This window comes from Macaca mulatta, chromosome 1 (genome assembly GCF_049350105.2).
Source record: "Macaca mulatta isolate MMU2019108-1 chromosome 1, T2T-MMU8v2.0, whole genome shotgun sequence".
NCBI lineage: Eukaryota > Metazoa > Chordata > Mammalia > Primates > Cercopithecidae > Macaca > Macaca mulatta.
In genome coordinates this window covers 220,484,347-220,772,121 of record NC_133406.1, presented here as the reverse complement: position 1 = coordinate 220,772,121, position 287,775 = coordinate 220,484,347, and the positions used below count along the sequence as shown (strand labels likewise).

The 287,775-nt window shown below is 48.6% G+C and overlaps 2 protein-coding genes and 3 long non-coding RNA genes across 8 annotated transcripts; 3 read left to right on the top strand and 2 right to left on the bottom strand.

Annotated features, from left to right (window-relative positions):
- The first annotated feature begins 40,587 nt into the window (after window positions 1-40,587).
- Window positions 40,588-42,739, top strand: LOC144335707 (uncharacterized). The gene is made up of 2 exons (XR_013406823.1): window positions 40,588-41,279; window positions 42,386-42,739. It is a non-coding gene; the product is annotated as an uncharacterized LOC144335707 (long non-coding RNA).
- Window positions 42,740-88,608: 45,869 nt separating this feature from the next.
- On the top strand, window positions 88,609-157,186 carry VWA5B1 (von Willebrand factor A domain containing 5B1). Of its 3 annotated transcripts, none has more exons than XM_077971783.1 (22): window positions 88,609-88,919; window positions 108,640-108,804; window positions 110,894-111,046; window positions 112,380-112,650; window positions 115,299-115,444; window positions 116,359-116,490; window positions 117,142-117,266; window positions 121,089-121,265; window positions 125,596-125,706; window positions 127,884-128,086; window positions 128,578-128,692; window positions 130,409-130,594; window positions 133,957-134,140; window positions 135,304-135,494; window positions 139,884-140,061; window positions 140,532-140,846; window positions 142,979-143,116; window positions 145,878-145,991; window positions 147,798-147,872; window positions 148,501-148,570; window positions 149,711-149,828; window positions 151,419-157,186. In XM_077971783.1, the coding sequence occupies exons 2-22, from the start codon at window positions 108,666-108,668 to the stop codon at window positions 151,923-151,925; spliced, it is 3,648 nt and encodes a 1,215-aa protein (XP_077827909.1). In that variant the 5' UTR covers window positions 88,609-88,919; window positions 108,640-108,665; the 3' UTR covers window positions 151,926-157,186. The 3 variants fall into 3 exon arrangements, with proteins under 3 accessions (XP_077827909.1, XP_077827920.1, XP_077827916.1); XM_077971794.1 differs by having other exon boundaries at window positions 88,707-88,919; window positions 112,436-112,650; XM_077971790.1 differs by having other exon boundaries at window positions 88,746-88,919; window positions 145,881-145,991; window positions 151,419-152,042.
- A 12,872-nt stretch (window positions 157,187-170,058) lies between these two features.
- Window positions 170,059-237,132, bottom strand: LOC106996531 (uncharacterized). 2 transcript variants are annotated; one of them, XR_013406820.1, is made up of 8 exons: window positions 236,935-237,132; window positions 234,616-234,670; window positions 230,422-230,647; window positions 227,532-227,633; window positions 211,510-211,645; window positions 189,804-189,876; window positions 187,475-187,590; window positions 170,059-171,087 (listed from the first exon to the last, which is right to left on the bottom strand). It is a non-coding gene; the product is annotated as an uncharacterized LOC106996531 (long non-coding RNA). The 2 variants fall into 2 exon arrangements; XR_013406819.1 differs by lacking the exons at window positions 187,475-187,590; window positions 189,804-189,876; window positions 227,532-227,633; ... (1 more) ...; window positions 234,616-234,670; window positions 236,935-237,132 and adding exons at window positions 227,678-227,764; window positions 228,015-228,278.
- On the top strand, window positions 172,900-177,600 carry LOC144335706 (uncharacterized). The gene is made up of 2 exons (XR_013406812.1): window positions 172,900-173,279; window positions 176,240-177,600. It is a non-coding gene; the product is annotated as an uncharacterized LOC144335706 (long non-coding RNA).
- A 45,662-nt stretch (window positions 237,133-282,794) lies between the features above and the next one.
- CAMK2N1 (calcium/calmodulin dependent protein kinase II inhibitor 1) lies at window positions 282,795-284,696 on the bottom strand. Its single transcript, NM_001260527.1, has 2 exons — window positions 284,525-284,696; window positions 282,795-283,061 (listed from the first exon to the last, which is right to left on the bottom strand). Exons 1-2 carry the CDS (start codon window positions 284,688-284,690, stop codon window positions 282,991-282,993), a joined length of 237 nt encoding a protein of 78 aa, NP_001247456.1. The 5' UTR covers window positions 284,691-284,696; the 3' UTR covers window positions 282,795-282,990.
- Between the last annotated feature and the right edge of the window lie 3,079 nt (window positions 284,697-287,775).

The following is a 287,775-nucleotide window of genomic DNA, read 5'->3' as shown; positions in this document are numbered from 1 at the left end:
TCAAGATTCTGCTTTAAAAAACAAAAAGCAACTCAGCATCATAGGCACAAAACTTACTTAGGTCATTTGAGTCACCCAAGCCCTTCAGCCAGTTCACAGTGACGTGTCTCACATTGATGCCATCCCCAAAGAGCCTGGCATGATTTCCAAAGTTCCTTGCAGTGCTCTATGTAGAGCTGGCAAACACAGATTAATTCAGCCCATCTGCTTTGGTCCTCATCCACATATTTCAGAGCAGGTTTCTCATTACCTTAATCAAGATAATATATTCTTTGCAGCAAGGGACCATGAAGACAGGTAGGTTCCTGTTTTCTAAATAGTTCACATTTTCACAAGAACAGAAGCCCAGCCTACAAGTGAGACAGTGTCGCATAAGCAATCAGATACTCGAATGGCCCCTGCTGGAGTCCCTTTCAGGGACCACACTTCTGAAGGCAAACACCGTAGCCTGAGTTCTGAGTCTAGATCTGAGGCAGAGCTGTAACCCTGAGGACACTGGGTGAATACGTTTTGGGAAATATTTATTTTGGGAATAAATTTCGAAATTACGTGCATAGAGAATGCTTTGACACCTGTAAAAATAGGTGCAAATGTTCATTTTTATTATAGCAACTACCCACCTTCTATTGTCATTTCTCTCTTTGTTTGCTCCACAGACACTTGCTGAGCACCTGCTCAGTGCTGAGCACTGGGGATACGAAAAGAGAGATGTGCCCTCTGCCCTGCAGGAGCTCCCAGCCTTGAGCACGCCCCCGGTGCATTGGTTCGGGGCCTTTGGAATGCAACCTAAAGGTACATTACCTAAGAGAAAGAGGAATCCAGATTCCTAGATGTATCTTCTCTAAGCCAGTACTGCTGACTTAACCTCAACTACTGGAGGACAACCTGAGCCACAAAAAGTCATTTAAGTTTCAAGGGCAAAAAGAGCTCTTTCTGTAGCATGATGGGTGGTGAAGTGCATGCTGCCCAGGCCCAGATGACTGTGAGCTCTTGTCCTTGGGTATATCCAAGAAGAGAAATGGAGCCCTGTGACCAGGATGGCTTATACATTCCCTGTCTGGAAGGCAGAGACTGGGCGACCTCTCAGGACCCTTTCCGTTCTATAACTCCACAGCCCACTAGGGTTGGGGTCTTCATGGCCTGTAACTGGAGATTTTGCTAAAAGCCAGTACTATGCAAAGTTGTGAGTGCAAACAGGCTTCTTTATGCAAAATGCTCAGATCTGAAATTCGACAATTACTATGGAGCCCTCTGACCCAGCCAGTAGCCAGCCTGCAGGGGACTATGTTTCTGAAGCATCTACACCGTGAACAGGAGGCTCACAGCCTTGCTGAGCTCCAGAAGCTCCGGCATTTGGAGAACATCTTCCCTTATTTGATGCTTAACCTGTGCCTAAATTGACACACTTTATGTCAGGATAGGGTGGTTGGGCAAGTGGGTGTGTGTAGAGGTTGCTGTACAAGTCAAATGACATTTTCTCTGCCTGAAGGAGATCACAGAATTAGGAAATGTTGAGTTCAAAATTCCTACAGAACAATCTGCCTGCTGCACCAGCGTGTCATTTCCCCATTCTCCTTCCCCTTCTCCAACTACTGTTCAGTCTGTACCCCATTAACCTGCCTTGGCTTTTCTTCATTTTTTTATGATTACCTGAAATTACCTTATTTGTTGACTTTTTTATTTATCAGCTATTTCCCCAACCCCAATATAAGGTTCATGAGAGCAGGGGCCTTCCCTGTCTGTGCTCCGGGCACCCAGTGCCTGGCTGGTAAGCACATATTGAATAATAAATGAACGTCCCATGAACTCAAGAGCACATCCCTCATGCATTGGTTCGGGGTCTTTGGAAAATGGCAACCTAAAGGTACATTATCTAAGAGGAAGAGGAATCTCCAGATTCTTAGATGTATCTTCTCTAAGCCAGTGCTGCTGACTTAACCTCAACTACTGGAGGACAACCTGAGCCAAGAAAGTCATTTAAGTTGCAAGGGCAAAAAGAGCTCTTTCTGTAGCATGATAGATGGCGAAGTGCAAGCTCCGCGGGCCCAGATCACCAGGGCTCAGTTCCAGGTCTCCCAACTACCCATCAACCCACCTTAGGCAGTTAGTTAGCCTCTCTGTGCCTTAGTTCCCAGTATTGAAAACATGGGTTGTTAGTGTACTTACCTCCCAGGGTTGTGGGAATTAAACGCGTGGATACACATGAAGCTCTCAGCATCCAACATGGCACCTGGAGAGCATCACTGTCACCATCCTTGCCAACCACTTTGTAAGGTAGGGACTTCCCTCCATTTTAAAAACAGTGAGGTCAAGAACATGGGTGGACATGCTTGCAGTGTGCTCAAATGCAACCTTAAAGTAAGAAGAGTAACCCTGAGCAGGGCGTCAAATGACTGGTGGGCTACCAAGGGCTCCCTGTCCACTGCCAACATAGCCCTGCTATGGCCCTGCCTCATTGGTCGGCTTTCACCCTCTCCCCACATGCTTCTTCTTGGTCCCTCTCTCGCAGCCAGGCCATTTGGTCACTCTACAGCGCTACCTGGCATACCTCCTAGAGCGCTTACTACCTTTCACTGCCCCCCAAGCAAATGCACCACAATGCCCCCACCTCTGCTGGCCCAGACATAAGTTCAAATCTGTGGAACCCCTTGCCATGAAGTGTCTGGTCGCTATGTAGAGCTTTCCCCAGGCAGTAGAAAGAAGAGGGAGATAGTCTATGTTTTGCCCAAGGCCTCACTCTCTCTGTGCCAAAGCTGCACTGTCCAGACAGTGGAAGTGCCCAGAGAACTTCCTACATGGCCACCTGGGGTGCCGTTTCTTTGGTGGAACCTGGGGTGAATTTCTAGCTAAAACAAGGAAGGGATGAGGAGAATGGAACGAACTTGTTTTTGGTGTCTACTAAGAACTTCACAGACTCTCATTTGATCTTCAAATCAAATGAGATCAAACGTCTTACCTCCATTCTACAGAGGAGGAAATGGGACTCAGAGAGGAAGAGCAACTTGGCCAAGGTGGCACAGCCATTGAGCAGAGGGCTGGGATTCAGATGCAGGGTCTCTAATGGTGAAGCCCTACTCCGTGACTGCGGCAGGACAGAGGAGGCAAAGGGGTGAGGAGGGGCATTTAGAATCTGGGGGGCAAGAGGGAGGGGCACCAGGATCAGTCAGCCCGTCTGTGCAAGAAAAATCGGCAGGTGGTTCTGAAATACTTTGACCCCCCCAACCCAAGATGAGAGCCCCTGCTACAGAGTTCAGAGGACATTTCAAGTCCAGTCCCTAGTGCTTTGGCATTTTGTTATGACAAAAATAAGGAGGTGATTAAATGGCGTTTACCATCCTTTAATCATCAATGACACAAGTTTCATGCCTAGGACAATTTCTGGTGTAATGTTCACACTGTGCCTTTGAAGGAGGCTGAAAGAGACCACATATGGCAAGACCCAAAGAGTGTTATCCAAGGCCAGGCTACATTGTTCTGCAATACCCAAGCCCCATGCAGAAAGTGGCAGTGGGGTCGGCAAGGGTGGCCGCCTCTCGAGTAGCAGGAAACATATTGGGCGAGCAGAAGGTTCCTTCACAAAAGAGTGTGTGAAGGCAGAGATGGGAAGTAACCATAGCAGACACTCCCCAGGGTCCCTTTCAGAGCTGGGGTGCAACTGAGTCTGAGGAGGCAACAGAAGATGGAGAAGAGAAACTCCCCAACCCCCACCTCCTGCCCATCAGACTGGTTTTTATTTCTTAGGCTACAGACAAAAAAGAAATTCCTTTACCTAATTCAAGCACTGCCTCTTACCCATCAAGTCAGACTTTTAGAAAATTGCTGAAAACCCTGGCATTGCATACAAAGGGCACTTTATTCAACAAACACCTAATGTCTGTTATACATCAGGTTCTAGGCGAGGCCTCGGGGACTGAGACCTGCCCTGGAAGAGGTCATTGTCTACAAGGGAGGCACAAGAGTTTTACCTGGTGTGTGAGGGTGCCCTATCAGGTAGCCGCAGGAAGGTCCTTGCTGGAAGAAGTCAGCAAAGGCCACACAAACGGGCCACCCTGCCTCTGATTCCTGATCGGTGAAACACGAGCTTGCCAGGCAGAGAAGGTGGTAGGGAACGGCTTTCCGGGCAGGGGAAAGGGCATATCCTGAGCTTGGAATGAGAAAGGGCCTGTCTCCCAACACGTGGCAAGTTCAGAGTGGCTAGTACCAATGCTTCCAGAGAGTTAGTTAGGCAAGGGGATCGCAAAGGGCCCTGAAAACCACACCAGGATGTATGGATTTGACCTGTAGGCAAAGGAGAGCCAGTGGCAATTTTAACCCAGGGCTGTATCAGGGCTCAAATCAGAAGCTTATCTTAGAGGGCACTCTGTGGTGGCTGTATGCAGGGGAGCCGAGGGTGAGACCAACTGGAGGCAGGGAGGTCCATTTGGAGGCCTATGCTGAGGCTGGTGCAGGGTAAGCAGGGTCTTGCTGCAAGGCACCAGGCAATGAATAAGGCTCTTGATAAAGGACAGCCTGGAGCCTTTGTATTTGTGACCCCACTGCTGTCTTCACATAACCCAGACCGCCGACATACCCTGGAGGGCTGCTGTCAGTGCCTGACCAGCACCCATGGACATGCAGTCTGGGCTCCTTCCAACACTTCCTCCAACACTGTCATCGTCACTGTCACTTTCACAGCCTGGCCTGTGACAGGTACGCCCAAGAGCAGATGGAACCTTCTGCAGTGGCCAGGGCCACCAGTTCTCCTTGATTTCTGCCTCTATTTCCCCTTTCACACAAAGGGACACTGTCCTCCCCCAATAATGATATTTTTAAATAACATAAGGCAGCAAATACCCCCAAACACTTGCTGTGTGTCAGGCACTGAAGCATAAGCTTTTTGTGGATTCTCTTTTGTTGTGATTGTTTGTTTTGTTTTGTTTTGTTTGAGACAGGGTCTCACTATGTTGACCAGGCTGGCCTTGAACTCCTGGGCTCAAGGGGTCCTCCCACCTTAGCCTCCCAGGTAGCTGGGATTACAGGCATGCACTACGGTGCCTAGCTTTTTACATTTTTTTAATGAATTCTGGTTTTCTTTTGCTTTAAACATACATAGGCAGGCTTAAGTTTATCTCATCCTCACAGTGGAACCTAAGAATTGCTGTTTATAGTGTTTAACAAGTAAGAACAACACATGCTCTTCAGTAAAGGGTAGGTGAAGCTGCACACATATTACATTTTTTAAAGAACTTTTTTTTTTGAGATAAGGTCTTGCTCTGCTACCCAGTCTGGAGTGCAGTGGCAAGACCAGAGCTCACTGCAGCCTCAAACTCCTGGGCCCAAGTAATCCTCCTGCCTCTCAACCTCCAAAGTAGCTGGGACTATAGGTGTGCGCCACTGTACCTGGTGGATTCTCTCTCTCTCTCTTTTTTTTTTTTTCTCTTTTTTCTTTCTTTCTTTTTTTTTTTTTTTTTTTTTTGAGACGGAGTCTTGTTCTGCTGCCCAGGCTGGAGTGCAGTGGTGTGATTTCAGCTCACTGCAACCTCTGCCTCCTGGGTTCAAGCAATTCTCCTGCCTCAGCCTCCTGAGTAGCTGGGATTACAGGCATAGGACACCATGCCTGGCTAACTTTTTTTTTTTTTTTTTTTGTATTTTTAATAGAGACGGGGTTTCACCATGTTGTCCAGGCTGGTCTCAGAACTCCTGACCTCAGGCGATCTGCCCGCCTTAGCCTCCCAAAGGGCTGAGATTCCAGGCTTGAGCCACCACACCCAGTCTAGATTCTCTCTTTTAACCAGACAACAATCCTAATGGTGGCTCTAGAAGAGTAAGCAATACCTACAATGATAGAAGGGTCCTTGAAAGGAAGGGAGAGCCGCTGAAAATCATCCGAACCCTGAAATCACAAACCAGCTGCTTCTTGACAACGGAGTACACCATGTAGAGAAGCTTCTTCCTTCTCACCACCTTCCTCCCTCCACTTCCCACCAGAAATCTAGGGCTTTTCTTCTTTAAGTCCTCTGGTGAATGCTCTTTGTCTATTAGAAATGTCTGTTGAATATTTACCACATGAAAAAAAAAATCTTCATTAATTGATGAGGTGGGTTTTCATTGAGGATGTTCATTTCCCCCCAACCTGGGAAATGGCTCTGACGTTTAATGAGGTGGTCTGTGGCTTTCATGGCATGCTCATTAGTTACACAATTCCTGGCTTAAAAGACATTAAACTCCTACGGGTGCACAATGAATTCCTTTGCCCCTAACCTTTACCCCTCTATAATGAGGTTCTAGAGAGTGCCTTGAAAGCCATTTCATGTCAAGTATCAGGTTGGTGCAAAAGTAATCTCAGTTTTTACCATTTAAAAGTGATGGCAAAAGCCATGATTACTTTTGGGCCAACCTACTATTTACCGCATGGAACGCTATTTGGGGAGTTGAGGGCAGTGTGAGCTGCAGCTGGTCCAATTGGTTAGAAATGCGTCAAAGCAGGATTCTACTGTGATTCACTTAGGATGATAACTCAGCTGGCAGTGTGAAGCAAGACCAGAAGGGTTCTAGACAATTGCTTCTGCAAACTTTCTCATGTACCATTTTAAGAAATGCTATATTTCTTAAAATGACTAGCTGTCAGCAGGTGCTTTTCATGGATGGAGGTTTACACTGCTAAGTTAAGGATGACAGTTACTTGCTCTTTTATGAAAAGGCCAGCAAACTGGCCTGGGCAACATAGTGGAACTCTGTCTCTACAAAAAATAATAATAATAAAAATTAGCTGGGTGTGATAGCACACACCTGTAGTCCCAGCTACTCAAGAGGCTGGGGCGGGAGGATCGCTTGAGCTTGGGAGCTGAAGGCTGCGGTGAACCATGATTGCCTCACTGCATTCCAGCCTGGCTGACAGGGTGAGACCTTGAATCCAAAAGAAAAGAAAAGGCTAGCAGAAAGTTTAGCCATCGTTAGGGCCATATGTCAAAGAGATGTCCCATGCAGTGTCTGAGAAGGTGAGGATCTTGGGGTTCGGTCAGTACTTGCCCATAATCCAGAGGCCAAAGTATGCCAGCAGGGAATGCAGCCACAGGGGAAAGATGCACTGGAGTGAGGTCAGAGAGCAGAGAGCAGAGCCTCTGAAGCCCTTGGAAATAGTAACTCTCGCTTCCCTAGGGAGTCACAGATATTTAGAAGATGCAGTTTCTCCTCTGGTCTTCTTGCAGCAGAATCAGGAACCACCCAGGAAAATGCCTGTCAGGGTTCTGTGGCTTGGGCCTTCCAGGGAAGGTGGTATCCAGTAGGCCACACGCCGATACCAAGCAATGTGGTGGCCCAACTTCCCTTGAGTTATTACTAAATCCAAGTATTTCCTAGAATAAAGTTAACAGCTAGATGCCAGAAATATGTTTTCACTAGTACAACTGCCCTGTCTGAGCAGGGTTCTCTCAGAAGACCACCTAATCACACTATTGCATGGGGAAAAGACTCTTGGCTTCCATACTAGGAGATCTTACTCCAGCTTTGACTGCCATGTACAAGATTTAGCCTTTCTTGGCCAGGTGTGGCTCATGCCTGTTATCCCAGCACTTTGAGAGGCCGAGGTGGGAGGTTTGCTCTAGGCCAGGAGTTCAAGACCAGCCTGGGCAACATAGAAAGACCTCATCTCTACTTTTTTTAAAAAAAGCTCTAGCCTTTTTGAACCTTATCCAACATGCAAAGATGTTAACACCTGCCCTGCCTGCTTTCCAAAACTGTTCTGAGGAACAGAGAAAGAAGAAACATGGAAACACTTTGTAAACTCAAAGGTCCTGTGCCCACGCCAAGTTAGAAGGTTAAATGTCACAGTGGCTCATATGGACCTGAGCCTCTAGACCAGATCTGAACCCCAAAGTCTCCTGTTTCTGCTGAACAAATCCCTTCCAGAATAGTCCTTAAAGCCTGGACATTGACCTTAATTTCAGATTCCCTAGACACTCATGTAAAACATCAAATCTTTACAAGTACTCTAGGTGCTGACAGTTGTGTATTCTTAAAAAATAAACAAACGAGAAAGAATCAAATACTTCCATGCCAAAAAATATCCAGTGTCTACCAAAACGTGGACATACAACTCCTGCACACTATCTGGAACCCAGACCTGGCCCATAAAGCAAGAACTGGCCTCGTCTGTCACGATCCTCAGCCAGAAGGTCAAAGTTAGAAAGGCCTCTGAGCCACTTTCTTTCGGAGGAAGGTGGACGCCAAGACCAGCTGTCTTAGAAACCAAGGTGAGGTGCAGGGCGGCCAGGTGGCCATCCTCCCAAATATAGAAAACAAAACAACTCGTTCCCTAAATTCCACTTCCAGAAGGATTCGCATTTTGCACTTGTGAAACGATTTCCTGGCTGAGAGCTGACCTACATTGCCGTCCCTGCCCACACTGGTAATTGTTTACCACAGGGTGCCTGTTCTTTGGCCACTGTCCTTACTCTGGTGTTCAGCCTGTTAATTGGTTTCCAGTGGTTCTGTTGCACCAACTGTACCGAATCCCTCCCTGGGATCTGTCCACTGCTTCCTTGGGCATGCTTAAGGGGACAGATACCCCCAAAGGCATCACAGTGACCCCAAAGAGGCATTCCACCCTCAAAAGCCATCTTCGAAGAAGGGGGTCACTTAAAACTGTCCTTGAAACATGTTTGTGACCACATAAAAATGGAGAAGGGGGTACACAGGGAATAAGTGGGGGAGGCAGGCAGGTGAACCTGATGGAGATGTGCTCTCTCTTCTTTCTTTCTTAAGGCCAAAGAATGAGCAAAGTGGAAAAGAATCGTGGGGGCAGAGAGGGGAGTTGACTGGAACGTTCCACTGAAGGAGAGGCAGGGGAGCTCTAGTCTCTTGGCTGAGAAGCCTAAGAGTCTATATACTGCAAGCCAAAGAGTCTACAGTACGGGAGTCTATAGGGCCACGAATCAAAGAGCCCTCAGCGGGTCACAATTGAGAGCCCTTCCATGTGACCAGGTCCAATCTTTTCATTCTCCAGATGAAGAGATTGGATCAGAGAGGGAGTGACTTAGCCTCCACTCTGAGTGGAGGTGTCTAGACTAGCTCCTCAGACCTCCTGACTCCCAAGCCTTTCTGCTCATTGGACAAATGCCATTGATACCTTCCCCTCTAGAGCTCCATATAAGCACAGCTTTTTCATTTGTTTTTGTTTTTGTTTGTTTTTTGAGGCAGGGTCTCTGTCACTCAGCTGGAGTGCAGTGGTGTGATAATGGCTCATTGTAGCTTCAACCTCCTTGGTTCAAGGGATCCTCTCGCCTCAGCCTCCTGAGTAGCTGGGACTACAGGTGCACACCACTACGTCTGGCTAATTTTTTTTTTTTTTCAGTAGAAACAGGTCTCCCTATGTTGTCTAGGCTGGTCTTGAACTCCTAAGCTCAAGTGATCCCCCCACCTTGATCTCCCAAAGTGCTGGGATTACAGGTGTGAGCTACCACACCTGGCCTGTCCATTTTATTTGCAGCTGTCTCCTGAGTGCCTTGGAAAGTGCTGACCCATGAAAAGAATTCAATAAACATCTTTTGGGAAAAGGAATGTCCTACTTAGCTACCCTTTCCCCTTAAGGCATAGAGGATTTGAGGTATCTTCAGGCTGTGTGAGGGCTCTGACCTGTGTTACATGGGGGTTCCCTTAGGCTTAGTCATCTGTGGAGGGTTGCTGTTATGACAGTCTGGGGCTCATCACAGGCTGGATTCTGTCAATGTGGGAGTTGCAGGGATGGGAAGGCATACGAAATTGTGAATTGTTCAAAAGTCTTTTAGTGAAAGGAATTCAGTGAGGAAAAGAGAAGAGTCAATGCAGAACAACTAACAGGCTAACAGTCTCAAGATGAAGGCCGGGAGAGGAGGGAAAGGGGCTCTGGCATGTGTGGTTGGGGAGGGACAGGCTCAGTTCAGCGCTGAGTCACGCGCTGAGGGCCCTACCAGTGTTAAGGGCGAAAGGCTTGTCTGAGAGTTCTTCTGATAAATGATCACAGAGCTTTCGGGATACATTAGCTTTTAGGCTATGCTGGGGATATCACTGGGAGGCATTTGGAGCCAGGTCTCTGGTTAGAAGTGCACCCCAGTTATGATGGTGTTTCTGTGGGAAAATATGGTCTGCATCTTGAAGATATTCTTTACAACTCCTTTTCCAGGATGTTGGCCTGGAAAGCCGAACTGTCTATGAGTCTACATCTCAACAGGCTCCCGGGCACTGCAACGAAGCCCAGTTGTAACCAAGTGCGTTGGAGGAGAAGCATTTTGGAGGGCAGGATGGTGACCCTGGAGAGGACATAGAACCAGGTGGAGCAGGACCCGGAGAGGGGCCAGCTCTCTGCGTAGGGGCAGCTTGGGGCAAACCAGGCCATGTGATACTGCACTGTGACTCAGCCAGTGCCCTGGGCACCTGAGGATTTGTCAAGTCTTGGCCAGTTCAGGACATTCCAGTCCACAAAAGTCCCTGAGTCCGATTCCCTGGGCTAGAAGAGCAAAGGGCATTCAAAGTTTCCCTTACTCAAATCAGCTTTTTAAAAAATGAAATCAAAGAAGTGAGTTTAAAGGATAGCTGCGCACCCTTCGTACTCACGTGTGCAGCTTGAAACCCTAACAGCAATCTTCGGTTTAAGACAAGATGGGCTTGGTCCTTCCTGCTGGGATGATAGTCTAGGAGTCAAGGGAAGGCCCAGGCTCTGAAGGAAGACAATGCAGCCGAGAGATCCTTTTGCTGTTTTAGGATAGCCATGAGAAACTAGACTACGATTTATCCCAAAGCATAGCCATATGTTTCAAGTCAACATTTAGGATTTTCTTTTGAAGGAATGAAGTTAAGCATTGGTTTTAACCTTTCCCTCCACCCCTGAAACTGACACTGAATAATGCAGCAAGCATTTCCCCCTCCACAATCGTGGGCAACAGTCTACTCCGTGGATGTGCCTTTTAGCTGTAGATTGGCTGAAAAGTCCAAATACTGCCCAGTTCCTCATGGCAGTCCTGTTTCATCCAGGTCACGGCAATCTCCAGAGAGCAGAAAACAAGGGTGTTTGCCCCACCCCTTGTCTGGGATCTCAGGATCGGAAACCCAGAGTTTCAGGAGTTTCTAAGAAGCAGGAGAAGGAGCTACAACTGAGATCAGAGGCTCAAATTTTTCCTTAACAGGGAAAAGGGGATAGGAAAGGTTGGGGCTGACATTCCGTAAACTCTCGTTCCCTTTTCTACCTTCAGGGTGCGAGTGGCCCTCTGTGGCCTCTCCTGCTCCCTAACCCAGTGTAATTTACATGATCTTATCCTGTGTGAGTTTCAGGGGCGATTGGAGTGTAAGCGGCAGGGCAGACAACTGAATTGTCTCTAGCCCTGCACCCATCACCGCGAGTCCAGCCAAGGCATTCTATAGAACAGTAAATAACTGACAACTCTTTAGACATCAGCCCCCAGCATATGTTCACCTCCACCTCAGCAGAGCTCTGAAATGCCACTCAACCGATTTTAGCTTTTTCACCTTCTGGTTTCCTCACCGTGGCATGGTGCCAAGACTGCTGAACTGCATCTCAAATGATGAGGTTCTGTAGCGTCAAAGCTGCCACTGGCTGGCTATGTGACATTCAGGAAATCTATTTCCTTCTCTGGATTTGCTTTGGCCTCAAGCTCCTTTGGTATCAAACGAGGACGTTTGATTCTCAGTCCATTTCAAGGTTTTTCCACTAATTAAAAATAAATAAATAAATAAATAAACAAATAAATAAATAAATAAATGCAACTGGGTGTTTTTTTCTTTCTTCCACTAGATGGCGCTGTGTCTCCAATTGCAGCCGGCCGGGCCGGGAGCGCTCCCGAGGGCATTTGTTCAGGGGTTCCACTTGGCCGAGCATAGCGGAGGCGCTGGAGGCGGCTGCTCTCCCAGGACCCGGCCAAGAGGGTGCAATCCGGCTCTGCAGGTTGAATCAGGGCAAAACAGGAAATGGCCAGGAGCTTAAACTGCAAAAAGCAATTTGGCTTTAAAAGGGCAAAGCTTAGGATTGGACAGGTCAGGCAGGTTCCTGAAGGCAGATTCCTGGGCTCTGAACCCCATACGGGCACCCCGTTTCACCAAGACAGGCCACCAGAGGATTCTGGCGCAGGCTCTGTGCTGGGCCTTCATCTGCAGCTCACCTTTCTAGAACGTCAGCCTCTAAAAATTCTAGAATGTAGAACCAAACGCCTGAAGCATTAGAAGGGACTTTAGGGCCAGTGCCCTCCGCTGCAGATTCTGGCCAAGGCATCCCAGAGAGGTGGCGTCCAGGTCACTGCGACCATCACCTTTCCTCATCTCTGTTCAAGTGGAAGGTGTTTCTTTCCTTTTAGCTATCATCTTGATAATTTTTTCTTTTTTTTTTTTTAGAGAAGGTCAGATAGTTCAAGTCAACAAATGTTCAAGAATAACAGTGTTTTAAAATGTAATCAGTAATACATTTTTTGAATACTTAAAATAATAAAGTATCGAGTAAAAATACTTCCGTCTTCTGTAGCGGGGAGAAAACTGAATAAAAGGTATCTAAAGCTATATGAAATGTTTGGAATAGATGGGCAAATGCTAGAGTATAAGGAACAAATAGAAAGATGGTTTGGTTTGTGGCATTTCTGTGATTATGGATCATCTTTTTCTTCTTAAATTTAGAATGTTTGGCCGGGCGTGGTGGCTCATGCCTGTAATCCCAGCACTTTGGGAGGCCGAGGCAGGTGGATCACTTGAGGTAGGGAGTTCAAGACCAGTCTGACCAACATGGAGAAACCTCGTCTCTACTAAAAATACAAAAAAAAAATTAGTCGGGCGTGGTGGCGGGTGCTTGTAATCCCAGCTACTCAGGAGGCTGAGGCAGGAGAATTGCTGGAACCTGGGAGGTGGAGGTTGCTATGAGCCGAGATAGCGCCATTGCACTCCAGCCTGGGCAACAAGAGCGGAACTCCAACTCAAAAAAAAAAATTTAGAATGTTCTTAGCTTTGCTCTGATGTTTGAAAAATATCAATAGCAAATCTCTAATGACTAGGATCTACTGACTTCTAAAAGCCCCCTGTATTTCTCTAAAATTTTCCCCCTTTCAAGTTCTCTGCCCAAAGGTCAGCGTTTCCTTGCAATGTGACTATTTTGTAGTTATTTTAAAGATTCTCTCTCTGAACTTCACCATTGATGCTTTTCCCATTGATTTGTTAAAATGTCATATTTTGGTTACAACAGAATAATAATTTGTTCTTCCTTCATTAAAATGGGGGCAATACAATATCAAAACATTTATAAAAAATTCTTGTATAATCTCACCACTATAAAATAACTTCCTTCACTATGTATAGTTCTGTCTGGAGGCTGGCCACATATATAGGTATTTTTATATAGTTGTAATCATAGAGTATATGTTATTTTACAGAATACTTCTTTTTAAAGACTTGCCAAATTTTTATCCACTATGTTGCCAATGCTGAAGTGTCAATACCTAATTCAAAGATCCTTCAGAGGGATGTTCAGTTAAAAGCCAAAATGATACTGGGGAATTTCATTACCTAACGTGACCTACTTAGTTCTCAGACACAGTAATACCTGTGGGTTGTGATCAGAATAGAAGAGGCATCCACATATGTGATTCAGCTACCCTCGGCTCGATCCTCCAGTACCATTTTGGCTTTTAAGTGAATGTTCTTCTGAAGGATCTTTGGATTATGTATTGACACTTTGACACTGGAAACAGAGATTGGATAAAAATTTCCCCCTCTGCACTCCTCCGAGTGTCTCTGTTTAGCACTTTAGAAGTTCTCTGTCCCGTTGTTTCTCGTTGACCTGTCTGTGTGTGGTGGAGCTGGGGTAGTATCTCCTATCTTTCTCTCCTGGCCCACTGCTAAGCACAGCACTGTCCACTCCAGAGTTTACCCCATGAGAGACCCCTAGAAGTGCATCTTGTTTTGTCAGAAACGATGGGCTACAGCGTATGGCAGAAATCAGGCTCCTTGAAAGAAAGTAAGAAAGAAGGAATCATCCCCCAATTCTCAATATTAAGGAAGAAGGAGAAATATCTCTCAAGCACTAAGACTTCGCCTTCCAACTCCTACCTGGCAAGAAGCTATGGCACCAACCACCACAATCACACAGGTTTATGCACACCATTAACTGCCCCTGTCCTTCCACAAACTCAGGGATAACCTTCACTGGTCTATGAAAATCTAGAGAATCCAAAACAGCTCCTTTTTCCAGGGTAGTGCTACCTGTTCAACCACCCACACATCACGCAGCCTCTAGGTGCTGAGCCTTCCTGAGAAGCCGCAGGAGTGATGTCAATTAACTCACGCCAGGAAAGAGACAGGCAAGTCACTTCAAGATCAGATATATTTTTTGCTACGCAAAGAGGTTCAGAAATCACTTTACAACACACTATTTGTGTTTTAAGTACCTACAGAACAAGTCAAGATCAGTGCTAATGTTTAATGAAAACAAATACAAAATAAACGACTATTGTATCTTTGCTCAGAGAAACCTTGCAGATACCAGTAACGAGACATGGCGGGGCGATAATTAAAATGCGGACTTTGCTTTCATGCCATTACCGGGTCAGCATGGGCACGACTTGCTTAAAATCCTTCCCGATGATGGCATTTACTTGATACTTCTCTGCAAGATTATATGAAAACATTCCATGCAACCCTGGATTCCAGGACAAAAGAGGTACATTTTAATGAAGCTTTATCACATAGTCATCTATTTATACCCTGCCTTGAGTCAGAAGGGACTTAGGTAGCCAATAACGACAACAATAATAATAGAAACAGTTGCCATATGTGGGGAACTATTATATGTCAGACACTGCATATGAGGTGGTTTATTTACATTAGCCTGTAATTTTACAGAAATCCCCCCAGGAGAGATGGCATTAGAGAGGCAGCAGATGCAGAGGTTAAGAACTCAGGCCCTAAAGTCTATTTGACTTTGATCCTGACCCCACTACCTACTAGCTATGAGACATCAGCAAGTTACCTAACCTCTCTGGGTCTCAGTGCATTATCTGTACAATATAATACAGATATTAGTAACCACCTCATAAGATTGAGGATTAAACGAGATCAGCCATGTACAGTGTTGAGAACAGTGCCTGGCACATAGGGAGGGCTCAATTAACATTAGTACAGTGGCAGAGACTTCTGATGGTCACCTCTACCCCATGTGCTCTTCTAAACTTCCAATCTAGGAGTGAGGCAAAGCCATGTGATCAGTTTTAGTCAATGAAATGTGAGTGGAGGTGACATGTGTCATTTCTGGACACAACATCTAACAGCCAGTGCGTGGCCTTTTTAGTGCTCTCTTCCCTGCCTCAGTGACCCCAGAAGTTGCCTATTGGTGGCAACGCCAGATGGAAGATAACTGAATCCCAGGGTCACCAGATGGGGCATGGTCCCGGTGATGCACATCAGATTTTTCTTGAGCGAAAAATCAATTTTTGCTGTATTAAGCTCCTGATGTTTCCAGACTTATTTTTTCTGCAGCATAGTATACCCTAGCTCTGGCTAGCACAGATACTGGATAAAAATTGCCCTTTCTGCACTCCTCTGAGTGTCCTCTGGGTGTCTCTGTTTAGCCCTTTAGAAGTTCTCACTCCCGTAGTTTCTTGTTCACCTGTCTGTATGTAGTGGAGCTGAGGTAGCATCTCCTATCTTTCTCTCCTGGCCCACTGCTATAGTGTTCTAATTTTTTTTTTTTTTTTTTTTTTTTTTTTTTTTTTTTTTTTTTTGAGGCAAGGTCTGGCTCTGTCACGCAGGCTGTAGTGCAGTGGCATGATCACAGCTCACTGCAGCCTCAAACTCCTGGGCTCAAGTAATCCCCTCCCACCTCAGCCTCCTGAGTAGGTGGGACTGCAGGTGTGTGCCACCATGCCTGGCCAATATTTTTATTATTTTATTTTATTTGTGGAGATGCAGTCCTGCTATGTTGCCCAGGCTGGTCTCAAACTCCTGGGCTCAAGCAATCCTCTCTCCTCAGCCTCCCAAAGTTCTCAGATCACAGGCGTGAGCCACTGCACCCAGTCTATGTGATTCTTACTACCTTCTTTTTACACTTAAAGAAGCAAAGGTTTAACTAGCCAAAAGGAGCACCTCCATTCAAACTCAGCTATGGGCCAGGTGCAGTCCCAGCGCTTTTGGAGGCTAAGGTGGGAAGATCACTTGAGGCCAGGAGTTCAAGACAAGCCTCGACAACACAGTGAGACGCCATCTCTACAAAAAAGTAAAACAAATTAGCCGGGCATGGTGGTACATGCCTGCAGTCCCAGCTACTTGGGAGGGAGAGGTGGGAGGATAACTTGAGCCCAGGAGTTTGAGGTTGTAATGAGATGTGATCACACCACTGCACTCCAGCCTGGAGCAAGATGCCATTTCTAAAACAGAAAACAAAAAACAAATCCAGCTATTTCACTCTAAAAGTAGCATCATCACATTCATACTTGCCTTTTCTTGAATCCCTGCAAACTCTTGGGTGCTATGGGAAAAAATTAATCCTCAGTTAAGCACTGGTTAAAAAAATATATCAGTGATGGTAACTGTTGGAGAATATGAGTATTTGACTCCTCTGAATCTGGATTGTGACCATCTTGACAAACAACATCAGAGAAATGGGAGGGAGTGAAGCTTAGAATTCTTGTATCAACTTGAGGGGAGCATACCCCGAACCCTAAATTGAAAGTGATCATAGATGGGCTAGTATGCTAGAGACACCAGGTGACATGGAAACCCCAGGAAGCAGAAGCGGGAAGTGGGTGAGGGAAAGGTCTCACAGAAGAGGGCTAGGATAGTCTGGCTGTTATAATACAAGGGACCAAGGAAAGTGTCAGATGCACTGATCAGTCAGGGAATTCAGGAAGCATGAGAGTCACAGCCCACCTTCTCTGGCTGCCAATATTCTTCTGTCTACCCTGTCTCCAGTCTAATCTGTAAGAATTCAGGGTTCCCCCACTTTTCATAGAGGTCTTCAGCAGGAATCATGCGATCTATTAAACCAAAAAGCTCCTCTAGAACATCCTTCATCCTAAACAACAAGGCAAGGGAATTACCTTCTCAAATACTAGGCTAACTCACTGTTTTGCCTTAGTTTCCTCTTGGTGAGGTAGTGGACTACACACCATTTTTACAGTCCCTGCCAATCCTAATCAATTGTCTATGCTTCTATGAATAAGGGATGGCGGCACCATGTCTTCATGGAGGCTCTGCTTTCACAGCTTAAAGACTTCATGGGTGGAAAATGCAGTGCTTGTTCTATGCTTCGTTTGTTTTTGAGACCAAGTCTTGCTCTATCGCTCAGGCTGGAGTGCAGTGGCGTGATGTCTGCTCACTGTAACCTCTGCCTCCTGGGCTCAAGCGATCCTCCCACCTCAGCCTCCCAAGTAGCTGGGACTACAGTTACATGCCACCACATCTGGCTAATTTTTGTATTTTTTGTAGAGACAGGGTTTTGCCATATTGCCCAGGCTGGTCTTGAACTCTTGGGCCCCAGCAATCATCCTGCCTCGGCCTCCCAAAGTGCTGGGATTACAGGGGTGAGCCACCACACTCGGCCTTTCTTTCATCCATAAAATCATTACAATTCCTGCTGCCTACCACAGAGGGAGGGTATGAAAATGAGCTCAGGTGCTATCAAACACCTTAAAACTCACCTGAGAAATGTTACATAAGTGCTAAACCTTAATATCCAACAGCTGCCACTCACTGCCAATTTCTAATTCACAAGTTCCACCACCATTACCTCCCTGAAACCACAAGATTTTGTCTTTGCTTTTGTTGCATAACACTTTAACCTAAATTGAAGTAATTTATGTTTATAGTGAAAAATTAGAAAATATGGGAAAAATAAAAAATACAAGAAAAATCGCTTACAGTCCCATGCCCAAGTGACAACTTTGGTATAATTATCAGATTAGTACACTTCCTTACAGTCTTTTCATCTGTATGTCTTTATTGATTTAAGTCAAGATCAGGTTCAACATACAATTTTATGTCTTTAACATTGCATCGTAAACAGTTGCCATTAAAAACTGCTCATAGACCGGGTGCGGCAGTTCATGCCTATAACCCCAACACTGGGAGGCTGAGGCGGGTGGATCACCTGAGGTCAGGAGTTCAAGACCAGCCTGTCCAACATGGTGAAATCCCGTCTCTACTAAAAATACAAAAATTAGCTGGGTGTGGTGGCAGGCTCCTGTAACCCCAGCTACTCAGGAGGCTGAGGCAGGAGAATTGCTTGAACCCAGGAGGCTGAGGCAGAAGAATCGCTTGAACCCAGGAGGCAGAGGTTGCAGTGAGCCGAGATTGCGCCACTGCACTCCAGCCTGGGTGACAAGAGTGAGACTCTGTCTCAAAAAAGAAAGAAAGAAAAAAAAAAAAACCACTCATACATACAATTTGTAATGGCTATATAAAACTCTTATGGTGTGCTCTGATCTCCTTAACCAGTCCTGTTGCTGGACATTTTGGGTGTTTCCAAAGTTTTCCTAGTAGGAGTAATGCTGAGAAGAATTTCTTTAGCTTTTTTAGTGTTTCTAATTATTTCCTTAGGCTATACTTTGATGTGCAACTAGGTTGTACTAAAATAGTCTCCAGCAAATACTCAATTCTGCAAAAAAGGTAAAGAGAATCCAGTCATCGTAGTCAATATTACTAATCGCCCAATTCAAGTAGCAGAGCTTTTTCAGGGAGGGCCTATGAATAGCAAAGTGACAGCTTCTGGTAGAAAAAATACAAAGAAACAGTAACCCTTAAGGTTGCTCTTAAACTAGGGTTAAGATACTGTTCTATGCTGCCTCTTAACCAGAGAGCTATTTAATCAAGACCAGCATTCTTTGAAAAAGTATAATATTTCTATTCAAGGGGAATAATCTGGCCACCCACACCTTCCTTGTAATTTGACAGGCGCTCTAAAAGCACAGATTGCCTACAGACACTGGCTGACAGACAAAAAGAGCTTTGAAAGTCTAACCTTTCTGCGTCCTCCATCTGAAAGCAGAGCTCTGGGAAGCTCAGCTCTCTTCTAAACAGTTGCCAAGGATACCCTGAGTCGCCACAGAATTCAGACCCAATTAGTCCAAGTGCCCCCATTTAGTTGGTTAAGCATTGTGTTTGGTTAAAATGTGGCTTGGTTGGTTAAAAATGTTGGTTAAACATTTTGTCTTTTTATTTTGACAGATTAATTCATATTTTTCAAACATAAAACAGACAAAAGACATAAAACGATACACGTTTCATTCTGTGTATGCGTTCCGCTACAGGTAACTACTTATCACCCAAGAATCTATCTTTAAAAGAGACCATCCCATCAATAGGCATCACAGTACTGATACTGACAACAACAATCATTAGGGCAGCAAACCATTTGTTGCACTAGACACGCCATGAAAACTGCGGAGAGACCGATCAGTCCTACAATTTTGGATGCGCAGCCAGGATTACAGCAAGTGAAACTGTAATGATCTCACCTAAAAACTTGGGCTTATTAACACTAAATGTTTATCAGGCAGCCACATGGGCCAGGCACTCTGCCGGGGGCTTTATGTACATTTTCATCAAGCCTCACAACTGCCCTGCTAGGGAGGCATCATTAGTCTCATTTTACAGAGGAGGGAACTGAGGTTCACAGAGGTTAAGAGACAGATTGTGGCCGGTCACAGTGGCTCACACCTGTAATCCCAGCACTTTGGGAGGCTGAGGCGGGTGGATCACCTGAGGTCAGGAGTTCTAGACCAGCCTGGCCAACCTGGTAAAACCCCGTTTCTACTAAAAATACAAAAATTAGCCAGGCATGGTGGCAGGTGCCTGTAATCCCAGCTACTCGGGGGGCCAAGGCAGGGGAATCGCTTGAACCCGGGAGTCGGAGGTTGCAGTGAGCCCAGATCGCACCATCGCACTCCAGCTTGGGGGACAAGAGCTAGATTTCATCTCAAAAAAAAAAAAAAAAAAAAAGAGAGACAGATTGCACAATGGACAGAGCTGGGGTTTGAACACAGGACCAAGACCTGGGTTCTTCCACTGCTTTCTCTACTTCCTCAACAAAATTGGTAGGCTGATAAAAATTCTTGCCCAATAGCTGGAAGACAGCACGGATTGTGAAGAGATCTAAAGGGAAACAAATAAATGGTCTGGGAACAGGCTACATGGGCGGCAGAAGTGAATAGCCAGCCTCTCAGCCCTTCAGCTGATTCCTCCTAAATCAAGGGTCACAGCCCTGCTACCACTGATGGCAGAAGACAAGTGCTTATGGCATTTATACTCAAGGCTGGCTCTTTAGAGCCCCTCTTCAACTCTTAAAAATAAAAAAAAACAGAACCATTATTCTGTCTCCAAGGAAGAGAGGCCAATTTTACCTTTTCCCTAGAGGAATTTCCTAACCCTTCTCCACACAGTAAAAGCCCTAGAGCCTTTTAAACATTGGAATCATCCTTGGGCAAATCCTGCAAGAGGAGATCAAACAAACAAACAAACAAACAAAACATTTTCACTAGAAAATGTAAGAAGTGAGCCTTTTTTGAAGGTAAGAAGTAGAAGTGATGGGGAATCAGTGAAGGAACCAGGGCCATGACAGGTGGTGAAGACAAGTAGGAGAGACAATCACACTTCTACTTATGAAAAGTGACTCCAAAGAAAGCCACTTTATGCTGTGGGCCTGGTGGGTGATACTGAGATAGCACCATTTAAACCAGCGACAGCCACCTACGGCTTGCAGACTAGATTTTTTTTTTTTTGGTTTTTTTTTTCTCCAATATGTACAGATTTATTTAGTGCTGTTAACTCTTCTTTTGGGCTTCTAAGCACTGAAGAATGGATCCTAGGAAAACTGGACCGGAAATCAGGAGTCTGCCAGCTACAGCTGGGGCTTATCCTCACCTTTACATACAAAAGAAGGAAGGGCTGTGGACTAGCTGAAGTCCCTTCCAAGTTTAACTCAATGTAATTTTTACTTTATTTTGACAAATATATATTGAAGACACACACCGTGTCAGGCATGATCTTGGCTTGAAGATGTAAAGATTTAGTCCCTGCCCTTGAGAACTCAGTCTAGGAGGGGAGAAGTGTGTGTCAGGAAATACCCCAAGTCATCGATGTGATGAGTGCAACAAGGCTGTTTGAGGGGAGAAGTGGGGCTGGGGAGGCCCCTGAACTGGGGGCCTAGGAAGGCTCATGAAATAAATGATGAATAAATGATGTCTAAGCTGGGTTACTAAGGGTCAGGAGGCATTCACGGGGGAGCGGGGCTGTCTGTAAAGGGCTCCTTGCTGCTTTCTAACCTGGAGAAATCCAGAGATGAGTTTCTGTAAGCTCTCTAGGTGCGAAGGAGCCTGGCCTTTGGTTGGCTCATGGAGGAATGTGGTGCCCAGCCTAGGAACAGAATCCAAGGTTACTCTACTCTGAGTGGCCCTAAACTCACTAGGCCAAGGGCATCCTCTAGGGCAGGGCTGTGCCAACATCCTTCCTCACAGCCTTAGAGTTCAGAGGTATGAGGTGGGGTGGACACAGGAGGGGAGGGCTAAGTGAGCAGGCCTTCAGTCCCAGCCTTCCACCTTTCCAGGTGTCATGTACAGAAGAGGATGTCGTTGCTGGAACAGTTTTGGAAATCAGTGCTCTCGAGCCTGAAGTGATTATCAATTCACAATGATCTCCTCACAGAGACTTGAATATGAAAAGCGTCACGAAAAAGATTCTCTCCAGTTTTCTCCCCTTGTTTCTGATGGCAGCTTCTTAGTTTCCTTGGCTGATTCCCAATTCGCCCTCTTCTAAGAGACCATTAAATGCTGGGATTCCTCAGGGCTCTGGCCTGCATGTGAGCTTCTTCTCAGGCTACCCTCTCCCCCAGGGGTATCTTATGGAGTTCCAGATTTACAGTTCACCTGTTTGGCAAGGACGCCCACCTCTCCAGCTCCTCTAGGTCCCAGATCCACCCACACCAATGCCCTCCATGACATCACCCCTTGATGCCTCAAACTAAATACAGCCGAGACTTGAGCTCATAACTGCCCCATCTGCAGCCCCAGTTCTACTCTCTCTCCACCACTACGATGCTCCGCACATGATCCCACCATAACCCAGTTGCTCAACCCAAATCTTTAGGAATCACTCTTAACTACTCCCTCTTCCTCACTCCCAACATCCTATTAACCACCAGTTCTTGGTCATTCTATCCTCTAACACTCTCTCAGATCTGCCTGCCTCTCACCATCCCCACTGTCAGCACCCTGGTTCAGGCCACTTTCACTTGGACAACTATAAAAATCTCCATGATCCCTAACCTCCCATCTGGACTCCCCCTAATCTGTTCTCCACACAGCTGCTGGGATATTTCAAGAACACAAATCTGATCCTAAGAGTCCCCTCCTGAAAACCTTTTAATGGCTTCCCATTCCTTTACAGCCCAAAATCCTTCAAGTGGCTTAAAGGGCTACAAATGACTAGGCAGCTCTCCAGCCCCAACCCATGAAATCCTCCAGCATGTGGGACTTTGCCCAGTTCCTAGCACAATACCTGCACCCTGCTTCCCTGCCTCCCTTCCCTGTGCAGGCCCCTGTGCTACTCCTGCTGGCTGGGACTCTGCTCCGCACCCCCTGCCCTGTGCCCAGCCATCTCTTACTTGACCTTCACTTCTCAGCTTACACTACATTCCTCGGGGAAGTCTGCTGTGTCCATATAGGTCAGGCCTCCGGTGCTCGTGATTTATGCTCTGCGGCACTGTGCACGCTCTTATTTATCTGCAATCGTTTGTTTGTTGTCTGTCTTTCAAAGAGTCGTGTTCTTCACTGCTCTCTAACCTGTGCTCAGCATGGTGCCTAGCACACGATAGGTGCTCGATTTGTATTCTTTAAAGTATTTATTTAAGCCACTTCTATAGCTCTTCCTGGCACCGGGAAGCAAACGCTGCCCTCAGATCCCCACCTCTCTCCCTTCCCATTCTCCTCTTTCCCTCAGTCCGTGGTCTGGTTCCTGTTACCGGGGCCTCGTGTCCTACTTGCAGGCCTGATTCCAACATAACCTTCACACACTGTGTGATGATGAAACCTAGAAAGCAACTTCGTTTTCTACTGAGTAATGCCTACGATGTCAGAATACACCCACTATTGTTACTTCTATAGAAATTATAATCCAAACTCTAGGAATCTGTGTCTAGAGTCCAGCATCCAGATTGGCACCAAAAAGGGAAGAAACATTATTTAAAATATGTATCTGGTTTCCATTGTCACTGCTGCTTTTTCAGAGAGATAAACGTATATACTATGGGGATGTTTTGGTTAAATAGTTTGGCTTAGTTGGGATTTATGGCAATTATCTCAAAAGCTCAGTTGCTCAGGAGGCGGAGACAGGTGGGCAGAGCAATCCCTTAGAAGTGTAAGATGTACAAGCATCAAGCACAGGAAAAAGAAAAACCTTGCTTCCCAAAGTCCAAAAGCTTTCCTCTGGCTGCAGTGCAGCCTCTTGCTGGCGCAGGCAACATGACAGAGAGCCAAGCATGAATGACAGAGTCTGATTTGTTCAGCAAAGCCAGTTTCAAAGCAATTAAAAAGAGAATGTCATCTCCTGTAGAAGCTGCAAACAAAAGGCCAGGGATGCGTTTTCCTTTTTTAATTGATCTGGGCTGTCAACTACTTCATTAGCAACCTGATTAGGTTCTAATCAGCCCTCTAATTAAGTGCTTTCAAATCAGAACCTGAGAAGGGTGTGAACTTAGAAGGGGGGATGGGGCAGGTTGGACAGGACCACTTGCAAGAAATTCCGATGGGTTTCTTAACCTAAGGCAGGATTCAAACCTTATTCTTGCAAGTAGATTTCCATACAGTGGGGGGAGTCCTGTGAACATTTTGTTTCGGAAACAAATGGTTCAACTCCTTACTTTGAAAGTCTAGGCAGTAAAGAAGAACATGGAAAAATAATTGGAAAATATTTCACAAACAGGAACCAAGGGAGAAAGCAAAATTAATGCTTTTGGCTGACAGTCTGTCTTCTAGAATGATTTTCTTTGGCCTTAGGAAACCCTTGGACTCTAGGTAACCAAAAAATGTCGTGGAAAGACCTCTCAAATCTAAAATTCAGGGAAACCCAGCACCTTTCCTTGCAACGCCACAAAGAGGCAAGTGCAGATCCTAACCCGCACTCCGCTTCAAAGGTGCTTCACTTTTGAGATGTCGGTTCTGAGGTGGTGGTGGTTGTTTGACAGCCATATAGTATTAATACTTTCAGCCGCCAATACTAGGAGCTCTGATCTTGTTCTGATGACCCACACGAGTCTAATATACAAGTAAGCTTGGGAATTTCATTCTTCAAAACCACAGGTATCAAATTTCAAATGCTAAGTTTTTTTTTTCAATCAAGTGCAGAAGAAAGGAAACACCTTCATTTATTTTCTAAACTCTCTTCTTCAAAATAATTTCTCCTTCTTTTTCTGTCTTTGCAGTGATCAGAAAAGGGCATTTTATTAGTCCATTCTCTGACTGCCATAAATAAATACCTGAGACTGGGTAATGTATAAAGAAAAGAGGTTTAATTGGCTCACGATTCTTCAGGCTGTACAGGAAGCACGGCAGCATCTGCTTGGCTTCTGGGGAGGCCTCAGGAAACTTACAGTCATGGTGGAAGGTGAAAGGAAAGCAGGCATGTCACATGGTCAGAACAGAAGGAAGAGAGAGAAGGGAGCGATAATATATACTTTTAAACAATCAGATCTCATGAGAACTCACTATCACAACAGCACCAAGCGGAGATGGTGTTAAGCCATGAAAACTGGGCCCTTCCCCCAACAATGATCCAATGGCCTCCCACCAGGTCCCACCTCCAACATTGGAGATTACAGTTTGACAGGAGATTTGGGTGGGGACACAGATCCAAACCATATCAGGCATTTAAAAAAAATCGTTTGATGTGGCTCTTCATGTAAGCAAGAATTTTTCATGCAGATGTGATGAAAGGATACCACAAGCTGGCCAACCCAAGGCCTAATCTTAGCACCCAAATATTATAACCCGGACCCCATCTCTGGAGTTTTCTAAGTTCACAAGGTAGATTGAAAGTAAGTGCAATCCATTTGACCACAATGGGCTGAACCATAGATAATATGAAAATCAACAGAACTGAAGCTCTCGGAAAGTTTTCTGAATTGGGAAAGTGTGTGGCTGGTGTGTGTGTGGTAGCGGGGGATGGTGGTGAATTAAGGGATGCGGAGGTATGAATTTACCATAAAACTTCCATTGGTTTGTGTTATAAGCAAATCCAGGTTACTCTGGAACATCTTGTTTAGTTATGACCTTGTAGCATCGTCCCTCCATGTCTCAAGGGTGATGACGGAAACTGAAGCTGATTACAGATAAAGTTCTGGCCTCCTATGACCCTTAGCTCCTCCAGCGAGGTGGGATGTTAAGAACACAGGCTTTGGAATCAGACCATCCTGAGTGTGGCATAGGATGGGTTTTTATCTGTTCTGAGCTCCTATTTCCTTATCTGTAAAATGGGCATAATATTCTACCTTTACAGAGGTTTTATGAATATTAAAGGGAAGACATTTTAAGGTGCTGATCCCACAGTAATGACTATGACAGGTCAGGTTCCTTCTCCTCCTCTCCTCATCTTTTCCTGCCCTATCTTTTCCTCTCACAGACCCCTCTCCTCCTCTTCTCCTTCTCTTAGAACCACATTTTAAAACTTTAACCTGTAAAGCCAGAAACTATTTTTTCACTGATTTAATTTGTAGATCAATTGAATACAAAACACAGGGCATCAGTAGATGTTCTTGTATATCATTTTCACAGGTATTAGACTTTCCTAAAAGTCTTGTAATGGATCTATAAACAAATAGATTTAGGGTGTTATGAAAACAGTCTAAAAATGAAGCCCTGAGCATAATGGCTCCCTTTCCTCATCATACCAGGACTTGTCCAGAGTCTCTTTACCCTGTTTCTTGTTCACAGAACTTCAAAGAGCAGTTACCCACCTCTCTGCCTCCTCTTGCCTTCTCTGCATTATCAGCCTTGACAATAGCACCAACTATAAGACAAGCAGGTGCCCTTACTCAAGGACATAAGTTTCAAACAAAATGGTTAACACAGTTCAAAAGCTTTGACATGCTGACTTCGGGAGCAGCCCAAATGGGAAATGCTCTGGTTATTCATGCAAATGACAGGTCTGCCCACCCTCCTTAAAAACTGCTTCGCTTATGGCCTGGTGGGGTGGCTCACACCTGTAATCCCAGCACTTTGGGAGGCTGAAGTGGGCAGATCATTTGAGGTCAGGAGTTCGAGATCAGCCTGGCCAACAAGGTGAAACCCCGTCTCTACCAAAAAATACAAAAAGTAGCCAGGCATGATGGCAGGCACTTGTAATCCCAGCTACTCCAGAGGCCGAGGCACGAGAATCGCTTGAGCCCGGGAGGCGGAGATTGCAGTGAGCCGAGATCACACCACTGCACTCCAGCTTGGGTGACAGAGCGAGACCCTGTCTCAAAACAAAGCAAAACAAAACAAACAAACAAAAAAGCTACATCACTTAAAAAAATATACAAATAAACCCAGTCCACTGCAAGGGCTCTTGACTGGACTTGAGAGCTTGCAGGTCACTGACCTGCTGTGTGGAGACTAGAAAGACAGAACATGAAGGATAAAGGCAGAGGGAGCCGGAGAGCAACTGAAATTCAAGAAAAATATATTTAAAGGGCGGGGGGAGGAGGAGGAGCCAGAAAGCCAACAGAGGACGAATGTTGAGAAAAGTAGGTGAATGAGGAGGGTGTGATTTCAAGGAATCCAAGGAAACAGGGGATACAGAGAAGGGGTGTTCGGCAGGATCTGCTGCTACTGATACCTGACATTACCACCTGTTCCTGTGCGCCAGGTTCTAGTTAAGTGCATGACCTAAGTTATCTCTGTCGCCATAGCTGGTAAGAGAGATATTATTCTTATGCTCGTATTACAAATAACGAAGCTGAGGTTCTGAGAAGATGAGCTAATCTGCAAGATCACACCACTGTAAGTAGTGGAGTCCAAGATTCTAATCTGGGCAACATGATTCTAGAACAATTCTCTACCATCTCCTGTTAGCAGGATGCAGACTTCAGCACCCAAAACTGAGACATCGGGATATGGAGATGTCCACCAGGGCTGGACTCCCTGAGAAACAGATCCTGAGACGGCGATTTGTATACAGGAAAGTCCACTGGGCAAGTGTGCTCCAGATCACACGTGTGGGAGTGCGACGGCCACAGGAGTGGGCAGAAGGAGAAACAGAGCTGTGATGCAGTCACAACTAAAGCCTCAGCTGATCCCACCGAAAACCTGGAGCTGGGGTGGCCCTGCAGAGTTGTGCAGCTCCAAGGCAAGGGGATCTGCCAAGGGGAGAGAGCTGCCAGCTCCCAATTCTCCCAGCCAGGAGGGGTGCATTCTTCAGTCTAAGGGAGGTAGGGAGTGGAACCTGCAGAGCTCCCCACAGAATTGACTACCGTGTTCCACATCTATAAGGAAGGGGTCATTTACTGGCACAGCATTTGATAGGGGCTTAGTCAAGTGCCTGGGTTTGCCTCCCAGCTCATTTCCTGGATGGAGAATTTTAGTAATTTGCTTAATTTCTCTGCATCTCCATGCCTTCATCTAAAATAAAGATAATGCTCATTTGATGGAATTGTTGAAGAAAATCTTCTATACAAAGTCCATGCTACTAAGTAAAATCTTCCTCCCCAGTTTTGTAGAAACCAATACTCCACAGAGAAGGGACAGGGTGCAGGATGGCAAAGCTAAAAGGGAGCTGCTAGATATTCAGAAGGGACAGGTTCATAATGGGCCATTTAGGGAGACACCAGGTTTTGCCTGGACAACTTCAACCTTTTTGAAGTGTGTGTCATGAAAACCAACTACTTTTTCTCTGTTGGGTGCTTCCTGTACTGTCAGGCAGAACAGGGATGGAGGAATAGGGAGATGGGATGAAATGGGGTGGGGGGGGTATGACTGTGGCAATTCCTATAGTCGCTCTATCTTGACATTCCAAAACACGGAAAAGCTGATGTGACAAACCCAGTCAGAAAGAGACAGAAAATGCCAAACAGGAAGAGCGGTGGCCTTGGCAATGTCAGACGCCATGATGCTCCCTCTTGCCGGAATGGCACCAGGCAGAAAGCCAAAGGTTTCTTAACAAAACAGAACAGAACAGCTCAGCAGGCTATGGACCACGATTTGTTGGAGAATGTGAGCAACTACAAATGGCCAAGGCACTCCTAATATGTGTAACATATTATTATTCTCGCCACCTAGCCCAAATGTGTACTGATCTCAACCCATGTCCTCCAGTAGATGATACCAGTTTGGGGGACGGTGGGGCTGGGTGGAAAGGGAAGATTTAAGGTAGCATATGCCACAGTGAGGAGGGGGAGGGGAAAGAGCACACTGCCATTGAATGAGCAGCCTGCATGTTGCTGGGTACTCAGCATTAGCTAATTTCATCTTCCAAACAACTCTATAAGTGGGTATTGGCATTATCTCATTTCTTGGATTAGAAAACTGAGGTGCAGGCTGGGCTCAGTGGCTCATGCCTGTAATCCCAGCACTTTGGGAGGCTGAGGCAAGTGGATCACCTCAGGTCAGGAGTTTGAGATCAGCCTGATCAACAACGAGAAACCCAGTCTCTACTAAAAATGAAAAAAAAATTAGCCAGGCATGGTGGCACACACCTGTAGTCCCACCTACTCAGGAGGCTGTCGCAGGAGAATCACTTGAACCCGGGAGGCAGAGGTTGCAGTGAGCTGAGATCCCACCACTACACTCCAGCCTGGGCGACAAAGCGAGACTCTGTCTTAAAAAAGAAAAGAAAAGAAAAGAAAACTGAGGTGCAAAAAGGTAAGTATTTTCTAAGTTTACTGTGCTAAGTAATTTAATGGAATATTTGGGATGAGAACTTGTCTCATCCCAATTATTAAGAGAGCACATCATGGCATCTGACATCACCAAGGCCACCGCTCTTCCTGTGTGGCATTTTCTGTCTCTTTCTGACCGGGTTTGTCACATCAGCTTTTCCGTGTTTTGGAATGTCAAGATAGAGCGACTATAGGAATTGCCACAGTCATCCCCCCCACCCCATTTCATCCCATCTCCCTATTTCCCCATCCCTGCTCTGCCTGACAGTACGGGAGGCTTGCCCTCTTCCCACCACTCCAGGGCCTGTAAATGGCCTGTGTCTACAGCAGCCAGTACTCTCCTCCAGCCAATGACCTCTGCAGGCCTGGGACAGCCTCAGATTCTTAGACCCCCACTCCCCACAGCAGGCCCAACCAATGGCACTTCAGGCAGGAAGGTGGCTGCACGCACTGCCATGCCTAATGCCAATACTGCAGCAGGCTCTTAACTGACTACTGCAAAGATCCCCTTCTGCCCCACTCTAAGCACCTGGACCACAGATACCTCCCCAAGGGTGTCAGCGTTTCTCAGGCTGCCGAGGACCTCAGCAACTCAATTAGCTCAATGACCATGAACTTATAATGGAAAACTCAGGCAAACACACCAGCGCTCTTAGGCAGGCTCCATCATCAAGCCTACTGAAGTCTGACACATTTCTCCCGTGTTTCCTCGAGAAAGACCTCGATTCTGACTGTATCTTTGACAACTTATGTTTAACCTTGTGTACACCGTGTGACCACATTGAGCTTCAGTCCCACGTGGAAAATGGGTAGGACTATAACTTTCAAAAGACAAACTCACAGCCCAGTTCCATCACTTACTAGTTGTACAACAACTCCCTGCAGGCTGGTTGCATGGCAGAGTTTCCTTTAGCAGGAAATGGGGGCCCGTACAATTATTTAGGTGGTAGACAGACAGAGCATTAAGTAGCATGGAATAGCAAGTGAGAACGTTGTTCTTTTCCAAGTTCTCTATCAGTGGCTCAAGTTAAGGCAAGAAGAATGCCTGTTTGGTTCTAGTGCACTGTTTATTTGTTTACTTATTGATACGGAGTCCCACTCTGTCACCCAGGCTAGAGTGCAGTGGTGCGATCTTGGCTCGCTGCAACCTCTGCCTCCTGGATTCAAGCATTTCTCTGGCCTTGGCCTCCCGAATAGCTGGGATTACAGGTGCCTGCCACTATGCTCGGCTAATTTTGGTATTTTTGGTAGAGACAGGGTTTCACCATGTTGGCCAGGCTGGTCTCGAACTCTTGACCTCAAATGATCCACTCATCTTGGCCTCCCAAAGTGCTGGGATTACAGGCATGAGCCACGGTGCCTGGCCCGGTTCTAGCGCACTTTAAAAGCTAATGCTTGCTAATCTTCCTTAAAGAGATCAGGCCTCAGGTCCAGAGTATTATCTAGTTGGAACTTGACAACATTGCTTTAATTGTATTTCTTTTCCTGATCATCTCCTATTTGTGGTAGTTGATGCTGGCTTTCTATTTACAGTAGTAATAACAACTTGTCTTTTAAAAAAATACATTTGTTTAAATAGTGTGAGTCCATTTTAAAGAAAATTATTGAGTAAAATAATGGTTTAGGTGGCACACAGAAATGGCAAAGCTTGTGAAGATAGAACACAAATGGCCGAATTTTTGTGAACACTGTTAAAAAGACTAGAGACTGCATGCCAAATGCCTCATGTACACCGACCATATAGTGGGCACTCAATAGATATTAGCTCTTGTATTCTAATTTTTTAAATTATTAGCCTTGGAATTTAATGGCACAGCTCACTGCCGAAGTACCCAAGAGCTCCCATTTCCATTTCATGGTGCTCTGGCACTAACATGGCATCTTTTCTAATAAAAGAAGAGTGTGGCCAGGCATGGTGGCTCACACCTATAATCCCAGCACTTCGGGAGGCCAAGGCGGGCGGATCATTTGAGATCAGGAGTTCGAGACCAGCATGGCCAACATGGTGAAACCCTGCCTCTACTAAAAATACAAAAATTAGCCAGGCGTGATGGAGGGCTCCTATAATCCCAGCTACTCGGGAGACTGAGGCAGGAGAATTGCTTGAACCCGGGAGGCAGAGGTTGCAGTGAGCCGAGACCGCACCACTGCACTCCAGCCTGGGTGACAGAGCAAGACTCCGTCTCAAAAGAAAGAAAGAAAAAAAAAGAGTGAAAGAAAAGGAAATCAATTTCAAAAGACGAACTCACAGCCCAGTTCCATCACTTACTAGTTGTACAAACTTGGGTAAGTCAAGTAACCTGGCCAAGTTCAAACTCTCCATAATAGCTACCTTTATTAAACACTTATTACACACCAAGTCACCTTGTTAAGGAACTTACATCAACCATCGTGTTTAAATCTCATAACAACCCTATAGAGGGTGCATTATTATCTTCATTGTACAGATTAGGAACTAAAACTCAGTGAAGCCACTTGAGGGACTGCATGTCACACCGCTGGGGAATGGCAGCATCAGTATTCAAACCCAGTTCTTTCTGACTCCATACCTACCTCCCAGAGGTTGATATGAGGATTAAAAGTTAGTAGAGAGGATGCACCTTCTGCATAATAAGCATTGGATAAATGGTTCTGCCTTAATACACTTAGAATATTACTGGCAGAGGCAATGAACGAATGTTAGTTTCTCAAACTGAGTTCAAAAGATGCATGGAGGAAAGAAGGAGGAACCAGCTGCTGTTCAGGAAGAGTTAAGTCAGTGAACGTCCGGCTCTCAGCATCTGCAGCAGGACTAGAGCTTGCATTCCCCTGGCACTTTGCCTTGCAGCGAGACAGCTAATGAGGTTGAGCAGAGTGGGTGTACATAGCACATCTGCTGCTGCCAACCACGTTGCACTTTAAATGCTCAAGACTGACAAAGAGGGCATTGTGGGGAAGAATTACCCACTTCCAGCCCAGCACAGGGACCGACTTGCAAATTACAGGCTGCAGCACAGGCTGCACAGTGCTGAGAAACCAGAAGAGGTTGAGAGGCACTGATGAGGCTGGCAGAAAGCTGCAGTTAGAAAGCTGCAGTTAGAGCCTTGAGTCCCCAAAGAGCAACAACAAAACAAACACGGTGCGACTAGGGAGAGTTGGGAATGGCGCAAATCACTCTGCTGTCTACATGTGACAAGAGCACCCTCAGAAGTAGAGAACTGCCCTGATTTAAATGAAAAATAAGGTTCAGACTGCTGGTCCCACACTTCAGGTGCTTGTACTGTACAGTCAATTACATCATTATTATGAGATTACATGCTTAAGTTTTTTTTTTAAGTCATCATAGAAAGAGTGCTTTAAAATTTCCATATACTGGTAATAATTTTTCAGTTTTCTCAAAAATTAAGCTGTGAAAGGGAGAAAGAACATGGTTCACTGGAGAAAGTACCCAGATCATGTGGACGGGACATTGAAGGATTGCTGACAGAATGCGCAGTGTTCCTCTCTACTTTGCTAGGGAGAAAAGATCATCCTATCTACAGGGAAATGGGAGAAGAGAGAGAACTGGGTGACTGGAGGCTCTGTGTTGGAGAGACAAAAAAAAAAAAAAAAAAAAGACAGTTCCATAGAAGCATTCATGGAATGATTCCATTAATTTTGAAGGGCATGAGCTGATAGACATTGATTGTACTGGCTTGTGTGTGTATTACACAAATGAACCCAAAGGGGACAGATAATGCTTCAGGGTCACCACCTGTCATATGCCAGTACCTTGCATTTCAGAAAGGGTTAAGAATGGCTGACTTAGTCCTTAGAGTACCTGAGTGGGAGTCAATAGGCTTGAACACCATTCTTTCAGATCTGACTCATTGTGGGCAACATTAATTTCCTACTTACAGAAACCACTCTCCGACACACGATAGATCCTATTTATTCAATTTACCACCTACAATATCTGTCAGATGTTACTGAGGTCCAGAGGCTCTGCAAATACTAGGCTTCCCCCACTGACTTGGAAAAGCTATGCTTTTTCAATTATGCTCTTAAAATGGCAGCATTCAGTGTTTCTTTCAATCACATTAAATTAATAGTCGACAGGTCATGAATTGTTAAAAAGACTTAAAAGTGCTGAAGGGGGAAGAAAACTGTATCAAAGTAGGTCAGTCCGCCCAGTGACAATCTTACCACAAGACAGTCCCATATCAGCCAATCCCCTCTCTCAGCCAAGGCCACAACAATTCATTAGCCTGGTTCAAAAGCATGTATTCAATGCCTTCTTAGCTCTCTGGGGTTTTCAGAATCTCAATGACCCAGCCAGCCCTCAAGAGATTGATTACACCAGAAGACAGAAAATGATTTTGAAGCTGCATTTCCTTCACATATAAGACTACGCAGTGGGAGAAAGGTAAATAAACATTACACAAATTCCTTTCTTTACCTTCACTTTCCTGCAGCTCCTCCAGCTTAAATTGTAAGAGTAAGGACTATAGTTTTTCTTGTCTAGCCAACACTTACTTTAAAATTCAACACAGCTATATTGCACTTTGTACCAAGGTACCTCTTGATACTATTACAGAATGAGTTTTTTTTTCTTTTCTTTTCTTTTTTTTTTTTTTGACAAGTCCACATTTAAAGGATGCAAGATAAATTGAGGACAATATTTACACATCTGCCAAGGGCCATCTGTCTCTTTAACAAGATGGTTACAGTATTCTACTATTTTTCCCTTTCTTTTCATCCCTTCTTCTTGTTGTGATGTTATTTGTGCAATAAACAAAAACCAGGAGAAAAGCCTAAAAAGCAGCTGGTCTTTTCTTAATCCATTTTTTAAGTAATAAATTCAAAAAGAGCTAAATCACCATAAGCCAGACAGACAGAAAATCCTGCCAAGGTGGCGGCCTTCCTCTCCCCAGCACACTGCTACACTAGATACTAAGATGGAAGGATGAGGGTCTTCCTCCCACATGGAAAAATGGGACTGGACAATGAGATCGGTGGCCAGCCTCCTACACACCTCAAACACATCCCAGTTCTGTCTTCCCTTCTGATTACTCAGTAGACTGATGGGAACTTTGGTGAGCAGAGCACTGGAAGAGGGACTCTGGCCGTTGTAAAGAACTGAATGAGAGTACAACCCTCCCAGGCCACTGCAGAAGCATAAGAATGACAGACAATTCTCAGCAGTGGTCTCTCTCTGCTCCAGTATATTCTTTACATGACCACGCTGACCTTCCTTCTTGTAATGGACATTTGTTGGTTTGGGACCCGGCCTTTAAGTACTGTTTGCAGCCACAAGCCTGTCTTCACTTAGAAATTCACTCCTCCCCTGCTTTCATTCAATGTGGTTTGGTTGGGGCCGACCCCTCTATAAGTTGGGAAAGGGGGACTGTAAATTTAAACGAGGATTAAGGCACTTGGCACAATGCATTCTTCCAGTAACAAATACTGATCCTGAGGTGTGCATATATACCAAGCCAGGCGGTCCCAGCCTTCTAGATTTAATTCAAGGATAGTTATTGGAATCACTGCGAAAGCTAACGACCTCTTTTCCCCTAGACCTCGGTCTTGGAAGATGTGGGCCTGGAGCTCATGCACCATCCCATCACCATGAGAGGAAAGCCTGCCTGAGAAAGGAGGCTACACCTAGGACGCAAAGCAGAGAGACACAGGAAGAAGCCAGTTCTACCACTTGCGCTGCTGGATCAAGCCAGGCCTAAAGATGGCTCTATGCCTGGGCTTTCCAGTTAAGCCTATTTGGATGGCTTTCTCTCGTGGGTAACACCGAGTCCTAATAGAGATATTTCCAATGCCACTGATTTCCAGATATTACCGCTTATGCTCAAAAACTATCAATAGTTTCCTACTGCCTATAGGATAAAGTTGAAATTCCTTAGCCTGGCACCCAGACCATCCATAAGATGGCCTCAACTGACTTCTCCACCTTTATTTTGAATTGCTACCTTAAATGTAACCCTTTTTCTGTCAAGCTGTACGCTCTGTTTCCTGAATATTCACCTTTGAAAAAATGTTTAGTTTTTCTAAGAAATATTGTCTCACCCACCACAGGTCCCAGTGATCTCGTCTCTGAATTTCCATCACACCCACCATCTTGAGCTTTTCTCTGACACTCGTCATAAGCTACCTGACTGCTCTCATTCCTTAACCATTATTTAATGGGCATTAGAGGTACTGAGGAGACGTGATATCTGCCTCAAGAAACTTGCAGACTAATAGGCAAATCAATGGCCAAATATTTATGCAAAGAGTATTATATAATTAAGACAAGCAGTAAGAAAAATAAAAGGCCAAGTTTTCATCAGAAGCCATAGTAGGTATAAACTAAAAATAAGATCATAAGCCCCTCAGCCGACTGAATGGACCCCTCTCTTGGCCACTTGGACCCCAGAGAAACCTTAAAAACTGCATCCCCAGTCATGGCCCAGTGGAAGGTTAGACATGCCTCATTATACTTCCTTCCTTTTGCAGTTTAAACACAACAAGGCACCAGCCCTAATATGAAAATAGAGATCATATGACTGACAGAATGGAGCATTTGTAGCAATCAGATACTAAATTATAAACAGGACCTAAGGCCACACCAGGCAAGGGTTAAGTCACATATCCTACACTTAAAGGATAAACTCTGTTCTAGCTGCCACAAGATTTTTCTTTTCCTCCAGAAGCTAAACAAGTGCAGGCCTGGAGATAAGCAGTACTGAAACAATGGCAGCTCATCCACTGCCAGATGCTGACCTACTGACCCCCTGCTCCACAAGTTGTAACTACAGCTTTGATTGGACAGGAAACTGATTTCAGTAACTTTCTGCTTAAGAAAACCACTGACCATGCACTGGCTCTGGCCAGTTTACAGAGGCTATGCACTTGAGTGCCTTTGCATCCTGAAAAGACCTTTTGACATATAGGGCCTAACTGTAATATATTTAAATGTTAAGTCTTCACCCCAAAGTGAACATGGGTTGTATGTAACATGCATGTTTATTCAGTATGCAGGTGTTAGGACCACCTTCGTGAATATTCTTAGTTCCTCCTGTAACCTGTTGAATATGTATACTTGGCCAACCCACTAAGCTTATACTCCTGTCTTACCCCTTTCTCCCTCAAAGTGCCTGCCTTTTAGGCTCTGTCAGAGGCTATGCTTCCCAGCCTGTCAGGATGGCCACTGTACAGGCTGTAACCCTTTATAGGAAATAAAATCTCCTTTTGAAATTTATAAAGTGCGTAATTTTAAAGTTAGCATAAGGAAACTTAATCTAAATTATAGGGGGCAGGAAGGCCTCCCTGAAAGAGTAATCATCAATGCACAAAGAAACGGCCAGTGTGGACCGGGCGTGGTGGTTCATGCCTGTAATCCCAGCACTTTGGGAGGCCGAGGCGGGCGGATCACGAGGTCAGGAGATCGAGACCATCCTGGCCAACATGGTGAAAACCCGCCTCTACTAAAAATACAAAAACATTAGCTGGGCATGGTGGTGGGCACCTGCAGTCCCAGCTACTCGGGAGGCTGAGGTGGGAGAATGGCGTGAACCCAGGAGGCGGAACTTGCAGTGAGCAGAGATCATACCACTGCACTCCAGCCTGGGCGACACAGTGAGACTCCGTCTCAAACAAAAACAAAAATCCTGATTACTTTGCCAAGAGAGAACAGTGGAAGAAACTGCGGAGGGAAAGCTGGGAACGAAAGGTTAAGCAGCTGCAGGAGGAAACGCCACCTGGTGGTCCTTTAACTGAAGCTTTGCCCCCTGCCCAAAAGGAAGGTGATTTACCCCCACTGTGGTGGCATATTGTGACCAGACCCCGGGAGCGGCCCACATAGAGAGAGAGACCCCTCATCTTTCATACTTGCAAGTGAAATATGTTACACAACATGCACTAATAAAAAATCAATGAAATGAAAAAAAACAAAAAACAAAAACAAAAACACAAAAAGAAACAGCCAGTGTGGCTGGAAGGGGAGTGATGGCAGCTGGGGACAGAGAAGCCAGTAGAGGCAAAGTATATTGACTGTCAGAGGGCTTGGGAATAACTGAACTTTAATCCTATCAGCAAAGGCACTGGGGGATTTTCAGCAGGGAAGTGGCCTGATCTTTTTGTACCTAAAAAGATCACTCTTGTTGCCATGTGGAAAATGGATTACAGGAGAGTTGAGACAGACAGCTATTACTGTTGTAAATAAAAATTTTTTTAAAAAAATTCTAAGCCCCCAACCAATTGAATGGACCCCTCCTCCCAGCCGAGAGCATTCCTAAGCTAACCTGAAAAACTAGGTCAGGCCATTATGGGAAGTAGGGTGTCAGACACACCTCATTATACCATCCTCCCTTTGGAATTCGGAATAGGCTGACCAGCATTTAACATTAAAACAAACCTTAAGACTGACGAAAAAAGCCAGGCGCAGTGGCTCACACCTGTAATCCTAGTGCTTTGAGAGGCTGAGGATCACTTTGGATCACTTGATGTCAGGAGTTCGAGACCAGCCTGGCCAACATGGTGAAACCCCACCTCTACTAAAAATATAAAAAGTAGCCAGGCATGGTGGTGCACGCCTATAATCCCAGCTACTCAGGAGGCTGAAGCAGGAGAATCCCTTGAACCTGGGAGTCGGAGGTTGCAATGAACCAAGATCATGCCAGTGCTCTCCAGCCTGGGTGATGAAGCAAGACTCAGTCTCAAAAAAAAAAAAAAAAAAAAAAAAGACTGACAAAACAGATTCTTCATAGCAATAAGATACCAACATGACAGATAGAGGGCCCGAAAAGAACTCAAACTATTTTACCCCAAACTGTATTTCTTTGACTTTTTTTTTTTTTTTTTTTTTTTTTTGAGACGGAGTCTCGCTCTGTTGCCCAGGCTGGAGTGTACTGGCTCAATCTTGGCTCACTACGACCTCTGCCGCCTGGGTTCAAGTGATTCTCCTGCCTCAGCCTCCTGAGTAGCTGGGATTACAGGCACCCACCACAACCACGCCCAGCTAATTTTTGCATTTTTAGTACAGACTGGGTCTCGCCATGTTGGCCAGGCTGGTCTTGAACTCCTGACTTCAGGTGATCCACCCACCTCAGCCTCCCAAAGTGCTGGGATTACAGGCGTGAGCAAGTGTGCTTCATCTTCTTGGACATATTTTGAAACGGCACTTGCAAAGTTTGTCTCTACAACCCATAGATTTTCCCTTCCCTTTCCAGATCTTTTTCCTGATCCATGAGGAAATTAACTAAGAGTCTGGCACCTTTTTAAGTCTGATAAGAAGCATTTACAATCTATTCTCTCTGACGCCTGCTACCCAGAAACTTCACCTGCTTAATAAAAACCTTTGTCTGTCTTAACCCCAAACACTCCATTTATTGGTTCCAGGTCTTTAGATAAACTCTTTTCAGCCAACTTCCAATCAGGAAATCTTTGAATCCACCTATGACCTGGAAGCTCCCCACCCCACCGTGCTTCAAGGCGTCCTGCCTTTCCAGATTGAACCAGTGTACATCTTACATGTATCGACTAACATCTCATATCTCCCTAAAACGTATAAAACCAAGCTGCAGCCTGACCACCTGTTCTCAGGACCTCCTGAGGCTGTGTCCCAGGCATGTCCTTAACCTTGGCAAAGCAAAATTCTAAATTGATTGAGACCTGTCTCAGGTACTTTTTGGTTTATGCAGTGGTACAGGAGACAGATGATGGTAGCTTAAACTTTGGTGATATGAGTGGGGATGGAGAGAATTGGGTGATTTCAGTTATATTTTGAAGGCAGAAACTATATGACTTAGTGATTTCCTGGATATATAGGCAGGGGAGATACGAGAGACAGGAGATCACAGGATGATGCCTGGGTCCCTGGTTTCAACCACTCCATGAAGATAGGCAACACTGGAGGTACAGCAGGCTTGGAGAGATTTGTTTCAGATAAGTTCAATGTTAAATAGTTGTAGAATAGGTGCATTTATTAAAGACAGCTGTAGATATGGGTTTGAAGTTTAAAAGTCTAGACTCTAAGTATGAATTTGGAAGTCTCTGGCATGTAGAGGGTATTTGAAGCCACAGGGGTGGATGAGTTTACTCAAGAAGAGTGTAGAGCTAAAAGATGGCCTGAGAGAACTCCACACCTGAGAGAACTCCAATTTTCAGAAGGTTTACTTGCTGGGATAGAGGCAACATGGATAAGAGGAAGATATTCCTAGCTTCCCAGATGGACTGAAACTTCTTGAGAAGAGTAACCCTGTCTCATCTCATGTTTCTTTCAAAAGACAGTACCTGGAACTTAACAGGTGTTAAGAAACATCTGTGAACTACACTGAATAGTGGCAGAGCATCAGGCTGAGAATCAGAAGTGTATTCTAAAATTTTATGATTCTGGATTAAGAGAAAAAACTTTAGTCCACATTCCTAATTTAACTGGATGTGACAGGCTCTCATTAATTAAACTGGTATTTAATGGAATCTATAGGCACAAACACTGTATAAGGCTGGGAACAGAAAATAAAAAGGGGTGCAGGGAAGGAAAGAAAAGTACTTCCCATTTTATTTAGTTATTTCTCACCACGTATCTATGAGTAACAATCCTGCAGAAGACAGGTTTTACAGATATGTGATTGCTGAAGAAACTGAGGTTCACAAAGTTTCGGTTACACAGCCAATAAACAGAGGGACCAGAACTCAAACTCAAGTCGTCTTCCAAACCTGTGCTTTTCCGTCTACTGCACATTGTCCTCCAGCCTCTGCTCAACAACTCACAATCTTAGAATGAAAGTTAACTAACAATACAAACTGGTCTACAATTAAACGTCAAGAGCCATGTACCATGAATGCTACAGTTTCAAGGGGTGAACAAGATGATACAGATGGCTAGGAAGATCTAGTGGACTACCTGGACCTTGAAGTAAGGAAAAGAGAATATAAGAGTCGTGGGACAGGGCAGCAAATCTCGAAGTCACACCACCAACATGAAAAGCAAAGGTAAGCCTCAGAAATTCTCCTTATATGTATGTGCCTCACTCAGGTCCTTTGAGAATATATTCCCAGAGTTAGGTGGCATGTCAGTGATGATGGATATTGGAAAGGAGCAGTTATAAAACTTAAAATCTCTTTCACGACAACTAAGGGTCTGAAAAAGCATGTAACTTTAGCTCTAAATATAGTGTTCACTGGAAGACATGACGCCAATCCCAACTAAACTAAGGGCTGTAATAAAATAAGGGAGGTTGTCTGTGAAACCTTCATTTTGTCTTAATGTAACTCTACTTGCATCAGACCCCCTACTACCTTATTTCCTGTTAATACCATGAGACCCTTGAGAGGCAGGACCATTATCATAGTCATTTCCTCATCTCTCAAAGGTTTGGCACAGTGCTTTTGATCCGTGTTAGTTATTGCATAAATGTGTTTAAAAATATTAGAAAACAAATATTATACATTTGTTCACAAAAGGAACAGTGAGCTTGTGAATGAAAACAGGAGGCAATGAGGATGCCAAGGCTTTCCCCCACTACAACAGGGATTCTATCGACCAAAAGGGGAAGAAGGGAAACAGAAGTCAAATGTTCCATGTTCCATTTTCAATATCAACAATTTCCAACCTTCCAAATTAATTAGGAAACTGAAAAACATTCTGAAGCTGCCAGAGAACTACACTTAGAGCAGCTACAAATTACTAACTCATTTTAATTCCTCTGAAGGAGTATTAAAGATGTACTCTACAGCAAGGACAAAATCAGACACCTGTCTGTACTGGGCCAATCCTATTCTCAACTCTTCCACTGATTACTGGATCTATTTGCAACAGACCTGGCCAGGGAGAGTGGGGTGACCAGAGCCCCAGAAAACAGCAAAGTTCGACCCCTTTTTCTTTACAAAAACTAACATATAAGGCTCAGCCTTTCATAAAGAGGTCACATTTATATCATGCTTAAAAGCATGCCAATGGCTTTCACTTTCATTATCTCATTTGATTTCCCCGCAATAATCTTATGAATAAGAAGCACTTAAAACAGTGCCCATTAAGAGTGCAATCAAAGGCCGGGCAGGAACCGGTCATCCCATTTTACAGATGAGAAATACAGGTTCAGAGAAATAAAAGTAAACGATGGAAGCTCTCTCCAGGCTTCCAGAGGAGACAGGGCTCAGTTTGCTTGTCTGTGAAATGTGAGCGTGGGTTGAGATGATTATCTCTGAGGCCTGGTGCATTCCATGACGTCCAAGAAGCTCTACACGACCACCGCGGGCCCCAGGGCGGCAGCCGTTCCCGTATCCCAGGCCCTTTCGGGGTCCGACTTTCCCAGGCTGCTCTTGGTCCCTCCGCTCCCACCCTCCTCGCTACCCCTGCCCTCCGCCCTGCCCCGCGGGGGACGCTCTCGGCGACCGTCTCCCCTTGCCCACCTCGACGGCCATGTTCGGGAGTGGGGAAAGGCCAGCCCCACCCTCGGTCTACGGGGCTCGCGGGCTACTTTAGGTGGGCGCGGACTGGGCTCTAGCACTGACTACGTCACTGCGCCTGCGCAAGAGTCTCTGCCACTCTTGTCCGGGTGGGAGCCCAAGCCATGGACTTCCGTTCCGGAATCAAACTCTACGGCCGCCCTTCAGGGCGCTGCGTGTTTGTTTCTAGATCTCAGTTCCGAGGCTACCCAGGGCCGGCCTTTCTCGCTAACCCTCAGGAGGAAGAGCAAGCTCCATAAGAGAAATTTAGATTGCCATTCCCAACTGCTAGTCAGGAAGCGGACTTAGCAAAATGGCAACACCTGGAAAGGCAAATGGAGTCAAAGTACCTGGGTACAAACCCTGACTCCACCACACGCTGTGTAGGTGACCTTGTCCTTTATTATAGTTTCCTTAGCTATTAATGTGAAGTTTAAATGTATAAATAGTTGTAAATCAACTGTACCAGAACAGTGCCTGGCATACAGTAAGCATTATATAAATGTAAAGTATTATCCCAAATTTTTTACTTGGCAAGCATTTTATCAATACTACTCTTGAAATAGCCTTTTTGATATTGTCAACATACAATTACAAGATTTGCCCTCTCCTCTCCCCTTAATTGCCAAGAAGTGTTCTCTCCTTTGACTGATATTTTACCATTCCTCTCAATCTGCCCACCCCAAGGCATTTTTCCAAAGGGGGTGTCTGTCTTAGGTTGTACTTGTATATAAAAGAAACCCTATAATTTTGATGTGTTAAGAAACTGAGACGTAGTTGTCACTGTTGTCACTCAACATTTGACTACTGGGTGCTCTCTCAGTATTTCCCTACTTAGTACAAATATTTCAATTAACAAAAAAGCCTTTCTTTCATTCCTGAATCTGTGGTCTTACTTTCCATAAAGCCTGTAGTAGATTGCAAAAACAAAACACTTTTATTCCTGTATGCATTTCCCTTTGCAACATATGTTTGCTGTATTTCTCATCAAGAGATGAAGTCTATTGCTCTACCCCCTTGAGTATGGGCTGGCTTCGTAACACGCTTTGACAAATAGAATACATCAGAAGTCCCACTGTGGAATTTCTGAACCTAGACTTCAGAGGCTTTGTAACTTCCACCTTCTTTCTTTCTTGTTGATAGGGTTACCAACCATCCTGATCTGCCCAAGACTCAGGAGTTTCCCATTATATTTTGCTGCTACAACCAGGATAGTCCCACACAAAGCAGCATGGCTGGTTACCCTACTTGCTGCCCTGAGACTGCCACCATCCTCGAGGATGATAGATCCCAAGGAGAGAGTGACCCAGTCAACATCTAGCCCCATCAGCATATTACTTATCCAGCCCAATCCAGTCACCAGATAATAGGAAATGCATGAGTTAATTCAGGTGAGACCATCAGAACAATCTAGCTGAACTTATCTCAAATTGCTGTCCTCTGTTGCAGTTTTTCTGTACGTAAAAAAATAAAATTGCTGTCCTATATAACTGTAAACAAGCAAAATGATTGTTTTTATAAGCTGCCTAGTTTTGGAGTTGTTATGTAGCAGTAGATAACTGTTAAAATACTGCAACCCTTTAACTACAGGGAAAGATGCTTAAAACCGAAGGAATAGACTCCAATTTTAAGACAATAAAGCACAGCCCTCCCTCACCACTTGTTCATTTCTTAGACTCAGAGAATATTGATTGAGTGCTTACTGTATACTAGGAATCATATGAGCTTAGCACTGCTGAACAAGACAGGTAAGTACCCTGCCCTCAAAAATCTTGTCCAGTTTGGGATACAGATGTTAAATGAATAATTATAAGTTATGGGGTGCTTTAAAAATAAATGGGGCTAAATAGAAGTGGAGTGTAAAAAAAGCAAGTCTTTTTTTAAAAAAGAAGTGGCATTTAAACTCAGTTCTGAAGTAGGAGTTATCCAGGTGAAAATTGGGCTGAAGTGTGTTCCAGGCAGAGAAAGCAGCATATGGGAAAGCTGTGGACTAGGAAGGCTCTTGATGAGGAGGGACAAAGTAGCTGAAGTTCAGGAGCTGGGAAAAAAGGCAGAAAGTGAAACTAGAGATGCAGGCAGAAGCCCAATCCTGCAGAACCTTATAGGCACAATGAGGTTAAAATGCACCTATCTGGCATCCAGCTTTTCAAAATATGTCCCGCTCCATCTGCTTTTTCTTAAAGACATCTTATGAGGCAACTGTGCTATATGGAAAGATTGATAAACTAAAAGACAGAATGCTGTATTTGTTCATTTTGTGCTCTGTAACAGAATACCACAGACTGGGAAACTTATAATAAATAGAAAGGTGTTGGCTCATAGTTCTGGAGACTGGGAAGTCCAATATTAAAGTGCTGATGTCTGGCAAGGGCCTTCTTGCTGCATCAAAACGTGGTGAAAGAGCAAGGAGAGGGCGAGAGACAGCAAGAGGGTGCAAACCCACTCCCTCAATAACAAACCTACTCCCATGATAACAGCATTAGTCCATCCATGAGGGTGGATCCCTCATGACCTAAACCACCTCTTGGAAATTCTACCTCCCAATACTTTCAAAATGGCAATTAAATTTCAACATGAATTTTGAAGAAGACAAACATTTAAACCATAGAAAATCCCTAAATCCATTTCAGCAAATAATTAAATTTCACCAACCTAGGTTTTCTTATCTATAAAAGGAAATAATAATCCCTATACACTACAATATATATTTCAGGCATGGGATGAGTACAAAGTGAGTTAGTATGGGAAGGAGCACTATAAAATGACAAGCATTCTATAAATATAAGGACTATGATACTGAAGTGCTGATATGCCTACACCCCATGTTTTTGGTCACATACTGTGTTTGGATCCATCTATCCCAGTAAGAATCATAGATGATTTCATTATTCCTTTTGCTGTGCCCATGGATTCTCCCCATTCCAGATGAAAAAAATTTGCCCACTTTCTTACTGAACAACAGATAATTAACACTGTAACTTCTGTGTTGCACTTTTTAAAGCCTTGTTTAGCATTAAGTGTTTCATCATCTGATTCTGCATTCATTCAACAAATTTTTGTGCATCTACAGCTGCGTCAGGCACAAACCTAGATACTGAGGATGTGATCACGAACAAGACAAAGTCCTTGCTCTCTAATGGAAGAGACAGATACAAAAACACTTCTGTAAATGTAATGTCAGGCAGTGACAAATGTTATGAGGAAACAAAAAGCTCAACAGGAAAACAGGGAGTGATGGAGTGAAATATTGTTCATTTCAAACAATGGTGTTACAAATGAACTAATTACCAAGGAAGAAAAGTTGTAGTCAGTGTCCAACGTTTAAGAGAAGCCAAGAAACTGTTATTTCAGCCCCTCTCTCATTAGTTCAACTCTTTCATACACCAAAGATATTGGTCATTTATTGTGATGGGGGGTGTTACTCTGGTAGGGTGCAAGGAGACAAGATAAAAATTATCAACTTTTCTTCAAAGGGATCACTGTATAGTTGGGAACATCACGAAAATGCACAATGCTACAGAACATTAATTTTGTTTAGTGCCATGTGCAAGACAGATACCTGTATGCTTCCCTTGCCAGTCTCTCCCACCATGCCTGGTCACCCTTGGCTCTCTATATGCTGTCCCCTAGGAACTCCTGATTTTTTTCACTTTCTCTCTTAAAAGTTCATGTCCTTCCTGTTTCAGGACTTTTGCTCGTTTTGCTCCCTCAGCCTGAAATGTTCCTCATCTCTTCCTTTACCGACTTAATTTAGTTTTCACTGAGATGCCATTTCTTTAGGGAACCCTGCCATAGGCTGCTCAGACTAAGTCAGTGTAACAGTTAACTATAAACAATAATGCTGTGTAACAAATAGCACAAAAAAAATCTCAGCAACTGACAACTTAAGCATTAATGAACTCCCAAATGTGTGGATTAGCTAGAAGTCAGCTGGCCTGGATTGGGATTGGCTGGGCAGCTCTGCTAACCTTGGCTAGCCTCTCTCACTCATCTTCAGGGATGAGGGGGTCAGCCAATCGGGGCTCCTAGGCTCCGCTTAGCTGGGATGGGTCTGTTCCACAGGTACCTCATCATCCTCATGGGACTAGCAGGCCAACCAAGGCATGTTTTCAAGGTGATGGCAGAGGAGCAAGAGGGCAAATGGGAACACACTAAGACCTGTCAAGGCCCATGCTTAGAATTAGCTCACTGGCACCTCCACTTCATCTTACTGGCCAAAGCCAGTAACATGGCCAAGCCCAAAGTCAAGGGGTTATGGAAATATACTTTGATGTTATGGAAGAAACTTCAAAGTCACATGACAAGTTCGAGAATGCAAGGAGAGGTAAAGAATAGAAGCAAAAGATGCATTTTACCATAATCAAATTCCCCTTCCCACCATCTCCAAGCACCCTAAACTTCTTCACGGGGCTTGCCACACATAAAATCATGTAACAGGATATGAATTTATTTGTTTGATGTTTTATTTTCTCACTAGATAATAAACTCCACAAGGGTAGAGAATAAGTTAGGATTGTTTATTTCTAACATGGCATCTAACACAGCACTTGGCGCATAATAGGTGCTTAGTTTATATTCATTGATTGAATGAATGAATGGTAGAAACATTAATGGGAGGCATTCACAAGAAGGAGAAATAATTTCTGCATGAGTTGAGCAAGGCAGTCTTCTTGGAGGAAGGGGCTATGAGTTAAGGATTAAGTACATTTCTCTTCGGCTCACTTTACTCTCTCTGACTGGTTTCAAAGCAGAGACTGGAGTTTACATCTCTTTATTCCAAACAGCAGGAGGCTTGCTACTTCCCCCACCCTCCCTTTTGTGGGTGGTGGGAGGCCTTTGGGAGGGTCCAGATGGTGGCTGAGGATGCCCTGGACTGAAGCCACAAAATCTTCATGCCCTCTCCGGTTGCCACTTCACCTTCAGCATCCCAGTCCTGCAATCGTTTCTCCACATGGCAAGCAAATTGATTTTGTGAAAAACTTGGTATCAAAAGTGGCTTCCCGTTTTCCCTAGGATTATGTTTGAAGTCCAGGCAGGTGTCAGAAGTGTTCAAACCAGAGCAACTCCGTCTTAAATAGGAGCTGGGTAAAATGAGGCTAAGACCTACTGGGCTGCACGCCCAGATGGTTAAGGCATTCTAAGTCACACGATAAATTAGGAGGTCAGCACAAGATAGAGGTCATAAAGACCTTTCTGATAAAACAGGTTGCAGCAAAGAAGCTGGCCAAAACCCACCAAAACCAAGATGGCCACTTGAGTGACCTCTGATGTTCCTCACTGTTACACTCCCATCAGCACCATGACAATTTACAAATGCCATGGCAACATCAGGAAGTTACCCTATATGGTCTAAAAAGAGGAGGCAGAGAGGGGAACATCGTATACCGGAGCCTGTTGGTGGGTGGGGGAGGTGGGTAGGGGAGGGATAGCATTAGGAGAAATACCTAGTGTAGATGATGGGTTGATGGGTGCAGCAAACCAGCATGGCACAGGTATACCTATTTAACAAACCTGCATGTTCTACACATGTATCCCAGAACTTCAAGTATAGTAGAAAAAATAAAATAGAATAAAAATTAAAAAGGGGAGGCATGAATAATCCACCCCTTGTTTAGCACATCGTCAAGAAATAACCATAAAAGTAGGCAACCAGCTCTGTCTGTGGAGTAGCCATTCTGTATTCCTTTACTTTCTTAATAAAATTGCTTTCACTTTACTCTGTGGACTCGCCCTGAATTCTTTCTTGTGCAGGATCCAAGAACCCTCTCTTGGGGTCTGAATCAGGCTCCCTTTCCTGTAACACAGGTATGGCCTACAGCAGCCTCAGCAGCCTCAGGCATGGCACCTCCACCTCCCTCTTAGACCTCATCTCCTTTACTGTGCCCTGCCTTTCACCATCTAAGCGCCAGCAATCCTGTACTACCTACAATTTCTAGAAAACACCAAGCCATTTCCTGCCTGGGCCTTTGTTCACACAGCCTCCCCACCCTCACCACTAGCTTCCAAGGCCGTACTCATTCATTATATCCTCTGGAAAGTTTTGCCTGACATCTGTAGAAAATTAGTCTTCTCTCTCCTTCATTTCCACCTCTCAGACTTCTATTATAGTGCATGAAGTACTGTTTGAGAGTGTTCATTTCTATGATGAAGTGGTTAAGATGAGGAATTTCAAATGTCAGCTGTGCCACTTGCTTGTGTTAGATGACAGCCCTTTCTTCACAACATATCGGTTAAATAGACTAAAAGCACTTGGAACATTGCTGGCACAGGGCGAGTGGTCATTAAGTGTCAGCTATTGTTTTCTTTTTTCTTCTTCCTTCGTTGTCAACGTGTTTCCTTTCTTGCCTAGGCTGCTAGGAACCTCTGAGAAAATAATAGGGACAGTTAACACATCTATAATCTCCTCCCTGGTCAGGGGGTGCTTTCTGTCCAGAAAGGGCACATTAAATCAATAATTTTACAACTAAGCAGTGAACTATAATGATGATGGCCACTGTGAATAAGGAGTATAGGTGCTACGAAAACATATAGCTTGGGAAAATTAAAGTGTGTGAGGGGTGGTGTGGTAGGCAGAGTAACAGCCCCCAGAGACGTCCCTGTACAAATGCCAGAACCTGTGCATAAATCATCTTACATGGCAAAACGGACTTTGCAGATGTGATTAAGTTAAGGATCCTGGGATAGGGAGATGACTCTGGATTACCACGGTGGGTCCTTATGTAACCACAGGGGTCCTTGTACATGAAAGAGGGAGGCAGGGGCATCCGTGTCAGAGTGAGAGGACATGAGAAAGATTTGACTGGGCACTGTGGCTTTGAAGATGGAAGAAGGGACCATGAGCTCAGGAGTGCGGCAGCCTCTAGAAGCTGAAAAAGGTGGAGATGGCTTCTTCCCTAGAGCCTGCAGGGGAAGCGCAGCTTTGCTGATGGACGCCCTGATTGTAGCCTTGGTGAGACCCACTTTACACTTGTGAGCTCCAGAACTGATAATAGATAGAAGATAATAAATGTGCATTGTTTTCAGACACCGAGTTTGAAGTTATTTGTCACAGAAATTGTAGGAAACTAACACAGGTTGTCAGCTCAATGCATTTTTGGGAGAAAGGGAAGAAGGGAGAGAGGAAGGGAAGAGGGGAGGGAAGAGTTTAAGCCTAGAGAGATTGAACCAGTAGAAGGAGATGGTCTCTAGGGTCTGCTACAAGCTAATAGCTTCGGATGCTGTTTGTGGGAAGGAAAGCCTCATGTCAGTCAATATTTACTCAAGGGGAGTCTTGGCCTCTGTGCTGTTCCTCACGCTGCTTTATTATGAGACACCTTTAGCCTTCATTTTAAAACACTCAAAATCAAACACACTGCTGGCCCCAGGGCTCCTGCAAACATATGGAGTTGAGATCCCCATGGACACAGGAGAAACATTTTAAATGTAGATTAATACTTTAATATGAGCCCAGCTCCAGCACAGTAATCCTTTGTGCCACGTAGCAGATCCCACGGGAAGCTGTGATTGGTTTGGTGGGATCACCCAGTCATCTCTGTACACAGAGTCTGCACGACTGTGCCCTGCACTGCCTGACGGTTAAAACAGGATGGAGCTGAGCCAAACTTTGTTTCTCAGCCTCTGCCCTAGATTCTTCTGGGTGCCTCCCTGGCCAGGCCCATGGAAGAGGGGATAAAGGCAAAGTCCAAGTTCAGAGCTGACAGTCATGTGCCGCAGTGTCCTGGGATGTTCACATACCCTAGTGAGGCTTGTTTGATCTGGTTTTTAAAGTTTCTCCCCAGAAAAACCAATATGATCCTCGAATTTTCTCTCTTTCTGCAACAGCAGAAGTTGCTGTCTGGATGGAAAGGCCTCATTCCTTTTTTAAAAAAAGTTTTATTTTTATTTTAAGTTCCAGGGTACATGTGCAGGTTGTGCAGGTTTGTTACCTAGGAAAAAATGTGCCATGGTGGTTTGCTGCACCTAGCAACTCATCACCTAGGTATTAAGCCTGCATTAGCTATTTTTCATAATGCTCCCTCTCCTCCCACTCCAGCCTCCAAGAGGCCCCAGTGTGTGTTTTTCCCCTCCCTGTGTCCATGTGTTCGCATTGTTCAGCTCCCACTTAGAAGTGAGAACATGCGATGTTTGGTTTTCTGTTCCTGCATTAGTTTGCTGAGGATAACGGCTTCCAGCTCCATCCATGCCCCTGCAAAGGACATGACGTTGCTCCTTCTTATGGCTGCATAGTATTCCATGGAGCATATGTACCACATTTTCTTTATCCAGACTATCATCGATGGGCATTTGGGTTCTTTGTCTTTGCTGTTGTGAATGGTGCTGCAATAAACATACACGCGCGTGTTTATTTGTAATAGAACGATTTGCATTTTGAGGGGTATATACCCAGTAATGGGATTGCTGGGTCAAATGGTATTTCTGATTCTAGATCTTTGAGGAATTGCCACACTGTCTTCCACATGGTTGAACTAATTTACATTCCTACCAACAGTGTAAAAACGTTCCTATCTGTCAGAGTTCTAATATCCAGAATCTACAAGGAACTTAAACAAATTTACAAGAAAAAAACAACCCCATTAAAAAGCGGGCAACAGACATGAATGGACACTTCCCAAAAGAAGCCATTCATGCGGCCAAGAAACATATGAAAGAAGCTCAACATCACTGATCATTAGAGAAATACAAATCAAAACTACTATAAGATACCATTTCATGTCAGTCAAAATGGCGATTATGAAAAACTCATTCCTTATTTTTGACCACACTGCCTCTTCCAGGAATGCTCCACCCAAATCGGGCATTCAGATGGTGATTCCTGTCTCTCCTCTGAGTATCAGCTTTCAGATCTCCTTAGAGAGGCTACCTCCATCTCTCTAGCTAAAGTCAACTCAGTGCAGTCCCTCTATCGTACACCAGGTTTGTCCTTCCAGGACTTGTCATTGTTAGAATGCTGTGGTGTACACAGGTTTGTTTGTTTGTGGAGCTCCTGCTCCTGCTTCACCCGTTCCCACTAGAATGTAAGCCTCTTGAAAGCAGGGACCTCTTCGCTCTTGAATGTTGCTGTATCTTCAGGACCTCAACATGTTTTGTTCCTGCCCAATAATCACATTCCCATTTCTCAACCACCGTGTTAAGGGCTGAAGCGTGCCCATCCCCTCCCAAATTCATATCTTGAAGTCCCAACCTCCAGTACCTCATCATATAGCTGTATCTGGAGATAAGGTCTTTAAGGAGGTAATTCAATTAAAATGAGGTCATTAGGATGGGTCCTAATCCGATATGACAAGTATCCTTAAAAGAAGAGGGAATTTGGACATAGACAAGTACAGAGGGAAGACAGTTTGATGACAAAAAACATGGCCATCAATAAACCAAGAGAGAGATCTGAAATAGATCCTTCTCTCACAGTCCTTGGGAGGAACTCACTCTGCTAACAGCTTGACCTTGGACTTCTAGCCTCTACAAACCATGAGAAAATCCATTTCTGTGGTTTGAACCACCCAATCTGTGGGACTTTGTTACAGCAGCTCTAGCAAACTCATATACAATCACCACAAAGTGGACCAGGAACTTGCAAGAAAATACTCAGTGGAATGTCCATTACCTTATCCATGAACACGCTAGCAAGAAATAAGATGCCACTCTCAATCTGCATAATTTGAGGTGAGTTTAATAAAAGGACTACCTGGAAAGATGTGGGCAGGGTATGGGGCAACATAGGGAGGGTGCAGCACTGTGGGGCGAGCAACAGTGGGGAAGCAGTACCACCCTGGGCTGCCAGGGAGAGGGAAGAGGACAGTTAGCAGGAAGCCAAAGAGAGAGAACATTTTGTGGAGAGAGAGTTGCCTGGATAAAAGCTGTGATCTTTGGAGATTAGCCAGCTTGCAGTGATGCTGCAGGGAGGGGGGCAGGGAAATAAATACCCACATCTGACTCTCTTCCCTCCCACGCCAGGCAAGGCTCACAAATGGCAGAACTCACTGACGTGGTCCACATGGTCCAGTCTTCTTCGGCAGGAGCAGGGTGAAAAGGGGTGGAGAGTGGGTCTGGAGGGCTATGTGGAAGATTTCAGCATAACACCTTCTTTCCCCCAACTATTGTCAAAGCGCGTCTCTTCCACTTGCTAACTCCTAAAGAGAAATGAAGCAAATGTGCTTTCATCTTCACCTCCCGCAGGCTAGGAATGCCATTTCTAAACAATGCTGTCAGTATTGAATTCCACTGCAGATGGCCAAATGAGTCTATTTATTGAGTTTTACCAAAGTTTTATTGATACCATGTTGGAGAAGGATAGCACAATCTCAGTCCTGCCTCACCCGGGCTAGAGAGATTGCCTTCCCTAATTATTCTCAGGCAAGAATAATCTACAAGTTTGATGTAAATAAGATGCGTCAGAAGCTCCATTTATCAATGCCCAGGAAGACTCAGAAATAGAAAGAGTGGGTGGCTAACATTTGCTGAACACCTATTAAGTGTCAGACAGTTAACTAGCTTAATCCTGGCAAGAAATATGAAGTCAGCCCAGGCTTAATGGTGTGGGGTTGTAGCCCCAGCTACTTGTGAAGCTGAGGTGGAAGGATTCCTTGAGCCCAGAAGTTTGAGACCAGCCTGGGCAACATTGCCAGACCCCTGCCTCAAAAAAATAATTATGAAGTGATATTATTATGCCAGCTTCACAGATGAGGACTCAGGCACAGCCAGCAAGTTAGCAGAGCTGGGATTGGTGCTCCGGGGCACCCCACTCTGGTGTCTTCCTCCTTCCCCATCCCAGATGCCTTTCAAGGAAATGAAATGGCTGAAAAAAAAAAAAACGCTAACAAATAAGGTTAATAATAATAATAATAATGCCAGATACATATTGAGTATTTACCATCTGCCTAGGTACTCCGATTTACATAAGTTATCCCGTTAAAGCCTCAAAACCACCCTAAAGAGGTTTATGCTATTTTATCTCCATTTTAAAGATGAGGACCTTGAGTCTTAGAGGAATTCAAAGACTTGTCCCAGGTAAGGCCTAGGCTCTCAATTCAAACCCCAGATAACCTGGCTTTAGAGCCCAACTTCTTCATAATAATTGGAACTACAAAGAATAGAATTACAATATACAAGAATATAGGACATGGGTGAAGAAGGGAGAACCAATGTGAGCAGAAAACCCAACAAGCACAGGGTATGCTTGCTGCTTTGCACTGAGTCAGCAAAGGGAGGTGAGAATATGGCAAAAAGTGCTCAGGAAACCTTCCAGAAAGAACCTGCTCTCTTGGTGTTTGGGAAGAATACAGGAGACTAACGGGTTTCTCAACCCCAGCACTACTGATATTTTGGGCTAATTTTTTTTCTTTTATTTTTTTTTCTTCTTTTTTTTTTTTCTTTGATGGAGTCTTGCTCTGTTGCCCAGTCTGGTGTGCAATGGCACGATCTCAGCTCACTGCAACCTCCGCCTCCCAGGTTCAAGTAATTCTCCTGCCTCAGTCTCCCGAGTAGCCGGGATTACAGGCATGTGACACCACACCCAGCTCATTTTTGTATTTGGAGTAGAGATGGGGTTTCACCATGTTGGCCAGGCTGGTCTCGAACTCCTGACCTTAGGTGATCTGGCTGCCTCAGCTTCCCAAAATGCTGAAATTACAGGTCAGGTTAATTACAGGTCGGGATAATAAAATAATTATTGGGGGGATAATTTTTATTGGATAATTTTTATGGGGGGATAATTTTTATTGGGCAGGGGTGGGGTGGTCCTGCACACTGCAGGGTGTTGAGGAGCATCCCTGGCCTCTCCTTTCTTAGATATCAGTAGCATCTCACCTGCCCGTTTGTGACAATCAAAGATGTCTCTAGGCTCTTTTTTGGTTGAGAACCACCACTGTAGCTCACGATGAGGGCAAAGGGTAGGAGGGAAGCTCAAGGTAGAAGCTCTTCATCTTGCAGAGCCAGAAGTAAAACCTCCAGATGGAAGGGCTGACCTCCAGAAAGAAGGCATAACCCAGGACCAGGAAAGCCACCAAGAAGATTTCGTCGTTTGATGAAAGGACCATGGACTTCAGCACTGGACGGGCAAGACTCAAATCTAAATATGTCACTTACTGCTCTGCAGTGGGGTGGGGGGTGGCAAATTGCTTCACCTCGCAGAGTTCCGGTTTCCCAGGCTTACAAAAGGACATAAAAATATCTACCACACAGGGTTGTTGTGGGCATCAGCTGATGTATCAGTGTTCTCGCAGATGATTGGTTGTCATTTCTCCTCCTCCCTCGTTTCTAAGACCAGCAAAGCCAAGTTCTGCAGTGGGGCTGTGTGACTGCTCTCCATCTTCCTGCGTACATTTCACTCAGATGAAGTCCTTTCTCGCCCTCTAAACAGCTGGCCGAGGATGAGTCACCACCACAGGAGAGCCATATCCTAGAGAATGAAAGGGTAGGGGCATTGCAGGCAGAAAAAACCATCTTGTAGAAGGGCACGGAGATATAACAGAGTATGGAATATGTGGGAATGGTAAGTTGTCTGGAGCTCTAAAGCATGCAGAATGTCTTAATCCCAAAAACTGAGGCTGAAAGATACATGGTAATCAGAGTTTGAAAGTTCTCACTGTTGTCTGGAGAACTCCTACTCATTTTCCAAGATCCATCACAAAGAAGGAAAAATAGAGGTAGTTATAGGTGGATGCAAAGCATTCAGAGTAGGGTGATCCCAGGAGCTGGGGCCAACAGGGTGTTTGGGGGACCAGCTTTTGAAAGGTCAAGCCTTTGCCGGGTTTCCCTGGACATTCCTATCCCATTGTCATCCCTAGCAAACGTCATCTTCTTTGTGATAGCTATTCCAGCTCCCCCAGTTAATCTACTTAATCTGTGCTCTGTTGTACTATAAAAGGTTGTTCCCATGACTGACTCCTCTGCAAGGCAGTATGCCCCATGGTGGAAGCGGGGGGCATATATATTAGTCATCTGTGTATTCTACTCACCTAGAACAGAGCCTAGATGATAGGTATTGCCAGTGACCTACCCAATATCCATCCTTCCCGTCTTTCTTTCCAATAGAATCCCAGGTGGGCAACACGCTTATTTAAAGATATTTGTGTCCCAGACTCCCTTGAAGTTCAGATGCCATAGGACCCAGTTTGGGCCAGTGAGATGCAAGTTGGACTCTATAGGGTGCGCTTCTAGCAAAGCTGTTGTTTTCCTGATAAAAGGTCAACCCCAGAGGGCTCTTTACCTTTGGCCCTCATTTCCAACCCATCTTCCCACCTAGAACCTTAGACTCCACACATAGAGGTGGAATGGTCATCTTGAGACCACAGGGATGCAAGACACACTGGGGATAGCTGGGCAGGTGTCTGGAGGAATCCTGAGTCCTCAGGATCTCCTTGAGCAGCTGCAGCACTCTAGGTCTTCCTTCATCTGGATGGTTGTTAGATGCAAAAAACAATTCCCAGTTTGGTTAATGCACTGGATGGGCTTCTGCTTTGTGTAGCTAAATGCTGCAACTTGGTACATAGCAAATGCTTAGGGAATTTTGATGACCCAGTTGAATGGCGAGCTCTCCCTCTGTGCAGCTTAGGCCACTCAGCCTCCAGTGGCCCAATAAAGAGTCATAGGGGATCTGCAACTTTGATGGACTCCTTCTTGGGTTAAAAATTTTCAGGCATCCTCTCTTTTTTTTTCCCCCAAGACAGAGTTCCACTCTTGTTGCCCAGGCTGGAGTGCAATGATGCGGTCTTGGCTCACTGCAACCTCCACCTCCTGGGTTCAAGTGATTCTCCTGCCTCAGCCTCTCAAGTAGCTGGGACTACAGGCACGTGCCGCCACACCTGGCTAATATTTGTATTTTTGGTGGAGATGGGGTTTCATCATGTTGGCCAGGGTGGTCTTGAACTGCTGACCTCAGGTGATCTGCCCACCTCAGCCTCCCAAAGTGCTGGGATTACAAGCATGAGCCACCGCGTCCAGTATCTCTCTATCCTCAATATAGCAAGGACTCCAAGGCTTTCTCCTTCTGGAAACCCTTCTTTCTTAGAAGAGGCTAATTTTGGAGACCATTTCTAACTAGTTGATATACATTTTGGGGAAATCTGTGAAACTGTGGCGTGGGTAGAAGCATTGACTTTGGAATTGGTTGGACCATTTGCCTTTTCTTTCTTTCAACAAATACATATTGATGGGCTGGAGGTGTGTGGGCAAAAACAGTCCTCCTTAAGGAACTTACAGTCTAGTGGAAGAGCAGAGCTGCACTGATGAGTGGCTGATTATAAAGGGAGATAAGTAACACATACAGAATGCCAGAGTGTACAAAAGGACTCTTCTGGTGTTCAGGGAAGGCTTCCTGGAGGAGGTGGCACTTAGACTGACATCAGCAAGTGACCTGGATTCAAATCTCCATCTGTCACTTACTAGTTGATATACTCCAGGCAATCATTTAACCTCTCTAGGCTTCTATTTCCACAATCGAAACGTCGAATTTCCCATATTTCCCTCTTGTATTTGTGAAGCTTAAATGAGACAATGTTCATGGTGCCTGGCCCACAGGAAGCACTTCTTAGACTGTCGGTCACTCTTACGTTTTTTGTTTCAGACCAAGTTCCTAGCTTCTCCGGCCTGGGGTTGGTGTCCTCAACACCAGCGCTCAGGGTGGCTCAGACATTGTTGATCTCTGCCAGTTCAAACCTGTGTAGATGGGCTCAGAAGATCATATGCTGGGGAGGATGAGAACAAAGGCTTCGGGCAACAGTAAAAGCTCATCAAGTCCCCAGAGCCGACCCCAGGAAAGTCTCCATCTCCTCTGCCTTGCCCCTTCCTTGGGGTCCCTCAATTACCCCAAGACTTCACTGGAGTCAACCTAGTCAAAGGGATGGCTAGGGTAGGGAGACAGTGGGGATCACCCCTGGGATATCCCAGGGAGATCCAAAGATACTGGGCTCTGAGGGGACTGCATAGAGCAAAATGAGCTCCTTGAACTCAGGCTGTCTCTTCCCCAGTTCTCTCACCAGGGGGGCTGCAGGGCAGACCCACACTCGAGGGAAATCCACTTCCCTTCTTTGACCCCCAATTCCCTCATCTGTAAAATAGGTAATTGGACTAAATTAGTGGTTCTTAAACCTTGCTGCACATTAGAATCATCTGAGGGAAGTTAACCCCCCCAAATACCCAGCTGCTACCCCCAAACCAACTAAATGGCAACCTCTGGGGTGCAACCTGAGCATCAGTACTGTGACTCCCTAGATGGTTCCATGTGCAGCCAGTGTTGAGAACTGGTGGCTCTGAACGTCTTTCCAGCTGTGAGAATAGATCTGCTTCTTAGCTGTGTGAACTCAGAGAAATGACTTTGAAACTCCATCCCGCCACTCCCTCATCAGCAAAGGAAGAGTAAAAATGATACATCCCTCATCGAGATATCATGAGGATTAAAAGGATGGATTTCTATAGAGTGCTGATAAGAGAGACTGGGCACCATGGAAGGGCTCCAGCAGGGCAGTCGGAGGTTGCTGTTGCTGCCCTTGTTATAGCCCTTATTGTGATCATGGAGAAGAAGGAGGAAAGAGAAGAAATGGAGGTTGGGGGAGAAAGAAGAAGAAACTCTGTGTTAGGCCCTGAACTCTGTTCCTCTCCCCACCGTGGCCATGACCTTCGCCTCAGTTACAGCAGTAGAAGTAGGACAAATTCTACTCTCACATACTGAAGAACCCAGGGGCAGGTGTGCACTAGCTTTTGGGAGTGCCCCATTAGTAGGAGAGTGAGTAAACCCACTCTACTTAGTGGAGCCTTAGTGTTACACTGCCCAGCATCTTTGGGGAGCTACTGGAAGGAGTCTTAGACATTACCTAGTTCTAACTTCTTCTCATTTAAGCAATGAAGACTGAGTCACAGAGAGGTTAAGTAATTCACTCAAGGACACACAGACTTGCACCAAGCCAGGTCTGAAGTCTAGGTTTTTAAACAAAACAAAACAAAACAAAAAATAAACAAAAAAAAAAACCCTTCAGTCTCAAAGTCATTAAAAAAAAATAATAACACTCTGCAGCCTCCTCTCAAAGGACAAAATCTGTCAGCATTAATCAGTCTTTTTTACTTTGGCAGGGATGCCTTATCTCTTCCTTCTAAGCAGACACAGTGCCTGCAGCCGAAAGAGCAATTGTGATAATTAATAATAATATTTTGCACTTGGAATTTTCCCCTGGCAGCAGCTGCTCTAAAAGCATCTCTTCATTCAGCCACACATATCAGCCAAACGACCAGTCCACAGGAGCTCCTGGAGCTTCTGCTGCTGGCTCCACAGCCCTGCCTGGGGTCCTGGGAGGAACCCAGCCGCATGGGAAATGCTTCCAGCACTCAAAGAGCTTGTTTGGGGGGCCGTGCAAAAGTAAACCAGACTAGAGGATATCACTGAGAAAGGCACCTGGCCTCTGCAACATCACTTTCCTCGGCACAGTAATAAAAGCCAGATATTATAGGAGCTTCCGTTTGATTTATCATCCCATTTCCTTCCTCTGGAACCATGCCTGAAGTTCATTGGCCAAGGGTAACTAACATCCATTCGGGAATAATGCCCGAAGGCATCTACTCCAGAAGGAGGGTTAAATGAGTTAAAACATGTACAGCACGTAGAACAAGGCCACGCATGTGGTGAGCACCCCATAAATGCTAGCCTTTGTTGTTGTTAACCGCATGCCTTGGTGTCTGCATCAGCAAGGATCCCACTCAGAAACAGATGGAGTGCCCAAAAGGTTTACTGGTAAGACAGCATAATAAAGAGACTATTTTTGAGGTGTGGGCAGGGTTAATGGAAGACATAAGGGATAGTGAATAGCTTTCTGATAATAGCAGAAAACTGTCGCCATTAAAGGACAAGACCTTAAGGCACAAGGGGAAGGACTAGTTTCTGGTGAGAGCTGGAGCCACAGAAGAAGGAACTCCACAGGGGCTGTGGCCACTGCAAGACCCACCGTAGCCAGGCAGGTAGGAGTGGGAAGGATAAAGGCCCCAATCTCTCTTTCTTCCTTCCTTCCGATCTCCTCTTGGTACCTCCTACTGGAAGCCAAAGCCAAGCACAGATGATAGATAGGGTTTGCAGTGGCCGGCCTCTGGGGACCCAGAGCAAATTAGAGAACAGCAGATGATGAATCTAGCACGGGGCAGCAAAGGTAGGGAGGGGCAAACAGTGCTTAACCAAAGTTAAGCACAACCAATAATTCAACATGGTGGCGATGCTTTGGTGTGACGATGCTTTCATGCCATTGGCCCTGGAATGTTGTAGTTGCATTCTTACATGTCCTCCACACTCAGTTCTTTCTTCTTTTTTTTTTTTTTTTTTGAGATGGAGTCTGGCTCTGTCGCCCAGGCTGGAGTGCAGTGGCGCAATCTCCACTCACTGCAAGCTCCGCCTCCCAGGTTCACGCCATTCTCCTGCCTCAGCCTCCCGAGTAGCTGGGACTACAGGCACCCGCCACCGTGCCCGGCTAATTTTTGTATTTTTAGTAGAGATGGGGTTTCACCGTGTTAGTCAGGATGGTCTCGATCTCCTGACCTCGTGATCCGCCCGTCTCGGCCTCCCAAAGTGCTGTGATTACAGGCGTGAGCCACCGCGCCCGGCCAGTTCTTTCTTAAACATTTAAAATTTTTCTGGAGAATGTAGTATACCTGTTCCTTGTTCTAGAATTCTGGCTGTGGCCTTGGGCCAAACACTTTAAAGCTTTGTAAAAGTCGACCCTAGGAAATAGGCATGAAACTGTGGGAAAAGGTTCACCCACATCTAAGCAGCCAAGGAGAGCGCCCTGATAGCAAGGCAGGTTCACACCCTCACTACCTGGATGGAACTCCTCTCACAACTCTCATCTCTCCTCTCCAGGAAGGGAGCCTCTGTGTTGGGCGTACTTCCCACTTGCTCAGCAACATAGAGGTTTCTTTCCCTTGGGCTCTGGAGTTGGACAACCTATGTCTGGCTCTCAGCTGTCCGCACTCAGAGGCTCTGTGCATTTTGGTGAGTCACCCAGCCTCATCTGAAAATGGGGATAATAATTGTCCTAACCTCACAGGGGCGTTGTGAAAACTCCATGAGACCATGTGTGTAAAGCACTCAGCATAATGTCTGGCACATAAGCAGGTGCTCCATAAATGTTGGCTCTCATTACACCTCACTGACGGTTCCTTGAGGTCAGAGTTCATGACTTTTCAATTCTGGACCTCAGTATGAAGGACAGTGCTTGACACATACCTAGTAATAATTGTTGTACAACATAGGACAATCATTCCTATTTTCCCAGTGAGGAATCTGAGGCTCATGGAAGTTGTTTGCGTTGCTCAAGGTCACAGAGTTATTAGATCCAGAGCTACGATTTAAACCCATGTGGGTCTGATTCCAAAGCTGCATCGTCTATATGGCTGTTTCTCAAATTCTAGCAGACATCAGAGTCACCTGGGGGGCTTGGTAAAACATCATCCATGTTTCTTATTCAGCAGATCTGGAGTCCCAAGTGTCTGTATTTCTAACAGGTCTCCAGGTGACATGGATGGAGCTGGTCTGGGGACCACACTTTGAGAACTCCTGGTCTATACTCTCAGCCTCCCAGTCAGTGTCCATCTCCTCTGTGAACCCTCCTCAGACTTCTTCAGTCTCCTGCCAAACATCTGCACCATCCACTTCCAGCCCGAGCCCATAATCCTATCTCACCTTCCACGCAGGGTCCTAAAGCTTGTCTGAGCTTTCCCACAGGACTGGCAGCTCCTAGTGGTCAAGAGCCCTGCAGAGCATTGCCCTCCACCCCATTAGAGACCACCTGTCATCTTTCCTTCCCTTCTCCACCCTCCCCTGGGGCAATCTTGCTTTAGCCACTTCCATGCCTATCTGTATTCACACAAACACATACACACATGCAGCTTTTCCCTTTTTTTAAAACAAAAATAAGTTTATGCTATATAATTTCTCTATCCCTTTCTTCCTTATTTCCTTCCCTCCTTATTTCTTCCTTTCCTTCCTTCCTTCCTTCCTTCTTTCCTTCCTTCCTTCCTTCCTTCCTTCCTTCCTTCCTTCCTTCCTTCCTTCCTTCCTTTCTGTTTTACCCTTCTGGAAGAAAAGTTCTTCCCCATTCTTTTTTTTTTTTTTTTTTTTTTTTTTTTTTTTTTTTGAGCTGGAGTCTCACTCTGTTGCCCAGGCTGGAGTGTATGGAGTGTAGTGGTGCGATTTTGGCTCACTGCAGCCTCCGCCTCCTCGGTTCAAGCAATTCTCCTGCCTCAGCCTCCTGAGTAGCTGAGACTACAGGCCCACACCACCATGCCTGGCTAATTTTTGTATTTTTTGTATAGATGAGGTTTCACCATGTTGGCCAGGCTGGTCTCGAACTCCTGGCGTCAAGTGATCCACCCGCCTCAGGCTTCCAAAGTGCTAGGATTACAGGCGTGAACCACCATGCCCAGCCTCTTCCCCACTCTTGACGAGTCCTTCAGGAGCAGAGCTATCACGACTCTGCTGACTGTTTCACCCCCCCACATGCCCTCCCCTCTGAGTGACCTATCTCATTGGTGAGTCTGGGCTAAGGAATTGAGTCGCAGTAGCCCAGCCCCTTCCTCCCCACTGTCTCTTGGGTATGAGCTGCCCACGGGGAGCTAGGTTCTGCTTGGCTCTTCCAGTCCCTGCCACGGCCCAATGCTGCCTACACCCTGGTGGGCGAGTCTGCCTATTCTGAGTACAACATAAGGCAACCCACTTCCCCACAGAGCACCATCTCTCCCAGAGCAGCTTTATCTTTAGTGAAGGTGATGTTTGGGGCTCCATCTGCCTTTCTCTGGTGCTTATTTCTCAGTTGGTTCAGAATGTGGGTAGGGAAAGAGGGTTATTGTTTATCAGCACTTACGATCTATCACATACCTAAAGACCCGGCTCATTTTAAGCCACTGATTCTGTTGGGATGCTTTTGGTGGCACATAACAGACGGTCCAACTAAAAGTAGCTTGGACAATAAGGGGCCCGTTCTCTCACATGGTAAAAATTCTGTGGGCAGATCTCTCCACCCACCTCCTGATCTTGGACTCATTTCCTTCCTCAACTCCTGGCCCAGCTCTGGGTCAACTTTCCCATCACTGTGCCCACTGTAACGGGAGAAAGGGGACAGGAGAAGGCACACCACCGGGGCCCAACGTCTGCTGTGCTACTTCTATCTGTGGGTCCTTGGCCGAGTGATCAAATGCTCTGACCCTCAATTCCAACCTCTGTGACATGAAAATAACAAGATCTTCCTGCTAAGAGTGCGGTAGAGATGAAATTAAATCATCAAGAGTGTCTAGCATAGTCCTTGACACATAGCAGGACTCAGTATCCCGGTAGTTCATGCCCCATTTCCCCTCCTATGACCTTCTCAGTGAAGAAGAAAAACTTAAATTGTCCACTTTAGTGCTTAGAAATGTTTTGATTTATGCCTTAGCTGTGTGTGTGTGTTGCTCTTTGTAAGTGGGAAGCCACCCTCATGTACCTGTGCTTTCAACCAGGTCCCAGGCAGTAGGGAATGAGCTTCTCCCATTAGCCACTCCCTGACCTACTTCCCTTTGAGACAAGAGGTATTCTTGGGGCTAAAAGTGCAGCTCCTAAGACACAAAACAGCTTTTCTCCCTTGAGGTCATCTGCCAATACAAACACAACAGGCACCCAACAGACACCCCGTATGAATCCGCTAGGGCTGCTGTAACAAAATACCACAAACTGAGTGGTTTAAACAACAGGCATTTGTTGTCTCACAGTTCTGGAGGCGGAAGTCCAAGATCAGGGTGTTGGCAGGGCCATGCTCCCTCCGTAGGCACCGGGGAAGGATCTGTTCCACGCCGCTCCCCCTGGAACACGTGGTAGCTCCTTAGCACATGGCAGCATCACGCCAATGTGCACATGGCATTCTTCCTGAGCGTGCATCCTTGTGTCTCAATCTCTCCTTTTCATAAGGACACCCGCCATATTGGATTAGGGGCCCACCCTACTCCAGCATGACCTCATTTTAACTAAATACATCTGCAGTGATCCTATTTCCAAACAAGGTCATATTCTGCAGTGCCGAGGGTTAGGACTTGGACATAGGAATTTGGGGACACATTCCAACCCATTACATACCCCATGCTTAGTCATAGTATCTCTCAAACACACCCCCTCTTCCCTCTCTCTGTTCTTGCTCATGGGTTCCCTTGACCCGAGATGTCCTTTCCCTTCCATCTCTGTCAACATTCCACCCATCCTTCAAGGCCTACTCAAACACCGCCTCCTCCATGCAGTCTTCCTTCATCCATCTGCTCAGAAACAGTCTCTCCCTTCTTCGTCTTCTCTGACATTCTCTTTGTGCCCTCATTATAGTGCTGTTCTGAAGTCAGCCCCACACTTCGTTCAGTTGTGCGATGGTGTGTCCAGGGGCAGAGCCCAGATCAGCCGCCTTGCAGCTGTGTGGTCTGGGACCTCCTTACTCAAGTGTGGCTCATGGCCAGTAGCGTCCACACCGCCTGATTAGAAATGCAGAATCGCAGGCCCCACCACAGCCCCACTGAAGCTGAACAATCTAGAGTTTATCAAGGTCTTCAGGTATTTCATAGGCACACTCCAATGTGAGAGGCACTGGTCTAGCACAAGTTACTTATTTGAGCCTCAGTCTTCTGACCTGTAAAGTGGGGATAGTGATAGTACCTGCCTCATAGAACTGTTAGAGGAGTAATTGAGAAAATGTGTGTACAGTACTTAACACAGCACCTGCAGCAGTGTAAGTACTAAATAATGGCAGTTATTATTAGTATTAATATACATTCTTAAAGAGCAAAGATCAAGATTAAACAAAGGAATACAAATAAAGCTTTCAGAATAACCTTGTTAAGCCCTCAACAGGGGAGAGCTGTTGTTCATCTTAATGACTGACTCCTGCTTTTCCTACCCACCCCACCTCAGGCCGGTGCCTTGCTAAAGTGTTTATTGAGAGGAAGGCAGTGGCCGAGTTAACAGGCTCAGATGGAGAGGGAGCCCCAGGCCTCATCAGTGCTCATTGCATTCTCTGGCCAACGCCAAGGCCCTCCTCCCAGGCAGCTGCCCCTTGCCCCAGTTCCACTCCCAGCCAAGAGCCCTGGACACGCATACACAGGAGTTTCCTGTCTTCATTCACCTCCCACAGTGCCCACAGCAGAAAGAGAGAGAGAGAACATGCTGGAACTGTCACTGAGGGTGTAGAGAGGTTGTGGGATGTGATTTTGGAACATGAGACACTGAATTTCTGCCGGGAAGGGAAGGGACCGGCATGTCAGGGCCACCCACTCTGTGCTGGGATCCTCTTGGACCTTTGCAAGTTCCTTGTCTCATTTTCTCCTCACTACAAAGTCCCTAAGAAGCCATTATTTGTCTTCTCATTTTGTAGATGAGGAAACTGAGGCACATAGAGATTGAAGAGCTTATGTGAGCTCACCAGGCTGGTCAGTGACAGAGTTGGGATTCCAATCTATGTCTCTCTGATCCTAAGCCCGCTACCCTGAGACAGATAGGAAGAAAGGGGAAATGGGAAGAACTTCAAAACCCCTACTGCCCAGTTCTGTTCAGAGCAGAATAAAGACTAGCATGGAGAAGAGGGCTGCCACACAGGTGAGGACCACAGAGGAGCCTTCTGGAGCAATCTAGAAGGAGGGTGTGTTTGAGCTGGGAGGAATCTCTTTTTTTTATTTTTTTTTATTTTTTTTGAGATGGAGTCTTGCTTTGTCACATAGGCTGGAGTGCAGTGGTGTAATCTCGGCTCGTTGCAACTTCCATCTCCCAAGTTCAAGCAATTCTCCTGCCTCAGCCTCCCAATTAGCTGGGACTACAGGTATGCACCACTGTGCCCCACTCATTTTTGTATTTTTTAGTAGAGATGGGGTTTCACCATGTTGGCCAGACTGTGTCTCGAACTCCTGACCTCAGGTGATCCGCCCACCTCAGCCTCCCAAAGTGCTGGGGTTACAGTCATGAGCCACCGCATGTGTCTTCAAGCTGGGAGGAATCTTGGTGAGCATCCCATTCAGCCTTCCCGTGGCCACTGCTCCCACAGACAGACAAACGGAGGCCTGGGGGTTTCAGTGGGCCTTGTATTAGCAATGTAAGAAAATGCACATTTACTGAGTCCTGCACTAGGTGCTGTCTCATCCCCTCCTTTGGAGGCTGCATGAGCTCACCAGCCCATGACAATCCCTATCAGCTGCCATTCCAAATCTTTTTGGGAATTGGGTGGGGAACACATGTTTCAAAAACTCTTATCACTCCCATTTTACAGACGAAGAAACGAGACTCAGAGCGGTGAGGTGACTTTCCCAGGGCCTCAGAGCCCGTGAGCAGCAGGGCCAGGATCATAACCCAGCCCTGCCTGATCCTGAAGCCTGAGGTTCCTGCCACTGCCCCGCTTAAGAGAAGGAATCTCAGAGAAAGAACCCAGATGGAGGCTGCCCTCTTCTGCCCCCTGTAACCACTTGTCCTAGGGGGTGGGGAACCACAGTTCCTTTTCCCAAAGCACAGCAGGCACAACCCTACGATATTAGGAGGTGGACAGAAGTCCAGTCTAGAGGTCTCTGCTCGGCGGGAGCCTCTGACACCTACTCACCATTGCCAGAGGTGGAATATTCCAGACGTGTTCAACTCTGACCCCAGGGACCTCTGATTCAGCCAGGCCTTGCTTTCCACTGTTCCTGTCCGCTCTCTCCAGCCACGTTTGTCTCCCCGATTCTCACCTCTGTAAGCGCCCTATTTATAAATGCATTCCTTTGATTGCCACATCCTTTTTCCTCCTATACTTTTATTTACTTAATATTTTTTGTTAAAGTGACTAACTCTTATAATCTGACCTCTTCCTGAAAAATAGCCACAAAATTGCAGCCGTAGTATGCTCATCATTCATGCTGAAATCCATAGAAATAAACATGCAACTGTTAGAATAACATTTGTTTATTCTTGTACCAAGTAAAAGTATCTGAAGTTGCACCAGAAATAAGAGTACCAAATTCCAGAAAACTCTGGCCTATAGAAACTGAACTAATCTCCAAAACGACTTTTGCATGGCAGTGTTATCCTTACCCTCAATTTGACAAAAAGGAAATTGAACATCATGATGACTTGCCACCCAAGGTCACATAGCCAGTGAGTCGGGGAACCCAGGTTCCCTGATTACTGGTGCCCCACTCTCCCTACTGATCTGAAAAATACAGTTACCTCTGCTTCTTCCTCACCAGCTCTTCCCTGAGTCTCTGGCAGTGGCTTCTGGGCCACTCTGCCAAGGCTGCCATCCAAAGAGCTATCCAGTAGCCTTCCCTTTGCTTGAAGCTCCTGTTTTCTCGCAACCTTTGGCACTGTCATATTCAGTCTGTGAACCCTCCCCCTGCAGCCTTTGAGGCAACCGGGAAGGGACAATCAAGATTCTGCAAGGGAGGAAGCTATGCAATGCCTCCAAGTTGTCTAACAAAGGGGGACATTCTAACTCCCCCTCCCCAAAGGACAGCTTGAAGAGAGGTCTTCCCTGAGTCTAAGCTTCTTCATGCTACGAAGGCCAGCAAAGACATGCGAGATTTCTGTAGCCAAGATCAATGTTACAGATTGTTGATTGCACAGACAGAAATCCACAAATAAGAAATTCAATGGGAAGATGAGGGAAAGCTTTCAGATTAAAGGAAAACTGAAACAAACACACAAGCCAGATCTCAGAAAGAAGAAGAAACCAAAAATCCAGGTAGCAGGAGCGAAAGGCCATCTGCCAGGGCCCTGTGGGTGAATTTTGTTCACACAGTCACTATCTCTGTGTGACTCCCTTTATTTAAACCCCAGAGCAATCTCGGGTTCTCAGTCCACCTCTTTGGTGGGCATTGGAAAGGATACCTTGATTGACAGCCCCACCAATCCCGTTTCTGGCAGAGAAGGGAGTGCTCATACCAGGAGCATCAGAGCTGTCTTATAATGAGGAGGGATGGGTACTGACATCCAAGGTAACTGCCACATCACCTTTAGAAGATGCCAAGGGGTCCATTATTTTCACAGTCAAGGCAATTCTAGGTCCTTATCAGAGCTGTGAAATGACGTGGGTTTCAGTGCGGATATTCTCAGATAACCAGCTAGACTAAAGGAGGGTGAGAAGAAGTTCTCCTGAGGATGTCTTGGCCTACAAGTGGTTCTGCCTCCAGATAACTGTCAAGTCCCTTGGTGGTGACCAGAGGTCTAGGGAGAATTTGGCAGGTTCCTACTCACTCATTCTTGAAGGCTCTGTGATGCCTGCTTCCAAAGATGGGCACACAATCTTTCCCATCCCACATGCCCTTTTGCAAATGTGGCTTTGCTACTCCTCCTACCAAGAGATGAAATCTATTCTCCCCACCTTCTTGAACCTGGACCAGCTCTAAGAGTTACTTTGACAAATAAAATATAGTGGATGTGATGCTGTGTGACTTACCCATTTAAGTCTTAAGTGGTCTTTTAGCTTTTGGTTTTGCATTTGGTACCTTGCACTTAGGAAATCTACCTGTTATGGACTGAATTATTACTGCCTTCCCACCCCCTGCCACCCCCCAAAATTCATATGTTGAAGACCTAATTCCCAAAGTGACATTATTTGGAGATAGAATGCAGATGGAGGCTGCCCTCTTCTGCCCCCTGTAACCACAGCACAGCTTGTCCCAGGGGGTGGGGGACAAGAGTCAAGGTTAAATGAGGTCATAAGGGTAGGGCCCTAATCCAATAGGACTGGTGTCTTTACAAAGAGAGGAAGAGACACCAGGAGTATGTGTTCGCAGTAGAAGGGCCATGTGAGGACAGTGAGAAGGTGGCCATCTGAAAGCTAGAAAGAGAGGCTTCATCAGAAACAAATTCTGCCAGCACCTGGATCTTGGACTTCCAGTCCTGCGAGTGGTGAGAAAATAAATTTGTGTTTTAAGCCACCCAGATTGTGATATCCTGTTATGGTAGCCCAAGCAAGCTAACACACCTCCAATTTTTAATGGATGGAATCCCTCAAGGATTAATCCTGGCCCCTTTCCTCATCCCACACTTTAGTACTGGTATATCCACCCCAGAACTTAAATGCCACCTATATGTTGGCAACTGTAAAATATAGCTTAAACGTGGCCACTTCTCTCCAGCCCTGTTGCCATCACTTTAATTCAAGCCAACTTTATCTCTTGCCTAGTGTATCAGTCAGCTAATGCTATGATAATGCTGCATAACAAATACCTCCCCCCACAACACACAAACCCCATTGACCTGCCACAACAAACATGTATTATTCTTGCTGATAGATTTGTGGGTCATTTGGGAAAGTTCTCTGGGCTACAGGTCAGATTCTGATCTTCTCCGTAGGTGTCCTCATTCTCTGTGAACCAGCAGATACCCAAGGCATGTCTTTCTCATGGCAGGTGGCAGATGTGTAAAAGAGTGAGCCAAACTATGCAAATGCTTTTAAAGCCTCTTTTGCATTCCGTCTACTAACATTCTAACATTTAACTAATGTTAAAGCAAGTCACATGGCTAAGCCTAAAGACTAAGGGGCAGAAAAGTATATTCCTCCCATGGAAAGGAAGCCATGACAAGGGGCAGGAAAGGAGGAAGAAACAAAGACAAATAATACCACACTTGGGCTGCTATAATAACCTCCATTACGGGCATCCCTCCCCAAACCACCAGAAGAGCCCTCTTTTAAGAGAAAAATTTGTTTAAAACCTCTTGGTGGCTATCCATCGCTCATGGAAAAAATTCTAGATTCTTACTACTGCCTGCAAGGTTCTGCAAGGCCTGGCCCCTGCCTTCTGCTGACACCATTCACCCCCTACTCACTCTACCCCAGTCACACTGGTCCTCTTTTAATTCCTTGAACTCACCTATCTTAGGAAAGTTCCTCTCCCTAGAAGTCCATCTCCATCTTTCCTCTCTGATATGTTTTGGCTGTGTCCCCATCCTAATGTTATCTTGAATTGTAGCTCCCGTAATCCCCATGTGTTGTGGGAGGAGGACCCAGTGGGAAGTAATTGAATCATGGGGGTAGGTTTTTCCTGGGCTGTTCCCATGATAGTGAGTAAGTCTCACAAGATCTCATGGTTTCATAAAGAGCAGCTCCCCTGCACACTCTGTCTCTTGCATTAAGCCTGTTTTTCTTTATAAATTACCCAGTCTCAGGTATGTCCTTATAGCAGTGTGAGAATGAACTAATACACTCTGCCTTCCTGGAAAACTTCTAGTGCTTCAAGTTTCTACTGAGTTGTCATTTCTTCAGGGAGGACTTGCTTGCCCCTTTCCCAACCTGATACCTTGTATCTTCCTCTTATACATTCTCCTTACTTCCTGTTGGGGCTGAATTGTGTCCCCCCAAATTCATATGTTGAAATCCTAACCCTCAGTACCTCAGAGTGTGACTGTATTTGGAGAGAGGGTTCTTAAAGAGATGATTAAATTAAAACAAGATAATTAGGGTAGGCCCTAATCCAATATGGCTGGTGTCTCTAAAAGAAGAGGAGATTGGGACACAGACACACACAGAGGGAAGACCATGTGAAGACAAAAGGAGGAGGGAGCCATTTACAAGCCAAGGAGAAAGGTCTCAGAAGAAACCAATCCTGCTGACACCTTGATCTTGGACTTCCAGCCCCCAGGATTGTGAGAAAATAAATTTATTTTGTTTCAGCCACCCCATCTATGGTATTCCATTATGGCAGCCCAAGTAAACTTTTATACTGCTGATACACTTCTTCACTGCATGAATCACAAAGGTAATCACATGTTTATCATGTAATTTCTTTTACGTGCCTGTCTCTCCCACTAGGTGGTGCAACCATACAGACACCTCATCTGATTTACCTAGCATGGTGCTTGGCACATAGTAGGTGCTCAAAAAATTACTTGAATGAATGAATGAACAAATGAGGTTCATCTTAGTTGACAAAGCAACGGGAGAGGCTGGAGATGGACTTGGTACAGATCCACCCTGCAACTTCCTTTGAGGCATCTACCCTTTCCTCATTCCTCACAACCCCTGCAAAGCAAAGCCGTTCAACTGTGAGATTTGCAATTTGATTTACTCCCCAGTGACATCACAGCCATCACCATGGCAACTCCCCACGATGCCTGTCTGCCAGACAAAGTCTCTCCCGTCAGCAAAGGGCAGGTGGACACCCAGGATGGAAAGGAGCCATTTGAGAGGCACAAGCATCAGCCTTCTCTGCCCTGCAGCCAGGGGCTGATGGAGCTGGTGTTGGTATACCAGGGGTGAGTGCCCCTGTGGGGTGGCAGCCTCAACATCCTTCCTTGCCATGGAAGAACTCTTTATCTCTAAGACAGGCTGGCTGCAGCCAAAAGCAAAATTACGCCAGTGGGGGCCAAGTATAACACAGGCAACTCTGGCTGGCTTATCTGTGTAATCCTCCCTTTGGCCCTCAAAACACTTGAGCAGTAGACAAAGCTATTGTTTTCCTGTCTGACTATCTCTCTCTTTCCCTTCCTGATTTCTTACTTTCCCTCCTGCTGTCTTTCCATCCTCTATTTCTCTTACCCTGCCTCACCACCATCTTCTCTCTGTTTTTGTCAATAGTAATCACAAACCTGATGTGTGTCAGACCTCGTCTTGGACAGACGTGGAGTATTAACCAGTGTCTAGGATGGGTCCTTCTCTTATGGAAAAAAGAGTAAAGCCCCACCCTTGCCTTTTGGGAGGAGGTCTTAGGTTGCAGCTTGTGGGTGAGGGGCATTGAAGAGGAAAGAAATGTTGCTGGTATGATGAGTAAAACCTCAGAACACATTTCTTATAGCAACAGAATTATAAACAAGAGTTGGTCATAGTTAAAACACAACTAGTAACCCTGCAAGTATTTAGGGGTCAAATAAGATTTTATGGATCAGTCTGGAAATCCAAGCAGCATCTTACTTAGGTGAAAGGATTCTGATTCTAAACTTTTGACACTATCTTACATGCACTGAGAGCTGTATCTAGTGGTCTCCCATTTCCTCTCTCTGTACCTCTCAGGGCCACTCAGACTTCCTTCATCCCCAGAACCAAAGGGACCAGAAACTTAGAAGATGTCACAGTTTTATCTACTACTGACCGGGCAGGCAGGGCTGCCTGGTAGTGAAAAAATATGGTACGTAACAGAGTCAAGACAGGCTTGTGTCGGACGGACGCAGACTCCCACCCTGCGCTGCACTGCCTGGCCACCTGATCTCCCTCAACGAGCCTCAGTTTTTCACCTGTAAAGTGGGGATAATGCATCCACATCTCAGGATCACTGCAAAGAGTGAGGACATCACATATAAAAAACTGGCCCACAGAAGGCATGGAGTAAATGCCAGCTGTTACAGCAGCTTCTGAAGGAAGGCAGAGCCTGCCTAGCAGCCACCCCACTGGCAAACGTGTCAACAGGAAGAGTGAGAAGTGAGCAATGCCTCCTGAGCTGATGCCTACAGAGGAGCTGTGACAATCTGCCTCTAGAACAATCTCAGCAAGCTGCCTGGCACAGGGGAAATCCAACCATGACGACTTTGCCCAGACTCTGCAAGATGCTTTCTAATTGTTGGTGTTCACGAGGGACAAGCAACAGCTGAGCTCATTCCCTTCCTATCAATTTGCAACATCTGCCCCAGCCCTTACTGACAGTAGAGAACAATAAGAACTTTCCGAGCACACCTTTAGGCCACCAATCTTCAGTGACTTACTGGGCCCTTCCAGAAATCAGATTTTCTAACTGGTCCCTGCATTGGCCCCAGTTGCTTTGGAGTGTGAGTGCTGTCTCTTTGGGGAGACTGTGGGCTCCTTGAGGGCTCTGCCTTTTTGTTCTGTGTAGCCCCAGCACATAGTAGGGGAAGGCAAACAGTAGGTATTAATAAATAATGGATGGATGGATGGATGGATGGATGGATGGATGGATGGATAAATGGGTGGATGCATGGGTGGGTGGGTGGATGGAAGGATGGATGGATGGATGGATAGATCAATGGGTGGGTGGGTGTATGGATGTGTGGGTGGATGGATCAATAAATGGATAGATGAATGGGTGGGTGGATGGATGGATGGGTGGATGGATGGACGGATAAATAGATGAATGAGTGGGTGGGTGAGTGAATGGATTGGCAAATGGGTGTGTGGGTGGGTGGATGGATGGATGGATGGATGGATGGATGGATAAATCAGTGGGTGGGTGGGTGTATGGGTGTGTGTATGTATGTATGAATGGATGGATGGATGGATGGATGGATGGATGGATGGTAGATGAATGGGTGGGTGGGTGGGTGGGTGGGTGAAAGCCTTGGTGGATGGGTGTGTGGATGGATGGATGGATGGATGGATGCATGGATGGGTGAATGGATGGATGGATGGGTGGATTGGATGGATAGGTGGATGAATGGATGGGTGGACTGATGAATGGATGGATGGGTGGGCCGATGAATGGATGGATGGATGGGTGGATTGGATGGATAGGTGGATGGGTGCATGGGTGGGTGGATGGATGGATGGATGGATGGATGGATGGATGGATGGATAAATCAATGGGTGGGTGGGTGTATGGGTGTGTGTATGTATGTATGAATGGATGGATGGATGGATGGATGGATGGATGGATGGATGGATGGTAGATGAATGGGTGGGTGGGGGGGTGAAAGCCTTGGTGGATGGGTGTGTGGATGGATGGATGGATTGGATAGATAGGTGGATGAATGGATGGGTGGGCTGATGAATGGATGGATGGATGGATGGGTGGGCCGATGAATGGATGGATGGATGGGTGGATTGGATGGATAGGTGGATGGGTGCATGGGTGGGTGGGTGGATGGATAGATGGATAGACAGATGGATGGATGGGTAGATGAGTGAAGTACAATGACTGAAGTAAAAATTGCTTCCTTTCCATAGGGAAATCCAAAAGCATGGAAAGACAGTGGGCTGAGGGAGCAGGTGCTGAAACTCTGGGAAAAGCTGTGAGGACCCCAAAAGTGGTTGGGCCCCCATTGGCCTGGAGACCCAGGACAAGTCATTTCTTGTACCCATACAAGACATATTTCATAAAGGTGGGGATGGTGGGCTTGGGTCCCAGTGCAGCCTGTTGCATTGTAGATGAGGGCTTGAGCCTCCATTTCCTCTCCATGGCAGAGGCATAATTATGACAACTCCCTTGTGAGGTTCTTGTAAAGTTTTTATTGAGATAATGCTAGCTAAGCAGTTCACAGAGTCTGACATTTATGCATACTCATGATATAGTCAGAATATATTCATGTTATTTATAACATACAAACATTTATAACATATAAACTATATATCATTGTCCAAGGCAGAGGAATCTCTAGAGGGGGCAGCTACAGAGAGAGGGAGAAGTTTGCCTTTATTTAGTTACATTGTTTTCTGATATTTTCCCTCCCCAGGTACAACAAACCCTGTAGGAGGCCCAGTGATACCCCCTGCCTTAGCTCAGGAAGAGGCAGCTGCCATGGTTTAAAGAACATGGGTTTTTAGGGTAGATAGACCCCACATCTGCCACATACTTTGCTGCATGAGTTATTTCCCTTCTCTGAGCCTCAGTTTCCTCATTACAAAATTGTAAATAACAATATCTTCTTTACGTGATAATTGTTACTAGGATGAGATGAATTTATGTATTTTTAAGAACCTGGGCCAGGCGCAGTGGCTCACACCTGTAATCCCAGGACTTTGGGAGGCCAAGGCGGGCAGATCATGAGGTCAGGAGATCAAGACCATCCTGGCTAACATGGTGAAACACCATCTCTACTAAAAATACAAAAAAATTACCCGGGTGTGGTGGCGGGTGCCTGTAGTCCCAGCCACTCGGGAGGCTGAGGCAGGAGAATGGCATGAATCTGGGAGGCGGAGGTTGCAGTGAGCGGAGATTGCGCCACTGCACTCCAACCTGGACAACAGAGTGAGACTCAGTCTCAAAAAAAAAAAAAAAAAAAAACTTGGTCTGGGTAGATATTCCCATCAATTCTCTCCCTCCTCTAAAGAGGCAGGGTGGATATAAATCGGGATTTGGTCCAAGTACAGAAGAGAGATGGTCAACCAGGGGCAGAGCCATCAGGAAAAACTCTGCTCCCAGTCAGCTCTGAAAGGATGAGGCAGAGCATTCCGGGCAGAGAGCAGCACCTGGAAATAAACTCAATGTTCCAGAAGCTGCGGGGAGGAGGGGAAGAGGGGTAGAGGGAAGGAGAGGCAGGCGGGGAAGTTGCAACCTCAGTGACAGAGCTCTGCCTTTCAGGCGGAGGGAAGGAAGACACAGAACAGCTTGTAATCGTAGAAGACATGATCAGAGCTGGAGTTTTGAATGGGAAACTGCTGGCCACGTGCGAGGTGGCTAACAGATGGAAAATAACAGAGGCCATGCGTCCAGTGTGGAGGAGATGAGGGGTCCTGAGCCAAGGCAGTGGCAGTGAGGAAGGCAGACTGGGGAATGGACTTTTAAAAATGGATTTGAAAATATCCACTGAGCACTTTCCCCCCACCTCTGACCACTCCATATCCACTCCAATCCCTCCCTCCAAAGCTTCACTCTGCAGCCAAGTGATCATTTCAAAGCAGATCTCATCACATCTCCCCTGCTTACCAGCTCTCTGAAGGCTTCTGAATTCCTTTGAGATAAAAGTCCACATTCTTTAGCATGGTCTGAAGGCCCCATGGGGTCTGGTCATCAGCCTGTCTCATGCTGCTCCTTGTTCTTGCTGCTCCAGCCCATGTGCTCCCCTTTGCACATGCTGTTCCCTCTCCTGGGAGGCTCTTCCTTCTCCTCCTCCTCCTCTCGTTAACACTCACTCATTGAGATCTCAATTCAAGTAGATGTCCTGACCTCCCTGATTAGCTCTAATTCCCCTAGGGCAGGCAAGCACCCTGCAGCTCTCTTGATGGCGTTTGTCATCCCAGTTGTTGTTGTTGTAGTACTAACCGATGGCTCCCTCCTTCACTAAAATGTAAGCTCCATGAGGGTCAGCACTGTGTGTTTCTTATCTCATTGTATCCCCAGGGCTTGGCATATAGATGTGCTCAATAAACATGGGTTGAATGCTTGAGTGAAAGCATGAGCACACACTGCATGCCAGGCACTGTGCTAGGCATGGTGGGAGGCATTTACAGGCAGGGACTCGTTCAGGAGCAGAGGACCAGCCCCTAGGAGAGAGCTGTCCTTCTGACCCCCTGTTTCCATTTCCCACTGGCTCCTCTCCAGTGTTCACAGGGCCAGAGCATCTCATAGGGCCAGCATCCCCTTGGCAACGTTGCCACCAGTCAGGCATGATTTGATGCTTATCTGGACCATGCTGGCTGGGCCCAGCCTTGGAAGAGCTAAGGCGGATGCCATGGCAACGACCTAGCTCCTCAGAGGCCCTGGCTTGCTCCTAGGGATATCAAATCAGACTTCTCCATTCTCTGGGGACTGCACCCAGCATCCAAGTTCACAGCGAGAAACATCTGATGGAGAAAAATCACCTTCAAGCTTACTGGGAATACATCATTGCAATCAATTTCCTCTGAGAGCCCAGGGGAACCACAGATTAATTAGCCCAGCCCATAAGTCTGTCCACATGTCCATAGTGACTGTCACCATGGGGACCTGAGGCTCCTCGGTGGAGAGAGAGAAGTCACATCTTAGAGCGGGTAGTGGAAAGCTCCATGCAGCAAGAGGCAGTATCATGGTACTGAGGAGAGAGGCAGGCATCCCGGGCTCGAATCTTAGCTCTGCCTCCTACTTCCTTTCACCTCTCTGCATCCAGTGTCCTCATTTACAAAATGAGGATCATCATAAAGACTTATCTTCTGAGGCTCTTGTAAGGACCAGATCTGCTAATAAGTGTAAATTTCCTGGGGCCCCGAGAGTGTACAACAAATCACAGCTGCCTTCATTGGCATCACTATTGAGAATCCACAAACAGGGCCCTGTAGAGAGGTGTTGCTAGTTCTTCTGTGTAGATGCTTAAATTGGATTAGCCATCTTTGGAAAGTGACGTGCCAATGTCCTGCTTCTTTTGGTAGGGCTGAGACCAAGGGTTACCTATTTGGATGTTGAAAAGTATGGCTGTCCTGGCCTGAGAGAGGATGGTTTTTCTGAAATGAACGAAATTTCTTAAGTCTTGTGCAATGCAGATGGAGGAAGATTTCTATGTCAACTCTGCGTGGGGTGAGGGAAGAGGCAGTTTGGCCTGTGCCAGGCCCTGTGCTGAGCCGTTGACCTACCTGATCTCTTCCGTCTTCATGACAGCCCCACGAGGCAGGTATCACTATCCCTACTTTATAGAGGAGGATATCAAGTTCCAGTAACTTGCCCATTGTCCCTTAGGTAATGAGTTCATATATTCTCATAAATACAACTGAGAAGACACAAGGGTAGCTGCTAGCCCACATGCCATGAAAATCACCATGGGCCATCTTTGGGCTGGAAGCCACCAGTCCCAGTCTCTCCCTGGACTCTTCCCCACCCCAAATACAAATGCTTTTTGATAAGGAGGAGGATTGCATGATTGCATTTGCTTGGACGATGGTCCTGGCTGGACCCTGGGCTCTTCTGCCAGCGTGTACTGGTTTCCTCCAATTCCATAGCCGGGACTAAGGACCCAGAGCAGACAGGTGCTCCCCTGGCGTATGTCTGTGAGTTAAATAGGTGAACGGACATCCCTCAGCTCCTAAGCACTATCCCCTCCTTTTTCTCTTTGAAAAAGACTCGGCACAGGCCAGAAGCCACTTTCATTTATGCTTTTTGCCCAGTTACACAGGCCATGGAATGTCTGCAAAGGGAAGGAGCAAAGAAGCAGTTGTGAGAGATTATTTTTTTCACACGTTCTCTCCAGAAACCCTTGTGAGAGATGATTCTGTTCATGTGTTTTATTTGCTTATTTTCTTTTTCTTTTTTTCTTTTTTCTTTTTTTTTTTTTTTTTTTTTTTTTTTTGAGACGGAGTTTCACTCTGTCACCCAGGCCGGAGTGCAGTGGCGTGATCTCAGCTCGCTGCAACCTCCGCCTCCCAGGTTCAAGCAATTCTCTGCCTCATGCGTTTTCTCCAGAACTAAGTCATATTGTTGCAGTAAGGCCTTCTGTCTCTATCAGAGCCAACTCTAGAAGCGTGTGCTGATCCTGACTTCCCGTGTGAGGATGCAAGACTGGCAGGAACACAGACGCACTTACTAAATCGAAACTCGACTTTGATTTACTACTGAGAGCAAAGGGCCGTAATGAAGGTGTCTTAGTCCATATTGTGTTGCTATAAAGGAATACCTGAGACTGGGTAACTTATAAAGAAAAAAAGGTTTATTTGGCTCATGATTCCGATGGTTGGAAACTTCACGATTGGGCATCTGCCTCTGTTGGGGGTCCTCGGGCTGCTTCCACTCAGGGCAGAAGGTGAAGGAGAGCTGGCGTGTGCAGAGATCACGTCTCAAAAGAGGAAGCATGAGAGAGATGGGGGAGGCGTCAGGCTCTTTTCAACAACCAGCTCTCTTGGGAACTTATAGGGCAAGAACTCACTCACCCCCCGAGGGAAGGCGTTAATCTATTCCTGAGGGATCCACCCCCATGACCCAAACACCTCCCATTAGGCACCCCCTCCAACACTGGGGATCAAATTTCAGCATGAGATTTGAAGGGGACAAATACCCAAACCACAGCAGAAGCTGAGCAACCATTAGCAAGTGTCAGTAACATGAATGCACAAAACCCACAGGCCTGGGGCTGCCGCCAGCTGGGTAGGACCTCAGATGCCTATAAAATCCCTTCCTTTGAGTATTTCTGGAGGTCAGAGAGTGGGGAAGGGGTGGTCCTGCACATACCCTCAAACAAGTCCATGCTAGCTGGACAGCACCATGCCGTTGTGGTTGTCTGTGCAGGGCTGGGTCTAGTTCTTGTGGATGCTCCAACTGCTGTCTAGGATAGGATGCTATAGTTTAGCGTTCTCCAAGATGAAGCCTCAAGATGTCAAAGTGGCCTCTCTTCCCATTCCATCCTCCCCATGTGGGAGCCATACTGGGGCCCATGCAGGTTGGGAAGAATTTGTTCATGCAACGACTATTTATTGAGCATCCACTATGTACCAGGCACTGGGATAAAGTGGTCAGGGAGGACCTCTCTGAGGAGGTGACATTTAATCATTCATGCACAAAGTAATGGGCATAACACCCCTGTCAGAGAGCACAGAGTAGGGGGAGGACCTGAGGGTTGGGCTTGAGGCACTGAGAAGAGGTTGAGTGGCTGGAACACAGGTTAGGGACAGGGAAGTAGGAAGTAAAGTTTGTGGGGGAGTCTGGGCCCGGTCATTCAAGACCGTGGTGAGGAGTCAGTTTTATTTCGAGTGTGATGTCATCCCCAAAGTATTTTAAGCAGAGCAGGGATGTCATTTAATTAATAGCTACCAAGCAACGAGTGCACAGTGGGGTGAGGCATGAAGGGCTGCTGAGAGCAGGGAGGAACCACCATGGGGACCAGGAAAGGGGCTGGGGCTCGGTCCTGCAGGGAGGCAGGGTGGATGATGAGGGGTGTTCGGACCCGAGAGATATTCTGTAGGGAGAATCAACCATGCTTGCTTATGGACTATCCATGGATAACTTCTTTTTTTAAAATTATAAGAATAATACGTGCTCATCATATTAATGCCTTTCTCAGTAGAGCCCAGACCTGGCCCATGTGTCTATGTCAGGACAAGGCACTCCACAGATTTTTCTCTCTCTGGCCCTGGGCATTGGCACCCAAAGCTTCCTCTACACAGTCTTCCTTCCCCAGGCAGAGGCTGTGACTACCTCTGTGGCCTGTACTGGCTTCAGGAGCACCACGCCCCTGACAAATGAGCACATACAAATGGGTACATGCTATAGATAGCAGGAAACCAAGCGTTGCAGACATTTCTAGGCTATGCCTAGAAGAAATCAAGGCCCAGAGAGGTCAAGAGACTTACTCCACATTCCACAGCTACCATGTAGTGAGTTTTAAAACCACAAATGTAGATTTTTTTCACCGGATCATATATAGTAATTCCAAGAAGCATTACCTAAGAGATATTCTCGGAGAATCTGTTTCAATAGCTAGGAATTCACTTATGCAATAAACCCATCAAGTTTCTATTATCTATTATGGGCATGAGTTATCTAATAGCTGCTAGATATCTGGCACCCAGCCAACCCCTGGAGTTATAAAGATAAATCAGATAAGGCCTCCTACCCTTGCAAAGCTCCAAGTTTGGTGAATGAGTGGGTACAGGGTGGGTGGGGAGAGGAGGAGTAAAGATGCCTCCAAACCAAAGGGCTACAATACAACCAGACAAGTGCTGTGACAAAGTCATGCTTAATATGCTACAGCAAAGCAAATTAATTGTGCATAAGCCCATCAAACGTTTCTGATATAGAGCCTGTAATAGGTACTTCTAATGGCTTGAAAAGAGTTGTTCTCAAGCTCTTTATAAACATTTTCCTCACCAGTGTACTTAACCTATTAATATGGACCATCCACCACAGCAGGTTCTGTGAGGCTAAGGAAAATGTCAATCGTGTTGCATACAAATGGTGGTCCCTGATAGTCATGTGACTGTTTTATGTATTTGAGGCTGTGTTTGTTTCTGGGTGACCTCACCTAGTATAACTTCCTTGGAGGAAGGGATCATGTCTGTGGCTTCCTTTTATGTTATGCCTTCTGACTTCAATAATGACTCAAGTGCCTGCCACGTGCTAGACTGTAGGTGCCAGGCAGAGAGCAATGAACAAGACAGGTATGGTCCCTGCTATTATGGAACCTGCATTTGATGCTCACAGAGGATCCTGTTGCTGGGTATTAATTTCCATGTATAGCTTTATGACTCCTGAATTTCATCTCCAGCTCAGTGTCATCTGAACTCCAAACTAATACATTCAACTACAGTCTGTACCTGGACACATGATTTGCTATAAACTCATTGCATCCTAAACAAATTTCTAGATTCCCACCAATGCCACCATCCAACTGGTCCTCCTCCTGCCTTGCCTATTTCTACAAATGGCACCACCACCCATGTAATTACACAAACCCATAACTGGGGAGGCACCCTTGATTCTTTCCCTTCCCTTTCACCCACACCCAATCCATCCACTGCTCTCTGTCCCCTACGCCACCCTCGCCACCACCACCATCTTTTATCTATTACCACAGTAGCATCTCCATGAACCTTCTCCCAGCTTCCCCTACTCTAACACCTTCTCCACCCAGTGGCCAGGATGAGCTCATAAAATGCAACAAAAGCACATTTGCCCTCTTTATATATACCCCGAGTGACTGTCAATGGCTCTCGGGGTAATATTTCAACTCTTACAGTGACCCATCTGTCCCTCCGACCTCTTACTTGCCCCTCTCCTTGGTGGGGGTCACTCTCACTTTGCTCCCCTTTCTCTTCCTTGGGTTTATGGAGCCCCTTCCTACCCTTTGCAATTACTGCTCCCACTGTCTCTGAATGCTCCTCCCCTGCCCCACCCTTTGAACAGCTGGGAGCTGGGTTCCTCCTCATCTTGCATTTTTCAGCTTGGCTGGCCACTCTTCAGAGAGGCACCCCCTGACTTCCCAATACAACATAGTAATCCCAGTCCCCCACCCTAGTGACTCTGTAGCAAATGACTCAAGTTATTTCTTTTGCAGCACTTATCAAGACTTTAATGGCCTCATTGCTGTGGAGTGTAGGTTGCAGATGGTGAAGACAATGTCTATCAGGTTGACCAATCATGGCCAATGTCTACACAGAGGAGATGCTCAAATACTGGTTGAATTAAAAACAAAACAAACAACACTCAAACCTGTTTCTCAGGGCTGTTTTGAGGATGGCATGAATCAGCATGTGTAAAAACACAGCCCCAGGTACCTGGTAGGTCCTCAATGTACTGACGCAATGTCCCAGGGGGCCTGAAGATTTCAGGCACTAGAAATGCACTATCCTTTTCTCCTTGGGGAGGTGGGGGGAACATGAGAGACCAGAAGGCAGGAAACATATGGAAGTGCTCCTCACCACACTTGAAAGAATCTATTCACCTTTGTTTTCCTCCTTTTTTAAAATTTGTTTTTGCCATGTGTCTATTTTTAAAGAGCTGGAAGAGCATGGTACAAGATTGATAGCTTCAGAGATTCAGCCCTTTTTTGTCCCCCTAGCAGCCCTCCCTTGCCTTGATCAGCCACCTGTTCTGAGACGCCTGCATCTGTCCGGCCCCTGGCTCTCCCTGCCATCAGTGAGCTGCCTGGGGCCCCTGGCCAGGCCAGGCTGTGTTCTTGCCCCCAGGACAGCTTTGAAGCCAGGAGCTGTCGCTGCTTGTTTGTTTGTACCAAGGCACTATGAATGGCAACAGATCATGAATAAGAAACAGGCACCTGATGACAGAGCAGTCATCTCCAGCCAGCCCCGACCCCTGCCAGCAGCCATCTGTACACTCCAGGCAGCCTGCCTCCAGGAGAGACAGCAGGGTGCAGGGTGCAGGGTACAGGGTGCTGAAGTTGGAGGCAGAACCCACCTCAGCTCAGTAAGCAGGGATCAAGCCCCTCTGTGTGCCAGGAACTATGTCTGGGTTCCAGCCCTGGCTTTGCCACTAAGCCAGGACACAGGTAATTTCCTTAACTTTTCGGATCTTCAGTATTCTCACCTATTAAGTGGGTATAATAATAATTCCAAATGGGTACCTTTTATTCTTGATAAAGGTCTTTTCCATCAGTGATTTCATTTCATTTCACTTACTTTAAATATTTTCAAATATTCTCGCTTACTTACAAATATTTTCTGAGTGCCTACCTGGTGCAGGCACCAAGCGAGGCATAGCAGAGGAAGTAACCAAAAGAGCTAAAGTATTGGCCTTCACTGAGCTTGCATTGTAGTAGAGGAGAAAGACATTCCCCAAGTTGTTCTATAACAAAAATGCTAAATTGCAGTTGTGATAAGTGCTACACAATCTACAGAGGGACTGGTACTCAGGGCATGAGAACTGGAGGTTGGGAGATTTGACCTTGAAGATCTCCTGGGGAAGTGATGCTTGAGCTGACCCCTGAAGAACTATGGCTTTAATTGAAAGGAGGAGGGAAGAATGTTCTGGGTGAAAGGAACAGCTTAGACAAAACCCAGATAGCCCAGAGCCGATGAAGGCCTGAAAGGGATCCAGTGTTTCTGGAGGGTGCGGAGTGGATGGAAATGAAGTGGGAGCCATCTGCAGGGACCAGACCTGCAGTTCTTGTCGGCAGAGGTGAAGAGGAATTGTGTCTTCATCTAAGAGCAATGGGAAGACATTGACCACTTTAATCAGGGTGTCTTAAGATTGAATTTGACGCTTTGCAAGGTCCATTCTGGCTGATGCATCGAGAGCATTTGTGGGGTGTCTGAGGGGAAGCAGGACACGAGAGGCTGTTGCAGTTGTCCCAGAGGGAAATGAGGGCAGAGCTGGAGAAAGCATCCCAGTGGCCAGGGCTGTCCTTCACCAGGGGAGACAGGAACTCCCATCCCCATCCTAAAGATAAGAGAATCAAGACTCAGAAAGGACAAATGGTCCCCACAAATAGCCAGTGATGGAACAAGGACTCATGTCTGACCCCAGGGATCCAGGGGTGAGTGTCATTATTTAGGTGAGTGCCAGGTGGCTCTGAGTAAAGACTGGTCCCTGAAGCCAGGGAGGACCTCTTTCCTAAGGTTCTTGCCACCAAAGGTGATGAGGGCAGGCTCCAGCCTGACTCCTCCCTTCTCAACAAATGCTGAGCCTTCAGCCAAAGCCCAAAGGATCTGGCAGTGGCCAGAAGGAGACCAAGCTCGAGGACCAGCTACAGACAGGACCTGGAAGGTGCATTGTGTGAGCTTTGGTAGCACAGAAACCTGGGCACAAACCCTGCCTCTGCTACCTTCTGGCTCTGTGCCCTGTGAGCTTACCTGTGGCTGCCTGGCATCCAACCCAAGCTATATAGCATTACACCAAGGGCATAAGCCTTTGTAATGTAGGCTGGATACACTGAGGTTGTTAGGACCCCTTTGACGGATTCTCAGCTGTCCTGTATCTCCAAGGCTGTCCTCTGATGGGACAGACTCAACATCAGGGCTAGAAGGGGGTGTATCCTCCCTGTACTGGGACATTAAGGCATAGGCACTGGCATGGTCAGTGAGGAGGATTATTTTCTCAGCACTTTGTTTTAACATAACACCACGAGGTGATAATAAAATGAAAACTGACTTTTAGTTGAATCATTTTTAAATTCCCTACAGAAAATGCAAGTCTTATTGCCTGAATCCAGAGCAGATGACTCCCACTAACCAGCCCCCTGGCATGCCACGCTCTCACTCCCACCTTCTTCCCACCTGTGTCAGGTGCCAAGGCTTCCCCACCCCCTGGCACTGCCACCTTCTCTGGGGAGGAGAGGAGTAGCTTGCCGTGACTGTTTGGGGGTACTGAGGTAATAGGGTCATATGTTCTTTCATTTGCTGATTCAACAAATAATTATGAAGCCCCTCTATGTGTCAAGACCAGCAATAGATATCGTGAATACAAGTGTACATGAGACATGATGCTGCCTCTGAGGTCTCATTCACTTCTTCATCCAATAGTATATTAATTGAGCACTTTTTGTGTGTGGGGACCTGTGCTGAGCATGGGACTCTGTGGCCCCCTAAGTCAGGAAATCTAACAGGATGGCCCTGCTTCCTAGAGGAGATGCTTCAGCTCTCCTTTGCAGGACAGGTAAAAGAGAGCCAGATGGGGAAGGGGCAGGGTGTCTTCTAGATGGAGGGATTGACATGGGTAAAATCGCAGAGGTATGAGACTCCAAGTCCAGGGAACCACAAGTAGTTCTATCTGGCTGGAGTGAAGAGTCCATAGGAGCAGGGCCAGACATCACGACAGATCAAAAAGGGCCTTGAATGTTATGCTAAAAAGTAGAACTTTTTATGGAAGGCCATGGGAGAGTCGATGAAGGGCTTCGGGGGGGTTGAGAAAAGAGATTAACAGATATTACAAAGATCTGGCTACAGCGTGGGAAATGGACTGAAATCTATGAGACTAGAGACAGGGAGATCAGGTAAGAAGCTGTTAGGAGGCTTGAACTGATGCCAGGGGAATGGAGAGGAGGACCTACCCAAATGACATGAGGAAGGTGAAATCTACAAGAGGTAATTGATATGGTTTGGCTGTGTACCCACCAAAATTTCATTTCGAATTCCCACTTGTTGTGGGAGGGACCCGGTGGGAGGTAATTGAATCATGGGGCCAGGTCTTTCCCATGTTGTTCTCATGGATAGTAAGTCTCATGAGATCTGATGGTTCCTATAAGGGGGAGTTTTCCTGCACATGCTCTTTTATGCTTGCTGCCATCCATGTAAGACATGACTTGCTCCTCCTTGCCATCCTTCATGATCATGAGGCTTCTCCAGCCACATGGAAGTGTAAGTCCAATTAAACCTCTTTCTTTTGTAAATTTCCCAGTCTTGGGTATGTCTTTATCAACAGCATGAAAGCAGACTAATACCCCCTAGTTATAGCCAGAAAATGCTGCATACCAAGCCACTCCAAACTCAGTGACTTAAAGAAGAAATAATTGATGGTTACATATCTCTAGATTAGCTAAGAATTGGTTGATCTTGGCTGGGCTCTGCTGGATAGCTCTGCTGAGCTATGCAGGACTTGCTTATGAATCTACAGTTGGCTGATTTCAGTTGGGCTTGATTGGGGTGGTTTAGTCCTGCTCTGTGTATGTTTTATTCTCCTCCTGGAACCAGTGGGCCTATATTGGCACGTTTTTCTTATGGCAACAGGGGCAGAGTCCCAAGAGAACAAACCCAATCAGGCAAGCCCTTTATCAGCCTTTAATTATGTAATTCCCACCAATATTAAATTGGCTACGTTATGAGGCTGAACCCAAGGTGAAGGGATGAGAGCAACATTCCACCTTTTTAGAAGAAGAACTGCCAAATCACATAGCAAAGGACATGGACACAGGGAGGGATAAAGAACAAGGGCAATTCATGCAATTTCCTGGACCAGGTAAGAGATTAGAACAGGCAAGTTGAGAGAAAGGGAGTTCATGAGGGTTTGTTTGTTTGCCAAGAATGTGATATCAGCCCAACTGTCTCCAAAACTTGCGTTTGGTCCCTTTCATACCCCAGAGCCATACTTGGCTGGGTCTAGCCCCTTCAGGAATTAAGACTGAGGCAGGGGTCCTCTCAGATGCAATGCCTATGAAGGCTGGCTACCCTACTTAGGCTGTTCTAGGGAAAGGGCCACCCCTAGGCCCCTGTCCCCCATCTAGACTCTCCCTAGTTTCTCTGACAGCCCTGCTCTGCTCCCCCAGCCTGCATCACTGGAGGACCAGCTTTCCTTTCTTATCCAGACTGTGTTGATTACACATTCCAGAGATTTGTTTCCCTCCATGTGGGCAGAAACAGCCGCACAATTACTTTCAATCCTGTAAACAGAGGGCTGGGTGGGAAAAGAGGTGCGTGTCTGCAGGCAGGAGGAATCTACTGCTTCTGTCCTCTGAATTCCCTCTTCACCTCTGCACCCACCTCTCTTCTCTTGCTCCATTCCAGACCATCCACCTTGCATTCTCCAACTGCAGAACAAATAGGAAGGAGACTTAGCCTCTCCAGAGGGCAATCCTGAAGGAAGGAGGCAGAAATGGCCTGTACCCTGGCTAGCCTGACCAGGTGACCTGGGGGAGGTCATCTCCCCTTTATGGATCTCAGTTTCAGCCCTATAACATAGTAATATTCATCTAGGGAACATTGCATGTTTATTAACATTGCATGTTATTTTAACAGACGCTTGTATGGTGCTTACTAAGCCCTTTGCAAATATTAACTCACTTAATAATCATAACAACACTTCAAGGTACTATCATTTTACAGAGAGGAGACTGAAGCACAGAGAGGTTAAGTAATTTTCCCAAGTGCACACAACTGCGAAATGATCAAGCCAGGGTTTGAACCCAAGCTATTTGGTACCAGAGTCCACATTTAATTACCGTATTATGCTGCTACTTCCTTTCCTGGCGTCTCCGAATTTCTAGAAGTTCAGCAGCCTGGCCTCTTGGAATTATGCCTGTCCTGTGTCCTTTATTTCCTCTGAATGGGTATTGTGGATTAAATTGTGTCTCCCTAGAAGATATGTTCAAGTATTTTTTTGTTCTCTAAGTTCTGTGATACCTGTGCAGAACATGCAGGTTTGTTTCATAGTTATACACATGCCATGGTGGTTTGCCGTACCTATCAACCCCTCATCTAGGTTTTAAGCCCTGCATGCATTAACTCTTTGTCCTGATGCTCCCTCTCCCCTCGTCCCCACCCGCAGGCCCTGGTGTGTGTTGTTTCCCTCCCTGTGTCCATGCGTTCTCATTGTTCAACTCCCAATTATGAGTGAGAACATGCGGTGTTTGGTTTTCTGTTCCTGTGTTAGTTTGCTGAGGATGATGGCTTCCAGCTTCATCCATGTCCCTGCAAAGGACATGATCTCATTCCTTTTTATGGCTGCATAGTATTCCACGGTGTAAGATATGTTCAAGTCTTAACCCCCGGTACCTGTGAATGTGACCTTACTTGAAAGTAGAGTCTTTGCAGATGTGATCAAGCTGAGATGCAGTCATACTGGGTTAGGGTGGGCCCTAATCGAATGTCTTTATGTGAGAAAGGAAAGGGAGATTTGGAGACAGACATGGAGACACACACAGGGAAGACAGGCACGTGAAAATGTAGGCAGAAGTTGGAGGGACGCAGCTACAAGCCACAGGATGACAAGGATCTCCAGCAACTGCCAGAAACTATGAGGAAGCAAGGAACAGTTCTTCTGCGAAGACTTCAGAGGAGGTGCGGCCCCACTGGCACCTTGATTCCAAACTTCTAGCCCCCAGAAATATGAGAAAATAAATGCCTGTTGTTTTGATCCACCCAGTTTGTGGTCATTTGTTCTGGGAGCCCCAGGAAACTAATACAATGGGGTAAGAAAATCTTGAACCCTTCAAGAAGAGGCAGCTCGCAGCCTTCTCCACTCACACCATTCACATCTCAGGTCTTCTGTCTCCTGCCACCTCTCATGTCCTCTTCACGCCTTGTATCCACTCAACCAGGCTGACGTTGTTCTCCCAGAGAGTTTTGGTCCTAAAATGTAAACTCCAGGCTTGGGACGGATGAGTCAAAAGGATAACCAGTGGATATAGACTTCTGGTCCCATATTCATTGGGAGACAGGGATCTTGAACTCGTGGGGGACTGAGAATTTGACTTTGGGAGCCTGGGGGTATTTGGGGGTGGTGGGGGTTAGAATTCTAAGTGGCTATGTCCCCAAGCCCCCGTCCCCTGTCTCCAAGGAACCAGGACTCTCTGAGCCGAAAAGTGACTCATAGCCACTCTAAGAGGCATGAGGTCGTGTAGCATTGTTGCAAGGGCGCTAGACTTGGGAGTCATGGAGAACTGAGTTTGAATCCCAGCTCTGCCATTTCTTGGCTATAACTACAGGCCAGTCACTTCACCTCTCATGTTCAGTCCCCACCCCATACTGAGCAGGGCTGATGATACTTGCTGCACTGGGTGATTACGAGGGTTAAATAAAATAATGCACGCAGAAAGGCTTCAGGAATCTGTTGAGTGGGACAAAATCTGGTTGGGAAACTGTGTGCCAGGTTCCTGGAAATCTGTATCTTACTCATCATCACTTTCCCCAAGCACTGGCTCCAAGACCCGCCTCAAGGTGAACAAGTGTAAGTATCGAACTGAAGGTAAACTTTGTCTCATCCTTGGTTAGTCCTTATATGACAGAGGCACCTTTCCATTACCCAACCAGTCATTTTCTCCTCAGCCCGTGACAGCGATTTTGCTTCTCTCTAGAGGCTGATCCAACACCTCAGCAGGGGTTCGGAGGTAATCCAGGCAAAACAGCCAAGCCTGAGAAGTTCATTTGCCCTTGTCTAGTTCACCTTTCTCTCACCCCCTTCACTCCCTCTGCCCAGCAGTCCCCTCAAATTCCTCCTCCAGAATGTTCTCTAAGGTTCTTTTGCTGGGGCTTCCCTTTCAGCTGTCTAGCACCTTCATAGATGGGGAAGTCCTGGGACTTCAGGTAGCATGTTTCGTGAAGTTCTGGGGGGGACTCGAAACTCTTTTGGAACCCTAAGTTGTCACTCCATAATGGGGAATCAGTGGTTTGTGGACTTCTGGCTAAGATCACACTTCATCTGTTACCCCAGCAGGGAGTTCTTGCACCCCCCATGACATCTGTGCTCCCTTTTCCCATTGCGTCCACGCACTACCCCTATCCCATCCTCAGGCTCCACTCTCCTTAGGCAGAGAGTCCAGAAGAGGGGCTGACCATCGGTCCCAGATGAAGCCTCCTGTGTGGAGAAGGAGGTAGGGTGGAGAGGTGGCATCAGACAGACCTGGGTTCCAACTTTGGCTCTTCCACGTCCTGTGTGGTCTTAGGAAAGTCATGTCACCTCTCTGAGCTCATATTTGAAATGAACATAGCATATCGTCCACCTCCCAGGGTTTGGAACAGAACGAGTGAGATGCACTTCTTCCAGGCTGTGTGTGCAGTGCCCAGCACACAGTGACAGCTGTAAAAGGCCAATAAGATGCAGTGGAGTTTCCAGTGTTGGGATCACTGTGAATTTGAATCCCCGCTCTGTCATTTCCTGGCTGTGTACCTTCAGCAAGTCACTCTGCCCCTCCGAATCACAATTTCCCTATAAACCCTTCAGCAAGTCACTCTGCCCCTCCGAATCACAATTTCCCTATAAACCCTTCAGCAAGTCACTCTGCCCCTCCGAATCACAATTTCCCTATAAACCTGAAAGAAAGGCCCTCTTCTTGAGGATTTTTATAAGGCTTTAAATGAGACGTATGATCATTTGCTCCATCCTGTACTTCTGAAGCATCTCTCAACTTTGAACTCTGTAACTCTAGGCTCTGAATTTAGATTTTGCAGTCCTAACCCAACCGGCCACTTGGCTTCCTTGATTATGACAAGCCCCTGGCTCTCTGGGCTACCCAACTTTGTATCTCCAGAGTTCAGACCTCCAGTCTGATGCCTCCAGGAGCTGCACCTAGAATCCTAGCAATTTCCCGTGTGGCTTTGGCATGGCCAGGGGCAGCAAGGGATGGCTTGGGACTCTAAGGGTGAACAGGCATGGCCAAAGGCCCCGGCAGAGGACCTGCCCATGACCACGGTCACCAATGCTGTCTGTTCGCTGTCTTGTGGCCTTATGGGGGAAAATGGATTGGCAGCCTGTAACACTTGGCTAAAAACTAAACTTGCTGAGGGAGCAGGGAGACATAGAGGGGCCAGCTCCTGCACAGGCAGAAGGTATCCCTGGCCCATGCAGGCTCTGCACAGTGCTGAAATACCCTGGAGGCAGCCCCACTCCCCAGGAAGGAGCTGCCCGCAGGACTGTTATCACTGGCCAGGCCCTTTCCTTCAGCCCCAGCAGGAATTAGCTGAGGCTGCTAAGTGGCCTCCAGCTTTCTCCTGTGCTCTGGAGAAGGGGGAGGGAAGGGCGAGGGGTGGGGAAACAGCACCAGCGGTGTGTGCGTATGGGGTGATTGTCATGGTTACGCTCTGACAAAACAAATGGCTCGGCTTCCTGCAGGCCACCTAAACAGCTATCGCAATGTGGGCATTGATCAAGCCAGCTGCCAGGGCAGCGGGCGCAGGGCTTGGGCACTGGAGCCCAGCCCCGGGCCGCACCTCCAGCAGCGCTGGGTGCAGAAGGCAACCACTGTGGCCGTGGAGAGAGGGAGTGTGTACCTAGACACGTGTGCTTCTGGGGTAAGGTAAGAGCTGGCCCCACTTGTGTGAGGAGGAGAGGCTAGACAAGGGGGCTGCTCTGGGTGGGCAAGGGCATGCATGAGTGTGTGCGTGTGTGTCTGTGGTAAGTTTGTGTGTCTATGTGCATGTGTGTCAGGGTGGGTACACCATGCAGGCACCATGGGGAGGAGCCCAGGATGCCAGGATGCTTCAACATAAGAAGTGAGAGAGCGTGGCCACATGTTGCTACTCAGGTCCGGCTCTCTCTCTCTCTCTCTTGCTCTCTCTCTCTCTCTCTTTCTGTCTGTCTCCTCTCTTTCTCTCCCTCACCACCCCTTCTCCTGCTCCCTCTTCTCTTTCTTGTTTGCTTTCTGTGTCTATTTCTCTTTTTTCTGTGTGTGAGTCTCTGCATCTCCTCTCTGTGTCTCTGTCTGTCTCCTCTGTCTCTGCCTCCTTCCTCCCTCTCTCAACCTTCCATCCCTGCCACCTGTTTCCACCACCTCCTGGTCAGTCCCCCATCATCCCTCGTCTGTACTCCAGAGCTCTGGGGCAGTCAGGAGCCCTGCAGGGTGCCCACCCCGGCAGCCGGGCTCATGCCTGCTGCCCTTCGGATGCCCGGCAGCTTGTGACCGTCCCCAGAGCCACCGGCCAAACGCACACCCTTTTCGGAGCCCCGCGTCCCTGGGCTTCTGCAAGGTAAGAGGGGAAAGAGAAAAGGTCCCCGGGCAGAGGGAAGCGGCTAGGGGAGAGGAACTCAGCAGCGGGTGCAGTGTGGCGTCTGCTAACACATCAAGCCTCCGCTGGAAGTTCCACCATAACATCTTCGGCAGCCCCAACAGTTCCACCCAGTGCTCCTGCCCGCCAGCACCGCGGCAGCAGCAGGAGGCCTGCGGGGCGGGGGCCAGAACCGTTCCCTCCTCCCTTCTGAAGAGCAACAGGCATCACACACCATCCTGCCTCTCCCACTAACCCCATTCCTGCTTTTGCCTTTTCTTTCTTTTTCTCTCTTTCTTTTTTTTTTCTTTTTTATCTTTTTCTTTTTCTTTCCCTCTCTCTCTTTCTCTTTTATTTCCCTCTCTTTCTCTCTCTCTCTCTTTCTTTCCTCCCTCCCTCCTGTCCTTCCTTACCTCCTCCCTCCTTTTTTTTTTTTTTAAGACTTAGGAAGTAAGTCTTCTCTGCTGGGGCGCAGCCCCTTCCCTGGGCTCACCTGTCTAAACCCAGCCAGCTCATGGGGACTGGACAAGGCTCAAAGGGGTCTAGATGAGCTCTGGTCCTTCTGCTCCTGCGAAGAGGCCATAAAGCCACGAGACTCTGTGGTCAGCTGGGTTGGCCGGTGGGGCTGAGTACATGTGCATGTGTGTGCGTGTAATGCATGCAGGCATATGCTCTTGAAAGGTATATTAGGGGCCGGGCGCGGTGGCTCAAGCCTGTAATCCCAGCACTTTGGGAGGCCGAGACGGGCGGATCACGAGGTCAGGAGATCAAGACCATCCTGGCTAACACGGTGAAACCCCGTCTCTACTAAAAAAAAAAAAAAAAAAAAAAAAATACAAAAAACTAGCCGGGTGAGGTGGCGGGCGCCTGTAGTCCCAGCTAATGTAGTCCCAGCTACTCGGGAGGCTGAGGCAGGAGAATGGCGTAAACCCAGGAGGCAGAGCTTGCAGTGAGCTGAGATCCGGCCACTGCACTCCAGCCTGGGCAACAGAGCGAGATCCTGTCTCAAAAAAAAAAAAAAAGAAAAAGAAAGGTATATTAGGGCACGTGTGTGTAAGGGGATTCTCTGGAGGGTAGTGACGTGTATCAGGTGAACTACATGAGCTGGTAAGCGAGTCTGTGATGTGTGTATATAAATGTGTTTACATGTTTGTGGGTGCATGTGTGTTTGCTGCTGTGCAGGGATTTAAGAGTGCAGGGGCATGTGTGTGTGTGTGTGTGTGTGTGCATGCACATGTGTGCACATACAGAGGATTTTGACTTGAACTTGACCCAAAGGTTGCTGGGCAGGGTCCCCAAGGTCTGATGTGTGGCTACGGGGCCCTCATCACGTCACCCAGCCTTGGCTGCCATCTGTCTCCAGGGATAGTGCTTCGGTTGTCTCCAATCCAGCCCCATCCAGGTGATGGTGCAGGGCTGGTGGTCACCGTGCCTGGCTGGGTGGCCTGTAGACCCCACTGCCTTGCTGGTCTGAGATGAGCCAAGGCTCCTGACCTGGAAATGGCTCAGGCTCTGAGCAGCCTCCTTGGCCCTAGCTTCAGGATTAGGAAACTCTTATATGTGACCTCACAGAAAAGGAGCTAAAGACACCCCCAGATCTGGGCCAGACACAGCTCTCAGAAGGTGCTCTAGACATTGGCCATTAGGCTCTTAGTAAAGTTGTCCTGGCTGGGGGGAGGAGGTGGAAGACAGGGAGCCCCACCCAGGGTGATGACACCGGTGTTCTGTTGCAAGGGGCTAGGACACCCACTCAGACATCCCAGCGGCCCCCACTTACCCATCTCCGCGGCCCCCACTCACCTGACAGCCCCTGGGCCCGGAGGGAAGAAGCACCTTCGTGCTTGCTCTGTCTCACTCATTGCGACTTTGCTCCAGACTCTGCTCTGAGCCAGCACCTTCACTGACTGGCTGGCCTCTCGTTACCAGACGATGATGCAAATGCTGGTTATGGCTCTGTGAGAGGCCAGCTCCATGAGGGCAAGGGACAGCCCTGAGGAAGGGAAGGCAGTGAGAAGAGGCACCCAGAGGCTCAGGGGCAGCACTTCTCCAGGCCGCTGGCCTGGGTTCCTTTTCGGGTCCTCTCTGCTGAATACCTACCTGGGTTTCTCTCGATACCCCTGGTGGTTCCCTGTACAACACAACCTCGAGTGACCAACGACCAGGCAATGCAGACATAGGGTTCTCGTAGTCTCACAGGCGTCCTGGGAAGGGGCTTGAGCAAGGCCAAGAAGAGGGTCACCTAAACAGGAAACTGACAGACATCCCTGGGGGAACTGGCGAACAGCCCAGTGGGGTCACTGGACTGAGTATGACTCCAGGTCACCAGGGGTGCACAAGTCCTCCATCCCATGCAACCCTCTGGGTTCCTGGATTCCTTAGGGAGAGGGGATTGGGATCAGGAGTGTTCTGTGTGGGGCTAGGCAGGCTTCCTCAAGGAGGTGATGCTAGAGTGCGGATTTGGAGGAAGCCATGGATGGATGTGGCTATGTGGGTGGACATAGAGGAGCAGGGAAGTGTTTCTCACATGACCAGAGCGTGAGTACAGGCAGGGCTGGGAGGGGCAGGAGGTCTTGGTCGATCAGTGTCAGTTTGAATCAACAGACAAGAAAGGGTGGAAATAGGGAAAGGAATGAAAACCATTGGATCACTGGGTGCCCACTTCATGCCGGGCTCTGGGCGGCATGTTGGGTCTCTGTTCTCAAGAGGTTTGCAGTCTCAAGTGGGGAAACCAATGGTCATCAATTACCCAAGCTTATGCAAAATAGCACTCAGGAGAAGAGCTCCTGGATTTGAGACACAGAGGCAAGGGCTGAGTCAGAGGCATATCTTTGTTGAGTCAACTGCTTATGCATTGCAGCAGGGCAGGGCAAGCTTGAACCTGGAGGAATTTTTGTCTTCAGCATCTGGTCACTTGCCTCCCTGTAGTCCTGGCCCCAAGGATGAGCCTGCAAAAATAGCAGAGAAGGAACAGTTAGACATGGGGATGGGGGAAAGAGGGACAAAGAGTAGTACCTAGTTTCTTCCTTGTCTTGTGTCATTCCCTTACCTGGTGCCTTCCTCATGCAGTTTTATTTATTTTTTATGTATTTATTTATTTTTGAGACGGAGTTTCACTCTTGTTACCCAGGCTTGGAGTGCAATGGTGCAATCTCGGCTCACTGCAACCTCTGCCTCCCAGGTTCAAGCGATTAACCTGCCTCAGCCTCCCAAGCAGCTGGGATTACAGGCATGTGCCACCACGCCTGGCTAATTTTGTATTTTTAGTAAAGATGGGGTTTCTTCATGTTGGTCAGGTCGGTCTCCAACTCCTGGCCTCAGATGATCCACCCGCCTCAGCCTCCCAAAGTGCTGGGATTACAGGCGTGAGCCACCATGCCCAACCTCCCATGAGGTTTTACTAATCTCTACTTTACAGATGATAAAACTAAGTCTTGGAGAGCTCAAAGAGCTAGCAATAGCAAACGGCAGCGCCACCCTCTAGAAGAGAACTTAAGACCATTCCATGCATGGAGATTGTTACAGCAGGATTTAGCTGAGCAAAGCTGGATCCTAGGGTCCCAGAGGAAGGAGCAATCACTCCTAGACAAAGGGGTGGGGAAAGGTTACATGGAGGATGTGGGTTTGAAAGGACCCAGCAGGATGAGTAGATTTCAAAACACAGAGATGGGATCACAGGGCTCTGGGTTGAGGGAGGAACATAAACAAGGGTGCAAAGTTGAGGCTTACAGATGTCTGGGGAATAGCACATATTCTAGTTTGGAACACAGAGTCAGAGTGCAAGAGAAATATGGAATCAGGCTGCAAAGGGGAATTGTGAGGAGAAGCTGAATTTGACACGAACAAGTCAGGCTTAGTTAACACAATGAACAGTCACAGAGCAGGGAAGCACCGTGGTCAGATCAAGATCTCAGGAAGAGACATTAACAAAGGCAGACAAATTAACAAACCTGAGAAATTGAAATCTCACCTCTTGAATCCTCACTGGGGTCTGGAGGGATCCTAGTCCCCAATCTGAAAACCATTTGCTAGATCATACATTGTGTATCTTCCTAAGGCAAGGGTCCCAGGGTGTCTCAGCACAAAACTCTTCTCCCTATTCCCATGACCACACTGAGGATCAAACTGCTGGGCACAGGACTCTCTGCTAAGAGGTTCCTTCCATGGGTGCCACTGTGGAGACAGAGACAGGACCCAGGGCTAGGGCAGGAAGCTGGAGTGATGGTCCCAACCCAGCCTAGAATGTGGCCACTGGGGGAGTGGCTGGAGGGCAGGAGATGGGTCTACCTGGTTCGCCGTAGTATCCCCACTTCTTTATTCAGGCCCCATGAAGGGGTCTGCTTAATCATTATCTGCAACCCCATAGATGTGAGGTTGTAGGTTTGTTTGTTTGTTTGTTTGACGGAGTTTCTCTCTGGTTGCCCAAGTTGGAGTGCAATGGTGCGATCTAGGCTCACGGCAACCTCTGCCTCCTGGGTTCAAGTGATTCTCCTACCTCAGCTTCCTGAGTAGCTGGGATTATAGGTGCACGCCACCAAGCCTGGCTAATTTTTTGTATTTTTAGTAGAAACAGAGTTTCCCCATGTTAGCCAGGGTGGTCTCGAACTCCTGACCTCAGGTGATCCGCCCACCTCAGCCTCCCAAAGTGCTAGGATTACAGGCGTGAACCACCTTGCCCGGCCAAGGTTGTGGGTTTTTCAAAATGTCATCCTAATAGAGAACATGAATAGACTGTCCACTTACAAAAGTAGTCCCTGAATAAATGTCTGTTCTTGCTCAGAACCAGCATTGATCCCTGCCCCTCACACAATACCCGTGTCCATCAGTTTCTCCGTCATGTGGGGTAAGCCGCTGATCATACAAAGCCGAAGGATTGCATGGTGAAACTGACATCACATGAAAGTTGTGGGAGTTAGTAAGGCCAATCAAAGAAGACACTGGAGGACTCCTAGTCCTACACAAGGCCATAGATAAATGAGAATCTGGCAGTTAGGCCAGAGAATGACAGAAGAGAATATGGACAACAATGAGTTCATGATAAGAAACTTTGATCATTATGCTGTGACAGTGAAATATGACCTTTTTAAAAATGTCGTATCATACTAGCATATAATTTTGTTCAGGAAAATCATGCCCTGCTAAACCAATCAATATTTGATTTGTCCTTTGAGGACTGAAAGTTTTGGCACATGGTTGTAACTATAATCTTATTTTGGTCCAATATAAGATTCTATTTTCATATTTTTAGTCTCATTTTTCAAAATGAAATCCCAACTAAAATCTTTTCTTCATTCACCCTTTTGTATGACATGTTGGTCCCTGTTTTAAGTAGATTCACTTACAGTGGGCTTTTTCTGGTCAAATTATTGGGTTAACATGGGGATCTCTCATGATGAGTGTTTAATGCTTGTAGAGTTTATGAATGAATGACTATGGAGTCCTTTCCAGAACCATTCACTTTTGCCTTTCAGGCCTCTTGCCTCTGCATTGCCTGCCTCACCTCAGGTCATTCATTCGTTTATTCAGCATTTAATGAGCACCTGCTGATTGTCAGGTTCTCTTCTAAGGCACTGGGAATACAATTGTTGACAAAATATACAAAGACCTCTCCCTTCCTAGAGCTTATATGCTAGTGGACCCACTGGCCAATCTCACCTTCTTCCACCTCTTGCTCCCTTCAGATACCATAGATTCTATTCCTGGGACCATCACCTTTGCTCAAAGACCCAAACATTCATGGCTATACTAGCCAAGTTAGATTAGGCTACGCTGCAGTGAAAAAACAGCAACGTTTTAATTCCTGCTCCTGCTGCATGTCCAAAGTAGGCCATGCCTTTAACAGAGGCTCCTTGGGGACACATTCCTCCATGATCGCTGTGGCAGAGAACATGGCATGGGCAAGCACACACTGGCTTTGAAAGCTTCCACCCGGTAGTGACACACGTCACTTCCACATATTTCATTGGCTGAAGCCAGAGGCACATCTAGGCCTTCAAGGAAGCTGGGAGCTGCAGCTTACCATGCACCCAGTGGAAGAGAAGGCAGAAGTTCTGTACAACGGCATGAAGATCTCACGCAGCCTTATTCAAGAGCAGGGCATTATAGCCTTGATCAGAATACTTACAGGAAATAGGGGAGAAAGGACAGGTCATCTTGGGTTGAGTCCCTGCAAGGATCTTAGCCCCCTTCTCTGACCACTGGCACTCCGGGTTGACCAGCAGATCTGAATGCCTGGTGGCCAGCAGGATTGACCTCTGCCACTCTCAAGCCTCAGCACAGCAAAGCAGCAGGTCCCCTATTCACGGAGGAAGCTCTGCCCTGGGAGCTCCAATCCTCCTGTGTTATTTTCCCTCTGAGCCTCAGTCTCCTGATCCTTAAAATGGGATAATAACCCTTATTTTGCCCCTATTCATAAAGCCCTAATTAATTCATGATGTGAAAGTGCTTTAATCATAAATCGCTTTCTATGAGGCATGGAGGCTCATTATGATTACTTTCATGACTCCATGGTGGATTTTTTTGGGGGCCCAGGGGACAGAACAGGGTCCTGCTCTGTCACCCAGGCTGGAGCACAGTGGTATGATCATATCTCACTGCAGCTTGGAAGTCCTGGGCTCAGGCAATTCTTCCACCTCAGCCTCCCAAGAAGCTGGGATTACAGGTGTGCCACCACACCTAGCTAACTTTTGTGTATGTGTGTAGAGATGGTCCCCCTATGTTGCCCAGGCTGGTCTCGAACTCCTGGCCTCAAACAATCCTTCCACTTCAGCTTCCCAAAGTTGTAGGATTACAGGCATAAGCCACCCTGCCCGGTCTCAGTGGTGAATTTGAAAGGGTAAGCTGGTCAGGGGCTACATCCTCTTCACTGCTTACAATACCATCATTTTTAATCCTTTCCTTTGAATTCTTGAAGACTTTTCTAAGATACCCCATTTCTAAAAGATTCCTTACAAGCCTGTCAGGAAGTCTGGCCTTGATTAGCTTTACCCCCACATCCCACCTTCCCCTACACAGGGCAAAGCCGCCAGCTCACCTTCGCAGTCAGCCAGGCACTGTGTCTGGCGCTTTACGCACAGTCTTCTTTCTCATCGTCACGAGGCAGTGGGGCGAGCTTTACTTCTGTGCCCTTTTATAGATCAGAAAACTGAGGTCAGGGAGGTGAAGTAGCTTGCCTGTGTCACCTAGGGCTACGAGTCTAAGCCTGACTTTGAGTCTAATTCCTGGAGCCTGAGTTGCTCCTGATGCCCAGGCTGGCTGATGAGGGCGATTCTGCAGCTGGCCTCCTCTCTCTGCTTCCTTGTCCCCGGTTGGTTTAGTCTATGTTGCTGACAACCCCATGTTGTCCCTCGGACTCTCAAAGAGAGGGCTTTTCTCTTGCTTCTGTGGATGTGGGATACTGTTACCATGGATTTTGCTATGGCATAGTGGTAAATGCAGAGGCATTGGAATGGAAGCAGCCAGGGTTCAGTTCCCAGAGTCAACCCTTCTTAGCTTTATGACTATGGGCAGGTTTACTAACCTCTCTTATACTCACTCAGATCACCTGTAAAAAGAAAGAAAAATTGCACTTAGAGGGTTATGAGGGATCCGTGTGATCATCCACATAACTTTCTTAGCACAGTGCCTACAACCCAATGGAGGAGTTTGTGCAAAGTGTGGGGAATCTCTAAACCCTAAAACCCTGCCTTCTTAAACCTGGTTGCAGTGGGGAACTTGGTATTCTAAATGCAACCTCTCCAACTGTCTCCCCCTTCTCTCTTAACCTTCGGCTGGTTCTGCACCAGCTGAGGCCCAAGAAGAAGGTCAATACCAACCTTGCCCAAGGTTTTCCTGCAGTAAGATGTGCCATGACATCCATTTTGAGGCTGTTTGTGTGTCCCTCGTGTTCCAGTTTTGTTTTTTTGTTTTGTTTTTGTTTTTGAGTCAGGGTTTCACTCTGTTGCCCAGCCTGGAGTGCAGTAGTGCAATCTCAGCTCACTGCAAGCTCCACCTCTCAGGTTCAAGTGATTCTCATGCCTCATCTTCCCGAGTGGCTGGGACTACAGGTGCCCAACGCCCCACCTGGCTAATTTTTGTATTTTTAGTAAAGATGGGGTTTCACCATGCTGGCCAGGCTGGTCTCAAACTCCTGACCTTAAGCGAGCCACGAACCTCAGCCTCCCAAAGTGCTGGGATTACAGGCGTGAGCCACCGCGCTCCAGTGGCATCTTGTTGAAATGACTTCGAAGTGGGAGTCATCTCTAGTGTGCTGACTTGGTAGGAGAGAGAGCCAGGGTACTGATCTACTATCCCCACTCAAAACGTTGGGAGGATGCTGTCTCCTTTCCCCACTCCTACCGCCACCTCCCCACTCCTAGAAAGCACAGCGGAAGGGCAGGAGCCGGTGAGAGATGGAGCCCTGGGGGTTTACGGCAGTCGGTGTGGAGGGGTCAAAGGCCCTGTGTAAGAGCAGCTGGCTGGCAGGTGCACTAACTCAGCCTGGGCACCTGGACCTGGCTGGAAAGGAGCAGGCAGCAAGGAAGGCACCGTTAACAACCCAGAATCTGGGGCCAGATGCTTGGATTCAAATCCTGGCTCTACCACCCACTCACTGTGTAACCCTGAGGTTTTCTTCACCTCTCTAGGTCTTGATTTCCTCTGCTGCAAAGTGAGGATGAGCTGCCTCATAGGGTCTTTCTGGGGTTTCAGTGTGAAAATCCCCCTGGCACTCAGGAAACAGCGCCACCTCTGAGAAGAGACTAAGTAGTCAGTCACCTAGATCCCTTCAACTGGGCGGGGCACAGGAGGAACAGGTATACATCCTCAGTTCCGATGTGGGTTGTCTCTCAAAGCGACTGAGACCCTGGACTGTCAATCTGAAGAGATGGGTGGGATGAATTCTCCAGGTGCGCATCCTCTTGTTGTTAAATAAAGATGCCAGGACCCAGAGCCCAGAGGGACCCCGTGGGAAGGACCTTCTCCAGGTCATTCATGTATTCATTCAGCAAATAAGTATTGAGGGGTGATGAAGCTTTGTGGTTAGGAGTTTGATCTCTGAAGGTGGAGTCCAAATCCCAGCTCCACCACTTACGAGTGTATTACCTTGACCAAGAAATGTAACCACGCTGGGCCTCGGCTTCCTCTTCAGCAAAATGGGAATAATAGCCGCGCCTTCTTGATAGGATTGTCCCAAGGGTTACCAGAAAGAATTCATGAAAAGCACTTAGAACACCACCTGGCATCTACTCATTGCTCAATATGTGTTAGCTGGGATTTTTCGAAAACTGTTTTGGGCACTCTTCCATGTGCTAAGAACCATAACAAGGAAGAAGTATAGCTTTGACCCCTACCCCAGGGTCTTAAGATCCCACCAATCTCTATGCCCCACCAGCTGTGCTCCGTGCAGGCCCACGAGGTGTGGCCAGGCCACACGTGTGACGGCAGGGTCCTAGTCTAGGGTTCATATGCAGTTGGTGGCAGAACTGATCGTCAGGCCAGGGGGAGGCACTTTGACTCCTGGTCCAGCACCCTCTGCCACCCCACAAAGCATCTCTGTGCGCGGGGGGCAGTGTGTGCGGGGAAGCAGTCTCATAGATTGGCTCAAACTGCTCTGGGACCTCAGAGAGAAGGGAAGGTAATGAATATATTCTTTAGCCAACACCTGGGCAGGGGGCCCTGGGATGGCTGGGTGGCAGGTCTGAGAGCTGTAGGGGGCCAAAGCCACTAGGGGAAATGCCAAAAGCTCAGGTGCCCAGACACAGTCATAGTGGGTGGGAGAGTGAAACCAGGAGGATAACCCAAAAACGAAAAGGGAATTAAAGCAATAGCCAACATTTACTGCGGACCAGAAACTGGGACAAGCATTTTATAGGGCAGTGTGTCCCTTGCAAGCCTCTCAATAACCCTAAGAAAGAGACGACATTTTTACCTGCCCACTATACAGAGGGTGAAACTGAATTTGAAAGAAGCATCCAATGAGAGAGCACTGGAGAAGGAAGAGGAAAGACAGATTCCAGGGCAGGAATTCACTTCCTAGCCTGTCATTTTACCACTTCGAGGTTGTGCGGGAAGGCACAGTACAAGGATTTAGTCTTCAACTCCCTAGGAACCCCACTGCAACAGAGTAGCTCTAGAGGGGCAGTGGCTGGATTCAAAACCAGCTCTCCCTCTGTGCCACCAGCCTGCAAGCCCCTCCGCACACGGAGAGCGGTGTGCTGGAGACCGGAACAAGGCTCGAAGCCACACAGAAAATTTACTTAGTGCTTTTCAGTGGAGCCACAGGGATGCTGGCAGCTGGGCTGGGTGACCTCACCTTGCAAACATGCCCCTGGAAAGGTGGGTGTAAACTGAATTTGTGTAATAAAGCCCAATTTTCCCAGAGATGTGTGGGTGCATTTCTGAGTGACCCTCAGAGAGCAGAGGCTCCAATGCAGGAGTCTTACTGGGCCCCCAGGGGACAGGCATGGCACAATTTCCGTATATGTAAATGACTTCCTCCTTGATCCAATCCGACAAGCATCTTTTCAGATGCCTAGCCCAGATAGATGGCCCTCATTTATCTTTTCAAATGTGGATGCACTTATTTCTCCCTTCTTCAGCCGGCCCAAACACAGTCTCCTAGCTGGAAGCCCCAGACATCGTGGGTGGCTTGGCCCCAGCCTCCTGTCCAGACTGACTGCCCAGGACGTCTCAACTGGCTGGACTCCAGGTCTCTCAGGCAGTGTGAGGACACAAAGCACTGAGAAGCCTGAGCATTCTGTGCCGTTACTATTCCCCCAATCTCCAGCCCCCACCAAAGGAGACTACAGCTATCTCCAGGATAGAATCTCATGGGCTCTGGGCTGAAATAAATTTCTTCCGTTGTATAGCCAAGGCCTATATCCACCCCATGACACATTTCATTCTATTTATTTGGCCACTCACTCATTCATTCAACCAATAGAGTACATGCCATCCATTCATTGTTGAGCACCAACTACTGGCCAGACACTGGGGAGAGACAGAATATCCTGCCTCAAGTTCTGGGGGCTAACTGCTCCTGGTTGGGGTGGGTGGGGGACAGGACACAAGGCCTGAGGGCAGGGGCCCTGTACTTCTTGGTCATTGCAGTAGCCCAGCCTAGCACAGTGTCTCGCATAGAGTAGGTCCTCCATATAGGTCTGTTAAATGGACACATGGCACATGGATGATGAGATAGATAACGTGAGTGGTGCTGACTGTGCTGGTGGCAGGGGGCAATCTTAGGCAATGCAGGACCCCGAGAAGGCTCCATGGCAGTGATAACATTGAAGCTGGCCTTGAAGGATGGCTAAGGGTGGAGAGGTGGAGACAGCATTCCCGGCAAAGCCCTCAGTGCCAGAAGAGATAGCGGTAGCAGAAGTCAGCCTTGTTTGGAGGCATAGCAAGAGTTCTTGACTGGCTGGAGCACGGGGTAAACGGGGTGAGGGTGGGCCTCACAATCATGGATTTGTTACCCACGTTGGCTGGATATAGGCCTACATGGGGAGGTTTAGAGGAAGGAGACCAGAATACGAGAAGCCCAGAATTCTAGAAGGTTAGAACAATCAGACCAGATCCAGAGAACCTACAGACTTGGCCCTACTTTGATAAGAGTGTTGGTGCTGTCTGTGATTGGGTGGCTTTGGAGCACAGGCTTCTAAAGGGGCCATGAAAGCAGGACTTCCTAGAGGGGCTGGAGATGAGAAAAGGAGCAAAGGCCTCTAACCCCAGGTAAAAGGGCAGGTGGCAAGTCCAGAATTGCTTGTGGGCTCACAGTCTTCATCCAGCCTAGGCCTGGCTGAGCCCACACCGGTGGGGGACCCCAACTTTGTGGAGCAGGATCTGGGAAGGATCAGACCAGGGTGAGGGTGAGATGCTTCCAGAATGGCTTTGCAGGTGGGAGAAACATGTTGTTTCTGGGACAATAATGTGCTGTGGATGCAAAAGGAAAGGGTAGATTTCAGCAATAAGATCAGAGTCAGGGTAAGGGGTTACTAGGGCAGATGCTAGGCAGAGGCCCATGGGACCTTCCCAGCTTAGACCCGGAGGAAGCTAAGACACAAGGAGGTTAAGTCACTTGCTCAAGACCACGCAAAATGTGAGTGGCAGAGCCCAGCAGTGTGACTGGGCCAATTACTCTGGAAGTGGCCATCACAGGGACTCTAACCTCAGGCAGTTCCCCAGAGACTGGGACCTAGGCACCCCTAACCAATACCCCACATGCAAGTTTCTGCCTTCCCAATCTCTTTCTGAAAAGCAAATATCCCCCAGCAAGGGGGGCATGAGGGCCTTCTCCTTGATCCCAGGAGCCCTGACACAGCCCCCTCCCACCTCCACCTCCCTTGTGATGGCTGAAGCCAGCAGAGCCCCAGCACTCTCTTCCCCTCTGTGCTCAGCATGAACTGGGAAGCAGCCTGAGCAGGGGAAAGAGCAGGCTTTGGAGTCCAGGCTGGTTTCCATTCAGCTTGGCCACTCTCTGGCTGTGTGATGGCTTTTGGACCTCCCTCTGAACCTGGAAATTGGGAGTAGGTGTGAGTATTAGTGATGCCTGTGAAGTACTAGAACCTGGTAGGTGCCCCCTTTCAGAGTCCCTCATCCAAACCAAGCACAGTCCAGGGAGCTGGAACAAGGCAAAGGAGGAGGTGCAGCCACTGCTGTTTCAGAACTCACAGCCCCACGGAAAGATAAAGCCGTTGCAGATGAGTGGCTATAGTGCCACAGGATGTGGGGTGTTATAGACAAGGGCTCAAAGGCTATGGAAGCCCCAGGAAGAGCATGTCTGATGGACTGGAGTGTCAGAGAAAGGGAAGGCTTCCTGGAGGAGGTGGATCTAAGCCTTGAATGATGAACAAGACTTCGAAGGCAGAGGAGGCAAAGGGTGGCAAAGAACCTGACATGTTCAGGGCATGGTGAGAGAGTCAGTGTGTTTGGGAGAAGGCGAGCATGTAGAACGTGGCAGGCGGTGGCACTGGAGAGAGACGGTGACCCACTGGGGAGAGCCTTGAATGCCACACTGGACATTTGACTTACTCTTTTGGACAAAATCAATGGGAAGCCATTATGCTCAGGAAAAATAGAGGGGTGTGTGTGTGTGTGTGCGCGCGTGTATGTGTGTGTGTGGGGACAGAGGGGACCAGAAGGGAAACAGCCTGGAGGTTGAAGAACCAGGTAGGAGATGATAGAGACAGTCTAGGGGGGATCAATGAAGCAGCAGCAACAGGAAGAGAGAAAAGAGGATTGTAAGACTCACTCAGGAAGAGGTGACAAGACTTGGGAGAAACTCAATGCAGGAGATAAAGTAGTCTCATGTTTAAGCACATGGTCCTTCTGCTTGGGTTTACTCTTAACCTCATTGTTTACTGGCTGTGTGGCCATGGGCAAGTTGCCTCACCTCTTTGAGCCTTGGTATTTTCATTTATCAGATAGGGATACTAAGAGTACCTACCTCCAAGAGATGCTGAAAATCATATATGTAAAGCACTCAGAGTGGTATTTCATCCATTCAGCAAATACTTATTGAGCATCTACTAGGTGCCTGGCACTACTCTATGGGCAGCAGATACAGCAGTGAGAAAACTAAAACAAAATTCTGGCCCTCACAGGGATTACACCTTGGAGGGTTAGGATATACATTAAACAAGATAAATAAGCAAGATATACATTATGTCAGATGGTGATAAGTGCTAAGGAAAAAAAACAAAGAAAGGAACCTGGAAAGTATTGGGAGGTTGCAATTTTAGGAATGAGTGAGTGGTCTTGAAGATGGAGCCATCACAGATGGTGTGTGAAGTTCAAGGCACGGGAATGGAAATGCAGGCTGAGCTGGGAAGGAAACAAAGGTTGCTGACATGCGGGGTCAAGGGGTAAATGCCCAAGGTGTTGATGCACTGTTCCCAAGGATGCTCGAGTCACCTGAGATGATGGCAGGGCTTGGGAAACAGAGGAAGTCATGAGCCAAGCACCAAGTGTTGACTAAAGGAGTATGATTGAGACCTTAGAGAAGGCAAGCCACAAGGATGGGATAGCCAAAAGGCATCAGTCCCCCAAGGAGAAGGGTTTTGACTGGGGGAAAGAAGAGTGACAGTCTTGGCGCAGGCAGCAATAGGGACCCAGGACACAGAGAGTCTCAGGAGAGGCACAGGATCTGGGGTATTTTGCAGGCCATGCAGGGGCAGCTTCAGAGGACACAGGGGAAGGTTTGGAGAGGTGGGCGGTGGGCAGTGGGCAGTGGCGAGGAGCTGGCTCAGGGGCACAGAATTACAGAGCTTCCTCAGTGGGTTAATGGCCTGTTACAAGATGGGTGGCACCTATGGTGGGCAGGGAGGGTGGGTTTGGACCATGGTACATAAAGACTGGAGTGAGAGCCTAACAGATTAAACGTCCGTAGCTTCTCTGTAGAGCTGCCCCTGACCTGGTGGCCAGAGGATATCTCTCGCTGAGCTGAACCCATGCAAAACCCAGAAACGACCAGCCTGACATTGTGATAACATATGGATCCATGCATTCATTGAACAAATATTTTTCATCCCTTTCTATGAGGGCAAGCAGAGCTCAAGGTACTTAGGATGCATCAGTGAGAAAAACAGGCTCAAATCACCACCCTTGTGGAAGGAAGCAGATGAAAAGCAATAAATGCAATAAATGTTTTCTACGTAACATGTTGGAGAGACATGCTATGGAAAATATCCAAACAGAGCAGGATGAGGGATCTGAAGGAAAGGAGGGGAGGGGTGCAAGTTTAAAGCAGGTTTTCAGGGCCCTTCCTGAGAAGGTGCCATCTGAGCAGACGTGAAGGGGTGAGGAAGCGAGCCACGAGCACGTGCATGTCTAGAGGCTGGAATGAATCCATTAAGCGGGTGGTCAGAAGGGAAAACAGCAGGGGCTTAGATCGATGGGGGCTTGAGGGACATGGGAGCCATCAGAAAGTTTGAGTCATGGAGTCACACAACTTTGTCTTCAAAGGACGACCCTGACTGCTCCACTGGGAATACACAGTAAGGGGATAATGTGGCTGCTGCAGTGGGGATGACAAGAAGAGGCTGGATTGTGAACTTCCAGCTTTGTTTACTGTCTGTCTCTTCCATTAGTATCTCCACTCACGCCTGCCTGTTCCCACTGTATCCCCAGCACCTAGTGTCCTTCAGAGTCCTTGGGAGGCTGCTGGCACTCATTCATTCATTTCACTTTAGAAATATTTATTGAGCACCTATTATGTGCCAGGCATAAATATGAATAATGTCCTGCCCAGAAGGACAGCAACTATTTGGGATTTATCATCTCTAGGCCATCACAAAAGTTTTGGCATTTAACAGGCACACCAAGAACCTCCTCTAAGCCATATAGAACTCTTAGTGTCCAGGTTTGGCCCAGCATTTCATCAGGAAAACACTATCCAGAGCCTCAAATCATTCCAATCTTTCTATGTGCCTCTTAGAGAATATGAGAGGGGATCCAATTTATAACTCTGGGCACTCATTCTTAAAAATCCTTTTTTCCTGCCCTCCCCTGTCCTCCCTCCCTTGTTCTTTAAGTCCTCCCTCCCTCTTCTCCCCTGGCCCTTTCTGCCAGCTCCACTCAATCCCTTTCTGGTTTCTCTCACCTCACCAGCTCTTTTCCAGATGCAGCATCCCAAAAGTGAAGGAACTGGGCAAAGACATGTTGTGTGGCACACTGAGGAAGGAGGTGGGGAAGGTAAACACAGTGTTGACCCTCACACACTTGACAAGCCCCACTCACACCAGACAACATTCATAAGTCTGAACCCTGGCTTCCCACACTCTGAACCGCAGATGCCATGGCCTTGTCCCTGTCCCTGGGTGATTCCTGTGGCCCACGCCCATCTGAGGCCCAGTTTGGGACAGAGCTGGAAGAGAAGACACTCAGCATAATCTATTCTGGTCCTTATGGTCCCCATCTCTCATGGGGATGGCCCTGGGCCCCTCCCAGGAGAAAGTCCTACACGTGTACCCATTTACTTGTGTGCCCTTGAGGTACCCCAAACCCACATCCAAAGCCAGTACACTCCCTTGAGGCCTCACCGTCCTCATCTGCAGAAGAATAATACCTTAGAAGGTTTTATGAGGATTAAATGAGATAATATATGTGCCTGGCACATTTTCAATGTTTAATAAATTCCAGCTGTCATTGCTATGACCCACTCCCACATTTCCTCTGCTGCCACATTATAAACTCCTTGCCACTTGGGTTGGGTCTCATCCTTATATAGACAGTGGCTAATTCAGAGCCTGGAATACAGTAGGTGCTTATCAATGCTGGATTAATTGATAAAAAATATGCATTAACCAGGCCCCCGCAGGATTTAAAGTTTATTCTTTCCAAGGGGTTCTGACTTTCTTTTTTTCATAATATAGATTTTGGTTTTTTATTTGCATGTGTGTGTGTGTATGGTTTTTAAAAATAATTTCAACTTTTATTTTAGATTTAGGGGCTACATATACAGGTTTGTTACATGGATACATTGCATGATGGTGAGTTTTGGGGTATGACTGATCCCGTCACCCAGGTAGTTAGCACAGTACCCAACAGTTAGTTTTTCAACCCTTTCCCCACTCCTTCCCTCCCCCACCAGTAGTCCTGAGTGTCTATTACTGTCATCTTTATGTCCACGAGTATACAATGTTAAGCTCCCACTTTCAAGTGAGAACATGGGGTTTTTGGTTTTCTGTTCCTGCATTATTCGCTTAGGCTAATGGCCTCCAGCTGCATCGGTGTTGCTGCAAAGGACATGGTTTTGTTCTTTTTTATGGCTGCATGACATTCCTAAAGGGTCAACGCTGAGGGAGTCTGCCGTCTGCTATCAGATGTCCCTCATCTAAGCCCCGCTCCCTGGGCCAGGGACAGTGTGGGTAGATTGGGTTGGATAAGATGCCTTTGGCAGAACCTCACCCCAAGGTGGACTGGAGCTGAGGTCTGGGTTCAATGCATGTCTGGGTGCTGGCTCCCTAAGGCTGCGTTCCCCAATCAGTATTCCAGACAGGAGCGAACCAGGATGCGGGCGGGGGTGGTGGGGGAGAGAGAACGTTGGGAGGGGGAGACGTGGCTCTGTCAGGAAATGAAGGCTGCCTCTCCACCCCCTTGCCCCCTGCCTCCCCACCCCCTTGAAGTTGCCAGGCTTTGCCAGGCTTTGCTCTGGCCACCAGGAGAGAGATCTCCTAAGAGAAGGCCACTTGGGGAGACAGCAGCTCCCTCCCGGCTCTTTATCTGCCTGCTACTGTCAGTCAGCCCGACAGGAGATAAGCCCAGAGCTGTCTGGGCCTGAGCCCAGAGGGAGAACATAATTAAAAAGCCACTGCTGGTCTGGCGGGGTGCCGGGGTGTGGGGGAGCACCTGAGGATCTCAACTGGGGACATGGAGAGGACCCAGGAGAAACAGTCCCTTCTTTGAGAAAGAGCAGGGTACTCAGCACTCATTGAATAGCCTTGCAAATAAAGGGCAGCAGGCTACCAGCCCAGGGAAGCTTTGCCTGGCACCGACCCCACAGACAGGAAAACCCAGAGGGAATCTGACCTCAAACTTCTACTCCACACCCTTCATTTGACTTTGCTTTCCATTCCCACCCTACTTCTTCAAGGCATGTGATTACTTGGGCGGGGGTCTTGGGAGGCCCTAGATCATTGAGACACGGTCCTGAGAAATGCTGTGGAGGCCTTCATGCTGCAAAGATGAAAGCCATGCATTCTCTTCTTCATTCAATCAACATAAAGCGGGTAGTGAAGCCAAAGTCGATGTGGCCCATGCCCACGTATATAGCGCCTACGCTCAAACGGGAAACAGAGAGTAACAGACGTCACTCAGAAACAGAACGCAGCACAACAAATGGTTAGAGATACTCTTGGGGAGAGAAACTCAGCTCTGTGCGGGGAAGACAGAGGATGTTGGGCACACTGGTCTGGCCTCCCTGCGGAGGGGACCCGAGTTGACCATGAAAGATGAGTAGGGCGTTACTAGTTTAAAAATGGGGGTGGGGTGGGCCTTCCGGGAGGAGCAGCAAGCACAGGGATGGAAGGAGCAGGACACGTGTCCGGAGTGGAAACTGCTGAGACCCACAGGGTGTGTTTGGGGACCATGGGGATGCTGGGCTGGGGAGGCCAGCAGGGGCCCAACCCCATAGAGTCCCAGGCCACCTTAAACTTTGGTTCTCTGTCCAAGGAGCAAGGGAACTCATTGGTGAGTACAAGAGGGAAGTGGGGTAGCAGAGACCTGTCCTGTTTATGTGCCCAGAATGTTTGTTCTGGTGAGTGGGTACAAAATGGATTCTTGGGCAAGAGTAAATTCAAGAGGCAGATCAGGAGCTGCAGTCCACGTGGAGGTGGTGGTGGCCTGGGACAAGGTGCTGGTGGTCGCGAAGGGAGGATGTGGATGGATACAAGGGTTTTTCCAGAGATGACACATGGGTCTTGGCGATGGATTGGCTGTGTGTGTGTGTTGGGGCGGGGAGGTGGGAAGGAGGTGCAGGAATGACTCCCAGGTTTTGGCCTCTACACCTGGAAGAATGTGGCTCCCCTTACTTTGGTGACTATTGGGGTGGCCCTCACATACCAAGTGTTCACTGCAGTGAGCAGGCTCACTGAAGTCAGAGCAGGAAGGACGTGGTGAGCTATTCCAATGTCCTCATTCTGCAGAGGCAACATCTGAGGCTTAGGGATTACAGGACACACAGAGGATGGGGTCAGAGCCTGAGCCCCTCGACTGCCTTCCCCACATGGTCTGTTGGGAGAATTCCAGGCTGAACGTGAGGCTACCTGGACTCTAGCCCTGACTGTGCTCCAACCATTTGAGTGAATCCCAACAGGTCACATGCTTTCAAGCCTCAGTTTCTCTACCTGTGAAATGAAAGGAAGAGAATGGCCACTTCTCCTCTTCTCAGGGAAGAATGGTAGTTATCCTGCGGTCACTTCCTTCCCAGGAGCTAGGAAGTTCTTGGGGAAAATGAAAACAATGCTGCTTTGATTGGTTGGGGTTGTCTGAAATGGGAAATCTAGGTTGGGGGGACTTGGGGGAGCCTCTCCCCACTTCCTGCCCTTCCTTGTCTTGCAGGTTCTGAAGGCTGAGTAGCCAGCAGGATGCCCGGCTTGCTGAATTGGATCACGGGGGCAGCCCTGCCCCTCACGGCATCTGACGTTACCTCCTGTGTCAGTGGTTATGCCCTGGGCCTAACTGCCTCCCTCACCTATGGCAACTTGGAAGCCCAGCCCTTCCAGGGTAAGGACACCTGCTGGGGCCTCCCCGGCTCCCCGGGACCACCGCCTCCTCCATATTGAATCCCTGTTTTGACATTTACTCGCTGACTGACCTTAGGCGAGTCACGCCACCCCTCCGAGTCTGTTTCCTCATCTGTAAAATGGTGAGACTATTTCTGCTTTGCAGGCCCCAAAGCTAATAGCAAGGAGGGTCAGGATTTGAGCTGAAGAAGTTTGGGTTCAGCCCCAGCCAACTATCCCCACACTTTTCTTTTTCTTCGAGACAGGGTCTCATTCTGTTGCCCAGGTTTGAACGTAGTGGTGCGATCACGGCTCACTGCAGCCTCCACCTCCCGGGCTCAGGAAATCCTCCCACCTCAGCCTCCCAAGTAGCTGAGACTGCAGGCATGTGCCACCTCACTCAACTAATTTTTGTATTTTTTGTAGAGACTGGGTTTTGCCATGTTGCCCACTCTGCTCTCGAACTTCTGAGTTCAAGCAATCCACCCGCCTCAGCCTCCCAAAGTGCTGGGATTACAGGCTTGAGCCACAGTGCCAGACTGTCCCTGCACTTTACAGCCCACAAGGCACACTGTCCACTGGTCAGTCCCACACTTTCTCCAGGGGACCTCACAAGAGGAGAGGCATCAAGACTCAGTCAAAGCCAGGAGCCTCCACTCCTAGCCATGGTTCTTGCTCCTATGACCCTGGGGAAGCTGCCACCACCTCAAAATCAGGATGTTCCTCCCCACTGTCCAGATGCCCTGGGTTGTGGCGGAGCCGATGAGGTAACACAGTAGGCAGGACTTTGTGGACTGAGAAGCCATCTGTGAATATGAACCACGGTCAGGGGTGTGGAGGCACACTGGCCTGCCAGAGTCATTTGTAAATCAAACTCCTCTCCTTCCACTTCAGGAGGGGAGTTGTGGGAAGGCCAGGAGGGCACCGGCCAGGATTCCCTTCCTATCCGCAGTGATGGGGCCTCCTAGCCACCAAACTTCGTGTCTGTGGTCACCAACCTTTGGTGACAAAACCTCAGCCCCACCTGAGATTCTGAAACCCCTGCAGGGCTGCCTTGGGGACCAACACTACCAAAGGGAGCCGCAGGGAAACTTTCTTCGCCTTAGAAATTTCCCGGGCAGGGCAAATGGCCCTGTTCCTGTGTTCAAGGAAACCTAGAGAGGGCGACTTAAATTAGGATCCACCTGCAGACTCAGGGAGCTAAATACCCAAACTACTTCCAACAGCCCTTTGGCTTTCCACATGCAGAAGGCATAAGTCCCCCCACTTTACAGATGAGGAAACTGAGCCCCAGAGGGAGCGGAGGTCGGGGTTTGTGGGGGGCTCACCCTGGACCCAGCATTGTGCTGTCCCGATATTAAGAGGGTAGATAAAACAAGACCTTAACACTGTCAATGTGATCCCCAGCCGCCAGCATTACTCACAAGCTGCTTCAGAATGGCAGGATTTCTGTCCCCACCCCAGAGCTACTGAATCCAAATCTGGATTTTAACAAGACCCCAGGTCACTCGTGAGCTTCTAAAGTTTGAGAAGCACTAAGATATAATAATGTGTGGCACGTGGCTTCATAAATTATGCCTATTTTTTTCAGTTCTCACTACGACCCTGGGAATAGACTTCATTATCCCCATCTTACAGGTGGTGCTAGGAGGCCTAGAGAAGCTAAGTGTCTTATCCAAGGTCACCTGGCTAGGAAACATGACGGAGCCTGGATTAGAACCCTAGTCTTCCTCCAAAGCCCCAATCTTCCATGCCACAGGTGGCAAACTTGTGGTCCATGGACAAAACTGACCACGCAGATGTGCTTTATGAGGCGCACACAAGTCCCATAAAAACCCATGTTTTCGCTCTCTTGGAAAATCAGAAGTTCTGGCCACACCAGGCTCACACACTTGCAAAATAAGAGCTGGCCCTGGCGCTGCACTTACCCACCTGGTCCCAGAGCTGGCTCGCTGCCGAGGCCTCTGGGCATCTGCTGAGTGGCAGTGGGCACCACCCAACTGGCAGGCCAAGGATTCAGGTTCCTTCCAGGCAAGGGGTGTGCAGGGTGGGCCTGGGGCACCTCGCAATGCTGGGCCCTGCTCTGACAGGCCTCTTCGTGTACCCCCTGGATGAGTGCACCACGGTGATCGGCTTTGAGGCAGTCATTGCCGACCGTGTAGTGACGGTACAGATCAAGGACAAAGCCAAGCTGGAGAGCGGCCACTTTGATGCCTCCCATGTTCGATCCCCAACAGTCACAGGTAAGGAGACCAGAAGGGCTGCAGCGGGACCTGGGTTGGGCCAGCCAGAGGCTGCCTGGGCTGGAGCCTCAGGCTGACTGCAAGGATAGCAGCGGAACATGAGAGAGAAAGAGCACTGAACTAGTCAGGAATCCTGGACGGAATCCTGTGCCACTTTGGGCCAATAATTAACTTCTCTGAACCTCAGCTTCACTGTCTGTAAGACAGAGGTAATTGACTTTCTGTTGTCACTCGAAAGTGTGTGAGGATCAAAGGAAGGGAGGTAACAAAAGGATTTTAAAGGTCTCTCTAGAGAAACAGAATAACATCTTTTAATTTCAGAGGCTGTAGGACAAGTCACGCCGGGATTTGACTCCCTTTCCTGTTGCTTACAAATGGTGTGAGCTTAGAGAAAAAGTTAACCCCCTCTGTAAAATGAAATAAATAGCTGTCCTCACCCGATGCTCAACCAGTATAATGCAGGGAGAGAACTCACATCACAGTAAATACTCAAAGCATGGCTACTAATGCCTGCTACTGAGGAAACTGAGGCTCAGAGAGGGAGAGCAACTGGCTCAAGGTCAGTGAAAGGCAGCTGTTAGTGCCTTTTAGGCAGCACATCACACAGCATGCTGGTGGAAGAACCAGGGCTAGAACGTAGACCAGGTAAAATATAATGTAAGAGATTCTTACTGTTGGATCTATGATCAAGGTGAAGTTTGTTCAAGTGGTTATTAAAACGTTCAATGAACATTCATCCTGTGTAATGTGCAAAGTTGTCCCTGAGTTGTTATGATTTATCACAGTCCAAAAGGTTAGTTAGGATCTGTCTAGGAGTAACCATGATGGGAGCAGGGGGTGGAAAGTGACTGTGTCAAAAGAGGTTGTGATGATGTTAGAAGAAAAGACCAGCCTAGATCAGGGACCAGGGAGGTGTTCATGGAGGGGTTGGGTGGGTGGGTAGACTGGGTAAGCAGGGACGAAGAAATGGGTGTTTTGATAAAAGGAAAGAGCATGAGCAAAAGTATGGATTCCCAAGGGCAGGGGATGCTTTTATTTGGTTCTTGGGTTGGGAAGTAGAATTTGGGGGATGAAGATGTGACCCTCTGTTGGGGTTTTGTGAGTCCAAGTTTTCCACCCCCAGCAAGGTCGAGTGGAAAGTTCACAGGCCTAGAGTCAGACACGTGGGGGTTCAGATCCTGGTTTAACGGGTTACTTATTCACAACACACACCCTCAAGCTGAGCCTTGATTTTCCCATCAGCAAAATGGGGCCACTCACTTACCACAAGAGCAATCTTAGAGGGGATCAGAGATAATCTATGTACAGCCCCTGACGCCAGCCTGGCACTTAGGGAACATTCTGCAAGAGGGGGTTTCCATCGCCCCTCATTCCTGCACACCGGGAAAGGTGACCTTGGATGAGGATTTGGAGCGGATCCTGTTTGTGGCCAACCTGGGGACCATTGCCCCCATGGAGAACGTCGCCATCTTCATCAGCACCTCCTCGGAGCTCCCGACGCTGCCCAGCGGGGCTGTGAGGGTCCTTCTGCCTGCTGTCTGTGCCCCAACCGTGCCCCAGTTCTGCACCAAGAGCACTGGCACCTCCAACCAACAGGCCCAGGGGTAAGGAAGCCCTGCCCAGACCAATCAGAGTCCCAGGTGGGCAACAGAGAGTGCGTCAAGTGACATTAGTAGGGGATGGGGTGGGGGAGACAGGGAGGAGATGGGGAGACTCTGCTGTACGGTTGCCACCCTCTGAGCCATTTGCTTCTCCCCTGCTCACTTTTAGAGCACTTAAAAGCATCCCTGAAATGCCCTGTAATGGTACTGGCCAGAAGTTATGAAATTTGGACAGCTTGGAATCAGCATTTCCAAGCTGTCCAAATTTCATAACTTTACTCAAGAGGTACTTTCTGATCACCTACGATGTACCAGACACTGGGCTGGTTGTTAGGGATAGAGAAGGAGAAAAACCAGTATGTTTCCTGACATTTTGGAACTTAGTGGAAGACCATTATCCAACGAATAACACAACTAATTATGTGACTCATTGTATACTGGAATGCATTATTGACTGAAAAGTACAAGGAAGGAGAAGTTCATTGGGCTAAGAGTATAAAAGAGGGACCCAACCTGGGGGGTCAGGGGCCGGGCCAGGCTTCTCTGAGGGGTGATGTTTCAGCTAAGAACTGAACGATGAGGAGGATGTAGGTGCAGAGAGGAGCATTCCCGTAGGTGACAGCAGCAGGGACAAAGGCCCTGGGGTAGCAAGGACAGGGCACTGGAGAGGAACAGAAGCACAGGTGGCACATGATGAGGTTGCAGAGGCATCGGACGCCCTTTGGCCCTGGCTAAGATTGTTTCTCCAAAAGCAACAAGGAGCCATTAAGAAGGTTTTCAACAGGATGGGGAGAAGAACATGACAAGCCTGTACCTGGACAGTTTCTCTGTCCTCCCCTCATGGTATGGAGGGAAAATGAGGTGGGTCACAGTCTAAGGCACTTACAGCTGAGATCATTTTCTATGAAAATAAGTGCTGTAGGGGACGGAAGGGGACAGAGTGGGACAAGTGCCATTTTAGCTCCAACGAACAAGAACTAGGATCATTTGTGGCCTGACCTGAATGAAGGGGAAAAGCCATGGACATATACTAGAGGGAATATTTTGCGCAGGGAGAGTCACAAGTGCAGAGGCCCAGAGGCAGCAGCAGGTGCCATGTGTCACGGCAGCAGCAGAAATGCTAGTGTGGCTATCGCAGAGTGAGACAGGAAGGGAGAGAGGTCAGATCGGTGGTGATGAGTGGGATCGTGCATGGTCTTGAAGGACGACACTTGGCACAACAGAGAAGCTGGTGGCATAAGCCAGTCTTAGACCAAAGAGCACCAGCCTGTGTGTTGTCTTTGTAAGTGTTGCCGGTGACGATGAGCCTTGTGCATTTGAGAGGCAGGGCCTAGCTGGGACATTCAGGACCTCAGTGAGTCAGGGAACAAGAGGCCAGGAGGCCCTGATGCCACTGAGCGGGTGCTAATACGCTTATTTCTGCCCATTCTAGCAGGCAGAGTTAAGAGTGACACTCTTGGAAAAAGACTGCCTCAAACCCCTGTGAATCTCAAAGGAGCTCAGATAGAGTGACACAAGACAAAATCCAAAAACCAGATGACACCAAGTGTTAGTGAGGAGAAGGGGAAGGCTTGTTCACTGCTAATGGAATTAGGAATGGGGACAGCCACCCAGGAAAGCAATCTGGCAATCCTCAGTGTGCCCTTTCCCCCGGGGATCATGAAGAAATTATTTCACAAGTCCAAAGGGAACACAGACAGGGATATTCATGGTGGCGTTATTTGTGGATGTGGGGAGGCCGAGCTGGGAACAACAAGTACAATGTAACGGATGCCCCCAAGTGATATCAAGTTAGCAGCGAGGACTTGGGTTTGCAGCCTCCTGGGCAGAGTTTTAAGACATAACATTGTGCCAAAAAAAAAAAAAAAGTAAGAGATCGAATGAGATTCATAATATAAGGCGATCTTGTCAGCTTAAAGCACAATTACACCCAAATGCTGCCCCATATTTTACAAGGATGTGTGCATATGGAAGGACATAGATTAAAAGCCTTAGGGGGTGTGCCTGTGGAGACAGCATAGGATGGGAGATGGGGTGGAGATCGCAAAGAAAGAGGGCCCCGAAACGTGAGCATTCAGCAGGTGACAGACACTTGGCTAAGTAGTTGCTCCTGGAGTCCTCAAAGCAACTGCAAAGTATTGTACCCATTTAAAGGATGGGAAAACAAACACTTAGAGGAGAAATGACTCGCAAGGCTTGCAGCTCACAAAGACAGAGATTCAAGACATGGTGTGACGCAGTACAAACCGTTTCACCATGGAGCCAGACAGACCTAGGCTAGGAGATCTGGGCCAGGACTCTGCCAGTTCTTAATAGTGGGAAGTTGGGCCAGTCACCTCATCACACTGAGCTTCAGTTTCCCTGCAGAGACTCTGACATTTTCCCAGAGCTGTGGTGAGAACGATGTGAGCTACCCCTCGGGAGCACCGTGCCTGATGCCTGGTCCAGCGTGGGTGCTCCTTGGAGGTGGCTGTGCCTTACGTCAGAATCCAGGCTTTCCCTGGGGTCAGGTTGAGTGGGAGAGTACGGGTCTGAGGGCCCCCTTGGTGGGCTGGGTTGCCTGGAACTCATTGTCCTCTCCTTGTCTTCTCACGCTGGTCCCCTGCTTCCACCCTGGCTGGTCTCCTTTCCTTCTCCCGGCACTTTTCCAGCAAAGACAGGCACTGCTTCGGTGCCTGGACCTCGGGCTCCTGGAATAAGTTGTGTCTAGTGACTCTCCTGAACACTGATGTGTCCAACCCCATGGAGTATGAGTTCAACTTCCAGCTGGAGATCCGTGGGCCATGTCTGCTCGCAGGTGAGAGGGAGATATCCAGACGGGATTGGAGGGCTTCAGGCCAAAAGTCAAAGGCTGCCAGGGATGGGACAGGGGTGGGCAGGGAAGCCAACTGGCCCAGATGGGAGATCAACAAAAGTACACAAAGCCTGTGGACCCCCATTTCCCATGGCCCCAACAAGCAGCCCAAAGATAAGTCCCTTCCCAGTACAGATTTCAAGGCCACCGACTTCCACCCCAATGGCTTCCTCGGGAGAACGTCCACGGGGAATGGTGGACCTTGGTCCTCTCCTAGAGGCCACAGCTGTAAAGCTGCTTCCTGGTTCTCACCTTGTCTGCTTGTCAGAAGCACCCAGAGACACCCGAACATCCTGCAGCCTAGATCCCACCTCCCAGAGATTCTGGGGTATGTTCTGGGCATGGAAACATTTAAAAGCTCCCCAGAAGATTCTAACATGCAACCAGGATTAAGAACCATTGCTCTGAAGGTTCTCCCCACAACCACTCAGAGCCTTAAAAGGACACGAGGATATGGTGTCTTGTCAGTGCATGCGCTCCTAGAGCAACATTGCATTCCAGTGTGAGGTGCGTTTATGGAGCACCCATCAAAAAAGCACCCTTCGACAGAGCGCTGAGAGCCATCTGCTTGGCAGCATGCTGGGGGCTGTGTGTGCCCTATAAGAATGCGACTCCTCCAACCCCCACTAGATCCTGAGTTGAGAGCAGGAAAAGCCATCAGACACCATCTATCTAAGCCTGCATTTTACAGGTGGAGAAATTGAGGCAGCCTGGCCATGGTCATACTGCAGGTCAGGAGCCCCTAATGGGGCTGGCATGTCACTCATCTCTGGCCTGGGTCTTGGTGTGCCCCAGCGAACTCCTCTCTCTCCTGACCTCATGAGCCTATATCCCCCTTGCCTTTCTATGCCACTCAGGGGTGGAGAGTCCCACGCACGAGATTCGTGCCGATGCTGCCCCATCTGCCCGCTCGGCCAAGAGCATCATCATCACCTTGGCCAACAAGCACACCTTTGACCGGCCTGTGGAGATCCTCATCCACCCCAGTGGTACGGTGCCCCACAACGGGCCCCTGGGTTGCCTGTGGGAGGGAGGAGGTGCTGAGCCTGTGGGGACAGAACATGTGGCCCTCTGCCCAGCAGCTAGCTAACCAGGGAAAGGCTCGGGGGTGTGTGGCCAAGGAGAGGAGACTCACTACTTTCCTCCCAGGAAAGTTGGCTCTAGCTGGTGGAATCAAGTGTCTCCTGCCCTGATTCAAGCTCCAGAGGCCTAGGGTCTCATCCACCCATCAGGACACTTTACCCCAGGCCAGCTGAGCAGGGGATCTTTGGAAACCAAAGTTCAGTGAGACCCTGGAAATTCTGTAGCCTCAAGGAGAAATTCTTGTCTGTTCAAGAATTCACAGAATGTCAGGACCTGAAAACATCAGAGAGGCATTTAACCCCATCCCACTACCATTTTACAGATGGCTCAGCTGAGGCCCAGAGAGGGGCAGTGAGTCACCCATGGCCACTAGGCTCCCCTGCCTCCCAGCTAAGGAGTCTTCCCAAGCCCTACACTGCTTCAGGCAGCCAGGGCTTCCACCCTGCTTCCAACTGGGAGTCCCACCCCTGTGAGAATCTTGCACCTAAACCAAAGCCCCCAGCATCCTTCTCCTGTGATACCTGGCCAAGTGCTGAGAGTCGATCTCATCTCTGCAGAGCCCCATATGCCCCATGTCCTGATAGAGAAAGGGGACATGACGCTGGGAGAGTTTGACCAGTACTTGAAGGGAAGAACAGATTTCATTAAAGGGATGAAGAAGAACAACAGTGCAGAGCGGAAGGTGAGGGCAACTGAGGCGGGGAGCGGATGGTGGCAGAGTTGGGGTGGCACTGAGGCCTGGTCTCCACTGAACCAGTGAGGTGGGGAGGTAACCTGCCTGAGGTCATGCAGCAAGCTGGAGGCAGACACCAGGCAAGAAGTGTTTCCTTCTGTGGGCCCCAGGGCACTGCAGGGCACTTTCAGATGCCCCATTATCCTGGCTCTGTTCCTGCCTCCTGCTAGGTCACCTTTCTCCAGGACCTCGCAGGTGCGTAAGCCAGGAAAATTCACATATGGTGGCAGAAATTGCCTTGGCCTCCTCCGGGCCTCTGCATCCCCAGGGGTGCCCAGGACCCTTCAGCTCCTTACCTCCTGGACCTCCCCTACCCACCAGCTGAGTAGCCTCTTGCTCTTCCTCCCTCTGGGGCCCTTGCTTGCTATGACATAAAGGACAAAAGCAGAGTGGGGAAAGCTGTCCCCCACCCCATGAAGCTGCAGGACAAGGAGGCCTGGCCAGGGGACGGGGATGGGAAAGGGAAGGTTGGAGGCTGAGCGTCAGCCACAGGTCACACCCTGTGCTCTGCCTCCCACTCACGGTCCTGCACACTGAGCCAGGTCCTGAATGCCAAGATAGGTTTCAGAATGATGGCTCATCTCTTTCCATTAGCCCCTTTTTTAGATGAGAAAACTGAGATCTAGCACCCAAAGATCACCAGTGAGCTGGAGGAAGGGAGAGACTGTTATCTCAGAAGTTAGATTTGGTGACCAGGAGGCTAAGGGATGAGAATGGATTCTGTGGGGGCAGTTGAGCTGGATTTCACAACACCACCCATGCTCTACCCGCCTAGCTGGCACAGGGCAGTGGCAAGGTGAGGAAGTGGACAGAGACCCCACTGGAAGCACCTGCTCTCCCAGAGGTGCCCCTCAGCCAGATGAGTCAGTTGGGAGAAGTTGGAGCCAGGTTCTCAGAGTAGGGGGTGGCATTGCCAGAGGGCCAGGTTCTCAGAGTAGGGGGTGGCAATGCCAGAGCTCTGAGAACTGCTGCCTGTATGCCAGAGGGTCCCAGTGGGTCTCCCAGGCCTGGGGCTGCCTGCCTTGCCTGCCAAGCCTTAAATCAATTAGCTCGGGGATGGTGGAAGCAAATGAGAATTAACTTGCCACCTTGGGTTGGTTATGCAAATAGCCTGTATTCTCACAAACTCCAGGGATGACAGCAATCAACCCACAGCTGCTAAGAAATGATGAGTTTATTGTAATTGGATAATGGCAGCTTGAGGAGACATTAGAGAATCCTGAGCCAGGGTACCCACCCCGTCCCTCTGAGAGGAAGATAAGGTTTCTGGAGGTGGCTTCTCTCACTGACAGATGTGGTGCTGCTGCCTTGGGCTCTGTCATCAAAAGAGCCAGTCTGGGCTGTGGCCTCTGGTGGAGGGGCTTCACGTGGGAGAGAGCGAGCCAGTTCCCTTGGCAGGGAGAAGAGTGGGTTGCGGGTATCCACAGGGTGAACATCAATCAGGAAGAGTGGGTGGGACAAGCTGTCAGAAACCCTGGTTTAGCAAGGAGAGGGCAAATCACATAGAAGGACACACCATGCGCAAGAGACAGAGATGCCAAGAGAAACAGAGGCTGAAGAAAAAAAAAAAAAAGAAAAGATGCACACACAGATCAGTGGCAGACAAAAAGGCCCACACAGATTAATTCCCTCACTTACTCATTCAACCAATAAATCTTAGGGGGGCAATACTGAGAATGATACAGTCTTTATCTTCATGGAGCTTATATTCTGGAATGGAAAGACTGAGGAAAAAAAACAAATCAGGCCAGGCGCGGTGGCTTACCCCTGTAATCGCCGCATTCTGGGAGGCCGAGGCAGGCGGACCACAAGGTCAGGAGATCAAGACCATCCTGGCCAACATGGTGAAACCCCGTCTCTACAAAAATTAACTAGGCGTGGTGGTGCATGCCTGTCATCCCAGCTACTCTGGAGGCTGAGGCAGGAGAATTGCTTGAACCAGGGAGTCGGAGGTTGCAGTGAGCCGAGATAGCGCCACTGCACTCCAGCCGGGTGGCAGAGCGAGACTCTGTCTCAAAAAATAAAAATGAAAAAGCAAATCAAGAGGGGTGATATGACCACAAGTCATAGGTGCTGGGTGTTCTTTAGCTGGGTATCAGCAAAAGCCTGTCTGAGGATGAGACCTGGCAGATGACCAAGAGCCCACCGTGGGAGGAATGGATGGAGAGGGCACAAGGGATGAAAGAGCAGGAAGCAGAACAATGGTGACCTGTTTGGAAAACAGGAAGAAGGTCAGTGCAGCTGAAATGTAGGGAGCAGAGTGGGTAGAGAGGAGGTGGACAGGTAGGCAGGGGTGAGGCCACAGGGGGCTTCCTAAACCATGGTTTAGAGTATTCAGGGAGGGCACTGTTTGAGCAAGAGAATGACAAGAACAGTCACTCTGGCTGCTCTCTGCGGAGTGGACCACAGGGAGATAAAAGTTGGACAAAGAGAGCAGGAGGAGACTCTTGCAAAGGTCCAGAGACAGAGACAGTCCTCTCCTGAACATGGGCAGTAGCAGTGGAGACAGAGAGACATGGACGCATTCAGGCTGCATCTTAGCAGCAGGACTGGCAATGCTTTGCTGCAGGATGGAATGTGTGGAGTGAGGAAAAGAGGGGAACCGAGGACAACTGTTAGGCGTTTGGTTTGAACAACTGGGTGGGTGGTGATGTCATCTATTGAGATGGGGAAGGAACCCAAATAGACAGAAACTGAGAAACAGACACAGAGACACGTGTACACACAGAGACAGCCAGATAAGGAGACAGAGAGAGAAAGTCGGGGTGGAGAGTGAAAGCAGTGTGAGAACAAAGGAAATGAGATTCTGTGGGAAGGGGAGGGGGAGAAGCAAGGGGAAGGGTTCTGGCCTCAGGGCCAGCTAGGAGGCCACATAAAAGAATAAACACCAAGGCACTGTCCTTCCCTTAATCTTTACTGATCCATCTCTGGACCAGGCCCTATGTTAAATTCTGGAGATGTAAAAGAAGCTAAGAGATGACCTGCCTTCAAGTATAATAGCAAACAAGTTGGCGGGAGGCAGAGATCGGAGCAAAAAACTGTATTCAACATGAGAAGTGCCTGGGCCTCCAGGACCAACAACAGCAGCACCAGCAGTGGCAATGATGGCTGCTGTTTAGAGACAATTGCTCTCTGCCAGGCAGCCAGCTTCCCAAGTGCACTGAACCCATGCAACAACTCAGTGAGGTATGTCTTCTTGTCCTCATTTCATGGATGAGGAAACTAAGTAATTAAGTCCACCTGGAAATTGGGGAAGACTTTCCAAACGGGTAGAATTTGAAGAGTGAGTAGGAATTTAACAATGGGAGAGAATCGGTAAACCAGGGAAACCCAGTTCACAACCAAGAGGAGCCAGAGCGCAGTTTACACACTGAGCGTAGAAGCGAGAGACCATTACTCAACCAAGGGGCTTCTCGCGTCTGTGCTGACTCAGCTCATCCTCACAACCACCCTGAGAAGCGGACATTATTCGCCCCATTTGACAAATGGGTAAATAGACCCAGAGGAGGGGCTCGCCCCCATGTCACACAGTAGGATGGTGACAGAGCAGGGATTCAAACCCAAGTCTTTCTGTCTGCAAAGTCTATGCTTGCTGTTGCAACCCGTGAAGGTCTAGCAAACAGAGAAGCTGAGCACAGTCAGCCCGGAAGTCTTCCGTGCAGAGCCTGAGCAGGATGTGGGTGCATGGTGAGTGATGGGGACCAGGATGAGTCCCCAGGAGTACCTCTTGACCCCCTGATTGCCCAATCAGAGTGTTCCTTTCTTCTCCAGACAGAAATCATTCGCAAACGCCTCCACAAAGACATTCCCCACCACTCCGTCATCATGCTCAACTTCTGTCCCGACCTCCAGTCAGTCCAGCCGTGCCTGAGAAAGGCCCACGGGGAGTTCATCTTCCTCATTGACAGGAGCAGCAGCATGAGCGGGATCAGCATGCACCGAGTCAAGGTACCTGCTGAGAGGACCCCTCCCCAGGGCCCAGGGATCCAGGGAAAATCAGCTGTGCGCCCCCAACCCAGCTTCCTCAGCACTTTCTGTTCCAAGAAACAACTTTTAAAAATCAGTTTAAACGGAGACACCCAAACTCCATTTGCATCTCCAAAAAAACGTGAAGTAGTGTGAGCAGAGGCAGAGCTGGCATCCATTTACAAGGGATGAAGTCATCCATAGCTGTCCTTTGCATTCTACAAACTTTAGCTAAAACACCCCGGCAGGTACTGAGTGGAGCAGGGTAGGAGAAGAGAGGAAGGGAAGTAACATTTGCTGAGGGTCTGCTATGTGTTGGATACGGTGCTAGCCACTTAATGCAATGCTTGGTATCTAATCCAGACAATAATCCTATGCGTTTGATCCTATTTTTGCCATTTTCCATATAGGAAAGCTGATCTTGAGAGTTTCAGTCACCTGCCCAAGGTCACATGGCCAGTGTGGTCTAAAATTAAACCCACGTCCACCTGACTGTTCCCACCACCTGACATCAGAGCTTCAGTGGACATGGCCCCTGCCATCAAGGAATGTATAGAATTTGGTAGAAAAGACTTGGTTTCTCTTTTTTTCAAGTGCCTAATAGGTGCCAAGCCTTGCCCTTGGCCATCTGGAAAAACAGCAGAATGTAAACACATTTGCTGTCCTCAAGGAGCTGACAGTCAAGAGAGAGGCACAGGCCTGCTAGCCAATCAGAATACATGGGAGCTTTGTCTCCCTGCTAAGGAGAGCTCCTCAGGAGAGTGGAAGCAATGGTGATAGAACCCTCCCCTCGACAATCCAGACGCATTTCACCTGCCCCCTGCCCTACCCACAGGAGATTACCGGTCTAGACTGTGGCATTTTACAAGACTCCCTTGTATTTTTGATTGTGCAGATGTCTGTCTTTCTGGAGTTATGAACTCATTTAGGAAAAGGGTCATCTATCCTCTCACCTCTCTTTTTCCATGGCGCCTAGCTCTGTGTTTATGCATGAAAAGCCTTCCATCTCTTTATTGATCGGGGTAAAGGATAACTGAGGTCAGGAAAACAAGGAAGGAGGGGGCAAGAACAGAGTGGGGTTCTGCCATCACCTGAAATTTCATCTTTCCCCCTAGTTTGTTCCCAGAGCAAGCTCTTGTTTCCAGGACAGCAAGCTCAGCAAGGAGAGGAGGGTTGGGTAGGATCTGGGATGCCAGGTATCCCCGCGGGTTTGCTACAGTTGTCTTGAAGTATGACAGAGGAGTCATACACAGGACCCAAGTTCCTGTTTGAGGTCTCATGACACAGGGGTGTAGGGCTGATTGACACCTTCTTCCCCAACCTGCCCACCATCAAAGGCAAACATTGGAATGAGAAGCTGTCCTCGGTGCTGGAGTGCTGAAGCACGCTCCAGGCCTTTGTGGCCATCTGTATCCCCTTCTGCATCTATATCAATTCATAAGATGTCTCAGCTACCCTAGAGCATCACAGAAGCATAAACCTAAAACATGCCTTAGGGAGCATTTAATCCATTTCCCCTCCACTTTCCAGGTAAAGAAACTGAGTTGTCAAGAGGCTAAGTGCTTTTCCCAGCATCACAGGGTTAATGAGAGAGCCTGGGCCTTCTATATCTTGCTTCAGAGCTCATTTTCCTTACATTGCTTATGGAGAATTATGCATACTCTTCCACTAAAAAATTCTCTTCTCTGATGATATCATCTCTGCTGCATGGCATTGTGCCAAAAGCAACACCTGGGTTCCAAGGTCAATTCTGCCACCGATTTGCTCCTTGGCTGTGGACAAGTTGATTCTCAAGTCTGGGCTTCATTCGTCCTTTCTGTAGAGTGAGAAGGATCAGTTCAGGCAGAGTGAATGTATGTCACATGTCCCTTGGCTCCCCTCTCCCCATCAATTCAATAATTGGTCATGACAATTTTTTTCCTGCTGAACCTGGACTCAGTCTATATCCTTGTCATCCCAGTGTTCCAGGCAGTTACTACCAGTTAAATGGAATTAGTTCATAAATGGAAATCCACTTTCTGGACTGAAAGCCTGTCCAATCTTTGCATTCTGGAATTCTCTGACAATCACTTTCTCTGGCTCTCCTTTCAGTCCTCTTTCTCCTTGGAATCTCTCCTGCCCTTCTCCAGTTCAGCTCACTGAGCTCAAGGTCATGCCTTCACAAATGGCTTTGCATTGGTGCCATCCATGCTAAACATGACCCTTTTAGAGAAAGGCACAGAAATTACTCAGGCTACCCACCCCTTTCCCCACTGACAATAAGGCCACTGGAAGGTTGCTTGGGTCCTTAATTGTGACCCATTGGGTTGAAGTTTTAGGAAAATCTAGGCTCGGGGGGAGGGAGAAAATAGAAATCCAAACAGCCTATGCCAAAGGGGAAAGTCCAGCCAATTTAATTTCCTGCAGCTGGTCTCATTCTTCAACTGCTGCTTGCTGCCAAAAACATGGCTTTAAAAATTCTAATAGGTGTGAGCAGAGACAATCTGTATGGATCAGCAGAATCTCCTCCTAGCAGGAATATGCATTAGTGACTAATGAAAAAATAAGCAGACATTGACTTCTTTTGTAGAGAAACCAAATGTATTGAGGCAAGCAATGAAAAGAGATCGAGAGAATGTTAATGTTAATGTTTAATGTTAATGTTTACAGGGTGGGGGATGGGACTGGGGTGTGAGTATGTGGAGCCTGGAAATCTACGTGGTGTAAAATTTGCCAGAATCCACTTGCAGCTGTTTTCTTCTAGATCCTGAAGGATGATGGCTTCCCTGAAGCCATGCTGAGATCCCTGGGGTACTATCAATAAACAAGATGGGGGACATGGAGGTGAGGGGCAGACAGACCTTCATTCCTCTGCCAAGGCAGAGCTGACATGAATAAAAATCTCAAAGCTGTGTTTTTTTTTGTTTTTTGGAGTTTTTTTGAGACGAGTCTCGCTCTATTGCCCAGGCTGGAGCACAATGGCATGATTTCGGCTCACTGCAGCCTCCGCCTCCCAGGTTCAAGCAATTCTCCTGTTTTAACCTCCTGAGTAGCTGGGATTACAGGTGTGTACCAACACGCCTGGCTAATTTTTGTGTTTTTAGTAGAGACAGGGTTTCACCATATTGGTCAGGCTGGTCTCAAACTCCTGACCTCATGATCTGCCTGCCTCCACCTCCCAAAGTGCTGGGATTACAGGCATCAGCCACTGTGCCCAGCCAGAGCTGTGTTTTTAAAGCCTCAGTCATTAGTCTTAGGTTTTGCAACCCAGTGTAATTCTTTAGTTCTCCTGAGCCTCAGTTTCCTCATCTGTAAAATAGGGTTATTAATATTAATATAGATCTCATTGGGTTGATAATGATAACCATTTACTGAATGTTTACTATGCACCAGGCTGAGGCTGAGGGGGGTGACATAACTTAGAATGTTTAGCACATAGTAATTGCTTGATATTTGTGATTGCATTGTATCATAACCATCATCACCATCATCATCATCATCATTTATTTTGCTTCTACCATCACCTCCACCTCCTTCATTGTCACTGTTTTTTTCAATCTACCTTTATCAAGGTCTCCTGGTGGGGCATAGTTACATGGGTTATGTTTAGTGTCCATAGACTTTGGAGGCAACGTGACATAGCTTTGAGTCCTGACTCCATTATTTACCCACTGGATGCTCACCAACATGTTACTTCACCTCTCTGTGCCTCAATCTTCTCTTCTATAAAATAGGGATAATAGCGTACCTGCCTCGAAAGGTTATGGTGAAGATCAGTGAGGTGATGCATGCAAAGTACCTCCTGTGTACCTGACAAATATGAGCTGAAGAGACTGCCCCTGAGGATGTGTCCTTAGTTAGTGATGGTTAGGTTGAGTCTGATGCAGAAGGTCCCACAGGAGGGCCAGAAGCCATTCCATCAACAGTGTGACCTGGACCAGGCCACTTTCCTCCCTTAGACATCAATTCTGCTTTGGCAGCAGGGAGAGGGTGCTCCCTGCTCTCCCCACCTCTCAGGATCAGCAAGAGGTTAAATGGAACTGGAAAGTCATAATAGAAAGGCTTTAAGAAGTCAGACCTGCTACATGGATAAGTTTGACGATGATGATAATGACGATGATGGTGGTGGTGGTGGTGGTGGCTTTGGTCCAGCCTCTGGTCAGTGTCAGCAAATTTCTTGATGTGAGGGATAAGGAGTTGCTGGGTGCAGACAGAGGAGGGTAAATGCCTGTTTGGAGGTCACTCCTGTTCTGGGAAAGAGAATATTGGAGTGTGGTGGTTGAATGACAAGAACTCCTTCCCGAATCCTGAAAACCACTTTCTCTCCTGCCAGGATGCCATGTTGGTGGCCCTTAAGAGCCTCATGCCAGCCTGCCTCTTCAATATCATTGGGTTTGGATCTACATTTAAGAGCCTTTTTCCTTCCAGCCAGACCTACAGTGAGGTAATGAGGGGGCAAGGCTGGGACCAGGAGGGTGGTGCATGGTGGGGAGCAGAGGAAAGGAGCAAAAGGGGAAAAAATCGTTAAAACCCTAGTGCTGGCCTCAGAAGCTGCCCACCCACAGAGAACTCAGATCACACCCGGGGGCAGAGAACTAAAGAGAAGCTATCTCTGTTTGGACATTTTTCTGACATCCCAGACTTCTGACATCCCCCCCTCTTTAGAATCAAACGATATTTTGGGCAAAGTGTGTGTGTGTGCAGAGATGAGGTACAGAAAGTGGGTAGAGAGAGGACATAGCCCAGGCCTGCCACTCACTGAAGCCTCCGTTTCACAAGGATGATGGATGCATGCAAGGTTGAGCTAAGGAAGCAGATGATAAGGAGTAGGGGAGTGAATAGGTGGATGAGTGGGCGTGGCAGTGGGCTAAGAATGGAATTCACAAGGCTCAAGATACTGTGTGAAACAAGAAGGCTGTGGCCCCAACAGCATGTTCAAAATTGCAGCATCCTACCCAGATCTAAGAAGAGGAAGAGAGGGAGGGAGGAAGGAAGGAAAGGAGGGAGGAAGGACAGACAAATGGGACACTTTTCAACTAAAAATAATGTTATGAGTTTTAAAAATACAAGAATAATATATGTTGCATGCGCTTGTAATCTCAGCTACTCGGGAGGTTGAGGTGGGAAGGTCGCTTGAACGTAGGAGCTTTGAGTCCAGCCTGGGCAGCAGAGTGAGACCTCATTTCTACAATGATAACAACAAAAGAATAATATGTATTGATCACTCCACAATTTTTAAATGTAGATATCAAAAACAAAATGTGTTTAAAAATCTCCCGTGATTATGTCAGTCAGGAAAAAAGGAAGAAAAGACACTGCTAAGAGCTTAGTATAAATCCTTCCAGCCCTTGTTCTATGCGTTTACACACATTTTCAATAAAGATAGGATTAGGCCTTCCATACTGTTCTGTAACCTACTTTTCTAATGTAGCAGTCTATCATGAATATATTTCCATGCCAGTAAGTATTAATCTGTAATGTAACTGTAATGGCTTCCTAGTATTTCACTATACAGATAGATTGGGACTTATTTAACAAAACCCCTGCAGTCAAGCATTAAAGTTCTTCCCATTTTATTTAGTCATCTTTGTATCACAGATTTTGCATGCATCTTTAATTATTCCCTTAGAATTAATTCCTAGCCTTGCGGGCTCAAAAGCTACACATACATCTTAAGACTTTTGATACATGCCGTTACTGCTTTTCTTTTTTCTTTTCTCTCTCTCTCTTTTTTTTTTTTTTTTTTTTTTTTTTTTGAGATGGAGTCTCTCATCTCTCTTACTCTGTCACCCAGGCTGGAGTGCAATGGTACGATCTTGATCTTGGCTCACTGCAACCTCTGCCTCTCAGGTTCAAGCGATTCTGCTGCCTCAGCCTCCCAAGTAGCTAGGATTACAGGCATGCACCCCCACACCTAGCTAATTTTTGTATTTTTAATAGAGATGGGGTTTCACCATTTTGGCCAGGCTGGTCTCGAATTCCTGACCTCAAGTGATCCACCTGCCTTGGCTTCCCAAACATGCTGTTACTTCTAAGGCCCGTCCAAGAGTAGATGTTGAAACAGCATTCCCCTGAGCCAGGAGGAGGAGGTCACTGTATCCAGTGGGAATCTACTCTTGCTGCAAATAACATCCATCCTTGGCCAGTTGGGACCCACAGAGCAAGGAAATTTGAAGCCTGGATTAGAGAAATGATTTTCTCAAAATGTCACGGGGGCTGGTGCCAGAGTCAGTCTCTGGACTCAGATCTTAAGATTCCTAGTCCAGTGTTCTTTCCATCACACAACCCGCCTCCCTCATCAGAAAAAGAAACCTCATGTATGCCAAGGAATCAGGGGTTTAATGTGCTACCTCTTCCAGGAGTGCTTCTATTTTTAAAGGGGAACCCAGAAAGGACAACTGGTTGGTGTTTCAGGCATTGGTAGGGGGTGCTGTTGAGCAGAATGACACCAAATGAGTGGTCACCCATTCTTCCTGTGAGTGTGGGCGGGGATGAAAGTGGGAGCATTGGTCAACTCTGGTGAGCCTAAAAGAAGATCTAGGGAAACAAAGGCCTCTTCCTTAGGTGGTCTAGAGTCTCTGTGCCATATGGTGACCCTGGGGACTGCCTGCTTCTCTGCAGGAGAGCTTGGCCATGGCCTGTGATGACATCCAGAGAATGAGGGCCGACATGGGTGGGACCAACATCCTTTCCCCTCTCAAGTGGATCTTCAGGCAGCCAGTGCACCGAGGCCACCCGCGACTCCTCTTCCTGATCACAGATGGCGCTGTCAACAACACGGGGAAGGTACTGGAGCTGCTGCGAAATCACGCCTTCTCCACCAGGTGGGCCTTGGCTGAGGGTCTAGGCTCGGTGACTCCAAGCTGCTGGGGCTGGGGCACCACAGCCGAAGGGCAATGTGGAAAATGCCACAGGGAGAGGACAGGACCCACAATTCCCACAGGGCTTTGCTTCCAAGATAGTGTGGGCTGATTTCAAAGTTCATCTTTTTCCCTCTCAAGTTCAGAATGGGTGAGCTACCCATGCCTCTGCACACAACTCATAAAAGCAGCCTAGGGAGAGATCCCACAGCCAAGGGAGAGGCTGCTCCCGCTCTGTGCTGGGTGGGAATTGATGGACTGTCTGTGGGTGAATTGATGGATGTGTATGTGGGTACTTCCTGATGGAAGTACCATCTTCTTTCTCCCTCTCCCTCTGCCTGAAGATAGGGCCAGCTCCGAGATCCTGCTGGGCCATGCTCTGTCCCTTTCCACATCAGGAGGCAAAGATGTAGAGAGGATAGGACATAGCAGCCTCTCTTCTCCCCTTCCCCCAGGTGCTATAGCTTTGGAATTGGACCCAACGTCTGCCACAGACTGGTGAAAGGGCTGGCATCTGTGTCCAAGGGCAGTGCTGAGTTCCTGATGGAGGGGGAGCGGCTGCAACCCAAGGTAGGCAGCAGAACCCACGCAGTCCCTTCTGGTGCTGGAACCTCAGAGGCCCAGACCAGTCACATGGCAACTCAGTGGTGGAGCTGGAATGTCACCCCAAAGCTGAGCTCTTCACTAGGCCACACTGCACCCCAATGAGAACCAGAGACTTGCAAGTCACAGAGCAGGCAACTCTTGAAGCAATGCCGGGACGCTAGATCCTCTGGTCTCCAGCCACTGAACACACACTCCATCCACTGCTGGACAGGATGAGGCTCCTGAAAAAGCTACCTATATGGATTGGAGCTGTGTTTGAGGTCCATATCTGGACACATTCCTGATGATGACAAATGGTGGCTCAGAAGAATCTAAAGAACCCAGAAATAAAGGAGGCTATAGTCTTCTTTCCATGTCCTGCACATTTGACACAAATAAACTAACCCTTAGAAAATCCCCTTATCAGTCCAGTAAACAAAGACAGGGCTGAGATTAAGAGTGAAGACATTTATTGGGGGTAGTGTCTATGAAAGGTGGAAGAGAAGGAAACTGGAAGAAAAACTCTTCAGTCCAAGAGTCCGATCCAACAGCTGTGAAAGGAAAGTGGGAGCAGAACTGGGCAAGAAAGCCTCAGACTGTGATGCCCTGGCAAGGTCTCAGCCGTCCAGCAGGGAGCTCTGGAGCAAAGGTTGCCCATCAAAGTCTGTGATGTGCTGAAATGACCAGGCTGTACTATCCCTGCCATATTAAATCATTGACTTGGGGCTTCCAGGGAGAGATATGGTCTTGGCTCAAAAGCTGGGGTGTTGCATCTGGAAGCTGTCACCTAACTGCACTTCTTCCAGCAAGAAGGCATGGTCTTTCTTGAAGGGAGATTTGAAAGCTCACCTCTATACTTGCCACAACCCCCAAGTCATTTTCTCCAGGTTTGCAGTACAGAACATCCAAGGAAATCAGTCTAGGTGATGACCACAGCCGTCATTTACTGAACACCTACCACATGGCAGGCACTTCAAATTCAATATTGCAAATAATCCTTCAACTACACCCTCCTACTTTAACAGAAGGGAAAACTGAGGGCCAGAGAGGTAAATGAACTTGCTCAAGATCATTATCCAGTCCATGGTTTGACACAAACCTGTGTGCCCTTGGGCTACTCACAGCCCTACTTTGAGCCTCAGATTTTCTCATTTATAAAATGCTAAACTGGCCAGGTGTGCAGTGGCTTACACCTGTAATCCCAGTACTTTGGGAGGCATAGGCAAGTGGATCACTTGAGGCCAGGAGTTTGAGACCAGCCTGGCCAATTTGGTGAAACCCCATCTCTACTAAAAATACAAAAATTAGCCGGGCATGGTGGTGGGTGCCTGTAACCCCAGCTACTCAGGAGGCTGAGGCAGGAGAATCACTTGAACCCAAGAGGTGGAGGTTGCAGTGAGCCAAATCATGCCACTGCATTCCAGCCTGGGTGACAGAGTCAGACTCTGTTTCAAAATAAAATAAAATAAAATAAAATAAAAATGCTAAGCTTAGAAAAGATGACAGCAAAGATGCTCTCCAACTCTGACATTCTAGGAATCTAAGGAGCTCAGAGTTGTGCTCACTGCTGGGCAGGTCACCCCAAGGCCTGCTGTCCCCTCTTCCCTGCTCCCACTCCCTACTAAGCTCATACTTACATGATCTTCTGTACACATCTCTTCTCACACATCCCCCAATCTGCATTCTGACCCTGCCCTACAGATGGTCAAATCCTTGAAGAAGGCCATGGCCCCAGTCCTGAGTGATGTGACTGTGGAGTGGATCTTCCCTGAGACCACTGAGGTCCTGGTCTCACCCATCAACGCCAGCTCCCTCTTCCCTGGAGAACGGCTGGTGGGATATGGCATTGTATGTGATGCTTCCTTGCACATCTCCAATCCCAGATCTGTAAGTATCCTAGAAACTCCAGGGATCCATGGGGGCCCAGAACCCATGCCTACAAATCACCCTTAGCTGGAAAGACTATTTGTGACAGCCAGAAACTAATTGGAATTGGGTTTACAGTTGTGGGTTTACAGTTTTCCCAGTTGTGGGTTTACAGTTGCCAGGCCACAGGCATTAATCACAGTGGCATGGTTAAGGTAGATGCCACCATCTCAAAAATGTGGTTCTTAAAAGCCCCTGCAGTAGAATTGCTTAAAGAACTTGTTTAAAATGCAGAGCTTTGGGAGGCTGAGGCAGGAAGGTCACTTGAGGTCAGGAACTTGAGACCAGCCTGGCCAACAGGGTGAAATCCCATTCTCTGCTAAAAATATAACAAAATTAGCCAGGCATGGTGGCAGGCACCTGTAATCCCAGCTACTCAGGAGGCTGAGGCATGAGAATCACTTGAACTCAGGAGGCAGAGTTTGCAGTGAGCCAAGATCGTGCCATTGCACTCCAGCCTGGGCGACAGAGCGAGACTCCATCCTAAAACAAAACAAAACAAAATGCAGCGCCCTAACTTCCATCCAAGTCTGTTGAATAAGAATCCCCTAGGATAAAGCCCAGAAAATTGCATTTTACATCATCTCCCCTAAGTGATATGGTGCACACTTCAGTTCAAGAACAAATGCACTCAGATTTCGTTCTCCACACACTCTAGTAAGCTCATATCTCCTTAGATAAGTTTGTGTTTTATTTCTTTACATGGATGATTCCCTTGTCTGTGGTGGCAGAAGTGGGATGAAAGCCAAGAACTTCTGAAAGGGAGGTGAAATTCATGCTAAAATGTGAGAGATTGCCAAAGAAGCTGTTTCCTCACCTATCTTTCCTCTTCCATGAGTCTGTCCACTCTCTCCAAAGGATTTCTCATCTTGTTTTGTTTTTCAAAAAAGAAGTCACAAACTCAATGCCTAGAGAAATTGGGCAGGTATGGAATGAATGAAATGGACTTGGTGTAAAAATAAAAGGGGCCAATGCTGTGATGGATAGCAGCTACCACTGAACTCACAGTTGGAAAGGCAATAAGGAGTGGTGAGGAATATGGCAAAGTAGATGGCACACACCCTGTCTAAACTGGGCAGCCCCTATGCAGCCCTAACAAAGTGTCGTCATGCAGAAATGTGAGTCCTATGTTAAATGTGTGTCTAATTTTTCAGAAGAAATTGGAACTTTATGTGAAAAACTCCAGATTTTTGAATGTTATGAAATGTGTTCAGAATTGTGATCAGGGTAATGGTTAATGTGTTGTGGACAATGGAGTGTTCAGCCACAGGGAGAAAATGCTAAACAAAATGCTGACCAAGTCCTTGCACAGTCCAGACCTTCCTGGGAGGTCTAGAAGACACCAGTTCATCAACAGACCCTCCCACAAGAAGGGCCTGGACGCAGTCATCAAATCCATTCTCCTTTGCTTACTCAATATTGGCAACGTTTGCCCTGCTACTGGTAGGGATAAAGAGGACCTTCACATATTGTTGGTGTAAATATAACTCCACAGCCCTCCTGGAAAGCAACCTAGAAATAACTAATAAAATTAGAGATAGGCCAGGCATGGTGGCTCATGCCTGTAATTCCAGCACTTTGGGAAGCCAAGGCAGGTGGATTACCTGAGGTCGGGAGTTCGACACCAGCCTGGCCAATATGGTGAAACCCTGTCTCTACTAAAAATACAAAAATTAGCCGGTGCAGCATCAGGCACCTGTAACCCCAGCTACTCGGGAGGCTGAGGCATGAGAATCACTTGAACCCAGGAGGCAGAGGTTGCCGTGAGCCAAGATTGCACCACTGCACTCCAGCCTGGGGGATATGGCGAGACACTGTCTCCAAGAAAAAAAAAAAAATTAGAGATATATAAACCTTTCAACACAGAAATCCTACTCCTAAGAGTCTATCCCATAAAAATAAAAGTGATGTAATAGATTTATTTCCAAGGATTTATTGTAATATTTTTTATGGTGACAAAAATAAATGGCCACAAACTGAATGCTTAACAATAAGGCATGGTAAAATATTGTGCAGTCAAATGCTAAAAAGAATGGTTGAGGCCAGGCACAATGGCTCACGCCTGTAATCTGAGCACTTTGGGAGCTGGGATTACCAAGGAAGGAGCCTGGCTTGAGGTCAGGAGTTCAAGACCAGCCTGGGCAACCTCGTGAGACCACTTCTCTACAAAATATAAAAATTAAAAAATTAGCCAGACGTAGTGACATATGCTTGTAGTCCCAACTACTCTGGAAGCTGAGGTGGGAGGATTGCTCGAGCCCAAGAGTTGGAGGCTGCAGTCAGCTGACTGTGTCACTGTACTCCAGCCTACATGCAGTGTGGAGACCCTATCTCTAAACAAACGAACAAAATCGTAGTTGAAATGCAAAATTTCCAAAATGTTTTAAGTGCAAAATTCAAGATACTGATAAGTGTGAGCAGTATGGCAAAGTTTTTATAATACAAAAAATGACCCCCAAAAGCTGATGTGTTATTTATACATAGAGGTGACCCTTGAACAATGTGGAGGTTAGGGATACCGACCCCCCATGCAGTCAAAATTTCACATATGACATTTGACTCTCTAAAAACTTAACTGCTAATAGCCTACTGTTGACTGGAGGCTTTACTGATAACATAAACAGTCAATTAACACATATTTTGTGGGTTATATGTATTATATTCTGTGTTCTTACAAAAAAAAGTATGCTAGAGAAAATAAAATGTCGTTGAGAAAATCAAAAGGAAGAGAAAATACATTTACTGTTCATTAAGCGGAAGTAGATCGTCATGAAGTTCTTCATCATCATCGTCTTGACGTTGAGTGGCGGAGGTGGAGGGTTGGTCTTGCTGTCTCAGAGGTGACAGAAGAGAAGAAGTGGAGTAGGTGGAAGGAGAGGCAAGAGAAGCCGATGCTCAGTGTAACTTTTTTATTGAAAAAAATCCACATATAAATGGACCCACGCAGTTAAAACTTGTGTTGATCAAGGGTGAACTGTATGTTTATATCAGGGAGAATGGAATGGAAGGAACAGATCATTTATTTTGTTAATTTCGGTTACCTATTTGGAGACAGGAGTGGCATTTAGAATTACATTTAAAAAATTTAATGAAGTCAATGATTAAAAACATAAACAACCTAAGTGTTTTGAAAGATAATTCCATTCACCATCTCTTGAACAGAAGTTTGTCTCAATTCCCTAAACAAACACAAAGCTTTCCTATTGAGCTGTTTCTTCAGAAATGAAAACCCCACCACCGCGGCTCACACCCCTTGCTCCCTGCGGAAGTCCTTCCTGACACCTAGCCCCACTCTTAGCCCTCTTTTCTGTTCCTCCCTCCAGGACAAGAGGCGTCGGTACAGCATGCTGCACTCTCAGGAGTCTAGCAGCTCCGTCTTCTACCACTCTCAGGACGACGGACCCGGACAGGAAGGTGGAGACTGTGCCAAGAACTCGGGAGCACCCTTCCTCCTAGGGCAGGCCAAAGATGCCCGGCTAGTCAGCAGAAACTCCACCACCAAGCACGGTCGGTCTGAGGTTCTAATGATTGCTACCTTACGTTGAGCGTTTACTATGTGCTAAGTACTTGGTAAAAGCCACCTCATTGAATAGTTAGCAGCTGCAGGGGTCAGTACTGTTACACCCAGTTTACAGATGAGGAAATTGAGACTTGGAGAATTTGAGCAACTTGGCTAAGCTCATAGAGCAATAGGTAGAGTACAGACAAAGAGTCTGGATCTATCTGACTCCAAAGCCTCGTTATGGTGTTAGTTTCCATTCAAGGGGTACTTATTGATTCCCTACTAAGGTTAGGGGCTGAGAGCAACGTGGGAAGCAAAGACGACTCAGACATGTCCCCTGCCCTTCCGGAGCTTTCCATGTAGTGAGATATACATCTGGCACTATCTCTGAAAGAAAGCAGAGTGACAGGGTGCCAGGGACCCCTAGAAAATTTAACAAGCTATAGGAATCCCAGGAGAAATGAGTACATCTGCTAGATGATATCAACAAAGACTTCACAAGCGGACTGCTTCTTAGAGGTGGGAAGGGAGAGGACGTTCCAGGCAGAAACTGCCTGAGCAGCAATGTGGAGACTGTGACGCTTAGAAAGCACACACACAATTGGCTTCTGATCTAGTGTGGCTGACCCACTTTGTACTTTTTTTTTTTTTTTTTTTTTTTTTTCCTGAGGCAGAGTCTCACTCTGTCACCTAGGCTGGAGTGCAGTGGCATGATCTCGGTTCACTACAACCTCCACCTTCTGGATTCAAGCAGTTCTCATGCCTCAGCCTCCTGAATAGCTGGGACTACAGGCGCACACCATCACACCTGGCTAATTTTTGTATTTTTTGTAGAGACAGGCTTTTGCCATGTTGCCCAGGCTGGTCTGGAACTCCTGACCTCAGATGATCTGCCCACCTCGGCTTCCCACAGAGCTGGGATTACAGGTGTGAGCCACCACACCCAGCCACTTCTTTTCTTTTAAAAGAAGCAGCAGGGAGAGCAGCTGGGAAGCTAGACTAGGGCCAGATTCGGAGAGGCTCTGGATGCCAGGGGAGGCACCTGCACATATTTCAGTAGGCAAGAGGTGGAGAACGTGAGATGCTTCCAAATAGGAAAGGGGGACGCAAGCCCCACTCTTTCCCTGCTGTCCCACTCTGATGGTTCCCCATCACCATCCCTGTCCAGATCTGAACGTCTCCCAGCGACGGAGGGCGTATAGCACCAACCAGATCACCAATCACAAGCCCTACCCAAGGGCTACCACGGCGAGTGACCCCATGCCAGCTGCCAAGAGATACCCACTGCGGAAAGCCAGGCTGCAGGACCTCACCAACCAGACCAGCCTGGATGTCCAGTGGTGGCAGATTGATTTGCAGGTACCCAAGCAGGACAGGTTAGGGAGGAGCTGGGGAAGGCGACAGGCAGGGGAGAGCTGTGTCCCCTGCTTCAACCATGGGACGGGGCCATCCACAACTTACACTGTCAAGTGAGTCCCTCCCTCTTTCCTTTCCTAGGCCTTCATCTGCCTTATCTCCGAGTACACACTCCAAATCAAGACACCCACCAGTGAATAAGCTCACTCATTCCCTGAACACACACTGCCCAGTTGGCAAGGAACATTTGCATGTTGTCTTTCACTTGATTTTATAGCACCCCTAGGGAAAGAGAGAGTTTAGGGGCCCACCTTGGCTCAGTACAGATGTGGATATTGAGAACCAGAGAGGCAGGGCACCTATCCAGGGTCACACAGTCAGTCAGAGGATTACAACCTGTCTGACCTTTGAGGGACCCTCTGCCTTCAAAGCCTTTTATTCCCCCTCTATTAGACTGCACCTCCTACAAATTCCAGGGCATATACATTTACCCAGGGCAGAGAGGATTTTTTGTTTATTTGTTTGATTGTTTGTTGAGACAGAGTCGCGCTCTGTTGCCCAGGCTGGAGTGCAGTAGTGCCATCTCTGCTCATTGCAACCTCCACCTCCTGGATTCAAGCAATTCTCATGCCTCAGCCTCCCAAGTAGCTGGGATTACAGGCATGTGCCACCACACCTGGCAAATTTTTTTTCTTTTTTGAAATGGAGTTTCGCTCTTGTTGCCCAGGCTGGAGTGCAATTGCGCAATCTCGGCTCACTGCAACACCTGCCTCCAGGGTTGAAGCGATTCTCCTGCCTCAGCCTCCTGAGTAACTGAGATTACAGGCACATACTGCTGTGCCCAGCTAATTTTTAGTAGAGACGGGGTTTCACCATGTTGGCCAGGCTGGTCTCGAACTCCTGGCTTCAGGTGATCCACCTGCCTCGGCCTCCCAAAGTTCTGGGATTACAGGTGTGGCAATTCTGTGGCAATTCTGGGGGCAATTCTGTGCACTGTAGAATGTTTGGCAGCATCCCTTGGCCTCTGCTCATTAGAGGCCAGGAACAACACCATCCCCAATCATGACATCCAAAAATGTCTGCAGACACTTTAGTTCCCTGGGGAGCTAAATCACCTGGTTGAGCACCACTGTCCTAAACCAAATTGTGGTTTAATCCATTTATTAAGAATGGGCTTGGCCGGGCGCAGTGCCTCATGCCTGTAACCTCAGCATTTTAGTAGGCTAAGGCAGGCAAATCGCTTGAGCCCAGGAGTTTCAGACCAGCCTGGGCAACATGGCAAAGTCCTGTCTCTACAAAAAATACAAATATTAGCCAGGCATGGTGGCACACGCCTGTAATTCCAGCTACTCGGGAGGCTGAGGGAGGAGGATCACTTGAGCCCAGGAGGCAGAGGTTGCAGTGAGCTGGGATGATGCCATTGCACTCCAGCCTGGGAGACAGAGAGAGATCCTATCTCAAACAAAACAAAAAACAAACAAACAAAAGAATGGGCTTTATGTAGATTTGTCCTTGTAAGGCTGTGGTTCCATAAAAGCAGCCTTTTCACTCTCCCTATATGCCCCCTCCCACTTCCAACCACCATCCCCATCCCTCCCTACCTCCACTTACACATAAGCCCACTCTCTACATCCCTCCCTACCTCCACTTACACATAAGCCCACTCTCTAAGGGTAGGGACACGGCCATCTTATCCCTGGAGGCCCTTCTCTGTGCTTATTGAGGGACCACTTGATGCAATCAGAAGGCAACCGGCCCTGCAGTCTGTTTGACTCTGCTCCTCAAACATGTCACTCAACTCTCTGAGCCCCAGATGCCTCATCTACAAAATGGGGAGAATAGCTTAGGCACATGATTGAGCTGCCATCCATCAAAAGACATTTATTGAGAGCCAACTCTAAGTAGAGGACTCTTCCAGGCATTGGCTGATAAAAGATGCAGTGCCCGGTCCAGCACCTGGCACACAGCAGGCATCCTCTGCTGGCAGCTTTATTTGGTGAGAGCTCTGAACAGGCTGGTTCCCCTTTACTTCTTTCCTGCACGCTCCCTAGCTCTTCAGACCCATCTCTGCTCATCTCTCACTCCCTCCTGCCTGGCTTCTCCCCCAACCCAATTCTCCTTTATGCATGCACATACAACACACTTACATGTGCGCACACACACACACACACACACTCCATGCGCCCTCTAGATGGATGTAGGGCTGGATCTTAGACTCATCTGTTGCCATGGAAACCTTACCAGCTTCAGTTGCTCTCTGTGACCCAGTGTGGTGTTGATGGCTGGGGAAATCCTAGTGTTTGATTGGGCAAGGAGTGGAGGGTAGGGATCCCCTGGGACTTAGCAGCCCTGGCTGGGGTCATCCAGGGAGTTACCAGTCCCCTCCTTCTCCCACATCCTTGTACGATTCCTAGGACCTCTGACTTAGAAAGACAGAAAGGCAGCCCCCATTTAATGGGGAGACACAGTCCCCTTCCTAATAAATACTTGATAGGGATGGAAAACCCCCCATGGCTAACTGTTAGCCTAAAAAAGTGTTACACCTGATAAGTGCCTTTTCGTCCTCATCCCCTCCTCCTACCAGGGGATGTATATTGGTCCCAGAGGCTTGAAATTCATTTCTAATTAATTTCATATTCTTCAATTACAAAAGTAATACAGTGTTTGCAATAAAAACCCTCAATTGCAAAAGTAATACATACTCAATGTTTGCAATAAAAACCCTCAAACAATTCAGTCAGGTATAAAGTACAAATAAAAGGCCCCCTGCCCTATTCCCAGACCCACTTGGTTTTGAGTGTTTCCTTCTAGAAATATTAATACTACACACACAAACACATACATACACAGTACACGTATGTATTTTAATAATCACATATGCAAACTGCTCTCCAACTTACTTTTCTAATGTCTCTTTAATTCACTTTTTAAATAAATAACAGTGCACTGTATTTATTTAAAAGTGAATTTAATTACCCTTTTTGGTGAACAGTTCTATGAGATTTGACAAACGTTTATGGTCACGTAATCATCGCCACAGTGAGGATACAGGACAATCACAACTTACTTTTTTAAAATAAGTTTTGTCTTGGACATCTTTTCACTTTGGCATGAAGAAAACTACTTCTTTATTTTCAATGTTGTGTGACATTCCATTGCATGGAATATACCAGAACTTATTTGCCAACGCCGACTGATGCCAACCCCGACTGATTTCGGTAGTTTCCAGATTTTTACATTTACAAACAATACTGCAACAAATATGCAGTACTTGCACATCGATATTTGCACTCTTGTGTATTTCCAGAAGATTGAATTCCTGAAAGAGGAATTGCCAGATCAAAGGGGCTTATGCATTTTAATTGATAGCACATTGCTAGATTGTTCTCCCACAACTGTGTACCCATTTACATCAGCACTGACAGTCCATGAGAGACCCTGTCTTTCCATTGACCGCAGGGGTGCCATCAAACATTTGAATATTTGCCAATCTGCAAGATGGAAAAAAATTATAAACTTTTGCTATAAATGGCCTGCAAATGCCTTTAACACATTATTCTATTAAGTTTGTATTTTACCCCCAGTGATTTATAAAAGCTTCTTGAAAATGATCTTTGCCAAGACTATTACAAATGTATTCCTCCATTTATCCCTTGCCTTTTCATGTCTGTTTGTACCAGCACAAGAATAGATAGATTAAATCAACAAAACAGAACAGAAAGTCCATAAATAAAACCAAATGTGCATGAAAGCTTTGTTGCGATAGAGGTAGGAAACTGATTAAGCTGCAGGGATTCAAATGGAAAAACTGCATTCAATAAATTGTGAGATTCTTACCATTTAGAAAATCAAGAAAAATCTGATTCCTTTCTCCTTACTCCAAAATAAATTTCATGTAAATCAAAGATTTAAACACACAAACAAACAAAAATGAAATCCCAAAAATTCTAGAATATTTTTTGAGTGAGAAAGACCTTTTAAATATGACATATGGGAAGACATAAGGAAAAAAGGTTGATAATTTTAACCATACACACAAAAAAGTTTAAACTTCGTGGCAAAAAAAAAAAAAAAAAAAAAAAAGTGGGTTTAGAATTATCCATGGTGTATTATTTTCTATGTGGCTTTCCACGGTTTGGAGTTTCTCCATGGTTTCGGATTATCATTGTTGATGTTTCTCATGGATAATGGAGACTGGGTCATGCATCCCTGAGTACTGGAGGGGCAGTGCCCAGGAGGAGCTGCTGTGCCCCAGGAAAGAGCTGGTGGGGTGGGGGTGGGGATCCGGAGGAAGGAGAGTCCAGCCACCAGGAGCTCTTCCTCCTCCGCCGCCTCCTCCTCCTCCTCTTCCTTCTCCTCCTCCTCTTTCTCTTTCTCCTCTTCCCTCCCTAGCCCTTGCTGAACAGTGGTCAGGACCTGGACCAGAGCCCCAAACTCCGTGGCCCAGGGGCCCGAAGACCCTCTCTGCTGCCCCAAGGCTGCCAGCCCTTCCTGCCCTGGGGCCAGGAGACCCAGGCCTGGAGCCCCGTGAGAGAGCGGACTTCTGACAGCCGAAGCCCCGGAGATCTAGGTAAGTGACCACAGGATCCAGGACCTGACTGGGGACAGCGAGGAATCCTTGACTGTGGTTCAACTTCAGATGACAGGCCCAGAGGGCAGATGCCTGGGTCTGTCCCCTTGGGGTCTGCTGCGGCTCACCCCTTTCTGAGGACCTCACCAATCCCACGCTTCCCAGTCACCCTGGTTCTTGAGTGACCTGTGAGGGTGCAGTTCCATTCTCAGTGCCCCTGTCCCACCCCATCCTATCTGGCCCCCTCAGGCACTAGCTTCCTGGGAGGCGGATGTGTCCTCCCTTGGGGACAAGCCCATGCCCCCGCAGCTGTCCTAGGAAAGCAGTTGGAGTTGTCTGTTCCCTGGGGAGATGGAGGGAGTTGTACTTGCTTAGAAGTGTCTGCTCCCTAGAGAGGGACGTTGCCCCCCTGGGAGTTAGCCGTCTGTCCCCCACGTCAGCGCTTGGCCCACTTGTCCCTCTGCCCGCAGAGCCGTCCCACCACCCCTCTGCCTTCGAGACAGAGACATCCTCGGACTGGGAGGCCCCAGCCGAGTCCCAGGAACGAGCCAGTCCCAGCAGGCCCGCCACCCCTGGCCCGGTGCTGGGCAAGGCCCTGGTGAAAGGCCTGCGCGACAGCCAACGCCTGCAGTGGGAGGTGAGTTTCGAGCTGGGGCCCCCCGGACCGGAGCGGCGCGGCGAGCGGGATGCCGACCTATGGAGCGAGACCTTCCACCACCTGGCGGCCCGCGCCATCATCCGTGACTTCGAGCAGCTGGCGGAGCGCGAGGGCGAGATCGAGCAGGGTGAGCGCCGCGGACCTGCGCCCCTCCGGCGGACGGCCTCTGGAGGACCGCCCCCCTCCACACCCACACCCACACCCACACCCACACCCACACCCACACCCACACCCACACCCACACCCACACCCACACCCACACCCCCTTCCCCACCCGCCCCGGTGATCCTCCCAGCCCCGCGTGGTCCGCCCACCTCCTTCCCGGGTCCTGCCCCACCCCCTCCTCACAGCCCCGCCCAGTTCCCCGCCCACTCTCCCTATGACCCGCCCACCTCCTTCCCCGCTCCAGGCCCTACTCTCGCCCCATCCCCTCATTACAGCAGTGCCTAGTGCCCCGCACAACCCCCCGTGGCCCGCCCACCCCGCCACTCCCCGCCATAGCCAGTCCCCACCTCCATAGTCAGCCCACCTCCTTCCCTGACCCGGCCCCCACCCTGTGCCTGTCCACTTCCCCCAGGACCCGCCCTGCTCTCTCCCGTCGGCCTCCAGGACCCGCCCCCTCCTCACAGCCCCGCCCACTGCCCGCCCACTCGCCACTGCGGCCTCCAGGCTCCGCCGCCTCCCCATTCTGCTCAGTGCCTGGGCTCATTCCCTACTCTGCTCCAGGATCACCCCTTCATCTCTGGCTTCAACCCCCTTCATCTGCCCACACCCCCGCCACGGCTCACTCTTCCCCCACTCCACCTCACACCGCAGCCTGCAGGTGCCTCCCCTCACTCCCAATCGCCCTTCCCCTCCCGCCCACCCACCCACACACCCACACACCCACACACGCACAGCCCAGGGCTCCATTCCATTGCCTCCAAGATCCACCCTCTTCCCCCTGCCTCCGAGTAAGTTGCCTTCTCCCCCAGCCCTGGGCTCTTCCACCCCATCCAGTGATCCGTCCTCTTCTCTCCCTGCCTCATTCCTCTCTCCTATGGGCGCCCCATTTCTCAGTGCTCCCCTGCAGCAGCCCCAGTAGGGCTCCAGAGACAGAACAATGGCGACAGCCCACACCTTCCTCCAAGTCCCCCAGTCCAGTCCAGGGGCTCCACGCACTCATTCATCATGCCTTTATTTACTGTGGATCGGCTGGGGGCCAGGCTCCCACCTGGGCCGTGTAAACGCAGTTGAACAGCCCGGTGAAAAAGCAATCTCTATCCCTTCCTTACCCATGAGTGCTTGACAAACTAGCAGGGAAGCCAGCATTAATCACATCATTACACAAATAATTAATTGAGTGCATTTGTCCTAAGTGCTATTAAGAAAAAAGACAGGGATCCAAGAGATTGTATAACAGGGACGGTGGGGGAACTAATTTAGTCCAGGAATTGGGGCAGACTTTACTGAGAAAGGGACTGGTGGGATCTTGATGCAACACACTTGGAGAATAGAAATATAAATAGAGAATAGTTATATCATTTCTTTGTTGTGAGTTTATGCTTTATTTCTATAATAATATTATTTTGTTTATATTTTACTTGTATTTTTGTATTGTATATATTACTTTTTTTCTTCCCATGAGCTCCTCACCTTACAGTTTACGAAGCACTTGTCTACCCTTCCTCTCTTTGGCTCCTCACACAGCCTTCCGGAGGCTGCAAGTCCTGGAGACTGCTCACCTCTTCAAAGGAAAGCGACTGGGCTTTGGGGTCAGACCATCCTGATCTCAGATCCATTCCTAACTTGCTATGTGACCTTAAACTCACCACTCTTCTCTGATTTGCAATGTCCTCAGCAGTTAAATGGGTCAGATCAGTGGTCCCCACCCACCAGCCAGGGGACCTGTTAAGTTTTACGGCAACGTTCCCATTAGACATCTGCAAAATTAAAGTACAAAATACAGACAACATAGTGGGTTGGGTGTTTTTAAAAATAAAACTAGTTATTTAAAGGAAGTAGCTGTCTTTTATTCTGAGACAATGTCTTACATTTTTACATTAAAATATCCTTTATTTTATGAAATGATGTCGTGAAATGATGGTGGTTTTTTAAAAAATGTCTTTAGTTAGCAAGTTGGCAAGTCCTTGATTTTAAAGGCTTATTTAATCCTAAAGATGGGGACCACTGGTAGAGCCCCCACTTTAGCTTCCAGCGCTTCTGTGTGAGGGAAGACTTTCTGAGTCTGAACAGTGACCCCAGTTTCTCCCTCCACAGGGTCCAACCGCCGCTACCAGGTGAGCGCCTTGCACACCAGCAAGGCCTGCAATGTCATTAGCAAATACACAGCCTTCGTACCTGTGGACGTGAGCAAGAGCCGGTACCTGCCCACCATGGTGGAGTACCCCAACTCTGGTAAGGCAGGCGAGCAGCGGGGGCCCTCCTGGGGGCCAAGCAGCCCCTGTGGACTGGGGAAGGGGGCTGAGATACAAAGGACCACAGACCAGCAGGGAGGGGTGTGAGACAGGGCCTAGAAGCAGAAAGGCCCCCAGTGGATGATTTGGCTGCCAGCGGGTGGGAGCCCCTGGGGCCTCATCCCACTGCTCTGCAGAGGCTGTGAAATCACCCTAGTCCTTTTTCTCCACCAAATGAAAATGATTTTATTGTGTTTCTTCAAATGGGACAATATGTGCTCATTATAGAAAATTCTAAACTATAGAAAGATATAAAATGTAAAAAATAACTGAGACCAACAGTCATCCAGGAATGTATATTAGTCACCTGCTTGGTGTGACCATCCTTCCAGACTTCTCTCTGTGGATAGCAACATGTAGAGAAATCAAAAGACAGATCATTTTACATGAATTGGATTATCCTAATATGTGCTATATATTTTACAAAATATGGGCGTGGAAAGTGTCACTCCATGAAATGAATCTATATCATTTTAATAGCATATTCCCCTGCAGGTAGATGTCATCCTCAGAATAGCCAATTAGTGTTCCAAAGCACTTTGTATATATTTTCAATCCTTTAATCCTCAAAACAGCTCCACAAAGTAGACACTATTATTATCCCCATTTTATAGATGGAAAACAGAGGCAGAAGGAGCTAAGTTACTTTCCTGAGGTCACACAGCCATGATGGGCTGGAGCCAGGCTTTACATTTATTGTCCTAGCTCTGGATTATGCATTTTCCTCCACTCCTTTCTACTGCCTCTGAAAATTTATTGCAGCCTTTTAAAACCTGTTTAGACCTTTCGTTTATTCCCCATTTGGTTATTGTAAATTATACTGCAAAGAACATCTTTGTGCATCTGTCTGGTTATCACCTCAGTGTTAATTAATTCGTAGAAGTAGGACTGCAATGTCAAGGGCATGCCCGTTCAAAACTGTGATGTATGTTACCAAACTGCCCCCTTACCGTCCCACAGGTTATTCAAATGTCCATCCTCTCCAACACTGAATATTGTTTATCTTTCTAAACTCTGCCAGTCTGATAGGTGAGAAGAGAATCTCTCTTTTGTCATTTTTTTAATCGTGAGATGCTTTTCATGTTTATGAACTATTGGTGCTTTTTCTGTTTCAAATTACATTTTCCTGTCCTTTATGGTCACCCCTCCCCTGCTTTGTATTAGCAGACCTCCATAAAAAATTGTGTTTGGAAATAGAATATGCCCTTCCTAATTCCACCTGTCCCCCTTTTCTTCTCTGTGGTATCAAAATGATCAACCCTCCTCAACTGCTGTCATTTCAGGCAATGGAGTGGCCATTTAATCAGGCTGTTGCCTTATTCTTGTTGCAAGGATGACCATCCCTTCCACCCATCTCTGACCAGCCTGCTAGCATCTGTAGCCACAGCCTGGGAAGTTAGGGACCTGGCCCATATCTTAACCAAAGTCCCAAAGCCCCCTAAGATCTGGATCAGCACTTCCCCAAGTGTGTTTCAAGAAACTAGAACTCTAATTTCATGTCCTATGAATAGCCATCCAGCATAAAAATAGAAAATACCAGATTAGGAAATACATTTAAGAACCACTGGATTAGCTAAAGCTCAAATGCTTTCTTTACTGCAGAACTTCTCAGAGCCTTTAGTATGTTAATATACATCAAGAGGCTCAGCGATGGGCTACAGAATGCAGCTTCTCCAAAACTTGTTTCCCAACACAACTCCAATTTTTAAGGAAAAACTTACAGACTAGTGTTCTCTGAGAGTGGGGTTCCCTAAAGCATACTTTAGGGTGCTGTAACATCTTTCTTCTTCTTCTTCCTCCTCCTCCTCCTCCTCCTCCTCCTCCTCCTCCTCCTCCTCCTCCTCCTCCTCCTCCTCCTCCTCCTCTTCTTCTTCTTCTTCTTCTTCTTCTTCTTCTTCTTCTTCTTCTTCTTCTTCTTCTTCTTCTTCTTCTTCTTCTTTTCTTTGAGAGAGTCTTGCTCTGTTGCTCAGGTTAGAGTGCAGTGGCGCAATCACAGCTCACTGCAATCTCCAACTTTTGGGCTCAAGCGATCCTCCCACCTCAGCCTTCCAAGTAGCTGGGAATACAGGCACGCACTACCACATTCAGCTAACTTTTTTTTTTTTTTAATAGAGATAGGGTCTCGCTATGTTACCCAGGCTGGTCTCAAACCCTGAGCTCAAGTGATCCTCCGATCTCAGCCTCCTGAAGTGCTAACATTACAGACATGAACCACCCTGCCCAGCCCAGGGTGCTGTAACTTCATCTCTTTTCCATCCACCCCCTCTTAGTAATGCCCTGGGATTTCAGGGGCCTGCGCTGTGGGAGGAGTACTTGGGACATGGATCTCTGAGACAGTAAACAGAGAGAACAGAGTGTTCCTGAGAAAACTGGCCTTTTAACTTCCTGGAAAACATTGTGGCTTCTTGAACATTCTCTCAGCAATAGTATCTACCCAGCAAGCTAGATATTATCCCCGTTTTCCAGATGAGGAGACCATGGCTCAGTGGGGTCTGCACCCATCCAACTGGAAAGCGATGGGGCTGGGCCTCAAACCCAGGTCTTTCTGACTCTAAAGCTTATGGTCTTACCTTGTACTTTGCCTTCCTGCCTTTGGATAATTGAAAGATTGAAGCCAGAATCATTCCTGCCAGCCCTGGGGGAGAGGCAAAGGACTGGCACATCTGTACCCAACCACCCGCTTCCCCTTGTCTTCTGTGAAGGAGCTGCCCTGCGTATGCTCAGTTCTCGAGCTCTGGCCCAACAGTGGAGGGGCACCTCTTCTGGCTTCGGACGGCCGCAGACCATGCTTGGAGAAGACTCGGCAGCAGGACATGGTAAATTTCAGGCCCTAAGTAAGAGCCACCCTGGGCACTTTCGGAAGCCTGGGCCCCTGAGGTTACTGTGTTCTCATGTCCGAGGCCCTAGGACCTCTCTCTGAGTCTGCACTATGGGCTTAGGCAGGTCCAAGGCAAAGCCAGGCATCCCAGGCTCTCTGAGGCCTAAGAGCGACAGAGAGGTTCGGTATGGCCTGAGCACACCACCACTGACACAGCTCTCTCTTTGCCAGGGAGCGGCACCACCTCCTATGGGCACCTCTCCCCTTCTGAGCTCTGCTGACCCTGGTGCTGTTCCCTGCCTCCAGCCTCTGAGTCCTCCCAGGCACCAACTGCCAGGAAACCTAATAAACAAGGGAAAAAGCAAAGAGCGAAGAGGCAGTCCCATCTGTTTGGGTCCCACCATCTGTTTCTTTCAGGATTCCCAACAGCCTCCTTTGAGCCTTCACCTGGTTTCATTGTGCCTGAAGCTTGGCTCCTTGAAGAGCCAGGTTTTGACCTTTTGGTGACCTTGCACTAGTTCCCAGGATGGCTTTAACCCTCTGTGTCCTGCGTGGATGTGTGTCTTTCTGTCTCTCTAAAGACAGCCTAACTACTGCACTCGTCCTAACCCCTTTCTAGGTACCCTCACATGCACAGTGAGGATCTCCTGCCTTTTGCTGTGCAGGAGGAAGACATCAGAGGTCCCGCCTGGCCACTAGTCCAGCCAGCCAGCCCATAAGGATTTTTTATTCCAGGTCCTAGAAAGTGTTCACAGACACTGATGGGTTTTAAAACAAAAACAGAAACAGAACCCAGTGTGACGGGGTAGAAACACAGAGGAGCTCTTCAGAATCAAAATGTTCTTTCAATTTCTTGGTCCCGTTGGCCTCCAAAACCCAGGAGAACCAGCTCTACCCCTGAGCCAAGCTGAGCGTCCAGGCTTCAGGAAATTGCTGGTCTATACCTTCCTTTCTCCGAAGCTTAGCTTTTTTGGGTGGCCCATGGCTTCTGTCAAAATCACGAATCCTTTATTTATTTATTTATTTATTTATTTATTTATGGAGTCTCACTCTGTCCCCCAGGCTGGAGTGCAGTGGCGCGATCTCGGCTCACTGCAACCTCCACCTCCTGGGTTCAAGCGATTCTCCTGCCTCAGCCTCCGGAATAGCTGAGACTACAGGCACCCACCAGCATGCCTGGCTAATTTTATATTTTTAGTAGAGTTGGGGTTTCACCATGTTGGCCAGGCTAGTCGCAAACTCCTGACCTCAAATGGTTCACCACCTCAGCCTCCCAAAATGCTGGGATCACAGGCATAAGCCACCATGCCTGGCTACAAATCCCTTCCTTGAAATTGTTCTTTGATTCATGCCCACATTCCTGACTTTTTTTTCCTTTTTTTTTTTTTTCTTTTTTTTTTTTTTTTAGGCAGATTCTGTCGTCCAGGGCTTTACTAAGCGCTTAGCAATGGACTAGGCACTATCTGCGTGTTATCTCATTTAATCTTTACCACACTGTGAGATAGATAATATTATCCCGAATTTGCAATCAAAATTTATAAAGTAATTTTACCAAGTCCCCACAGCTGGTCAGTGGTGGTGGTGGTGGTGGGGGTCAGGATTTGAACCTAGGCCTGTCTAACCTTATGGTGGGGCAACGGTTATATCTGTGAAAGATGAAGGCCCATCCGAGCAGGGTTTGAAACCCTAGCCTTACTCTCCAACCCACCTGCAGACACCATGAATTAGACCCTCACTCTCCTGGGGGAATGGGGGACTAGGAAGGGAGGGGAGAAGTCCAGCCTCACTAGTTCTTCTGTCCTAGACATGGAGGCAAGTCCCACTGCTCCCTTCAGCGAGACCACGTCCCCCGGCCGCGAGAAGCACGGTGCTTCTGAAGGTGAGTGGGCAGGTGGCCCTGCCTCTCCATCAAGATGGTGACAGGGATTGGTCCTGGGGTCAGGAGAGTGTCTTAGCACCAACAAAGTCCTCAGGGCTTCATGGAGTCCTCAAAGCAGCCCTCTGCACTGGGAATAGGATTATCCCCAATTGAAAGATAAGGAACAGGTGCAAAGAGGTGAAGTGACTTGCCCAAGGTCACAGAGCACACTGGTGACAGAGCTGGGCTTGGATCAGGCCTCCCAGTTCCCTGCTGAGGGACCATTTTGCCACTCCGCTCTGCCTAGAGTCCTCTAGCAACGTGCCAAGGAGGTCAACTCAGTGTCCCCATTTGGGAATGAGCAGAGCTGAGTGAAGCTGTCACTGCCCCCACAAGTAACTTTCCAGAAGATCCCAGGGGCTGCCGGCCAAGGAATCTTGGAGGCCAGCTTTTTACATGCGGACGTAATCTCATCCCACCTCACACCAACTGGAGCAGAAAGAGCTCCGCAGCCTAACGGTTAGCTCCAGTCCCTAGGAGCGTAGCTAAGCCCCTGCCCCTCTCTGGGCCTCTATTCCCCCTGTTGGTCAGTAAGCAGTTGGACAGGGTCATCTTCAGGTCTCAACTCGGTCATTCCATGGCTCTCCAGGTCCCCTGCGCAGCCTGGCCACAAATACTCTTTCTTCCATGAAGGCCTCAGAGAATCTCTTTGGATCCAGGTAGGTGGGATTTCCAATAAAGGTACACTCTCCTGCCACCCATTTTCCTGGGGTGGTCCCTGGGGTTTTCCCTGACTTGGAAGGCCAAAGGCAGGTTCAGCCTGACATTTAGGCAGGTGTCATAAAAAAAGGCACTCCTGCCCAGAGCAATCACTGTCTCCAGGCCTCACCCTACCTCAAATCCCCCACTTTACTTTATCTCCCACACTTCCAAGATATCTTTCCAAATGCAAGTACACATGGGAGGGCTGACAGAAAACTCTTCTGACCACTGGGCTAGACAAGAATATGATAGTAAAAGAGGGTCATGATCCAGGTGTAGCAGCTCACCTCTGTAATCCCAGCATTTTGGGAGGCCGAGGCAGGAGGATCACTTCAGGCCGGGAGTTCGAGACCAGCCTGGGCAACACAGTGTGACCCTGTCTCTACAAAAAATTTAAAAATAGGCCAGTCGCGGTGCTCACCCCTGTAATCCCAACACTTTGGGAGGCCAAGATGGGCGGATCATAAGGTCAGGAGTTTGAGACCAGCCTGACCAACATGGTGAAACCCTATCTCTACTAAAAATGCAAAAATTAGCCAGGTGTGGTCGCGCATGCCTGTAATCCCAACTACTCGGGAGGCTGAGGCAGGAGAATTGCTTGAACCTGGGAGGCAGAAGTTGCAGTGAAATGAGATCATGCCACTGTACTCCAGCCTGGGCAACAGAGCAAGACTCCATCTCAACAACAACAACAAAAAATTAAAAAATGAGCCAGACATGGGTGCACGCCCGTAGTCCAGGAGACTGAGGTTGAGAGGATTGCTTGAGCCCAGGAGGTTGAGGCTGCAGTGAGCTACGATCGTGTCACTCCAGCCTAGGTGACAGAGTGAGATCCTGTCTTAGAAGCAAAACAGGACAAAAAAAGAGGGTCCTCAGGAGAACATTAACCTCTTCCTAGTCGCAGGTGCTGCTGACTCATTGAGTGACTTGGAGCAGTTGCTTCAAGCCCATCTTTCCAGGCTTCCGCTTCCTTAGCTGTCAGATAAGGAGGTTGGAGGGAGCCATCTGTTGCATCCCTTCTGACCCTGACTTTCAGGGGCTTCTGGGTGGGCACTGGAGGTTGGGATGCCCAGGGCCACCTGACTTCACCTGCACAGGCTAAATCTCAACAAGTCCAGGCTACTGACGCGAGCAGCCAAGGGCTTCCTGAGCAAGCCACTGATCAAAGCTATGGAGTCGACCTCCGGGAACCAGAGCTTCGACTACGTACCGCTGGTGAGTGCCCTGACCCCAGGTGTCAGTCTCCCTCGGCTCCACTCAGCAGCAGGGCCTTCCTGTGATCCCCCTGCCCACCTCTCCACTTCCTCAAAGAGAAGAAGGCTTTGGTCTTAGAGCTCAGATCCCCCTGAGTTTTGAAGCTTCCTAGAGCTTCCCACCCAAGTAGTTAGCATGGCAGAAGGAGTTTGCATGAATCTCCCCTGCCCAGAGGCCTAGGGATATTGCTAGAAGCCAGCACCAGCATCACGAAAATTCTTTGCAATCTGCTATCTTTGCCTTAAAAATTCGTGGGAATTTTGCATTCTACTCCACGCATCTATGTGTATCTGTTTTTCAATACATAAAAATAAGCTTTGAAATGACTCACAAGTGAGTAAAATTAACATCCCAGGAACATGGACCGTGTTTAGCAACTGGGTCTGCAGACACCCCAGCATGCTGCGGCAGGGTGAGAGGCCCAGGTCTGGAGTGGGCTTCTCTGAATTAAGGAGCAAGGGAGCCTGGCCGTGCCACATCTGGGGCCCCTCAGGACTTGGGAAACAGAGGATGCTCGAAGGAGGGGCACAGTTTGAGCATCACTGCATACCTCTTCCGTCCCTGCATACCCAAGTGCATAATATTGTGAATTTCCAAATATCCAGGGCGACTGGGCACTAGGCATGTTTTCACTCAACAAGTATTTATTGAGTCAGGCCCAGTGCTAGACCCGGGAGAGACAACATTGAACTAGACAAATGTAGTTTCTGCACTCATGGCGCTAAGTGTCTAATAGGATTCAGACAAGGAACCAGGCAATTCTAACCGTTGGGAGTGGCAATGGGAGAGGTCTCGTTTGGTTGCGGAGTATAGGAGGTGGACATCTAGCCCAGGCTTGAGGTAGGGGGAGCAGAACCAAGCATGACTTCTTGGAGAAGGTCAAGGCTAAGCCAAGACTTGCAGGATGAAGAGTTTGGCCAAAGGCCTCCAGAGGAGAGACACAGCTTGAGAGCTGGGGAATGGAGTTGGAGCGGGTAAGAGTCAAACCGGGGTTAGGCGGTGCAGAGCTTTATTGATCGTATTTTGGACTTAGTCTATGAGACACTGAAGTCATTGAACTGAGCCTCCAAAAAGTGTGTGATCTATGCCTCATAGAGATCCCTGTGTATGTAGGACAGATGGATTGGGGGTAGGGAGAGGGGAGGAAAGAGGAGGCAGGAATAACATAAGGAAGCACGTGATGGATTGCAGAGCGATTTAGAAAGTAGACCTGTTGGGACTCGGAAACTGATGGTTACACAGGGAGAAAGAGGAAAGAGAGCTGCTAGAGTTCACTGCATGGCAGGGGACATTTCCGGTGGTCGAGCTGGGCCCACCCACCTAGGACAAGAGGCAAATATGTAGTGAAGATGTTGACTTGGGCTTGGAGAATGATCTGTTTGAAGTGTCTGCAGGATAAAGGATAGAGATGCTCAATTGACCTGGGTATCCTGAAAATCCCCCAGGCAGGCAGGGTGGGACAGGCAACATGGATCCAGGCTTTTGCATGGCCTGGGGCTCCCTGGGCTAAAATATTTGAGGCCCACTGAAGGGCTTCCCCCGCTCCAACAGGTGTCTCTGCAGCGGGCCTCCGGAGCCTTCCTGCTCAACCAAGCCTTCTGTGAGGCCACGCACATCCCCATGGAGAAGCTCAAGTGGACATCCCCTTTCACCTGCCACCGAGTGTCCCTCACCGCCCGCCCGTCTGAGTCCAAGACCCCGAGTCCCCAGCTGTGCACCAGCTCCCCATCTCGGCACCTGTCCTGTGACAGCTTCTCCCTGGAGCCTCTGACCAAGGGCAAGCTGGACCTGGAGCCGAAGGCAGTGATGGAGCACACTGGGAAGCTGTGGGCCACGGTGGTGGGGCTGGCATGGCTGGAGCACAGCTCGGCCTCCTACTTCACTGAGTGGGAGCTGGTGGCCGCCAAGGCCAACTCATGGCTGGAGCAGCAGGAAGTACCCGAGGGCCGCACGCAGGGCACACTCAAGGCTGCTGCCCGCCAGCTGTTTGTGCTTCTGCGGCACTGGGATGAGAATCTCAAGTTCAATATGCTCTGCTATAACCCGAATTATGTGTAGTTGGGTGAGGGGGAGGCTGGGTGGAGGGAAGGGTGGGGAGGAGAGGGATGGGTAGGGTCATGTCGGCCTGGTTTGGGGAGCTTTTGGAGCTGTAGCCAATACATCAGTTACTAGAAAGAGCCCTGGACTGGCAGCCAGGAGGCCTGAGTTCAATCCCAACTTTGCTACCATCCAGCCATGCAACTTTAGGCCAGTCCCTGCCCCCTATCTGGGCCACAGTTTCCTCATCTATAAAATAAGAGGGTGAGATGAGGGAGGTGGAGTGGATCTCAAACGGTTCAGCGGTTCCTTTCTGCCCATGCAGGCAGTCCCAGGCCGACTGCTGCTGGGGCTGGGGAAGGAAGTCGCAGTGGAAGCCTGAGACCTCTCTGGAGGTAGACCACGTGGGCACAGCAATGCCCACTCAAATAAAAGGGCAGATGAGAGGACCCAGTGACCGCAAGTAACCAGGCCTACAGGCTTGCAGAGGCACATAGAGACTAGCCAGTCTGGTGCTTGTAGGACAGGCTCTTGTCTCCAAGGTAACAGCCTAGGACCCCCTAAATCCCACTTAAAAGCCAATTGGAGAACCATCCTTCTCGACGCTTTTCAAATGAGTCGCTCGGGGGCCTTTTGTTTTGGCTAGGAAGCTTCCTTAGTACATGCTAGTATTGACTTACAGATCATTAGTGGCTCCCTCACTAAGAAGAGGTGGTGGCAGGACCAGGGAGACACCGTGTGAGTTGACGTGTTAGATTTAAGTGGCAGTCTGTGCGAAAATAGTCCCAAAAGAACAGACGTGGTCACAGAAGTCAACGAAGACACCAGACAACACCTTAATTTACATACTTTTAGAAATTGGGTAAAGCAAACTGCATCACTTGTACTGAGGCACTAGGGAGGCACCTCCAAGTAGGTCATGCCATGGGATCAGGGTGGCCTCTCGAGCCATGCCACGCTGTGGGAGAGAGGCACCTTTTTGCAACAGAGAGCCATGCTTGGCTGCAGTGCCTTTGGGGATGGCTGCTCTGGCCAGGGGAGACCTGATTTGTTTGGTGAAATGAATGAATTGACACTTTAGGCAGGATCCCCTAGGGGCTTCCTGCCCTCAAGCCCACTGTGTGATGCCCCACTGTGTGGGGACTGGAGTGCTGTGGCCTCAGATACCCTAATGGCTGGCACCGAGCTGCCCAGTCTCCTCTGCCCCACTGACTCCCCTGGAGGTGGGTCTAGACCTCACCAAGGAACCCCACTAGCTTGGGACTTCAGGCTGAATCTATCCACCCTGGAAGCCTCCTCCTTCAAGGCCTTAATCTCTCCTCATTAAATTCCTGTCCCAACCTTGGCGTGAAGCTCCACAGACTTCCCTCTTGGGAAGGCCTTGAGAGCTTAGCTCATCAAACCAACCCATGGGGTCCTGTGGGCTCTGGCGCAAGCCCCAGCCTCAGGAAGACTCGAGAGGTGTGCAGCCTCCAGCAGGGGCTGCAGTCAGGGAGGAGGCTCCAGCAGAACGCCCACCGGGCACAAGGGGAGAAAAGGCAGCCCCAACAGGATACAGTGCCCTGCCCCCCACTCCCCACCCCTCCATCTCACCCTGCTGCTATGCCACAAGTCTCCCAGGAGGGATTCTCACAGCCTTTTTGAATACTTAAGATAAAATCCCATTGCTGCCTCGTGAACTGGCCCTGCTTCAGACTTACCCTCTGGGGAGGAACCCAGGCAGGCAAGCCTGGACACTGTGGCCATCATGACTCCAGGTGGGGCAGGACGCCAATCAGGGTGTTGGCTCAAAGTCAGTGCCACCAAGGCGGGTAAGGGCTTTGGGCTGTCTTGCTCCAGGCTTCCAGGAGATGGGAGCAGAGCTTTGTCATCTCCCTGCACACCCCCCATCCCTTGCCAAAAACACGTATTTAGCTATGCAGGCAGCAGCCTCAGCTTCAGGGTAAGGGTGGCCGGGGGTGGCATCTACTTCCTGGACCACAAGTAATGGAAAAAATGCCAGGTTTTGAGTCGGAACGCCCCGACTCAGGTCTCAGCCTAGTACTAGTTTGGGCAAGCGGTTTCTCCTCCTAGGTGCCCTGGAGCTGGGGCTTTCTCCTGCTCTGACAGTCCCAGACTCTCTGCCTTTGAGATGTTTCCTTCTTCATGACTGTGAATTTGCTTGAGTTCTCTGTGTGACCTTGAGCAAGTGGCGTGTGTGTTCTGGGCCTCTTTCCTTCTCTATGTAACCAGGCAGAAGTGGGCTGTCCAGCACCTCCCCGCCCCACCAGATGAGTCTGATTCTGGGTCTCCAGGCTTCAGCATGGACAGTGGCCAGGGCTGGAAGTGAATCGGTCTCTGCCAGGAGAGAACTAGTGCTACAAGATGCCTAGCAGGAGCACAAGAAATCCAGCAAGGTGGCGGGCACGCCACCCACTTCTCAAGGAAAGTTCCTCAGACTCTGCTCCAGCACTAGCCACTGGAGCTCTGCAACATGTTTGAGGCCCAAGAAAACTGCTGAGGTCTGCAACCCTGGCTCCCCTGCCCAGCCCCAAAGGTGCAGAAGAACAAATCTTCATTGGTTGCGAATAACCCAAGAGCTGTGGGGGCAGGTCTGGACAAGAGACATTTTTAAAGACCTTCAGGGGTATTGAGATGACACGCAGTCTCAAAAACATGCTACCAGGATTGCTAGGCAGAGGACCTAAGGGACACGTTTTAAGGAAAAGATAAGAATCTTTGGTAATTAGTGCATGCATTGAAGCTAACAGAGTTCTAAAGGTTCTGAAGCAGGGAACACATTGCCCCTGCAGTCTCATTTACTTTGGGTTAATCTGGTTTAACTTGTTCAACCAGCCCTTGCTTTCTAGGTCATACAAAGGAATATTTATGCCCTGTACTGTCTGAAGAAAGGGCTAATGCCACTGTATGACAAAGCCCAGCCTCCAAGCTGCCCTCAGTGGGAAAAACACTGAACTGAGAGCTGAGGAACCCAAGCATTGGTCCCAACTCCACCACCAGTGTGCTGTGTGACTTCTGGAAAATTACTTGCTTTCTCTGAACCCCTGTTTCATCTTTTTTGGAATGACGGAGGTTCACAAGATCAGCATTTCCAACACTCAGATGAGACACGAATAAGCCACCTATTAGAAGCCGTGCTATGGGCAAATACGTTGGGGAAGCAGTAGGAAGACAAACTTCTTTAGGTTAGGACAACCCGACCCGTTAATATGTCACTATGCGTTGTCAGGCTGCGAGCAGGTGGCCCAGCAGCAGCTCTTCTCAGCCTACTCGGCTGGAAAATGCTGGTCTAGATCTTCCTTAGGGCTCCTGGGGCACTGGCATTCAGAAAGCCTTTACTGGGTGCCTACTGTATGCCAGGCATGGCATACTGGGGTACCACAGTGAACATACGAGGTGCTGTCCCTGTCCTTTTTGGAGCTTGGCAAGAAGCATTTGAAGAATCTCTGTTCCATGAATCATTTTCCCATTCCCTGGTTCTGTAAGTGGGTTTGTCTTCACTGGCCCTTGAATGGTCCTGCCATCTGTGGGTGTGGCCTCACATTAGCACTACCTAGGCACTTGTGCTAATGGCCAGCCCCCTGAGCTTTCAGACACTCTTTTATGGTGTGGTATGGTACAGATGACCACAATAGCTCATGGTATTGCACAGCCAGAGGGGAGTTCCTGCTGGGGGCCTCCTTGTTCAGGTGGAGCAGGGATGACCCTGCAACAGAGTGCCCCGAGGGCCCAACCTCCTGCCACACGCAGATGCAGAACCCGGTCTCTGAGGCCCCCCAGCTCGACACCAACTCCAGATGCCAGGAAAATCGGGCCCCATCCTTTGGCAGACTTACACTGGACTTGTCCATAAGCAGCCCCGGTTTCCAGCCGGCACCCACGTTTCCCCAGCCAGTCCTCTCTCTCTCAGCAAAATGAATGGCCTCCCCTGGCCTTCACTGACCTAGCTGCTACTCACTGCCACTTGCTGTGGTTGATGAACGGACTAGCTGCTTCCAAGATTAGATCCTGGTGGGCTTTCACCTGCTCTTCAGAGACGTGGAAAGCAAGGATTCCTCCTTCTCCCTTCCAGTTGGTTCACCAGGAGCAGCTGTCAAAAAAGGTTTCTGGAAGTTTCCTCTAGATCCTGACTTGCCCTCTGTTAATCCCTACTCTTACTTGAGGGCCATGCTACTGCTCCCCTTCTCTTTGCCTTGGCAGGGACTCCCCATGAAAGGGAAGGAGGAAAGGGGTCTCCCCGGTCCGTGTACAGCCTGCCCCCCATCCTGCGATTGGCCGCCCCATTGACCTGCCTGGCTGGATCCTGCGTGACACCCCAGCACCTGTCATTCAGGGGTCCAAATGCCCAAATGCATGTCTATTTGCACATTATAACATCTCCAAGTGGTCCCTAGATTCAAATGCATTCCATACTTTTAGTGCCCTGGGAAAGGAGAGGGAAGGGTATTGCCACCCCAGGAATGGGGCACGTGCTCATTGCCTTGGCACTTGGAAGATTTTTTTCTCACCAATCTAGCAGAGACTAGAGAAGTCAACAGAAAAAAGATGGACACATTCTTCAGCACTAACATAGCATGCTCTGCAATGCCAGTGTAAAAATAACCGGGGCAGGGGTGTGTGTGGCATTTTGCAGCTGGGTAATCTGATCCGCAGAGATCTGCCCAAGGTCAGAGGCTTGGCAGCAGCTCCTGGCCACGCCTACAGCTCCCAACTGTGGACCTCTCTGCCCTGTGTGTCCAGCCCTGCTCCCAGCCCGTTGACTTTAGCCTCTCAACAGCACTGCCTCCCCGGGTTACCCAACGAGGTGGGATTTTTCTCCTGTTCATGCTGCAAATCTCCTTGGCTCAGGGCCAGCTGTCTTGAGCTTACAGCCGCGTCCCAATGCAAAGCGCCTCATCTCAATGCCGCTGACTGTGGTGACACATGTGGTATAGTTTCACTATCTGCCCAGGTGGCTTTGGCTCAAGTGGCATGGCTGGTGCTTGTCCCCGTCAGAGCCTCAAGTGCCTACAACATGCTACCCGTGCCCTCGCCTCCTCACCTGTAATGTCCCCACAGTGCCTGTGACACTTTCTTCTTGGGATATGCATCACCTGCTTGCCTGGTAGCCAGTTACATAGATGTCATGGAAGTCCTGGATGTCAGCCGTCTAATGTCTACTGATACTCAGCAAATCCTACCCTGGGGCTGTGTATATGTCTGTTCTCAAAAGAAATGGCTTCTTTGTACATGGTGGCTACTGTTCTCTTCTAGGCTTTGAGCTGATAAAAATTGTTGAACCTCATAATATGACAAAGTTATACTTGTGTCTGATATTTTGTTCTCAAAGCCAAGGATACTTGGTTTTCAAACTGGCAGTTCAGTGATCTGTTTGCCTCACTTCACGTGTCACATCTGCCTTTGCTCAGGTTCCCCATAAGGTGACCAATTGTCGCAGTGTGCCGGGGACTGAGGAAGGTTGCCAGGATGTGAGACTTTTGGTTTTAAAAGTGGCATAGTTCCGGTCAACCTGGAACAAGTTGGTCACAGCAGTTCCTCCAAAAGCAGAGCCCGAGACAAGGATTCAGTGCAAACAGTTTATTTGGGTGATTCCAGAAAACACACTTCAGGAAATATGGAAGTGAAATAGGAATGCAAAGAACACCAACAAAGGGAAGGTTATCAAGCAGGTTACTGCTACAAGTGTGGACCCTCGCCCCACTGGTAACTCTGGGAGTCAGAGTAGATGCACACCCCAAAACTCACAGTGAAGGAACGGGGTGCATGTACACCAGCTCCACTCAGCCCTTGGGGAGGGCCACTCTGGAGGATTGATTCCTTGGTGCTTCTGGTCTAGCACAGGTGCACCAGCTGAGAAGGCTCCTGCAGCCCGCGAGAAAGCCGCCAGGCAAAGAAAGGTAGGCGCGGGCGCTAATAAAAGGAGAACATGATGCAATGTCTACCATGCATTTCCTTCAGCCCTGGCACCTCCCCTGCACAAATGATTGAGACATGCATACAGTATCTTTGCAGATGTTAAAGTTCCAGATATGCTCTCTACTATTCCAAGACCTCTGTAATAATAAATGACCAGGACATATCATTATGGAATAGAGACAGTCTAAATTACAAAGGGTAACCCATATTTTTTTAAGTACATTTGGTTTGAAATTAGGAAGATGAACCATGAAACTGATTTTTTTGGTTTTTTTTTAAAGAAAGAGATGCAGGTGCTGGCAGATGTGACTCAGGCCCAAGTGCACTGACCTGAAACATGCCAAGGGGCTGCAGCAAGGCACTGACGGCACCTGCAGCAGTGTCTGTCCTGAGCTGCTTGCCATATTTCAGATTTCTCCCAGGAGCAATTCGTGATCACAAAATATATTTATTTGAAAATCATTACCAGCCACCATCTTGTCTTGGAACCCACACAGACTGACCCCAAAATCAAACATAAGCCTCATTTAGAAATCCTTTAGCAACTTGTCTTGTTTCCTCAAAATCAATCATCCCTTTTTAGATTTGAGGGAGAACAATGGACTATAATGGGAATTCCCAATAGGCCAGAAGCATTGAGTGGTGTGCTAAGGGCTCCCAACGGGAGAAATTGGAGGAGCCCCCAGGCTGAAGCTGACATGGTAAACAGAGACCCTGTTCACATGCATGGCCCTCCTAGGTGACGTTCAGCTGGATAATGGGCTGTCACTGTGATAGTCAAGCCCTCTCCTTGGCCCTCACCATGGCTCAGGCTGCTGGGGGGACCTGACACCCCCTTTGTACCTCACTGACTTCTGTGAACCTGGCACTGCCTCTCCCTTTGGAAGACACGTGCTTCTTTGTTCTTTTCCTCCACTGTGCATCCTGTAACGGCCAGGGGTGTGTGTGTGTGTGTGTGTCCTGCTGGGATGGCAATTAGGGTCTCCTGGTCCCTCGCGGGTGTAGAACACATTGAGGAAAGCAGGTTCTTGGGGCTTCTGGGCTCAAGAACTCTGTAGTAGACAATGAAGTCAGCCTGACAGTTCAGGATTCTGGGCCTCCTGGGTCCTCCATCCCACAGTACCCGACTCCCTCCAAGGCACTGCTTGCCCCCTGCCCCAGGAAACCTGAGCTCCCCTGGGCTCAATTAATCTGTATCCTGGTCTGAAACGGAGAGAAAATGCCACGTTGAGTCCAGCCTAGCTCTGCCAAGCTCTTTTGTTCTGCCATCAAGCAGCAGGTGCCCTCATTTCCATCTGAGCCTCACCTAGAATCTCCCAATTATGAATTCATCCTAGAAGCTTCCAGACCACCCATGCACCAAGTCCAGCAACCCCAGATCCAGGGCCTGGGAGGCGGAAGGGGGCACATGTCCTCTATGATAAGTGAGACAAGGGTAGTCTGGGATGGCATCTGCTGAGAGGGGTTCCTCTCCTAGCCTGGGGGAAGGAGGGGCGCTGGATACCCAGGATGGTGGCCGTCCCCAGCTCCTGAGCCCTCAGTAAGATCGCAGAGAAAGTTGTTTAAAACGTCTTCCTCAGCCATCCCAAACTGAACTAACCACCCCCTGCGCTACTCCCAAGCTCCAAGATCCTCCAGGTTGCACATACGGGCCCTCCCGGGTGCTGACCCAGTCTCCATCTACCCTTCATTCCTGGCTTCAGAATCCGGGGCTCCCCACTGGGTAGGAAACCAGGGATCCTTTGTAGGAATTGCCTTCGCCCTCCAAGCCTGCTGTTCTGATACCGTTCAGCAGAGGGCGCTGTGGGCGTGCACTGCCTTCCAGGCCCAGGCCAGCTCCTACCAAAGACATCTGTGGAAAGAGGAGCGGCAGGGATGAAGGGAGGCTTCAGAAGCTATTCCTGTCCCTTGTCAACAGTCTTTCTTCTCTGCTAAAAATGTGACACTAGCTCACCTGGGGCTGGAAAGGAGAAGGTGACCTCTTGGTCGTTCCCTGCTCGGCCCACTCCTACTCCTCTTCACCTATTGGTACCCCCTCCTCCTCCAAACTCCACGGGAAGCCACTCTCACGAACACTTCCCAGAGTTCTTCTCAGCAGCAGCCTCACAGGGCACACCTTATTGCACGTATGTGTGTCCCGTCTCCCCCATCGGACTGGGAGCTCCAATCATACTTGGAAGTCTCCTCCAGCGCAGGATGCTGTTAGGTGAAAGGCACTTAGAAGAGACCTCCTGACAAAGCAAAACAGGATAGAGACCAGATTCTCAGGCTTCCCCAGACAAGCCATCCAAGTCCTTGCATGTTCACTTTGCCTATGAGGGACATTTCCCAGGGGCACACTCTACTCCTGTCATCCTTCAAAGTTCAATGCAGAGCTCACCTCCTCCAGGAAGCCTTCCCTGACTGGCACCCCCACGGCAGACTGGACCTCTCCAACCTCTGCTCCCACAACCCTTTGTGCATACTCTAGGTAATGCCTGCTACAAGCACTTCCCAATGGCATTTCAGAGCTGTGGGGCCATGTGTCTCCCTCATCAAACTATGAGCAACTTGAGAGAAGAGACCTGGCCTCAGTCATCTCTAGGCCCTCTGCAAGGTCTGGAACATCCTAGCTGCTCAGTATATGTACGCTCAAGTGCAAGGTTAAAGTCTGACCCAATCATTCCATCTTTAGTGAAAATCATCCAAAGTTATAACTGGGGAGTCTTAAATGTCAGACAGGATTCCGAGGTCTTTCCATTGATTCCTCTCATTTGCTCCTCACAACTCTACAGATTACCATATTGGTGTTATGAATTAAGGATGCTGAAGTTCAGATACATCAACTAATTTACCCAAGGTCATCCAGCTAGAAACCAATGGGGCAGGATTCAAACCCAGGTCTGACCCTCTCTGGAGTCAAGTCTTTTAAAAGCATTCATGCGTTCATTCGCTCATTCCACCTGTGAATTCACTCTATATCTACTGAGTATCGGGTATTACCAGGCTAGGCTAACACAGCCAAGTAAAGGGAATACAGGAGAGAATTTGTTACTGAGCTTTTCATTTTCTCCCAAGGTAATGGAAGAACGGCTTTTCCCTGCTCAACTGCTGGGACTGCAAGTTCCCTCTCGTCTTGCCCGCCAAGTCCCTCTCCCCATACCATCTCCAGAAGGCAAATGAAGCCCAACTCTTCCTGTCCCTCCCTGAGGAGGCAGCTGGGAATCAGGAGACTCAAGACACAGGAGGAAAATCAATGACACATCTTCCTGCCTTTCCCCAGCTCATCACACACCTGCTCACAGGCCAGCAGGAAAAGCAGCAGACAGCCTCTGGCTTGGGGGACCCAGGTCCCAGCTGCTCCGACTGTCGGCATTCCCAAGATGTCAGACCTAAAAAGGGTGCTTAGAAACCTCCAAACACTCACCCCCACCCCCATTTTATGGATGGAGATACCGAGGCCCTGGGAGGGATAGGCCCTGGGACAGAATCACTCAGGTCCCCAAACACCTGCCTTCACTGGGCCGAAAGCTCTCACATTAGAGCTACTCTAGGGTAATACTATGGTTTGAATATCTGTCCCCTTTGAAACACATGTTGCAATTTAATCCCCAATGTGGTAGTATTGAGGGGTGAGGCCTTGAGGAGGTGATTGGATCATGAGCGCTCTGCCTTCACAAATGGATTAATCCATTAAGAGGTTATCATGGGATGGGAACTAGTGACTTTATAAGAAGAGGAAGAGGGCCAGGTGTGGTGGCTCATGCCTGTTATCCCAATACTTTGGGAGGTCAAGGCAGGTGGATCACCTGAGGTCAGGAGTTTGAGACCAGCCTAGTCAACACGGTGAAACCCCACCTCTACTAAAAACACAAGAAATTATCCAGGCATGGTGACAGACGCCTGTAATCCCAGCTACGAGGCTGAGGCAGGAGAATCACTTAAACCCAGGAGGCGGAGGTTGCAGTGAGCCGAGATCATGCCACTATAGTCCATCCTGGGCAACAAGAGCAAAACTCTATCTCAAAAAAAAAAGAAAAAGAAAAAGAAAAAGAAAAAAAAAGGACAAGACCTGAGCTAGCACATTTGCCATCTGCACACTCAGCCTCCTCACCATGTGATGCCCTGCACCACCTCAGGACACCAGAGTCCCTACCAGCAAGAAGGCTCTCCCCAGATATACCCCCTTAACTTTGGATTTCCCAGCCTCCATAACTGTAAGAAATAAATTCCTTTTCTTTATAAATTACCTAGCTTCAGTTATTCTGTTATATGCAACAGAAAATGGACTAATACAGGTAATGTCTTCAAAAGAGCCACCGTGAAAACGTATGTGTTACACATAGAGGTGAGGGCTAGAGATAAGTGACGGCAGAGGCGCCATGCACACAAACTAGATACTTAGGATGGTGGAGGTGGGGCCCTAGGGCAGCAGGGAACCCTAGATGGAAGGGGAGCAAGATCTGGAAACAGGCTGGAAGAACAGGTGGGGCCCGCAGAAGACAAATCCTGCTGCCCTCTCCAATTGGTAGTAAAACCCAGATCCCTGGATACTGCAATAAGATGGGGGGATGGGCTGTCCACGGCTCCCAGGAATCATTCAGCGAAGGCACAGCTCACTACAGGTGCACAGATTATGTGCCCCTAGGCAAGTCCCTTCGCCTCTCTGGGCCTCAGTTTCCCTGTCTGTTAAAAGAGGGAGGTAAACTGGATAACTCCTAAGGTTCCCTCCAGCTCTGAGGCTGTATGTTAAATATCTTGCTTCCAGACCTGAGAGCATTCAAGGATGAGAGGGTGAAGGAGACTGCCTCCACCCCGCCCTTGCTTGCTGTGAGGTTGTGTCTGCTTTCCTGGAGACATGGACTCTTCCTCAGGCCAAAAAGCCCAGCTTTCAGGTGGCAGAGTCCAGCATGGGTGCACCTGGTCCAGGGATGGAGAAACGAGCTCAGGAACCCAAACAGCCACCTTGAGCCTCCAGTAACCACCAACCAGGCAGAGCATCCAGATTCAGTGCCAGAAGTTCCCACAGCCACCAGGACAACTTCCCTCCAGGCTTTGGGACAGGAAGAAATTACAACCACCATCAATCAGAAGTTTGGCCTTGGGTAGCAAATCATGCATGAGCTTCTGGGCTGACCTCTCTGGCCAGCCAGCATCTGCCTCTCACTAGCTGGGCAAGTGACTTTACCTCTCAGGGCCTTCGTTTGCCCATCCAGAAAATCACCGTGCCTACCTCACTCATGTTCACACCAAGAAATGTGCTTGGCCCAGTGTGGCTCAGCAGAGGGTCCCAGGAGGCCCCTGCACAGCTGGCTTTGAATCCATCTTTATGGAGTGGGGTGGGAGGGGCAGGGCACAGTTCCCTGGATTTTATTAAGCTGTGATTCTCAGCCCAGAGAACTTTCAGGGTGACACCAGCAAGGCCTAGGAGTTGGCAGACACTACACACAGTACCAATAATAAAATTAAATGAATCAGTGTTCTCAAGTTAGCCCCTTTCCTAACCACAACGACTGCCTAGAGTGGGGCAGTACTAATGCATGGGGCGTGGGTGGTCCCGGCAACAGGGGTGAGGGGTGAGGGCCTCCACCAGGCAGGAGGCAGAAGCCAGCGTGGCAGGCTCCCGCTCCCTTCTGGGTCTTTCCAGCCTCCAGCTGGCTTCTGGCTTTGCCGGACTATATCTTATGTCCCTCTTCATCTGCTTCTCCGTCCCAATAGGTCGCCCACCCCTGGCTTTGTCCCGCCTCTCCACGCTCCTCCAGGGAGGGTCTCTCAGTCTGTTTTCCCCCTGCCCTCACCCCTCCTTCCTCCAACGAGCACCCTCCCCAACCTCCTCCTACAAACCCCGCAAAGCCACAGCTGTCCTTAACCCAAAATCCTGCCAATTATCCTGCCAATTAAACCGCTCCCTCCGGCTCTGGCTGCGGCTGCTGACGTCGGGAGATCCGGGCGAGGCGAGGCCGCCGCCTACGCGGGTGGGGTTGGGAGAGGCGACGCCCCCCTCCCCGGGCCCCGCGGCCGTCGGTCAGTCCGCCGGCGGCCACACGAGCCGGCACCAGACCCAAGCGCCACCCGTCGGTCCTCGCTCCCGCCGGGCCTCGCATTCCTGGTCCCCCACCTTCTGCCCAGATCCTGCCCACGCTGCCCGCACCAGCCCTAGGTCCCAAGGTCCCCACCCTGAGCGAAGATCCCGCCTGGGCTCCCCGCATCTTCCCTTGGTCCCACGGTCCCCAACTTGGCGCCAAGACCCCGCCTGGGCTCCCAGCATTGCCCCTCGTGCTCGGGGCCGCCCGCCCCACGCCAAGTCAGCAAATGTAGCCCAGGCTCTGCCTCTCGCGCTGCAGCTCCGCGACCCCCACTCCGAGTTCCCCGCGTCCCAGCGTCCCCCGTGCGCTCCCAGCACCCTCCGCGCCCCGACCGCGCACGCCCCGCGGACGCCGCGCCGCGACCCCGCTGGGTCCCCCGCCCTCCCGGCAGCCTCCGCGCCCTCGGTCCTCGGTTTCCCCGCTCCGAGCGTCGCTGGCTCTGCCTTCACAAAGGCGTCGCCGTGGGAACCGGGAGGGGGCACATTAAGAGCAATTAGCCTGCGCACACTTGGCAGCGATACCTTAATAAATAATAGTCTGAAAGTCATGTAAATAAATATTAGAGCGCATTACGAGGGCAGGAGGCGCGGCACGGGGCCCGCGAGCTGGGGGCGAGACACCGCCGCCGCTGGGGATTGACACGTGCAGGCGGGGACCCGAGATCCCCGCGCCCGGGCGGCCTGCGACCCGCTGCCAGGGGCCCGGCAGTTAGGGGTGGAGGGAGAGGCCCGGGGAAGGAGCCCCAGGGAGACAGAGAAGGCCACAGAAGGAAATAGGGAGAGGGGATGGGGGAGAGAGAGAAGGAGGGAGTTGGGGAAGAGAGAGAGAGATGGAGGGTGTGAGGACGAAGGGTGTGAGGACGCAGCAGGGAAGTGGAAGAAGCAAAATTTGGTCCCCTAGGGCTCTGGGAGATTCCTCCCTTCTCCTGGCCAGGCTTCTTTTCCTTGGCCCGGGCTGTCCTTCTCCTCTGCCTTTCTGAATGCCCCTTCCCAGTCTCCTTTGCTGGTCCCCCCTACATCTCCCCAGCCTCACCGCTGGAGGCACCGGGCTCAGACCTTGAATCTCGTGGCTCCTAGCCTCATTCATTCACTAGATGAGCACAGCCCGCCTAGATGCTTCCCAGTCATCCACGTGTCAAGGGCTCCCACCTGCAGACCTCCAGCCAGATCCATCTCCTCTGACCCACAGGCTGACAGGTCCCTTGGACGTGGGACCTCAACTGGCCGGACACTGAACCCCTGCCCTCCCCTCTAGAACCTGTTTCACCCATGCTGTGCCCCAGCTCAGGAAACGGCTCCAGTTTTCCACTTGTGGAGGAAAAACCTTCGTGCCATTCTTGACACCTCTCTCTGACACCTCCTATGTAGCCCCTCAGAGGGTCCTGCCATGTCCACCTTGAAGGTGTTTCCAGATTCCTCCCACTGCCATCTGCTCCGCGTTGCCGCTTAGCCCAAGCCCCACCCTCTCTCACTGGGACTGCGGCTACAGCTCCTCCTCCCTGGGCTCCTGCCCCCCTTAACCTCCACCATCCCTGTGGACAGAGTGGAGGCTATAAAAGTACAAGTCATCCGAGTAGCTCGGACTACAGGCGCGTGCCACGACGCCCGGCTAATTTTTTGTATTTTTAGTAGAGACGAGGTTTCACCATGTTAGCCAGGATGGTCTCGATCTCCTGACCTTGTGATCTGACCGCCTCAGCCTCCCAAAGTCCTGGGATTACAGGCGTGAGCCACTGCGTCCGGCCAAGGCAGGAGAATCGCTTGAACCTGGGAGGCGGAGGTTGCAGTGAGCTGAGATCCCACCACTGTGCTCCAGCCTGGGCGACAGAGTGAGACTCCGATTCAAAGAACAAAAGAAAGAAAGTGCTCACCTCTCTGCTCAGAAGTTTCCTTCAGAGGAAAAGCCAAAGTTTTTAAACTCCCCCACCAGGCTCTACTATCTGCCCTCCACCCCTTCCTGGCAGCTCCGACCTCCTCACCCACCTCTCTCCCCCTCGCTTCTCTGCTCCAGCCACCAGGACACCCTCCCTGCTCCTCAAATGTGCCAGACCTGCTTGCACCTTCAGGTTTTGGCACTGGCTGGCCCCTTTTCCTGGAACATTCCCCAGCTGTCATCCTAGTTTAGCCTATCTCCTTCCAAGTCTTTGTTCAAATGCCCCATTCTCCATTTGGCCATCCTATTAAAACTGAATTTCTCCTCCAGCCCAAGAAAACCTCCTCCTTGACATTCCGCTTTCTATTCCTTCATAGAACTCAACCGTTTCTAATACCCTGCATCATTTACTGATTTTGTTCATTCTCTGTCTCTCCCAAGTAGACAGTAAGCTCCATGAAAGCACGGATTTTTGCCATTTTTTCCCTTCACTGTTGTATCCCCAGTACTAGAAATAGAGCCAGGAACATAAAAGAGATTCAGTAAATATTTGAAGGAAGAAAAGAAAGTGGATAGGAGGCTGGAGGGAAGGAAGGGGGAAAGGAGGAGAGAAAGAGAGCCCGGAAGGAGGGAATGGCTTGGGCACAGGCAGGGCAGCCTGGGCAACCATCACTGGGAAGGGAGTACTTGGAAGGACCCTGCCTGCTTGGAGCTTGGGGTAGCCCCAGGGCTGGCATTTGTGAGCGATTCCTTCACCAGCCAGTACCCAGGCTGAAGGGGCTCCAGGTTGGGGATCTCAGATGCAGCAGCCCCACCCCAGCCAACACCTCCGCCCCCAAACCCACGGAAGGGAGCACCAGCTCCACCTCAGGCCCCAGCTGGGTGTTGGGCGCCAGTGCTAAGGGCGGCACTGCATGGGTAGGCCCCTGGTAACAGCCACAGTAATTACTGGTTGTATGCGATTAGGGGATAATTAGGCTTAATAAGTCCAAAAGTAATTACCACACAGGCTGCTTGTTGCTTTGGAAAACAGGGGCCCCCAGTGAGTGGGTGCCAGATAATTGAGAAGGGGGAGAGTGGGCATTATGGGCATCGGGGTGCTGGGCCATTTCTCCGGCAGATGCCCGAGTCCTCCCTGCCTCATCCCCACCAGGGGCTTGCTCACCTCCAGTGATGAGGAGCTCACTGTTGCGCAGATAGCTCCTTGCATCACTGGAAGTCTGCGTATACAATTTTGCATACAATTTAGGCTATTACTATTCCTGACAATAGTGTAGCCTCTTCACTTTCTTACTCAACATCTCAGCATGTGAATAAACACAGACCTAAAGCATCGTTCATAAAAGAAGCAAAGTGTATCCTAATAGGTATCACCACGGATAGTCCTATTGACTCACCACAACACCGATGAGGTGCTTCTTGTTAGTGCCACTGAGTTCCTAACTCTTTAGCTGTACTGCTGCTACTTGGGGGCCCCACAGAACCAATCCAATCCACTTTTCCAGAAATGAATCCATGTCTCCTTGAATCTTTCTTTCTTTAGACAGAAGCCAGTGGCTGGACACATTGCACCCTGCCAAGGAAGTCTTGTGGTGCAATGAAAAGGGCGCCCTGATCCTGCTGCCAACTAACCTTATGTCCTTGGGCAAAGTCGCTTGACCCCTTTGGGCCTCCATCTTCTTGTCTGTGCAAAGGGGGCAGGGGCACCCCAGCTTTGCTCCCTCAGGCCAACCCTAAGACCCAAGCAGCCCCAGGTCCATACTGGCCAAGGGCTTCCATGCTAGAGGCTGGGGGAAATTCAGTGACCTTTTCAACCCTGGAATGGTTTCCTTTCTTTCTCACTGGACTGCCCTTTAGAGTTACCTTGGGAAAAGGCCTGAGAAAGAGCAGTGATCAATGCTCTGATCTGAACATACATCCCTGCCCTTCCATGACCTCAGACATCTGCCTTCATCTTCATTCTTAGAACTCAATTTCTACTCCATCAGGGGAGTGGAAGTTTGCAGGGCTCCAAGAGTATCACAATAAGATGTAAATAATTTCTAAAGTTTGCCATCATCACTTGGGTAGAGATCCATTTGTATGACTGTAATGAGCTACGATGGTTTATAGGATGACACTTTATATCCGTTTTCTTACTTGATCTCTACCTCAATCCTGTTGAGGCATGTGTAGTGCTGTCTGTATTTTACACATTAGGCAACTGAGGCCCAGTAACTGGGAAAGAAAAAAAAAACTTGTCCAAAGTCAGATGGCTAGCAAAAAGCAGAGCCAGGATTTGAACCCAGGTCCGGTGCCAAATCTTGTGCTTGTAACCACTACCGTATACTTCCTTGTGGCCTGAGAGCTACCTGCTCTAGCATCTGGGACATCAGATAAGAGGATGAGACAGGATGCAACGGTAGAATCCACCCTCCTCCCCAGTATTAGAGCCCAGGGGCCTCATCACAGGCTAATGAAGGTCTCTGGCCCCATCTCGCCAGCATCTTTCTTGGCAGGACGCTCAATGTAACTCTTTCTCCATCAAGGAGTATTTTCTTGAGGATCCCAGGGGGAAAGAGAAGTGCCTGAAAGAACAAATACCACAACAGAAGCTTCTCATCTCTGCCTGGAGCAGTGCAACATGGAGACAGAACACACGAACATAATTAAGACCATTCTAGCCCTGTAAACCACAAGGCCTGCAGGCCAAAAGAAGGAATGGAGTGAGAATAGCCTCATTTAGCTCCTGTGGACTCCAGAGGACCACAAATATGGATTCACTAGGAATATGCATCCTAAAGTCCCCAGAGTAGGAAAAAACTGCTACTGCCATAAAAATAATAGAACTGTCAACAGGCCATAAAATCTGCTCCATTAATAGGAAAAATATATCATGGAGTTTTCTTTCCTGCAAGAGTATCAAAATTACAATTTTTTTCAGAAAATCAGAAAATAATATCACTGACAAACAATGATCCATGAGAGAGGTGGACCAGGGTTGGGTTACATAAATGCTCCCCAAGGTAGTGTGGTCCCAAAGCACTGACCCCCAGGAGATTTTCAAACATATGGAAGGCAGGTGCCCACTCCAGGGGATTCTGATCCAACAGGTGAGATGCAAGACCTTGAAATCACAGAATTAAGTGGAACCCCCCCTCCACTCCCACAGGAGATTCTGCAGCAGCCCTTCTAGCCCGTGCCAGGGTTGGAGACCACTGCCCAGGTGCCCATCCAGGTTTCAGCACCAGGGACAGGGCACACAAGTCATCTCTCAAAAGTATTAGGCTCGGTCACTCTGCTTATGTGGGGAGCTGTTTTTTAAAAAATACCTTAGCTCTCTTTTTTTTTTTTTTTTCTTTTTTTTTTTTTTGGTGGGTGGGAAACTGAAGATATCTCGCCTCCTCCCTCTCTCTGATTGGGAGAAAAGCATGTGCTTTGGGGTGAGCACTGCAGCCCAGGTCCTGAAAGGCATGAAAAGTCAACCAGGGAGGGAGCAGATGAGGAGGGACCGTCCCCCAGCAGCAACAACACAAAGACCTCCTGCCTTTATTTGATAATGAGGAAGAGGAGGGAGATGGAAAGGTCTAGGCTTGGAAATCCAGTGTAATAATATTGAATCTCACCCTAACTGGTTGTGTGGCCTTGGGCAAGCCTTTTCTCCTCTCGGGGCCTGCCCACACACTTCCTGGGCCCTGTGGCTGGGGAGGGTAAAGCTGGCATTTGACCCTACATCTTCCTGATGACTCAGATAATGCTTTCTCGCTCTACCTCACTCAACATGGTCTCCAGTGAATAATCCCAAATCAGCAGTTCTCAAACTGTGATCCACTCAAAAAGTGAGAGTGTCCTCAGAGACAGATTTTGTGCATAAAAGAAGAGATTGGGAGTACTATAGTAAAAAAGAGTTTGAGGATTACTAAGGTAAACAGAGTCATACAGGTCTTTTTGCTGTAGGACTTCCCAACCCTCTAATGTGCTATCATGTTATTTCCAAGATGGCAGCCAAGAAGTATTCAGCGTTTTTCAAACTTCCTTTCATGCAATACTTCTAGGAATCACTAACACTTATAGAGCACTTATTAAGTGCCAGGCACTGTCCTAAGATCTTTCCATTTTAAGGCATTTAATCTTCACAACAACTTATAAAGCATGTGGTATTATTATTATTATTACCATTTGCAGAGAGGGAAACTGAAGTACAGAAGGACTTAAGCCCTTGCCCGATGTCACATAACTATCGTGCTGCAGAGCAAGGATTTAAACCCAGGCAGATGGGCTTGAGTCTGTGCTTTTAACTGTATCACGGAACCACCTCTCCCAACTTAAAGGCCTGGAGTTTATTAAGTCACAGTTTGGGAAATGCTATTGTACAGGCATGTCTACTTAATTTTGGAAATTTTCAACAATAGATTTTTAAAACTTTTTCTTTGATTTTGGCTGATGTTTAGATACCCTGAGCAAATGGTGGCAGGCCCAGATGATGGCAGGGAGGCGGGGGGGCCAGTGTGGTTTGTTTTATTTGCTTGTTTATTTATACTTGAGATTGGCTTTTCTCTACGTGAGGCAAAGAAGCTAGATTTCTTTTCATTGATATGCAGTAATTTACATATTTCTGGGGTACATGTGATATTTTGATTCATGCATACAATATGCAGTGATCAGATCAGGCTGACTGGGATGCATTTCTAATGCCCTGGTTGGGGACAGGAAAAAGGAGGGAAGAGGGCATAGCTGCAGGAAGGAGAGAAGAAGAGAGGAAGTAAAAGAGAAGACAAGAGGGACAGAGAAGGAAGAATCATGGCAAGAGAGGAAGAAGAAAAGGCCCAGAGGATGAAGAAAGGTGAGAGACTGGGCTAGGGAGAAGGGAAGTAGAGAAAGAGAGAAAAGACAAGAGAACAGGAAAAGGGCTGAGGAAAGAGGCAAATGAAGACTATCCCAGCCTCAGCTTCAGTACTCTGGGGCCTTCTCTCCTGTCCCCTGTTCTCTGCTCTCCCAGCCAAGAGCAGCTGCAAGGAGAGGAGGTGAGGTGTCCCCTGTCAGGGCAGAGGCTCTGCAGGCTCCTGGGGGGACAGGTTTGGGGGTTGGTCCTGCCTGTGAGCCCAGGACTGTGTCTTGAGAGTCCTTCCCATTGCCTGCATCCCATTCTGGCCCAGCCTCCTCTCCAGTCACTTTTCTGTGCTGTTTCCCCAGAACAAATCAGCACCTGTCACCAGCCACCAGGAGCCTCCGCTCTCTTGTTCTCCCCCTGGAACTTCAAAAAGGCTTGACACGGTTTCTCTGCAGTGGTTCCTCCCCTCTTAGGTGGCTCAGTCTGCTCCGGGACTCAGCCGTGCTTCTCATCTTCCAGTCTTAAAAAAAAAAAAAAAAAGTGAAACATGGATCCTGCTTCTCTTTGCACAGGGAACATCAGCACCAAATTGGAGCACTGTTGGTGACAGTCCATGCTCTGGGCTCAGCCCTGAGGCTTCCTTGAGGGCATCAGGGTGATGTCACTGCACTGGCATGAGCTTAGTGGACTCCAGCCCCATTCCAGTCAGCACCCCCATCCCAGCCTCAGGACCCTCATAGTCCAAGCCCTCACTCCCAGCACCTCTAGCAGGAAATTTGGAGCCAGTGTTGCCATGGCAACCATGATACCAGCAATTGTTCTTCATTATGCTTGGGGATAGAATTATATGATCTAGAATCAAAAAAAATGCAAGGCAGCTAACACAGTGGAGGGAGCCATGGAGTCAGGGAGCCTCCATCTGCTCTCAGCAAAGTTACTCTCAGGCAGATTAAACAACTTACCTGTCCTTACTGGGACTCAGTCACTGCACCTGTCAAATGGTACACCTGTGTGCATATGAGGAGGGTTGAATAAGATTATCCCCAAGTTCTCTGAATCCGCGGCTGCCTCCAGGAACCCAGTAGGTGAATGTATGAAGGGCCCCTCAACACACACCCACAGTGCTTATAAGAGGGTAAAGAAACAGTCAGAAGGTCAAAAAGGTATCATCAAAAGTTCTGATGTTAGTCTAACTTAGGCCAGTTAGTCCAAAGGAAGGCAGCCTCCCTCAATGAGCTGGTCTCTCTTAGAAAAAAAAGCACCTTTCTTGGGGATGACTGCCAGGATTCCTTGGTCCTCTTCCAATCCACCCACTCCCCAAAGCAACCCTGCCTTTAACCCAATCATTCCCCTTCCAGAAATCTGGAACATAGAAAAAGCCTGAAACATAGAAAAAGCCTGAACACAAAGAAACACATAGCAGTCTTGTTTATAACAGTGAAACTTTGGAGTCCATCCAAACGTCCAGGTATAGGGGAATGGCTAAGGAAATTAGGGCGCATATTCCCAACCCCAATACTATGACAGCCAGTAAAAATTATACTTGCCAAAAGTTGTATTCTCCTAGGACAATGCTTCTGCTCTAATGTTAAGTAGGAATAACAAGAAGCCACATGGTGCCTGCTGTGGTTTTTTTTTAAGGGCATAGAGAAAACAATGCTGGGTTTGGGGTAAAGTCCATTTTCTTTTTTGAACTCTACTTCTCTACATTTCTACAGCTAGCGTGTATTATTATATTCTAGAAAAATTAGTAAGTCGTTTCTAAAGGGTAGCTGGACAAGAAGGCAACAGGGCTTGGCTGTTCTTGGTTCAGATTGGGACTCTGACATTCTACAGCCATGGGCTTAAGGATTTCCGACCTCTCCAAGCTGTGGTTTCCTCACATGGAGATGACAATGACACCTATGCCAGAAGGCTGCTGTGAGGATGGAATGAAACAAGGTCCCAGGAGCCCTGAGTACATGGTGTAGATCTGGCACATAGTAGGTGCACAGATAAAGTAGCTATTGGCTGGGCTCTCAGTGGCTGTCATCGCAGACTGGAGCTGGGTGGGCTCTGGCAGCCTTTCTGAATCTTGGCCTCTGCCTCTCGGCCTGCAGAGTGTTGACTCCCCCGTGCTCCCTCAGCCCTGTCTCCAGTCCCATCTGGAAAGGCTACCCACTCCCCTACCAGCCCAAGTCCATCCCCAGATACCAGCCTTCCTGGATCATGCTCAAGGAATTGCCCACGAGGTTGTTCCAGAACGCCAAGTGGAACTGGGGCTCCCCTAGCTCCAGCACAGGCTGAACCACCTCCCAGCCCCTTCCAGCATCCTTAGAGTCTGCCCCACCACATTCAAGCCAAGGGTTCTCTGATCCCAATTGCTCAAAAAGAAATTCTCTAGCTCCAGGGGCTGTGCCCTTTTCGAAGCCTGTGCTACATTTCCTGGACCCTCTGGGGAAGACATAGCTGTGACCTTAGGAGAGAAGCAGCCAGGGCTGACTCAGCCTCTGCAGCAGAGCCTGGGGGAGAGGAGCGTCTTTCGATGAATCAGCCCCACCATGCCTGGTGACAGACGTGCTTTACCTCTGATCATTCCACCATTTTGGCACCTAACAAGCAGGGAGAGGCGGAGTGGAGCAGGCAAGAGAACAATGAATATTTTGTGGGAGCCGGAGGCAACTGAGGACCTCTGTGGAGTGACAGGCAGACAGAAGCAGGCAGGACAGGGGGGTAAGTAAGTGGCAGAGCTGGGACTTGAGACATCAGCATGGCGGGAGGGACCCTAGGAGGGCCCACTTCCTTCTCTGCCTTTTCTCTCTCATTTCTTTTCTTTTTACCTTCTGTTTTCTCCCACTCCCTTGCTTTCTTCTCCTTTTCCTTCATTTTGTCTTTTTCCTTCCTCCATGCTTTCTTCATTCCTTTCTCTACTCATTAATTCATTTCTATTTTCGAGTGCTTCTTTCATCTATGTATTCAACTGATATTCCTCCTGCTGAGTCCTGTGCTGGGGACATTGGGACGAAAACGACACAACCCTGGTCCACACACACTGACCATTACAGACCTCACCACTCTAACAGTATGGAGGCTCAGAGAACCCAGGATAGACCAACGCTCTGAGGGTGTCTGGGAAGGCTTCCTGGAGGAGGTGCCTGCCATGTAGAAGGAAGAGACCTTGGCCCAGCAGGCAAGGCAGGGTGAGCATCTAGGCAGAGAACAGCGTGTGCAAAGCATGGCAGAGGAACTGGGCAGGAGTGGCCAGAGGTGAAACTGTGGCCAGATGGCAAGGGGCTGATATGCCAGATGGCAGATATGCCACTTGTTGACTTAATTCTGGACCAAGCACTTTAATAAGTATCTCCCTTTTACAGACAGGGAAACTGAGGCTTGGAGAGTTATGTGACAGGTCCAGCATCACTCAGCCAGTAAGTTGCATAGCTGGGACTTCAATCCAGATCAAGGTGGCTCTAATAGCCATGATCTTGCCCCTTGACCACAATAAACCTCAGCTCAGGGGTTTGAAGAGGTGTAGACCACTGCCGACAGACAGGTGGCCAATGAAGCAGACTTCTGCAGTCTTCGGGCACATGAGGCACTTCTCTGTTACCCACAGAGGCAAGGGGCACCTGTCCTGTGGGTAGGAGGCTTCGCAGCACACTATGCCACTGGGGAAATCTGTGGCATTGTGCTGGGCCTGTCTGGGAAATGAGCCTGAATAATTTGAAGGACAGCACTCTCTCCGGAAATCCCTGTGTGTTGTTCTGACTGGGCACCTCTAGGAGCCAGCTGCTTCAGGTGGTGTGTGAACCACACAGCTGCCACTTGCTCCCAGCCCTGCCCTGGGTCTCTTGAGAATCACAGTTGCAGGCAGTGTGCCCCACGAACGAGCCTAAAGGCATTACCACCACAGGACTGAGGGTGGCAGTGCTGAGCAACTTCACCCACAGCCATCACCTCCTCATCTCTAAAGCACAAAGATTATCCCCAGCTCCTGGTGGCTGGTGTCTCCTCTTTGCTCGACAAAAGGTGGGGCACCCTGGGGGAGAGGGCTTTGGAGGCAGAGCCTTGAGTCCAGGTCCCAGCTGTGTGACCTCACCTCTGGGAACCTCAGTTTCCTCTTGTGTAGGACCCTGATGATAACATCTCCCTCAATACCTAACAAAAGCAAATATTTATGACACCTACTTGAAATAACACAAATGAAGCACCAACTTACCAAGTTGCACTTATTCATTTATTCAGCAAGCAGGTATCAAGTGTCTGTATGTGCCAGGCACTCACATGGGGGTAGGGATGGGACACCACAGAGACCAGAAGGAACAAGGTTCCTGATTTAACAGAGCACCCATGCTGGAAGGGGAATGGAGTGGCAAAGAACATAACTGGGTAATGTAAAGGCAAGTGACTGGGAAGCTATTTGAGGCAGGGTGATGATGGAGGGCTTCTCTGAAGAGGTGGATGGCAAGGAGCCAGTTAGGCAAAGACCACAGGAAGACATTCTGCGGAGGGAACAGCACGTATAAAGGCCCTGAGGCAGGAACGGGCTTGGCGTACTTGAGCCTGGTGAGGTTGAAAGATGGCGGGAGGGTATGGGGAGAGTAGCAGGGACTGAGGTTGGAATGGTGAGTCCAGTCAGCTCAGGACGGGTTCCCAGAAGGCCCAAGAAAGGAGTGTGACACATAGCAGGAGGTTAATATTAGTAGCTGTGGGTATGATCTTCTGGTCCCATGCCCTCATTTTCTAGCTGGAGAAACTGAGGTTGGCCCATCAGACTTATCTTTTTTCCTACAGGTGGGCTCCTTTCTGGCCTGTGCAACTGCCAGTCCCTTTGCTAATGACCCAGATGCTGAGGGCCCCTGTGCCGTCACAGCTCAGGTCTTCAGTTCTGAATGAGATAAGTGGAGCCCCAGGCTCCACTAGGCCTGGCACAGCCGCCTTTCCCAGCCACCTCCAGCTCTGCCAGTTTCACCTGCTTTAAAACTGTAAGATGGCTGGGTGTGGTGGCTCACACCTGTCATCTCAACAGTTTAGGAGGCTGAGGCAGGAGGATCGCTTGAGGCCAGGAGTTTGAGACCAGCCTGGGCAACACAGCAGAAGCCTATCTCTACAAAACAATACAAAAATTAGCCAAGTGTTGTTGGTGTTCACCTGTAGTCCCAGCTACCTGGGAGGTGGAGGTGGGAGAATCACTTGAGCCTGGGTGTTCAAAGCTACAATGAGCCATGTTGGCACCACCGCACTCCAGCCTGGGCAACATACTGAGACCCCAACTTAAACAACAACAACAAACTGTAAGATTATGGCTATCAGGGGAATGGCCACCTCTCTCAACACTTGTACCACCTGTAAGCTGTGCTCATGTGTGACCACTCAGGCCCTCTCCAAGAACAGCTGGGACAACTAGGCCCTTTCTGTCAAATGCCTACAATGCTGTTGCTCAGGGCTGTCCCCCGAGAGCCACCCCATCCCCATGTTCAGCAGTCTCTCACCTCTCTCTCACTGTCTGTTCTCGCCCCCTTTCTCTTCTCACTCCTCGTCTCCATTCTCATTCTCTCCTCCATCTCTTCTATTTTAGCTTCTTCCCTTGTCTCCACCCCACTCCTCTTCCCCTTCTCTTCTCTAGATTGACTAATTAGTTTGTTGGATGATTGATTGAATAACTGATTTCTCTCTCTCTCGGTTCCCAACAGATTTCTAGGTTGTTTACAGAATGCTTAAAACTCAAGGTCAACTATTGTATTAGTCCCTTTTCATGCTGCTGATAAAGACTACCCAAGACTGGGTGATCTATAAAGAAAAAGAGGTTTAATGGACTCACAGTTCCACGTGACTTGGGAGGCCTCACAATCACTGCGGAAGGCAAAAGGCACGTCTTATGTGGTGGCAGGCAGGAGAGAAATGAGAGACAAGCAAAAGGGGCTTCCCCTTAGAAGACCATCAGCTCTCTTAAGACTTATTCACTACCACGAGAACGGTATACAGGAAATTGCCCCCATAATTCAATTATCTCCCACCAGGTCCCTCCCACAATATGTGAGAATTATGGGAGCTACAATTCAAGATGAGATTTGAGTGGGGACACAGCCATAGCCACCATATCAACGATGATCCAGTCCAGGTTTTCAGGTGGCCAGGGTCAGCCCGGAGCTAACGACCACAACCCCAGAAGAGGAGAGGGCTGCCAGGAAACCAGCACTGGAAAGCCCACCAAGAGTGTTTCTTTCCACAGTGCTGTAGATAAACATTGAGATGGGGGGCTGTGAGCTCAAGGTGTGTCCCCCAGTAACTGTCTGCAGGGCAGCATCCCACCCCCATGCTGCCCCTTACAAGCAGAACCACCAGCTTCCAGGAGTGTCCAGGGGCAACCAGGAAAATCATCTTGGGAGCTCAGAATCATCTTGGGAGCTTACTGAAAATACAGATCCCCAAGCCCTCCAAGCATTACTAAACTGCATTTTCCAGGGCTGGAGCCCCAGCAATTAGAATTTTAATAGACAGTCGGAACTGGGGAAGCCAGAGCTAGGTGAGGGCTGGAGAGAAGGGAGTTGGCTCCCTCCTTTGTCATTCACTAGATCACTATTGGGCATCTCCTATGTGCCAGGCAGTGTGCTCAGAGCTGGGTATACATGAATGAAGAAAAGAGGCACAGTGCCCACTCCTGTGGAGCTCACTCTGCTGGGATCCTGGCCGGAACCGTAATGCTCCCAGGTTCCACGTAATCCTGCCCTGTCCATTTCCTCTCCTTGCCACCTGCCCTCTTTCCCCATGCCCTAGCCCCTTGGCCCCTAATGCCAGCTGCACCCGCCTCACCTGCTTCCTTGAGTGTCCTGTGCCCTTCCTACTACCAGGCATTTTACACAGCTCTGGGCTTGAAACCCACCCCAACCCCACACCTGCCCCATGTTTACCTCGTTAAACTCACTCATCCACCAGAAGCATTAGGAGTGGAATAGAGAAAGGCTGGATTCTGAAGCCAGAGAGCCTGCGTTCAGACCCTCACCCTGCTACTTATTAGCTGTATATTATCGGAAAATGTACTCAATCTTTCGGTGCCTCGGTTTCCCAATCTGTAAAATAACAAGAGTTCTTGTCCCATAGGGGTAAGGATGAAATTAGTAAATATGTACGAGTGAAGCGCTGGGAACAGCACGTGGCCCTGCGGATGATAGAATATTGAAGAACTGATACAACACAGGTTACAGCCGACTAACCAAGTTACCAACCAGTGCTGCAGCTGCAGCCCAGCCCACCCAGCGCCATTAGCACTCCTTAAGTATTATCATCGTGATGCCCAAAGCCCACTGGCCAGTCCTGTTCCACATTCTCTCAGCAGCCCTTGCTTCTTTGGGGGTAGAGCTTAAAACTGTGTGTAATTGTTTCCATTCGTGTAACTACTGGAGTCACATCTGTCTTCCCTTCTTCCCCATAAGGGCAGAAACCACATCTACTCTGTCCTCACCCCTGCCACCCCCCTTCCCAGCGCAATGCCTGACACTTCGTGGGAGGCCAAAAACTATTTGTTGAAAGAGCAAATAAATGAAGGAATCAAATGTAACCCTCTTAGAGCCAGGCCATTTCACCTCCTCCTTGAAGTCAACCTCAGCGTGAGTCACATTCACAGAAACATTCGTCTCATACCCAGAGATCATCAAAAGACCAGTGAAGGCTTTTCCGCAGTCTCTTGAGAGAATGCCAGAAGGTGGGGTTGCATTCATCGCTCAGGAAACATCTCAAAATCCTTCCACTCTTGCTCTTGCCTGCTCCAGCCTCTCGGGAAAAGGGCCAGTCTGCTACTCCAAGAGAACACGCAGACTGAAGTGGTGTCCATGCGGTGTTCAGATGAGGCTCTGGAGGCCACGCCGGGGGGTCACTCAGGGAGGAAAGGATTCCCTGGCCAGCCATGGAGAATATGAACCCTTGAAGATGAACAAGAGCTCTGAGCCCACTCGCACAGGCCCACCCAGCTGTCCTAAGGTCCCCTTGGAAGAGACCAAAACAGGAGAAGCAACAGGGGGCCAGAGACCCCCAGGCCCCCCACCACCATATACCACATAAACCAGCTGGTGAGGAAAGAAGGTCCCAATATGGGCACTTCCCCTCTCATTCTTGATAAACTCAGCATCCAAACGGGCCTCACAGAATGACTGCACTGTCAGGGAACTGAAAAAGAAGAGTTTACTCTCTCCGTTCCGTAAGTTTCTTCCCTTCTCTGAGCCTCAGTCTTCTCCATCTGTAAAAGGGCTGCTAAACGTCCTTCCAGCGGGAAACCAAGATGGCAGTCTCGGCAAACGTGGCACAGCAAGAACACTTGGCCTAGGGCGTAGGCAGGAGGAGTTAGAGAGACAGCCAAGACAGCCAAGTCTTCCTTTGAGTTGTTCAGAGAGACAAGCAGGCTTTTTTTTTTTTTTTTTTTTTTGAGATGGAATCTCACTCTGTCGCCCAGGCTGGAGTGTGGTGGCACGATCTTGGCTCACTGCAAACTTCGCCTCCTGGGTTCAAGTGATTCTCCTGCCTCAGTCTCCCGAGTAGCTAGGATTGCAGGTGTGCACCACCACATCTGGCTAATTTTTGTATTTTTAGTAGAGACGGGGTTTCGCTATGTTGGCCAGGCTGGTCTCGAACTCCTGACCTCTGGTGATCCACCCGCCTCGCCCTCCCAAAGTGTTGGGATTACAGGCATGAGCCACCATGCCTGGCCAAGAAGGCTCTTACATGACCAAAAAGCTTAGGACAGATTTTATCAAAATGTCCATGTTATAGGAATGCCTCTAGGTCTAGGTCTTAACCAAAAATGATCTTCCCCCCATACCCTCAGGGTAGTTTATCTTATCTCTTGAAGACACACCTGTAGGCTTCATTGTATTAATTATATGTCTGATCTCCTTGAGAAAGCTGTAAAGATCCCTGTAGCCAGGAAATACTCATTTTTGTGTCCCTGGTAATGGGAGGTACCGTATCCTACGTGCCAATGAACACTCATTAAATGTCTGCTGACTTGAGCTAAAAAAAAAAAAAAAAAACTTGCTGACTGTGTGATATTGAGCAAGTTTCTTAACCTCTCTGAGTTTCAGTTTTCTCATCTGTAAAACAAGAATTTAAAATGTACCTGCCTCTAAGGTCATTTGGAGGATTAGTAAAGTCACACACATAAGGGGCTTAGTTCTACATCTATCATAAAGCTCTCAATAAATGTTAGTAATTAATAGTATTAATTGTAATAGGAATGAATGTGGTGATGGTGAAAATGACAGTTATGATGTGGCAATGTTGATAATGGAGGTAATGATGGTGGCTGTGCAGATGGCAGTGGTAATCATGGCAGTGAAGTTGGTAGTAATGCTGGTGATGGTGGTGGTGATGGTGGTGATGGTAGTGACAATGATGGTGATAGTGGTGGTGGGGGTAGTGACGGTGGTAATGATTGTGGTGATGGTGGTGATGGTGATGGTGGTGGTGATGGTAGTGGTGATGTTGGTGATGGTAGTGGTGGGGGTGGTGATAATGGTAATGATTGTGGTGATGGTGGTGGTGGTGGGGGTGGGGGTAGTGATGGTGGTAATGATTGTGGTGATGGTGGTTGTAGAGATGATGTTGGTGATGGTGGTGGTGGGGGTAGTGATGGTGGTAATGATTGTGGTGATGGTGGTGCTGGTGGTGGTGGTGGTGGTGATGGTGGTGGTGGTAGTGGTGGTGGTGGGGTAGTGATGGTGGTAATGATTGTGGTGATGGTGGTAATGGTAGTGGTGATGTTGGTGATGGTGGTGGTGGTAGTGGTGGTGGTGAGGTAGTGATGGTAGTAATGATTGTGGTGATGGTGGTCATGGAGATGATGGTGGTGATGGTGGTGATGGTGGTAGTAGTGGTGGCGGTAGGGTAGTGATGGTGGTAATGATCGTGGTGATAGTGGTGCTGGTAGTGGTGATGTTGGTGATGGTGGTGGTGGTAGTGGTGGTGGGGGGGGTAGTGATGGTGGTAATGATTGTGGTGATGGTGGTGGTGATGTGGGTGGTGATGGTGGTGGTGGTGGTGGGGGTTGTGATGGTGGTAATGATTGTGGTGATGGTGGTGACGGTAGTGGTGATGGTGTGATGGTGGTGGTAGTGGTGGTGGTGGGGGTAGTGATGGTGGTAATGATTGTAGTGATGGTGGTGGTTATAGTGGTGATGATGGTGGTGGTTACAGTCATGATGGTAGTGATGGCGGTGATGATAGTGGTAGTGGTGATGGTGATTATGGCTGTGTGATGGTGGTAATGCTGGCAACGGTGTCAGTGATGAAGACAATGATGTCACGATGATAGCCTTGACTAGGTCAGCTCAGGTTAACCCAGAATCAGGTCCCACACTGGCTCCTTGGGTCCAGCCAATAGCTGGCCAGGCAGGCACTTGGAACACTGACAAGGCCTTCTGGCCTCAGTACTGCTGTTGAGGCGGAAGCAGAAAGCAGACACCCACACTCAATAAGAGGTTGGGATGTTTCATATGGCATGTTCTGCCAACAAAAGGTGAATGTAATAATTTTGAAAGGAATATTTGTGCACTTGAGCTGAGGAACAGCCATTTAATACAGTGCTCGGCAGGGGAGGAGAGGCACGTGGGCAATAATAAATATGTATCCATTACACCCAGGAGGGCGGCGGATGCTCGTGTGGATCAGAGGCTGGATGCTGTTTGTTTGGGAAGGGACCGCCCGCAGAAATAAACCACAAACCTTTATTGGGAACCTACTGTGTGTAGGTCTGCTTCTGTGAAGGGCACGGCTAAGCATGAAACCCAGCTGTAACCTCTGAAAAGCTAAACACAGGGAAGGGAAGACAAAATATATAGAATAAAAACTCTGGCACCTGTCCATTCATTCAATAAATGCACACTAAATACCTAGTCTGTATCAGCCTTGTGGCAGGCACTGGGAATACTGAAATAAAAGAAAGGCTCCATCCTCAAGGAGCTCCCAGCCTGGAGGGGAAGACAAATGAGTAAAAAAATATGCACCTAACAGTGGGCTGCAGGCCACCTGGGTCCATCACCCATTCAGGCCTCACAGTCTGCCAGGCGTCGTCTCACTCATCTCATTACGTTAGTCTCACCATGAGCCTGTAAAGTCGGTGCCATTACAATCCCCACTTTACAGAGCAGCAAACTGAGACCCAGAGAGGTTAAGTAATTTGCCGCAGATCACTGAGCTCCTAAGTGGAAGAGTCAGGATTTGAACCTGGCCTTGGGAGACTCTTAGGCACCCTGCTGGTCCAGGAGAGGGAGGGCTCAACTCTGCCCAGAGAATCATGGGGAGGGTTCACAGAGGAGACCCCTGAGCTGGTCACAGAGGACAAGAAGGGGTGTGCTGGAAGCTGGGATGTGGAGGGTGGGCAGGGCTTGGGCAGAACAAGACATTCTAAGAGGGGCAGCAGCAGAAGCAATGGGGCAGAGGTGAGAAAGCCTTTGGCACTCCCACAGACAGTGAGAAGACCAAAGTGGCTGCAGCGGAAAGGTGAAGGAGGAGTTGAAGCTGCTAAATTAGGAGCGGGAGCCAGGTGCAGACAACTGGACTGAGAGAGCTCAGCTCTGGGCTCCCGCTAGACAGGCAGTGTATAAACCAAGTAGACTCTGCCCTCCAGCTCCCCGGCCCTGAAGAAAGCCAAATCCTTCCTGGGCCCCAGATTAGAACTCCACCTTCAGATAGGACTAGTGTGGTGAAAAGAACATGAGCTTTAGACATAGGCAGGCCCGGGTTAAAATTCCACCCACGACCCATACTACCTATGCAATTGGGACAATGTATCTAACCTCTCTGAGCCTCAGTGTTCTCGTCTGTAAAACGGGCTCAATAATACATACCTTACTTTTGTGAGAATTAAACAGTGTAATGCTGGTAAAAGAGAAAAAGTTCACCTAAGGTCTGGTATCCAGTAGATGTTCATTAAAAATAAGTCCCTTTTTCCTTTCTCCTCCTTTCCCTTCTGGTTTTCCCAGTTCCTATACAGCATGCAAATCATAATGCACATTACTCCTGGAACAAGCCTGAGAATCCTTTGTGGGTGCTGTCTTGGAATTCAGAAAATACAACTCCCATATAGGGAGGATGCAGTACACATAGTAAAGGAAGGTGCTCATTGCATTCCCCAATGTTCTGCTTACTCTTAGATTAGAAATAAGTCTAAAACACTAATCTATAGACAGATGAGGCTGGGTGCTTCTGGAAGGTGCAGGATGCAGGGAGCCCCCCTTCCTGTGGCTGGGGGACTGGGGGGGAAAGGACATAGCACCTCTATCTGCCTCTTCCCTTCTACCCAGCTACCAGTAGGATGCTTGAACGGAAATGCAAACTTAACCATATTCAGTTCCTTTCCTCACCCCCAAACCTGGGTTCTCCCAACCCCACGTTCACCACTTCAGTCAATGGCTCATCTTCTCGTCCAGAAGTCTGTCCAGAAGTCTAGAGGTCATTGTCAACACCTCCTCACACCCCTGTCCTCCATCTCCCACCAAGCCTTGCTTATGTTACTGCCTGATGATCTCAAGACTTTTTCCCCTCCTCTCCATCTCCACTCTCATGACCCTAACTCAAGCCCTTGCTTTGTGTCACCTGGACAACCACCACAGCCTCCCGACCGGTGTTCTCATTTCCACTCCACCCCTTCTCCACACCTGTTAATGTCACTTCCTCGCTTTGTGGTTCCCACTGCTCTCAGAATAAAGGCACCACTGTCTCAAAGACAACCTTCCTTAACGGGCCAGAAAAGTCCTGAGGAGTCTGCCCTACCTTCCTGCGTATTCTCACGTCACACCCCTCTCCACTCAGTCACACTGCCTTCCTCTCCCTCTGCACATTCATCCTGCTCCTTCCCACCCCAGGGCCTTTGCAAGTGCTGTTCCTTCTAAGTGGAAAGCTCTTCTTGGCCCTGTTTATCTACATAACATCTCAGTGGAAGGATGCTTTCTCTAGGAAGTCATCCATGACCTTCCAGACCAATTCTGGGCTTCCACGTAGCACCACATACGTCTCTGTGTAGCACTTATAAAGACTGATTGTATATTTACTGGTGTGGTCATTTGACTGAAGCCAGTCTCCCCGAAACCCCCAGAGGGCAGAGAACATGGCTAGTTTGGCTCCTTCTAGAACCAAGGGCCTGGTACATTATAAGCACACAATGAACAGAATCAGATGAATGAATAAAGGAGGGAAGGAAGGAATGAAGTGACGCTTCTGTACCCTCCTCCTCCGATCTTCAGTAAAACCTAGACTCACACAAAGGCAGGCAGAGACACTAAAAGTGACCTTCCCAAGTCACACAGCAAGTATAATTGAAGCAGACCCACAGCAATCCAGGTTTCCTTACTGGAATGGCTTTCCCAGACCCGCTGACTTGGGGTCTAAGCTCCGCCGTGGGGAGGGGTGCGGGAAGGAGTGCGTTGGAGGAGCATCAAGGGCCAAAGGAGGGAAGAGTTTTATAGCCCCTGGTCTCTGCGCACCTGGGCTCTAATCCAGGCTGCAAAGCACCCTGGCGAGAAAAATGTGTTTTCTGCATGTTATGCTGGGCCCCACCGACACCATATGCAAATGTATGCAAATTATGTGCAAACACAGTCTCTGGTTTAGATGAGAAAAACCAAAAGCCTGGTACCAGGGGAGCCATCTAAGACTAGACCAAGCTGGCAGGCCCTTCTGGCCCGCAAAGCTCTGGCACAGCCCTGCTGGCTACACAACTAAAATGGGGTGCAGGAGGTGTAAGCAGGTGGGAACAACTCCCCCAGAGAATCCCCCACCTTCTGCCTTCCAGAAACACAGGCCATCAACCCCAGGGGACTTGGCTGCTGTGAACTTTGGGCTATGTTTCCTGAAGTGGGGTTACTCCCCAGGCCGTCCTCAGCACAGCTGTGAAAGGGTCTGCTCTGGGGGCACTCCACAGCCCCCACAGAAATGTCTCCATCAGTAGTGACTCCACATGGCCTCACTCTTTGGTCTGTGTCTGAATCGCCTGGGAGAGAAACTCAAAAACAGATTCCGTGGTCACCTTCAGAGGTGGAACTTGCAGGTTCGGGAGAGCCTTCCCCTTCTTGGCTGACAAACTCCTGTTCCTCCCTCATGGAGATGCAGATCTAACTGCCCTGTGAAGCGCATCCTCAGGCCCCCTCACTCTCCCCAAGTAGCACGGGCCTCCTGCCTTCCTTGGGGATCCCACAGCCCTGGATACCCGCAGTCAGAACACTGGGCCCACCGGGGGCAGGAGTTTGTGTAGGGGTTTGTCTCTCCCACTGCACTGGAAAGGCCTCGAAGGTACACGACCAATAGGAAGGGTTTGGTGAGTGAATGAATGAATCAACAAACCAATGAATGAATGTGAGTGAAAGGGAAGCAAGGAGAGAATACATGTAGCATCAATGATCTCCTCAGGAAAATTCCAGAGGGTCTGAGAGTGCCAGTGAGGCACAGACAGCATGGGCTGGACAGATCTGGCCTCCTGCTCCCAGGTGCCTCGAGGGCCAGCCCTGCCTGGGCTGACATCTTCCCTGGCTCCTGTTCCCCCTACCCCCCACCTCCCAGCATCAGCCTAATCGGCTGTCAGCACCGAAAAGAGCTGTTCCTTGAAACCTCACAGCCTGTGATTAGATCTATGGCAGCTTCCTAAGCCGCTCAGTGGTTCCCATGGCAACCCGGCTGGTACCAGACTGGCAGCGGGCCATCTGGAGGAGGTGGGGGGAGGAGGGGAGGAGAGGCAGACAGGTGTGGGGTGGCTGCCTGAGGCAGGGCTGAGGGAGAGGAGGAAGGGAGAGGCAGAGAGGATAGAGAAACTCAAAGAACCCTGGGGAGAGAAGAACAGGAGTTACAGGGACACTGACATGAGTGGGGGAGCTGCAGGGCCTGGGAGAGATGGAGAGAGGTCAGATGGAGGAGGCTCAAGGAGGCTGGGAGCTTGGGAGACGGGGAGAAGGTGGGAACTTGAAATGGGGCAATATGGGGACCATGGGAGTGGAGGGAGGGGTCTAGAGAGCCACGGGAAACTGGGCAAGAGGTAGGGCAGACCAAGACCAAGGGGGATGAGGGCAGAAGGCAGAGACGGCCTGGTCGGGCTGAGACAGAAGCAGGAAACCAGAGGCCTGCAAGCTGGGGAAACTAAGGTAGAAAACGGTCTCTGACCCTGCCCCACACGACACACAAATCAGGAAAGGAGGCGGACAGAATCACTGCCTACGAAGCCTCCAACCTCAGCCCATCTCTAGGCTTGGTGCCTTGGCATCGCCATGATAGAGCCTGGCAGAGAACTGTCTGTTTGACATTCTAAAGGCCAAGGAGCCTCATCAAAAAGCCCCTAAGGTGCCTCTGATCATGATGAGACTGAATAATGCAGAGCTTGGACTCCAGGAGGAATCTCTACCACCCCTCCCAAGCAAACGGTGACGCTGACAAAGAAACGCAACGGCACATTCAATGTGCAGGGTCAGCCTACAGATGCCCGCCCCAGAGAACCGACTGTTGAGGCCTGGGAGATGCTGTTTGGGGTTGCCTTGTCTGGAAAAGGCAGCCAATAAGAGGTGACAGACTGGGGATTAGGAATTCCAGCACTGCTTCAACTCATTGATGGCCTTGGACTCACCTGCAGTCACTCCTTTGTTTAAGTCAGATGAGGCACCTGGCAGGAGCTGTCCACATGCAACTGTCAGGAGCCCAACTCAGAGTGGCTGAAGCCAAAGGGAAAAGAATTTGCTCATGAAATTGACAAGTCCAGTGATTCCAGGCATGGATCCAGGAGCTCCAAAAATGTCCTCAGGGACCCCTTGCCCCTTGACTTCCTTCTTGGTCATTTTATTCTCAGGCGAGCTCTCCCCCTGAGGAGGCACGCGGTCACCAGCAGCTCCAGGCTTATACCCTACCCGAGCAGAAGGAACCACTTTGTTCCTAATGGTACCAGCAAAAGCCGCAGGACTGCTCATGGGGCAGGGTTGGATCTCATGCTCATCCCTGCAGAGTGACAGTGACAGTGAGCCCTGCTGCAACAAGTCATATGCCAGGGACTGCTCTAGGCACTTGTATGCCTTAACCCACTTAATCCTTAAAAAGGTCAGGACTACTGTTATTTACATTTCATGGATGAGGAGATTGAAGCACAGAAAGCTTATATAACTTGTCCATAGCTAATGAGTGGTGAAGCTAGAATTCCAACCCAACCCAGATGGTGTGGCTTCATGATCCAGGCTCTCAAGTACACAAGGGTCACCTGGAGGGCTTGTGACAGCACAGACTCCTGGGTCCCAGTTCTGGAGCTTCTGATTCTGGAGCTCAGCGGTGGGACCTAGGTATTTGATGCTATCTGCAGACCATGCTTTGAGTGACTCTGAACTACCCTCAGGCACTTCTCATGAGCAGCTGCTTGGTTCAGCTGCTTGTGCCAATCGCAGTGACTCTGATTCGCCACACCTGGGTCCCATGGTCAGCCAGGTATGGGGGAGGTGGGGAATCAATACCTAAGCCATATGGCCCAAAAATGAGGGAGGGTGGACGTAAAGGCAGAAAACGTGTTCTGTAATCAGAAGGGATGCTTGAGCAACTTGGCACCCTCACTGTGCTTTGATTTCCTTATCTATGATATAAGGCTATTAATAGTACTTCCTCATAGGATTGTTGTGAAGATGAAATTAGTTGATACTTGTGAAGCACTTACAGTAGTCCCTGGAACACAGTAAGTACCCAGTAAAAATTGGATATGCACTTAATGTACATTAGCATGAACACACACATATACAAGAACACAAAGGCACCCAGCCACTCGCTTGCGAACACACACATGAGGAGGCAAACATAGGCAAGACACACACAACACAACTTTGGGCATGTGGTCATGTGCAAAATCTCAAACACATATAAGGACCCACCTGTGAACACACAAATGGTTACACGCTCAAAAGCCTTTGAACACACAGTAAGCTGACCTGAGTTTGTTCTCCCAGATCCTCTGAGTCCACTGCCACTGTCTGCTCCCCCGAATAAGCTCTCTTTGATGAATATCAGGAGGAGGAGGCAGGGCTGGAGCAGGGCAGCATCCTTTCTAAGAGCCAGACCAGATGTTTAAATCAGACAGTTAGGTTTAGGATTGTTTCCACCAGTTACTAGCTGGTTGATTTTCAGTGAGTCGTTTAACCTCTCTGAGCCTGTTTCCACCTTCAGAAAATGAGGATGATGAAGTACCCACTCCTTGTGGTTGTGAGAATTCATAGGGTAAATTCCTTTGTGCCATGGGGCTATAGAAAGTGCTCAGCAAGAGTTAGCTGTGATTATTGTTTTATTATGACAATCATCTCTGGTTTTTGGAGTGGCCTCCAGATGTGGGCAGGAATCAATGCATGTTTAGAAAACTGGCCAGGACTGGGTCAACCCTCAAAGCCACCACAGAACCAGGTCCCCAACTACCACTGAAGCAGTGGAGGCCACAGCAGCACTGAGTGGCTGCCACCGTACCAGAGCTGCAGCACACACAGCGGGTCCAAGAGCTGTTGACAGCTTTCTGCAAGCACTCACCATCTCCCTCTGCAGCTATGAATGACGGGGTGGTGTTTGTAAATTACAGCAATATGTGATTTTTACTCAGTGATTTGTGTAAACTTATAGGATCCATAGCGGGTGTGGGCAGACATGATTTGCATTGCCAAATGGCCTTCTCTGTGCGCAGGAAACAGGGAACCTGGCTTGGTAGGTCTGCCTGAAGTCATCAACGGCAGCTCCACATTCAAGGACAAGCAGGTGTTAGGAACAAGGTGGCATGCAGGACAGCCCTCCAAAGCCCTCCTAAAGCCAGGCTCCAGTTCCTGCAGACCCCTCCTGCCACCCCTTTCCACCCTCCCCGGCACTTGAGCCAAGTAGTTAAGAACCCAGGCTTTGGAACCAAACAAACCAGGATTCAAATCCTGGCTCTACTACTTCCTCCCCGCATGGCCTTGGGTAAGTCACATCAGCTCCTGGGTCCTCAGTGCATCCTTGGGGAAGCAGAGCAGATAAAAGAGCCTGCCTCGGTTGGGTGCGGTGGCTCACACCGGTAATCCCAGTACTTTGGGAGGCCGAGGTGGGCGGACCATGAGGTCAGGAGATTGAGACCATCGTAGCCAACATGGTGAAACCCTGTCTCTACTAAAAATACAAAAAATAGCTAGGTGTGGTGGCGTGCGCCTGTAATCCCAGCTACTCTGGAGGCCAAGGCAGGAGAATGGCTTGAACCTGGGAGGTAGAGATTGCAGTGAGCCAAGATCGTGCCACTGCACTCCAGCCTGGCATCAGAGTGAGACTGTGTCTCCAAAAAAAAAAAAAAAAAAGCCTGCCTCATAGGGTGATTGGAGAACAGAGAGATAAACATACACTGTGTATGCACGGGCATATACAAGGGCTCAGGAAACAGTAGCTAGGATCCTCACCAGTCTTGGCTCTTCAGTGGGTACTGTCCTCTCTTCACCCCTCCTTCCCAGAAACTATCACCAAGTCTTGGCCCCAAGACATCATCACCCATTGGCACCTGCCAGCTTCACTTGGCATAGACCTCGGGAAACAACAGCAGTAGTGTATCAACTATGAGAGGTATGACTCACTTTTGTGTTTTTAAAACACTTTGAGCACTAAACTGAGATCCATGAGGACAGAGCATTTGTCCTATCTACTGTTTTACCTTAGCTTCTAGAACAATGCCTGGCACATAGTAGGCACTCAATAAATATTTGTTGACTAAGGGATACATTTACCCAGATCCAGACGCTGCGGGCACAGAGAGAAACCAAGCATGGCGGTGGAAGGGAGGTGCCAGAGGCGTGGCTGAGATGAAAGATGGATGACTGGATAGGTAGGTGGATGGATGGACAAATGAACTGTTGACTCTATCTCTCTCTCTCCCCTCTCAATGGGTCCACCCTCTGGGCATGAAAACCTGCACAATCTGCCCCTACCCCTGGATGCATGGGCAGATGGGTAGGTGGATGGGTGGGTTAGTGGATGGACAGATGGGTTGATGGGTCAGTAGATGAACTGTTGACTCCCAGATCTCTTCTTTCTCCTTGGTGAGCCTACCCCTTTGAGCATGAAAACTTATGCACCACTGTCTTGAGGGTTCCCTACAGGTTACTTATCCAGAGCCCCAGAAAGGTAAGCCTCCAACATTTCCTCATTCTTGGGGAATCTCTAGTCCATAACAGCTATTGAAATAAGTGATGTAACACAGAAAAACATTCATTCACTCATTCATTCATTCTTTCTTTCAACAAATATGTATTGAGCACTTACTATGCGCCAGGCACTCTGTTAGGCATGGAGTGATAAACCAACTACTTAGTGGCTTCAGGAACCTGAACAGGATCTGCAGGAAAAACAAAAGGCCTGCATTCCTCCACATTCTCATATATACAGGTTTGGATTTATACAATCAAACGCCTAAACCCCCTTCCCCTTCTCCCATCCCTCTTAGACCTTCCCCCAACCCAACCCCAAGGATGGTATCTTCCTTGGGGTTGTCTATACTATCTCTAGGTAGTATCACAGGGAAGTCTTCTTCCAGGCCTAAATTAAGCTTGTGCACTCATTGCCTCCTATTTATTACTATTATCACATGTGCAGTGGTGGATGTGCTGTGCTGAGCTGCTTTGCTCTTATGGTAATAACCCTAATACCAAGGGCATGCCAACCATAGTATGCTTTGCTGATCAAAACCTTGCAAACAATCAAACATTTACTTTCTTGTTTCATCCTACAGATGCCAAATTATATTCAACTGATCTATCTCTTTTTACTTTCTAACCAAACCTTGTTTCTCTTGGCTTAGCTCTACCTATTTTGTTAAACACTATAGAGAACCAAGTTCTCTTGGTTCTGAACCAAGAGACGTTCCAGAACCATCTGGTTCTGAACCAGGATGGAGTAGATTCATGTCTCCCGACTCCTCATGCTAAGTACAGCTAAAAATCTTGGACATTGTGTCTAAAACAAGCATAAGTAGACTCTGAAAGATGGAGAGAAGAAGGAAGACTGACTAGGAACCTCTGAAGCTAAGGGATGACACAGTGGTGAGTTCCTTGAGTTCTCTGATTATTTCATAGCTCTCAGGCTGAATGCTGGAGAAGCCAGCAACCTAGAAATGCCACTGAAAGCAGATTTAAAAGCCCCAAGGAAATTTTGTTATCCCTAGTCAAAGGACCAGAAAGAGCAAGAACCTAGTACATAGAAAACTTCTAGATGATTACCACTCCACCCTAGCCAAACATCAAAGGGAAGAAATGTGGCCCAATCTAAAACCCCTTCAGCAAAGGCCAAGTAGAGAGCCTAAGCCTCTACCCCTATCAAAGTGGTATCAGAGAAGACTCAATGGAGAGCCAGGGCTTTCATGCCTGCCAGGTAGTAGTACCCCCATCTCTCACCCCAATCCTGATGTCAGTGGAGGCCACATTAGAATTGTGGACTTCCACCTCTGCTCATTGGTAATGAGGCACCCCCTACCCTCCCTACTGGTGTGATATTAGAGGAGACTGAGTGGAAACCATAACCTTTCCTACCATCTCATAGTCATGAAGCTTTCTCCAGCTCCAGTATCAGTGGAGACTATGTGGGGAGCAATCATGAGGCACCCCTCCCCTCCCAGCCAGGGCTGTGTCAATAGAGATCTAGTGAAGAGCCTGAAATCCCATCTCTTCCCCACAGTAGCAAGCCATGTCTCTCCCTTGGGGTGTCAAATGAGGATGAGTGGGAAACCTGAGCTCTCATTTGCCTGGCAGTAATGAGAAGTCATTTCCCTTCCCCCATGGGCATAGTGTCAGATTTAAACAAGATCTAGAATCTCATAACACCAAAAATGTTCAAGATGTAACTAAAAATCATTCATCATACCAAAAACCAGAAAAATCTCAATTTGAATGAGATAAAACAATCAACAGATGCCAACACTGAGAAGACACAGATGTTGGAATTATCTAACAAATTTTAAAGCAGCCATCATTTAAAAAAAAAATAAAACCATTGAACAAGCAATTCCAAAACATTTGAGACAAGTGAAAAAATAGAAAGTCTCGGGAAACAAAAGATACAAAGAAGAGCCAAATGGAAAATTTTAGAATTGAAAAATATAATAAATAATTTTTTTAAAATACAACGAATGGGCTCAGCAGCAAAATGGAGAATAAAGAAGAAATAAGCAATGAATTTGAAGGTAGAACAATAGAAATTACCCAATCTGAACAAGAGAGAAGATAGACTGAAAACAAATGGGCCTCATGGACCTATGGAACTATACCAAAAGATCCAACATTCAAATAGTCAGAATCCTACAAAAGGAGAAAGAGGATGGAGCTGAAGAAGTATTCAAAGAAAAAAATGACTGAAAATTTCCCAAATTTTGCCAAAGACATAAACCTACAGATTAAAGAAGCCAAGTAAAACTCAAATAGGATAAACCTAAATAAACTCACATTAAGACACATCACAACCAAACTTCAATAAGCTAAAACCAAAGAAAAAATATTGAGAGCGGTGAGAGAAAAAACACCTTATCTATGGGGGGAGGAAATAGCTTGGGCAACAATGGTTTATCAGAAATCATGGTGGCCAGAAGAAAGCAGCACAAAACTTTTCAAGTATTAAAAAAAACAAAACTGTCAACCCTTAATTCTGTATCTGATGAGACTATCCTTCAGGAATCAAGGAAAAGTCGAGACAATATCAGACAAAGGAAAAATGAGAGACTTTGTCACCAGCAGATCTACCCTAAAAGAATGGCTAAAAGAAGTTATTGAAATATTAATAGTAAAGAAATGAATCTTGGAACATCAGAAAGGAAAAATAACAGAAAGAGCAGAAAAATAGAGATTATATATATAATACATTTACCTTCCCCTGTAGAGTTTTCTAAGATAAATGTATATATATTTATATTTATATATATTTATATTTATTTTTATTTTTATATATATTTATATTTATATATACAGGGTCTCGTTCTGTCACCCAGGCTAGAGTACAGTGGCGTTATCATGGCTCATTGCAGCCTCAACCTCCCAATTCTCCTGCCTCAGCCTCCCAAGTAGCTAGGACTGCAGGTGCATGCCAACACGCTCAGCTAATTTTTGTGTCTTTTGTTTTTGTTTGGTAGAGGTGGAGTTTCACCATGCTGCCCAGGTTGGTCTAAGTTATATTTGATCATTGAAGCAAAAATAATAAATTGTCAGATGTGGTTCTCAAAGTATGTAAAGAAAATAATTAAGACAATTATATTTTAAATGAGGAGGAAAGGGAAATTTAAAGGAGGTAAGGTTTCTATATTTCACTCAAACTGGTAAACTATTAACATCAGTAGACTGTGATGTTATGTAAGTATAATGCAGTACCTAGTAAAACCACTTTAAAAGATCTATATACAAAGAGATCTACTCAAATATACTCTAAATGAATCAAAATAGAATTATTTTTAAAATGCTCAAACAAACCATAGGAAGGCAAGAAAAATAAAACAGAAATAAACACAGAAGGAACAAACAGCAAAAAGTACAATGTCAGACTTAAGCCCTAACATATTGATTACATTAAATGTAAATGATCTAAATACATCAATTAAAAGACAGATTGACAGAGTGGATTTTAAAAAACATGATCTAACTGTATACTATTTATAAGAAACTTACTTCAAATATAATGATATAGATAAGATGAGAGAAAAGACTAGAAAATGATGTATCATGCAAACAATGATCAAAAGAAAGCAGGAATAGTTACAATAACATCAGAAAAAGCATAGGAGCTTTATTTGTAATAACCAAAAACTGGAAACAACCACAATATCTTTCAATAGGCAAATGATTAAACAAACTGTGGTACATTCATAACACCAAATATCACTCAGCAATAAAAAGTAACTAACTATTGGTACATATAACAACTTGGATGAACCTCAAGGACATCATGCTGAGCAGGGGAGAAACATCTCAAAAGGCCACACACTGTATTAATTCACTTATATAATATTCTCAAAATGATAAAATCATTGAGCCAGGGAACAGATTAATGGTTGCCAAGGTTTAGGTACAGTAGGGAAGAGGGGCAGGGGTGGGTGTGACTATGTAATAAGGAGTCAGCTCTATTGTTTTATATATTTTTTTCTTTGAGACAGAGTCTCACTCTGTCACCCAGGCTGGAGTGCAATGGGGCCATCTCAGCTCACTGCAACCTCCACCTCCCAGGTTCAAGCAATTCTCCTGCCTCATCCTCCTGAGTAGCTGGGATTACAGGCATGCACCACCACACTCAGCTAATTATTGTATTTTTAGAAGAGATGGGGTTTCACCATGTTGGTCAGGCTGGTCTCGAACCCCTGACCTCAAGTGATCCATCTGGCTCTATGTTTGATGTTTGATATCTGACACTAGCCACACCCACCATTCCCCCTTCCCCTTCTGTCCCACATCTAGGCAAGATAATAAAACCTGAGTGCCCCTTCTTTTGGCACTAACGGTAAATTCAAACCACAAAGGCCAGCCCACGTGCCAGGAACCATTGAGGTCTATTAAAAACTCATCCCAATTCTTGAGGTCTATTTTTAAAACTCCATAATATCCTTGTAGTCAATCCATCTATAAAAACTGAAAGCCAATCTCCCTTTCCTAGTCTCTCAAGCCATTTTTGCCTGCTTGGGAGCTTCTCTGCTCTTTCTTAAGAGCTTCATTGTATGAGTAATAAACCTTTAATACTGTCTTAGGGTGTGTGCTGGGGGATGGGGGGAAGCTGCAGGGGATGGGTGGGTGTCTGTGTGTGTGTGATCATCAATCTCTATAAGGATACAGCAGTGTCTGGTCAACACTATGCCTGGCACATAGTAGGGACTCAACCTCAGGGTAGAAAGCAAGGTATAGACAATGACAGAATATAAGAAGCTTTGTAGTAAAGGGGTGCATACAGAGGGGTTGGACCCATGGGAAAGGGTCAGGGCTGAGGTTCCCCAGGCCCATGTCTGAAATCAGAGAAGTGTATGCAGTGCTTTATTCTCATTTCGCTCAGTTCAGGTCCGTACTACAAATGCTCTCTCAAAGCTCCTCTGTGCCCAGCTCCGTGGGATAAAGATGGTCCCCTGCCCTTGGGCACTCCCAGAACTAATGCCAAAGAAGTGGGAAGGGTCTTGGCTACTCTTAGAGATAAAAATGGGACTGAGGCATGGGACTGAGGCTTCTCCAGGGAGGGACTGAGTTCAGGTTATCTCCAGGTCCCCCTGCCCAGCACAATTGTAGCACACAGTAGATACTCAATACAGATTTGAAGAATGAATGAACCCAAAATTCTCTCCTTTGAGCCTCTCACTAAACCTCCCCTTAAAAAGCCAACATAGGGTCAGGTGCAGTGGCTCATGCTTGTAATCCCAGCATTTTGGGAGGCTGAGGCAAGTGGATCACTTGAGGCCAGGAGTTCGAGACCAGCCTGGCCAACATGGTGAAACCCCGTCTCTACTAAAAATATAAAAATATAATAATAATAAAATTAGCCAGGCAGCCGGGCATGGAGGTATGTGCCTGGAATCCCAGCTACTTGGGAGGCTAAGGCAGGAGAATCGCTTGAACCCAGGAGGCAGAGGTTGCAGTGAGCCAAAATCACGCCATTGTACTCCAGCCTAGGTGACAGAGTGAGACTCCATCTTTAAAAAAAAAAAAAAAAGCCAACATGGGAGTTGTTATTTCAGCTTCAGAGATGCCAGTGAAGCCCCTCCCAGAAGGAAGGAAGACAAGGAGAAGAAGGGGACTGGAAATGGATGGGAGTAGGGGTGGAGTTTCTCTGAAGTGGATCCTGTGGACCAGATCCTCAGGCAGGAGACCCAGGCCAGGCCCTGTGAGTCCAGAGTGAGCTGGTTTGTGCCCAAGTGAGCTAGCCAGGGAGGGCCAACACCCTGGCTTCGGAGCCTACCAGACTTTATCCAGCTTCCTGGTGTCTTTGTGCCTGTCCCATTTTGTCTCCCTAGATTCTCAGTAAATCTTTCAGTGTTTTTCTGCTGGGCCCAGGAGACTCAGGAAAGAGCTAAAAACTCACACTGACCCTTTGCGGGGAGTGTTTGCCGCGGGAGGTGTATCAGGAGAACCCTAAGGGTCCGTGAGCTCCAGAGCCCTAAGCAGCTCAGCGTTGCCAAAAGGGCTGACCAGGGTTTGAATTGTCTTCCACTGTTTACCAGTTGTGGTATGATCTTAGCAAGTTACGTCACTGCTCAGGGCCTCAGTTCATCTATCTGTAAAATGGGGATCATTGTAGCAACCATATGGTGAATGAGAGGATTCTCTTTGGGAAGAAAGTGATTTTTTGTGTGTGTTTTTATTTTGGGGTGAGAATGAAATGGCACGATGAAAGGACAGAACACAGCCCAGTCTCTGGCAATGGCTGGTACCTCAGACATGCAGAATCTCCAGCAGAGGGGCAGGTATTTGGGAAAGAAAAAAAGAGACCCCAGGAATGATAATGAGGATGGCAATGGTGATGATGATGATGATGGTGATGAAGGTGATAATGATGGGGATGATAGCAAGATGACAGAAGAAAGCTTTACTAAATACCTACCTTACTGAAGGCTCTGTTCTAGAAGTTTCTCATGCAATATCTTACTGAATCCTCCTAATGGCCATCTTGTTAACCCATTTCGCAAATGAGGTACCAGACCCAGAAGTTAACTGACTTACCCAGGATCACATAGCTCAATTTCAGGTCTGTCCAACTGCGGGACATCCAATCTCAGTGAGTGGGAGATACATGGAGCTGTCTGGAACCTGAGCCTGGGCCTCACCCAGGGAGAAGTTTGCAGATCTACCATCCTCTGTAGCTTTCTGATCCTCTCTGCATTCACTCATTCAGCAGTAAATGTCCACTGTGCCTGGCCTTGGAGCTGGGAACACCAGAGTGGCTCACATAGCTCCTTTCCTCTGGGGACACTCAGGTAGTCACAGGTGAGCAGGTGAGAGTGCCACGAAAACAATTAACTACAAAACAAGGCAATGAGAACCACCCTTAAGGCAATGGGAACACCAAGAGGGAGTGACAGTCCACCAGGAGCAGGCTCAGAAGGCTTCACAGAAGAAGCGACTTTGGTGGGTTTTAAGGGATGAATAGGAGTTTGAGGACAAGGTGAAAATGGCGGAGGGAACTGTCTGAGCTCAGGCACGGGGAAAGGGAAGAAAATCCGGCCAGGGAGTGCTGTGGAGGGAGAGTCCAAAATCGCTGTTGCCTGGGTATCAAGCAGAGTAGAGGGTCCATGGAGAGGCGGTAAGGGATGGGTTACAAAACGACCTGCTGAATGCCAAGTTATGCAGTTTGGATGTCCCCAAGGGCAGTGCAGAGCCATGGAAAGGGGCTGAATCGGGGAGTGAGATAATCAGGTTTGTGTTTTCGAAGGCTGGCACTGGTGGCAGTGGTGCAGGGAATGGAATAGGCAGTGGTGGACAAAAAGGAATTTGGAGAGGCACTAGGAATGGGTCCGGACCCCGTTTCCCTGGGAGGAGGCCAGAGAAGGGGGCTGACACCCCAGTGGTGTCTATCTCGGTCATCCTCTCCAATGTCCTTTCTCCCACTACTTGTCTTTCACTGGAGCAACCTGACACCCCGGAGTGGAGGGTGCAGACACTGGCTAAGCACCTGGGCCCTGAAGACTGACCCAGGTTCTGCCACTTACCAGCGGAGTGACCTTGGACATGCCACGGACCCTCTCTGAGCCTCAGTTTCCTCACCTGAGCAATGAGTCGTCGCAAAATTGAATAAAATCACACATAAAAGGGATTAGCCCAGGGCTGGCATAAAATTGGTACTTGGCAAATGCTAATGATTATCCCCATTTTATAAATGAAGAAACAAAGGCCCCAGAAAGGGGCTGTGACAAAGCCATGGAGGGCAGCTCCTGCCACTCCTTGCCCTTCACCTTCGTCATGTTTCTCCTGTAAATGGCCTCCTGGCCCCTCCCTTCCCTGCTCTGCACAATGTATGAGGGACCCTCCTGGAGCCAGGGGTCAGGGCAGGGAAGTTGGCAGATACGTGGAGTATCAGAAGGGAGAAGCAACGGCAGCCACAGGGGTTTAGTGAATTATTCTTCACTCCCCAGCCGCACCCTCAAACTCCTGTGTCTCCCCTGCCATCATCCGACCTCCCCTGGCTATGAAACTCTCCTCTGGCTCCTTTCCCAGGGAGTCATTCATGGGCATGAATGGCTTGTCCTCCTCCTCCTCCCCTGCCTTCCTACAGGGCAGATAAAATTCCCCTACCCAGGGGCAGAGTGTCCACAAACAGGACTTTCTGGGGACCAGGATGAACAGTGAGCCCCCAAATTACTCTTGCTTGGGTATCAGGAGCTCTGAGTTCAAATCCCAGCTCTGCCATTAACTCGCAGTGGAATCTGGATATTTTCCTTTTCAGGACCTCAGCTTCCCCTTCCTGGTTTTCTCCCTCCAAGCCACAGCCTCAGACCTACCCACGGTTCCCATAAGCTTTGCTTGAGCTGCCTGGGGCTCCCAGGGTCCGAGGGACACAGATCCCACCCCAGCTGTGAGCATCCCCCTGGCTGCCATGGGCACAGTGCCTTCTGACACAGTGATGCCTGGGCCCTCCCACTCAGAGTCAGCGGGGCCCAAAGGAAAACCCCTCAGCTCTGTCTGAGCCAACTGCAGAGGTGGCCAGAGCTGGGTTTAAAAATATGAGAGCTCAAGTACCCTCAGTGCCAACTGCCCACACAGCCTGCAGGCTGCGCTGCCCACTTCCCAGATGTCACCATGGCCACTGTGGGTGGCACAAAGGGAATGTGGTGGGGGGGTGGTGAGTCCAGAGAGGCCCGGGGGTGGCTAGTGAGGGGGACGGACATTCCTCAGAGCCTAGACCACAGAACAGGGCTGTTTACACCATCTGGTCATACCCACTTCTTTGGTCTCTGGAAATAACCAATTCTGTTCAGACTCACAGTGTCATAGGAAGTGGAGTCTAACGAGCCTGGAATCGAATCCTGAGTTGGCCACTTACCGGCTGTGTGAGTTTGGGCAGGTCACTTGCCCTCTCTGAGCCTCAGCCCCTATCTGTCAAACAGATAATAAAAGTACCTACTTCATAGGGTTCTTATGAGAATTTGATGAGACAATGCCTGCAAAGGGGCTTAACACAGGGTCTAACCCTAGTAAGGACTTGATCAGCGGTAGTTGTCTTTGCTGTTACTGTTATCATGATGTGGTATAGCTGGTCTTTGCTAGAACTCGACCAAGGAGCAAAGGAGAGAGTAGGAAATGGGATGTCCTTGTTCCACTGTCTTGTCACATCCAGACCCCCCAAAGTCCAGGCACATCTGGCACCCATGAAGCTGACAATGGGGTTCCTTCTGTTTGTTAGATAAACAGGGATATGGGGACCCAGAGAGGGACTGTGCCCTGCTCAAGCAAGCTGGCAGCGGGTAAGAGTCAGAAGCTAGAAATTTGTACAACCCTCTCCAAGGTGAGAAAAATATAACACCCCCGAAACTGGGAGGGCCCCTAAAGATTTCCCCTCCTTTTTCCAGAAAGGGAAACTGAGGCCCAAAGAGGGAAAGGGATTTGTTCAAGTCATGAGAGAGCTAGGACCCAAGCCAGGATTCCCAGCTCCCTGACCAGGGCTCTCTCATTCCGTCCTGCCACCTCGCCCTGCTCACTCCTGCCCCAGCCCTGCCTGCAGTTCTCAGTCCCAGGGAGGGCAGCTGGGCAAGGCAGGAGCAGGAGCCTAGCCCTGCTCTGCTGGGGCTGGGGGCTGCTCTGCTCCCCCAATCCCACTGGAGCCTGCTGCATCCTTATGTAACCCGCTCCTGCTTTCATAACCCACTGCTGCTTCCTTCTGGAGTGGGAGCTCCGGGAGCAGATTGGAACACAGGGAGACATGAGCTGCCTCCCTATGAAAATAGGGTTATTACCAGCACTTGGGCTCCAGTGCCAGCTAATGGCCTTCTCTCATGGCCTAGGGCCTCTCAGCCTCCCCCCAGGCCCAGGGAAAGAGGAGGCCCAGGTAGGACTGGCACTCCATGCCAGGGCAGGGCACAGAGGAAGATCGCCATCTTGGGACGGGGATGGATTCTCTGCTGCTCTGGCATCCAAGGCAGGGACCAGCCCCCAGACTCCAAAGACCCAGGCAAGCGTATCAGCCCTAAAGAGTTCCCTGGAGAGAGGCCTGCAGGCAGGCACACTGGGGAGGCCATGGGCTCTCAGGGTTGAGCTGGAGTTGGAGCATCCTGGTCTCTGGCCAAGTAATTACAGACACGTCAGTTCACTTCTCTGTGTCTTCATTTCCTTATCTGGAGAATGGGACTAAATGAGGACCAATCTCATTGGTTGCTGGGAATATTAAATGAAATTCTGACTGGCAGGTGCCTGGCCTAAAATAATGGCTCAGTAGTCAGCAGCCCCATTTAGAAGATGAAAAAACTGAGGCTGGGACAGGTGATGTGACTTTAGGGGTACACATCATCTAACAGCAGCAAAGCTATACACAAGACAGCAAACTCACCATGCGCTGGGCACATGCTACACATATGTGGACTGAGCTTCTCCCCAAAACAGCCTTATGCGGAGGTGCTATTATTATCCCCATCTGACAGATGAAGAACTCATTTTAAAGGGGCTAAGTGACTTTCTTAAGGCACACACTTGGGAAGTGGCAGAGCCAGGATTTGAACCCAGGCATCTGGCTTCAGAGTCTGAGTTCTTTGCCACACCTACAAAACAACCAGGACCAATAGACTGAGACTGCAGTAAGCAGGAGTTAAGCTAGATGCAAGTCAGGAAGCATGCCTCTTCAGCTTCCCACCATTCTTTCCAATCCCAGTCACCTTCCACCTTACCTCTCTTTGGCTGCTGCTGTGCTGTGTGACCTCGGCTGGGCCACTTAACCTCTCTGGGCTCTCATCTCCCCATATGAAACAAGGAGGCTGATCCCTAGGCTAACAATTACCAGGGTTATTGTGAGGACACATTAAGATAACGAGTTGTAAACCGCTTTTCAGCTGAGAAAGTATCACACAGCTGCGATGGCTCATCACTTTCCTGGCCTCCAACTCCCTCCAACTCAGCAGGAACCAGCTAATGGACACCAGGGGCCTCTCAGCGCCTCTGGCTGTTCAAACAAACACCTCTCCCCTCACTGCCCCTCCCCTGGGCTGCCCTTTGGGTACAGAGGCAAAGCTCCCAGCCTTCCTCTGGGGCTGGGGCAGACCAGGCTGGACAGTTGAGTCACAGCCTTCCTGCCTTCCCTCAACAGGGCATTCGTTTTAGCTGAGACCCTGCTACATGTTTCATGGGCACCCTCACACCTAATCCTCGTGATTACCTCCATGAAGCTGGGTTTCATCTCCCCCATTTTACAGATGAGAAGCTATAGCTCAGAGAAGTGAAGTCACTGGCCTGGAGTCACACAGCTGTCAACCCAGTGGAGCCAGAATTCAAACTAGGTCCCCATGCCCTTAATGGCCTCACTAACCCACTTCTCAGGAAAGGGGTCTTGTGCCCATTTGGCAGAAGAAGAGACTGATGTTCAGGAAGCTGAAGACACTTTGTCTGAGAAGCCAGGAAAAGGAAGGGCCAGGCTGGCAACTCAGATCTGCTGCCTGCTACCATGCCCGTGTTCCTCCCTGCAGCTGGATGTCTTGACCAGAATGCACAGATGAGACCTGTGACATCCACCCCGACAGAGAAGCCAGGCAGGTGGACACCATCATTGTTGATGGAGAAGCTGAAGCCAGACAGACCTAGAAGTCTGCCTAAGTCCCAGGGCAAGGACTGCCAGTGTGAGAACTGGGCCAACTCATGTCCCCTCTCTGGACCTCAGTCTCCCCAGGTGTACAGGAAGTGCCGGACCCTGGCTTGGTTGAGTAGACCCGTTAAAGCCCCTCTAACTCCAGGAGGTTGTGGCCTGAGCAGAAATCCCCAAGCCTGGCTGATCACCAGAATTCCCTGGGAACATGCTTACACCCCCAGTGTTGGGCTGCACCCCTAGAATGTCTGATTTGGTGGAACTAACGAGGGACCTGAAAACCTACGTTGTTTTTATCCAGCACGACCTCAGCTCACAGCCCCCGACCCCAAGCTTCTGCGATCAGCCAAGTCAAGACTCCCAATATAGGACAATTTTCCCAGTGCCAGATGGAACCCAGTCCCCTGCCTGCCTTCACAGAGTTCATAGCTGGGATGGGAGGTGGACTCAGGGGCCTGCGAGGCTCTGGGGTAGGTCAGAGATGGCATCCAGGGGTCTCTGTTGCAGACCACTGCTCTGTTAGAATTCTAGACTTTGAATTGGGGCGAGACCTTGAGAAGTCTCAGCCTTCTTGCTTGAGTAATTCTTCATTTAGCAGATGTTTATCAGCCCCCACTATGTGCCAGGCACTGTTTTAGGTGCCAGGGTGCAGCAGTAATACACCGAAGACAGTCAATAAACAGCCAGGAACAGCAGGGCCTTCCGCAGCTCCCAACAGCTTTCCCCAGGCATGATCTCTCCAAATCTGCCCCGAATCATGAGCTGCGAGTTTAGCCCCCATTTTACAGGTGAGTCACTGAGGCTCCAAATGCCATTTCCATACTGTGTCTGCTCACACTGGGCAGGCGACACCACCATCGCTTCCCAAGCAACCCTGTGTGTCGGCTGCTGAGTAGAACTTTCCTGTTGCCACGGCAACCCCCCTAGGGAGGCCTGCCCTACTTTGCGTCCCTGGCATAGGGCGGGCAGCCTCACCCCACACCCCTGAGACAGAGAGATGGGATTTATCCCACTCGCTGCAAGAACAGGTCCCACTGGAAAAAGAACTGGTCTCCCTCATTCAGACATTCAATCAATGTTTAGCAGCACCAACACCGTCCCAGAGACTGAGCCAGGCCCTGGGACAAGAGGAACAATAAGCCTTGGTCCCTGCCCTCGTAAAGCACACTGATTCACTGGGGAAGCTGACAGATAGCCACCAGCCTGCCTGTGAGGCCGAGGAGCACAGCAACGACGCCAGCAACTCAGGGCCAGGACAGTTCGGAGCCCTTCCCATGGATTCACGCATTTACTTCTCCCATTAACTTTTGGGTTAGGTATCAGTAGAATCCCCATATGACAGATGAGGAAACTAAGGCCTCAGAGAGGTGGAGAAGCTTGCCCTAGGTCACACAGCTGAGAAGAGGCAGAGCCAGAACCTGGAGACCGGGAGACTCTGAGCCACTCTGTAGGTATTCACTGAAGCGACCCTGACTCCATCATGTGGCCCAGGAGGCTTTCCCAGGGAAGGTATCTGTCATCTAAAGTGATCTCAGGAAGAGGAAAGGAGGGTGGAGACGGGAGCATGGTGGAGCGGGGGCTCTGAGAGCTGCTAATCACTCAGTGTTCGGGTGATTGGCCTTGTCCTCCACTCCCTGCCTGGTGAGACTCCACTAAGGCCTTGGGACACATGACTTGGGAAAAGAAGATACAATCCAGGTAGCCAGTGCTGAAGAGGGACACAGCAGCTACAAGGCACGGGCCTCCTGAAAAGGCTGAAATGCCTCCGGAGGCTTCCAAGGGAGCCGGTTGGGACAGGTGTGCACACACTCCACTGCCTGCCCGTCTTCACACCCTTGGGCAACAACGCCCTGTACCTACGTACCTGTGAGGAGGAGAGACTCAGAGTACGGCAGGGCTTAGTCTTCACAGCACCTGCACAGAAATACCTTTATTTCCAGGAGAGTGTCATGGTTATGAGTGTGGACTGTGGTGCCCACTGCCTCTGAAAATGCAGAGAATAATCAGTCCTGTGTATATCACAGCGTTGTTGCAAGGGCTGGATGAACCGACATCTGCAAAGTTCACAGTACTTGGCACAGAGGGTGAGTAACTGTGAGCCGTAATTATCTTTGTAGCACATGGATGCACACGGATCTGCATTTTTACACAGATACATGTGTGCGGGTGTACAAGCCCAAGCACACAGTGAGTGCACACCCATGACAGCACCCGCCTATCTCGCCAGTATATGTGTAAAGCTACTTCCTTGGGTGGGCTTGAATGGACACTAGCTACGGAGGGGTGAACAGGGAGGTGCCAGTAAGCACAAGCACCCACAGGTGTCTGCAGGGAGGGAGGGTACGGGCACGCCCATCCCCAGAGAATATGTGCCTTCCTGTGCGTGCACCTGGGCCTGTATATTGGTGGGGGTTGGGCGGCGGGGGGGTGAGGATGAGGATATGTGATCTGAGGTTGAAGCGTTACAGACATGTGTTTTAATTTATGTGGAGATGAGGAAGGATCTGGCTGTGTTTTTCTCCTTGAATCACTGTGATGTAAAGAAATCTCAGCTCTGCAAAACAAAAGATCAATCAGTAGGGGAAAAAAAAAGTGCTTAAGGCTTAAACCTCCTACCACAGGCCCCCAGGGAGTGTTAAAGCCACAGTTCAGGAAAGAGAAACATGATTAAGATTGAAGTCAGGAGTCCACAGAGCAGGAGCCAAGCCAGCCAAGGGCTTTCCTGTTTTCCCAGAAAGGAGGCTTCCCGGAGGAAGCCATGACCCCTTGGAAAACACTCAAAAGCCTGTCTGGGCCCCAGCCTTCCCCAGCCAGTTGAGAAGATGAGTCTTCTTGGGAGAAAAACAAACGCTGCTTTCCCCACCATCACCTTGGATCTTACTTGGAGGGAAGGGACTGGAAAGAAAAGACTGCTTGAGAGATTGCCCTGAAATAAGACCCGCCCTTTCTCCTCCCCAGGAAGGTATCTGTGCCCCAAGCTATCAGCAGTTACACAAGACCACACACCCGAGTAGCAAGGAGGAAAGCAGACCCTGGAACGAGAAGCCCCCTCCTGCTCATTTAGCGCTGGAGGGTTTTCCAAGGTATCACCTGGTGAATGTGCAGCACACGCCCCGAGACTCAGTTCCTTGCTTGAGATCACACAACCTTTCATCAGTAAAGCTAAGACTCCACCCCTTGTCCGATTCCACTTCTGGTGTCATTTTCTTTACATCACGGCACTGCCCAAATGTAATTGCGGGGACCAGTATACGCCACCCCAAAAAATGAAGGATTGTTGAGCTGAAGGCAATAAGAAGCAGCACACCAGGCACGATGGCTCAAACCTATAATCCCAGCACTTTGGGAGGCTGAGGCAGGAGAATCAACTGAGCCCAGAAGTTTGAGACCAGTCCGGGCAACATAGGGAGACCCTATCTCTACAAAAAATAAAAATAAAAAAAATAATAATAATAATTAGCCAGGCATGCAAGACAATCCTAAGCAAAAAGAACAAAACTGGAGGCATCTCATTACCTGACTTCAAGCTATACTACAAGCCTACAGTAACCAAAACAGCATGGTACCAGTAAAAGAACAGACATATAGACCAATGGAACAGAATGGAGAACTCAGAAATAAGACCACACACTAACAACCCGCTGATCTTCGACAAACCTGACAAACAAGCAATGGGGAAAAGATTACCTATTTAATAAATGGTGCTGGCAGAACTGGCTAGCCCTATACAAAAATTGAAACTGGACCCCTTCATTGCCCATATACAAAAATTAACTCAAGATGGATTAAAGACTTCAATGGGCTGGGCGCGGTGGCTCAAGCCTGTAATCCCAGCACTTTGGGAGGCCGAGACGGGCGGATCACGAGGTCAGGAGATCGAGACCATCCTGGCTAACACAGTGAAACCCCACCTCTACTAAAAAATACAAAAAACTAGCCGGGCAAGGTGGCGGGCGCCTGTAGTCCCAGCTACTCGGGAGGCTGAGGCAGTAGAATGGTGTAAACCCGGGGGGCGGAGCTTGCAGTGAGCTGAGATCCGGCCACTGCACTCCAGCCTGGGCGACAGAGCGAGACTCCGTCTCAAAAAAAAAAAAAAAAAAAAAAAAGACTTCAATGTAAAACCCAAAACTATAAAAATCATCGAAGTAAGTCTAGGTAATACCATTCAGGACATAGGCACAGGCAAAGATTCCATGATGAAAACACCAACAGCAACTGCAACAAAAGCAAAAATTGACAAACGAGATCTAATTAAACTGAAGAGCTTCTACACAGCAAAAGAAACTCTCATCAGAGTGAACAGACAGCCCACAGAATAGGAGAAAATGTTTGCAATCTATCCATCTGACAAAGGTCTAATACCCAGAGTCTACAAGGAATTTAAACAAATTTACAAGAAAAAAACAACCTCATTAAAAAGTGGGCAAAGGACATGAACAGACACTTCTCAAAAGAAGACATTCATGCTGCCAAGAAACATTTTTAAAAAGCTCAACATCACTGATCATTAGAGAATGCAAATCAAAACCAAAATGAGACACTGTCTCACGCCAGTCAGAATGGCTAATGTTAAAAAGTCAAAAAACAACAGATGCTGGTGAGGTTGCAGAGAAAAAGGATTATTTTTACACTGTTGGTGGGAGTGTAAATTAATTCAACCATTATGGAAAACAGTGTGGAGATTCCTGATAGACCTAGAGGCCAAAATACTCTTTGACCCAGCAATCCCATTACTGGGTATATACCCAAAGGAATAGAAATCATTCTATTATAAAGATACATGCACGTGTATGTTCACTGCAGCACTATTCACAATAGCAAAGACATGGAATCAACCTAAATGCCCATCAATGGTAGACTGGATAAAGAAAATGTGGTACATATACCCCATGGAATACTATGCAGCCATAAAAAGGAATGAGATCATATCCTTTGCAGAGACATGGATGGAGTTGGTTGGAAGCCATTATCCCCAGAAAACTAATGCAGGGACACAAAACCAAACACCACATGTTCTCACTTATATGTGGGAGGTCACATGGCCACAAGGAGGGGAACAACACACACTGGGGCCTGTCGGAGGGTAGGGTGTGGGGAGAGGGAGAGCATCAGGAAGAATAGCTCATGGATGCTGGGCTTTATACCCAGGTGATGGGATGATCTGGGCAGCAAACCACCATGGCACACGTTTACCTATGTAACAAACCTGCACATCCTGCACACGTAATACCCCTGAACGTAAAACTTAAAGAAAAAAAATGGAAAAAGAAATAAATAAGCCAAGCATGATGATGCACACCTGTGATTTGAGAGGCTAAGAGAGGAGGTTTCCTTAAGCAAGGCGGAGGCTGCAGTGAACTGTGATGATGCCACTGCACTCCAGCCTGAGCAACAGAGTGAGACCCTGTCTTAAAAAGAAAAGCAGATATAGGAAAACTCTTGGCACACTCTCGGCCCTCCCTCCATTGGCCCAAAAGCAGAACACAGATTTACAAAGACAAAAGGTATCCTGACCCCCTTCTACCAGGAAGGACAAAGGTTAACTATTGAAGACAACTGTAGATGCCTATCACCTGGAGGTGATACCAGAGGGATGGACACTAACGTGCTTTACTAACCTTGATCTGCCTACTATTACCTTCCCCCAAGTTGCGGCCCCTGGAGACTCAAAGTTCTTTTCCTCTGTCTTGTCACTTCTCTAGAAATTGACTGCTCTTTATTGAAGATGTTCTATGAGCTGGAATTCAAACCAGCTCTCTGAGAACTACTCATTCCCTGGCTGTCTCCCATATGGATATGAAATATCCATGTTAATAAACTTTGGTTTGTTTTCTCTTGTTAAGCTGTCTTTTGTAACAGCAGTTCTTTCCAAGAACCTATGAGGGTTGAAGAAAAGCTCCTACAAAATATACCAACAGCGATGCTCATAATAAAATAGCACGGGGCCTGCTCTCGGGGAGTGTACTGGCTCAAAACCAGTCAGAAACAGGGGCTGGTGTGTGCGGTTCCTAGTCAAAGAGTCACAGAAAAGGAGGGTTCCCACGGCCTGGGTGGGTAGGAAGGCTCCCAGAGGATGGGGAGCTTTTTCTGGGAGCCTTAGCGAATACGTAGGGTTTGGATAAGTTGTGGGGTACAGGGGCATTCTCTGCAGGGAGACATTATGAGCAAAACGGCAGAGACCAGAAGGAACTCAGTGTGGTGGGAGTGGGGTAGGGAGGTGGGCATGTGTAGACTGGATGGGAGATTGTCTGTTTGGCAGAAAGGGAGATGAATGAGGTTGGGTGGACCAGATTGCCTGGAGCATAAATAAGAGGCCCAGGAGACACGACTATGAGCTTCTTACCATGCTCAGGCCCAAGGTGGTGCAGGCCATTCAGCAGATACTTAACATCCTTCTGGGTGGGTGGATGGATGGATGGACGGGTGGGTGGATGGATGGATGGATGGACGGATGGACGGACGGATGGATGGATGGACAGATCTCTAGTCATGTATGAATACATGAATAGAGTGAATGAATACATGAATACATGAATAGAATACATTAACAAATAGTACATGGTAGAAAATGTGAGTATTATAAAAGGGGATCTGTGCTCAGAACCGGGAGTCTGAAGTTCAGGTCCCTGCCCTGCCACTAACCAACCATCGGAGGGACACCTCTGGGCCTCAGTTTCCTCATCTGTAAAGCCCTGGTGATTCTGGACAGTTCTTCACACTTCTCTGTAGACAGATACAGGGGCTCAGGCAAGAAAGCCTACTCTTTCTTTTCTGCCAGGGGAAGCCGGTAGGAGGGGCCCTGTCCTCCTGGCTAAGAAAACCGCCACTGGGGAGAAGAGGAGGCGAGCCCAGGCCTGGCTCTGAACGTACCTGGTGTCACTTCCCTTCCCTGGTCCACAGTTCCAGCAGATTCACTCCAGCATTTTAGGATTCTGTGAGATTTGTCTGAGGGGCCTGATTTATAGGAGAGAGGAGGCCAGCCTCACCCCTCCCTTACCCCACTTAGGATGGTAAAGCAACTTGAGAAAAGCATTTATTCTCAGCTCCTGGAATTACCCTTTACTTTCCTGGCAGATAAATGGGGCAAAACAGAAGATGCAGTTGCATTTAAATGGAGTGAGGCAGGTGGAAGTTTATAAGATTTGAATATGCTTTTTGGCTGCTTTTGAATATTCATTTGCCCAAGGGAGAATTGGGTAGCCAGAATCTATGGGTCTAAAGGAGGTTATTTAAGGCTGGGGGAAAGGGTTGGCAGGAATCCCTGTTCATCAGACTCTCAGGAGCTAATTGCGATTCTTCACCAGCTAAAATGTCACAGGCTCAGAGTAAATTCTGGGAGTTGATACACCTCATGGTTACTGTTGCCATAGTAACTGCCTCCCTGTAACCATGTGTGCCAGCAGATCACAGCTGACAAGACAAGCCCAAGGAGGTGAACGATGGGGAGCCAGCCCAGGACTCCAGCAGGCCCCCAAGTGTTCTAAAATATGTCTCAGAAAGCTAGAATACACTCTGGGCTTCCCAAACATCCCTGAGAATTCTGAAACCCAGCCCAGAGGGCTGCAACAAGCCTGGAATTCCAAAATCTGTCCTCAAATTCCAGAATACTTTCCCCAAGGTCCAGGGCACACCCCAGAGATCCAAAGACTCCCCTCCATTCCTGTCAGTCTCCCCAGGCATGCACCTCCAAATCCTAAAACGTGCCCCTGGATAGCGAGAGCAGGCCCTTAAATTCTTCTCTCCCTCTTGAATTGATTCTTCCTGGGAACTGGCTTTCTGTCTGAACCGCAAGGATTAAGGAGTGCTCAGGGCTTGTGTTGGAGAAAACAGTCAGCGGGGATGACCTGCGGAGTGAGCAGATGAAGGCCTTGTCCTGATCCCTTGGAAACGCAGAGCATCACAGATGTGCCTCATCACATGCTGGGCCTCAGAGCCAAGGGTGGCTCCCCTGGCCCAGGCATCCCTGCGGCACTCCATGCTGTGTCTTATTCTCTGCAGTGGGGATGACTTGCCCCTGACTCATCCCTGCTCTCTGCCAAGGCTCCTGTGTGACCACTAGCACATCAATCCTGGGGCCCTTGGGAGGGGGTGAAACTGGAGGACCTCCTGGCGCTCAGCGAAAGCTCCTCTTTACCCAAGCAGCCCGAGGTGGGACGTGGCTGAGTTGGGAAGCCTCGCCCTCCCTGCCTGGGGCTGGAGGAGCTTCCTGTCTGCAAGTCCACCCTTCCCCGATCATCCCTGATGGCAGTCACTCAACAACTCCTGACCAAGGGCACCGTCCCCCAACCTGGGTAGGAAACCTCAGCACTATCTTAGATTCTTCTCTTTTCCTTCCCCACCACGTTAATTCGCTGCCCAGTTGGCTCCATTCTTCGTTTTTCTCACCTGGATCCCATCCCTCCCACTGTCCCCACTGCCCCGGTCCAGGCCTCGTTATCACTCAGCCTCCACTCCTGCCCTCTCCACCTCATTGTCCAAATGCAAGGCCCTGGTGACTTCACTGCTCTGCCCAAAGCATCCGTGCCTGCTCCCACGTGCTGCCCATCAGGCACAGTCATCTCACCTGAGCATTCAAGGCCCCCTGATATCTGGCTTTGTCCAACACTCAGTTTCCCCCGACTCCTGACGGTTGTGCGAAATTGTCCCAAATTCCTGCCCTCCCAAACCTTTGCTTCTCCTCTCTTCCTCCTCAAGGGCTCTTGGCCCCATCTCTAAATCTCCAAGCCAGTTTAGGGGCCACCTATTTGGAGACTACTGAAGCCATTACTGACCTTGCCCTTCTCTGAAACCCCAGAACTTCTTGTCTGTACCACTGTTTTTAGAGTTAGCTGTGGGTTGTCAGAGCTGCAAGGAGTCTTAGAGGTGATTAAGTCTAGCGTTGTTTTTTCTTTTTTAATTTCAACTTTTATTTTAGATTCAAGGGGTACATGTGCAGGTTCGTTATATGAGTATATTGCGTGATGCTGAGGTTTCGGATATGATTGATCCTGTCACCCAGGTAGTGAGCATGGTTACCCAAAAGGTAGTTTTTCAAACCAGTGGTTTTCAAACTTGGTTTTGTGACACCCTGATGAGTGTGGGGCCTTAAAGACTAAAGGAGGAGGGTGGTCCTGAGGGATGGTCCAGCCAGCAGGGCCACAGCCCTCTACACCTGCTCCAGCTCAGAGCAGCCTCACCTTGATCTGTCTTAGTCGGCCATTCATTCATTCATGCATGCATCCATTCATCAGCTGTTTACCGAGCACCTTCACTGTATCAGCTTCTATCAATAAGACAGTGAACAAAGAAACTAAACCTCTAGCCTCATGAAACTTGCAAGCTACTGGGGAAAATAGACAAGAAACATACTAACAAATAAAGACACAAGAAAATGTCAAAAGCTGGTAAGTGCTGAGGACACAGTAGGAAGGCAGTAAGATACAGAATGCGGTGGAGTGCTCATGATACCATTAGATGGTCTGGCTGGGAAAGGCTCCCTGAAAAAGTAACAGCTCAGGTGACCCCTGAATGGCAAGATGAGGGCCAGCGATGCACAGCACATGCTAAGGGAAGGATAATCACGACAAAGAAAAGACCAGTGCAGAGGCCTCGAGGCAGAAACAAGCCTGTCATCTTTAAAATCACAGAGGGCAGAGAGCATTGGCAGAGCTGTCCAAGATGAGACTTTTGTAGCCAATCCCACTTGGAGAATTGGATTTTTCTGCCAAAAAACATTAGACAGACAGATAGACATACAGACAGAACCCAATGACCTAGTCTAATCCTGCTACTTCACAGAAGAAAAATGAAGATCCAGCATGTCCAAGGATTGCCTAAGATCCAGCTGAGAGCTGGTGGCGAGCTGGGACCGGTGCCCAGGTCTCAGGATGCTGCCCCGGGCACCATCTGTCACTCCTTATGAGCAGGTCACCCAGGGCAGGCCTCCCTGGCCCTTGACTTTCCCAGTCACTCAGCCAGCCCTGCTCTTGATGCCAATCACACCCTACCCTGCACCTAGGTGAGAAGTGTGAATGAGATAATGTCTCCCAGGCCAGCCGAGCTCCAGGGAGCAAGCAAGAGACAAATAAAAGGCTTTAATGGATTTGTTAAACACGCATCCTGTGGCCAAGGGCCTCCTGGCACCAGACAGCATCACAGAGGGAAAAAAGAAAAGCGGATGATGAAATTAAAAGGCATTTCATCTCCAGAGCCAAGGTTGACATGCACAAATCCAGAGTGTGTCTCTCCCTGGCTTCTCACCCACCTGTCCTCCTGCGTCCCCAGCCTCTCTCTCTGATGCAGCCGCTCTGGCCGGGATCACAGCTCACGTCATGGCACGGGGCTTCCCACGCAGCCATCTTGAGGCATCTGACCCAGGAATCAAAGACCCAGAAGGGATTCTGGGGAAAGAGGGAAACGCGAGAGGTGCCTGAGAGGTCATGGAGTCCATCCCCCGTCCCTGGGCATGATCTGAACTTGCTAACCTCTTCCACATAAGAGTGCAGGCCTCAACCCAGGAGAGGGCAGCTCAGGCTAAGGCCAGAGAAGGGGCCAGAGGGGTGAACAGGGAGAAGACAGACAGGCCGGATCCATGACCCAGCTCTCCCATGACCAGCTCTACAATATTGGCAATTCACTGTACCTCCGTGGGCCTCAGTTGCCTTTACTGCAAAAGAAATGCCCATGGTGAGGATGAAATGAGGTATTTTGGTGTAAAGCTCCTGGCATGTAGAGGATACCAACAAGTATTGGTTTTAGAGGCATCTGGAGTCCCAGTTTTCCGTGTGACCTCTACTGGGGTGGGAGAAGGATCTCTGGTTTGTAACTCCCCCCGACACTCCACCAGACTCACCACAGTTTCCCCAGAGTCTCTGATCAGGGCAAACTATTTGTGTCTAATTACATTAAATTGCATAATATTTTCACTGCTTTCCCCAAGAGCCTCACCTGATTTCTCTCTGTTCATTTCTGTGTGTGTGCGTGTGTGTGTGTGCGCGTGCGTGCGTGTGTGTGCGTGTGTGTGTGTGTGCATGTGTGTGCGTGCGTGTGTGTGTGCACGTGTGTGTGTGCGTGCGTGCATGTGCTTGTGTGTGTGCGTGTGTGTGCGTGCATGTGCGTGTGTGTGCACGTGTGTGTGCGCGTGCGTGCATGTGCTTGTGTGTGTGCGTGCGTGTGCGTGCATGTGCGTGTGTGTGTGTGCGTGTGTGTGCATGTGTGTGCGTGTGCATGTGCGTGCATGTGCGTGTGCGTGTGTGTGTGTGTGTCTGTGCATGTATAGAGACATTTTGCTAAATGGATGTTCCTAAGGCCAAGGTTACACTCCTGTCTGTGCTGCCCTCAAGAAAGAAGCTATGGGGATTGGCAAGCAACCTCAGGAAATGAGATGGTGTGTAGATTTTTTTTAGAGAAGGTCATGTCATTCACTGCTGGCCCGTTTCAGTGGTTTTTCCAACAAACATCTTTTGAGCATTTCGTGTGTGCAAGGCAATGTATTTATTAACTATATTTTGTTCATGAAAGTGAACAAAACCGCCCCACTTTCCTTCCTGTTGGAGCCTACATGTCAGGGCTGTGGGAGTGGATTATTAAGAAGACCTGTAATCTGTCAAATGACCCAGTTCAAAAGATGCTGATAAATGAACCCATGTCAGCCTGAGGAGGTCTCTGACAGCATACTGTGGGATTCTGTCTTTGGGATTTCTCATTAAGCACACAACAGTGGAGGAATCCTGGAGACAAGCAAGTTCAGGGCATTCGAGCACAAATGTTACAGGACACCTGCTCTGTGCCAGGCACTGGGGACACAGCCGTGAACAAGACAGACCAAAATCTTTGTCCCCATGGGGCTTACATTCTAAGGAAGACAGACAGTCAATCAAGAAATAAGTTAAGCAAAGAAAATGTTCAGAGGCTGGTAAGTGCTATGGAAAAAATAAGGAGTTGGGGGGTGCTAGGGAGTACTGGGAGACAAGGGTTAAGATTTTAAAGAAAATGATCAAGGAAGGCTTTGCTGAGAAGACAATATTTCAGCAAAGCCCCAAGGGAGGATAAACAAACCAAACAAACCACCTGGATGATACAGAACATTCTGAACAAAGGGGAAGCAGGTGCAAAGGCCCTGGGGGAGCAGTGCACCTGGCATGTATGCATGTATGTAAACAGCATCTTTTTACATATAAGTATCTTAGTGGCCTAATTGATCTGAAAGAAATAAACAGACAGAAATCAGATGATGCCCTTGGGGAAAGCAGTAAAAATATAATGCAATTTAATGTAATTAGACACAAATAGTTTGCTCTGATCAGCCAGTGTGGCTGGAGCAGAGTGACCAAGGAGAGATGGGTAGGAAATGAGGTCACAGGGGAGACAAAGAGGGGACCATTGCAGGAATCCAGGTAGACAACGAGAGTGCTTAGCCCAGGGCAGACATACAGTGTGGTGGTTAAACATGGGCCCTACAGCCAGGTTGCTGGGATCAAGATTCACCAGCTCTATCAACCTGCACAATCAAAAGAAAAGTGACTTTGACTTTTCATTCCTCAGTTTCCGCAACTGTGAAATGGACAAGGTCAGAGTATCTTCCTCCCAAGGTGGTTGTCAGGGTCAAATGAGCTAAGGCCTATAATAGGATTTGGTGCATGTTAAGTACTTAAATGTTAGGACTTTAACTTTATAGTGGAGAGAACTGGCAAACACCGCCTTCGCCAAGCAGTCAAGGTTGACATCGTCAGTGATGTCGTGTGATATCATGCATTTCCAATATCATATGAGACGGCACTCCACCCCTTTGACACGCTTTTCAGCAGCCCATAAGCCCAATCTAGTCAGAAGAAAACATCAGACATCCCCAAACCGGGGGACATTCTACAAAACACCTGGCCCAATACTCAAAACCGTCAAGGTCATAAAAACCAAGGGAGGACTGAAAAACTGTCACAGACCAGGGGACACTAAGGAGACATGAAGACTAAATGTGATGTGGGATCCCGGGTTGGACCTTGGAGCAGAAAACATTAGTGGAAAAACTGGAAAAATCCAAATAATGGAATATAGTTAAGGGTGACGTGCCAATGTTGGTTTCTTAGTCTGAACAAATGCACTGTGGTCATGTATGATGTTAACAATAGGGGAAACTTGGTGGCAGCGGTGGGGATGTGAGGTTCGTGTGTATTAAACTCCCCCAAGGTCCAAAATGGTATCTTTATATTATCCATTCAACAAATATGTAAACTCCACTCAATCTACAGGATTCCCAAGGGGAGAAACAAGAACAAAGCAAGAAAGTAAGGACTGGAAAGGAGGAGTTGTTTTCTTTTTTTCTTTTTTGAGATGGAGTCTTGCTCTGTCACCCGGGCTGGAATGCAGTGGTGTGATCTCGGCTCACTGCAAGCTCTGCCTCCTGGGTTCAAGCCATTCTCCTGCCTCAGCCTCCCAAGTAGCTGGAACTACAGGCACGCACTGCCACACTCAGCTAATTTTTGGATTTTCAGTAGAGACAGGGTTTCACCATGTTGGTCAGACTGGTCTCAAATTCCCAACCTCAAGTGGGAGGTTCGGCCTCCCAAAGGGCTGGAATTACAGGTGTGACCCACCGCGCCCAGAGAGGAGGAGTTTTCTAATAATGTTAGCTATCCCCGAAAAGGATGGCTTCTCCACTACAGGAAGGGCTCAAATAGGGGCCAGAAGAACACTTTGCCTTGGAGACCAGACTTTAGCATTCCAAAAAGGAGGCTGCAAAAGAGCCTGGGCATTCTAGTCTCCACCTTCTCATCTGAATCTCTAGTAGGTCTCCAAGCCTGAGCCCAGCCACCACTGGGTTGGCCCAGGTCACACTCTCCCTTCCTGTCCCTGACAAAAGCTGCGGCTGGCAGAAGTGAGCTGTTCAAATCCTTTACTGTTGACACAACCACGCATCACCACAGGTCATCACTGTCAGTCATTCAGCAAACCCTCACTCAATACGGCAGAGGGTCACAGAGTTCAGAACACAAGCCTTAGAGAGGTCACCGCTCAGCTGTGCCATCTCTAAAGGTGTGACTGTGACTGGAGCCCTTTACCTCTCTCAGCCTGTTTCTTCATTCAAAAACAGGGATAATAATAGAATCTACCTCAGGGTTGGTGTAAGTGCTCATTAAAAGATAACTATTAATATTATAATTATACTTATGCAGCAGGCACTATGCTGGACGCAAGCAGGGCACAAAGTTGAGTTAATCTAATTCTAACATCCTCTTGGAGGAAAGTCAGGTGTTGAACAATTAATTACAATGCAGAAGATAAGTACTATCGGGGTATCTATCAGGTCAGAGCACCCACTCCAGCCCTCCAGCCCCAAATCTCAAGGCTTCAAGGAAGAAAGTTGGGGGGGGGGTTCCTCCCACCTTGACTTTAACTGGAGCTGACAATCTCCCAAAGAGGACCGGCATTGGAAATCGATGTGTCTTGATTACAGAAATCTCTTTCTGACTTTCTAAAGACACAACAAAAAGACAGACTTCCCCCAAATCCTCAGGGCAGGCCCCCGATCAGCCCTCCTCTTCCCCCGACAGCCCTGCCCCGTCACCCCGCCAGCCTTTGCCTCCTGCCGTATCTCTTTCCTGCAAGGACCCCAAGCGCTGCTCTTCACTTGATGGCTACTGTCCCATGGCTGCACCAAGGAAGCCTCAGTTGCCCCAGTGATGACTGTCCCCAGCTGGGCCAGCAGGCAAGGGCACGATGTGTCAGGGCCAGGCTGTTTAGAGGCCAACACTGAATGTAGATAGGCCAATCCCTTAATGGCAGAGGACTAAGCTGGTGGACCAGGAACTCATTACCCAGCTGCCCAGGGCACCAGAAGGAAGTCAAATGGAAGCACCCACTGCTGGGGGAGCACAGAGGGAGGAGACCAGGGCCGGGGAGGCCTGGCTCAGAGTCACAGCCATTTTTGATGCATGCCTACTCTGCACCTGGCACTGTGCAAATGATCACACCCATTAATTCATTATATCCTCATGGAAAGGCAGACTGTTTTTCTCTACATTATTTAGATAAGCGAATTGAGACCCACAGCATGGAGGAGCTTCCGCAGGTTCCGCAGCTGGTGGGTGGCAGAGCTTGATTCCCCATTCAAGCCTGCACACGAACCACTCCCCTGGCCTGTATCATCTGCTCCTCTAGGGCCTCCTGGGCTGCAGGCCTTGCATGGGCTCTTGGGACACTGAGCTGAACAAGACGCAGTCCCTGTCCTGGAAGAGCTCACAGTTAATGGTGGACAGAGAGCAGCAGCCATTTGCAAGAAACCTGATGGAAACCTGATTGACGGAAGTGTCCCTGACGGAAGGACACTCATGGCTCTGACACAGCATGCAAGCAGCAGCTGACTGTGCCCTGGTCGTGGGGAACTTCCCTGAGGTGACATCCTGGAGCTGGACCTTGCAGGACTTTGTCAAGGGAATGCCCTTCCAGCAAGGGGAACCCTAGGAGCAAGGGCCACCTGAGGCCAGGTTCTGTTCTAACTTCTGACCCCAAGCCAGGGAACTGGGTCTTATTCCTTGGGCCTTTCAAAGGTCCTCCTTTCAACAAACTGGGCAGCAGCCAGGGCTTTGGAGTCAGACAAGCCGAGGCCAAATCCCCTCTCTCCCACTTTCTAGCTGTGCAATCTTAATCCTCAAAACAACAATAATAGTGCATGGATGGAAACATGGATTAATTAATTAATTAAGGGGAGGGCTGGTAGACCCAGAGCTCCTAGCTGGAACCAGTTCAGCTCCAGAACCTGAACCAAGGCCAAGCAATCATTCATTCATGCCTGCAGGCAACACATATTTGTTGAGCACCTACTATGTGCATGCCAAGCACTGTTCTAGGTGCTGGGGATACCACAGAGAGCAAAATATATGTCTAACACCCAGAGTTGCTACAGAGAAAGATGAAGTAGGATAAGGAAGGGAGGCAGGCCCCAGAGTGAGGAAGGGTTTACTTTTAGATGAGAGGGTCAAGGATGCATCACGAGCGTCCTGAAGGAGATGAGGAAGTGAGCCCCACAGATATCTGGAGGAAGAGTGTCCCATACAAAGCGGAGAGAGAGGGATCTTGCCTGTGTGCAGTCAGGTGGCCAGGAGGCCAGTGTGCCTGGGAAGGTGTGTAGAGCTGGATCACACAGGGCCTTGGCCTTCACTGGGATTTGGGCTGTCATTCAGAGTAAAATGGAGCCACAGGGGAGCTTTAGGAAGAGGAGTGACAGAGTATGACAGATAGAACACACTGCTGTGCTAAATACAAAGAGAGAAAGAGGGAGGTCCGTGAGGAGACTGTGGCGATGTCCAAGTAAGAGACAATGTCGGCTTGGTCCTGGGTGGTCACAGTGGAGGTGGTGAATTCCAAATAGATTTTGAAGGTACAGCTCACTACATTTGCTGAGACATTGAATGTGAAGTATAAAAGAAAATGAAGAGTCAAGGATGGCACCAGAGTTTTGACCTGAGCAACTGGAAGCGTGGAGCTGCCATGCTGGGATGCAGAAGCCAACGAGAAGAGAGGATGTCCACATCAAGATGGCGGCTTGAACATGCACAGCCACCGCAATGCTAAAGTCATCCCTTGGGTGCTCAAATAACAGTAATGAGATTTCTTTAAACGTCTGAGGGAATGAACCCACAGGATGGGAGAAGAAGAGAGAGGACAATAACAACGAAATTTCAGGAGCTGGAAAATAAATGAATGAGAAAAATGCATCAGAAAGAAAAGTCCCCCAAAGGTTCAGGGTTTGGCAGCACCAGTTACCTCTGGAAGCTGAGGTGAAGGAGAAGTTACAATAAAGAGGAGCCTTTGAAAGGCTGTTTAAGAAGCTGTTATCGTCCCAGACTAGACTCCTCTAGACTGGGGGACACTGGGCTCAGTGCATGCTGTGGCACTCTATTGATGACACAGTTTCCATGAAAGCGAGCAGTCTGGATGCCAAGACCCCAACCATGACAAACCACTCTACTCTCGGGACACTGATGGCCAGAATTATACCCTCCAGACAGACAACTGGAAGAGTCTCCTCTGGGGAACGTAATGGACCAAGAAGAAAATATTATACCTAGAGAAACCCTAGAGATATCAACATGAAGTTTCTCCAATTAAACAGCCCAGTCACACCATCCTACAAGGAAGCCCACAGCCCACAAGACCAACTCATGTACTCAGAGCTTCTAATCAGCCCATACTTTCCTATTTTAAAATGCATGCAAGATAACTGAGGTTTACTAGACTTCAGAAGAAAGCCTCTAATCTGAAAGATAAAGAACAAAACACAGAGAAAACACCAACTTGAGGATAACAGAGAATAGCAAGGAGAGGGGGGAGAAAACCTCCTTAATATCACCAGAGAGATAATAAAAGACATGTATGAAATTGAAATAGGATTCTCATAAAAAATAGGAAGAGAACAAAATAAAAGAGCTTTTAAAAATGAAAATACAATGGCAGAAATTAAAAAGGGAAAGTTGGAAGGCAGGGTTGAGCTCTTCTAGAGTGACAGATGTGGAAAATGGAAGAGAAGTGTTTTTAAATTAGGATTTGTCCACGAATTTAATCTTCTAGAAAGAATTTTTTAAAAGTAGAGTGGAGGGAGTCATCAATAAAATCATTCAAGAAAATTTTACAGACCCAAAGAACAGCTTTCTAGATTTCAAGAACTCACAGAGGACCCAGCACAGTAAGTGAAAATACACACATTATTGTCTATTTTCATTATTAAATAGACACACCAAGGCACATTATTGTGAATTGTCACTACCCTGGGAACTAAAAGAAGATTCTCTAAACTTCCACATTTAAAAGATTAGGAATAGAGAACAGCTTCCTTCTGATAGCAATACTGAAAGCCAGAAGGTAATAAAGTAGAGCTTTCAAATTCCAAAGGAAAATAATTTCCAGCCCAGAATTCTATACCTAGCCTAAAAGCCAATCAAGGATAGAGATAGAAGAAAGACATTTTCAGATGTGCAAAGTCTCAAAAAATCAACGTTCCATATATCTTTTCTCAGGAAGTACTGGAGGATATGCTCCACCAAAACAAGGGAATAAAACAAGAAAGAGGAAGATATGAGATACTGGAAGCTAAACATCCAACACAAAAGAGAGACAGAGGGACCCTCCAGGTTGACAGTAAAGAGAGAGCCTAGGATGACACCTGTGTGCCAGGTGTAAAAAGCAACCAGTCCAGCCTTAAGCAGATCACGAGGCTCTGGAAGATTTCATCAAGAGGATGAAATTGATAGAAAACCTGATGCATCTAATTGTCTTGAGAGAAAATGTACACTATTGGTCAGGAGTTTGAGGTACTTAATTAGTTACAAGTACAAGCAAACAAATATACCTTTTTAAAAAGGCAACTAGTAACTCGAGGAAAAACAAAAACCTGCACAGAGAAAGAAAAGAAGTCATCACATTACTGGGAGGATAGGAGAATGGAGACAGCAAGTTAAGGATTGGGAAGGAGAACAAAGAGAGCTAAATCATCATCTTCCCCAGTGCAAAGTCAAACAGCTAGAGTTCTGCTTCTGTCATGGAAATGTGAGGCTCTCTGCAGATTTGTTCCCTTGTGAAACTGCTGGAAATTATTTTTAAAACACTATTTAAAGTCCCTGGAAATGGTCCTAAGAGCATACAGCAAATAAAGAAACGTTTATTCAGGAAAACCTATGAAAACTCCATAAGAATAGCAAGAGTCTGTGACATTTGAACCATGATCCCCACTCTCTCCCTCTCTCATCCCACCACAGCACTATGAAAACTCCACTCTGGATGGGTGCAGCCCATAACACAGGGCTCCTTCTCCCCTTAGCTCCAAGTTGGAAGCCTACAGTATCCTCTCAGGAAGAACAGGACACAAGCATTTCTCATCCTGTCCAAGTTTACTGTTGCAGATGTTAAGTTTTAGGTGAGTATGGCTGACAGATAGGGGATCCCTTCTTCTTCCCAGCCCTCACCAGTGAGATGGCCACTCTAACTTGGGTGTGGCAAGCTGACAAATCCTGGGCCCCAACTACTCTCACCCTGGCTCATTCATAAAGCAGAGGTTCCACACCAAGTGAGGCAAGCTGAGAAGACCAGAGGTTACAGCCAGCCCCCACTCCAAGAAGCACCCAGCTCCTAAAGTAAGGGTCTAAATCAGAGAAACACATGCCACTGTCCCCATCCCTAGCTCCAGATGTTTCACCCATGGGGAGAGACAGACCATGAAACAGAGAGTTCTGAAGCTTGTCTCAAAAAAAAACTGACTTTATTTGCAATGGCATGTGGGGAAGTTAAAGTCTAAGGGCACTCTCAAAAACAACAGAGGTTGTGGTGAAAACAGTTCAGAGGAGACTGGTAGATTCATTTGAGATATAAGTTAGACCACTGACTAGTTTGCCAGAAAGAACAAGGGAATGAGAGAGCTAACAAGAGCCCTCCTGGGGTCAGAGCAGATCTCAAACAATGACCTCAAAAACTATACTGCAAAGGAGGTCAGAATTGCTACAATATATTATTTTAAGTGTCCAATTTCCAACAGAAGAAATTATGAGGCATGCATAGAAGCAAGAAAGTTTGACATGCATGAAAAAAAATCAGGCAACAGAAGCTACCTGTGAGAATGACCACATGTCAGATGTAACAGAGAAATAATTCAAAGTAGTCATTATAAATATTTTCAAAGAGCTAAAGAAAACCATGCTTAAAGAAGTAAAGGAAGGTATGATAACAATGGCTCATCAAATAGAGAATACAAATAAAGAGATGGAAATTATTTTTCTGAAATAGAAATTCTGGAGCTGAAAAGTACAATAACTGTAATGAAAAATTCACTGAAAGGGCTTGACAGTAGATATGAACCGACAAAAATAAAAATTAGCAAACTCGAAGATAGATTGACAGAGATTATGCAATCTGAAGAATAGAAACAGAAAAAAAGAATGAAAAAAATCGACAGAGTCTCAGAGAAGTGTGGAACACCATTAAGTGCATCAACATATGCATAATGGGAGTGCCAGAAAGAGAGGAAACAAAGAAAAGCACCGGGAAAAGTTCAAAGAAATAATGTCAAAAAAACTTTCTGATTTGATTTTTTAAAACTTTAATGTACAGATTTATAAAACTCAAAAAAACTCCAAGTAGAAGTAATGCAAAGTAGTAAAAATGCTGAAAATCAAAAAGAAGAAAAATATCTCAAAAGCAGCAAGAGAAAAAAATAAAAAAATAAAAAAAAAAACAGGAATCATCACTTGCAAGGGAGCCAAATAAGATTAACAGCTAACTTCTTATTAGAAACAATGGAGGCCAGAGGCAGTGGGATAACATATTCAAAGTACTTAAAGATAACTCTCAACCAATAATATTATATCCTGAAAAACTATCTCACCAAAAGGAAGGAGAAATAAAGACATTCTCAGTATTAACCTCATACCAAATCCAGACAAATGTATCACGAAAAACTCTATGTCTTATGAATATAGACACAAAATCCTCAACAAAATGCTAGCGAACCAAATCTAGCAACGTATTCAAAGAATTATATACCATGACAAAGTGGGATTTATTAGAGGAATGCAAATTTGGTTTAACACGTGAAAATAAATTGATGTCATATCAATAGATTTTTTAAAATCACATTATTATCTCAATAAACACAGAAAAAGAATTTGACAGAATCCAACACTCTTTAGTGCTAAAAAAACTCAACAAATTAGGAGTATTAGGGAACCTCCTCAACCCAATAATGGACATCTATGAAAACTCCACAGCTAACATACTCAGTGGTGAAATACTGGATGCTTTTCCCTAAGATCAGGGACAAGACAAGACTATCCATGCTCACCACTAGCCAGGGAACTTAGGCAAGAAAAAGAAAGGAAGAAGTAAGATATAGTTATTGAAGAATGACATGATCATGTACATAGAAAATCCTAAGGGATCAGAATCCATTAAAAACTATTAAAACTAATGAACAAGTTAAGCAAGAATAAATGAAAAAATAATATACAAAAATCAATTGTATTTATTTACATTTGCAATAAACAATTTGAAAATGAAATTAAGAAAACAGTTCCAGCCGGGTGCAGTGGCTCACGCCTGTAATCCCAGCACTTTGGGAGGCTGAGGCGGGTGGATCACGAGGTTAGGAGATCGAGACCATCCTGGCTAACACAGTGAAACCCCGTCTCTACGAAAAATGCAAAAAATTAGCTGGGCGTGGCGGCAGGCGCCTGTAGTCCCAGCTACTTGGGAGGCTGAGGCAGGAGAATGGTGTGAACCCGGGAGGCAGAGCTTGCAGTGAGCCGAGATCACGCCACTGCACTCCAGCCTGGGCAACTGAGCGAGACTCCATCTCAAAAAAAAAAAAAAAGAAAAGAAAACAGTTCCACTGGCATTAGCATCAAAAAGAATAAAACATTTAGGAAAGGGTTAACTAAAGACGTACAAAACTTATACTTTAAAAAGTGCAAAATGTTGTTGACAAAAATTAAATAAGACCTAAATAGGCCAGGCACAGTGGCACATACCTGTAATCCCAGCATTTTGGGAGGCAAAGGCAGGTGGAACACTTGAGCCCAGGAGTACAAGACCAGCCTGGGTAACATGGTGAAACCCCATCTCTATGTAAAAAACACAAAAATATAGCCAATGTAGTGGTGCATGCCTGTAGTCTCTGCTGGAAGCTGAGGTAGGAGAACCACTTGAGCCTGGGAAGTCAAGCCTGCAGTGAGCTGTGATTGCACCACTGCACTCCAACCTGAATAACAAAGCGAGACTGTGTCAAATAAAAAAGGACCTAAATAAATCAAAAGATGTCCTATGTTCATGGATTGTCAAACTTACATAGTTAATATAAGCATACTCCCTGCACTGACCTATAGACTCAATGCAATGCCTATCAATGCAATCCCAATGGCATTTTTTATAGAAATGAAAATTCCAATCCCAAAATTTATATATAATTGCAAGGAACACCAAATAGTGAAAACAATCTTGAAAAAGAAAAACAAAATTGGAGAAACCACATTTCCCAGTTTTAAAACTTAATACAAAGGTATAGAAGTCAAAACAGTGTAGTACTGGCATAAGGATAGACACACAGGTCAATGGAGTAGAATTAAGGGTCCAGAAATAAAGTCATACAGCTATGGTCAATTGATTTTTGACAAGGATGCCAAGACCATTCAAGGGAGAAAGAACAGTCTCATCCATAAATGGTGCTGAGGTAACTGGATAGCCTCATGCAAAAGATGATGTTTGACCCATACCTTACACCATACACAAAAAGTTAACTCAAAATGGATCAAAGATAATAAATGTAAGAGCCAAAATTATAAAACTCTTAGAAGAAAACAGAGGGATAAATCTTCATGACCTTGGATTTGGCCATGGGTTCTTGTATGTGACACCAAAAGCACAAGCAACAAAAGAAAAAAAATAGATAAGTTGAACTTCATCAAAATTTAAAACTTTTGCGCTTCCAAAGATACAATCAAGATAGTGAAAAGAAAACCCACAAAATGGGAGAAAATGTTTGCAAACCATATGTCTGACAGGGGACTTGGATATAGAAGGAACTCTTACAACTCATAATAAAAAGTCAAATAATCCAAATTAAAAATGGGCAAAGGATCTGAATAGACTGTTCTCCAAAGAAGATTTACCTGTGGCTAAAAATACATGAAAATATAATCAGCATCATTAGCCATCAAATCAAAACCACATTAGATACCACTTCACACTCACTAAGATGGCTATAATTGAAAAGTCAGAGAATAACTTCACTGTTGGTAACGATGTGGAGAAAATGGAATCCTCATATATCGCTGGTGGGGATGGAAAATGGTGCAGCCATTGTAGAAAATGGCCTGGGAGTTTCTCAAAAGGTTAAACATAAAGTTACCCCCATAATCCAGCATATCCAAGAAAAATAAAAGCATATGTCCACACAAAAACTTGCACACAAATGTTCACAGCAGCATCATTCATACTAACCAAAAGGTAGAAACTACCCAAACGTCCATCAACTGATGAATGGATAAACAAACGGTGGTATATCTAGACAATGAAATATTATTCAGCCATGAAAAGGAATAAGGAACTAATATGTGCTATAACTTAGATAACCCTTGAGAAAACTATGCTAAGTGAAAGCAGCCAGTCACAAAAGACCATGTACTATATGATCCATTTACGTTAAATGTCCAGAATAGGCAAATCCATAGAGACAGAAAGTAGATTAGCAGGTGCCAAGGGATGGGGACAAAGGCAGGAGATAATAGCTAAAAGGATCAGGCTTTCTTTTGGAGGTGATGAAAATGCTCTAAAATTGATGTAGTAATGGTTAAATAACTCTGTGGATATACTAACACCCGCTGAATTGTACCTGTTAAATGTGTGAATTGTATGATATGTCAATTATATCTCAATAAAGCTGATGCAAAATAAGTCAATTAGCTAACCAAAAAAATAATAATAATAAAATTCAAGAAGTAGTGAAACAAGCATGCTATTTAGAAACGTGAATATAAATGTCAAAATAATCAGCTAAAAGGGGTGGGGGAAATGGGAGTGAGTTAATTTTGTTTTGTTTTGTTTTTGTTTTTTTTTGTTTTTTTGAGACGGAGTCTCGCTCTGTCGCCCAGGCTGGAGTGCAGTGGCCGGATCTCAGCTCACTGCAAGCTCCGCCTCCCGGGTTCACGCCATTCTCCTGCCTCAGCCTCCCGAGTAGCTGGGACTACAGGCGCCCACAACCACGCCCGGCTAATTTTTTGTATTTTTAGTAGAGACGGGGTTTCACCGTGGTCTCGATCTCCTGACCTTGTGATCCGCCCGCCTCGGCCTCCCAAAGTGCTGGGATTACAGGCGTGAGCCACCGCGCCCGGCCGGGAGTGAGTTAATTTTGTAATAAACCTTGTAGAACTGTGCTATTATTTAAACTGTGTGTGCGTATGACTTTTTGATTACAATTTAAACTTTTGGATTTATAAATAAAACCTTTAGTCTTAGGTCCTGAGTCACCCCATCGCAGAGCTTGGAGGCTGTAAGGAGAGTATCTGGCCAGGTACCTTAAATTTGCTCTTGCAGAACTGAAAGCTTGTACATTTAACCAAGGGCCAGCCAGGTTGTGGCCCCAAAGAGAGGGAACAGGTGGGGCTGTGGGGTTATTCCAAGGCTGCAGATCTTGCCTGATCCTGCCCACTGCCTTGAAAATCTGGGCCTCTGTCTTAAAGGAGAATTATTCAGAGTACACAGTGGTCTAGAGGAAACAGGTTCATTACTGGAGAAACTGCCAACTGATCCAAAATCCACTGGCCTTCACTGAACACCTACTGTGTACCAGGCACCTCCACAGACATCCTCTTGTAATCATCTCAAGGACCCTGGGAGGCAGGCGGATTGATCCCCATGCTACAGATGAGGAAACCGAGGCTGATGGAGGTTTAGCAGCTTGCCTGGAGCCACAAAGCTAAAAAGAGCCAGGTTAAGATCCCAAGTCTGGCCGTCCCCCAGTCCAGCCCTCTATTCACTACAGAGCTTTCCAGTGCAGAGAAGGAGGCAGGGAAGGGACTTGAGAAAGGGGAGCCCCTTCTCTGAGCAATGGAAGCCATGTTTGAGCTTAGCTCATTCCAGGACGTGAGTCATAGTGAGAAGCCCAAATTAATCACGAGACAATGAAGGCTCTAACTTGGAGAAATGACTCCACAGGCTCCACAGGAGCTGCAGGCAGTGGCTCAAAACAGGCTGGTCCAGCCCCGCAGAGTTCCACATTGCTAGAGGGCATCGTCCGTCACTGCTCCTCTGCGTTTGGGGCCACCCAGATGTAGAATCAGGACTACCCTTGGACCTCTGATGCCAGTTAGGGCTGCCCCACATCAAATCTCAGGTGAGATTCAGCAGTGACTTTTTAATCTGGAAGGGACCTTAGCCACTGTCTAGTCCACTATTCTTACCGCACAGATGGGAGATGAAAACCTCAAACAGAAAGGAGTTGCTCGGGGTCACACAGGGAGCGAATTCGCCACCCAGCCAACTCTCCAGTCAAAGCGTTCTGCATGCTGCCTTCCCTGCCTCCTCCTCCCATTAGTGCCAGTGCCCTCCGCCGCTCACTGCCACACCCCCGACCTGGACGCCCCCTGTTCCCTTCATAGTCACACAAGTCATCTCATTACTTTCTCCTTATACACCCAAGCGCAGCACCAGGAAAACTACAAATTAGCATTAAAGAATGACCACTGGTGGCTCACGCCTGTAATCCCAGCACTTTGGGAGGCCGAGGCGGGTGGATCACTTGAGGTCAGTAGTTTGAGACCAGCCTGGCCAACATGGTGAAACCTGTCTCTACTAAAAATGCAAATATTAGCCAGGCGTGATGGCACACCCCTGTAATCTCAGCTACTCAGGAGGTTGAGGCAAGAGAATTGCTTGAACCTGGAAGGCAGAAGTTGCAGTGAGCTGAGATTGTGCCACTGCACTCCAGCCTGGGCGACAGAGTGAGATTCTGTCTCAAAAAAAAAAAAAATTAGCTGGGCGCAGTGGTGGGCCCTTGTAATCCCAGCTACTCAGAGGGGCTGAGGCAGGAGAATCGCTTGAACACGGAAGGCAGAGGTTGCAGTGAGCCGAGGTCATGCCACTGCACTCCAGCCTAGGTGACAGAGTGAGACTCCATCTCAAAAAAAAAAAAAAAAAAAAAAAAAGAGTGACTGTTGGGCCCTCACTTCCCCCAAGTCTGTCTTTTTTTTTTTTTAAGATGGAGTCTCACTCTGTCGCCCAGGCTGGAGTGCAGTGGCGCAATCTCGGTTCACTGCAAGCTCGGCCTCCTGGGTTCACACCATTCTCCTGCCTCAGCCTCCCAAGTAGCTGGGACTACAGGCGCCCGCCACCGTGCCCGACTAATTTTTTGTACTTTTTTTTAGTAGAGACGGGGTTTCACCGTGTCAGCCAGGATGGTCTCAATCTCCTGACCTCGTGATCCACCTGCCTCAGCCTCCCAAAGTGCTGGGATTACAGGCGTGAGCCACCACCACGCCCGGCCCCAGTCTTTATATCTTAAAAGAGTCTTAGAATCCCTCTCCCTCTCCCTCTCCCTCTTCCACTCTTTCCACAACACACAAGTACCTCAACGACCGCTGGGAAAGGCAGTCATGGATTCACATATATCATTAGGTTTGGACTCAGATAGGCAGACTTGGGGTCTATCTAATTCTAGATCTGACATTTAGTAACTACATGACCTTGGGATAGTCACTCAACTCTTCTGAACCTCAGTTTTTTCATCTGTAAAGTGGGGATAAGAATACTTACCTTCTGGGCTGGGCCCGGTGGCTCACACCTGTAATCCCAACACTTTGGGAGGCTGAGATGGGAGTTTGAGACCAGCGTGACCAACACAGCAAGACCCTGTCTCTATAAAAATAAAGAAAAATAAATACAGTTTTCAAAATACTCACCTTTCAAAGATGTGGCAAGGATGAAGAGAAGCTGATGGCTGTGGAGTCCTTCACACAGTACCCAGAGCAGAGTGAGCCCCGGAAATGCTGAGATAGACAGAGAGAAGGAGGGAGGAAGGGAGACCTACAGGCTTTTCTTTTTTCTACGACAGTCGTAATTATTTCATGCACAAATCTTGTCTCTCCACTAGAGCTCCCTGATGCTGAAAACCCAACTTCTGCTTCTGAACCCCTACCCCACCCAGCACAGGGTTTACATCATAGTAGGGGCTCCGAAATCCTTTGTCTCTCTGCCTATTGTTACAGAAAGACCAGCTTGATAGGGAAACCCACAAACCTGGATTGTGGCACCAGCAAACCTCCTCTCTGGCAAGGAGTTCAGAGCGGCTTTTCATGGGGTCCCTGGGAGGCAGTCAGGACCAGCTCCCCATCATTTCACAGATGGGCAGACTGAGGCCTCGGGCCACAGCCTAGGCAGCAGTGCCAAAGACCCAGAGTCCTGAGCGTCAGCCCTCCCCCACCACCAGGGCTGCAAGGCCAGCTCAGCCTCCGGGTCCACTTAGGTCCTCCTCCTGTTCACATTCGAGCCCTGTGTTGTGATGGCACTGCTGGGATGCTCTCTTGATGCCTGCTTTATTTTTAGATGCTCTAAGACTGTTGGGGAAGAAGAAGAGACCCACTTTCCTGTTCAGAAACGTTGTCATCACTTTGAAAACGCCTCCTCCGTCTGTCACAAAAAGGCAGCTGGGCCTTCCACTTTGCAGTGCCACAGCTCCAGAGCCATACATGCTCCCATATCCTCCAGGCAGCCTGGCCCTTACCTGAGCACTCCCCAGTTTATCTCACTCTCTGTTCCTTCTCTCTCAACCCTCCACCAAACCCCTGGGGCCTGGGATCCATCTTGTTCTCCCTCCCTCCACCCTGGCTTTGCATCTGCCCTTGCTTCAGCCTGGAAGCCCTTCCTTCTTGCCTCTCTCATGGGAAAGAAGGAACCTACTCACCCTTCAGGGCAGCTTAAATATGAGACCCAGGCGATCCCCTGGTCTGCACCCAGAACTTCTCTTTTGTAACACAGTCCACATATTTGCAACTACTGAAGAATTGACAGGCCAGGCAAAGTGGCTCATGTCTATAATCTCCGCACTTTAGGAGGCCAAGGTGGGAGGACTGCTTAAGCCCAGGAGTTCAAGACCAGCCTAGGCAACATAGTGAGACTCCATCTCTAACTAACATAGAAAATTAGTTGGACATGGTGGTGTGAGCCCGTCATCTCAGTTACGCGGGAGGCTGAGGTGGGAGGATGGCTTCAGCCTGGGAGGTTGAGGTTGCAGTGAGCCGCGATCATGCCACTGTACTCTAGTTTGGGTGACACAGCAAGACTCCACCTCAAAAACAAGAATTTGCTATTAATTTCTAAATGACTTTTGCCTTTTATATAATAATTTCATCCCTGTTAGGTTGAAAGATCCATGATACTAAGCCCTGCTCCACCTTGATCCCCACCATCCCCAGTGCCTAGCAGAGCCCCTAGCACATTGGAGGTGCCCACTAAACATTTGTTGACTGAGTGATTCACTTCGAAGGCCAAGGAATGCTCCCCGCCTTGAGTGTTGCAATCAGTTCCTGTATGCGATTCCATCCAGTCCTCACCACAGCCTCTGAGCAGGGAGTGGTTACCCCCCTTTCACAGAAGAGAAAACAAGCTTGGAGTGGTGAGGTGACCTGCTCCAGGTAACACTAGGTGTGAGGGTTGGGATGCGAATTCAGGTCCCACATAAGCACCCTCCCCATCAAAACGCCTTCCCCTGAAGGCTGTTAGGGGAAGGTCACTGTGCCATCTATCCTCAGCCCTTGGGGACAGCCCAGACCTGTCCCAGGCTCCAAACAGGCTAGAATCAGTCCACTCTGCAGAGGACCCAGGTGCTGTGGGGCCTCCTCCTTCTGCCCACCCAACCCCGACGAGGTGCCCATGGAGGGTCTTAGGCTGCTAAATCCCTCCCAGGGCGACTGTGGCGCCCCAGCGCCCTCTAGTGGTGGCAGGAAGAGTCTGTGGGGAGGGCAAGGAAGGGGAAAGGGAAGGAAGGTTGCAGGAGGGAGGAGGTGAGGAAGGAGAGAGAGGATAAGAGATGGGAAGAGAAAGGTGGAACTGAGAAAGGGAGGGGGAGAGGAGCAAGAGGAGGCAAGTGGGGCACTTCGTCCTGGGCCCTGGAGTCCCTTCTCCTCTCTGGTGCTCCCTCTGCCAGCTGCCATCCTGGGTTTCTGCCCTCCAGCTGGCCTAGCCCTGGGGACCTGAGAGGGACATCCCTGTTCCAGGGAATTGCTGATTCGGACAGTCCATCTCCTGGCCAAAGCCCTCTCCCAGCTGAAAAGGGGCTGGAAAGAACTCCGTCCGTCTCCTCCCCACCTCCTCTCACCCATCAGAGCCAGTAGGGGCTTCCAGATGCCCCCCTACGACCACAAGGACACACACTGCCCAGCTCTACCCAGCCTTTCCCTTCTCCCTCCCTTTCCAGCCACCCCAAAATCCCAGCAGCTGCGGTTGCCATAGAAACAGCACCCCCCACCCCACCCCCACCCCTTTCACATAAATAAACTGCAACCTGGGGAACAGGGAGCCGCTGGAAGAGGCCGAATGTGCAGAGCCAGCTCATTCCCCGCTCCTCTCACTTCGGGATAATTAGTGCAAATTAAATTTCACACCCCTTCTCCCGAGCAGTTAGAGCTCCCTGGGAATGGATACTCACGATTCATGGGGGGAACATGCTCAGATGTCTCTTTGTAATGTGCAAATACAAGAGAACATTTCTCAGCTTCGAATTCTCAATGATTCCCCAAAGTCGGCACTAAGGAAGGCACGCAGGGCCAGGAAGTAAGTGTGCATGTCCGAGTGGGGTGGGGACAGGGCCCCTCGGAGACAGGAGACCTGAGTCCAACACACAGCTCTGGCACCCTTCCTCCAGGTTTTCTCACCTGTAAAGCCATAAGGAGAGGCCAACTCACTGCAGAAAAGAAATCTTCTGGTCACCAGAGCCTCCAGCTCAGAAGGGTCCCTTCTTGGTTGAAGACTCTGCTTTCTAATTTTTGAACAAGAAGCCCACATTTTCATTTTGCAATGGATCCTGCAAATTTTCCAGCCGATCCTCCTTGCACGCGTTTACTTATGCATATTAAGTATCTGGGTGAGCAAGCATGCACAACACTCCTAGATGCAAATAATAATAATAGCACCCGCTGTGGGCCAGATGCTGCTCTGAGTGCTGTATATGCCTTCATCCTCACAGCAAGCCTGTGAGTGGTTTAACACAGGGCTTCTCCAGTGTTAAGGTGCCTGGGCCTGGGGATCATGCTGGAGTACAGGGTCTGAATCAGCAGATCTGGGGGAAGGTCTGTGACTCTGCATTTCTTTCTTTCTATTTTTTTCGTTTTGAGACAAAGTCTCTCTCTGTCGGCCAGGCTAAGGTGCTGCGGTGCAACCTCGGCTCACTGCGACCTCCGTCTCCCGGGCTCAAGCAATTCTGCCTGAGCCTCCTGAGTAGCTGGGATTACAGGTGTATGCCACCACGCCCAGCTAACTTTTGTATTTTCAGTAGAGATGGAGTTTCACCATGTTGGCCAGGGTGGTCTCAATCTCCTGACCTCAGGTAATCTGCCCAGCTCGGCCTCCCAAAATTCTAGGATTATCGGTATGAGCCACAATCCCTGACCGACATTTCTAACAAGTTTCCAGGGGAGACTGATACTACTGTCTCTGAGGACTCATTTGACAAACAAGGGCAGCAAGAGTGTGGCCTAGTAAAGGCCTTGGTGCTCCCATGCCCTTCTCTGGAAATGCCTAGGAGCTACTTCTTCCTCCAGGTGAGGGCTAGGAACACACGGCCAATTAATGGCTGGCAAGGGCTGGCCTCCTCCTCTTATGGTGGGCCACCTCTGTGAAGCCATTTATGATTCAGAGCTCCCCGTGGCATCAGGCTGAGACTAGACACCGGCTGACCCCACATCTCAGCTTTGAGCTTTTCCTCCAGCTCTATCCTATTTCCCACACTGGCTTGCAGTTTCCCCCACAATAAATTGCTTGAGTAAGAATGCTTGTCTCGGGCCCTGCTTCCCAGCAACCCAACCTAAGACAGGGAGATACTACCATTTTCCTTACTTAATAATGAAACTGACCAAGAGGTTAACTTGCCCAGAACGTGTAAGTGACAGGCAAAAGTTGAACAGGCAGACTCATTCCACTACCTCTATATATTTGGATATACAATGCAAATCCGTTTTTGGACTCGCATACGTACACTCACATCAATGCACCTGTTTACATGCATGTCTATACACACAGCATATTTTTGTGTGCAAAATGACACTCATATGCACACAAGTAGATATCAGTTCACTCAAACACCCCTGAGATCTACATCCCCAAAGATGCAAATGTGCATATTCATTCATTCATTCAATTCATAAATGAATTGTCACACACGTGCTTGGACATCTTTTCACCAAGTCTCAGTGCAGACTTCGCCCCCTCCTGGAGCTTTCCCTGCCTCCCCGAGTGATATGGTTTGCATCTGTGTCCCCACCCAAATCTCATGTTCGATTGTAATTCCCAGTGTTGGAGGTAGAGCCTGGTGGGAGGTGACTGGATCATGAGGGTGGGTCCTTCATGAATGGTGTAGCACCATCCCTTTGGTGCTGTTCTCGTGATAAGAGTTCTCACGAGATCTGGTCGTTTCAATGTGTGTGGCACAGTCAGCTGGGCACAGTGGCTCATGCCTGTAATCCCAGCACTTTGGGAGGCCGAGGTGGGCAGATCACCTGAGGTCAGGAGTTCGAGACCAGCCTGACCAACATGGAGAAACCCCGTCTCTACTAAAAATACAAAAATTAGCCGGGTTTGGTGGCACATGCCTGTAATCCCAGCTACTCAGGAGGCTGAGGCAGCAGAATCACTTGAACCTGGGAAGCAGAGGTTGCAGTGAGCAGAGAATGCACCAATGCACTCCAGCCTGGGCAACAAGAGTGAAACTCCATCTAAAAACAAAAAAGAAAGAAAGAAAGAGAGAGAGAGGGAAAGAGAGAAAGAGAGAAAGAGAGAAAGAGAGAAAAAGAGAAAGAGAGAAAGAAAGAAAGAAAGAAAGAAAGAGAGAGAGAGAGAAAGAAAAAATGTGACACCTCCCCTCTCTCTCTCTTCCTCCTGCTCCAACCATAAGAAATGCCTGCTCCCCTTTCGCTTTCCACCATAATTGTAAGTTTCCTGAGGCCTCCCCAGAGGCAGAAGCCTGCTCTGCTTCCCGTACAGCCTGCAGAACCTCTTTTCCTTATAAATTACCCAGTCTCAGGCATTTCTTTATAGCAGTGTAAAAATGGACTAATATACTGAGATTATGTCCAGAGTTCCTCAGGCCCCGTCCTCGCCCCTTTTTCCAGTCTGTCTCCTCTGCCAGTCTGAGAACTCCTCTGGGGCAGGGCACTTGGTCTGATTTGTCATTGTAACCACAGGGTCTGGTACAGGGCCTGGCCTATAGTAAGTGCACCATACGCATTTGTCAAGCTGAATTTAATCCAGCTCTGCCATTTACTAGCCATGTGACTTTGGAAGAGTCTCTTCCTTCTTTGCATCTCAGCTTCCTCATCTCCTCAACTCCCAGGGAGGTGGTGCTGTCAGGTAGCAGGTGACCCCGTCCAGTCTTAAGAAGGTACTAAAAAAGATTTCTTAAAGGACAGGAAGGGACATTGAGCTGAAATTTGAGGGAATATCAGGATTTAGCTAGGTGAAGAGGGAAAAGTGTTCCAGGCAGATGGAATAGCATGTGATGTGCAAAGGCTAGGCTCAGAGGTAAGAAGGAGCTGAAAGGAGAAACCTGTGTGCCTGGAGTGCGGTAGGGAGATTGCCCATAGAGAGGTGCTGGGGAGCCACAGTTTGCATTTTATCTTGAAGGCTATGGAGAGTCATTAAACATTTTACTGAGGACAGCTGATTTGGGTTTTTAAAAGAGCATCCAGGCCAGGCGCGGTGGCTCACGCCTGTACTCCCAGCACCTTGGGAGGCCTAGGTGGGCAGATCACCTGAGGTCAGGAGTTTGAGACCAGCCTGGCCAAAATGGTGAAACCCCATCTCTACTAAAAGTACAAAAAAAATAGCTGGGGGTGGTGGCACATGCTTATAATCCCAGTTACTTGGGGCTGAGGCAGGAGAATTGTTTGAACCCAGGAGGCAGAGGTTGCAGTGAGCGAAGATCGCGCCATTGCACTGCAGCCTAGGGGACAGAGCGAGATTCCATGTAAAAGAAAAAAAAAACACTCAGGTTGCTATGCAGAGACTGGATCAAGGCTGAGGTTGGAGAGCAAGAATGAAAGTGCAGACACCATTTGAAACACTGTTGCCAGGAGTCAGGCATGGACATGAGATGACAGTGACTGGGATTAGGATGGGGTCAGCTGAACCAGAGAGAAGCAGATGGTTTCTACACAATCAGAAGGTAGTACCAAGAGGTCTAATAACAGCTTGAATGTAGAAACTCAGGGAGAAGGAAGAATTGGCTGGACACCCCAGACCTCAAATGGACCCCCATTTGACAGATCTTCCGTTATATACTTCCCTGCCATACCCATCCCCATGGGAAACCAGGGAGCCAGTCCCCCTCTCTGCCTCTGGTCTGCTCCCTTCATCTTCCCTGACCATAGCCAACCCCATGAGTGTTCAGGGCCAACTCAGTCAGGGAGCTGTTCTGCAGCCTGTCTGGTCCTTTAAAGTCATGAAACTTTCGTCCTTTCCAGCCTCATCTCCCACAGAGTTCTCTAGGCAGGGCTCCACCACAGCTCCCAACTCAAAGACACCAGTGGGCGTTCTGCTCAGCCCACGCGGGTCTAACTTGCCCTTAGGCACCACCTGCAGCAGCAAGAGCCCCAGAACTGGAAGTTCCTGCCTTCACTGTGCCACTCACTCACTGTGTGACCTTGAGCGACTCTCTCTTCTCCTCTGGGCTCCAGTTTCTCCATCTGACAAATGAGAGAATGGGATGCAATGATGCCTAAGGCTCTGGCCAATCAGAGCACCAAATCCCCTAGGTTGCAATAATTGGTACCAAGGTGGGTGTGCGACCCAAGTTAAGCCAATGAACACCCCTCCTGGGGCTCTTGGTTGAAACTATTGCATAAAAGCATCTCACTTCTGGCAGGAGTTGCTAGTTAGCAGCATGTGAGCCTGGAGATGGTGGTGGGGGACCTCGGAAGAAAGAGTGCTTGAGGACAAAGCCGATACTTCTCCCTGAGGGTATGACTCAAGCACCTGGATCCAGCCACACCTGAAATCAGTCACATGGAACAATAAATTCCCCTTTTTGCCTAAGTCAGTCTGAACTGCATTTCTGATGTTTGTATCCAGTGGGATCCTGACCTGTGTAAGTCTTTCTTTCCACATATATGTGATATAAAGTTGAGGACCTCAACTTTAAAATATTTACTGCTTTCTCCAGTGATTCCTTTGGGATGCCTTCATTGCTCTCATCTGTTTCTCCCAGTCCCCCTATCCTTGAACCTAGCGGAGGTGCCACCTCCTCCAGGAAGCCTTCTCTGACCCCCCTACCTTCCAAAGCAAGTTTCTCTGAACACTAATCCTTCAAAAATCCCATTTTAAAAAAAGGAGTCTATGGTCAAACAACCTTGGAAAATGCGACATAGTATATCTTCCTTTCGAAGGACTTATTGCACTGAGCCCATAAAGAATCCTGAGAAGTTCTAATGCAGAGAAACCAGTTCACCTTGTCCAGTGTTTCACCAACTTACTTCCTCATGGAGCCCTCCCTTTTTTCATGGAATATCTGTTAACCCCCTGCAGGGTGAGATTTCAAGGTGTCACTTGGGCAAACACTATCTGTAACTTCCATAGATTCACTCTCAGTCCCCTTCAGGGGGGGTTGCAGCACGATGAAATGCCTACTGTGTGTCAGGCCCACAGCAAGTGGCTGGGAATACATCAATAAATCAGATATACCCAGCTTGGGAGGAATCTGCAGGCTGACAGACAGCCACACCTTACTGCTTGAGTCTGACCTGGGCCCACCAAGGCTGTATAACCTTGAGCAAGTCACTCGTCTCCTCTAGTCTTCAATTCCTCAAAGTGTAAAGTGAAAGACTGCGATGCCACGATCCCTAAAGATCTGGCCAGCCAGAGCACCAAATCCCTTAGGCTGCCGTGATTGGTTCCAGAGTGGGTGCATGACCCAAGCTGAGCCAATAAGCGTCCATCCTGGGGCCCTGCAGGAAGTCGGTTGCCTCCTCAAATCACGTGCCAAACGTGGGTTTGAACACATGGGTGCATATTTTGGAGGAAAAAGAATGTGTTGACCGGGCATGTTGGCTCACGCCTATAACCCCAGCACTTTGGGAGGCCGCGGTGGGTGGATCATTTGAGGTCAGGAGTTCAAGACCAGCCTCGTCAACATGGTGAAACCCCATCTCTACTAAAAATACAAAAATTAGCCAGGCGTTGTGGTGGGTGCCTGTAGTCCCAGCTGTTTAGGAGGCTGAGGCAGGAGAATCACTTGAACCCAGGAGGCGGAGGCTGCAGTGAGCAGAGATCACGCCACTGCACTCCAGCCTGGGCAACAGAGTGAGACTCCGTCTCAAAAATAATAATAATAATGCTTTCTCCAACGCCTCCGTGACCCAAAGGAGGTTTATAAATGCTGGCAGTGATGAAAACTCAGTACCAAGAACACGTTAGGGTGAGGAACTTAAGGCTTTGTATGAAAGGGTACAGGGATTAAAACGGTGAGTGAATGAACGTGTTCAAGCCTCCCTGAATACTTTACATTCACTGAGCTGAGATGGTTTTGATTTCCTGGCAGATAAGGACTCAGTCTCTGATGAATTGCAGTGACATCATTTAATAGCTATGTGTCCTTAGGCAAATTACTCAACCTCTCTGCACCTAAGCTTTCTCATCTTGAAAATGCCCCCCGGTCTGACCTCAGAGAGGGAAGATTAAATGAAAGCAGGTAAGTGAAGTTCTTAGCCCAGAGTTGGACAAAAAAAAAAAACATTAAACAAAGGTTAGCTTGCACCGTGATAGCACAGTGAATACCAACCACAAAGAATGGTCTCGATGACAGGAACAGCAATGATCTTCTACAGAGTTTGCCTAGGTAATAATGGGGAACCCCACCCTCCATTTCCATCTCCCTCCCACCTCCTGCCCACCAAGACCTTTGCAGGCTCCTCACCCCTGCAGGGTCCTCAAGATGCCTGTCAGTTCTCCTTACCCTGGACAGAGTTGAGGCTGATTTGGGCATCCAGGCTTCCGTTCTGATGCTCATGGCCCTTCTGGCTTTGTGCCCTGGAACTGGGAGTTCGTAATTCTTACAGTCTATCTTAGGCAGCCGATGGTCATCACCTCCTGGTATCCATGGTCTTGTGTACTGGTCTCCCCATCAGTATGCATTGGACCTACAGACTTGCTTCTAAGGAACAGAATACAACAAACATGTTGAGATACCATTTAAAAATTGGGTTTCTAAAGCCTTTGGCTTCCTTATTGCTCACTAGCCCTCTCTTGTCCCCTCTCTGCCTGCTCTGCTGGAAGCCACTGCCATGGTATGAGCTGCTCTCTTTGGAGGCCCATGTGGCAAGGAACTGAGGTTGGCTTTTGGCCAGCAGAGAGCAAAAGGTTGAGGACCTCAATCCAACAACCCACGAGGAACTGAATTCTGCCAACAGAAGGGATATTGGAAGCAGATCCTTTCCCAGGCAAACTTTGAGACAATGCAGCCTCAGCTGGCACCTTCATTGCCATCTCATGGGGGAACCAGGCCAGAGGACCCAGCTAAGCCACACCTGGATTCTCACCCACAGACACTGTGAGCTAATAAATGCTGTTATTTAAAGCCATTCAGTGTGGGGATAATTTGTTACTCAGTAATAGATAACCAATACACATTGCAAAAAAGAAGGGGGTTGATTTTGGGGGACTCAAAATCTACTCCTGGAAAGTTCACGAGTAGAGCTTCTTTTGGGTATGGTTGGATCCATCAAATGTCACAGGCCTCCTTCTGTCTCAGTCTGGGTTTATATGAGAGCAGGGCCTGAGGCAAGGGGATGCTTGCAGGTGGTTTATTTGAGAGGTGATTGCAGGAATGAAGGTGGCAGGAGATTGAGATAAGCATGCTGCCTCCAGAAATGTCTTTCTGAAGAACAGGAGCCAGGGGCACTTACCCACCAGCTCTGCACTGCACTGGTTGAGGGTGGTCCCCAAGGGTATTAATTTCCCTGAACTTCAGAGCTGCACCCATGCTCAGGCTAGCGAGCTCCTCAGCTCAGGAAACTCTTGAGGTGGATCCTGCCAGTGTGCACAGGACTATCCACTGCAGCTGTACCTGAGCTCAGGCACAAGGAGCTAATGCAGGATCTCAAAAACATTCGCACTCTCTCCTACATCCCTCAACTCCCCTCCTCTGAGATGCTTGCAGCATCAGGCAGCCTCTTCCAGAGGGCTGGCAACAGCACCATGGGCAGCCCCAGGCTTTCTTCCTGCAGCCTAGCAATCCCAGGAGAAAGAGCTTCTCCTTGGTAGTTCCAGCAAAAGTCTCAGGATTGCATGTCATTGGATGACAAGGATCACATGGTCATCCCTGAACCAATTGCTGCTTCAGTTGACCGGGCCTAAGGTTTGACCCCATCCCTGTAGCCATGAACTAAGAGTAGTTTCCCTAGTGAAAATTTGGGAAGTTGAAGAAGAAGAAGCTATAAACGCTTGCCAGAAAACAGATAAAGAGGCATCAGTTACATCTACATGAGTCATGACTCATATTAATGGATTATAAGGTCAATTTATTAGGTGATAACCAGGATTTTTAAAATTAGCATTTTTAAAATTAAAGTAAAACAGTGCTTATCAAATTTTAGCTGCTTCAGAATCACCCAGAAGTCTTCTTAAAACACAGATTGCTGGGCCCTGCACCAGAGTTTCTGATTCAAAAAGTCTGGGTGGGGCCCAAGAAAATGGATTTCTAACAAGTTCTCAGGTGATGTTGATGTTGCTGGTTCAGGTACCCCACTCTGAGAACTATGCAAATACAAAATATCAGACCATACTGCAGGTAATATGGCTGTTTTATTCCATGAAACTTGTTTTAGTTACATATGTATGTGGATACTGGGTAGCCACATGAAAGGAATTCCTTTCTTTCTTTCTTTTTTTTTTTTTTTTTTTTTTTTTTTTTTTTTTTTTTTTTTTTTTTTTTTTTGTGAGACTGAGTCTCACTCTGTCACCCAAGCAGGAGTGCAGTGGCACAATCTCTGCTCACTGCAACCTCCACCTCCTGGGTTCAAGCAATTCTTCTGCCTCAACCTCTCAAGTAGCTGGGACTACAGGTGCATGCCACCACGTCCAGCTAATTTTTGTATTTTTAGTAGAGTCAGGGTTTCACCAAGTTGGCCAGGCTGGTCTCGAATCCCTGACCTCAAATGATCTGCCCATCTCAGCCTCCCAAAGTGCTAGGATTACAGGTATGAGCCACTGTGCCAGGCCAAAAGACATTTCTTATTGAAATCACCCTACTGCAGTGAGATTAATTAATTTGTCCAGAATCACACATCTACTAACTGAAGGGACAGGAATTTGAAGGCAGGTCTAACAGGCTTTTGACCACAATGCTCTACTGATCATGGCACCGGCTGCACTAATTACAAGTAACTCGTCACAAGATCTAGGCTAGTTATCAAATCCTGTGTTTGCCACATGAAGAAGTTACAATACAAAATAACAGACCCCAAAATATACTGGCTTAAACAAGATAAAAGTTCACTTCTCTCTCATATGATAATCCAGAGGTCCATGGTCCAGGGCTGGCAGAGCAGTGCTGCCAGCCTCCACATGTGGCTTCCCTCCTGGGGTCCAAGGGCTCTGCTCCAGCAGCGGGAAGTGAGGAAGAGAAGGGTAAAACACACTCTCTTTAAAGAGCACAGCCCAAAGTCGCATGTGCCACTTTTGCTCATATCCCATTGGCTGGACCCCAGTCACATGGTCAGACTGGCTGCAGGGGAGGCTGGGAAATGTAGTCTTGAGCTGGAAGGCCATGAATACTAGGGGACAACTGGTACACTCTAACACCACCAGGTAGTGTGGCTTCACATGCCTCACCGAGGTGCCCACTGAGGGGGAGGACAGCCCTGGAAAGATGCCCAGGTGGTCTCCCAGTGGCAGTTTCCCCTGCAGAGCACAGAATGATGGCAATACTCCCAAAGACAGGGTCCAGCCACCTCTCCCCAGCCTCCAGCTGTGGATCTAATACTAAATCCCTACCCAGACCATTCTTGGCTTAACATTTTCTAACAGCTTTCTATGGACAACATATTTTCCAGTTTATTCTATTGTGTCAAGTGGAGCTTTCAATTTTAAGCTTCAAAGTTTATTTACTTAGAAAATGTTTGCTTTATCGAAACAGGATGCTGTGTGGATACTAATAAAGCCTTATACCTCCAGCCGACAAAATAATCACCTCTGGCTGAACGGGAGTGAGACCACATTGGACTTTACTCCAGGGCTCAATTTTACTGGCCCTGCCACCGAACTTCACCTCCCTGTCTTATTTCCAAACTGCAGATGCCTCTTTTTCTAATTTTCCCCATAAAGCAGTGACTCATAAACAAGAACAGATTTCTCTTGCTTGCAGAAAAGGTAAATTGCTGGCAGAAATAAATTTGCAGATGCTAAAATTTCACAGGAAGGAGCTCACTGGTGCAGAGGGTTTGATATCCTGCCCTGCTCCGCTCTTCCCCCACCTATCTGTACCCTTTTCTTCCCTACCAAGCCAAGCTGGGCGCTGTTAGGGCCTTGCTGAACCCTACAGGCGTGGTGAGGAGGTGGGCTCTGCCTTGGGGAATGACTCCCCTGTTTATCTCTGGGTTTGTCCCAGTTCCTGGGCCTGGGATTGGACTGGGGGCCCCTGAGGCGGAGGACTCCTGCATCCCGGCTCCACTCAGTACGACGACCTCGATTTATGTGGGTTACTCTCAGCCTGTGGACCTGTCACTTGGTGAAGAGCAGGCCTATGGGACCTGCCCAGGGCCTGCAGGAGGTGCTTCCTCACTCAGGCAGATTGTGGAACCCAGGCCAGCAGGTGGCCAGCTCAGATGCCGGAGTATCTTCCTTCCAAGAGTGAGATCCCAGGGTGAGCTCTAGAAGCCTCCCTCTCTGACACAGAACCCGCGTCAAAGGGAAGAACGGTGCAAACTGTCATTTCCTAAGCAGCCGCCGTGTGCTCTCACTGTGCCACGTCTCCGAACGCATCTTCCCCAGTCTTCACAAGCAAGTTCTTGTAACCATTTTTCAGGTAAGGAAACTGAGGCACAGAGAGGGGACATCACTCATCCACACTCACACTGCTCTCAAGTGACAGATCCTGGATGCAAACCACCCCTGCAACTGGTTTCTTCCTGCAGGCCTCCCTTCTTTCTCCATCTCTCCCCAATTCCTTACCCCTCATTCCGCTTCACTCCTGCCCAGCCTCATCTGGAATACTGAATCCCTCCTCCTCTACCCTGCTCTTTTCACCGTAAGCACAGAGCATCCAAGGGGGAACATTTTTCCAAAGAAAGCAAATGTAAAGGAGCCAGGGTAGGAGTAAGGAAAATCTCTGAACCTAGTAGGAAAAAATTCAGCTTCCCAGTAGAGGCAAAGGCCTCAGAGACCCAGGCCAGATGGGGCATGGGTGCCTCCTCCACCCTCAGTAAGACACCCAAGGACAAATTTGATTTGCAGTCACCCACTGCATACCCAGGGCTACCTTAGCAACTAAGTTTTAAATTTTGAAATATCCTACACCTCTTTCCCATGCCTAAAATCTTCCGGGTTGATAATGTGTTAATTTAAGCTTTTAATTTCTCTTAAAATCCGGGTTTCTGCACTCTCTCAACCCACCACCCTCCCAGGAGGGGTTAATCATTTACACTCTAGTATGAATAAGTCTCCAGCCCCTTGCTGAGAGAGGATGTTCTGAGGAGAGGTTAGCCCCAGAAAGAATCATAGGCTCTCTCAATGTCCACTCTTCTCCAGCAGCCAGAGGGACTCCAGGCTGTATCATCTCCAAGCCCTCCAGGGCCGAGTGATGCCAGATGTGGCTAATGACTACCCTGGAATACGGCAAGTCAGGTGCCTTTCCACACTAATCCCTAGCATGGCAGAGGCCTGACTGAGGTCCCCACAGACAACAGATGGTGAGCCAACTTCTGCGTTGCCATGGCAGCCCTGGAATGGGGCTGAGGAGACTGTGCTGGGTGTGCACAGACACTTATACCTAGATTACATGAGGGCACGTGGGGAGATGGATGCAAATTTCAGGCATTATCCTCCTCTCCTCCACCCCCATCTGGGGCTGCAGGACCCTTTAAAGATGCCCAGGCAGATGGGGCAGTGGTCGGAGGTCCAGGACCCAGAAATAGACCTGGGCTCCAGGCATAGGCCTGCTCCTCATCCCTGGCTAGAGCAAGGCCAGCTGCTAGGTCAAGCACAACCAAGGGGCTGCCAGGAGCCTGCATCTCCCTGCCTGGCAATTCAAGGACTTATTCTGTGTAGGACACTCAAAGACAACAGGAGTCCCAGAGGCAAAAGATCTTTGGGGGCCAAAGGTCAGATTGGTCAAGAGAGGCCCCTAGGACTTGCCTCTCTTGTCGCCACCAGGAGTCTCTGAGCGGCACCCGGGGCCAGTGCAGGACCCAACCCAAGCTGATCCACCCACCTCCAGCTCCTTGAGGGCAATTCCCACTCCCTGGGCCTGTCTGAGCTGTGAGAGCAGGTGCCATCGAACCATGATCTGGGTCAGGCTATCAGAGTTGAGCCACAGCCCTGAATCTTGAAGCCCAGCCCCAATCCACCTCCAGAACCAAGCCTGGTTTTCAGAGGACTGACTGCGTGCATTCACGGGATGCATTCACACCGTGCACACACACAGAGTTCACACGTAGTGCACCCGGTATATACAGGACGCACTCAGGGTGTGAGCACATCGTGCATCTGCCCCAAGGGTTCCCTTATCCACCAGTGCACGCACACACACTGCGCACGACTTGTGCACACAACACACGCCTAGGAGGCCCACACACCAGACAGAAAAAGGATACAGTGAGAACTTATGCGAACACACCCACGCGCCTACGTGCAGTATACACAGTGCATACAGTATAAATACAGCATGCATGGAATAATGCGCATATAGCGCAACAGTAGAGCAAGTTCACACTGCACAGGCACACACATACATAGCAGCATTCGCGCACACGTGCGCGCGCGCGCGCGCGCACACACACACACACACACACACACACACACACACACACACACACAGTATCTTCCGCTCTGCAGGGTCAGCCCAGGGAATGCCAGAAAGAGTCAGGAAAATCCCTTCCTTCCTCCCTGGAGGTGAGCTAAGACCTGAAGGGTCATTCGCTGAGGCAAGTTGGGACCTGGGGAATTCCTGACTCAGCATCTGGGCCAGCCCCTACAGACAATGAGGTCAGGGACCTGTTCTCCTAAGAGAGGCCTGGGAGGGAGTATCCTGGCCTAAGCCAGGCCCAAGAGCCTTGTAATCACCTGGGACAGAGGTGGGGCTGGAGGGCAGAAAGGCGTCTGGGGTCTGGGCCTGTCTTCGCCTCTACGCAACGGGGAATTCTGGACAAGGTCCTTCCCATCCTGAGCCTCAGTTATCCCATGATACCCAGAGGGAATCACCTTGATCCTTCTTGTCCTCATATTGAGGTGTATGTCACATGGGTCCCTTGTCACCTAAACATCTGACCCTTGGCCAGGCACATTGGCTCACACTTGTAATCCCAGCACTTTGGGATCCCAAGGCAGGTGGATCACTTGAGGTCAGGAGCTCAAGACCAGTCTGGTAAAACCCTGTCCCTACTAAAAAAAAAAAAAAAAAAAAAAAAAAATTACAAAAAATTAGCCAAGTGTGGTGGTACATGCCTGTAGTCCCAGCTACTTGGGAGACTAAGGCACAAGAATTGTTTGAACCAGGGAGGCAGAGGTTGCAGTGAGCTGAGATTGTGCCACTGCACACCAGCATGGGTGACAGAGCGAGACTCCATCTCAAAAAAAAAAAAAAAAAAAAAGACATCTGACCCTACTAGATGGTGAGCCCACGGTCAGGGTGATGCCACACCTCCCTCTACAGGATCTCCCCAGCAGCGGCACTGGATGGGACTGTGGACAAGAACAGGAAGAGGCTTTCACCACCCAGGGAGAGCCTAGTCCTTCCATCTGGCCTGTGCAGGCTGGAGGGTCTTGCCTGGTCTGCTCTTTTGAGCCACCAAAGCTCAAGCCCAGAACTCGTGTACCTTGCTAGGACACAACGATCCTAGCATGACGCCAGAAGCACCAAACTAGAGGTCAGAATGTGTAGGTTCCAGCCACTGACTCTGTGTGACCTTGAATAAGTCCTATTTTGTGCCTCAGTTTCCTCATCGTTAATACGAGGAAGTTGAACTAGAACTGGTCTCCGAGACATCCCATTGTAAGCTTCCTTGTCACCTGAAGCAGGTGATCTGCGCTGGAGCAGGGAAAAGGAGAATCTGCCAGGGAAGGCTCCTCTCCCAAGCTGAGATTCCCTGAGCATCCTTCAGGCAGGCGCTGGGTCAAGCCCTTTCTGCACACAGTCTCATTGACCGGGAAGATGCCACTGGGATCTCCAATGTGCAAACCAGGACGCAGCAGCTGAGGAAGGACCCAAGGTCACACCCGCAGTGAGTGGCAGAACCATGATTGAGTCTCATACGTATCTGATAATTTAGGCATAGCTTTACTAAATTCTTTTTTTTTTTTTTTTTTTTTTTTTTTTTTTTTTTCGAGACGGAGTCTCGCTCTGTCGCCCAGGCTGGAGTGAATTCTTTACACGTATTAACTCACTTCATCCCCACAACTCCAAAGGTGGGTGCTATGATTATCTAGATTTTGGAGAAAACAGAGGCCTGTCTGTTAAGTAACTCGGAAAAGCCACACAGCTAGAATGTGGAAAAGCTGAGATCTGAAGCAGGCACTTTCCGCCCAGAACTTAACCTCCTAACCATTGTGCTAAACCCACCCTCTCCTGCTCCCTCAAGGAAAGCAACAGACCATGCCCAGACGAGGTCCCACTCTGGTTAAAAGCCACATTTCCTCCCGCCCCCGCCCCACCACTGACCATGTGTAGCTGTTATGAATTGACTTAAGAACACTGTGGAACAAACAACCACGCGACCTCTATGGGACACAGCAATGCATAGTTTATTTCCTCTCACCGCTCTGCAGGTCCAGTGGGTGGTTTTGGGGGTCTGGACCAGGCACAGCTGACCTCAGCTTGTCTTGCCCAGGTGTCTGCTGACAGCTGGCAGGTGAAAGGGGGGCTGAATGGTCTAGAATGCTCCCACTCGCATATCTGACAATTGGCTGGCTGTTGCTGGGGTGATGGAAGTCACTGGGCCACATGTCTGTCATCTTCTAGCAGGCTAGCCCGGAATTGATGACATGACAGTGGTAAGGGTCTGAGAAAGAGAGAAAGAGAGAGAGACAGAGAGACAGAGACAGAGAGAAGCAGAGAGAGAGAGGCAGAGAGACAGAGAGAGGGAGAGACAGAAAGAGAGACAGAGAGAGAAAGACAGAGAGAGAGGAAGATGCAAGTCCTCTTGAGGCCTAGACTTGAAACTAGCACTTTGCCACCTCCTCCACTTTGTAGTGACCAAAGCAGATCACCAGGACATCCGGAGCTGGGGAAACAGACTCTTGAGGGAGAAGCTGCAGAATTACTTTGTAAATGGTGTGATTACAGAGAAAAGGGAAGGATGGGCACATCTTTGCAATCAATCTGCCACACCATGGGTCTGTTTCCCACTTTCATTTTTACACATGATCTTATCCTATCCGAGTCACAAAAAAATCACAGCTGGGATGGCGGCAGAGGAACTTAAAAATTAGCTAGTCCCTAGTTACCCATTCTGCAGATGGGGAGACTGAGGCCCATAGAGGGAAAGGAACATGCCAGGTGGCCTGGGTTCAGGCTCTTCCCTTTGGTTTGGGGACCAGTGCAGACCAGCGGCCTTCCTCTGCCTCCTTGCTGCTAGTGTCCTCACCACCACCCCACTGAGCTGGCACTTGGCACTGAGTGCCGGGTAGATGGTTCTCCTCTCATCCTCCGCCATTCTCTGCTATCCAAACTGAATGCTCTTATTTATATGAGTCACACCAAGCCCTGACATTTGTGTAATTGTCTTCCACATAAAAAGTGCCTTTGCACACTGCTGTATCCCCATGATCACCCTAATGAGAAGGGTAAAAGCAGTAATAATAGTCACCCTTAACAATTCCTGAGCACATTCTAAGGGGCAGGCATTGTTCTAGGTGCTGACTGCTATTCACTCATTTAATGCTTATGTCAACCCAATGAAGGAGGTACCATTGTTATCCCAAATTATAGAAGGGGAGAATAAGTTCAGAGAGGCGGAGTGGCTTACCCAACCTCACATAGCTGATAAATATCAGGGCACAAACCTAGGTTTGTCTAGCTCCAAAGCCAGGCCATGCCAACACACTGGGAGGTGGTGCCTGAGTTCCTTCAGTTTCATCTCCCCAGAGCTCTGGCCTAGAGTAGGGCTGGAACTTTAGCTCATCTCCTTTAATACGAAAGGTAAGCCCACCAGGAGTCTAGGTAGAGAGAGAGAAAAAAGATGTAAGACGCCTGTAATCCCAGCACTTTGGGAGGCAGAGTAGGGTGGATCACTTGAAGCCAGGAATTCAAGACCAGCCTGGCCAACATGGTGAAACCTGTCTCTACTAAAAATACACACACACACACACACACACACACACACACACAAATTAGCCAGATGTGGTGGTGCATGCCTGTAGTCCCAGGTACTTAGGAGGCTGACGCAGGAGAATCACTTGAATCCAGGCGGCGGAGGTTGCAGTGAGCCAAGATCGCACCACAGCACTCCAGCCTGGGTGACAGAGTGAGTGAGATTCTGTCTAAAGAAAAAAAAAAAAAAAGATGTAAGAGAGCAGAAGAGCTCAGCATGTGGAGCTAAGCAGCCCAGGTTCAAGTCTTGGTTCTGCCACAGCTAGCTATGTGACTTTGGGTGATATGTTTGAACTCCCTGCCCCTCAGTTTTCCAATCTAGAAAATGGGCGTGTTTTTAATAGTACCCACTTCCTGGAATGGTCGTGAAGATGAAATGAGTTGATGTATATGAAGCAATAACTGGCCCATAGTAAATGTTCAATAAGCGTTGGCTGTTATTATCAATATCTGGCCCTTTTGGCTTCTGGAAAACCAGAGAGCAGACAAGTCGGCGCTCAGAGCTGCCCTGCAAGAGTGGGATCTCTCCGTCGGTGGGATGATAGAGAAGCCGACCAGGGGTCTGCTCCCCTCCCTTCGTGCCCCCTGAGCACTGGGTCCAGGCTTTTAGAGACTCTAAGCAATGAAAAGAAGAGGGGGTCCCATCCCCATCCCCACTGTCTAAGTCTGAATAAAACCAATGCTAAAATCTAAAAGGAGCGCGAAGAAGTTTTAACAATGCTGACTTTGGGGATGATGACAACGTGGATACTGTGTCTCAAATATCATTGGAGTTTATTTTGGTGCCTCCTACTTGGAAGCACTGAAGCATTCGCTTGGTCTGACTTGGAATGGTCCTGCCCTGGGCTTGAGGGGTCAGTGAATCCCATGGCACGGACGGGGGACCCTCAGGAGGGGAGAAGCAAATCCTTTCCCAAGTGCACCCCATACTACAGGGGGATGCAAGGAGAAAACCCTCACCAGAATGCTAACAAATAAAAATTCCTCCAACCAACAACGAGGCAGCTGCAGTTGCCAGGGAGATGATGAGGAAAGCAGGCAGTGCTGCCTCCCACTTGGCACAGCCCCTGCCTCCACCCCAGCCCAGGAGGGCATTCTCCTGGTGTCATCCTGGGGGCAAGAGGCCAGGCCAGGAAATAGGAGCCCGAAGATCACATTTCTCCATTGTCACCCATTGTCCCCAGAGCAGAGAGCATGGACCAAACAATGGGCTGATGAACAATAGGGAACAGCAGATGGTCTCTCCCCCAACCTGCTCACCCCCCACCCGGAACCCCACCCCCCTCTCCCCAGCTGGTGCCGCTGGGCTTGCCAGGCCTGCCTGGGATGTCGGGGTGGGGGGCCCAGGCTCAGCTGGCTGCAGACCCCAGCATTGCACCTGCCCACAGTGGGTTTTCGGAAAGAGGCTCTGACTGGGAATTAAGACCCCTGAATGATGGAAAATCAAAGGAAGAATAATAAAAACTAACATTCATTTGTGTCTAAAATAAATCTGCTCTTTGTATAAAATCCGAACTCCTAAAAGGCACAGCACAAGCCAACCCCAGCCCACCGCTCTCTATGACTCTCCCTAGATGGCTGTCGCAGGGTGGCACTGCCCTTCTTTCTGCCCTGAAATACAGTAAGTCCTTTCCAACCTCCTCACCTTTGCAGGTCCTGTTCTCCCACACCTGGAAATGCCTCTCCACGTGGTCAGCTCCTCCTCATCAACCAGGCCCCCTTCCAATATCACCTCTTCAGAGAGACTCTCCGAACACCCTGTCTAAAGTAAAGGGCAACTTGGCCCCTTCAAATGGCGCTTGTCACCAGTTATAATTGTTGATTGCATTTGTTTCCTTCTTTGTAATCTGCCTCCTCCACTGTGGATAGGCGCCACGAGCACAGGGACTGTGTTTATCTGTTTATCTTCTTCTCCGCTGTCTTCTCAGCACCAAGAACAGTGCCGGGCACACAGTAGGTGCTCGGTAAATATTTTAACTTCTGGACAAGCTCTGGACACTTAATCCTCCCAATGCACCCTTTGAGATTGTTTTTGTCTTCCTTTTATAGAAGGAGCAATGGTGGCTCAGAGAGAGGTTAGGAACTGGGCAAGCCAAGACTGATGGTAACAAGGATTTGGAGGGAACTTGGACTCTGCTGGTGTGGACGCAAAATAGTTGAGCCATTTTGCAAAACGTGTGCATGTATTTACCAATGACACAGCGATTTCATTCCTAGGCATTCACTCAAGATAAATGAAAACACATGTCCACACAAAGACTCATGAGTGACTGGTGACGCAGCTTTATTTGTAATAGCCAAAAACTGGAAGGAAGCCAAATGTCTATCAACTGGTGAGTGGATAACATGTGATACCTGTTACCGCTTTACAATGGAATACTATTTAGCAACGAAAAGAAATGAACTACTGATACAAGAGACAACATGGATGAATCTCAAAATGACTATGCGTGAAAGAAGCCAGACGTGAAAGACATAAACCACACAATTCCACTTATGTGAAATTCTAGAAAGGGCAAAATTATAGCGACAGAGATGGTGGAGAGGATTCACCACAAAGGTGCAGGAGGGGCAGGAGGGGGTTCCGTGAGCCGATGGACATGTTCTATATGATTGCAAGATTGTGATATGATAAGAAATATATATTTAGTTCTCCTCCCAGTTTCCTGGTGTAAAAGTTTTTTTAAATTCTTGCAATTTCCTAGGTTACAGGAAGGGGGTAGGCAACTTCTTATTATTATATTATTCATAACAAGCCCCTTTCAACCATACCTGAGTTTATTCTAATGAGGTGGCTCTTGCAGAATAGAGGCTGGATGCCGAGAAGACCAATCCTGTGATTAGAAGGGTGGAATTTTCAGCCCCACCCCATGACCGCTGGAGAGAGGAGAGGGGCTGGAGGTTGAATTGATCACCAATGACCAATGACCTAATCAATCATGCTTACATAATGGAGCTTCTGTTAAAACCCTAAACAACCAATTTCAGATAGCTTCCCGGTCTGTGAAAGTATCCACGTGCCACAAGAGTGGCACACCCCAAATTCCACAGGGACAGGAGGTCCAGAGCTTGGGACTCTTCCAGACCTTACGTTATGAACCTGTCCATCTGGCAGTTTATTTGTATCCTTTATAATATCGTTTATAATAAGCCAGTAAAGTCCAGGCAGGGTGGCTCACATCTGTAATCCCAGCACTTTGGGAGGCCAAGGCGGGCAGATCACTTGAGGTCAAGAGTTTGAGATCAGCCTGACCAACATGGCGAAACCCCATCTCTACTAAAAATACAAAAATTAGCTGAACATGGTCGTGCACACTTGTAATCCCAGCTACTCGGGAGGCCAAGGCAGAGGGATGGCTTGAACCCAGGAGGTTGCAGTGAACCGAGATCGCACCACTGCCCTCCAGCCTGGGCAACAGAGTGGGACTCTATCTCAAAAATAATCATAATAATAATTATAAGCCAGTAAAGTATTGTCCTGAGTTCCGTGAGCCCTTATTGCAAATTATCGAAGCTGAGAAAGGGGCGTGGGAACCTCTGATGTGTAGCCAAGTCAGACAGAAGTGTGGGTTACCCAGGGACCCACTGCTTGAGATCAGCATCTGAAGTGGGGCACAGTCTTGTGGGACTGAGTCTTTAACCTGTGGGTTCTGTGCTAACCTCAAGTAGTTAGTATCAGAACTGAACTAAATTGTAGGACACCCAGTTGGTGTCCACAGAGAACTGGAGAATTGCCTGGTGTGGGGGGTGGCGGAACACACATTTGGTGCCAGAAGTGTTGAGTGAAAAACAGATCCTAGAAGTAGTAGACAAAGTTTTCCTTTCGTCATGACTGTGGCCGGTTGTGGTAATGAGACTGTACACATTTGTCAAAACTCATCAAACTGTAGATGTGAAATTGGCAAATTTTCTGTATATAAATTATACCTCAATAAAGTCACCAAAAAGGGGAGAGGAGGAGTCCTGAGTTTCAGTTCTAGCTCTGGCATTCTTCCCCTTGAGCAAGCCACTCCCCTCAGCAAAGTTGTGGAGTCAACCTGGGGGCTGAGTCTGGGCCTCCTCGACACTTGGCTCTTGCCAACCAGGTGAGTAAAGCCCATGCGGGAGTATTTGCAACCCAGCCAAGCCCATCGCTCAGGCTACTCCTGGTACCCCTCTCCAGCAACCCCTCAGCAGGCCTGGAGTTGAATGGAGGCCTGGGGGTCCCACTGTCCTGCTCTCCATCCCTTGGGCCTAAAGATGTGTGCACGGGAAGTGCAGTCTAACTCCAGGAGAAGAACCCAGGGAAGAGGCCCACAAGGCCCTGGAAACAGTCAGGTGCCATTCAAGCAGGTTGAATTGATCACCAATGGCCAATGACCTAATCAATCATGCTTACATAATAGAGCTTCCGTAAAAACCCTAAACAGCTGAGTTCTGATAGCTTCCTGGTGTGTGAAAGTATCCACATGCCACAAGAGTGGCGCATCCCAAATTCCATAGGGACAAGAGTTCCAGAGCTTGGGACTCTTCCAGAATTTGGGGGCCCAGGCCCCAAAATATAGTCCAGAGAAGGAGGTGTGGCTTCCAGGGGGACCTGGGCCATTGGCCTTGCAGACTGCTTGCCCTGTAAGGATGGGACTCATCAGAGGAACTTCAGATCAGAGCCTTTTAAAGCACATGTAGGAGCCCCAGCTGCTGAGGTCTCACAGCTACAGGCAGTGCTGGCAGGTGGTGATTCTGGGCCGAGATCACAAGGAGTTTCAAATGCCGGGCTAAAGAGCCTACTCTTCTGAGGATGTGAAGCTCCATTGAAGACTCAGGGAGCGGATCTGTGTTTTGGAAAGATTCATTTCACACATTATTGATCATCTACTATGTCAAGGTGCCAGCCACACACAGTGGTGAGAAAGGAGTATTTGGTGGGAGGGTAAAAGGGAACACCATTGACTGAGTGTCTCCTCTGTGCCAGGCAGGCTCAGTGCTGGGCACTTTAGAGAAATTTTCTTGGTTAACCCTCCCCATCAACTAGAAGGGAAGCACTCCTCCCCATTTCACAGATGTGGATGTGAGGCTCAAAGAGGCAAAGTGAGTTGCTCAAGATGACACAGGCAGAAAGGGATTGAGCTTGATTTGGAACTGGGTCTGGCTCTAAACCCAAGGTCCTTTTCACTGTCCCCGAGAACGGGGTCCTAACTCTTCCTGCGGTGCAGGTGGAAGTGAGAAGGCGTGAAGCCTCCGCCCTCCACAGAAGGAGCCCCACAGCCCGGCCAACTGGAACATATATTGACTGCTTTTTATTATTCTTCTTTTATTATTTTTAGAGACAGAGTCTCATTCTGTCACCCAGGCTGGAGTGCAGTAGTGAGACCATAGTTCAACCTCTGGGCTCAAGCAACTCTCCCGCTTCAGCCTCCCAAGCAGCAAGGACCATCGGCACGTGCCACTGTACCAGCTAATACCTGCCTTTTTTAGAAGGAATTTAAAACTATGCAAAGCAATTAATTTCAGTGGGATTTGCATCCCAATTCCCAGTGATTTTATCACTCTCACCCTCCTCCAGTCCCTTTTCAGTTGGATTTTCCATCATCCTCGAAGAAAAGCTAGAAGGGGTTAGGGGAGGGGGATGTTTCCCCTCCAGGAAGCCTATTTCTTGTATTCCTTGGAAGGGTTGGACCGGAACCAGGGAACACCATTAAAGTTTCTCAGCTGGGCTTGGTGGCTCACGCCTGTAATCCCAGCATTTTGGGAGGCCGAGGTGGGTGGATCACTTGAGGTCAGAAGTTCAAGACCAGCCTGGCTAACATGGTGAAACCCCATCTGTACTAAAAATATAAAAATTAGCTGGGCGTGGTGGCGGGCGCCTGTAGTCCCAGCTACTTGAGAGGCTGAAGCAGGAGAATCCCTTGAACCCAGTAGGTGGAGGCTACAGTGAGCTAAGATCACGCCACTGCAATCCAGCCTGGGTGACAGAGCAGCTCTGTCTCAAAAAAAAGAAAAAGAAAAAAAAGAAGTTTCTCTAGGATTTACTCATGTGGAGACACCAGCCAAGGCATCATCGATTCTTTTCCAAAGACCACAACTGCTGGGTGTGTGTCTGTGTGCCCACGTGTGTCTGTGTTTATCTGTGTGTATGCATGAGTCTGTGTGTCTGTGTACTGATGTGTCTGTGTGTCTGTGTGTGTACTGGTGTGATTGTGTGTGTCTATGTGTCTGTGTGTATCTGTGTGTCTATGTGCCTGTGTGTGTATCTTTGTGTGTGTATACCAGTGTGTCTGTGTATCTGTGTGTGTACCTATGTGTCTATGTGTATCTGTGTGTGCCTGTATGTCTGTGTGTCTGTGTGTATGTCTGTGTACCTGTGTATCTGTGTGTGTGTGTACCTGTATGTCTATGTATCTGTGTGTGTGTGTGTACTGATGTGTCTGTGTGTCTGTGTGTGTACTGGTGTGATTGTGTGTGTCTATGTGTCTGTGTGTATCTGTGTGTCTATGTGTTTGTGTGTGTAGCTGTGTGTGTGTCTTTGTGTATGTCTAGTGCCTGTGTATCTGTCTGTGTATGTGTGTACCGGTGTGTATGTGTGTGTGTCTGTGTGTATCTTTGTGTGTGTGTCTGTGTGTGTACCTATGTGTCTGTATATGTATCTGTGTGTCTGCACGTGTGTGTGTGTGTCTGTATCTGTCTGTGTCTGTGTGTGTATCTGTGTGTGCCTGTGTCTGTGTGTACGTCTGTGTACCTGTGTGTCTCTCTGTGTGTGTACCAGTGTATATGTGTATCTGTGTGTGTGTGTACTGGTATGTCCGTGTGTGTGTGTCTATGTGTATCTGTGCATATGTACCAGTGTGTATGTGTATCTGTGTGTGTGTACTGGTGTGTCTGTGTGTCTGTGTGTGTCTGTGTGTATCTGTGTGTGTGTGTACCACTGTGTATGTGTATCTGTGTGTGTGTGTACTGGTGTGTCTGTGTGTATCTGTGTGTGTACCTATGTGTCTGTATATGTATCTGTGTGTGTGTGTGTGTGTGTGTGTGTGTGTCTGTGTACCGGTGTGTCTGGGAGGGTATGTGACCATCTAGTGGCTTACAGTCAGTGCAGATGCTCTGTGTCAGACCAGGGCCCCAGTCCTGTCTGTACCTCTCACAGGCTGTGGGTTCCCCACCAAGTCGCCTAACTCGTCAAGCCTCCTTTCCCTCCCCTGTAGAAAGGGGATGGTGATGCTCTTGCCAGCTAAATTGAAGTGACGATTGATTGGACGATGTATAGTGTGCATCATTCCAAATGCAAGAGGAGTGTTCAATATATGTAGGTTTTTGTGTTGTTAGCACTTTTCTTTCCTACTTCTTGCTAATACTCCTTTCATTCACCCATTCTACACCTATTTATGGAATTCCCATTATGTGCCACGTGTTCCCGTTCTAGGCACTCAATATCCTTTCCTAGAGACTGTAGAATAGAAACCAGAGAGAGAGAGAGAGAGAGAGAGAGAAGACTCAAGGACACCTAGTTCAAGTTCTTACTCATTCATTCACTCACCTTTTATTGTGCCCCTTTCTAGCTATGTCACCTATGCAAGTCATTTTCCTCATGAAGCCTCCATTTCCTAATTTGGACAAAGGACACGGAAGTAATACCTGCCCGCCTGCCTTGTTTCCACTGGAGGGATGGATTAAAAACAATAAAGTATGAAGAAATTTTTTTCGTTTAAAACATTGTAAAATAGTAGTCGTTACTAATGCAAGGGGTTGCAACTCCATGTAGGGTATGGTGCTGTATGACTGCAGCCAGAGGATATCTCAGACTATAAATGGGAAAGATGGCCAGGCACAGTGGCTCATGCCTGTAATCCCAACATTTTGGGAGGCCAAGGCAGGCGGATCACCTGAGGTCAGGAGTTCAAGAACAGCCTGGCCAACACGGTGAAACTCCGTCTCTACTAAAAATACAAAAATTAGGCAGGTGTGGTGGCGCATGCCTGTAATCCCAGTGCTACTCAGGAGGCTGAGACAAGAGAATCGCTTGAACCCAGGAGGTGGAGGTTGAAGTGAGCCAAGAGCGTGCCACTGCGCTCCAGCCTAGACGACAGAGCAAGACTCTGTCTCAAAATAAATAAAATAAATAAATGGGAAAGGCGGTGGAAGTTTCCAGGTGCCCAGCTGAGCCACAGCACCCATCTTGCCAGAACTTAGTATGAGGTCCTCACTTTAGCAGGTGCCTCCTGTCTCCATGCCCACCCTGGCCCGGGGAGCTCCACTTTCTCTGCAACTCTGTGCTCTTCTTTCCTTGAGACAGTCTCTTCTTGGATTGTTCACAGTTCTCGAAACTTTCTAATTGGTCAGCCTCGGGCTACATTACACCCCAGAGCGCACCAGTGGCCTCTACCACGAGGATGCAATCACTTCTCTTCCCCAGCTCCACATTTCTAAATAGTTTTCCCCCCAACCCGTTACCCTCAGGGGTAACCAACAACACGTCCCTCTCAACAGGAACTCTTCGAGAACCAAGGTCAAGCATACTCACTTTCAAAAACGTTTTGGGTTTGCCAGTTGTCCCAGCCTGGAATACTCCCTCCTCCTCCTCCCTTCACCTACAAAATGGGGAAATGATAGTACCTATCTTGTTGAATTTTTGTGAGCATTCAATTAGAATGTGTAAAGTCCTTAGAAGACTGCTTGATGCATAGTTCATGCTCAACAAATGTTAGTTTATGATTCCATCCTGCAAGACCCAAATCCAGAAGTCTCCCCAGCCAGCTGATTTCTCCCTCTGAGCTATTGCAGCGCTTGAGTGGGTCTTGACTTTTGCCTGACTTCATCCATTTTGTAAGCATTCATTGGATTCCCATAGAGATCAATAAAGCAGGGTGCTGGCCCCAAGGAGCTCCAGCCCAGTGGGGAAGACAAAGAAGCGGATCACAGAATCCAAGGTAAATAGGGCAGGGATGGAACGAACACAGAGGACCGGAGAAGCCCAGGGCCTGGCAGGACTTACTCTGGAAGGCTTCCTAGAAGGACCATTGCCCTAACAGAGTTTTTGTTGTTGTTGTTGTTTTGTTTTGGGTTTTTGTTGTTGGTGGTTTTTTTTTTTTTTTTGAGACGCTCTGTCGCCCAGGCTGGAGTGCAGCGGCCGGATCTCAGCTCACTGCAAGCTCCGCCTCCCAGGTTTATGTCGTTCTCCTGCCTCAGCCTCCCAAGTAGCTGGGACTACAGGTGCCTGCCACCTCGCCCAGCTAGTTTTTTGTGTTTTTTAGTAGAGACGGGGTTTCACCGCGTTAGCCAGGATGGTCTCGATCTCCTGACCTCGTTATCCGCCCATCTCAGCCTCCCAAAGTGCTGGGATTACAGGCGTGAGCCACCACGCCCAGCCTGTTGTTGTTTTTTGAGACAGAGTTTCGCTCTTGTCGCCTAGGCTGGAGTACAATGCTGCAATCTCAGCTCACTGCAACCTCCGCCTCCCAGGTTCAAGCGATTCTCCTGCCTCAGCCTCCTGAGTAGCTGAGACTACAGGTGCGTGCCACCATGCCTGGCTAATTTTTTGTATATTTAGTAGAGACAAGGTTTCACTGTGTTAGCCAGGAAGGTCTCGATCTCCTGACCTCGTGATCTGCTCACCTTGGCCTTCCAGAGTGCTGGGATTACCGGCGTGAGCCACCGCGCCCGGCCAAAACGTAAGAATTCTAAATGTAACCTGGTGTCCTGGATCAGAGCCTACAACAGAAAAAAGGACAATACTAGGAAACCTGGTAAAATCTGAATAACATCTGTAATTTAGTTAATAATGTTGTACCAGTGTTCATTTCTCAGTTTTCCCAGCATACCATGGTTATGTAAGAAGTTAACATCAGGGGCCAGGCACGGTGGCTCACGCCTGTAATCCCAGCACTTTGGGAGGCCAAGGCGGGCAGCTCATGAGGTCAGGAGATAGAGACCATCCTGGCTAACACAGTAAAACCCCATCTCTACTAAAAATGCAAAAACAAAAAATTAGCCGGGCATGGCGGCGGGTGCCTGTAGTCCCAGCTACTTGGGAGGCTGAGGCAGGAGAATGTTGTGAACCTGGGAGGCGGAGCTTGTAGTGAGCCGAGATCACGCCACTGCACTCCAGCCTGGGCGACTGAGCGAGACTCCGTCTCAAAAAAAAAAACCAAAAAACAAAAAGAAAGAAGTTAACATCAGGGGAAGTGGGTAAATGGAATACAGAAATTCTGTAATATCTTCATAACTCTTCTATAAATCTAAAATGATTTCAAAGTTCAAGGCTTTCTTAAAAAGCTAGGTTTATCATGAGGTAATGGGGAGCCATTGAAGGTTTTATAGCCATGGTATAACCAGATCAGATTTGTGTGCTCTAAAGATTACTCTGGCTAAAGTGAGAGATTGGAGGGGGTAAGCCACGACCCAGAAAGGGAGCTGCCCTGATCCCAAAGGCTGCAGGGATGGGGACAAGTAAGCAAAGCTGAGAGCTCACTAGAAGGTAGAGTTTAAGAAATTTGGCTTTGATTGGATAAGGAGGTGAAGGAGAGGGCTAAGCCAAAGAAGACACTTGAGTTGCTGGTTTGAGCAACATAATCAACAGCATTCTTTGATTGCAAGTGACAGAAACCCAATCAAACCATAAAGGAAAGGGAAAATTGATTACCCATCCATCAGTCCCTGTCCCGAAACAAACTGAGAGAAGTCAGAGGTGGAGTTGACTCGGGGGTGCTTAGGACCTGGGCCTCAGGTGCCTTCTTCAGGGTGCCCTCTCTCCCTCTCTTCTTTTTTTTTTTTTTTTTTTTTTTTTTTGATGGAGTCTCACTCTGTCACCCAGGCTGGAGTACAGTGGCAAAATCTCGGCTTACTGCAACCTCCACCTCCCAGGTTCAAGTGATTCTCCTACCTCAGCCTCCCAAGTAGCTGGGATCACAGGCACCTGCCACCATCCCTGGCTAATTTTTGTATTTTTAGCAGAGATGGGGTTTTGCCATGTTACCCAGACTGGTCCCCAACTCCTGGCCTCAAGTAATCCACCTACCTCGGCCTCCCCAAAGTACAGGGATTACAGGCATGAGCCATGGTGCCTGGCCCCCTCTCTCCTCTTAATGTTGTGGTGTCATTCTTTCTGTCTAATTGCAAAAAGCTCAGTAGTCTTGTCTTTAAAGCCTTGTAATCACCCAGGAAAACACATTTTCCTATCAGCTCCAGCTAGAAAAATCCTAAGGAAGACCTCTCACTGGTCAGGGTTGGTCATGTGTCCATCTCTATACCCGGCCATGTGTCATGGCCTGGAGAACTATGATTGGCCCGATTTGGATGTTTCCCACCCCCATGGCCACAGGGTAGAATGCTGATGGGCAGGTCCCTTTCGAACTAGAATGGGAGAGGAGCAATCGTGCCAAGAAAGAGGGTGCTGGTCCCAAAGAAAGAGGGAAAGAAAAGTGCAACAGACAGGCAAAAGATATGATGTCATTTCCAGGGAGAGAAGAGCAGGGGAGAGGCAAGTGGAGGAGATGGAGCAAAAGAAATTGGGTTTAGCTCTGGAGCTGAGGAATTTCAGGTGCCTGGAGGACATCGAGTGGAGAAGCCCCACAGGCTCAGGTGCAGTCCTCTGTGTGAACTCCGTTTGACTGCCTGTGACCTTGGAACAGTAGAACATCCTTCTCTTGAAGCCTCCAGGGCTTCTGGAGCCAATGCTTTTGTCATTGGCTGGGCCTCCCCGGCCCTCCCCAGCACACTAACTCGTCACTGCTCACTCACAGCAGACCTACATGCTTTGTGAGGCTCTGACCCTCCCCAGGGGAGGAGAAGGGAGAAAGGGTATTGGGCTGCCTGTGGAGAGTTTTGTCTCCTTCCTCACCCAAGACCTGCATGGAAAGCTCACTCAGGCCTTTCTCAAGGCCTCTCTTCTTCTTGTTCTCTCCCCAGAGGTTAAGATCAGGAACCACCCTCCTTATTAGGAGGGAGCTGGAGATGGGAGTATGAGGGCAGGGTCAGAGCTGGAGGAGATGAAGGTTGGGTGTGGGAAAGTTTATGTTGTTAGGGGGAAGATGTGCAGGTCAGTGTAAATCACTGCCCCAAAAATATTTCCCACTACAGTGAAGCAAAAGATGTGCTCTGGAGTCAGACGCCTGGCTTTAAAGCTCAGCCTGTCATTTGCCGACCATGTGACCTTGGGCAAGGCATTGAAACTCTCTTCATCTCGCTTTTGTCATCTGCAATATGAGGATAATATCCCACTTCATGGAGTGTTTGGAAGATTTTAACTTCACTTACTTGATTAGTTCATGTATGTACTACGTTTAGCATAGTGCTTGGAACAAAGTGAGCACTGGATTAAGGATAACTAACCATCCTTTGTGGCTTCAGTTGTGCAACTTTCTGGGGTTTTGAAAGAATGGATGGATGGTTGCACGGAGACATGGATGGATGAATGAATGGATGATGGAGAGATGGGTGGTTGCATAAATGGATAGTTGTTCACATGGATAGTTGAATGGATGTCTGGTGGGACACAAATATGGATGGATGGATGGATGGATGGATGGATGGATGGATGGATGGATGGATGGGTGGATGGATGGAACAATAGACTGATGTATCAACTGATGGACTGTTGTTGGTTGGACACATATATAGATGGATGGATGGTTGGATGGATAGCTGGATGGATGGATTATGGGCTGTGTTATGGTTTGAGTGTGTCTTTCAAAGCTCATGTGTTGGAAACTTAATCCCCAATGCAACAGTGTTGAGATGTGGGATCTTTAAGAGTTGATTAGGTCATGAGGGCTCTGCCCCAATGGATAAATCAATGCTATTATTGTGGTAGTGGATTTATTATCACAAGAATAGGTTTATTATAAAAATGAATTTGGGCCCCTCTCATGCTCACACTGTCTCACCATGTGATGCCTTTCACCATATTATGAAACAGCAAGAAGGCACTCAATGTGGCCCCTCAATCTTGAACTTCCCAGTCTCCAGAACCTTGAGCCAAATAAATTTCTGTTCACTATAAATTACCTAGTCTCAGCTATTCTGTTGCAGCAGCATGAAACAGACTAAGACAGGTGGTTGGATAGATATGTGGTGTGTTGGTTGGATAAATGATTGAATGAATTGAATGGATTGTTGCTGGATGGATGGATAGGTGGATGGATGAGACAGTGAGATATGTAATAAGTCCTGTTATTATTGAGATAAGTCCAGTGAGATAAGTCCTGTCCTCACTTAGTTCACAGTTCAAGGGAGATCCAAGATACTGAAAGGGATTATTATAAGAGAGAGAGGTAGAAAATCCAGCTAGAGGAGGCCAGGGGGTAGGGGCAAGCAGGAGTTAGCTTGTCAGAAGAGGAGGAGAGATAATGAAGGTAGTTCTGCCCTCAAGGAGCTCACAATCTGATTAAATAATTAGCCATTTCAGATTTCTTTTGAAATGGAGTCAGGTATAAATAAATCTGTAAACAGAGCAGTTAAGGAAGCAAGGTGTTCTTCAAAAGGCAGTGAGCTCAGATGCATAATAACTCCTGATTCAAAATATCATTTTCTCCCTGGAACAACCTCAGAGTTAATTTCCCAAATTTGCCAGAACACACACATTGATTTGTCTCTGCTGCTCAGCCTTACCTCCTCCCTAGGCTGCCTATGCCACTGTGATAGAAAAATAAGAGCACAAACCCATCTCCACTGTGAACACCCACAGCTGGTGAGTTACAGGGTGAGACAAGCCCAAGCATCTCTGTTAGAGCTCTGCTCCCCTCCCCAAAACAGGCCATCAGAAGCCGGGGACCAAATGTCCACAAGCTTGTGCAGCATTTGCCTACCTATAACTGGTTTAGGTTTTAGTCTTAAATGGGACAAAATTCATGATATGAAATTTGAAAAACACCCAAACCGCAGACTTGGCCCTGGCCCCAGCTCTGCCACTGGTCATTGTGCAGTCTTGGGAAAAGAGGACTCTTAGGGTCTCAGCTCCCTATCAATCAATCAAATGGATAGGTTGGGATGATTTCTGAGCTGTCTCTGAATTCTGATACTCAGCATCATATATATTTTTATTTGTAAGTTAAAAATGAAAGGATTACAAGGGTGTCCCAAAGATTGCATGACTTGAAGCAAGCTCCTTCCACTCTCTGAGTCTCTAATTACCATCTGACACAGGATAGTGGTCATGCAAACCTCACAGCCTTGTGGTGGAGTTCAAATGAGGCTATGCCTGTGAAGATGCTTAACAATCTGTAACACTCCAAACCAGTGAATAAGGGGATGGCTTTCTGGACATTCTGAGGGTATAAGGAAGGAAGAAGCAAAAGTCCTATGAGGCATCCACGTGCATGTGAGCTCCACACTGGCTCTGGAAGGCCACTGCCCAGTTTTGGGTGGGGAACTAAAGCCCAGAGAAGTACAGGGACCCCTCCCAAATCAATGGGAGCATTAGGACTGGAACCTAGATCCCATCACAACCAGTGCACCGCTTGTCACAGTCCAGATCCCACTGACCAGAACCTTGGTCTTGCTGGGATCTCAGTTCTTCCAAGGTCTTAGATGTCAGAATAAAGTGAGATCAGATTCCAAATCTCTTCTCCCAGCAGTTTTTGCAGCTGCACCATCCACATGTGAGGAGGCACACAGGCGGAGACACCCACCCTGGCAGCAGTGACAATGGTGTTATGTCGGCAGCTGGGAAGTGGGTGGCCAAGGGAGGTGTTGTTTTCCACTGTGAGATGCTGGCACACTGGGAGGCTCATCAAGACTGCTGCTGCTGCTGCTGCTGCTGCTGCTACTATCATGGCTGCTGCACAATGGGGAGAGAGAGGGATGTGAGGCCTCAGAGCAAATGGCAATGGGACCAAAGTCTCCAGACAGGAAGGGGTTACTTACTGCCCTTTGATAACTGCCTGCCACAGGCCAGGCTCCAGATCATGGCTCAGAGCTGGGGTCCTGGAGTCAGGTGCCCTCCATTCAAATCCAAGTTCTGCCACTTACTACCTGTGTGGCTGCAAGCAGGGATTTAATCTCTTTACTCTAGTTTCTGTGTATGTAAAAATGGTTTAATCATAGAGCCCCTTTCAAAGGGATGTTGGGAGGATTACGTGAGATCATGTGGGCAAAGGGCTGTCAGATTCTTAGGTCAGATTCCTAAGAAACAGCTTCTAAGATGAATATTTGCATGCAAGAGGTTTGTCTGGGAGGGCTCTTGAGAAAGCACCTGATGAGGTGAAGGAAGCAGGACTGCGCAGAAGGAGACACTGAATGATCTGTAGCAACCACAAACTGGAGCTCTAAGGCAGGATTCCCCTTCAAATTCTCCTGCACTGAGGCCATGGGGCTACACCCAGAGAAAGAGGGTGGCCTTGATTTAGGCCGAAGGCAATTCCAGGGAGGCACTCAGCAGTGTGCTTTCAGCAGGCAACACTCTTGGAAACTGGGGTATGAATGCCTCAGTCCTGAAGGGGGACTTCAGCAGTGTATGGCATCATCCACCAATAGGGCTTAGGATTCAATAAATATTCACTGCTAATCATCATCATCATTGTCACCATCACCACTACCACCGCCATCATCATCATCACCACCACCACCATCATCACCACCATCACCATCATCATCATTACCACCACCATCACCATCACCATCACCATCACCATCATCACCACCACCATCACCATCACCACCACCACCACCATCACCATCACCATCATCACCAACATTATTATCACCACCATCACCATCATCAGCATTACTGCTACAATCACCTTCATAGCCACCACCAACACCATCATCATCATCACCATCACCACTACCATCATCATCATTACCATAATTATCACCATCATCGCCATCACCACCACCAGCCTCATCGCCATTACCACCAATATCGTCATCACCACCACCACCACCATCAACATCACCACCGTCACCACCATCACCATCACCACCACTACCACCAACATCTTCATCACCATCAACATCATCACCACCATCACCATCACCACCACCATCACCACCACTACCACCAACAGCATCATCACCAACATCATCATCATCACCATCAACAGCAGCAGAATCACCATTACTATCACCATCATAATCACCACCACCATCATCACGACCACCACCATCACTACCATCATCATCATTACCATGATTATCACCATCACTACCATCACTACCACGACCACCATCATCATCATCACCACCATCACCATCACCAACATCATCATCATCAGCAGCATCACTGCTACTATCACCATCATAGCCACCACCATCACCACCACTATCATCATCATCATTACCATAATTATCACCATCATCACCATCACCCATCACCACCATCATCACCACTACTACCAATATTGTCATCATCACCACCATCACCATCATCATCACCAGCACCATCACCATCACCACCACCATCAACAGCATCATCACCAACATCATCATCACAACCATCACCATTATCAGCATCACCATTACTATCACCATGATAACCACCACCACCATCATCACCACCACCACCACTACCATAATCATTATTATCATCATAATCACCATCACCACCACCACTACCATTATCACCACCACCATCACCACCACCACCACCACCACCACCATCATCATCATCATCTTGTTTAGCCCCAAAACCACCTTGGAAAGTGAATGCTATTAATGCCATTTTACAAATACAGAAACTAGGACAGAGAGAGGTTAATTGACTTGCCCAAGGATGCACACTTGTGCATGGCAGAGCCAACACCAGGACACCAGATCTGTCTTCATTCCAGTGCTCATGCTTCTTCATTACAATGTGAAATTCTGTCCATCCCAATCACTTTTGCTTCCAGAACTGGATAGATGGCCACCCACCCACTCCATGGACAGGAGCTCACTCCCACTCCGGCATCCAGCTCCAACACTGAAAGTCTTTGTTATGGAGTCACGAAAAGTCTGTTTCTCCAAAGCTTTTTACCCATTGAAGCCCTAGATCTATGCTAAAGAAATCTAGCTCCCCCTCACACCTTTCATCCATGACTATGTCCACCTCCAGGGCAAGAGAATAATGGGGCTCCAAGGCCTTAAAATATCTGAGTGTCACATAAACACCCAAAGCCCTGAAATTCTCTTGGCCAGACACCTTCCTGGAGAGCTGCTGCTCTAAGCCCTTGATGAACACACGGCGACAAGATGAAATCTGAACCCACCCACTTAGCTAAACCCACCACTGCCCTATCTCACCTTCCATCCTGGGCCTCCTTTCCATCACACTGCCAAGTTTCAATCCCGTCACACACCCTGACCGCTCTCACTCTGCACCTTTGAAGAGACCCTTCTCTCTTCTGGGTGCTCCCTTCTATCTCCTCTCCTGATTTCCCCCTACTCACTCCTTGTGTCTCAGCTTAGACATCAGCTTCCCCAGGAAGCCTTCTCTACCCTCCAAAGCCCAGTCCAGGGGCCTCTTCTCAGTGTCCTCTGTACCCAGAGCTTGTTCCTCCCCCACCACACTGAGAGCTTCATGAAGGCAGGGACTGTGTCCTCACTGCACTTGGCACAGTATCGGGCATGCAGCCTGTGATTAATAAAGTGAACAAATGAATGAATCACTAAATGAGTGGATGATGGAGCGATGAAAGAAGGAGAGGCATTTGGTTTTATTTACCCAAGTCCCCTAGAGATTATCCAAAAGGAGAGAGTCCTTGACCCCAAGTCTGGATACTCCAGCTTGTCCTGGTCCCCTTCTGCCTTACCTCACTCCCCAATCTGACATCTAGGGGCCCTCGCCCAACCCAACCCAGTGAGAACTGAATCTGCTCTTAGACAGGGATGTTGCAGTTGTTCTAAAAGCATAGCCTTGAAGGGTCCTTAAAAGCTTGTTGAGGCCAGAGGAGAAAACCGGCCTCAGAGAAGACCCAGAGAGGGTGCAGGAGCTACACAAGATCACACAGCAAGCTATTAGCCAAGCTTGACTGGCTGCTCAGTCAACCATCCCTCCCCGACCCCAGTGAATCCAGCTGGCTCTTTTTCACAGTCGTACTGCAATGGCAGCCCCATTGGCCTCTGTGGGAGCAGCAAGTGGACAATACATCTCTTCTCCCTGTCCTGCCCATCAAGAGGACACTTCAAAGTTCTTGGGGAGCTCCAGATCCCTCTGTCTCCCCACTTCCCTCCTCCCTCCTTTCGTCACCTCCTTTTCCCTCTTGCCTTGCCTCTCTGGCCGCCAAGCTCTGCAGGGGTGGCAAGCGTAGGAGGCTGGCACCAGGGAGGCTGCAGGTTGGAAATAAATTCTAATCAAACAGAATCATTCCATCTTCTCCCTCTGCTCTGAGGACAGCATTTTTGCCAGGTATTACTCATATGTGTGGAGAGAAATCTTCTGAGACTTCTCAGAGCCAGAGGGGAACTTGCAGGGTTGGGAGGATAAAAATCTCTTTTCCCCCCAGACTGGTTCTTGCTTTTATTATCTTCTCTCTCTGCCTCTCATTATGGCAGGACTTTGAGGAAATAGATTTCACTTGGACCTTCTCTGTTCATCTTAAAGGCACAGGAGCTTGGGGTGCTGACTGTTGGCAGGAGCCCAAAAGCAGGGGACAGCCAAGGGTCTAGAGAGTGGAGGAGAGGATGTCATGGGGGCCAGCCTTGAATGTCAGAGGGGAAGGGATGGATTCTCATAACCATTGAGCACAGGGGCCACTAGCAAGAAAGCCACTAGGGAAGGGACGGGCTTTCCCATAAGCAAGGATCAAAGGAGCTCAGGGTAACTCTGTTATTCTTAAGGACCTTAATACCTCTCTATCCTTCATCACACAAACCCGCCTCAATCCAATCTCTATCCCCAAAATGAATCCAAAATCCAATCACTTCTCTCTCCTCATAGCTACCACACGCATTCTAGTGGCCGCCATCTCTTTAGACCACTGTAATAGTGCCCCCCAAAATGTGGGCCCCCTCGATTCCAGCCTCTTCCACTCACACGGTCCCTCATCCACCCCGCACCACAAGTGAGCTTTCAAAAGCTTAGATCATGCCACGTCCCTGCCCTGCTTAGAACTCTTCCCACTGCAAGCAGAATCAGATCCAATGCCGCCCCCCATGGCCAGTGAGGTGCAAGCCCCCGTAGCTCCTGCTGCCTGGCCGGCTTCATCTCCTCTTCTCCCCCGCGTCTCCCACCTCTGTGCCCCAGCCACCTGCCCTTCTTCCTGTCCCTGGAACTTGCCCAACTATAGCTTCCAGGCTCTTGTTGCAAATGCCACATCCTCCAAGGGGCTTTCCCCACCCACCTGAGCTAAAGCAACACTCCAACCCTGTCACTCAGGACCACGTTGCCTACTGCGTCAGCACAGCTAACACCGTGCAACTAACTAAACTGGTATGACGGCTCCCGAAATACCCTTCCCTGGATGGTGCTGGGGTGGTGTGGGGAGCAGGAGACATCTCGCATGCAGCTCGGAAGGTGGGAGTGAAGCAGCAGCAGCTATGTGTTTGGAATATGCTCTGAAGGTCGGGGCAGAGTGCACCATTGTCACTGTCGTGGCCCATCTTTTGACGAGGGGCAGCTCCTGGGACTGCAGGAGCTCCACTCCACAAGACCCCCCACTTCCACCTCTCCAAGTCCTGGGCCAAGTGTGTGTGCAGCTCCATGGTAAAGGGTGCCAGCCCCTGTGGCAGCTCACCCCAGCAGCATCGACGTTGGAGGTCACTAGAGACAGACACGGGTTCCAGTTTGCCCTCACACCGACTCCATCCAGCTCTTCCTCCTGAAGGCCAGTTGGCTGACCTACAGTGACTCAGGCCTAACCCCAGAGGCAGAGACAGCGGCCTGCACAGACTGCCCATATGTTCCCACTGCCGAATAAGGTCTAACCCCTATAATGAAGCCTTGGTTCTTCACCATCAGTAGCAGTGCAGCTTCTCCTGCTGAAGCCCGATGGATTAGTCTCAGGCTTAGCCCTCACTGGTACCCAGCCTTCTTAGTACTGGCTCTTGCCATTTCTCACCACATGACATGGGAAGAGCCTCGATGGCAAGGACCCTGTCTGTCTTTTCTCAGCAGCATCCCTAGAATGCAAAGCAGAATCTGGTGTTCCAGCAGATGCCCAGGGCTGACTAGAATGATTAACTGGCAAGATTTGGTGACCAAGAAGTCACTGGAGATATGAAAAAGTGACCAATCAACGTATACTGTGTGTATACCTAGTATATGGGCAGGACCAAAGAGGCCCTTTCCTTCTGCCTCCAACTGCATCCTCCCCATAGCTGTCTCCAGCCCCAAGAGCACCCTCTCCTTCTCACGTCCCACCTCCTCCAAAGAATGGCCAAGGCCCTCATCTCCTTCTAATCCCTACATTCTGGTTTCTGCTTCATGGTCACAGAGGAGGCCATGTTAAGGTCATCAATGCTCAGCCGGCCCCCAGCCCTGGGTCTCCTTGGACTCTGCTGACCCCTGCCTTTTCTGAAGCTCTCTCCTCCCACCCAGTGTTCCTCCCATCTCTCAGAACGCACCTCCTCTGGCATCCCCATCTTTAACTGGTTGTTCCCAGAGTTCCTCCCTCATCCCATCCTCTCTGCTTCTCTTCCTCTCACTTCTCCCTATATATTCCCCATTCCCCACCCTCAGCCCAGGCAATAACACACACCCCCATCATTTGACCCACTGCCTACAAATTTAGAATCTCAGATCTATCTCCAGTCCCAACAATTCTCCTGATTCCCCCATTTCCAACAGTCTGAGAGAGTTGTGACATTTTGACACTTTTTAGACACAGAAGCATCAAGGTGGGCATGCCCATTGTAAGTTTATGCTTTTTATTCTCAAGGACCACTTTCAACCCCATTGCTCAGCCTGAGCCCATTGCTTCATGTCAGCAAACCCTTGGGAAGGGCGGGGGAGTGTCTGAGACCACTCGTCAGAGACTCTTCCAAAGCTCGGCACCAGTCACCCACAATACCCTGTTTCACATGCAGGGCTCAACACATGGTAAGACTTAACACATGTTTGCTGAGTGCATGCGTGAATGAATTTGTGTATGAGGGATGAGGCCTCTCCAGAGGGATCTCGCGGAAGGAGAACCATCCTTTTTGCCAATTCAAAATCCAAGGAAGGATGTGGGAGGCCAAAGCACTCTTGCTCTGCAGGCAAGGAACGCAGAGGTCCAGGCAGTGGAAGACAAGGATCCCCAGGGGAGCAGGTAAGGGAGAGCACCCAGCAATGGTGCCAGAGATCCCAGAGGACACTGGCATGGGAGCAATCTTGTAAGACTTCCTGCAAGGACCTGCAAAATCAGGTCCAGGAGAGGACAATCAGATGCCAATCACTTAGGCCACTCTGTGGTGATACCACATCCCTGGAAACTGGTCACAGCCAGCCCGGTCTACATCCCTAGAGGACCCAACCTGCTCCAAAAGCCCCCTGCATCCCCAGCCACCTGGGTCTCTGCCTCTGTAGGAGGAGCATCTGCCCAGCACGTAAAGCTCCTGGGATGACTCTCACACTAACATGGTGCTTGACAGTTCGCAAAGACCCTTTACACATTGTCCAGTAACCCTCCCCACCGCCCTGCCAGGTAGGTACAGTATTACTATCGCAGAGGCTCAGAGATGGTAAGTGACTTGTCCGTGGACATAAAGCTAGCAAGAGGTTTGGTGAGATTGCAACCCAGGCCTGTCTGACTGGGATCTCACCTCTCCACTCCAGCATGCTGTCTTTTGAAGAAAGTTAAAGCCTAGACCCGATTGAAAATTCATAGTTAAAGGTACACATTATGTGTTCAATGATGCAGTCAATGCACATAGTCAATGCTCAAAATACTTAAAAATTGCACACAAACTGTGCTGGGTAATGCACAATGTTCAGAGTAGGTGGTTTCATTATGCACAGTAAATGCACTTACTAGGTACATGGCAATGATAGTGCTGGGAGGAGGACGCACGCCAGGGACAAGGCTGAGGCTCTCAGGCCAGTTTTGTGAATGACTGCACTTGATCTTGGCCCCACCATGGGTCAAAGAAATCCCCCTGATGATAATAATGGTGACAATGGGTCCCCCTCCAGCAGCCTCCTCTGAGGTTCCAACTGGATGTCAGGCCCCTCTTCTCTGCACCCACTCACCCTGAACTTGCCCTGTGGCCTCAGTGTCTGTTTATCTGTCTGCCTCTCACACCAGAAAAGATTTTAAACCAGACAGTCTAGCTTGAGAGTCTAATTATCTATCCACCATTATACTGTTTCACCTTGGATGCACAGATAGAATGGATGGTTGGGTGGTGGCTCAGTTTGTTTTTGCTGCTATAACAGAACACCTGAGACTGGGTAATTTATAAAGAACAGAGATTTATTTCTTACAGTTCTGGAGTCTGGGAAGTCCAAGGTTTGAGAGACTGGCATCTGGCAGGGGCCTTCTTGCTGCACCATCATCCCATGGCACAAGGTGGAAGGGCAAGAGGGCACAAGAGGAGGCCAAACTCACTTTTATAACAAACTCACTCCCTTGATAATGGCATTAATCCATTCATGGGGGCAGAACCTTTGTGTCTGAATCACCTCTTAAAGGTCCCACCTCTCAATACTGTTGTATTTGGGCTTAAGTCTCCAACACATGAGCTTTAGGGGACATAAAGCTTTAGCTCCATAACAGATGGAGCAAATGGATGGATAGATGGATAGATGGATAGATGGACAGATGGATGGATCAATGGATGGATGGATGGATGAATGGATGGATGGAAGAATGGTTGGATGGATGGACAGACGGACGGACAGATGGATGGATAAGTGGGTGGATAAATGGATGGATGGATGGATGGATGGATAGATGGATGGATGGATGGATGGATGAATGGATAGATGGATGAAAAATAGGGGAATGGAAAAGTGAGAGACAGTAAGCTCTTAACAATGATAGTTGGTATGGTCATTTAAACCCATATCCCAAGAAGGTTCAGGAAAAAAATTAAGTCAAGATCTAACGTAAACCCCTAGCCCAGAAACCACCATCCCAAAAGCCTAGAACTCATGAAACTCTCAGTAAAAAGGTCTGAAAAGATCTATTGGTCTTTGCTCCTTAAAGGTGAAGACCATCCTCCAGCATCTTCCTGTCCTTGCCATGACATGCACACACTGCCCAGGATACAGTTGCACACATTGGCCAGAACTAACAAAATTCTCATCAGATAGGATAGGAGGTTATTGAACACCTACTATGTGCTTGGCACAGTCCTTTGCTGAGCAGCTGGCTGGCCGGCTGGCTTTCTCTGGCAGGCTGCCAGCCTGGCCAGCTGACTGACAGGACCCGTATCAGCTCACAGAGCAGCTGGCATTTCCTTCACTGTAAATGCCCTTGTCTCACTGGATAGAGGGAGAGTGTGATGATGACAGGGCTGGTCAGAATGATTTAGTTTCATTTCTGATGTGCCCTGCCTAGGGAATTCTCATTGTCATCAGGTGGTGACAGTTTATGGCTATGGGTATTTAAACAGCTTGGTTATTCGTTTCAATAGGCATCATATAAAAATATTAAACAGGCAGAGGAGATGGTAGGCATAGCCTGATCTGTTTGGAGAAAGATTACCTGGGAGCTGACCTTCCAGGTAAAGAGATATTGGCAAGGGTGTGTTCGCAGGGTGTCCCAGGTGTTAATTATGGAGGCGACTCCCTGCAGTCACCCCTTTATGTCCAAAAGGAAAGTGCTGCTGCATTTATCTCCAGTTGTTTGGGGGAAAATAAAGTTTATTCTTTCATGATCATAAAAGTAAAACATCCCCATTGTAAAATATTTAGAGAATTCAGGGAAGTAGAAAAAAAGAAAGCAAAAATCATCCGTTAACCCACATCCCAAAGAAAACACTGAACATTCTCCTCCATCTTTTTAATTTTTCTTATACAGGTTTGACATAGCTGAGATGACAATAATGATTAATAATAGTAACTAAACCTTAACAATATATGCGAGGCAATGTTTTAAGTGTTTTCTAAGTATTAACTCATTTAATTCTACCAATGGCTCTCTGAGGCAGGACTATTATTTTGTCTATTTTACAGATGAGGAAACCGAGGCACAGAGAGGTTAGTTAGCTTGCCTGCGTTCACAGCCAGTAAGTGGCAGACAGAGCTAGGATGCAAACCACTCCATGATACCGTCTCTCCTACCATCACACAATTTATATTTTCCTCTCTGCCTTAAGCTTCATGCAGACACATGTGCACTTTCCTTTGTCCTTGCATGAGCTGCAGAAACATTATTATTATTATTGTTATTGTTATTAACATGGAGTTTCACTCTTGTTGGCCAAGCTGGAGTGCAATAGCATGACCTCGGCTCACTGCAACCTCCGCCTCCTGGGTTCAAGTGATTCTCCTGCCTCAGCCTCCTGAGTAACTGGGATTACAGGCGCATGCCGCCACGCCTGGACAATTTTTCGTATTTTTAGTAGAGATGGGGTTTCACCATGTTGGCCAGGCTGGTCTCGAACTCCTGACCTCAGGTGTTCCACCTGCCTCAGCCGCCCAAAGTGCTGGGATTCCAGGCATGAGCCACCGTGCCTGGCAGAAACATTATTATTAATGGCCATCAAATATCGTAGGTTTCTGGACTACAATTTACGTAGTCATTCCTCTGTTTGGGATATTTTTTTTCCTGAATTTTCAGTATTCTGTACCATCAATAGCATCGTGGTGAACAAATCTTCACAGAAGAAAACCACTGCCTCCTATAGTTTCCTCTCCCAAGAATATAACCACCCTATCACCACCACACAAAGCTGGCCCCAGTTCTTCACTAGGCCTTGAAAGCAACAAGCTCTGGCCCCCTACTCTTCACTGGCCCCCAGGCAGGATCAGAACTCTGAAACGACTGCCACTGTGGACCAGATACCTCTCAAATGCATCCAGGCCTGCTCAGGCAAGACCATGTGGGCATCACGCCTGTCCCACCAGCCACCTGGCACTGCACCTCATTTCTTCCAGCCTCAGGTTCTTCCCTTTAAAATGAAAACACCAATTCAAACCCTACCTACCTTAAATGACGAGTTTTCTGTGAGACTCAGATGACACAGTTGTGTAAAAAAGGCTTTTGAAACTGGAAAAGAGCTCTGTTTATGCTAGACATTGTTATTATCATAACATTAATTCACTAACATTCCCTGAGGAGCTGCTGTGTGCCAGGCATTTGTGCAAAGCCCTGGGGACATGGATACCAAGGAGGGAGCTCCAGCGCCTGCCCAAGAGGGAGCATGGTCTGATGGAGGAGGCCCCTGATGGGGCTTGGACAGAAGGAAGCGTCGGCACTGCAGGAGCCTAAGTGAGGGAGCTCATTCCATTCAGGTTAAAGGGTGTCAGGGAAGGCTTCCTGGAGAAGGTGACATCTCAGCTGAAACCTGGAGGACTTAGCTAAATGGAAAGGGTAAGAGGCTAAAAGAAGAGCATGTGCAAAAGTGCAGAGGCATAACAAGTATGGCACTCTGGAAACAACAGAGTGGCCAGGGCATTGAAGCGGGCTTATGGAGAAGTGGAGGAAGATGAGGCTTGCAGTGTAGACCACACCCCATCTGCTCTTTTAACTGCCAGTGATCCCCAGAACTGTTTAGAGAATGGGAAAGGTGCTGTGCAATCCATCCCCAGAAAAACAGCCTCCCCGGGCTCACCTGTGGGTGACGGGGCAGCATGACCCACTGTATAGCCTAAGGGTAGCACAGCATCATGGGAAGGGACCCACCGAGATAGTCAGGACCCTGCTTTATAGAGCGGGGCAGAGCAGTCATTAGAGACCTTCCCCTTCCTTCTGCCACCCCTGGGCCCCACCTTTCTCTAATATCAACTCCACAAAAGCGCCTCCCCAAGGACTGCTCCAAAGCTCAGACCTGAGGATGGAGCCCCAGGAGACTCAGGGAAAGAATCTGCTATTTATTGAGCACCTACTAGGTGCTGGGTAATAGATCATTTTATCACCTTTCCAGCAATCCTCTGAGGCCTTGATACGTGGCCCCATTTCACAGATGAGGGTCAGAGAAGTAAAGGAATCATGCTCTGAGCATTCAGGTTAACGTAGCCATCAGAGAGACCAGGCTGAATCACTGGTCTGCAGCTTCCCCGTTGGTGCCCTTGGACAAAATGACCGCTTCTCTAGACCCCGATGGGATAACAACAGTGCTGTTGCTTCTGCAGGCAGCTGTGGGGCCTCACCGAGATGGGTACTCAGAGCATGACGCATGCGTATGCAGACCACACAGCAGCTGCAATGGCTGGCTTAGACTACGCCCACCTCTCCCATGTGCCCTGCACAGTCCCACCTTCCTGAGGTCAAGACCAGGATTGAGTTAAATCTGAAATCTCTCCGCATTCATCCAGGGAGTGGACCAGTCCAGTCCCAAGCACTAGTGACGTTGTTGTGCTGTCTTAACTCCCCAGTTTCGTCACTTCAAGATGCTAATGCTTTCCACCTCGGCTAGGACTGCGGGGAAATCCAGGGCCCGCCCCCAACCCCCACCCCCACCCCCACCCTCTGGCCGTCTCAGAAATGCCCACACACACATCAGCTTCTCTCTGCCAGTGATAGGAACACAGCCAGGCTCCAGTGGACCAAAGAAACCTGCCAGGAGCTTTCCCGAGACCGCCTCCCGAAAGCAAGGGGAGAAGACCCTGCTGTGCGACTCCAGTCAAGACCCTCAAGCTTTCTGTGCCCCAGTTTCTTCTCAACTCCCCGAGATTGGTGGGCCCACTGAAGTCCATGGAGGGTTTATTTCCTTCTTGACAAATATTTATTTACACACTGTTCTAGAGAGAGTAGCAAGCAAGGCATTGCCCTTAGGAAGCTTCTGGCCTTTTGTGCCTATTTCCCCATCTGTTAAATGGAGATTATAATAGTGCCTACCTCATAGAGTTGTTGTGAAGATTAAATAAATTAATATGTATAAGAGCTTAGAGCGGCGCTGCATGTGGTGGCTCACGCCTGTGACCCCAGCACTCGTGGGAGGTGGTGGCAAGAGGACTGATTGAGTCCAGGAGTTGGAGACCAGGCTGGGCAACATAGTGGGACCCCCATCTCTACATAAATATTTTAACAATTAACTAGGTGTGGTGGTATCCACCTGTAGTCCCAGCTACTTGGGAGGCTGAAGTGGAAGGATTGCTTGAGCCTAGGAAGTTGAGGCTACAGTGAACTGTGATCATGCCAATACACTCCAGCCTGGGCAACACAGTGAGACCCTGACTCTCAAAAAAAAAAAAAAAAGAGCTTAGTGCATGGCCTCGCACTTCATAAGTGCCCACAGAGACTTGGTAGTGGTGGCAGTAGCAGCATTCCTTGGTGGACTGTAAGGAGTGGATGAGATAATACACATAAAGCATTTAGGGTTGTAACTGGCACACAGTACACGTGAAATATATGACAGTGATTTCCTTACATGTTAACTGTTACATCAGCCCATTTTAGAGAGGACAGAACTGAGGTATGATAAGTTAAGTGACTTGCCCTAAATCTCACTTTAAAGGCTCTTAAACAGGCTCTAAACTAGTATTTGCTAACCTCAGCACATTGCTGTTTGAGGCTGGATCATTCTTTCTGGTGGGGCTGTCCTGTGCGCTGCAGGATGTTTAGCAGCATCCCTGGCCTCCACCCACCAGGTGCCAGTAGCACTAGCCCTCTCCCCAGCATTGTGACAACCAAAAATGTCTCCAGATGTTGCCAAAGCCCCCTGGGGGGCCGAATCAGCCCCAGCTGAGAAGCACTGCTGTAAACTGAGCCTTGAGCTCCTACGTCAAAAACCTCCTGATCTAGCCCTAACCTCCTTTCCCCCAGTCCCAACACCACTACAAATGCCTTGTTCCAACCAGACCCTAAAGGACTGCCCTTTCTCAAGCAAACCCCAAACTTACCAACATCTGTCCCTCCACTCAAGAGTGCCCTTGCCACCCCTATCCACTTCTCCAAGGCCCCACTGAAATCCCACCCACTCATTAAATGGTCTCCTCACCCCCTAGAACACATTGTTTGTCAGTGCCCAGCCCTCATCATGATGGGCATTTCAATCTGTATCATATCTGATCGTGAACATGTCCATGCTTCCTTGTTCCCTGTCCCTGACACCCACCCCCAACTCCAGGGGAGGGCTGTGCCTGACTCACCCCTGGTGTCCCCGGCACCCTGCATGGAGCCAGGCACACAGACTGAGTCATCACTCTGGGCAGATGGTTGTTATAGATAAGACTGGTGCCCAAGCAGCCTCTTCGGTGCTGGTGAAGGGTCCCCAGGTTAGAAGGCAACATGGCATGGAATTTAGCAGTGGTTAAGAGTTCAGAGTGGGCCAGGCGCGGTGGCTCACGCCTGTAATCCCAGCACTTTGGGAGGTCGAGGTGGGCGGATCACCTGAGGTCAGGAGTTCAAGACCAGCCCGGCCAACATGGTGAAACCCCATCTCTACTAAAAATACAAAAATTAGCTGGGTGTGGTGGCGCATGCCTGTAGTCCCAGCTACTTGGGAGGCTGAGGCAGGAGAATGGCTTGAACTCATGAGGCGGAAGTTCGTTTCATTGCACTCCAGCCTGCGGCACAAGAGTAAGACTTCATCTCTAAAGAAAAAAAACAAAAAACAAAAAAAGAGTTCAGAATGGAAGCCAGATTCAGACTCAGTTTCCACTCCTGGCTCCTTCCTGACTGAGGACAAGTTACCCAGACCCTCTGGGCCTCAGTTTCTTTGTATGTGAAATGGGTATGATATATAGTTGTAACTGGCACACACAATAAACATGATTCCTAGGGCTGCTGTGAGAATTAAATAAGAAAATGTACATGGAACACTTAGCACTGTGGCACGTGATAAGAAGGCTATTAAGAAAATTAAAATAACGGAAAAAATTAAAATGCTGATAGTTAATAGCTGTGCACTCATACAATGCCTTGGCTGCAGAGGTCATTCCCCTACATTACCTTGTGGGGTTTGATCAGCAGTTCTGGAAGCACCTAGGGCAGGAATCACCACCCCAGGGTCACAGATGAGACTGCTGAGGTTCACAGGGGAACCGAGCAGAGCAGCAGGTACCCTGGCTCCCAACTCAGGGCTCTCTGGTTCCGGAAAAGAATTCTAGGTGAAGGCGGGAGGGGGTGGGAAGGTCCTTCCCCCTAGGTGCCCCTGAGGTCTAACTCTGGAACTCCTTGGATAATGAGAAAAGGGGGGCTTCGGAACCCTGGATGTGGGTTCCACATCCTGCGGGGGCAGGGAGGCCGCCTGGGAGTCCGCCAGACGCAGTAAATAATTCACACAGATGAACTGGAGATAAGGGCGGCTTCGTGGAGGATCGAGTTCAGGTCGGAGGAGGCTCAGACGGCTGGGGGGACTTGTGGTCTCCCCTGTCTGAGAGGGGAAAATTCGTGGGACTCTGGCTGCCAGGAAAACACAGTCCCCAGGTGCCGGCTCGGTGCCACTCCCTGCCATTGGCGGGAGGGAGCTCCCCGGAACTGCCCCGCGGGGCAACACGCCTGGCCAGCCGCCTCCGCCCAGCCGTCCCCATGGCAACCGGCTGGCCTGGTCCAGGGTTCACGGCCAACCGGATCCTCGGTCTCCCCTCCCCCACGGGAGGCTGAGCGTCTTAGACTCCCAACTCTGTTCTCTGGGAGCTTCCAGCTGCAGGAGTCTACAGAATCATTCTGTCTGACCCCCTCGTTTTATGGGAGGTCCGTCGAGACCACGGACTCTGGGGGCCTGCCCGTCCTGGATGCAAGCCTTGCTCCACCATTTTCCAGCTGTGGGATCCTAGGAAGGGGACTTGGCCACCCTGCGCCTCGGTGTTCATTATCTGTAAAATGGGGATGATAACAATAGTGGCTATCTTATAGGGTTGTGAAAATTGAATGGACTAAATGCAAAGAGGGCCAGAGGGGTTACGTCTGTAGCCAGCACTGAGGAAGCATTATTTTCCATGTTGGGAAACGGAGTCTCAAAGGACCAAAATACTTGTCCAAGGTGACGGTCACACAGCATGCTATTGGCAGATTTGGAATTGGAATGCAGTTGTCATTCTTCCTAAAACACCCAGGGTGGACACACTGGGATTCCCCAAGGGTTACCTGTGCTTCCTGCAGACCCACCCAAGCCCCCTCTCTGACCTCTTGACAGTCACAGTCATTGAATTGTCCTTGACCAGGCAGTAAGGTCCCTGAACCAGAAAAGGTCTTGCTTTAGCCAGCCCGGTCTCCCCACTGCCAAGCACAAACCCGCTTCCTGCACCTCTGCTTTCCCCCCGTGCCTGGCAGAGGAGCTATCCAATGAGTATAGATTTAATAAATTAATTAGTTCATCTCTTCTACCCAAACACCCTCCCAGAGCAAGCTCCTGAAGCCCCTGGTCACCCAGCTGTCTGCCTTACAGGACACCCCTTACCCTGACCGCTTCCTGTCATCAGCCCCCACTCCACCCCACTGCCATCACCATGCTGTTTGGATTTCCCATGGCACATTGCCTGGGTCCTCCTCCTCCCTTCAGCTTGCCCTCCCTGACTTCCCTCCCTGCTTAGTGACCCTTTGTCCTCAAAATGGCTGTTTTGGGGTCAAGGACCTTCCTCCAAGTCCAGAGGTGTTCCTTTCCCCTGTGTTAAGGACAAACCCTCCAACGTGAGAGGCAACAAAGTAAACCGTCCTCATCCCCGATCCTGGGGGAAACAGATGGGGACCTGGTACTGCCACGATGTGGGTAGGGGCGATCCAGTGGCTTTCTGGGACTCTCAATCCCACTACGGAGGTGGCAGGGGCTTTGGGACGCAGAATCTCTGTCCTTAGGGGCCACCCCACAAGCTCCAGCCCAGCTGCCAGGTTTCCTCGGATACGGCCCAGTCGCCTCTGATTTATTTTTGCATATGGTTTGGGAGAATCTCTGTTGCTGGAATAACGACAACCTTTTTTTTTTTTCTCTTTTCCTTCCCTCCAATAGGCAGACTTTATAAACCAGAGCAGCTGCCTGAAGGTTTCCAAGAAAAAATTCTGCACAGTTTCTAACCAGGGTGACAGTTCCCCTCCACAGGAAGTTCTTTTATTAATTTTTTTATCTCTTCTTTTGTAAGACTATCGGTCATCAGGGAGCACCTGTGGGCATTTTTTTGTTTCCCCCCACTGCTCCCATTTGCCTGGAATTCATTATTAAATCTAAACCACAGTGGCCTTGCCCAACACAGGGGCGAAGTTCGAACTACTGAAAAATGGGTCACTCAAATCGCCTGTGCAGAAGAATCCCAAATAATTTATGGAGATACTCCTTCCTCAAGGAGGTGAAACATAAATCCCTGTCCCTGAAGTGTGGGCTGTGCATAATGATTTCCTTCTATGGAGTATAGTATGGAAAGCAGGGAGAAAGAGTAATTTTGCAGGAGAGAAACCTGACAAACACTAGCTCAGCCAGATGGCCAAGGTCAACATCAGCAGCGGTCAGTCGTGTCTATAGCATGGACACTTGATATGATGTGATGAGAACAGCACATCACCCCCAAACCCATAACCACAGTTGAACCACAAGAAAAACAGCAGACAGACCCCACTTGAGGGACAGTCTACAAAGTACCTGACCAACAGTCTATCAAAAACAAGGAAAGTCTGAGAAACTACCACAGCCAAGAGCAGCCTAGGGAAATATGATGGCTACATGCAATGTGGGAGACCCTGTGGAACAGAAAAAGGATGGTGGGTAAAAACTAATAAAATCCAAATAAACTACAGAGTTTAGTTAACAGTAACATACCAGTGTTGTGGAAAATGTACCGCAGTAATGTCAGGTGTTAACAATAGGAGAAACTGGGTCGGGGTATGTGGCAATTCTGTAATATCTGCATAACTTTCCGTAAATCTAAAACTATTCTAAAAGTTTACTTTTTAAACAGCGAGCCATCTGTCTGGGCTTCAGGTAATCCTCAAAACCTAGCTATCTTTGATTCCCCATTTTTGCCATTTATGAAGGATTTGAGCTTCTGATGTGGGGAGTATCCAAGCCCCTAGATCCCAACCTCATTTCCATAGGAACAATCATCATTTTCAAGCCCAGGAAAAACATCCATTTTGTTCACCATTTTATACCCAGATAGCCTAGCACAGTACCAAGCACATAGTAGGTGCTAAATTGATATTTGTCAAATGAAAGAAACTTGAGGAGGTCTTCATGAAGGAAGTGATCCAAGCAGAAAGTCAAGATCTTCCCTTTCCAGGGCCGGAAGTCAGTACCTCTTAGTCTCCATCTGGAGAAGGAAGACTTCTGGCAGTCTGGTTAGAAGTGGGTAGAGACTCCTCTTGACTCTGCCTTTGGAAGGCAAGCATGTGGATTTACTTAGGACTGTATTTATTGGGGCATTTTGGGAGCTGGATGAAGATCATGAGAGGCAGGCTGATCCCCCGAAACCACTCCCCACCTCCTCACCCAAGGCCCCACCCTTCAAACCCCCAAGATGCCTCCACTGACCCTCAGGGCAACTGCCAAAACTATAGGCAAAGAAGCTTCGTGCAACAAAAACGGTTGGCTAGATCTTAAAAGTTCATTTCCTGGCATGTGGTAGTCACTTCATATATGTTCTTATTGATGGCTGCCATTTGTTCTGCACCAGGCCCTGTGCTAGGGAGAAGGGAGGGGTTCCCATCTAATGATATGTGAGAATTGTCATTATCCCTATTTAATAGAAGGCAAAACAGAGGCCCAAAGAACCTGAGAAATGTCCAAGTCACAGCTAGAAAGTATAGAAGAGAGGTTTCAAATCCAAGACATCTGTGTCCCAAGCCCATGCACCAGCCACCCTAATGTCTGACCCCTCCCTCTAGGCCAGAGCTTCCCACCAGGCCCCCAGACCCTGGGAATTCCCTCTCGGCTCTCTGCAGAGGCACCCCTTACTCATTCCTTCATCTGTGGCCTCTAGACAGTAGTAATTTTCAAGTCTCTTTCTTTCAAAACTTAATTTGCCAATTTCCCCCTTAGAGGTGCTTTTTTATATTCCTTCAGGCTGTCAGCCTGGACAGGCCACGGAAGCAGAATCCAGGGAGATGGATGCTTATTACAACCATTCAATTAATTAAGTTTGAATAATGCAGTGCTGGCATGCTCCCATCGATGCGTGGAGGCCTATAGACCTCCCCCACCTTAGACTTTTAATAGCCTTTTCCATATTTATTGCTACCTAACCGGACACTTCAAACATATCCTGCACTCAGTATAATTTGATATCTGCCCAGTCCCCAAAATGCCCTCTCGACAAATGTTTACCTGATGCTATACTATATTTAAAATATTTATATTCCTTTTTGCTGAATGGAGTCCTTGGGAAAGGAGGACTCTGTCTTCCCACGCAGAGGATCCGGCATTCGCTGGCGGGGTGGCCTCCAGCAGCAATGTTTTAATACATCACTTATTAAAATGGACCTGGAGCCTTGGCCAAGGGCTCCCATACTCCCTGCTTCCCAACACAGGACAGCCCCAAGGCCTTAGCTGACCACATCCAAGCCCTGCCCCCTTCTAAACCCTTACACCGTGACTGTCAGAGCCAACAGGGCCTCAAACCAACAAAGGACCTTTAAGGCTGAAGGACAGTGACTACAGCTGGGACTGAGCCTGGGCCTGGGGTCAGATGACCCTGCATCCTCCTCCTGAAGCGTGGGCCCTGGGTTCCGGTCCTGTCTCTGTGACTTACTAGCTGAGTCACCTTATACAAGTTACTTCACCCTTCTGAGCCCCAGTTTCTCCTGTACAATCAGGATAATAATAGTGCCTATTTCATATGGCTTTGTGAGTCTGGTATACAGTAAGAGCTCAATTAATGCAGAAGCTGTGCAATCCTTTTGGCCTCTCTGGGGCCTCGATTTTCTTACCTACTGAAGAGAGCAACTCGTGGGTTTCTAGGGGTGCTGGGACGATTGCACGGGAAAACAGGAGAGAAAACACGTTGTAATTACACAGTGCTTTGATCACGTCAGTGGCAATTACTCCTGGGTGCAGACACAAACCGTGCCTTCCGAAAGAATCTTTTCACATGGCTTCTGCCCCTCGGCAGATTGATGCCTTGTCCCCCTCAGTCTATCAGAGGGAAAGCACAGGGGATGGCTGAGCTCCATGGTGCCCATCAGCTCCGAGGTGCTGGGAGTCCCCGGGTGAGCAGGGAGGAGAACAGGTTCTGGAGGAGGGTCAGGCACCTGGGAAAATCAATCTGGCATTTGCACTCCTGCTGGCCCCACCAGCCCCAGCTTGCTCACCACTCCCAATAATAACTGCTTGCATGGAGAGCTCTCTGCTGGGACCTCCTGAGCCCTTGGGCCTCCACTGCCTGGGAAGGAGGTTGAGACATCACCCCCTCTGGGCCCTCTGGAGCCCCTCTTCCTCCTGCCCATCCCCCTTCCCTCGCCTCTTACCTGATGTCTGAGTCACACTTAGGCTCCTGTCACCGTGAGCTGTGTTGTGACGCCTGGCTGACAGCTTTCCCACAAACACATTAAAACCTCCCAGCACTTCTGGGTGTGTGATAGCCCAGGAGAAAAAAAACCTCTCCCAGTTTTCTTCAGCCAAAATCCTTCTCCCAAACCCTCCTCCCCCGGGACCCTGCTCCCCCACCTTTGACTGCCCCAAGCCTAACAAGGGGCTGAGATTTGTCTACCTATCAAGCCTTCCTAATTGATGATTAGAGGAAGGCTGGTAAGTGCAGGTGCCTGAGATCTCTCAGGCCGTGCACCCCCAGGAGCAGCGCATCCCTCGACCTGCGAGCCCTGGAAGGTGAAGATGCAGAGAACACAACTCCTCTTCAGCCCTGCCTCTGAGGACAGGGGGCCCTTGGCGAAGTATGAAATGTGCATAGAGTGGCCTGATACTGAGTGTTCCCACGTGCTGGCATTGTGTTCATCCTCCTAATAACCCTGTGAGGCCGGGGCTGAGTTATCCTCACTTTACAGATTAGGAAATGGAGGCTTAAAGAAGGTCAGGCTCAAGTCCAAAGACCTAGGAAGTCAGGGAGCTGGGACTTGCATCCAACTCTGCCAGCCTGCAAAGTCGCTCTTAACAAGATTGGCTGCTTCCCTGCACAGTATCCCTTTCTCCCCTCACCCCACCAGAGATGGCAGAAACCTCAGGGATGCAGTGAGAGCTCAAACTGCAAATCCAAAATGGAATAAATTCACCTTAGGGGGATAGCCTTGCCAGTCCAGCCCATCTTTCCTCTCATCTGAGCCCACCCATAGGGGCCCCCAACATTGCCATTTTGCCTCGCAGACCAAAGCCAGCCCACAAACAGCAAGGCATGTCCCCCCCACCTCACCCCCTAGCCAAAACAGAGGAAAGAGAGGAGTGAGACACAGGAACAATTCTTTTATTGTACATTGGAGAAATAGCCCTGTGTGCTGGTTCAAGGTGCAACATACAGAATATTGAATTAAGAAAAGAGGGAACGGGGAAGGGAAGGGAAACCTCTTGAGGTCCAAAGTTGCAAACAAAAAATGGTAAAAGATTTCCTCACGCAAGAGGCATTTTTGCAAATACCATGCAAAACAGGCAGCTGGTGTGCCTTAAGAGAATCCCTATAAATAACAGAAAAGACACTCCAAGCATTCCTGTACGTGGACTCAGAGCACAGAGAAAAGAAACTAAAATGCCTTTTGGCATTTCAAGATATTTGGCACTCTTGTGATTACATTTTTTTACAGTCCATTAAAGAGAATAAACTGACATAATATTAGAGAAATAAACAGGCTGCTCACACAACAGACTGCAAGGGGAGGTTAGAAAAAGCTCAAGCATTTTTTTCTTTGTTTTTCGTGTGTGCGTGTGTGTGTGTGTGTGTGTGTGTGTTTCTGACATAAAAAATGTGTCCATTTGCATTAACTTGGGCAAATAGCTTGCAGCAACAAAGAAACACAAGCTTTACAACTCATTTTAAAATAAAACAAGGATCTTTTCTATGTATCATTCCTTAGAAAAGTTCTCTTCTTGTTTTAAACACATTCCTGATAACTTCTAAAGATGACCAAAATAAAACAGAATATCTACAGAGATCATATTCTGAATTTTTTGTACATCCAAGGATAACAACATAAAAAAAATAAAACTGGACAGCATTTCACATCCAAGTGCACAGAACCATTTTTGCAAGATTAAATAATGTAAACATTGGGAACAGCCAAATCAGCGAAGAATGCCAACACCTCAAAATACCTGGTGTTGCCGCTTCATTAAGTGGTTCAAAATCCAGATCTATAATTGCGCAATATTCACCGTATATAAAAAGAAATGGATATTAATTTTGACAAATAGCTGCAACTGAGACTTCTTTTTATTTCTTTATATGTGTGTATATAGTGATTTTTTATTATTTTTAAAATTTTATTTATTTATTTATTTTTATTTTTGCAGAGAAGCCCAGAGCCTTCTCCTCCTCCTCCTTCTCACGCCTCATCTGTCTCCCGGCCTGATACCAGATACAGGTTGTTGATTTCATCGTGGGTAGCAAGCTAGTAATAAATTTCAAAGTGCTTTCTGTTTTCATGCTTTTTGCCAGTAACTGTTATCGCCGTTCTTATTCTCTCCCTTAACTCATTGTCTTTGGGGGAGTTAGACACCAGGAGGTGCCTTGTCGGTCATATTTTTCAGCACGTCATCAATCCTATCATCTTCAATAACAACTGCAAAAAAAGGGGGGAAAAGAGAGGTGAGCGCACTTGGGCCTAGCCAGAGGTCTCTGACATTTCCCGTTTTGCCCAGAGTGGGAGGTCGGGAGAGGAGAGGGGGAGGGAGCAGGGCTCACTGCGCGGTGAAACAGCTCCATCCTCCTCCGCCCCTGCCAGGGGTCCCTTCCCTGCTTTCCTCTGAACCACCCCAACATCCCCTATCCTCCAGCCTGCGTCCCAGCTCCATTCTGAGAAAAGGAAACAGAGAGGGCGCCAATCCAGCCGCTCCTGCTGCAGCCGGGGCGCGCACTGGCGGAGTTCTCCCCGCACCAGGTGCACTAATTTAGACAGAAATGTCTGGAGCTGTGATAGGAGAGAGAGCCAAAGTCTTTGGGTCTCGGGACCCCCGGGGAGTCCCGAGCGCAGCTCCGCTGGGCAAGGCTAGGTGTGGAGATGCGCGGAGCCAAGAGGGGACGCCAAAGCCGGTTCCCACGACGCGCAGCGGGTGGGAGTTAGGGCCTGGCCTGGGCGGGCGCCCCCTCCTGCGCGCCCTCTCCAAATCGCCGGCCGACGGACTCCGCCGCCCGCGCTCCCCGCTGCGGCAGGGACACTCGCGGTAACTTCCGCCTCTCTCACCGTCTCCACCTAGCCTCGTCTTTCTCAGTCCCTCCATCAGTCCCTCGGCGCGACGGCCGCCGATCGAGGTCTCTGGGTCTCCCTGTCTAAGGCGTCGGTCGCCTTTATTGTTTCGGCGGCTTCTGCTTTCTCCCCATACGCGCGTCCTCGGCTCTGTCTCTCCCGCTTCAGCTCCCCTCTCGGGAGCTTTGTCTCGGTTTCTGCCACCCTCGGTCTCCCGCGTACCCCCTCCCCTCCATCCCTGCGTCTCAGTCTCTCTTGGCAGACGTCGGTCCCCCTCATTGTCCCCGCGCCTCTGGAGCTCCTCTCGGAGCCTCTCTGCCTCTCCGCCTCTCTGGGGCTTTTCCAGCTCTCGCGCGGATCGCCCAGGCCTGGCAAACCCCCACCCAGGCCAAGTAACAATGAAAACCCCGTGAGACCCAAACGCCCTAGCCTTCCCTGCAGGAATGGGATCCTCCCCACGCAGGTCCCCACGCCGTCCCCTGGGGGACCCTGGGACCCCCTCCCCCCAGGGTTGTGGAGAGAGCGCAGCTGCGACTACACTGCGCAAAAGGCGGGGGTGGGGGGCGCAAATCAAAAAGCAAACTTTGCCGCGGGTGAGGACCCCCAGCTGCAGCTAGAAGCCGCCACGCCCCCGGGGTGACCCAGCCGGGGATCGGGCTTAGGAGGACGCGTTCCTGGAACCCGCTTCAGCCGGACCCGCAGTGCGGGATCCCCCAATTCTGCAGGAGGGGATTCCGTCGGGTCTGAACCGGTTCCAGCGGGTGGGAGACCTCCGCAACCCTTGTTCAGGCCGCCGCGCGGGAAAAAGGGGATGTCAGGGAAGGGGGCCGAGAACTCACCCCGCTTGCTCCGGCCGATCTGGCCCAGCTTGGGCGGCCGCTTGTTCTGCCCGGCGCCGAAGAAGTTGTTGGTGTCCTGCAGGCGGCAGGAGAAGATCTGGCCCACGTCGCCGCCGTCGCCGTAGGGGCTCAGCTTCTCGTCGCCGTAGGGCAGCACCTCCGACATGGTCGCGTCCGGGGGCTCCGCCGCGGCGCCTCCTCCGCCCGCGTCCCCGCCCGCGGCGGACAGGGTCAGCGGCGCTGGGGCCGGGGGCGGCCGGCCGGGGACGGCCCGCGGGCTGCTGCGGCGGTGGCGCCGGCGAGAGGCCGGGGGACGCCGCTAGGGCAAGAGCGCGGCACCCGCGCGAGCGGCCCGGAGAGCGCCCGCGGCTGCGCTGCGCTGCGCTCCGGCTCCGCGCGCGAGTGGCTGCTGCTCCGCCAGAGGCGAGCAGGACTCACATCCTCGGCGCGCTGGGGCTCTGGGCGGGGGCCGGGCCGGGCGGGGCCGCGAGCCGGGAGGGAGGAGGCGTCCCTGCGAGCCCAGAGGGCGCGGGACCGAGGAGGGCGCACCCCGGGAGCCGGGCGGGCCGGTCCTGCGGCGAGTGCGGGCGGCGGCGCCGGTTCGGGGAGGCAGACTGGGAGCTGCGAGCCGCGGGGCTGCGAGGGGCGGAGGGGGAGGGGAGGGAGAGAGGAGGGAGGGCACCGGGGGAGGAAACCCAGAGGGAGGGTGGGGGAGAGAAACCGAGAGGGAGACGGGGAGAAAAACAGGGACTGAAAGACAGGGAGGCAGGGGAAACGGTGGAAGGAGACAGAGGAGAGGGGGAGAGGAAGGAGAGGAGGAGAAAGAAGAAAAGGTGGTGGGGGACGAGCTAGAACGGAGAGACAGGGGAAAGATGAGAGGAGGAGGGAAAGGATCGGGAGGGAGAGGAAGAGGGTCGGAGAGGGAAGGAAGGGAGAAAGACAGAGGGGGGAGAGGGAGGCAGGGATAGAGGAGGCAGCGAGCTGCGAGGAGAAATGCCGGCCGCGGCGCCGAGGCGAGGCGCGGGGAGGAGGGCGGGAGGAGGCGGGGAGGAGGGGACCCGCGGGCCTCGGGGAGAGATCCCTGCGAGCGGAGCGACGTCACGGGGCCGCGCCGGCCGGCCCGGGCAGCCGCTAGCTTCCTGCCCCCGCCCCCAGCCCCCGCCGTCCCGCTCGCGGGTGTTTACGGGGCCCGGAGCTGGTGCGCGCCCGCCCCGCAGCCGGCTCTGCATCCTGAGGGGACCTCGGGGGGAGTGGGGGTTGCGGGAGCCGGAAGGGGAGCGGACCCACGACGCACACGCGGGGAAGGGCGGAAGCATGCTGACCTCCCTGGGGGCAGATGCTGCGGGGCAAAGATCGGAGGGCTCCAGGGCGACCCACGAACACAGCCTCCCCCGCCAGCTGCAAACCAGGGAGCCCCTCCTCCCCACCGCACTTGCTACCCAATTCAGACCCCGAGGGCCCAGCCACTGGGGCCTCACACTCTTCTCCCGCCCTGGCTCAGTCCGACCTGGAAGGCCTCACTCCCCACCGCCCCCGCCCAACGGCGCTGGACTCCGGCTCCCGCGGGGCCTCCAGGAGGAGGAGGGGGAGAGAGAAGGGGCAGCCCCGCCTCCCGCAGGAGAAGGGAGCGCCTCATTACGCCGGGCTCGCCCGGGATGCCTGGCTCCCGGCGTCCTCTGCCTCCGCTGGGGACGTCCCGGGCCTGCCGCCCTCTGCCCTCGGGGGCCTCCCTTCCAGCAACAGCCGTGCGCCCTGTGGAGAGACTACGGCCTCTGAGATGAGAAGCGGGCTTCTCGATGCCGGGAGGGAGACTGGGGCAGCCCCAGAGGCCTGGGAGGCGCATCTGCCAAGCAGATGGTAACTCCGAGGGGGCAAGGTGCATGAGGAGCGCTCATTATCTTCGCCGGAGCCAACAGCACCTGCCCTCCGCTGGAGACCGTCTTTACTTAGCAGAGCCGCCTGACCACGGGGAGGGGCAATGACCCCAAGGTCATGCCAGCTGCTGGAGGCAGGGCTGGGAAACACATCCAGGTGGCCCAGGTGTATCTCACCTGGCTCATCCTGCTGCCCTGCAAGGGGTCCCATCAACAGTGAAAGGAGCTCTCCCCTCCCATCTAGAACGCCGGCGGGTGGGAGCTGGAGGCAGAAGGGGGAGGTTTTTTCCTGGTATAACATCTGGTGGAGGGGGGAGTCAGTCCAGCCCCCTCTCCAAACTGTGTAAAAGGATTGGCTGGCCTCGGGAAGCCAGATCCCATGCGGGGAGGAGGAAGGGAGCAGAGAAAACGGAGACTGAAGCTATGTGGCAGGTGGAATAAAGATGTCCCTTGGGTTTAGGTCTGGGTTTGAATCCCAGCCCCGTGGTTTGCTGACTGTGCGACCCTGAGCGGGTCATCTCTCTTCTCTGAGCTTCCATGGTCTCAGCTGTCCGATGGGTATATGGTTAGCTACTACCTGTGTACCCTGAAGGACAGTTATGAAAACAAAAATAAAATCAGGCTCTGATGCCTGGCTGAGAGTGGATGTGCAATAGACTTTTGAGAGATGACTTAATGAGTGAGAAAGAACGGTAGCACTTCATTCGCACCATTTCAGGACCACAGGAGCTGGGAGAATCCTTAGAGATGAGCGGGGCCTAGCCCTCATTTCCATATGGGGAAACGGAAGCCCAGAGGGCCAGGGGCTAACCCCAAATCCCACAGCTTGTCTACGACAGAAGCCTCAGGTCCCCAGACTGACCTTGTTCCTCTCCACAAGCCACCTGGCTCATTCATTAGGGCTTTCCCGAGTGACTGCTTTGAGGTTAGCGCCAAGGCGAAGTGTTAAGAGAGAAAACAAGAGCATAACAAGCAGGATGATAAAGTTCCAAGAAGCGCTGACATTTGTCTCCTGCTTTCTTATTTTCCCCCAAAGCATTTTCACATCTATTATTGACCTTGCTTCTCAAAATAAATACCTTTTGAGGTAGAAAGAGGAGACGTTGCATCCCTGTTTAACTGACGTAGCAGAAAGAGGATAAGTGACTTGCCCAAGGTCACAGCCTAGCGATAGAGCCAGGAGAAGCCACTGTGGCCAGCCCTGATTCCGTAGGGGACTCCCTGCAGTGCAGGGCTGGGACCACCCCATTCATCTCACATCCACCTGGCTCCTTCCTTGCTGCTGAGAAGCACAAAGCAATTTACACGCGGAGCACCTAGGACAGTCCCACTGCACAGAAGGTAAGCAGAACGACTTAGTGAGGGCTGACGAATCCC

What these genes read in the sequence shown, in the direction of transcription:
- CAMK2N1 (NM_001260527.1), bottom strand. Translation starts at nt 284,690, where the DNA reads ATGTCGGAGGTGCTGCCCTACGGCGACGAGAAGCTGAGCCCCTACGGC. An exon ending in GATCGGCCGGAGCAAGCGGG is followed by an intron (nt 283,062 to 284,524) that starts GTGAGTTCTCGG and finishes CTTTTTTTGCAG; the next exon opens with TTGTTATTGAAGATGATAGG.
- VWA5B1 (XM_077971783.1), top strand. Translation starts at nt 108,666, where the DNA reads ATGCCCGGCTTGCTGAATTGGATCACGGGGGCAGCCCTGCCCCTCACG. An exon ending in GGTGGAGTACCCCAACTCTG is followed by an intron (nt 143,117 to 145,877) that starts GTAAGGCAGGCG and finishes TCTTCTGTGAAG; the next exon opens with GAGCTGCCCTGCGTATGCTC. An exon ending in GAGAATCTCTTTGGATCCAG is followed by an intron (nt 148,571 to 149,710) that starts GTAGGTGGGATT and finishes TCACCTGCACAG; the next exon opens with GCTAAATCTCAACAAGTCCA.